The sequence below is a fragment of the Caloenas nicobarica genome, chromosome 1 (assembly GCF_036013445.1).
Source record: "Caloenas nicobarica isolate bCalNic1 chromosome 1, bCalNic1.hap1, whole genome shotgun sequence".
Classification (NCBI taxonomy): Eukaryota; Metazoa; Chordata; class Aves; order Columbiformes; family Columbidae; genus Caloenas; species Caloenas nicobarica.
Window position 1 is genome coordinate 41,885,491 of NC_088245.1, and position 243,624 is coordinate 42,129,114.

Genomic DNA, 243,624 nt, shown 5'->3' on the forward strand with positions numbered 1-243,624 from the left:
TGCAACAATCCTGTGTGATCCAAAAGATGCACTGCATTTCCCTCTTACTCTGAAGCAACAAACCACAAACTCGATGCTTGCTAAATCCGTCACATTTGTCATAAGGAATGCTTACATTTCTGCTATAACAGCATCTTTTCCAAGTCTTTTGTGTTTCTGTGGCAACACGCTGCTGTTGTTTTTAATAAAAATGAGTTTTGTGGCTGAAGTAGGCCACAAAAAGCTGCAAATGCCGACTTCCAGCTCACGGCTCTGGAAACTGTCTCTTCTGCCAGCACATTTTCCCATGAAGCCAAGAATGTTTTGTACTTGGAGCAGAACCGAACACAACCCTGGAAATCTGGGTCTGCAAAATTGGTCCATTCTGTATGGTCTAGTTTTGGTTGCTAGAAAAGTCTCCATCAGCGGTGTCTCACAAGCTTTGTTTATATTCTTGCAGAGTGCACTCTTTGGTTTCATTTCCAAAGGGTTACTTACAGTTTTGCCCTCTATCACCTGTACACGTACCAGTCCCTCCTCAGAAGTTTTAGCTGCAGCAGGACACCAGAACAGGCTGCAACACCCATTTTATACAGCACCCTCCTCACCTTGGTTTCCAAAGCAGAAAAGACATTACAAAACCCAGAAGTGTTACACTGCATCACAGTCTTTGCTTTTACACAAGGTCCTTCCTTGTCTCTTTGAGATCTATTTCCACCTGCCGATTCCTGATTTCATCACACAACGATGAACGATAATTTGTCTGGATTTCTGTATTTCTTCCAACTACAAATGGGAACTGCGAGGCTTTTCTTATTTGTAAGGCACTTTGACACCAGCTGATTAAAAAGTGCATGACAAGAAGCAGATAGTTATGCCCCACAATCCAGGTCCAATATCTATTCAAGGTAATTCCAACAGTCCCCAAAATAATCTACAATTTTAAAGAATCTAATGCTTCCACCCCTCTTCTGAGAGGGAAACGCAGCTCAGGTGCAGGAGCTCAGGTGGAAATCCTATTAAGTTTTCCTAATACAAATGCTATAAAACATACAGACTTTTCCCTTTTTAATATAACCATTAGATGTGGTGACATTTCTGTGATAAATTGGTTTCATCTTACAGCTCTCTCACTATACAGTGCAGACTTATCCTTACAACACTACACTTATCTTTAGTGTAAATGCAGAGCACCTCCCAGCTCCTTCCCTGAACATTTCTCTGCCACTTTTTGCTGCTCCCCACTAACAGATGTGGCACTGAAAATCGGTGATTTCAATAAAACTCAGAAAACCATTGTCACAATATACCTCAAAGTCAGGGAGCACTGACCTCCAAACCCACTGCAACCTCCCAGTCTGGCTGCTCAGCATCTCCCAGTTTGGCTGTTCAGCAGCTCCAGTTCCAGCCCAAAAGCCACTAATGTAAAGCAGGTAGTATTTGCAGATGACCTGGATGTGTAGTACGTGCACACAGGTTTCAACATGCAGACGAGTACACAGTCAGTCTGCATCCTGATCCCCAGTGGGAGCGGAAGATTTCCTTCACAGAAGGTTTGCTATGAGCTAGAAGAGTATTTTTCTTTTTCAGGCTTATTTGGATGGGAGATAACACTCTCTATGGCCGCTAAGAAATATCGGCATTTCTAAAGCTGGCCAGGTAAGATCAAAAACCTGAAACCATCACATTCAAACTGAGTTAAGCAAGAAATTACATGAAACTTCTAGAGGATGAGGAGGAAAGGGAAGCAATCTTGGCGCTCAGTATAGCCCCATGGAAGAAGCCAGCACACAGCAACGCCTTCCCTCTAATTCCCTTCTTTAGAGCTATGAGTCCCACTTAAGAAGATAAATCCTACAAAAAGACCCTGTAACCAGCACTCTGTTCACTTTTCAGCGGGATGACAGAGCGAGCCTTTTGGATCTGACCAAAACTATAGGCAGAGCAAAAAATTAAACACGTATAATGACAGGCACCGTTTCACTGACCTTTATGCTGTAAGGAAAACCACATACTTTCCTTCACAGCTTCACATAATAATTGCTGGCTGGATAGCACAGGTCAGTTTGGGAGCTGGCAGTGCAGGGTATCTGTGTGGGGGTGATTTTTCAGTGATGTGCAATAGCCAAACTCTCTTTAGCACGCAGCAATGCCACAAAGTACCAGAAATTTACTGGTCTCCCACCATTTTCTAATAACTACTTTTGCCCTCTACTTTTATCGACTAAATTCTCCAACTCACAATATACTGCAGTAGCTCTATCTTAACAAAAAAAAAAGGCAACAATCATAAACAAAAAAAGCAAAACCACCATAAAAACCCCTCAAACCCGACAAAACCAAACACGTTAGAAATATTCCCCAGCCAAACAAGAATATAATCTGTTTCACAACAGAAAGATTTCTAACCCAAACCTAAGGTTGTAACTACACTTTCAACTTCTCACAGGCGAGTCAGCAGAACCACAAAATATTCGTCACGTCTTTATATTTTCTAGATCTGTAACTGAACCTGGGTTACCTATACTATGTTTTCACACAACTTTTAATCACTAAAAAAAAAAAATCCAGACCATTGATGATTTATTCATCCTCAGATATCCTGTTCCACTTCCAAAGGTCTGGTATTTAAACTCAATTCTCTGTATTTTCAGATAGAGTACAGTCCTTCTGATAAGCCAGGGACCAGGTCAGACGAATCAGTTCTGTGGCGCTCTGCCAAGGATTTCTACCATGTCCAGGACAACCACTGCACTCAAGATGGTGTAGGTAATTCCTCATGTAGTAACACTGCTATTAGGCATGAAAATTTAGAAAGTTTATATTCAACTCAGCCCCAAAATGTTCTCCCTGTAACTGTACCAGTTTAATGAAAGGTATTGTCTTTCCTCACATATGTTCCAATGTATGTTACAGTTCATACTGCACGTTAAGCAGTCAAAATACCAGAGCTGTCATTCGGTTGCCCGTATCTTAACCATTTTTTTTTTAATGCACGTCCCAGCAAAAATGTTTTCGCTTAGCTTGGCATTAGCTGGACTCCATGAACTATATGTGCAACATTCCTTGGCAGAGGCTCTGCGTGAACGTTTTTTTTTACGTCAATACTTAGACATCGTGTTTGTCTTGTTCTAAGATGAATTCAAAAGGTTCAGGAACATCGCAACCCCACGTAAAATCCCCACTCGTGCCCGTGTGATACACACATTAGCAAGGATGGCCACCACCTCCTGCAGCGGCAGCTGGGACTGCTTTCTCCTGAGCTGCACAATCTCACTATAAACTCCAGAATAGTCTGTGCCTTGCAAGTGTAGATTTCACATGCAATAAAAAAATCCATGATGAATCTATCAATCGGCAGCTCCTGATAGCACGATATGCTTGCTGTACATATCCCAGGGCCTCCATCAGTTCCTGTATCCTCATCTCCAGCTGAAAACTGATCTGCTTGTTATCGATAGACATCCTTTGCACATTGGAGCCATTGCAAATTCTTTATGGAAAAACGGCATATTTTTCTTTGCCCTTGATTTGACTCGCATTCGTTGTTGGAGTTTCCTTTTTAAATGGCCACCATGCACTTTGGAAACGCTGTTAAACCATCACGTACGTTTCTCAGCAAACCGGTGTCTCTTTCCTTTCAGAGATCCTGATGGGAGCTGGTGTGGAGAAACACTTTGGAAATGAGATGCCTTATCCAAACCCTCATTAGTGCGTTCCTCATCAAACAGGTAATTCCCAGGTGGCCAGCGGGCCGCTCATTTTCTTCTTTACACAATCTCCGTGTTTTAATGTCCTGCTGCAGGTCATTTCTGCTCCACAAATTCTAAATGAGCCAAGATTGCCAAACCTTTTCCTTCCAATTCTGGGATATCCATAATATCAAGCTGTTAATTGCTTTTGCACAGCAGAGCCAGTAAAAATGTTGTACAATGGCTTTTAGAATCCACTTTGTATCTTCTCAGCCAAAATAGATTTTTATTTCCAAATGGATTCTGTGACTGCTCTGGATTGTTTCCAGGTTCTCCCACATTGTTTTAGGTTCCTCCTGGGCTGGTTTTAGAGAATCACGGCAGCTCTGGTTTCTGTAAAGACTTGGTGACCAGCAAAGTCGACCAGCTTGCAAGACCTCTCTCGACTAGAGAGCATAGCCCTTACCTCCGACAGCAGTGCTGACGAGGGGTGAAGCAGCAGCTGCTTTGAAGGGTTTTAAGCACTTCCCACTGAGAAATATTTCTCATGGAGTCAAACGTGGTACCATCGATTTATTTGCTCTACATGACATCCGCTAATTTCCAACCACGGTGCACGAGGAGCTAGTGAATCTCCACAACTGCCATGAGCACCCACAAGGAAAACCTCCCGGATTCCCTCCCAGCTTCCCCAAAAACCTTCTCCCTCTGCTGCGTGACACCACCCCGAGGAGCTGGCAGTGTCAAATTCAGCAGTTTCACCACACCGTCCTCTGCTGTAGTACTACAAAGTGGATTCTTCACCCACATAAATCAATGCAGTAAGTCCTTTTTTTTTTTTTTCTCCAGAACAGGTAGAATAGAACAGACACTAGGAAAAAAAAAAAAAAACCAATTTTTATTCAGTTGAAAAGAAGTCATTTACTCAATCACATTAACTATGCTAAAAATGATTTTTTTTTTTTCTGACTACACCAGCAGTTAAATATTTTCAGCACCAATTCAGGACACATTAGTGACATTTATCACAACAGGTCTATTTCTTAATGTAGAAGGACATACTAACTTCAGTAGCTGCTACTGGGAAAGGAGTAAGCAGAAGACTGCCCTTTCTTTCCAAATACTTATCCGTGACGAGTAGCAACTTCTAGAAATAAATAACTGCCAAATTATCTCCCAAATCTTTAAATCGATCTTTTAAAAATAGAGTTAAAATAGATATCTTAATATGAGCTATCATAGATTTTATTTTTTTATGTGCTGAATACTCCAAAATGCAAGCAGTTGAGCAAGCATCCAGTACATAACTTTTTAAAATAGTTCTTCCCTCCCCACAATATCACCCCCGTTTTTTGATCCAAGTCATGCTGGTTAGATCCCTCTCTCTGGTGACTTCCCAGTAAACACCACATTGTTTGATATCGCTAGGATATGCTACCATCCAATGAGTGACACAAGCCAGCAACCCGGTGAAATACCACCAGCTCACAGGAACGGAAAATTCATCCAGTCACTGGCTTGTTATCTCTGAACATCAAACAAATCCTAAGCTTTAATTTTGAAAAGCTTTTGTGGTCTTCCTCTTGCTGGGCCAGTTCAGAAGGTCATCACTGAAGGCAGAACTGATGAAGGCAAAGAAACCAAAAAGCAGCAGATAGTACTCTCTCTCTGTCCTTTTAAACAAATCAAGTTCGCACAAAACAAAAGGAGACAAGGTTAAAATGAAGTTTATTAGTTTTTTTGGTTTTTTTAAGCTTTTTTTATATAAAACTGTTTGTGAAACAGCTATTTTATTCCCATGGCAGAGTGACCCCTGAAAGATGCACTAACCCCTTTCTTAAGGCCTTAACAAGAAAAAAAAAAAAAAAGTTGCTGTTGTTCCTTAAACCCAAATGTTTTAAAATTACATAATTTACAAAAAAAACAAAACAAAAAAACCCAAACCAAAACAAAACCAAAACACTCCAAATAACCACATAGTGTAGGCTGTTCCACCGACATTCCCTCTTCCTGCCTTAGGAAAAGCAAAACATAAAATAAAAAAAGGGCTAAGTGGATTTTCCTGATCAGTTTGAAGATACCTTGACTCCACCAACATTCAGACTTCCTTTCCAATTCCCCAATCTGGCAGGCAAACCACATCTTCCTCTCACCTGCCCTCAAAACTGAAGGCAGCTTCTTGGAATGATGTGGGGGCGCGTGTTGTTGCCACAAAAGGCAGATATTCCCTTTTCCCTCGTGTGGTACAGACATTCCCACCCGAACAAGGTATACGGGATCTAGCAAGCAGCAGCTACCTCTTACTTCACAAGTCTCATGACCTAAGAGTCTTCAGATGTTTTTCAAGCTTCCACTATTGATTCTATAGTGTTTCTCAAAAATTACACCCCATCACCTGCAACCATCCAAGCCTTCCTCCCACACCCTAAAAACAATTTAGCATTACTTTGTTTGCCTTTTAAAACTGAAGTTCCTTGGAAGTTGTGAGAAAGAAAGCAAGAGGAGGGGAGACAAGTCCTGTCTGGAGCACTCCCAGTTCCACTGTTCTTTCCCACAAAGTGTTGGGCTCCACGAGCCTTGCTTTGATCGTGGATTTAATATTTCCTTTAGCTACAGTTTTATTTTTTAATTTGTATGGGTTTTTGTTAAATTTAATCAAAAGCATCAAAAGGGATATAGCGCACCTTTCATTTAAAACAAAGTCTTTCAAGACTAAAAAATAGATCTTTATATATATATATATTTATCCCTCCCTCTTTAATTCCCCCCACCTGTTTCCTTTTTCCCCCTCCCCTTCCCACTGTCACTATGGAGATTGTGTCCATGGAAACAGCTGGTTCAGACTCCTTGGTCAGGTTCTGTGATGTCATCAGTCTTGAGTGTGATGTAAGAATTTATGAAGTGCTGGCATTGGCAGGCACGTCGAGAGGGGGCATGGCTGCACAGTGGGAGAGATTCCATTCAGTCGCGAATGTCCACCGCTTTTTATCTCAACAGCCTAACCTGAAAAACAAAGCGAAATGGTAACATTGGGATGGTTCCTTCCCTTCAGGCTTCAGAGGAACCCGCTCAGCAGCCCACTGCAGCAGTAACACCAAGAGCTCTTTCGTTTCGGGGACTGAAAAGGGATGGAAGCACAACAGTAACAGTTCATAAAAGCAAATCCATGTGATAAAAACAACTAGTTTAACAACCAGCAGAAAATTAAATGAGCCCGGCTACAGAGGAGGTCCAGGACGACAGGACAACCTGTGCCAGGAGAATGGCATGGCACTCACAGAACTGCTGCCTTCAGCAGCCACAAAGGAGCTCGTTTGCCTCATGTTCACTCCTTATCTTGACTGAGAGAACCGGAAACAGAGAGGCCAAGCACATTCCAATGCGATGGCAGTTTCGGTGTTGCCACGCTGCCCCTCAGGGACTGGAACCAAGTATTTTGATCCAGGTCACCAGGCCACCATCCGACAGTGGTTTCCAGTGAATATGTAGCAGACAGTGAAGCAGGTATCAAAATTACAGGAGTCCAACCGCAGGAACAAATTTGGGAAATGGCTGGATTTCACAAACTAAAGTTCAAGCTGCAGTTAAACTAATCGGAGGGCAGGTGGTATTTCTTTCTCTTGCTTGTTTGTTCTAATTGCCAGATGATGCTGGTGGTGACAGTTCATGGAAGGACTAAGCTTCTGATGTCTTTCAAGACAAATGTGGAAGTGTCCAAGTGCTTGGCACGCTCATTCTCTCTGTCCAGAAATTCTCTGAGGTGAGAAAACTAACTTCAGGAGTTTGCTAAGTTGATGGAGGCTCAGTTCAAAAGAGAAAGTGCACACAAAGTTAAAATTTCATTTCTCTAAGGCATGGTTCTCATTCTTAATCTGCACAGCTGAGAAAGCAAAACTTGAAATAATATATTCCTTTCTTCCCTTCTCCCATAACACAAGTGACTCCACAAGCAATTTGTTTATTTAGTAAGGTTAACCCTTTGATAGAACATATAAATCCCACCCCACCAGTTAGTGAGCTTGGGAAAAGGAAAAAAAAAAAAAAAGCTCGCAACATAAGCAACACATATGGAAAACAGTTAATGGCATTAGAGGTGTGGCTAGGAACCAAGTAACACCCATGTTCATTCATAGCTGGCAATTAAACTCCAGGAAGCCTAACAAAGTGCGACACAGAAGTCAGTGCTGTTCTGACTATCGGCACACCGATTAGGTGACACCCCAGCAAGCCAACCTCCTGGCTGCACGTACCCCCGTGGTGCAGGGGGGTCACGATAGGAACCAAGAGCCAGGCGAGCACGTGTGACAAACAGCGGGAACGCCACGGAGCAGCAGCTACGGAGGAAGGAGGGAGGTTCCTGGAAAGCTCAGGCAGCCGACCTTTGCGGGGTTCATTACTGTGCAACCGTGAGCCCTCGCCAGAGGAGCGTCAAGGCTGCGTTGCTGCCTCTGGCTCCTGTACAACTGCAGCTCGGCTGTGCCTGGAATCGGTCCAGAGCGTGAGGCGCTGGCTCTGCAAGGAAACAGGCTCCCCGCACAGAGAGAGTCCAGCCCTGTGCCTGGACACGGTCCAGAGCACCAGACTCGCTCTCCAGATCTGGACTGGATCCAAATGTTCTAGAGGCAACTGGCTCAGGCAGAGAGAAGCAACAGAGACAGAATACACTGACTTGCCTGGATGCTATCCAACATGCAGGGTTGTTCTTCACTTGCTGGGCCCAGGAGTGAACCAGGACTAAACCAGCCCAACGATCTAACAGCTGAATACCCATTCTGTCTTACAGTAAGGGCATTGGAAGCACAGCTCCTGTACTACCAGGACTGCTACAGAATTCCTCTATACTTCTTTAATTACCACAGTAATGAAGCAATTTTTTAACTATTACCTTTTTAGATAACTGGGTCTTTTAGATTTACATGTTTTTGACTTCGGGATTCAAGGTCAGGCTGGAGAACATCTTTAAGACACTCTCAGCAACAAAAGGGGGAGACTAAATAGGACCTTCGGATAAGAACTACTTGACACAGAAGTGGATTTGGAAAGAAATGATGCCTTACAGAGATGTCTAGAGCACACAATGAACATGATAGAGAGATTCATGGTACAGACTGAAGCACAGGAGGTTACATCTGAATATGAGGAGAAACCTCTTTACTCTGAGGGTGCCAGAGCACTGGAACAGGCTGCCCAGGGAGGTTGTGGAGTCTCCTTCCCTGGAGACATTCAAGACCCGCCTGGACACATTCCTGTGCGATCTGCTCTGGGTGAACCTGCTTTAGCAGGTGGGTTGGACTGGATGATCTCCAGAGGTCCCTTCCAACCCCAACCATTCTGTGATTCCACAGCCTGCAAAGTCTTAAGCCAATACATTCCTATGTTATATTGAAAGAAAGTTAGTGTTGACTATAACGGAGGAAACAAAGCTGTGTAAAGGTCTCTGGGACTCAGCAATGTTCACCAGCATCTTAAAGAAACAGCCCAGAAAAACATAACTGGGAAGACTACAGTTGCAGCAGATGCCTCGTGAGACCATCATCCTGTTTTAACATTATGAATTGTATTGCTTTTTACACTTCAAGAGAAAAGCTTGAAAGAATCCCAATGACCTTTACCATGAAAGGAAAAAGTTACTCAGATAATCAACTTTAAATACTGTTAGCATGGTAACTGTTTTAACAACGCTCCAAAGCCAAGAAAGAATGCTGTTAAAAATGAAAAATCACAGAACACAGCAGAGCTAAACCAAGTCAACAGTCAGTCTACAAAGTGTTTACATGAAAGACTACCTGTCTTCTGCTACCGCACTAAAAATCAGAAGTCTCTGATTAATCTCTCCTCCTTCACAGAAAACACCATTAAAAGCACTTTACAATTACTTAACTCAAGAAACAGGTAAGGTTTTAAGGTAAGAGAGGTGCCTGGGAAGCAAGGAGATGGCAGTGAAGGAAGGGGATTGTTATCATCAGCTCAGAGAACAGACATCAAAGAGCAACTTCATCTGCATGATTGCAAGAAAAAGAGAAGCAACTAGCTTGAGTGAGAAATGCAACTCAGCAGGAAAACGAAGGCAAGAGACCTTCTTGGGCTGCAGTTTACGGGAAAGGGTGCCAACAAATATTAATTTGAAACTAAAAACATACTGCATTTAGATATCCCTGTTGCCACCAAATGGTAATACTCTTGGTGGAAACGAAATAAGAAATCCCAACCTCATCCCATTCCCCAGGTGCTAACTCCCACCTCTGCGCTCCTCCCTCGTGCCAGGGTATTTGCCCACAGAGTGAACCAGATTAGGAAAATGACCCAACTCAGACGCTAATGTGACAAAATGTAGTTTCAGCCAAATGGAACTCCCTGCCAAGTTCACACGTGGCTGCATGAACAGTGGGAGCGGACAAAGGAGGCGGCAGGAAGGGAGAGCAGCCGGGGCGCTGGGGCTGGAGCACAACTGCTGTTTCCCACAGACTTCCAGCAACCACAGCCCAGCCTGGGTCCAGAGCGAGGGGAGACAAGGGACCAGAGCAAACACTACGAGCTTGTGAAATTACGGCCACTTGTGGATACAGTTCCACGTTCTATCACCCACGTCTGTTTGCAAAACAGAGGAAAATGCTGCTCTGAAAGGAACGTAATGGGCTCTCAATAAGATTATTTTACTTATCCCTGTCTTTGCATTTCCAGAAAAAGTGGGAATCAAGATTACAATAATCTTGAACTTATCAGTATTATTAACTCTTTCTTACCTAACAAAATCTAAGAGACTGATTAATTTATTTATTTATCCAGAAGCTTACTATTAACTACTCTAAGACTCATGGAAAAAAACTTTCAGATCCTCATGGACATGATCACGGCAATATGAAAGGAGATTTCTGCCAACTGGTTTAGCTGGGAGAGTAATCAGGCAGTTGTAACAGCTAACAAGTTTTTGCCCCTTACCGCTAAACAGAAGAACTGCTGCGGAAATACAAAAAAAAGAAAAAAGTAAAGTTGCTAGTCTGAACAGAATGGCAGCAGGGGGAGAAAAAAAAAAGAAAATAAAAAAAGAAACAGTTATTACAAGTTTTCTGAATATACACGAGGGCACCTTGATTTCTCATAGCAATGGGGAAGGTGCTGGAGGTTAAGGAGCCACAGAAGGCAGCAGGTGGAAACAGGAAACTCTCCCCAACTCACCTGTGCTTGCTTTTATTTCCATTCCCAGGTGTACACTTCCCCCCTCACCCCCGCTCCGACTGCTCTGTGCTGAGGCTGCCTTTCACCATCTTGTTCTGCAAGGAGGGAAGAGAGCAAGGAAGGAGGGGCTGACAGACCAGCAAGCCAAAAGGAGGAGGAAAAAGAAAAAGAGGGAGGAAAGGAAGACAGGGGTAGGGAAAGTGAACATACAGGAAGCGAGAGAGAGAAAGAGAAGTCAGTATTGGAACCAGACATAGGTTTTTCAGACAGAGTTTTCCCTGTGACAAAAGCAGGCAATTCTGCAAAAGTAAAGAGTTTGGTATATGAAAGCCTGGTTAATTTTAAGAAAAACAGAATTTAATGCAGAAAGGTAGAACAAGCTGAGAAACATCACTTAAAACTACCCCACAGATGGCTTAAGACAATCTAAGACTGCAGTGCCACCAAAAGGTGAGGTATCCCATCCCCTTTATACCCTCCTCAGTGCCTCAGCATCCTCATCAGTTCTGTTGCAACAGCACTTGCTGTGCTGCACGCAGCCAGCCAGATTTGCGAGAGGAAGCTAACCCTTCGAAAGATGATTAGTTTTCAGGGCAGCGTATTCCCTGTGATAAAAGCTGCTATTTTGCAAAAGTAGCACATTCCGGATATGGATGGGTGAAGCATCGATGCTGACAGAAGGAAATGGGAAAGCTTGCTGGGGAGCACGGGGAAAGGCAGGACCCATCCCCATCCCTCTGGACATAGCTTGCTTATGCCTCAAGTGTCAAGCGCAGTTAATGAGGCAAGAAGCACCTTTGCTCTCCAGGAGCCACTTACTATGATGAGATGCATTTGCCGATGACTGAAAAAGGATAAGAGGCACTATGCTGGGGGACTTAGCACAGAAGAACGAGGTACTAGACAGCTACTAATTAGCTACTAATGTTAAACTGGTGCTACCTAAAAGCATAGTTTTAAATGGCCTAATCTAAAGTCTTCCTTCCTCTCAATTGCTCATGTTCATGTCATGCAAAAAACTGATGCAATTTGTTCTCTGGTCACTCCAGAGCGATGGTTTTCAACCCTGCTGCTTCGCGGCTGGCTGGAACTCCCCTTCCCGGCCACTCCAGTGGAAGGAGCAGGGAGATCCAAGTGTGCCCTGCAGAAGGATTTGGAACAAACCAGTAATGATCAGTGAATCACCGGGCAAGGGCAGAGTCACAGCCAAGCGAAGAAAACTCTGCTTGACTTCCACCAAATGATTCATGTCTTTACTAAGCAAAAGCCAACAAACTTCGGTGTCAAAGGAAGGCTGCTGGTGTTGAATTTCCATTTTCGACGCAACACAGAAAATTATCTGCAGTGGGATAGTTTTGAATAAAATTCAAAATTTTATTGCCTCATGAAGTACCTTTATCAACTTAATTGGCAGCTTTCCCCCTCCTGCCCCACAAGACTACTTTAGAAACCAATGTGCCTGCTCAGTATGTTCTCCAAGAGTATAATCCTCTGTAAAATGGTTGTTTCCTTTCACAGTTTGACCACCATCACTGAAAGCACTTATGTACAGCAGCAGTGACCCAAGTCAGCCATGAAAAGCTTTAACATTGTGTTTCCCTGCAATATTTCAGACAATGGGCAGCAAAAATAAAACAGCCTTGCTACTCTCTTCAGTCAAATACCCAAAGTTAGGCAGCGGGTGGCACTCGGGTAGTTGCATTCCACAGTAAAGGAAGCTCATCCTTCGTGATTCTGTTTGGCAAGATCTGCAGTCTTGTGTAGCATTAACACATCAATTTAAGCTTGCTGCACATGTTCAACACTATTCCGCAATTGTGTGGAATAATTTATTTTCTTTTATATGATGAAAAGTAGGCCAGTTCTGGATAACAGCCTGAATGTCCCCAGAATCTTCCAGCGCATTTTAAATACGTGTATATAAATACATCATATTGTGGTAGAACATCCAGAAAGGAACACGAGACTAATTCTTGTATGTTTACAAAAGGCAGATTAATGATAATCTGTGAAGACAAAAGACCACCAGATGTCAGTCTAATTCTAGACAGAGAAGAGATCTGCAGACAAGGGCTAAATGGAGACTAATCTCTGCTAGAAAGCAACCCAATTCTTTCTTCCCTATTATCATTTGCTTTCCATTATAAGCCATCCGCACTTGCACAATTCTTATTGCATCCAACTGGCCACAAGAATAGCCATTTTTTCTGGATATTTCTGAGTGTTTAGAACTGGAGGACTGGTATCCACAGCCTCCCTGAAATCTATCCTCCCTTATGGGCTGGGAGAGGCATTCCCAGCACTGTATCACATTGCTTACATGTAAAAGAGAGTATGCGCTGTCTGCCTTGTCTCCTCTTTCCACACAGACAGAGCAACAGCCATGCAGCTCTTAGCACCGCTGTGTCTGGAGGCCCCAGGGACATTCAGTAAAGGACATCCAAACGCTAGGCAGAAGCAGCATGCTGAATCCATCATCAAAAATCGAAAACAATGATGGGTCTTCAGAAGAGTCAAAGATCTGCAGAACAACTAAAGAGATATACTGAAGGCTGAGTGGTCAGACTCAGTCTAGTTAAGTACCACTAAACTAGAACAAGGTGTTTCGGGCACATGACATAGTCTAAATGCTCCCAAAAACTGCTCGAAACTTCTCCATGAGCCATTCTTCTTCCTCCCTGCATCCTCAGTAAATCCAAGGAGAAAAACCACTGCCAGTTTCAACGTAGCACATAAACAGAAACAGCGAGCAATGCACTGATTCTATCACAGAAGACAGGAAATGAAGCTGGGCTTTCTGAAGAGTCATCAAAAATCTAAAGAACAACAGAACGGATAGGGCGAAAACTTAAATTTATCATCTTAAACTCTCTGTATTCTTCTCAAGTCGATGTTTGCCCCCAGAATATACCACAAGCACACATCACAGAAGAATTCATCTAAAAGCATCTCTGGCTACAGATGTTATCAATGTATAAAATTACTAATCCAAATTTAGGTACCAGAAGAGGGCAGCAAAAACCAGGTCTAATCCAGGAGAGGATTCTTACCTTGTGCTTGGGGCACCTCACTGAGAAATTCTCTTCGTTTAGTAAACAATCTAGAGGAGGAGAAAACAGTAATTTATTACTTTTTTAATTAAAAAAACCCCCAAAACTTGAATAATACATCACATGTGTTAATCTTCCTTCACGGGTATATATTTTTCATTCAAAGATCTCTTACAACAATAGTATCTTATTAGCTGGTTCATCCCTCCCACCCCCAAACTTTTAGCAAATAAAATTACTAAACACTCCAAGCGACAATGGTGTCTGGATTACCAAGCCAAGTGCAAGCATTCCCAATCTCCTTGATCCTCTGTATAGGGTAAGAATGACAACAGCAAGTCTAAAAATCCTACACCCCAACCCCCTTCAGCTATTCCAGCCTTCCTTGCTACAGCAAAAGGAAGATGGACGCATTCATCCAATCCGAACAGATGATCTCTACGCTTTATACTTCATAGGAAAATAGTTGCCTTTCATCCTTACCCCAAGGCCCCACCAGCATCAGGGGGAGAAGGGGTGTGTGTCTCTAGGTATGGGTGTATATGACAGTTTATTTGCAAGCCCAAATCCTGGTGATCAGTTTACACTTTGACACTATGTCTGGTAGTCAGGTCACTCATGTTGCTTTTGGATCTGCTTCCATGATTTGTATATGTGAAACTTCTATGATCTAAGAAATAGCTTAATTAACGATTTAAACCTATTACAGAAAGCGGGGCACCTATGTAGAACTGCTTATTTAGGAACAAATTAAGCAATACTGTTGTTTGAAGAGCATTTCTTTAGTGGCTCTGGCAGTGTAGGTGTTGCTTTTCCTCCTGGACAGCACCTCTAAAGGATGCCGAGCCACAGCTCACAGAACTTCAGCACGGTGCCCACAACAGGAGCACCACTGCCCAGCTCTCCACCTTCCATTTGTGCCTTCCAGACACCCTGTATTTCACCCTCGCTGCCAAGTGGAAAAGCAGCGCTTTCCAGAGACAATTCAGTTGCCTCCCCCTGGCACCCCGACCTGCACCTCTCAACCTGCCCAAACTCCTGATGTTTTTCTCTCCCGTTGCCTCCCGCACGGAAGACGGGCTGACCGAGCACCATCACCACCTCAGCGTGACCGACACCGGGAGAATTCAGCCAGGTGCTTCTGACCTCCTCTCTGCTCCAACCTACCCGAAGAGCTAGCAAGTAAAGAAGCACAATGGTAAATAAAACGTGCTAATTTAAAATGCTCTTAAGTACGTAGCATAACCAGCGCTACCTGCTGTTTCAATCTGCTGGAAGAGTTTAGCAGACAGCAGGAGACCGCAACTAAAGCTTGAGGGAAAAGCTTTCTAGACACCCAAGCTTTGGCAGAGCATCCCTCTGCTATGAAACGCTTATGTTTCAACATGAATGCCTCTGGCCCGAATCAAAGGGAAACAGCATGCGATAGGCTAAGTTGAGAGATTTTAGCAAAGGGGAGTAAAACCCTTAATCCTGCCACGGATAGCAATTTCGAATGTGGTATTAGCAAATATCAGGAAATAAATAAAATGTTGCCTCATTATAAGGGCAGGAATTGTACGTTTAGACTACAGCATGAATTATCACTGCATAATACACCAATCATCAAAAATATACAGAGCAATCATCAAAAACATACACAGTATGTTAGAACAGGATGGAGCTTTTTTCTTTCTTGGAAACCCAATGTGGGTAATGAATGCACTTCTCTAGCTAGTACATCAGAAAGGAAGATCATACAAGGATCAGGAGGAACTGTCAGAAACCTCGTACCTCATGCCTGATCTGCACACAGAGCTCCATTTCTTACTGACGGTGGCATTTTTGCTGCAAATACTAATAGCAGATCCAATTAATAGCATTTTTTTTGTTTCTCTTAAGGGACATCTATGAAAAATTTCATCAGCTCACTGTAGAGAATCAGCTGAATACCAATAAGGCAAAACTTGTTCATCATTACATAGCTGGCCTGGATTTCAGTTAGCAGTTCCAAGTACTTTATATCGCAGATTACAATTCATCAGTAAGTCACCAGATACATAGCTATGATCAGTTCATTGTGGCAGAAAGGGAAAAAGAACCGAGACTCGTCCTTGTTTGTACAGATTTTTCTCCATAAAGTAGTCAGAGAAAACCTAAAACATTTTTAATAGAAGCAATTATTCTTCTGTAAGCTTCACACTTTGTCTCACCCTCTGTGTTCTGCTTGTTACTCATCTTTAATGATACTTGTGAAGACACAGGATTTCTGTTCTCTGAAAATTCGTTTTATTTTGCTGCTAGTCTTTTCCTAATTTACAGTCAAAAGCCTTTTGTATGTGAAACTGCCTACGATACACGTCGTGGAGACAAGTGTGCCGCAACAATCAGGATCTGACTCCAGGTGAGGAGGAAAAAGCGGAGGGAGGAGATACAAAATTTCAGAAAACAAAGATCCTGTTTCCATGGAGACGTCCCTGGGACTAAGTTATCTTGAGACATCAGAGGCTCTTCATAAATTTGGACAGACGGAAGCCAAACACAGACAATGTTAACCACAGTCATTTCCATTTAAAAATTACTTAAGTGGCACTACTGATCTTGATTTTTATGCAAATAGCCAGGAGGAGTTCAGCTCTCTTGCACCCTATATTGCCAAAGATTACTTTGTACAAAAGGAGATTAAAAGGAAGGCTGAATTAGGCTATATAAAAGCATCTATATGTACGAACTGGCAGCTTATGAAGCCACATGCCTTGCACAACAGCCAATTAGTAATAGCGGTGCAAGACCTGGCTCCTCCACCACGGGCGCAGAAGCCAGAGTCCAGGTCACACCGCAGGGCCAGCCCTCAGCGCTGCCACTAACTGAAGCCGTTCTGAGATATTCCACCCTCCAGCCTTTTACAAAAGAAATGTTCTGCCTTTCAAACAAGGCACAGTAACTGACAGGGTACTGACTTCCAATCCACACCAATGCAAAGGTAAAAACACGCTCACAGTGCAGCTGCCCAGGAGTACGAGGTGCAAACTTCATCCCAGCTATGGCGTGGTCACTGCAGTAAACTCAGCCAAACAACAAGTGTTTATGACTTGACATACCCTAAAAAACCCACTCCAGCAAGTGTTTTCTGATTATTTTTTAAAGAGACAAAACCAGCCATACGTATTCCAAAAGCCTGGGAGCCCTTGTAAATGTCAGCACAAACTTCTGAGGATTCGGAACAGATCTGTCCCAGATCCTCAATAAAGCAAGGTGGCACCATCCTTCAAAGCAGGATGGTTGACTTTAAATGAACTACCACAGAGCTCAGGGAGCTTGAGAAATATCCAAATCTGACTCACTACAGGAAAGACAGCAGCCCTGCATAACCAATAAAAGGGGTTTATAGGCAGACAGAAGGCTGAGAAAAGAGAAAAGAATGCTGATTGCTTCTCAAGGAAGCCTACATTTTCTGCTTGGGCATAAATGAAAAATCAAGTCCTATTCCATATAGCTTGCTTATTTCTTTTATACAGATTTATTGGAAGAGCAACTACAGATTAAGACAGCTTGATTACACCCACAGATAAAAGCAACTGCAAACAAGGTCTTTTACTTTCATATCATCAGGCTGAAATTTTGAATGCTGAGATTTTACTTCAAGCTGGGCTCTTTTATTTGTTTTGGTTGAAAGCTTCAGCTAAAGCAGGCTCACAATTTCCTTAAAACTCCTTCTTGGAAAAGTTATTCTGCCCATGTTAAACATCCCAGAAAATTTTCTCTGAAAAGCTCTAACATACCCTGACTTTCAGTATGACTTGCATTTTAGCCAAGGCGTGCCCTTGCCAGCTTACCGCAAAACCAGCAAACGTAACTCTTTGAAAGGAGGAATGGGGATTTTAATCTGCACATGCTCAGGAGTGGCCTCTTAGTTGCCAGTTCCTCTAAAAATTCCACCAAATATACTTGTGTTTGGGTGAGAGCAGGCCTTTCTTGTAAATGAACCTCTGGCTTCAGATTTAAGCACCAGAGCCAAAAGCTGTCAGGGGACAATTTCCAAGGCTTGGGCAGCCTGAAGGAAGGTGGTGACCATTTCCGAACTGCAAAATGGGAAGCACTGACCCAGAAGGCAGCAGAAGTGAAAATGTTATTGAGAAAGGCAATCTGGAACTGGAGAGTGAAGGCTCAAAGGATGATAAAACTAGTGCTGGTGGAAGTTAGGAGTAGGGAATTATGGATGAGTGCCAGCGCAAAGAAGCTAAGATGGAATCAGGATTGATTCAGCCAGAAGACCGGAGACCAAGAACTGTTGGGATAAGGCACAGAAAGGTGAAAAAGATCAAGAGCAACATACGAGAACAAACAGGGACCAGCGAGGTTAAATGTGACAAGGAGCTAAGTTAGGAGAACCAAAAGGGAGCAAGAAGCCCAGAGATGAAAACCAGAGCTAGAAGCAAGGAAGGAGAGGAGGAGGTGATGCAAATGAGAGGAGGACACCAGAATGACAGCTAGAAAACTGGGCAAAGTTGGAAAGGAATAGGGAGAAGTGTGTCTTACAAAGAGACTGGGATAAGAAATTTGAGAAGGGGAGCCTGACACCAACGAAATAAAGAGCCTGTGGCTAGTATGAAGAGCTGGAGTGGAGAACATATCAGACACATACAGACTGAAGAGAAGAAACAGAAAGGGAAATGTAAAAAGAAAGAGAGGAGTTTTTGTTCTCACTAAATCACACTTTTCCTGGAGTGAAACCAGAGATTCACCAGTTTTACCACTCCTCTGCTATTATTTAAATATGGTTGTGAAACTCACAGTCAAAGTATCCTATCTCCACGTGGCTCCAGCCCGCCAAGTGGCTTGCAATTTCTTACTGTCGTATTACTCAAAGGAGGGAAATTAGCTCTGAATGGCGCACTCTGACAGACAGCCACATGACAATGTGATGTCTCATAAGAAACTAAAAAGAAAATGAAGAAAGCATAGTCTTGGAACTTGAACAAAAAAAGCTACGCTACAAAAACCCCCAAGGGCTGAAAAGTCAAGAGAACTGCGAGGAAAAGCCAGATTTAATGTAGTCCACTTCTCCATATTATATGGTAGACATATTGTATTTACATTTAATATGGACTAAAAAGTATGATTATATACTAGTTTTTGTACAGGGCACTGCCTCTTCTGTGCATGACACACAACTGCTTTTGGGAATTAGTCACAATTATTCAGTACATTTGTCATCTGGAGGATCCTACTGCATTTGCTGGAGTAGGGTTAATGAGGAAGGTCTATCTGAAGAAAAAGGACAATATCTTAATTTTGATACCTGTGTCTACAACAAAGAAAAAGCTACATACCATACCTAGTAACACAAGAATTCAAATTAAGCACCTTAAACTATTAGGAACATTCACTATATTTATTTTGTCTTTTCATGGTATTGAAAAAGGCAGGTCACAAACCAGAAAACAAATTACTAAAGCACAACATGAATGCAAATCTGATGATTCTGCCCCTCAAATGTACTGTAAATAAAAAGTTTGTTAATGTTCATGAAACTCTTAGGCATGACAGAGACAAACATCACAGAAAATTCCATAGTTCCACTTTCAGAACTGAGACGGAATCATATGCAGTAAATGAAATACAGAATAAGCGAAGACAACGTATGTTCATGAATGAGTACCCTTTCATCCTACAGGCTGAGGCAAGGCCTTATGGAAAAATATGTCCGTCTTTAATATGGCAATTACTATAAGATACATTTGTAAGAGACCAAAATTAAACCTACACAGACTTCCTTATTTCTGGCAAATTTGAGTTTTGCAACCTGAACAATATTACTTGAACACCTTATTTCATGTAAAATCAAAAATTCTCCATCTATAATGTGGTGCTAGGTGTGTTCCACTGCAATATTAATTTCATTGAAAACATGTCTATTAGAATAAACTCCTGTGCTCCAGTGGGAGGGATTTCACAGCAAGAGGTGCACAGTGTCATTCATTCATGACACAGAGTCATTCAGAAATGAATAAGCCTACTTCAAAGACTGTAACATTTAAAAACCAGCATAAAATAGGTGGCAAAACAAGTGGGCTGCTGTGGAAGTGGGATAACGAACAGGAAGCTTGCAGTTAATTGCCAGTCAAGAGTTGTAATCTTGAATCCTTACCTGCTTGTTACCAGACGAAGTTTTGTATGACAGGAGAAGTGAGTTACAAAGGTCTGGAATAGTTGGACATAGTTCATTCTGAGCTGGGATATTTTACTCAAGAATAAAGTTTATCTCCGTGAAAAACTTCCACTATTGTACACAAACCACAAACTTCCAGCCCCAGGTTCATAGCTGGAGATACTATCAGCCAGCCATTAGCTTGTCCAATGGTGAAATTTGGACCTACTCAAGAGACTGGCTGAAATGCTTCTAAGGAGGGAGAAGGAAGGTTGTTCTGCAAGTGGTGCTGACAATTCTACAAACACCTTGCACTTGAAATTATTACTATGACTATCCATAGGAGTGTCACCCTGAAAAAGGAAACACCCTTCCAGTTACTTGTACCCTTTTAACACAGGGGATGGTGGTGGTGGTGGTGATTTTGTTTTTCAAGAAAAGAGTGGCCAGTTCTCAAATTGCAGCCAAATTTCAGTCGCTGTAGCTGCATTCCCCCAAACCAGGCTTTTTCTGCACTTTCAGGTAGATTGTTTTTCATTACAAGTTCCGTCTTGTCCCAATGCGTTACTGTACACTGTTTATCTGATGCCATTTCTCACCATTTATACTACTGTCTCTTCACAGTAGGTGAGAAACTGAGAGGGAATAAATTTGTAAAGCACCTTGCTTTGAATAAACATGAAATACAGTTAGCATGTCATTTGTTCATACCTGCATCGATGGCACATGGGTAATGGTATCGGAAGGAGCAGCCTTTGTTGTAGCAGCCTAAGGTGGCTCCCGGTTCCTGGCAATGGGAACATTTCTGAAAGAGAAACCAACAAATGGCGATGAAGACTATTCTCTTTCAAAATACCTGTATTTTCCTGGGAATTTTATCAACCACATTCCAGCACAAATTTCTTGGGTGTCACAATGATACTATCTTTCCACACCATACAAAGGCAGGCCTTTTGAACAGGCAACATGGTCTCTTTCAAACAACAAAATATTCAGCTGTGCTAACCAGGCAAGAGATACCAAATGTTCAAACTAACCTTTCAGAAAGAATTTGAAACACTTCTCCAATCCATTTCACTGGCCTATGTTTCAGTACCTCACAATGACATCAGTGTTAAAATTGGAGGAAAAGAGCTTTTTTGAATCTACAGCAGCTTTAAAATGAGAATTAGCATGACAAAGAATGATTCAGAAGATACCATCAGTGTAAAAGTAGTTTTCATTATCACTAGCAGTCCAAGAAGATCAAGATCAAAAAAGGTTTACTGGCAGCAGGAGAAGATGCCATCATGGGAAAATACCTCACCATCACAGAAATGGCACATCTCCAAAACAAGTGCCTGCAGTGCTGGAAAGACGCTCATACACTTATTTTCAAAGTAGTAAGACTCATCTGATGACCATATTCAATTTTCATTACTTAAATCCTATTATCTGAACTGGTCAATGATATATTTAACCATATTATCAGACAGATGCGAATGCAGCAGAAGGAAAGCCACTCACTTATTTACTTCATCCTGAATGACTAAAGGAATGATCTAAAGAAGGAGGTCTATCGTGCATCTCATTCAGACGGCAACTTTTTTTCTTGGAAGTATACAGTAAGTGATTTTCATTAACTAATCTAACGTTCTGATGAAAGATGATTTCTGACAGGTTGACATTTGTCCCTTCTGAAAAGAAAACAAAGCTCATCTGGTAGAAACCACCAAAGGCAAAGAGAACACTACTATTTAAAAATTAAAACACAAATAGACTAGTGACAGAAAAAGAAAAGATAACCTACAATAACTTTTGAGTTATACTTTAAAAACACAGGAATTTTGGTTTTGCTGAGAAATACAACCAACACCACAATAAGCCCTTGTATAACCGATACAATTCGCCTTAAGTTTAGGCTATAAGAAGTTGCCTTTAGTCATCAACTGCACATTGAGAGATGACAACATGATCTAAAAACTCTTTTTCTACTGGAAAAGCTAGTGTCAAATTACATGTGCTCTGTTAACACCATCAGTAAGCTACACCTGTACACACACACGGAACAGATGTGCACAAACCAGCAGTGCACCTGGCACTGGACAAAAGCATGTTTTGTTTGGGTTTTTTTGTTTGGTGGTTTGTGGTTTTGGAGTTTTTTTTTTGGTTGTTGTCAGGGTGTGTGTGTGTTTTGTTTTGTTTTCATACAGAGGCTCATATGTCAAGATGGCCACATGAGCGACACCACACTTCTTCACATCCCTGAATAACATCCGTGGCAGTGGAGATCTGCAGAATAGATGTGGCCAAAGATAACAGCCACAGCGAAGTTCCTTGCTCTGCATAGTAAACGGGGTTTTAGTTACAATATTTCAAAAACCACTATGAAGACGTGGCAGTCATTGCTCTTCCTACTATTCTGTGCTATGCAGACATGACTATAGTTTGTATTTAAATGACTGAATAAGGATGAAAGCAAAACTAGCTCCAGCCATAAACCAAGTGGCGCTCTCCAAATCAAAGCAGATGCAACTAACAGAAAAGCTTGTGAGATGTCAGTTCTCATGACATCTACATCTGCAGTCTTGAATGGTCTTTTTGGTTATGCCAAAGCATCCTGAGTCTGATCTCCAGCACTCCCTATTAAATCGTGTCTATCTTCTAAGCAGTGAAGGTGTGTGTCATGACAAACTACTGCAGCATTTATGATGTAAGAAAAGTGTCCCCAAGGCCTACAGAGAGGCATCCAAGGAGCTTATTTTTGCCTGTCACAACACAAACACCAGTTTCCAAAGGTAAAAAAAAATAATCTAAACCAATATGTAAATTAACACCAAAATGTATGGACCTCTAGCCAAACTGCAGTGTAATTCACTCTCTCATGGGAGTAAAACCAAGTTTCATGCATAGAAAATGTCTTTTCCTGGCTATGAAGTCAACCCTAGAAGAAGAATATCTACTGGCAACAGTCCCAGATTCACCTATGCCAAGTATTCACAAAGAGCAGCTTGAGGAGTTCCGAACCAGAGTTCTTTACCTGTCTGCTTTGTTCTTGGCTTTCAGATGTGGCTGCCTGAGATTAATTATTCTAACAGGACAAAACCCAAACTGACTACTCTTTTTGAACACAGATATGCAACTCTAGTTCTCTTCCTCAGAGGCATTTTGTCCTCCCCCCTTTATCTTGTCTTTGAAGTACCATCACGCTGTTGCAACAGAAGGGGTCATTCTTCCCTGGAACACTGTGTCCTGTACAGAGCAGTCAATAAGAGCATAAAAACTACAGCAGTAGAGATTGGACTGCAGCTGTGTAAAATACTTCTTAAAACTAAAAAGCCATGTCTTAAAAGAGTGTGCTGTGCAACACAACTGAAAACAAGACAACCCCCAGCAAAATTTTTGATACTTTTCCAAATGTTAATTTAGTCTTTGAACTTATTCTTTGTTGCATCCAGCGTGGTTCATCTTGCTATTCTGAAACTTCCCGCAGAAACACGACAGGCATTTAGACGAATTTAAAGTGTGCCTGTAGCGCTGCTCAGCTAAGAATGGGTACAGAATATTTTCAAACTGGTTGTAGATAGGACCGATTAGACAGCAAAAGCGGGTAGTTAAGATGCTAGAGCATGAACATCAAGCCTTCATTTCCCTTTCTTTAGTCTGCCCGACCAACTAGATTATTACCAAGGTTACCTGCAGCTACGCCCCCAACAGCAATTCCCCAGTGGACGACAATACCGTTGACTGCTCAAGGCAGAGATCATCTGCTGCTGCTGCCTCTCCTGCTGCTGAACAAGTCTCATTTTGGCAGATGCTTCTGCTTTTCACAAGCCACTGACAGTCTAATGGCCCCATTTCTTCTACCTCCTGGGACCCCCGACCATCTGCTTCTTTCAGAGGAAGCTGGGGGAACCACATACACAGTAACTACTCTTTTCCTTCGAGTTCTTCCTTCTTGACACACCACCGAGCGACTGAACAAAGCAGACACCCTACAAAGCTGTATGGTTCTAAACCAACTTATGAGTCTATTACTTAATCTTTCAAAGAGACTATCATCGTGTAATGCCATGTGGTTTCCACATATATCCAGGTGTTTTTAGAAAGACAGAATAAAGTGATTAAAAAATTTCTGGATGGTCTCAGTCTTCTTTTGCAAGACAACACTGCTGTACCTTAAAAGATAAAAATATGCATAGTCCCTGCTGGTACTTTTTGTGGCGTTGGTTAGAACCCTTATCTTATGCATTTATATTTCAAAACAAAAATAAAATATGTACACTACAATGAGAAAACATTCTAAAACCAAAATGAAATCATAGAACTTCATGCAGGAAATGTGTGAATTTGGCCTAATGACCACTAATTGTTCTTTTTGGCCCATGAGCAAATTTTCACCCAACCTCCACCATCCTGCAGCCATTCACCAGCAGATGGTAGCAGCCTGCTTGTCACTTGCAAAGGAATTATAGCATTCTTAGCCAGGGAAACAGCACTCAGGCTCTCATGGGAAGAGAAATTCCTTTTGCTCAGTAAGCAGCCTGCTTAACCTCCCCTGCTTGAAAGAGCTGAAGGCTGGTACTTGGAGTGTGCTCCCAATGGGAGGTGCCAGTGGATAGTAATCATTGCCAGGCGTCTAATCAACTCCTGGCTTAAATTAAAAAAGGAAAGAGAAAGGAAAAGAAAGAAAAAAAAAAAAGAAAAAAAAAAGACCACACAGCAAAGATTGATTCAGAGGTCCTATCTCCACAATTCATCTCTGGCCACGAGGCACATATATCTCACTTAGAATAGGCTGGAGAGACTGAAAAGTGCCATTTAGAAGAGACACTCCATCCCTTGAACTAAATTATCAATAGTATTAAAGCCAGATACATTGTCTCTACCTCTCCATGCTATTAGCAGCCCATTTCTTCCTCGCTACAGCTCATCATTCTCTGTCTACCAAAACAAAGTAACACCCAACCTGGAAGCCTGAACAGTAGGGGGACAGCTACCATAGCACCAGCAGAGCTGTTCCAATTCATTCAAAATGCTAAAACATCCACTAGCTGTATCTGTTTTGCTTTAAGGTTATTGTTGTGGGTGTGCCTTTTTTTTTTCCCCTCCCCCCCCTGCAATTTGTATTCCTACAAGCGTAAACTCTTCTGACAGTACACCACTCTAAATGTAAAAAATAGTTGTGCATTTTTGATACCTTTTTTTTTTGCCTCCTTCAGATTTGTACCCAACTCCATACAGCTGTCACAACATAAGCATGTCCTGAGCTCCCTGCCTTCCTCCTCCCAAGCAGGCATGAGCTCTTAGGCTTGTGAAAAGCAGCACCCCAAACTGCTTAAGTAAAACACGCCCTTTAACTTGTCTCCTGGGCTCTGCACTGACGGAGACCATGTCTTTGTCCGGGAGTACTGGAATCCCACAGTGGACAGGGTTTTGCTGGTGGGAGGACGGGAGCTGCCGGACTAGCCCTTCCAACATAATCTGGGCAACAGCAAGGACCCTTGCTTAGAAGCAGAAATTAATTGCTTCTGCCTAACGATAAGGTGTTTCCGGATGATTCCTCCACTATCTATCTTGTGGAACAATACCAAAGCAGTTTTAGCAAGGACATTCACAACAGATGCAACTGTATCGTATTTGCTACCGTCTATAATCCAAAGAGACTTTTTCTTGCTCACCTGTGCCCCAACTCAGGCCTCATTCTAACCTCCTCTCTTCCAAGCACCAGCTTTTCATTTGCCTTCTGCTGTCTTCCCTTTTCCACTGCTTTGCTTTCTAGGTATCTCCTTGCTTTTCCCCTTCTGCATACCAGTATCAAGAATCCATAAATGGAATAAAATGGAAAGCAACAACCGAAGGTTGAAAACCGAAGGTTGAAAACCAAGCAAAAACTGAAATATATGTGGCATTAATTATACAGGTACCAAGTCTTCACTTTACATGTTATATGCATTTTTCACACTCTCTCCTTCATCTGCTTAAATCATAAGCTTTTAGGAAAATAATTGCTTCTGTATAATTGCACTGCACGAATGCAGATGTAAGATAATGAGGATTTCAGAGTCAGCTGCAATATTAGGAAGGAGGGCCTTCTGACTATTTCTGATTAAACAGTTGGCAGGCTGGGCAGAGGCTCAGATTTAATATCCAGGCAAAAGGGCAACAGAAGCAGCAGGCGGCCACGTTCTCCTTCCTGGAAAGCGGGATGCAGAGTGACAACTTACTCCAACAAGCTACAAGGAAGACTAAAAAAAAAAATATATTTGTAGCATTTTCTACGGGAGAAAGGAATAAGTGATTTTGGAAGGCTGCTGCAAAAAGGGATCGAGATGAAAAAAAGAGCAGGGTGGGAAGACATTTTTAGGAAACAGGAGAGGACAATAGCACTTTCACTCTGATGTCTGATACTGTTTAATGAAAAAAATTGCTTATGTGACTGGGGCAAGAGACAAAAACTAGTACTGAAGGATACAAAATTATTAATTTCGATTTCCTGTCAAACAATTTAACTTCTCCAAAAACCAGGCACAGAAAAGTAAACCCCACAATTAAAAAGCTAAAATTCCTCTAAACTTGCATTATTAAAAGGTATCTCTTTCCAATGATGATATACTCTTGTAGCAAGCAAATCAAGTAATAATAAAGGAAAATAGTCAGTGAAGTAAAATTGGGCAGCTATCTTCAATTCAAGAAACTAAGGACAAATTTAGATTCCAGGATTTCAGCAACAGACAAATCAATGATCTGGAAGTTGCCATACTAATAAAGCTGCACTAGGAAACGCAGTAAAAAGTCAGAACTGCAGTGCTGCACGGGCTGTTGAAGCACAAAGGGAAGCTGCAGCTCAAAATGGATGGCGTGGAAAAAACCAGAACAAATACAAGAACTGAAAAATGTCTTAGAGAGGGAAATCTGATTCAATACATACAAAACCGATTAAAGTACAACAGAAGCACTTGAAATGAAGACCAGAGAATTCTATTTCCCACAACTCAAACGAAAAAAAGAAAGGAACAAGAACAGAAATAAACGGTTAGTTTTGACAAGGAATGGTTTGTCAGCACACATTTCTAAGGTCCTATGCAGACACTGAAGCTATTCAAACTGTTCTTAGAGAGAAACTCGAAAAGGGGAGTGAACAATAAAATGTGAAAACTTACGAAGTTTGCAAAATTATCCAAGGTAGTCAGATCTCAAACTGACAGTAAAGAGCTGCAACAACATCTCACAAACCCGGGCAACTATATGATAAAACGTAGCTGAAAATTCGTGTTGTTAGGCACAAAGTGATACACATGGGGAAAATATTTTCACCTATGTATATAAAAGATTCTAAATTAACTCTTATGACTCACGGAAGGTATTAGTAGCATCCTGGACAGAAACATCACGCAGTCCCTGCAACTGCAAAAAAACCAACCAAACAAAAACCAGCCAGAGTGTACGAAGTTATTAAGAAAAGAAATTGGTAGCGAAACCCAAATCTTCATTATGTCTGTTAGTCTTGTAGTATCTTGACATCTTAATTTTGTGTGTGGTTCTTGTCATCCTATTAATAAATATAACAGATCGCAATAAAAATGGACAGATTCCAGAGATAACTAGGAACCAAAGACCTTCCATATGAGAAAAGACTATGTTGGAAAAGAGGTAAGTGAAGGGGAATTGAAATCTACAAAATCAAATATGGTGTGCTTAAGGGAATTATTATTAGCAAATTCCAAGAAGGAAGAGCAAATAGCAGGTTTAAATTTAAAATAAATCTGCTTTTTTTCCACACAACAAATGATTAAACTTAAAAGTCACTGCCAAAGAACGCTGCACTGGCCAAAAGATGAGTTCAAAAACAGATTAACCAAATTCATCAAAGATAGGTATGCCACTGCCCATTAATCACAGCAATGTTGAGTGAGACGACTCTAAAGCTGTGATTGCTGAAAGGAGGGAGAAAATACACAAGTAGTGCTCTGTACCTGCCTGGTTTACTGCACATCTCCGATGATTACTGCTCCTGGCCATTGCTGCAGACAGGACACCACAAAAAACCACACTTTTGCACCTGCCTGGAATGGCAATTCCTTTGCAGATCAAGAGATATGATCATGAAATTCCACAATGAACAACAAAGAAACCTCACGATTATTAAAAAGAACACAGGCACCCAGAAATGATACTGTTGGCTTACAAGATTTTAAGACTCTTCAATCCTACCTCCATAACAGGAAGGCTGAGCTATAACACCATATAAAAGGGTTGAAATCTGATCTAAGCGATAAATTCATGTTCACCACTCTATAGATGTCTAAGTGCTTCATTCACTCAGTGGAGTGATCAAAGGCTGTAATGTGCATGAACATACCTCTGGGAGACGAGACTGGTGAAAAGCTGAGAGAGTCATGGAGGAGGACGAACCTCCCCGCCTCTCTGACAATGGAAAGAGCAAAAAGACCCAAATGAAATAAGGACCAAGCATAACTGAACCAGCATAGAGGTCACATACTTCAAGAGTAAACTGATGGTTAACTAAAACAGCTTTACCAAAATTAACAAAAAATATTAACTCTAAATAGTAACAAAAAAAAGCATGTTTAATTTCAAATTAAGCAAGCTAAATACACACCTTCGTAGTGATTTCACGTTTTAAAAAGAATACTAAAGTAATACATAGACTACCAAATCAAAGGAGACAAGAAATGCACAAATCTTGTTTCCTTTGATGACAAAGAGACATCCTGAATGACAGAAATGTTTCAGACAACCACTCATAAGTACATGGATTTGAATTTGCTAAAGTATGCAAGTCTAGCAGAAAAAAATTACAGTTTATGTTATCTTGGCTATTCATTTGGGGAATTAAATGTGCAACAATAAGTGCAATTTAGTTACAAAAAGGTCTGAAAGACAGAAGAGCAGACTTAAAAGAGGAAAAAGAAATTCAAATTTTCAAGCAGTGATTATGTGATAAGGACATACAGACTTGTGGGAACAGCGTAGTCAGCAAGAGAGAGCATTTACTCCAGTTGAATATTCTGCCAGTACTAGATTTCCCAACTATCTTGGGTACTGATTACAGGAAATATCCAAATATACAGTGAATTTCTATTGAGCACAAGGTCTAACAAGTGCAGTATAAAACAACAGCATGCAGTTGCCTTAAAACAAAGCAACATCACCACCATAACGGAGGAGGCTTTGGATAAATAATTACCAAAAGCTCTCCCCTGTAAAGCAATACCTTTGAATATCAACGACTGGATTGACGTAAAAAAGGAAAAAACAGACATGAACAAAAAAACCGCAATAAACTCAGGAATTTGTTTTCAAGAGGCAAACTGCATGATGGAACCAGTTTTTCTCTAGGCAAAGGAAAAACTGAGATGATGCTTAGTATTTCCTAAAATGCTCAAAGAAGAAGAACAGGTCTAGATCGCTAAGGACATGGTCACTGTTATTAGTAGTAGTGGATTCAGCAGGAACAAAACCTTTGTAAAGGCTTTTGAGCAAGGCAAACTGTAAATGGGAAAGATTTTGACAAGATATTAAATACGTATGCAACCTGGCAGGAAAAAGGGTGCAGCACAAATCCAGCCCTGCCAACAACTCACAGATTTGTAACGCTGGACAAAAATAAACCATTTGTCATTATTTGTGCAAGCCCTCATCATAAGCAGAGCCCCACTGTGCAAGACACTTGGGTAATGCAGAACAAAGCATCGGTGTATGCAAAAGGATGAAATAGGAAGGGTGGGACTGAGCCAGCAGCATTGGGCAGCGTCCATCACAGCAGCAGGCTGAGCTTAGCCAATTGTTCAGCAGAAATCCCAGACGAGAAGGGCTGTGAAGAAATGTGTGAAAGAAAATAAAAGGTAAACGTGCAGGGTTTTGAAAGTGAGGCGCTTCATCTAGGAAATTATAAAATTAGCCAGGATGCACTGATTGGAAGTAGATCGTAAGTTCTTGAAACTGAAAGAAGAAAAAGCAGCAGGAAGAAGGCAGATAAAACAACAATGAGTAACTTATGTTTGAGGCTTAAGAAAAGAGGATGCTGGCAAGTGAAAGAAGCAGGTCTGTGAAAATGGTAGTTTAGAAAAATTTAAAAATCGCGACAGTATTCCAAATGGACTTTTACTCATTAATAAGAATACATATTCTTAAATAAAGGTTTAAAGATCTGTTCCTATTGCACAGTCAAAATATATTCCACTGCAAGTAAGGACAGGGGGAAAAGGTACAATGGTCATGTCTCTCTAGAAAAAGGTAGCAAATAAAAATACCCCTCAATACTGTTAAGGAGAGAATGACGGGAAAACGACAGCTCCTCCAGAAGGCCGCTGAAGCTGTTGGCAGAGCTACAACAGGGAGTAGCAAAGTGCATACAAGTATTCCTGGAATCGCTGGTGGCTGTTGCTACCACCCAGGAAAAGCAACTGAAGATGAGCAACAAGAGCAGGTGAAATTAATTCAAGAGAAGAGGTAAAGGTGCAACACCTGAGGAAGCAAAAAATGCCTGAGTCACTACATCTCTCTTTAGTGGTATTGCTCTCAAGTAACAGTTCAGTGTTAAAAAAAAAAAAAAAATTGAAGATACAAGCTCTTGAACCACAGCAATAAATAATCACAGTTGAGGAAGACTAAAAAATTAGTAACACATTGATGAAATGACCTCAGATGCAGAGGAGGTGCTCTATGTAAAATAATGTTTGCTGGCCAAAAATATGAATGGTTTTAAAGAAGCACATGTTATTTCACCATTGAGTAATCATCAGGGAAAAAAAAAATCTACAAACCATAACGATAAATGTGCTTAAACTGCCCATCACAATAACAGCTGCCTTTCATGAACTCTAAACTGCATTTATTCATAAACATCTAGGGTCAGTGTGCTTGCCAGAGACACACACCGCAGGAAAACTTTGTATGGGCTCGCAGCGGTGTAGAAGCAGCAGCAAATATAAATAGCAGGCGAAGCCCGAGGCCGGATGGCGTTCCAGCTGGATGGGGCAGAGCAGCTGAGGCAGCGGCAGCAGCTTCCTTAAAGGACAGATCACGTTGTTCTCCTGAGGGAAGAACTTCCTCCGTCTACGGATCAGGGAGCTGTGTGGTTCTCCCCAGATCTGAAGGGAAATAAACCTCATGAAGATCTTCCTGGCTCAGAATCGTGGTAAAGGCAATAATATTAATCTCTTTGCAAGCCACGCCTTCAAGTTTTGACAAACCTAGATCAATCGATACTAAGATAAAAAGGACTGGTATGAGCCACAGACTATGAGAAATAAGTCACTGTGCAAGATCAAAGAGAAATTTCAATCTTCTTTCACCTGGGGCAGAAATTAAGGGATACAGGCATTTTTGGTTTGTTTTTCATTTATTTTACACTGGCACACCCTCTTCTCGCTTCTTATTCCTTCATCTTCTGAAGGCTCTAGCCCAAAAGCAGAAGTGTAAGTCAGCAGTAAAGTCATCTTTGTGAGGCAGCTTTAGGGATTCTGAATGGAAAATTCTGCTTTTGGCATTACCCTTGAAGCTATTTGTCCAGAAAACTGAATTTATTGGTAACTATTCAAAACTCCTGTTCCCCAGGAACTGCCTCTGCAGATTTCTGCTTGGAGGAATAGTACCATGTGGCATCACTAAGGAATCCTTATTCTCCCCAATGACAGTATGTGAGACTTCAAAGGAGGAATAATTAAATTTAAGTACAGGAGTTAAGACTGCATTAAAATCTCATAAAATAGTTTTATGTACCTATAATGCGGGTATTGGAATTTTTCTAATCTAACCTAAACAATTCCCTCAAATTAACATCAAAAACATTTGTTGATTTTCTGGAAAGCATTGGTTATGCATTGTGTCAACCTTGAAATTTTAGTGGTTAGATTTAACTTGAAGAGTTATGCCCCCAGAAAACACTCAAAAAATACAATCATGAATCTACATATGATACCAGTACATTCAAGTAAGATTTTCAGCATTTCAATTTTCTACAAGAAAAGAGATAGCTAACATCAGATGAACAAATAACAAAACATTTTTGTTACCTGCTGGGGACCTGAATCTAAATGACACATGACCAAACTTTAAACTTCGCTTCTTCCCATTACAACTATGCAACTAAAACACACAACTTTGTATTAGCTCCCGAATCTTCCAATTTAATTTAGAACATCTGACAATTTAAACACATACTGTACTTTAACCTTCCAAAGCATTCTACAAATTTGTCTTAATGGTCACGAAATACGTGGTTTTAAAGCCTACTTTACAGAATAATTAACTGACTTGTCAAAGGCCATGTAGGGAAATTTTGACAGCGCAGGCACAAAGACTGAAAAGTTCACAGCTCCCAAACCTGAACTCAAGTACATGAAGTTGCCTTCCCTCACCCTCCTTTTCTTTTTTCCCCAGCTTTTAAGTTTCATATTGAGCAGCAGAGTCTTTTAGAGAAAATCCCTATTTCAGAGATTCATGCCAGATGTCCTCCTCCTTCCTCCCCTCCTTTAGCAGTAAGTCTTTTATGAAGCTGGACAGTCTCCTTTAATCATCCATAACTTTCTAAAACTTAGCAAGTGTGAGTTCTCAGTGAGAATAAAGGAGTCAGTGGTGCAAGAAAAGCTGCCATTAACAGCAGAATAGTGCAAAGTACCAACAAAACTGCATTTTGTGAAATGATAAACCATGGATAAAAAGACAAACACACAGCTGAGTTAGAATTATGGGCCTTAAGCATAAATCAAAAGAAAACATACAAAGACCTAGAAACAAACAAACAAAAAATGACTAGTAAGTCAAATGACAACTGCACAAAGAATTTTTAAGATTAACCTTTAATATTTTGCTAAACAGAAAGCAAGCTTAGGACACAGACGACCATTAGCTGATTGAGGTAAGACGTACATATATTTATGCTACAATCAGTTGTGCGACCAGACCTCAGGAAGACATACACAATCTATTTTTACCATGGGCAGCTCAGATACTGACAAACAGCACAGCTTTTGCCACTCACCATCGTCTTTGCGTCTTGAGCAGGGTTGGTGTTTCATGCTAAGTGCTACGCTGTTATGTCTACTCTTAACAACAGTTCAGCAAGTCTGAAGACAACTTAAGTAGATCTATGTGATTAAAGTCACACCCTGAGCGCTGCTAGAATGTCTCAAAAAGAAACTGCAGCTATTTTAGTCCTTTTTAACTGAAGAGAAATGCCTGCTTCAGGTTACTCTGGCTGGCAAATTAGGCCAGAGGAGGGGAGGGAGCATCCAGTCCCTAGTGCCTCTAGATCATGTAATAATAATAATCACAACAAAGAAAAACTCCTACATTTTCATGGCCAGACAACTAGACGGCTGCACTTAGCATAAATGCTGTAAAGTTATAAACCATTCGAGAACCACCTTAGAAAACCTTTAAAGTGTACCTTTTATGGAATTTACTAGTTTGTGTAATTAGTAACATTGTTCTGCGAAAACCTTTCTGAAGTCATGGTCTTGACCAGTCCACTCACTTCCAGACCATTTTAAGACATCAGGTTGTCACAACCTGTTGCCCACAACCCCTCGCCCCCCCATGCCTACCTGGGGCATTTCACTTGTATCAGTACTGACAGAGTTAACAAAACTGGTCCAGACAAAAAATTAGCTTGATAAAAATGAGGAGGGCAAGAGAAGGGGGAGAATTTCTTGGCCAGATCAGCTACCTTACTTGGTTCATTTGCAGAGCAGTAATGCTGGCATAAGGGGAGGTGTGAGGGCGCAGAACAGCTTCTGCTAACCCAAACTTCGCCTAGATTAAATTAACACCATATTTCATCTTCACAGGGGAGCAGAAGAAGCGGCTTACAAGGGACGCTCTTTGCTCTTTCGTATATTTAACAGCAAAGGAGCCTTGACTTTTTGCTATATTCCTACCTCTCACCTTATTCTACTCACTACACCTTATGTATTTCACTTCCCTCAGCCCTTGCCCTGCGCTCATCTTTCTCCAACTTACCCCACTGTGGCACAAAGCAATCAAGGGCTGCTATCACAGTGAAAACACAAATTTCATCAAGTTCAGGGGGGGATCCTGAAAAAAGAGTTTTAGTTGTGGCAGGCAATGGGATATGACTATGAAAAAATGGCATTATTGTGAGAGCAGTTCGGAACTTCAAAGTGCCCACTGATGACGATGATTATTTTTTATGACTCCACATGTGGGCTCTGTGCCCCATGTGCAGGCTGTGCTGGTTTGGCCATTCGCTCCAGGTCCTGCTCCTATCTCCTCTCCCAGCTCAATGCTGTGGCAGGAACGAGCTGCTGAGGGCAACTATCAGAACTCCCAGCTCCATATTCCCCAAACAACTTTGTGTCCCCCATCTCCAGCTACATGCCTTCTCGACATGGCTAAAGCCACTTGCGTTCGCCCATAGCTTTAGCAATACAAGACTGCTGTTAAATGCTAATTGCTTACTAATGAAAACTAATCATCATGCAATTAAACTTTAATCACTAAGCAGCTGGCGGAGATCCAATCCGTAACAATGAAGGCTCATTAATAACTTTTTTCCAAAGTGTTCTATCCGTGAAGACTATCCTATACTTCACACGGAGTCCAGCTAAGTCTGTGAAATTGTTTGAAAAAAATATTTTCTCTGCCAAAAAAGAAAGACAGATTACCCAGAGCACAACACTGTAAGGGTAGTGTAGTTTAGATTAGCTTTTGAAAAGGATGGGTTTAAGATTCAGGGAACTCAAACTCTGTTCCTAGCTTCTTCCATAACCTCAGGCAAAGTGCGCGGCACAGACAGAACCTCTTTTCTTCACTTCTTGTCTCTGCACAGTAACATTCTTCAAGGCAAAAAACTTGAGTTTTAATTTTGCTGTAGTTTCTAAAATTATTACATGAATACTCATCATACTTCAGTTTTATTTTTACTCATCTTTCTAAATCTAGGGAAATTAATCTAATCTCTTTCAGAACGTATTTCGCTAATTAAAAAAAAAGATACTGGAGTTATATAACTAGGTTTATAATGGGCATATAGATGAAAATTTTCTTTTGAAAAGAAAAAAGTTTTAAAAATGCTTTCTATATTGTATTTCAAAAAAACAAACAAACAAACAAACAAACAACAAACCAACCACCTCACACCACCATTGAGCAAGTGTCTCAGTTTTCCCTGCACCACTCCTACCCTAGTCTGGCTACTGCACAAAGCACTGTGCTTATACAGCTTTTGATGAACATGGTTTGCATTGCAGCATTTGAAGAGCTTTCCTTTATTATGAATGGTAGAACATCAGTGTAGTTGAAGCATTATTTTTGTTATTCAGTCACCAAAGGATTCAGGATAATGTTTATTTTAAAAATAAAAAGGAGAAAAAGTATTTTTTTTTAAATTTAAAAAGTCTTACAAAAGATGGAATGCAATTCTAACAATACATACAGTATCACATAACAGAAATTGAAAAATTCTTACCTCCAGAAATTAACCTGTTATCAAACTGAACAAGCAAAGAAAGATTAAGTAGTAATAATCTTTTCTAAATCAGGGAAAAGTATTTTTGAAGGTTTGCATTTTTGCCTGGCTGTAAACCAATACAAGCTATTTTAAACAAAGAGGCATGGAGCAGAGCAAAGTTCTTGAATGTCCTTCAACACTAATTTGCTGGTAGCACTCATCTAATGAAGTTAAGGGGATACAGCTCAAGTGATTATCATCTAGGATTAGTCTAAGTTAACTTAAACTGAACCAACTTTTTTTTAACAAAATAAAACACAAACAGCGCAACAACCTCCCTCCCCAGTTTTGGGGAATCCTAACAACCTTTTTGCCCACAACAGCTTCAGAAGATTCAAGCTAAAATGACACACAAATGGACTGTATTCACTCACTATTGACAATTTAGCAAGAGTTTGGCATCTCTACAGTAACAGGCAACTTAAATCTTACAAAAAGGATTGTGTGAGCTTGTGAATAGCCAGGGAAAAAAAAAAAAAAGCTCTAAAGCTTTGTTTAGAAATCTCCTGCACAGAGAAGGCCCCATTCACATTTGAAAGAGTTGCTTAGAAATTAGAGTTACTAAATGTATTTTTAAATGAGAATTGTACATAGATTTAGAGGATCCCTGATGCTTTATAGAAAGGCCACAACTGTGAAATGAGCAAGCTACTCTTTATATACAAGTTTCCAGTGCTCCTGGCTACAACTAATGTAAGTGGTTAAACATCCTGTTCTTTCCCAATGCTCTATTGTCAGTAAATCTATTTTCTGCTTTCCTCACTCTACATGCTAGACAAACAGTAAAATCCAAAACCATATGCAAGAACAGACATAATGCCCATGCTCTGGGATAAACTAATGGCAAAGGAAGGAGTCTGCTAATAACGATGCACAAAAGTTACTTTCCTGCCTACCCTTCCTCTTCTCTCTACCCCCACACAAAAAGTCAATAGTGGAGAAGTCTTTTCTCGTTTCCCAATGTCATCTTGATGTTTGACACCTCAACTAAACTGATCCTCCTGCTATCTACAATCCATGATCACCAGATGCTGCACCAGTTTTAACGGCTAAAGTCACTTGGGTTTGTTCAGCTTGGAGAAGACAAGACTGAGAGGAGACCTCATGGTGGCTGCAGCTTCCTCATAAGAGGAGGAGGGGGGGCAGGCGCTGAGCTCTTCTCTCTGGTGACCAGTGACAGAACCCAAGGGAATGTCAGGAAGATGTGCCAGGGGAGGTTTAGGTTGCACATTAGGAAAAGGTTCTTCCCCCAGAGGGTGGTGGAGCACTGGAACAGGCTCCCCAGGGAGGTGTCACGGCCCCAAGCCTGGCAGTGTTCAAGAAGAGACTGGACAATGCCCTCGGACACATGGTATGAACTGTGGGGTTGTCCTGTGCAGGGACAGGACTTTGATCTTTGTGGGTCCCTTCCAACTGAGGACATTCTATGATTCGTTATTGATTTCTACTCACAATAAAGCCACAGAAAGCCAGCTTCATTTCACGAATGTAATTAATGGCTTCCAGTCACTCAAGATGCTGAAATACATGCATCAGAGATGTAGATGTGGATTCTGTGTGCTCACCTCTTTGGCATTTGAGGCTTGTGATATCAACATGCAGAGCTGCTGTGAACTACGAAGTGCTGTAGCACTAGTCATTCACGCCTCCAGGTCCCCACACCAGAGGAAGGCAATGAACTGAGATACAACAGGGGCTTCTACCAGGTTCTCGTCTCCGTGGCAGCACCCTCGTACAGACCAGGAGTCATGACAACTTGGAGAGTTTCAGGCATTGCCATCTGGTGTGCTACTTTCTCAGAAAACTGAATCTGAAGTTCATTATTCAGCCTGTCTTTCAGAATTTCTTCTCCACCCAAAATTTCATGCTTCCTTATTTTTGTAACACTGCAGAAGAATATTAAAGATGCTGCCATTTCCAAAGGAATGAAAATGAATGTTAAACTAATTGTACTAAGGACTGTCTTCAAGAAAGAAAAAGCACATATCCAACTACGGCAACTAGGTGTTTGGACAAAGTCTGACAACGAAAATCAAGAACTCAACCACTTCAAGGAGAATTGTAGAAGGTGCCTCGAGATTTTGTGGCACTTGGGGGCTTAAAGCACACTAAAAGCTGTTGCCAGAGATGAAAATAAGCAAACAATGTTCTCAATACACCCTTTTTTTCAGCCACTGCTAACAGGCAGTTTCAAACTTCGTTACTGGTTTCCCTTTCCTCACAGTGAAAAATTAACAAGCTCCAGTGTCACTACTTCTTTGGAAATTTCTCCCTACTGTTACAGGTTTGGGTGTAAGAAACACAGGTTTTCCTTCCTGTGTTTGTCAGGCATGCAGCCTTTGAAGCAGCAGATTATTATTTCAGCTGAACCCTGACCTCATGCAGAACTTCACTTGAGGGGCTTTTTGGAGGAAGAAAAAAAAAAAAAGTCAGGTTCTGCACATTTTTCTTCTCTAAGAAGGAGGATAACGAGTAAAAAGGTCAGCATTCATCTCCCAACACATAGAAACAGTAGCACTCTCAGCCTAAAACACTTTCAAGTGTTAGTGTCACCTGGGCACAATTTTGTGTTACAGCTAACTTGATCTAATGGTTGTAATTAGCAGTGGGAAGGGCCCTCCCTGTCAGATGCAGCAAACATGGTTCAGAGAGTAAGTGGATTCAGATGGCTGATCTGGCACAAAGATCCCCCAGTCCAAGCTAGCCTTCTGATGGATTAGCTAGCTAAAAAAATCAACCCACTGTGATCTAGCATAAGGGAAACAGTGGGAACACGCGGCTCACAAAGAGGATAAAGTAGGATCACCCCTCTTGACAGCAACTTGCTCCTAGCCTGGCTCTGGGATAACGCAGCACACCTGTGCCAAATGAGACATTTGGAATTAACTGACACCTTCAGACTTTTGGTGCTACACTGCTCAGGTTCCAAGGGCTAGAAACCATTTTGCTGTGTTTTGCCAGAGGTAGCTAACCTTCCACAATTTTCTCAGTTCACACCGATTCCCTGGCTTGGGCATTTGATTAGCCACAAAGGAACTTCTTAAAAGCAATTACTTACTGTGTGTACGAGCATTTTTATTAGGTGCCCCCCACCCCAAATCTGAGAATACAAATAGCTTAATTCCTAGTGATCCCACTAGGCACCCCTTCTTTACCCAATTTACAGTCACAATCCAGAACAGTAGAGGTAAACAGAAGAAAACGGTTCTATGAAACCAGCAGAGTAAACAAAATACTATAGATCGGTAATCCTCATTTCCTCTGCAGTACAGATTTCCACAGATAAAATACTGTGGAAGATCAACTAGCATAGTCTTAAGTGTTCAAGAAATACTTTCCTGTGCAAAACCAGAAGTTGTTCTCCATGAAATCTGGATAGCATATGCAAACCTACCTCCAGCCCTACGAACTAACACGGGCACACTCCATGAGCCAGAAGGCTGTCACTGCCCAGCAGTAATGGAACACTCAAATATCTAAAGACCAATTTGCAAAGAAAGAGACATACATTTAGGTTCTGAACTTCTGTAAGTACATATGTGGTTTTTAAGAACTTTTTCCAGTCAGTCTGACCTTCTCAACAGGCTTGTTAATTGCCCTAAAGAAGGTAGATTTCTCCTCTTCAGGTAAGCAGCAGGCTTTGAAAGATAATCCATGGAGAGTGGGACACACAAAATTCCAGATTAGTGACAGAAAGCCCAGAATCTCCTTCCATTATACTGCAGATGATGGGCAGATTTTACCCTTCACTGCTTATTACTCTGAAGTTCTCCTGACTGAAACCCAAGATGATCCTTTCAATAAGATGCAACAAAGGGAACAGGTTCCAAGGGCTTCTTCCCATGTATAAGGATTAAAAGATTTCTCAAGCTGGGAACGAAGCAGAGATTGATGAGAAAAGCATTAAATTCTTTAGACCTTTTAAAACAGATCTTTAAAAGGGGGATAAACAAGTTTTCCTTTCACAGAACGCGGTCAGCAGAAACAAAAGCTAGATTTACCTTCAGCCAGGTCAATTCTGACAGAGGAGGGGGGTGGGGAGGGAAACCACAACCAAAAAATCTCTAGAAGTAATACCTGTGCTAGGCCAGAGCCTCTGCCTTGGGGAAAAAAAAAGTATTTTATAAAAAAAAAATTCCAAGAAACAACATACCACCTCCTAGTGAACAGCTTTTTAGAAAACGATAGAAAAACTATCTTCTTGGATTCTGCAACTCAATCTAACACAAAGAATGTTCTCTGCGTTGTTCTTCTCTTCACTAAAGCTTCTTAAATTTAATACTGAGAATAAAGACCATCAATTCTTTCAAACATTCAGTCTCCTGACAACTACCAAAGTGACTTCATAATTTTGCCAGCTTTAAAAGGTAATGCAAGATGAAATCTTAGTTAAAATGAGTTTCTCCTGAATAGGAAAACAATGAGAAGATAAACAAGGTAGGAAACTGTTTCCTTAAAGGTATTTATAGTAAACTGCATGCAAGTGTTAGTTTTCCAAATCTATAAATGCAAAGGAATGGTTAATATGACTGTAAAAAGAGAGACCAAAAAATTTCCATAGGAAGAATATGGATATATTTTCAAATCTGCTGCAGGAATACCTGCTGTAAGATTCCCAGTATCATAAGGCAAAGATCTTATGCCAAATCACTTATCTGCTTTACGTATCCCACAACATGGCCACCTTCAATACTTGAAAGAAAGCATTCTATAGGCGACTGGATCATTCAGCACTAGGGAGATGGCGTATTTTCAGTTCAGGATTTCAGCCGCCTTGGAATCAAAAACATCCAACTGCAAGAAGGCCAGTTAGCACCCTTACGATGGTTTAACAAGCAGTTTAAGAGAGAAAGACTTGGCAGGTAGGTCCATCTGCTGGGGTATCTACTTCGAACCTCAAAATAAGGATGCCATTCTGCATCTGAAGCGGCCCAATTCATCTAATCTGCTATTCACATTCTCAGAACCAAGAGGCCCTCTAGAGTGGCTTTTTGCCTTTGAGAAAGGCAGATTCTGGCACTTTGGAAATCAGCTGGATTACTGCTTAGAAGGGTAATACATCCATAACCATTTTCAGTTCAGGGCGAAATCAGGCTTTAAGGAAAGCTCAAAGCTCAGGAGAGTCACTTCATGGTTTGATAAACCTTTTAAAGATAGTATCTTCTCACCTTAAATTCTTCTAGAGCATCTGGTACAAGTTGATCTTTGAGCAACCTCATATGCGTTCTAAGCCTTCCTTGAGATCAACCATGGGGCTGTTCTCAAAAAACTGCAGCAAGACACAGACATTTATTTATATAAGGAACAGGAGACACAGCAATAATAATGTTTCAAATTCCTTCCTGATTCTGGAAGGCAAACAAAAAATAGAAGTGTTTTGAAAAAGAAGAGATCTATAATAGGCTTTCATCTGAGAAAAAAAAGAGGTGAGCTTGTGCAAGAAGAAGAAATGCAAAGGGGGTTACTTATGCCACTACCTCTACATCACAGTTTGATAGTTTATGGCCTTCGACTAGAAGTTGAAGTTTCTTATTTCTATACTAAGATGCTGCATGCGCAACAGCAATAGAGCCAGATCTCTAAAGAAAATGTTTCAACTCAATGTTATAGATTCAGTTTAAATTGAGTGCACAGTTGCCCTTTGTGGGTACTACAGTTTACATAGATTTTGAATTACGGCAGTATTTCATTTGCACAGAAGGTGTTGCATACATGAATTATTCACTTCCAGGCTTATGACCCGTCATATGCCATAAACTAATGTATTTCCTTACCCCTAGACCAATTTAAGACCTAGATTCCTGTATGCTTGCGCACACATCTGTCTGCTCTCTCCTGCTAGCAAGCAGCTACATGGTTTGCACATCTGCTTTTCCAGCACACTAACACTGATGAACTGCATGTCAGAAGGAACAAAAAGAAAATGCACTTGCAAAGCCAGAAAGAGGTAAAGAGTGAGCATATGCAACGAGCACAGAAAATAAGCTGTCTGAGCCAGAAGGCTATCCTCAGGCAGCAGGGCAGAAAGAGTCTAGTTCAACAAAGCCTTTCCGCTGCCTGGGGATGGCTTCTGGCAGGTACACCTCTGAATGCCCCGACTGCCACCTTCATGCTGCGCATAACCCTCTCCTAACTGAAAGGGGGAGGATATACTGCTTCCATAGAAGAATACAGCACTGAAATTTGCTACAACAGGATACAAAAGGTTAAGGAAAAAGTAACGCTAGGAGAAAAGCTATTCTGCTATTTGTGACAGAGGTGGGAGAGAAAGGTGGATTACTCTCACGGATGTCAGGCAGAAGAGCCTATCATTCAGCTAGGACACTTCTGTAAGACAGAACAAAACAAAGCGCACACAAGAAAATGTCGCCTGCCTCTGAAAGTTCAGAGTCTTATAACCAGATTAAGAACTGACCCAGGCAGAAGAGTGGAGAGCACTGTAAGGCTACATATCACTTCTCATACACAGAAAGTACACAGCACTTCTTACAGCCTTAAATAGGAAGGATTAGGAAGAAATAATTTTCACATCAAGTGAGGAGATTGTGAATCCGAGTGACAAGAAAATCAGAACAAGATGGCAGACGATGGATTAAGGATGATGTAGATTACAAGCCACGTTTTGAAGTGAGAGTCTGAGGACTCACCAGGAATTCAATAATTTTTAAGTTTGTGGCAGAAGAACACGAACCTGGAGCAAAAAGCAAGCTCTACAAGACTCTGGAAAAAAGTGACCAGGTTACGCAAGGCTACTCGAAAGCACGATATTCCAGGGTATAGGGAAAGAAAACACAAGCAGAACTTCAGTGAATCCCACACAAAATCCTGGGAATAATGAACAACGGCCTCTCCAAAAAATAGTGGCAAGAAATGAGGTAAACAAAAGAGGACACAGATGGGAAACAACAGTGGAGCAACACTTGAAGAGCAGCACAGCTGATAGTGACAAATGTAGCTGACAGGGAAAGGAAAATGAGGTACTGGATCTGAACCTTAGCTAGGAAGAGATCACCGTAAACAATCATTGCAATTGTAGTAGAGCACAATCAAAGCCACAGTGGAGGACAAGTGCCCCAGACAATGCACTCAATTCTGAGATAAAAAAAGGGAAAGGAAATTAAGAGGTGGTTGCAAAGGCTAAAGAGGCCACAGGCATTTTGTACACTTCTTTTTTAAAAAAAAGGGAAACACTTGTGCCTACAGGTACTATGAGAGGAAAGAAAAGCTAGGAGTTGAGCAAGTGATTAAAGGCAAGAAGTAGAGAGAAAGGACACGAGGTTCAAAAGAGATAAGGAGATTTTTTTGGTATGGTGCGATAAGGGCAGAAGAAAGGGTTAAGAAGAGGACAAAAAAAAAAGTTCTGTTTGTGACACAGATATGATCATAATGGTTGGAATAAGGTGATAAAGGGTAGGCCAGAGAGTATTCACTCAAAGTCAGGATCCCATGCAGAGAAATAACTAGATGTCAAACAACATGCAAAACCCATACAAAAACGTGGTGGATAACAGGCTACTATTTGTCCAGTTTGATTAGAGCGTATCAGCACAGCATGTCTCTGACGGGCATACCCCTTTGCAGGTACAGGAACACAAAAAGGATTGCTGGAGGACAACTTAAAGTGGTTTGAGAACTTGCAGAGAAGGCATTTGCTACTGGGGGAACAAGGATCAGAAATGAAAGACCCTTAAAAGAGGAAAAAGGGAAAATGAGGCTGGAGCGATCCAGATTCAAAATACTGGTGAACTACAAGACAAATGAAACCTTGCAATTATCCAAGATAAGAAATTCAGCAGTTGCATCAGAGCAAGCATGCAGGCACAGTTCGATGAAAACCAAATGAAATTAACTGACTTTGTTTAATGAGAGGCTAGAAACAAGAATGCAAGCCAAATCAAGTTAGGGCAAAGAAGCATGTAATTACTGTCAAAGAACAGTGAGTGAAAATGCAGAACAAGCCGGGAATCAAACCTGAAGAGAAAAGCTCATAGGGAGGAAATGAGCACACTGTAACAATACAAAGAGAAGATAAAAATGGGATCCCAAAACCGTTTAGAAAAGGAAAAAAATCTGAAGGGAAGAAGAAAAAGTAGTCTAGTGCCTCTTCCATGGTCTGGTCCGGGACAGAATGCATTATGCAAAAGGTAACCATAAAAAAGGGATGTAGCATACTGATGATGGCAAAGAAAGCCACATAAATGGGGTTTTAGAGTGTCATCTTACATCTCAGAAAATCAAGAATACTGAGTGTCCCCATCTACAACCAGGTGGTTGTGAATGAAGTTTCCTCTTTGTTCCTGCTTTTAATCTTACACATTTCTTCTCACTCATTGCATACTCACACTTTGGAGAAAGTAAATTATCAGTATAATTTGTGGTACAATTAGTATTGAATTCATCAATACTAAACCCAGCCACTTTTTACTTAAAGCTTACATACCTCTGTGCAATTCTACTCTATCCACTGTATTTTCTAAATACTGCAAATTCTCCTACGGTTGTGTAACATGTATTACAGTCACAGAATAACTTAGGTTGGAAGGGACTCCTGCTGAAAGCAAAGCCAACTTTGAAGCTAGACCTAACTTCAGAGGTAAAGTGGGTTCCTTAGGGCCTCGCCCAGTCACACTTGTGAGTCTCCAAGAACAGATATTCCACAGATTCTCTGTTGGTCCTCCTCCCTCAATCCAACATTTGACCACCCTGTGAAATTTTTCATCTAACATTGAACTGGAATTTTCTTTGTTGCAGTTTGTGTCTGCTGCCACTTGTCCTTTCACTGTATGGCTTTACGAAGAGCCCTAGAGGATGTTAAATATCTAATAGGATAGAACAAACGAGAAAAAAGATCATTGTAGTTATGAGAAAGGCTTTGGACATCCAGGACTTTCAGTAGGTAACAAGCATCCAGCTCTTTGACGCCTGAAAAAATCTGTCTGATCAAGTGTGGCAGAGATCTAAACAAGGTCATGAAAAGGACATCACTACAGATTTATTTAAGATGAAAGATGATCACTTAAGACATGAGAGAAGATCAAGGAAAAATGGTATTCTGAATGGTATACATACTGCAAATGAAGACAAATAATGTTGTAGAGTAAGGTCAGGTACTCACCATCTCTCTTGCAATCTCCACAGCTTCCTGCAGCCCATAGAGCCTGCCACAGACCAGGTAGATCCCATTGGCCCAGAGAATACAACCCTCATGGACCCAAAATTCATTGCTGTCAAGAGGTAGTTCAGGAATTTGTAACTCCAGCTCAGTGCCACCTTCTGAAGTGGGCATAGAGGGTTTTGAGTCCAAAGGAGTCTTTTCAGCACCACTGCCACCCTCAGTGGTTGCTTTTTTACACGAAGCTCCCCTTGAAAGTGACCGAGAGGCTCCACTACAGTCCTCAGAGCGGTGCCGCCTCTTAAAGCGGGGATGAGCAGCGAGGCTTCTTTGTTCCTTCTGTTGTTGCTGTTCCTCCTCCTCTTCCGTATCTGTCTTGGAACCATTAGAAGCACTTTTGTGCCGTACCTTGACTTTGCTCTGCATTTCCGTGGCCCTCTTTGGAGGTGGGTTCTTGGGCAAAGTGGCTGCGTAATCCTGGGGGTAGAAAGGACCAAAGAGGTCACCCATGTTACGATAGCTTGCCCATTTGCCACACAGGCAGCAAACCAGATGCCCCAAGACAGAAGACTCTGTTACTACAGGGCCCTGCAGCATGAAAGTTGAGGTTGGCAGCACTTTGCTCTCCGCATTGCTAGGAGGGGGTGTCGAAGACCTCTGTCCTTTCCGACCCCTCACCAATTTGTTCTGCTCCTCTTCCTCCGCGTTAATGATTGTGCACACAGCGCCTAATTCACACTTGTTTACCACATGAATATAAGGGAAAAAGGACTTATTCTTGGAGTCAGTTTTATCTACAGACTGGGTAGCATATTTAAGCTTGATCTCTGGTTCTTGAGGCTCCACAATTGGAGCAGCCCGTCTGGGCTTCCGCTTCCGTGGCTGTGCTGCCGGTTTTCGCCTCTCCCTCCTTTGCCTCTTCGGTTTTGGCTCACCACCACCTACCCCTTCTGAAGCCTGTGAAGGTGCTGGTGGGGGTGGTGGGGGTGGTGGCAGTTGCTGCTGTTGCTGCTGCTGTTGCTGCTTCTTCTGCTTGTTCACACTCCCAATTGGCCTCCCCTTTTTCTTTCCAGAGGGAAAATATCCCTTTGGAGGGAAACCATCTGGCTTGGGTGAAATGTTTGTCACATCTCCATCTTTTTCCTCAGACTTTGGATTTGGTTCAGAAGTAAACACACTGGAAGGAGAAATTGTTTTTGAGTCGGAAAAGGTCAGAGTTCCAGCTCCACTTACAGATCCATCAGGCCTTCCCTGACCACTTGACTTCTGAGAAGGTGGTGGTGCTGCACTGGATCCTGCTCCTTCTTTACCGACACTGGCAGCTTCAGGGACCTCTTTCTTGGTTTTATCATCCTCACTGTTTTGCCACTCTTCTGAAGATCTTGGAAGAGTTATTTCACCAGCTGTATCCTGGCTTGCTGGCCCCACTTGATCTGACATCTCTCCTTTTCTCTTCTCAGCCTCTGGTCCATGTCCAGCCACATTTCCTCCTTCAGGTCCACTCTTAAGGGACAAGATGTCATCAAGAGTAACAGTATCTGCACCAGTTTCAGCACTGTTGGTAGGAACACTTCTCCTAATATTGGGAGATGTAATTTTTTGAACAATAGCTTCCAGTTTTAATCCTCGCCCCTTTCTTGGGGGCAATATTTTGGTCTTAGCCGGGCTTGTGAGGGAAACAGCAGGACAATTCCTATTATCAGGACTCGGCAGGTCCTTGAAGGAATCTCCCTTTGCAACTGACTTGCCAACATCTTGGCTTTGAGATGAATGGGCATAGGAGTTGTATGTTTTTTCAGCTCCTTCTTTCGCTGAAGTCATCAGTCGCCCTTTATCTTCACTGCCACTGTTCTTCATATCCTGTGGCTGTCTTTTGGTAGGGATAGGCGAGATGAAAGAACGGACTCTCCTCCTCATAATTAATGGGTTTTGAGGAGACTGGTCTTCCTGGCCAGGGAGCCTGATCATGGCATTACTAGGCTTGGGCAAATCTGTAGATTCCTCTCGTCGATGCCCATCGCTTTCTTGAGGGCAAAATCGTTTTTGGTTGGCTGCTCCAAGAGGGCCACTGCTTTTGGCAGGAGAAGTTTGCCGAGAGAGGTCCCAACCAGATTCATGATGCTGCAACTTCTGGTTGCCGTGTTTCAGTTCGGTGCATTTGCCCTGGGTACTGTCACCCCCCATAACGCAGCGCCCAGCTTCCTGGCTTCCAGTATCATGGTAAGAGCTACCTTGAAGGTACATAATTCCATCCTTGTCATTTTTTAAGGGACTTCTTACTCTTTCCAGAAACTGCTGTTGTCTTGGGCTCTTCCTTGGTCCTTCCTGCCTGTGCTGAGCTGCAGCAATCACACCCTGAGCAGTGCTGCTTGCCCAATCTTTGTATTCTTCTTGCTGTTGCTGGTATATCTGTCTCTTGTAATGATACTGGGAATTTAAACTCTGGTTAGGGTCACCAAAAGCATGAGACCTAGCATTTGTGTGATATGCTGAAGCCAAAGATGGGCCTTCTGAATTCTGAGGGTAGGCAGAATGCAAGGAACCCCTATTAACTCTTTCAGATAGTGTCATGTGTGGGTTCATGTGATGCAGATCTGCTCCTGGGCCTCTACTCCTGCCTGGTGACATTTTCAGCTTATCAGCAAGATCCTGAAATTGAGAAGGTGATTTACCCCTGCTGCTTCCAGTTCTGCCAGGTGCTCGTCTCATTGGTGTCGATCTGCTGTCCTGCTGGGGAATGTAGTCTGGAGCAGCATCCGAGACTGCAGCTCCAGGGCTGGCGTTGCCTCGGAAAGATTCGTGCTTGATGCCAGCAGGATGACAATGGTCTCCTGTTTTTTTATTATTGAGACTAGCTGAGCTCTTTGACTGTTCAAAGTCTTCTTCTTTTATTTGCCCACTGTGAGCTTTCATCTTTGTTTCCATGGATACTAAACCACCAGGGAGTATTACTGACTGGCTCAAGCCAGGGGCAAGACGTTCACTCCTTCCACTTCTGGCCTCAGGACCCATGTGCCCCATTGGGTGAGGGCCAGGATCTCTGACAAGTTGCCTTAATGGAGATATGTCACAGATCACTGATCTCCTCTCTGAGAGCGCTCCCCCTTCATGGGCAGAAGACTGAGACTCCACATCAAACTTTCTAGCAATAGGGTAATCAGCTAGATTTATCTGCTTCATGTCAGGAGCTGCACTGCTGGACTTCCTATCCCAGGGACCCCAGTGAGGGCCTTCCAGGAGAGACCCCATGCTTTTATTTAAGAGGCCTCTATTGGTCAATTCATTGGTTTGACTAATTAAGATATTGGGCCTCATGGCTCCCTCCAAACTCCCAGCCATCCCAGAATGCTCCTGTGCATTCCTAGAATACCTCCTGTCTGGATGATGGTGGTACCCCTGTAAAACCTCCTGTAGGAGGCTGGGAAACTTCTCATTCCGGCCTTTGCGCTCACTATGCCCTGGAAAATCCCCTTTTTCTTGACCAGAAGGATACTGTGGAAAGCCACCAATATTTCTCTGTATACCAGCTGCTATATTATCCTTGTAACTGTACCTTAAACTGCCAGGAGATTTGGAAGGTTCTGTCCTCGCAGGAAAATTTGGCCCAACAACTGCATGACCAGGCTGGCTGTTCCCTTCTCCATTATGGTTAGTGTTATCTCCACTTTTGCTCCCTTTACTTCCTCCTTGAGTCTCTGGCTGTGTCCCTGCATGCCCAGCTTCTTTTGTTCCACTAGCACTGGCTGGTGCCTGAGTGGCTGCAGTAGCATCATCTTGTGCAGGTTTATCTTGCCCACCTGACTTTTCTACTCTTCCTGTCATGGCTTCCCGGGAGACAATCACCCCAACTGCCTTTTCATTCACTTTTGGGGCATTTTCCACAGCCACCACAGCTTCCTTCCCATCAGGGGAGGCCACATCGTCCCTAGCTGCAGGGCTGCTGCTGAGTTTTGATGGCTCATTCTGAGAGCCTTGCGCTGGTGAGGAGTTGGACCTCTCTATGTTACCCCCTTTGTAAGTGGTGTCTGAGCTGGTGCTCTGGCCACTCAGCTGTCTCACCCTTTCCCCATGATCCTCTGAACTACTGGAACAGCCACCATCAAGGGACTCTGCCATGGGAGACTTAAGTTGCTCCTCTGCCTGAGAGGAGCCTTCTGAGTTGGTGCAGCTGTCGGCCTTCTTTGAAGATGATGACCTTTTGGAACTTTTTTTCTGAGGTGCCAAGGCATCTGAGAGCAACATGTGCTGGACTGTGTTGGGCAGGTTGGCAACTTGAGAACTTAGAGCACTCAGGCTGCTCAGCCCTGGATCTGTGAGCCTTTTTTCCTGCAGTCCTTCCAGCCCAAATCCCTTGAATCCTCCTGCATGAGCATTGGGACTTGGCATCATAGATGGTGTAGGACTAAGCTGAGGCATCATCTGCAGGATTCTGTTTCTAGAACCCATGGACATGTTGCCTTGCCCACACTGGAGATTCTCTCCACCTGGCATGAGTGGAGAAGGGGTAGAGCTGCAGCTTGGAGACTGAACCACAGATGCAGCAGGAGATGGATTAGAAATTGGACTGAAGTTTTGGTGGAACTGCATTGGTGACCTTACAGGAACTTCAGTCTGACTGTACTGCCCCACTTGACTTTGAAGAGAGAGCTTGGTGGCAGCATTTGAATACTGCATTACGTGCTGAGGTGGGTGCTGTTGCTGCTGCCCCTGCTGCCCGCTTTGGGGCAGCTTAGACTGCTCAAAGCTTTTCATCGGTTGAGTCTGAAAGCTGTAGTTTGACTGGGTCCCATATGCCTGTGCGTTGGAACCCACAGCGTGGCCTTCATACTGCGACCCAGAATTCACACTGTAGCTTCCATCGTAATTCTGTCCTGACTGGCCAAAACGCTGTGGGGAGGGGAAAGAGGAGGAGGAGGACGAAGGCGGCTGATAGTGTTGGCTGAACTGACCCACTCGTAACTGGTACCCAGAAGCAGAGGAAGGCAGGGTGGATGGACGCTGCATTGGCTGCAAGTGTGAGGTGCTAGAAGCAGACTGGCTGGAAGCCTGGGGTAAAGGCTGATGAGACTGATAGATCTGCTGTCTCAGCTGCTGCACCTGCTGCTGCTGGCTAGAAGCCTGCTGCTGATACTGGGCACTCCCTGGAGAAAAAGGACCAGTGTAATCCTGTTGATAGTGGGATACACCCCCAAGGGTCGAATGCTGTGTTTGAAACTGGCCCACATGTCCCTCACTCCCATACTGACTCCCAAAGCTACTCCCTTGAGGGGGCCCATAGCTTTGCACTGGTCCAGAAGGCCTGCGCTGAGGTGGCTGCTGCCCTCCTGACGCCACTGGATCTTTGTTGGCAGCCATATAGTAAAACTCTCCTGCTTCTTTTCTGAAACCTTGGTAGCTCTGATGGCCAGAGCTCTCACCAGGCATTGCTGTAGAGGCTCCTGCTGCTCCACGACGTCCACTGCCAGCACCTCCTCCAAAGCTCTGGAACATCTGGGCCTGCTGGCGGGGGCTGAACTCTTCCAGTCGGGAGGAACCCTGCACGTCCTGTGGGTAGCTCTGCTGGTTTCCGTGGTAACTACTTTGCTCCCGAAAGGACTGCATGCTGTTCAGCAGCAGAGCTGCAGCTCGAAAGCCCTCCTAGAGGGGGAGAAAAAGAAAGAGGAAAAAAAAAGGTATAGCATCTACATCTCCCAGTCACATCAATACCACCGCTCACTGTTTTAATGGCAATTAACATTTAGTACTTTCTGGTACATCAGTGGGTATCCCCTTCTCCTTGCAACTTTCCAACCTTCTAGGTAACACAAGTAAGAGGTATCACTTACAATTAAACATAAGTCTGGAGCCTACTACCAGTTGGAGCGCATTTTCAGCGTTAGTATTTCCCCACAGTCATTTACTAACTGGGTCTGTTTACGTGCCCCTGAAAAAACAAATTTCCAATGATATTTTCCAAAGCAAAGGAGAACAATCCTCACTCTCCAGCTATCCTCCGCGGCTAATACTAGGAATAATCAAGTATTTTGCTACTGTGTTAAAAGATGCAACAACGAGAAGTCTGGAACACCCTCAAACCACTCTTGGATCTACTGTAGAAATGATACCCAAGGCTCTTGTTTCATTCTGGACAAGATCTCTGTTAGAGAACACTCAAGGTACAATTGACCAAAGCTCAAACCAAGATACTCCAATAAAAAGGATCTGTGGGAACCTAGAAAGAACTGGCACCAGCATGCTCAAAGGTATGTGCTCCAAGCTCCGTTCCTGAGTACTCCAGTGACACTTTTAGGTGAAAACCGGGACAACATGTGATACTTTCCCCCGCCCCGTCTGCTTTGTTTTAAAAGATGGAAAGCCAGAACAAGCCTACTCTATTTGACCAAAAGGATCTACAACTTCATCCCTTAGGACTTTTATACTACCTTGAATGAAACTTAACTGGAAACATTTGTCAGCCAGAATACATATTTTGAAATACCATGTATGATCATTTACATAATCAACCCCCAAGTAAATGCACTTCAAGAGGCTCTCCTATGTACTTCAATCTATTATTCAGTGTGTGGAATCATGACTCATCCTCAAGGACTGGACCACAGCTACAAAATTGGTTGGAGTCCCTGGCTAGTCCCTCTGTAAAAGCCTGAGACAACAGTAGACGCATTAAGAAAACTACAGTAAGGAACAAATACATGCATATACACTTTTAAGAAATTATTAATTAAATAAAATCAATAAAGAGATGACAAAAGCATCTAATTTCTGAAACACCGTGTGGTTTTCTCTTCCTGAAAACAAACCGGACAAAGCCACCTGGAGAGATTCCTTCCTTTAAATGAATCTTAAGACAATGCTCGCACTTTTCCAGGAAACAGAACGCTGACTCCTCAGATTGGAGACTTCCTGGAAGACTTGTCCGCATTATGTTTTTTCGTTTAGCCATGTTTTGTTGCCACACTCAACTGAATCCACTCAAAATTGAAGTCTAGTTTTGCACTTAAAAGTTTTGTTAAAGTAGGAGATCATCAGAGTCCCAAGAAAACAGGCATACAAATGAGGAGATGCAGGCGATATCTGGCATCGTGCTCTTTTACCATCTGCGCCTCAAGGGTGGTTGTTTTTTTAAAAAAAATTAATATGTATGTTATCCACAAAAGACTCTAACTCCACCATTAGGGTCTTTCAGAAAGGCATCCTAGTTATATTTGGGTTTCTACTATCTGTTTATGCATGCAGCCTACAGAACACACACAAAAAAACCCCACTGTAATGCACGTCTCCGCAATTCCTCTCTGCTAACTCAAAGGCACCTTTGTGTTCCGGCCCTGGTTCATGCAGCTTAATGTCCACAAGAGTATTACTGAAACATTTCCTAGAATCAGAAGGGAACTTTCAAATTGTTGGTATTTCCAATTCTGTCTCTCCATTTCTAGGAAGCCAACTTGACTGCTGTTTTAATCTTACAGTCTAATATTTTAAGTGTCATACTATAAGAGAGATCTGCTGTTCTGCTGAAATTCCACTTTTTTAGCACTTTAAAGACTACGTATATCACATGCATAACACTTCTATGAATGCCGCACTGTGCCAATATGCCCAGTTTGGGCTTCTTATGGACAAAACCCTCCCTTTTCTCAGTTATTCCCTTTGAGTTTTCATCAGTTTGAAGCCCTTGCCCTCAAAACCGGGGTACCAAATGCAAGCTGCTTTCTCCCTTTTTGTATGACCTGCTGTTAAGGTGAAAAATGGGACAAAAAGTAAAAGCAGGGAAGAAAACAGACATATGAGTAGAAAGCAGTTATCAAACTAAAGGTAAGGGACCATCTACTGCAACTGGCAGATGTGAGAAAGGAGCTTCTCTAGATAAGCAGTTTGGGGCTCTGCAATCAGCTCCGTCCATGTGCTACGGAGGCTGCACGCACGCCCTGGCACCCACAGGCTTCACGTCCTCACGACAGCAACGTCTCCATCCTCATCACAGGCTCAGCCTCTCACAGAATCTATTACTAGTTTTTAAATATGACTTTAATAAAGCTTACTTCGCAAAGTCTGAACAAGGTCTCAGGAAGCTTCTTTTGCACTACATCACAGAAAAAACTTCCATCACTGATGATATTCGGTCTTCTATAATAATACTAACAAAGGGCTTGAAAACTGCTAACATGCATTAACATTCTTAAGACTTCCTCACTATTAAAAAAGAATCATTTTGATTGCATAATGGAACAGAAACAGCACAAGATGCCGTAAAATACCTTTAGGAACAGAGATCCAGTAAAGGTCAACCTGAGGCACAAATTCCTATCCTCCACAATGTCATGCAATCACATAATATTTATTTAGTCCAGAAGATATATATGTTAACTCAAAACAGGGAGAACATGTTTTTCGCCTTCAATTTTTTTTTTTTTAATTTTTTTTTAATCTTTGATTTTACCCTGACAAATAAATCAAGTGTTCATCACAAGAGCTCAAATTGCTGGTGCCCTGAGCAAAAGCCTTCTGTTTTCATGCCTCCTACAGAACAATACTTGCTCTGAATATCTCACGAGGACCTCAACTTGAGTAACACGACCAGAATAGCCACCAAAAAAAGGCTTTTCATTAATAACAAGAGTAAGAAAAGATAGGAGATGCTTCAATTAGTTATGTCATTGATAACGTAAGACATATTTCCTGTCATTAATGTCCTATAAATACAGGACTACCAAAATTACTATTGTAATAATATTTCTTAACAGCACTGTAAAGTGCTTAGATCTAAGTGCTTATGTTCTCAGCAAAGCCACTGAGAATAATTCCATGGGCAAGCCTTGTTAATAAAATACATTGACAGATGAGGCCTTCAAACTCTACCTTGATCCACAGGAAAAAAAAATAGATTCATTTGATTAAATTTTTACTGGAAGCCTTTAAAGAAAGCATTTTCAGCTGGCATCTACTCCTCCACACGCAGGAACTCAAGAGAACGATACACCAGCTGCCAACAAGAGGCTACAACACAACCACATAAAACTCCATAATAGTGGTACACATCCATAAACCCAACTCCAGCAGAAGGGATGAAGTCTCATCTCCAAAGAAGTGCTCCATAAACAGTCACAAATTACACGCATTTACAGTGTTCACCAACACACACACACACACACATCCAAAGCCTTCCCTATTTATTCAAAGGAAAGGTAAGATTCTGGCACAGTTTTCACTGCTCCAGTGTCACACCTACACTCTGACTACATGTGCACCCAGCTCTATCAATAAAGCTTCATGATTCTCCTCAAGTATTTATAGGTTGTAGCTGTAGAGCCATCTAAGCACATCCATCTAGAGATTACAAGCTACGGTCACTAAGCTAAGCAGTTTCCCTCTGCTCCAACACTTTTGTTCTTTCCTCCATAGCCTTCAACCTGGTAGGAGCAAAGGAAGCACGTTACAAGTTTGTGTGACTGATAAAGAAACAGCCTCACGTATGAAATCACTGCACATAAGCCATGAAGAGAGAGAAGCAGTAGGTCCTCTTACACATACCTCAAGACTTATTCGTGACACATCTGAAGTTGTCTCTTTCAACCTACCTTCTTCATGTGAACTTATTTTTAAGCATATCTACAATGCAGATTCTGTTTCTTGCTTAATCGTCCGAAACAGCCTCGTAGATCAACTTTGTTAACAAAGGAGTTCCTCAAAATAAAGAGCTACTGCATTTTGATCTTACTGTGAGCAAGATTATTAAATGGTAATCAACAGCATGTAAACATCTTTCAATGGTTCCTGCATGTATTATATGAGACTGCCCCCGACCATTCCTGATTAACAGGGTCCATCAGTCCCTCCCACACCAATATTACTGTGTGAAATGATCTTCTGCAACATACTGTGCTAGTTTTTTGTTTTGTTGTTGTTTTTGGTGGTTTTTTTTTTTAAGCCACATAAATCTTTAAAACTTTTTTTGGTCCCAATTATCAAAGACTGGACAAATACAGAACAGTTGCCCAGATTTTCCCACATAACACTGATGCCAGCATAGTAGGGCCGCACTACCAACAGACAGCTCAAAAAGAAGTGAGCTGAAAACCAAAATACTGTGAGGATATGCTTAATTCTTAATGATAAGCCTATAAAGGAGCAAACGAAACCAGCATCACTTGATTCTGCAGGAGGCAAGCGAGGTCTTTCTGCTTCGTTTAATTTTCTTTGGATTTGGGTTGACTACTGCGACCCATCTGTGCAGAGAAGTCTCAGGCAGCAGTCAAATGCAATATATTTTCAGTGATCTGTCAAAGACCTCTCACTTCCTAGCACGCTTATCGGGAAAGAAAATGTAGCTACAGGCAGGTGACAAACAGTAAGACAGCATTTTCTATAGTCAAAAAACGTACATAAACAAGTGGGTTTTTCATAGTGTCCAGGCTTCTGATTAAAATAGACTTGCTAAATGCTGTGCAAATAACAGATATACATACATCTCCATAGACGTTTCTAGTCACAACTCATGCAAAAGGCAAAAATTACCATTTTTGTCCTTCCCTCACTGTATCTTCCCATAACCAAAAAAACCCCACCAAGTCAGAACTTGAGTACGAGCAACTCAGTGGCATAATTTGTAAGTAAAGAATCCTCAGGATCTGAATTAAGCCTGAAATATAGGAAAAAAAAGATTTCCATGTACTCAGTACCATTTCCACAGCCAAGGCCAAGTTGCTAACCTGGGGGTGCACCTGCAGGTGCACAGTTATTACTTGCACGCCTGAGCAATGGCTGGGAATAGACTGATCCTGTTTCAGTTTTGAAGGAACGTTACTCCATCTGCAGCTTTTAAGAGAAGGCAAATCAGCTATGCCATCAGCAAATGAACTTAAGGATTAAACCTAAGACTGCATTTAATGAAGTAACAGCTCTAACTTATTTGTTCTACGTTTGATGCCTTTTTAAAACAAAAGGGAAACTAGTTTTAGTTTTCAGCCTTATGTGTGATATGGAAGTAAACCAAGATAGCCATCACTTCAGAAGGTCACCAGTTTGTATGAGCAATAATCCTCACTGCTCACTTCTTTCAGGAAGTTGTGGTTGCCCTGAACTGCAAACAGATTTTCTCCATACCCCTCTGTAAAGCTGTTTCAGATCCCGCTACGTTAGAAGTTACTTTTGCCTACTACAAATAAACAGAATGATCTAAGACATGGGAAACTGAAACTGCCTTATTCACCATTGCAGTTCTATCAGATCTGGCTCACCAAGCCTTCACAATTTATTCTATCAAAGCAGCCTTACTACACCACTCCAAGTTTAAACAGTATACAATTAATTTTCAATCAGAGTGGCAGAACCTGTTGAAGTAGGTAAACTGTGACATTAAAGCCAGAATACTATGTTACTGAAAACTGAATTTTACATTCTAAAAAAAAATCATGTCTTAAAAACACCCATATGTAGTTGTTATACAAGCCTCAGTGTCTATTAGCAACATGTCTTGCAAATCAGTGCCAATACTGACCTTGACATGAAAACTGCATTTTGTTCAGCCCAATGAAAAACTTCAGATTCCTCAAGTGAGTTAACACTTGGCCAAGTGGATTGTAACTAGTTCCCATCACCTCACAGGGACACTATGCCTTCTTTATCAAAATGTCTGTATGGCTTTTCAGAAAGTCAGTATGTATGAACTTAAATCAATCCAAACACTTAAGGAAACATTTCTCTCCAAACGGGTGAAGAACAGATGGGTGTGGCAGAAGGACCAGAGTGAGTTTTGTCAGCTGAGAGGGGAAACGCTCTGCTCTGGGGATTATTGTACTACATAAGATCCACATTCACTTCTCATTTCATATATTTCCCTAAGTGGCCACAGAAAATTTTGCTAAGCCTGAGTCATTGCATCTTCCTGTCTCACAGGGGAGATGTGAACAGACATATTCGGAGTATTCAACTGCTATAATAAAAGGCACCATATAAACAAACAATAACAACAAAATAATAATCAGAATTTTATGTGTGGATATTATTTGACTGCTCATGTCTTCCCCCAGCCCCAAAATATTTTTTCTGAATTATTTTTTTCAAAAATTATTTGGATAACACCAAATTAAAAATACCCAGATTTTTTTGCGGCTGAGAGTCTTCCTTATTTACCACATGAACAGAACTAAAATACCATCTCCACTTCAGCTCCTCACTTTGAGAAAAATGTAGTGTTAAATTCATATTCCTAAACATGAAGGAAAGTTTGACAAGAGTAAAATTTTGTTGTAAGCAGGTATTAAAGTTGTGGTGCTATGAAAACATGTATTTCTAGAAATACAACTAATGATCAAAGTTCAGCAGAATTTTATGTGGTTTTGTATACTTGATTTTATCATTGTCATTGGTTCTCGGTCTCAATCAACAGCACAGATACATTCAAACGGCTTTTAAAAATCCACCAACCAATTGCTGAAGGTTATCCATCTGCTTTTTTTTAACAGATACCATTATTTTAATAAGAACCTATGCAAATCAGTCAGATTCCATTTTACATCAAGGATTAAACCAACAATTTTAGTTACACGTATAGGGTCAGTCCTCTATGCACTAGCTTTCCTCCACAGCGCTAACACGGTCATTCATGCAGCAAGCCAGATCAGGAAACCGATACGGCTGAGAAACAATTCTGCAAGAGAGAAAAGCCATTTCTGAACTGACAGATCCATTCACTGTATCATCACACAAACATCTGCACCAGCAAAACGGACACAGCAGGAACTGCTTAAGTGGCAAGGCTACTGAAGCGCACTAGAAATGAGAAGTTCATATGTAAAAGGCTCTTCATCTTTACACAACAATCAAACAACCCTTCCTACCACCAAAGTGAAAACGATACTGAACCCTTTGCTCCTCATTTCTTTTCTCCAAGCTGCAGATCAGTTGATTGTACAGCCTAACCCAATTTAGGTTGATGCAAAAGTAATTGCAGTTTTGGACCGTGAATTTTGAATCACTATAACAAGGCTCAAACACATCTTTATTAATCAAAATAGGATAGGAACCATTACAATCAACACATTTTTGCCAACGAGAAATAAGCGTGTTTATTCCTGTAGCATAAAAATCCATCCTTCGGGATTCAACAAACTCTTGGAAAGCATTTTCTGCAACCTGCTGGTTGTGGAAGCTTTTTCCCTGAAAAAAAGTTGCCGACATGCTTGAAGAAGTGGTAGTTGGCAAGAGGTCAGGTGAATCTGGTGGATGAGGCAAAACTTCGTAGCCCAATTCATTCAACTTTTGATCCACTGGTTGTGCGATGTGTGGTCGGGCATTGTCGTGGAGAAGAACCAGGCCCTTTCTGTTGACCAATGCTGGCTGCGGGTGTTGCACTTTCCAGTGCATCTCATCGATACGCTGAGCAGACTTCTCAGATGCAATGCCTTTACTGGGATTCAGAAAGCTGTAGTGGATCAGAACAGCAGCAGATCACCAAACAGTGACCGTGACCTTTTTTGGTGCAAGTTCGGCTTTGGGCAGTGCTTTGGAGGTTCTTCTCGGTCCAACCACTGAGCTGGTCGTCACTGGTTGTCGTATAAAATCAATTTTTTGTCGCATGTCACAATCCAATCGAGAAATGGAACGTTGTTGCTGTGTAGAATAAGATGACGACACTTCAAAAGGATGATTTTTTTTTATTTTTGGTCAGCGCATGAAGCACCCAAGTATCGAGCTTTTTCACCTTTCCAATTTGCTTCAAATGCCAAATGACCATAGAATGGTCAACATTGAGTTATTTGGCAGCTTCTCATGCAGTTGTAAGAGGATCAGCTTTGATGATTGCTCTCCGTTGGTTGTTGTCAACTTCCAATGGCCGGCCACTACGCTCCTCATCTTCAAGGCTCTCGTCTCCTTTGCGAAACTTCGTCACCCACCACTGCACTGTATGTTCGTTAGCAGTTCCTGGGCCAAATGTGTTGTTGATGTTTCAAGTTGCCTCCACTGCTTTGCAACCCATTTTGAACTCAAACAAGAAAATTGCTCAAATGTGCTTTTTGTTCAACATCATTTCCATAGTCTAAAACAAATATAAAATAAACAGCAAGTAATAACTCTGCAGCAAAAAAAAAAAAAAAAGAAGTGAGAAAAACGCATTAAAATTATGTATAACATAACCACATTTAAGAATGTCTTCCAATATCAAACAGCAAATTTCAACAACGCAAAAACTGCAATTACTTTTGCACCAACCTAATACTAGTTGGCCAAAAAGTTTAGCAGCTCATTATATGCCTCTTGTTGCAAATTCACCTGCGTCCACATCTCCATACAGTCAAACATCATGTTTGCTTCCACAACACAGTAAAATCTGAGCAACCATTTCAAGGACAGCTCCTGATCCGCTCTTCACCTCCTCAGACATGTGAGAGAGAAGGTTCAGTGGCATCACAACTCTCATCAAACCTTCACTTTTCAGTTACAGAGCTGAAGACAGTGAAAAGAAGTCAATTATTAATTGCAAGAGGAAAGCAGAAAAGAGTGAGCAGGGTTGCCAGGTTCTACTTGTCCGAGCTCCCACTTCCATTGCAGAAATGAATCCAGTACCACAAATACTTGGAACTACACAGCAGTGGGGAAAAGAAATTAACACATTATTTTTAATTAACTTGTATAAATTGTTCATACTAGTTCAGCACTAGTGCCTGCCTTTAAATTCCTTAACACATTATCTCTTCAAATTATGACAAGTTGCTAAGATGAATACTTAGGTCATATTTAACATTACCTGTAATACATGTCTTTCTTTTCTATTCAATGTAGTCTACACAATTAAGTCTTTTTATTCTGTTTTACAATGCCTGGTGCAATGAGCCTGTAACTAAGACTCCTGGGAACTCCTCAAGGCAAATGAAGTAAATTAACACAAAATCTCTATCAGTTGTGTGCCAGTATTATTACAATACAGGTTACGCACTGTATACAAGAATTAAATCCATTGATTAGGATAAAACCATTGTTGAGGATAATACCACCTAGCTACTTCATATGCAATAACATTAAAATCAGGTAGAAACACAACCTCAATCTACTTAAACTAGCAAATAAAGAATTACCATCCAACTGCAGAAAAGCTGTACTCAAATTTATGCCCTCCAAACTTCTTACAGATAATTTTTGTTCTTTTAAGATAACACAAGAAATTTAGCTATGCACTATACCACTCTCAAGTTTCACCAGCCAAGGTTATCATTCTTCCTATCAATTTAGCACTTCATGCCCCTGAAGCGACACAGATTTAAGAGCAATTTGGGTGTGGAAGGTCTGCAAATAGTGCTGCTATGGAAAACTTGAGACAAAAAATACAGTCTAGGCCATATGATGCTTACTGATAAAATGTTAGGAGAAAATAAGGTTTTCCCCTAATGTAAGAAAGAAATAGTTTAACTTCCCGCCCCCTCCCCCCCACCCCAACAAAACTCCAAGCATTTTAAGATCTTCACATTAAAAAAACCAACAACTTTTCCTTCCCTGACATTTCTCCTTGTCTCCTACAAGCTCTAAACATCACTTTGCTCATTCCTCCGCCCTCTGGGTTCCACAGCCATCTACCTCATGCCAGAGCCAAAAGTTGAAGCAGATCCATTTCAACAGTTTAAGTGTTTTCTCTTGAGAGACTAAGACTATGGTTACAGAGAGACAGAGAAACAGTTCAGATTAATACAAAATAACTTCATACACTTAAGTGATCCAACAAAAAGATTACTCCAGTGGCAGCACTGTTTTATGAAGTTCCTCCCCCACCTCCTACCTTGCCATCCCCAAGACTCTGGTTCCCATCCCAGTACTGCAGGTTTTTCTTTGCATTTTTCAGATTGGACTAGTTTCTTGAATTATTTCATTGTGCATCTCCATTGTAGTTATACTGGCACAACCAACAGAGAGATGACAGAGAAGAGGTAGCACACTGCAGCGTTGGAGCAAACAATTAGGAACTCCTTAAGTTTGTACTTTTTGAAATTCCTGTATCACTAAAGCACTTAATTGGTTCACTTTCACCAGCTTCCCCATGGAGTCAATGAAAGCCTTCCAGAAGGACTCTTCCCATGCCAATTTTATAAGGTGATTACACTTGTAATACACCTAATTTAAATGTCTGAAATTATATGGTATAAACCCAGGCCACTGTAACCAACAGACAAGACACTGTACCCTGGTACCCTAAATTGCAGACACTTAACTCCGTGCTTCTAAGTTCTGCTGCTCTAGCCAAAGGCACAGTGAATGACAAACAATAGTCACACCACACCATAGAAACAAAACTAATTCTAATAAGCATAAGCAGTTCACAGAAGTGAACAAGCTACAACTGCAGATCCTCTTACAACTGGGGCCTAAAGCTTTCTCCTCCCCAAGCAGGCTTTAGTCCCACCACAGTAATAATGTTAGGCGGTGTTTGAGGCTGGTGATGGAGACACACTTGGAAAGCTGATGGATGAAGGTTCCACTGTACGTATCCCATCCTGTATCCTAGAGCATATATCCTGAAGAAAGTCAACAGCTGAAAGTAAAGAGGATGGATGAATTCAGCATCAAAGAAAAAAAACCCACATCTATAAATACAGATTAATGGAAGATAACAAAGACACTGCACTGTTGAGCATAATTTTTTGGAAATGCTAGAGTTAAGACTCCAAGGTAAGACAGAGGGAGCACTGGATGGCCCACTACTCTGAGAATCAGCCCAGCATTCTCTGTTAAACTTGAGCTCCTGCCGTCATTCATCCTGTACATCAGAGAGGAAAAGACACACAACCAGAAGACTCCACTGTTTCTTTCTCCACCCTGCCTCCCCTCAAGAGGACACTAAATAGAGACAATTAACACATAAACCATACATGATGGATTATATATAATCATTCCATAATGCTAATGTATTCCTAGAGTTCTATTACAAGAACACAAGGATGAGATGCTGTTTCCTCCCTTGCTCCAAAACATCCAAAGAAAAACTAAAAGGTTTGCTGCCTTATTTCAGCTAGAAAAGTGACAACAAAAACAAGTAATTGACTTTTACCTTGATAATTGCTCCTGCTTTAAATTCTTTATGTCTTGCTAACCAACTGGGCAAAAGGTTCTCACTCCTTAGGTTATTTCAGAAGGGTGATGCACACATGGAGCTAATAAGGAAAAATTTCAGGAGTAAACACAGCCTAACGAAGTCTTTATCAGCACTACAGTTATGTGGATAAGCAAGGAAGTTTCCTTCCTAATTCCTCCCCCTGTCCATATTTAGGAGCTTCCTGACCCTGTTTCTCATTAAGCTGAGAGATGTGCTTTCCCCAGTGAGCTTGATCCAGATTCACCCAACTCATCTTTTTTCCACCAGCTTCAACAGGTTTTTCATTAGACTGTACAGTATATATACATAGTTCATCTCTTCTCCCCTTGCCAGTTTACACACCCCTTTGGTTTTCCACAAATTCCACCTTTCAAACATATAGCAAACTGTATTTCTGCAAGGCCAAAAGACAAGGAAACAAACAAAATTAACTTCTATGACAAGTCAAATGTCTATATCCTAATTGCAGGACACCACCATAACTAAAAAACAACCACCACCAAACAAAAAAATACCACTACCAACACCACAAACAAACAAACATGTACTCAACTGAGAAATTCTCAAGAACAGTTTTGTCTCTGATGACTGGGTTATGACAAGCATAGCCAGGCGTAAGATACCAAATACAGAAAAGAAACACAGAGCAGAAGGCAAGACTCACCACCCTGCTCCCAAACTGCAACGAACAGACTCCCGACTGAAGTCAGAAGTGCAGAGATGCAGACCACCACACTGCAGTGGACCTCCCTGGGTCACCACCAAAACCAATCCTCTACCACAGCTGGCAACCAAACAATTCTGCCTCAGTGGAGTTCTCTTATACGCTCTCACAGTAAATGCAAGATTAAGGCAGGAATGATATTTCTCCATTACAATGTATTGATGTGGAAGAAAAGGCGATAAAGATAGCACAGTTCAGTTTTTTTCACGCAAAATAAACAGCGTCACTTTGGAGCAATTATGCTCCTGCTACTTCTACTCCCAGCAGTACAGAAGAGAATCTGCCACTCACTCAGCAATACCCTACAAATACGAAGACAATCTGCTAACACCTTCTGTAACAATTTTGCCCAACTCATTTAATTCACTGCCTGCTAAGTGTCTATCATACTTTTCAAGACCTATCTAAATGGCCATTTTTATGTAGCAATATGCACGAGGTATGGTCAGGATCAAGAACACAGGAAAATCTGATGAACACAACATTTCATCCAAATACGTTGGGGAAGGGGGAAAAAGAAAACCTCCTCACTTCCACGTGCACAAAACGAGACTGGGAAACCAACGAGACTGGCAAACCAAAATGTGCACCATATGACAGAACACTGTTGACTTCACTCTTCCTTTGAATACAAGATGAGAAACAAAAGACAGGATAATTGTAAAATCATAGAATCATTTTGGTTGGAAAAGATCCTTAAGATCACTGAGTGCAACCATTAACCTAACATTGTCAAGTCCATCTCTAAACCATGTCCCCAAGCGCCACACCTACATGTTCTCTATATATCTCCAGGGATGGTCAGCCAATCACTTCCCTGGGCAGCCTGTTCCACTGCTTGATAACTCAGTAAAAAAATTTTCCTAATATCCAACCTAGACCTCCCCTGGCACAACCTGAGTCCATTGCCTCTCATTCTATCACTTGTTATTTGGGAAAATAGACTGACACCCTCCATGCTACAATCTCCTTTCAGGGAGTTGTAGAGGGCGATGTCTCCCCTCAGCCTCCTTTTCTCTGGGCTAAACAGCCCCAGTTCCCTCAGCTGCTCTTCATCAGACTTGTGTTCCAGACGCCTCATCAGCTTCGTTACTCTTCTCTGAACTCTCTCCAGCACCTTGATGTCCTTCTTGTAGTGAGTGGCACAAAACTGAACACAGTATTCGAGGTGTGGCCTCACCAGTGCCGAGTACAGTGGCACAATCACTTCCCCAGTCCTGCTGGCCACACTGTTCCTGATACCAGCCAGGATGCTGTTGGCCTTCTTGGCCACCTGGGCACACTACTGGCTCATGTTCAGTCAGCTGTCGACCAACACCCCCAGGTCCTTTCCTACGAAGCAGCTTTCCAGCCACTCTTCCCCAAGTCTGTAGTGTGGCCTTGTTGTGACCCAAGTGCAGGACCTGGCACTTGGCCTTGTTGAACATCATACAACCGGCCTCAGCCCAATGATCCAGCCGGTCCAGACTCCTCTGTACAGCCTCCCTCCCTTCCAGCAGATCAACACTCCCGCTCAGCTCGGTGTCATCCGCAAACTTATTGAGGGTGCACTCAATCTCCTCGTCCAGATCATTGATAAAGAGCTTAAATAGAACCGGCCCCAATACTGAGCCCTGGGAAATACCACTTGTGACCAGCCGCCACCTGGATTTGACTCCATTCACCACAATTCTCCAGGCCCAGCCACCCAGCCAGTTCTTTACCCAGCAAAGGGTGCACCTGTCCAAGCCATGAGCAGCCAGTTTCTCCAGGAGAATGCTGTGGGAAACAGTGTCAAAGGCTTTACTAAAGTCTAGGTAAGCAACATCCACAACCTTTCGCTCATCCACTAAGCAGGTCACCTTGTCAAAGAAGATCAGGTTGGTCAAGCAAGACCTGCCTTTCATAAACCCATGCTGACTGGGCCTGATCACTTTGTTGTCCTGAATGTGCCACATCATGACACTCAGGATGATCTGTTCCATGACCTTCCCTGGCATCAAGGTCAGACTGACAGGCCTGTAAGTTCCCCTGGTCCTCCTTCTGGCCCTTCTTGTAGATGGACGTCACATTTGCTCCTCCAGTCAACTGGGACCTCCCCGTTTAGTCAGGACTGCTGACAAATTATGGAAAGTTGCTTTGGTGAGCACCTCCACCAGCTCCCTCAGTATCCTTGGGTGGATCTCATCCAGCCCCATTGACTTGTGTGTGTCTCTGGTGTAGCAGGTCACCAACCATTTCCCCTTGGATTATTGGGGCTTCACTCTGCTCCCTGTCCCTGTCTTCCAGCTCAGGGGGCTGGGTACCCAGAAAAAAAAATGGCCTTACTGTGAAAGACTGAGGCAAAGAAGGCATTGAGTACCTCAGCCTTTTCCTCATCCTTTGTCACTATCTACTAAAGGATGGAGATCTCCTTAGCCCTTCTTTTACTGCTAATGTATTTACAGAAATATTTTTGTTGTCTTTTATGGCAGTAGCCAGATTAAGCTCTAGTTGGGCTTTGGCCCTTCTAATTTTCTCCCCGCATAACCTCATGACACTCGTGTGCTCCCTCCTGCGTTGCCTGCCCCTTCTTTCAAAGGTCACAAACTCTCCTTTTTTTTTTCCTTCCCAAGTGCAGCCGAAGCTTTCCATTCAGTCAGGCCGACCTTCTCCCCTTCACACAGGGACGGCCTGCTCTTGCGCCTTTCAGATTCCCTCCTTGAAGAATGTCCAGTCTTCCTGGACTGCTTTGCCCTTCAGAACTGCCTCCTCCCAAGGGACTCTAAACAGGCCCAAGTCTGCCCTGCAGAAGTCCACCATAGCAGTTCTGCTGAGCCCTCTCTTCTCTGAGGATGGAAAACTCCATCATTTTGTGATTGCTGTGCCCAAGGTGGCCTCCAACCACCACACCACCCACAAGTCCTTCTCTGTTTGCAAAAAACAGGCCCAGCGGGGCACCTTTCCTAGCTGGTTCACCCACCAGCTGTGTCAGGAATTTGTCTTCTGCACACTCCAGGAACCTCCCGGGCTGTTTCCTCTCTGCTGTGTTGTATTTCTAGCAGAAAATATAATGCTGATCGTGCAGCATTCACTACATTTACCAGATAACCATTTATATTAATTAAAAAAAATATCACATACAGTGTTCCTGCTATTCCAGATTTTCTACTCATAGGAAACACTGTTTGACAAGTCAAATCGCATGGAAATTCAAGTGTATCCAGGCATCTGACCAAAGGTAACAGCAAACTGCAGATATTGAATTGGAAGCTGATTAACAACACTTCATTATAGTGTACAATGGTTTATTCCTTTATATTCTGGCAGGTGTGACAGCACATATTTTTCTTTCAGTTAGTAAGTTTTAGGTATGTTTTTCATAGTCATTAGTGCTGTTGTAAATGGCCACAAGCCATCTACAAAGTTAGCTCTGCTAGTACCTAATCTTTAGTTCAGTTAAAAGCTATTACCAAGACAGAGTTTGCAGCACATATTTTTACAGGAAAAGTGATACGGACAATTCTCCCAATAAACTGTGTTAAAGCTTGTACCATAGTAGCTCCCCATACAATTTCTAGCTAAGCACTGAGCTCTTATCAGAACTCATCAGAGGGTTCTGTTGCAATTCACTTGCAATTAGATGACTGAGTTCATACTAGTAAAGTACTCTGAAATAAATCATCATATTCCAGCACAGAATGCATAATGATTCCATACGCAGTTATTAGTATGAACACAGACATGCTGCGTGCTTACAAAGGGGGGGGGGGTAAGTTAATTTTCTAGCCTTTTTTGTATTTGTTGCATCACAATGCAGGCAAGAAATACTCGGCTTCTCAAACAGAGAAGAGATCACATCTCAAAGGGACTCAAGCCAGGGCTTTCAGACAAAGAACCTGGTAACACTTTTTCCATTCTTCCAATATTATCACCAGTTACAAATATTGTGGTAAAAAGAAGAAACACAAAGAGCACTGAGAAAGCACATGCATATTCACTGTCACCAGATCCGGGCAACAAGAGGATGCTTGCGCTTTCTTCTACCACTTCTTAACTTCGTTCTTGAGGAATCAGTACACAAAAGGCAGGAAAAAAACCAAAAATCAAATAAACAAAAAAACAAAACAGGAGTTTTACTGCAACATGAATGCTTTGTTATATCTAAGTCAGACTGGAATTTTGACTGCTTGTGCTATTGTTCACAAATGCAGCACAAACAAGTTCAAGACCCGGTAAAATTTAATTTTCATATTTTTTTGTCTTTAAAGGCAAATAGGCAGCTTATCACAGACTCTAGAACACCCTGAACTAATCTTATCCTCCAACAGGGCTGAACAGAATCTGCTTTCGATTACACGTCAGCCTCAACTTCTGAGTCTTTGTGTTTGGCTTTTTTCCCCCGCTCCTTTTAGAAAAGGAAAGGAAACCCATGTACCTGCATAGTAAAGAAAATCATATGCTTTTCCAAGTGTCCCAAAACAAACCCACACATAACTTAGTGGTAAACACTGGTTGAAAGGTTCAGCTGAAGAAATCAAGGAGTGGTATAGCCAGACACTAGTGTGACACAGATGCACCAGCAGTGCCGTACACGGCTGTAAGACAGAATCCTTCATTTTTGCAGTCAGTCAAGACTGAAGTCTATTCAAGAACGGTAAGGGAGAGGACCCAGGTCAGAAGAATAACAGTACCAACTTTATTTTTTTAATAAGAGTTTGATAGAAACAGAACTGCACATTAGAACCCCATTACCAGAACACAATAGCTTCTCCTGTATAATTTTGGAGAAGTACCAACCTCTGCTTACATTATGTTTGTGTCCTTTATCAGTATCACTAAAGTGTTCTAAAAATTTCTATCTAACATATCAACACTACTAGAAGCAGTTAAAAATACTTAAGACTACCTTTATCTTTTATTCTAGAAGTCCAAAAGCTAAACCAGATTTTTTTTTTTTTGAGAGAGAGAAATATCTCACCAAAAACAGTCAAGAAAAAACACCTTTTGCTATCAGACTGCAGTTTAATTACTTGAATAGGAAGAATCGGTTGGTCTCAATCCAGTCTCTGCCAACAAATCAGCACATTAGTTGGCTCTTCGGAAACTGTCATACATAATCTTTCCTGTCTCGGAGGCCAATAGCAGGATTAAGTAACACAAATTCTCGCACAGGCAGTGAAGGTATACATTGAAGCCTGAGAAGCTAGTGCTGCCAAAAACGTTTCTAAATCTTTGGAAGTTATACAAACTCAGGTTCCAAAAACATTAGTCTAGTACCCTTCATAAGTATAAAATATAATTGAATAGGGTATGAAAAAATAAACGTATGTTTTAATTAAAAAGCCACCCCACCCAAATGGGTATCTGGCATACCCTGTGTCAAAAGGCAAGACATGCATAAGCCAGCTATAAACTCTTAAATATACCCTTATCTCAAATTATATGGAAACCAAGCAAGCAGTATGAAATTATTCAAGTTTATTACATGTTATGCCCTCATTCCAGATAGCAACCTGCCAAGCTGGTAGAGTAGCAACAGGATTGTGCAGTACAATTCCTAGGAAGGGACCCTCCTAAGAGCAACATTATTGCCATTTTACTGTGCTTCATGGGTGGTTTAGTTAAACATGACCTAAAAAGGAAGGGAGAAAGGGGGTATGCAACGATTTTCCTTTTAACACTCTACCAAGAGCCCAAAAGGACTTCTTTACACACATTTTCACAACACAAAAAGGGAGGGGCGGGGGGGAATACCCAAACTACACATTTCACTCTTTTTCCTACAGACTTTATACATGTATCAATCATAGACAGGACCATATTAAGAACCTTTTTACTTATACTTCTTTAAATCTTTAAACTTAATCTGAGTAGCCATTAGATCGTAGTAAAGAAGTACTTATTATCTCCCCAGTTCTTCAGTTGAAGGTTAAGAAAACTTACTCTGGCAACAGAGGGCCTCTTCACAACTAATACACAAACAGTTTTCTGGTTCATTTGCATAACCTTCAGATTTTATTAATGCATTATAGAAACAGATTTACTCATTTAACAAAAATTAACCTCAAGCCTTCTTTATGAAACATTAATAACTAAAAAAAGGTCCAGAAAGAAAATAATTCCTAACCTCCTGTTAAAGACACTCACAACCAAGCTGTTCCTGGTGCTTTCATACAGTGTACTATGCTTAACCTGCCCCAGGCTGCAAAGGTATATTAAAGCACACATTTTCAGCAAAAATGCAGGTTTCATCAATCCCAAAGCCTCTGGAATTTGATTTAGAGATCAAAGCCTGAATTGTGTCGAAACATGTACTATTCTACTAAAGGGATGCTAACACATTTAAAACTATGTAGTCTGAAGAATACGAAACTTTCAAGGAGTTCCAAAAACCTCCCCTAGACATTTATTAATACAAAGCCCAAAAATCTGCTTGTCTGAGGTCATTCCCAAAACTATAAACAAAAATGTACAGTAGCAAGTCATGTTTTTGATATAAAAGGTGTTGTCATACTCCCACTCACAAAGCATAGTAGTTTGCTTACTAATTTAACCAGAAAACACAAAAATATGCATTTCGTGTTCCAGCAATTTACAGAAATAAGCAAACAGTATTCTCCCCTCCTCATAACAAAGTTTAAGACACAGACGACTAAACTAATAAAACTTATTTATTTACAGTAATTCTCTCTGCAGTAGACTAATGCAGCTGCCTTTCTATATGCCAACAGAACCTAACAGGGAGACAATAGATAAAACACACCGCTTCAAACAACTTAAAGTTAACTAATATGGAAGCCTATTTAAATATGTAGATTTAAGAAAAAATCCACACTTCAGTCAAATGAAAGCTCACAAGTAAAAATATTAAGAAGTATTTAACACATACACTTAACCAAATGGACTTAGTTATGCTACACAATACTCATGCATAAACCTCAAAAACTAAAGTTATCTAACAAAAGGCAGTCTAGAAAATAGGGGCAAAACCCCCAGCTCTTCCTGACTTGAGCTCAACTAATATGCTATAACTCTAACCCAGAGCTTGGTGCATCTCCAACATCCAGTCACTTTACTGCTCTACAAAGACTGGGTAAAGGTGAGCCAACTACTACACACACACACATTGATCAGGAAGCGTGCTAAAAACAAAACAGTCCCAAGAATTACCCACGGATGAACCAACAGATAGCAACAAGTGATACAGATGTGAATTGCTTTCAAAATACTAACCTAAAGACAGAAAGCTCTGAAACTGATCCTCAATCCCCTCACAGGTATTTTTCGTTTTCAAAACAGGATTAAAAAAAACAAACAAACAAAAACTAACCACAAAACAAGTACAGGAAACAATACTGCAATTTAATCAGGCTGCCTGCCCTTTTAAACACAGAAATCAAGGACTCTGACGGTGCCATATCTACCCACAGAGACCATCACTTGTTGATTTGCATATAAATGAGCTCCTACTTTCAACTTAATAACGGAGTCCCAGTACCATTAGACAGCTCTGATACATTGGCTAAAACACTCAGGTTACATAACTTTCTCTTACTCCTTCCTTGAAGGTAAGAAAAAATAACTTCCAACTGCAGCCCTAAACACAACTTCCAGCAAAGTAAGGGGCATTAACAAAAGACGACCTGATCCTCACAACTGCCCTAACACACTGTATTCTGGTTATCTCTGCAAATAAAAACCACTAGGTTAACCCTCCAGAAAAAAAGAAACAAAAACCACTATAAACCTCAGGCATTCACAACACATCCTGTCCATCTACTGCAATTTGTGCACAGGGTGCACTTATCTGACATTTTTAATCATTTACTCCTCAAACAAAAGTACCAATCCTCACATCGCGATAAAAACTTCACAGTTCTTGCAAAAGACCATTATTTTGGGATGGGAAAACAGGTGGGCACCTCACCATGGAGCACGAGGGCCTCTTTAAACACACATAAACACAAGCTTTTTTTTCCTCTAAGAAAACCAAACCAATCCAAACCAAAACAAAGCAGGGGAGAGGGTTAAACGTCCTAATAGAACTTCCCAAGGGCCCTTCCGTAGCCAACACTTGCCCTCTAACTCACGGGTGAGACCCTCACGCCCCCCCCCGCCCCCCCGAGGTGGCCGCGGCCTCCCCAGCGAGGGGCTGCCGGGCCCCGCCGGGAGCCCTTCCCTCTCCTCCCCAGGCCTCCCCTGCATTCCGGGACCCCCCGGCCCGACCCGAGCGCGGGTGCCCCTTACCTGCGACCCTCCCCCCGGCGCCCCCCGCCGCCGCGGGAGGTGCGGGGGGGCGGGGGCGGCTCAGCAGCGCGGGCGGCGGGCGGGCGCTGCGGGCCGGGGGCCGGGCCGGGGGGCCGGCGGGGGCCCGGGGGCGTCTCGCTCCATTCTCCCCTCACACACTCACACACACACTCACACACACAGGAAATAACACGGGGTCAGCTGACCCCCGCCAGCCAATGGCGGCGGGCGCTGGGGAGCAGCGCGCGCCAGCGGGAACGGCGCGAGGCGGCGGGTCCCGGCCGGGCGAGGGAGCGGGGAGGGGGAGAGGCGCGCGCGCCTCTGTGCATGTGCGTGTCTGCGTGCGCGCGCGCGGCGGCAGGCGGCGGGGGGGCGCGAGGCGGCCGCCTCCCCTCCAGCCACGCGCCCGCTTAAAGGGGCCGCGCGCCGCAGCCCCAGGAGGGAGCGGTTGGTGCCGCCTCCCGCCGCGGCGATGGGGGAGGGCGGCGGAGGCGGGCCCGTCCCGCGGGCCGGGAGCGGGCGGTGCCGCCGCACGTGTCACCGGCCCCCGCCATGCGGCGGCCGCTCAGGGCGAGCGCGGCCGGCGGCTCTCGCGCGGTGCGGGGGCAGCGCGCCGGGCCCACCCAGCAGCTGCCGGGCCCCCTTCGGCCTTCTCGGGGGAGGGACCGCGGCGGTTGCCATTTTAATCTTCTCATAAATCAATAACACTCCCCCCTCCCCAAGTTATTTTAAGAACCGGATTTATTCCCTTTGGCCGCTTCTCCTCGCCCGGCCTCCTCCCGGGCAGGAGCCAGGCAGCTGCGGCCGGAGAGCCCGGGCAGCCGCTTTACCGGCCCGCAGCACACGCCGAGCCCGCGGCCGGGCCGCACGCCGGGGCCGGGCCGGCCCCCAGCCGGCGGTGCCCGAGCGGAGCCGCGGGAAACAACATGGAGGCTGCGGGCGGCCCGGTGCGGGGAGCCGGCGGTGCGGCGGGTCTGCTCCCCGCCGCACAGCCTGGGAAATGGCAAACAGTTCTCCCGGCCATCTGGAGTCCCCTGCCAGCCTTAAATTTGGGAGTTAACCGTGCTTAAACGGCGCTGGAGAAACAAGCATTTTTTTAAAGAACGTTCACTAGTTTTTTTGGTTTTAATTTTTGAGAGTGAGGGGGCCAGGGGACTGGCGGAGGGGGCAGCTCGAGAGCAAGGACGCAGTGCCTGTCAAGTCATCATCACCTAAGCCTGCACGCCAGCAAAGGAAGCTCCGGGTGACACTACAGCTTCCTCCATCTGCCACTCGGAGCAATTCACGTGAAAACACAGGCAGCCCGAGGAGCTCCAAGTGCTGGGCACGCAGAGCTCAAGCATCATTTAAAACTTGTTTTGCCAGGAACTTTGCTGAGCAGATACAACAATTTCAATAACTGTCCTGTTTCCCAAGCTTTGTTGCCCAGATCCTCACTGAGCACCATCTCCTGTAGGAAGCCTTATTCTGAGAGAAGGCCTCTGCTTATAGCTCATCCCAAAATGCAATGAACTGTGTTGTAAGTGCAGCCAGCTGACAGCTTCACTGATGGCTCCCCCACAGGTGACTCGCTCTTTATGAAAAATAAATACAAAACACCACATCTTCTACCGCGCATTATCTGTCAAAAATAATTCGGAGACTGGCTGAAATTCCACTGAGATAAGACTGAAACGGTGGCAATAGTCTGGGGAAAACAACCGGAGCAGGCAACAATTACATGCGTTCCTGCCATTTGTTTTTCAAGGTAACAGTCTGTGGGTGTTAGGGACTCCCCAGCTGCTGGCAGGAGTGCCCAGGAAGGACTCGTCTGCTTCTCCGCTCCTCTTTGGACTCGACACAAGTACGTGACGGCTCCTTTTGGAGGCAAAGCCTTCTGTGGTGATCTGTGCCTTATCTCCTTCAGATGAAATCACCATGATGTGCTCCGCGTTGGCCACCTGGGACCCGCTGCTGGAGCACAGAGGCAATGCGCTGCTGCCTGCTTTTCCTCTCACGGTGCAGTTCGTCCCCGCTCCCCGCAACACTTGTTGTCCATTTGCAAGTAGCGTTTAAGGCAGGGTGCTTCACTTATGGGAGGTGAAGGCCACTGCTTCCTTCACCTCAAGAAGAGGCTCCGACAGCACATGTCACCGTGACAAACCGTGAGGTTGCTCTAGCCGCAAACAGCCTTAATCTTGTTGACTGCCACGGCACGCGAAGGCCTTGGTTAGCACAGCATTCCCTCTGGGGATCCAGCACTGTGATAAAAGCCCTAATGGGGTGGGGGAACTCGATATGGTTTTTATAATTTGATTTTCTATTATCTGTTTTCTGATTTTCAAGTGAAGCATCAATTGAAGTCAATCCTTTGTGTAGATTTATAAAGTAGGAGTGCTTTGAGCGCTCTACCTTAAGGTAAAACCCTTTTGTATATACAAACACATGAGAAAAGAGCTTACCTATATAAACTCCATATAGTGAGGAATTTTTTTACCTAATGTACACGATGAAGTTGCAGCATAAACAGAAAAATTTTTGTAAAATGCTCAAAAAGGCATGATAAAACTGTAAGGACAGCTAACATTGACAAGTCAAACGTTTCTCAAAGGACCAAAAATAAGTTAATTTGCATACTTAAATACCTGGATCTCTAGTCTGCTGCACAGCAGCATTTCCCATCTCCACTAATGACTACTTACAAGTGTTACAAGGGAAGTACAAGAGGAGTTGCTTTTTAAAATATTTAAAAGCTCAAAACTATATGGCTCATTTTAAAGGATTAAATGGCATTTAAAAAACATGCTATAAATACATGCAAATGTCACACTATTGTCAGCTGCTGCACTACAGTAGGCATCACCGGTAAGATACAGGGTCATTGAAAGTGCAGAATGAAAACACAAGTTACCAAAACTATATTAGTTAAATACCACATGCACAGGCAATATATCCTTTGCAGCTTTTGAAGTGATGTATCAGGCTTCAACATACAACCCTGCTGAGCTTAGTGGAGAATTCCATTCTCTCCAAAACTAATTTTTGGCTGTCTGCAGACTCCAGATGAAAACCCACTGTCATTAGTACACCTTGTTCACATCACTGAGCTTTTCTTTGCCACTGAACATTTCACTTTCCAGAAGAAATAAATTCAAACCTTCTGACCTGGCCATTCAGTGAGAACTACTTGACCACCATCAGTTACACCAAAAAACCATTGTTAGGACTAATGAAGAAAGTAACGCCATCATGCTACTAGGGCTCTGATCCTTCAGCCACACAAATCAAACATCCATGCAAGCAGTTCTAGTTTAGGGTAAAGCCACTGGTAGTATCTATATGCTCTGAAAGCAACTTAAAAGCAAACTACCCTTCAATTCTGAAAAGAAGAGAAAAAACCCAGGGATTTAAAGCCAAAAATGGTTACTTAGCAAAATAAACCCTTAAAAGATCAATTTCAAAAATCAATGCAACAAACTAAACAGGTTTGCATGTAAATTTCCAGCAAATACATTTCATCATCGAAGAGTAAGTGCTATAAATTGAGCAGATGCACTACACCGCAGTCATAAGAAAAACTGAAGTCTCTCTGCTTTTAGTGCAAGAAAATCAGCTCAACCATAATTGTACAGCGCCACTACGGTACTATCACAACTGAAAAGCTTCCAAACCCTGCCCGTTTTTCCCCACAGACACCTTCCCCCACCTCCAAAGTGCTTCCAAGGATTGAAGCACAAACAAGGCAGAGACAGGCAGGAAAATGGCCTCACAACTTGGAACCCTCCTCTGCGATGGATGCGAGATTCTGGGAAAAATAATGCCCTTTGAGTCACCCTCAGCATTAGTGCTACTGCTCCTACCAGCTGCGGTCACAGCGCACAGCCAGCCAATGCTGACTCTTCTGCTGCCCATCAACTCCACAGTGGCAAAAGCAAACATTTATTTTTTTTCTCCCCCTTATGCCTTAATGTAAGGCTTACCTTGCACATCCCTTTCCTCTCTCTCACAGATCCTGGAGAAAAAAGGTCCTTCTGACCCTAAGAGGACTGACAAATGGAGATGGAGAGTCTCCTCCTGTCTTTGAGGTCACCACTTCTGATCTAGCCGTAATTCAGTAATTACTCAGCTCGTGTGGCTCTCCAAAAGCATACATTAGCAGCTGGGGGGGGAACAGAGGGGTGGCACCATTCATGACCTCAGCCCCTTCATCTCCACACAACCTCTGAGCTCCCTCTGCCTGGAAGGGGGGAGGCCAGCAAGCAATGCAGCTTGGGGGATGGAGAACAAATTTGCAGGTAACATATGCTGGAAAGACTCTGAGCAACCCGGTGTTTGTTAGACGAAAGATGATTTCTGAATGCAGCTGGTGGGGTCCTCTGAGAGATTTCTTCTTCTTTACAAAAGGTTTCACTGCTGATGAAAAGCACTGAACCAGCAGCGCCAGGAGGCTGAAGTCTCCGCAGAGTCAGGCATGCAGATTTCTCACAGGCACGGCACCTGTCCTCTCAAAGTTTTACCTTTGTCCTAATCCTTTCCCCTCTTACACGATTTCCCGTCATGCAAAGGCTCGCCACTGCACATTTGCAGCTTTCATCTAGACGCACTCAGATGCTATGGGAATGGGCATTAGAGACTAGCTTGAAGATAGATAACACAAAAGATGACAGCAAGATCGGGCACCTACAGGTCACACAACCAGGGACTGCAACTTATACTCACGGTGGGACAGCTACATCTTTAAGCAAGTGTAAAGCAAGGGCAGCGAGCCTGATTCTCTTTCTCCAAGAAAGATATCAGCACGGCTGCATTCATTAACATTTTCTACCTCTCCTCCCATCTAGCCCCAGGATTTCCCATACTTTCCTCCTATTTCTTTTACGCTTACTTCAGATAAAAAGTGTTACATCTGACCCTACACAAGGGAGAAGCAGCATCAGACATCTCCCAAGGAACTGCAGCAAAGACAGGGAGGGCTCTCCTCTCATTAATTCACCGATATTGAACTTTTCCCCTTAAGACAGCCAAAGGATCCATGTACTTGCTGGAAAGTACTGGACAAGCACAGATTCTCAGCCTACTTTGGGCACATCGTTTGGAAGCATCACCATAAGCCATAGTGTTAAATCCTACAGCCCAGTTTCTGCAACAGAGCAACAACTGGATTGCAAGACTTTGGAGTAGCTCAAAGGAAGAAAAATGATAAAGCAGCTAAAGGTAGGTAGCATGAATCACAGCAGGAGAAAAATCACCTATATGGGAGACAATTCTGTTCCATCTTTTAATACTGCAACTCTTCTGTCCTCTCATCTTCCCGTTACAAGGAGCTGATTCATGAAAATAAGATCTTTGTACCTTAAGACCTGCTCAGCTTCTTCTGCTTATTCCTTTTACCTCCTGCCAAAAAGCTGCTTCTGGCAGAATCGAAATAGTTGCTGTGAAAGTGCTTGTGATGCTGCAGGGAAAGGAATCCAAGTCCAGTAAAAAAAGCAAGAAACAACAGAAGCTGGACTTTTGAGGAAACAGGAGTCACATTTCCATGCAGATGTCCAAAGTAATAAGGGTGGAAATTAAAACAGAAAACCAAACAAATATGATTCTCTAGAAAGACTGTCTCCAACAAGGCAGAAAAGGCCATCAATAAATCTCTATTATCTGAACTACCAAACATATCTAAATAAAAGGAAAAATTCAAATATTAGAAGAACTCATCTTTTAAAATGGTCTTACATAAAGCCAACTCCGCCTTGCCTGAACATGTTTTACAAAAAAGGACTGGGGTTTTTTGCCTGTTACTTCTGCTGCCCTTTTACAGAGGTTTCACTTGCTGGTGGCTGCTTTTTTTTTTTTCCTGCCTACAGGGAAGTGCGAATTTCCAGGCTTAACAAGCTTAAATCCCCATGACATATAGTCCCAAATTTTAGAGGCAACTAAGATTTCGATTCTTGCTTCACTCCCTGTTGGTTTCCTCCCTGATGCATACAATAGCTGTTTTGAATATCAGCTGTTCCAACAGGAGGGGGAAAAAAAAAAAGTCCCTGAAGAAACCACATTAGTTCTTCCAGTCACCTTGTTCCTACCACGCTTCAGCATTCAGGCACGTGAAACAGCACATGAGAAGGGCTTGCAGCAGCAAGAGGCAAACGCAGAGGGCATCAGACTGGACCAAAACTAAGAGGTCTTCTATGTTCATCTGGTAAGAAGGTTGTATTTATATTGGGTAGTAGTAATCTAAGGGTCCACTGAAGATACATGTTGCATGAAATCTCATTAACTTCTTGTCACAGAAACTGACTTCTGCTTTTCTGTGATGTATAGTGATGCTCTCTGGTCCTGATTCGCCAGAGAGATTGGTTTATTAAAAATATTTTTAAAGTTCCACCACGGTTTACTTATGTATCTCCTATTGCTAACAAAACACGAGGAAAAAAAACTTCTTCAAACACAACCACTTTAATTACTTTCTATCTCGAGACTCATAAAAGTACATTCAATGCTCAAACCCTCTAATTCTAAATTTCCAAATACATTAATGTCTTATTTTAGTGCCCTGTGTTACTTTAAAGTTGCACTCAAATCCACATCAGGATAGGGCACGTAAGAACACACAGAACTTAAACACAACATATTCAGCTGTTTACAAGCGCTACCCACACATTTGGAGGTGGGGGAAAGAAGCATATGTTCATTCAAGTCACCTAAACCAAGTGATGACAATGCCTTAAAAGCTATCAGGTAATGGAGGTAACTATCCCAGGTTAAGAAAATCAGCATTTAATTTTGTAAAGTCTATACAGACCTATCTTTAGAGAGTCCCAGGAATGCAGTAAAATCCCAAGTAACTTGTTTCTCCTTCAGGATTCAAGGGACTCTTCTAGTTGCCTACTGAAGCTCAGGTTCAAACTAACAAAGCCTCTGGTTATATTTCGTGGCTTTCATCATCCCTCTTGAAGAGATTATGTTCTGCAGCTGGGAATCATGCTGGCACTCACATTTGTCCTGAGAGGTGATTAGGACTAAAGGCCCCCAATTTAACTTTTCTGTAAACATCCTCAGAGTAATTAAACCTAAATAAAATACTGTTGGTTCTGAAAATAAGGCAGGTACTTCTTAGGACATCACTAGTGAGCACAGAAGCAAGATCAGAAGCCTAAGTAAGCACAATTTATGTCAACTTACCAACTCAACGAGCCTCTGCTGGTTTTAACCAGTTTCAGAAATAGCCCAAACCCACAAATAATAAAAAAAGGTGTCCCAAAACAAACACTTTCACAAGGAGCAGCAGCATTCAGGGGGGCTGTAGTCCTCAAGCTGGTCCCCTAAAAGCCTTGGCTGAACCCAGGTCTAATGAAGAGACGCTGCTCACACTGGAGAAAGCATTTCACCGGGGTGAAATTCCGCATTCCCTGCGGTACCTGCCCACAGTGCAGGGATCCCCCGTCAGGGCCAAGCCTTTGCACAGCAGGGAGTGTGGGTTGAGAGAACCGATCACTACTCTTCTCTGAAACCAGCAAGGCTTCAACTTTTACAGTGCGATTCATTCCACAGGCTGAAGATCAAGGTGCTGGCTTACCCCTAATATTGATGAAAAAGGGTAGTCATCCTATTTATAATCAGCTAACATTATCTCATCTCAAGAAACAGTAAGTCAGCAGCTAAGCCTTAGGTGGTAAGTAGGGGGTTTCCTTAACACTTCTCTTCATTGAGATTGAAGTTAAAAAAAAAAAAAAAAAAAAGAAAGAAGAAAAAAAGCAGTGGTGGTTACAAGAAAGGGAATATCTTAACAGAAAAGGGGGCGGGGGGAACCAATTAACACTTTCAGCTCATTCCCCTTCACCACTGCCAGGAAATTCTACTCTGATATAAGCATCGCCTGCCTAGGGCTTTTTGAGAGACCCTTGCACATCCTCACTGATTACTTCCCCTACTCAGGGAGACAGACTGTCCTTTACCCTAAATGCTTTTATCCTCTTGATGAGGTCTCTTTACCCAGCTGGATCCTGCCTCCTTCTCCCACGGCAATCTCTGAGCTTGAGAGAAGACACCTGGGGACCTTCCACTTTGCTTAGGAAAAAGATTTAATCCTTTCATATCCTAACATGGGGCTGAAGTGATGCATGCCTCTCCCCTCCCCAAACACCTATGGTTACAGTCCTGGGCAATGGATGTCCCCAGCTGAAGATAAATCAAAGCAAAGGGTTTTCTCCACTGCTTTCTGCTCCTTCAGGAGTCATTTAGAAGCAGGTGTAGATAAAGAACTGAGGAAAATCCCGTAGGGGACGATCCTGCTGTACACAGACAAGATGAGGAGGCTTAAAGTCTCTTCCATATCTAATCTTAGCTAAATCACATCCCCCATGTACTCTGCCCTCCGTTTCGCAGGGTGCATTTTGCTCATTGCCCCCCACATCCCAGGCTCACACGCAGTGACCGGTCCCACCTGGTCACCCCCACTTCTGCCCCTCCTGGTGCCAGAGGTCCAAAGGAGGACTCCCAATATGGGTCATTTGACTTAATCCTCCAAGGAGGCTGCGGGGCGATTCCAGGCTTCACTTCCCCACCAAGCCCAGGCTGTGACTCAGACAAGCCAACAGGCAGCACTCAGCACAGTGATTTTTATCTTCAAAGTGCTTTACAAACTAACAAATCCTTACTTCCCCTCTGAGAGAAGAAGTGGAAAAAAAAAAAATCCCCAAACATCACCACCTTGATGGAGCAGAGATGCAAATAACCCCAAAAGTCCTTTCATGTCAGAGCAGGGGCGGGAGAGTCCTGCTGTGCAGCTGTGCTTTGGGTTTGGATTTTTTTGTAGTGTTTTTGGCTTTTACACCAAAGACCTGGATTGGAATTCTGTTTCAGATCACTACACACAGTATGGTAGGATGGAGGCTTTCAGGGCTGTGGAGCTGGGGGTCTGAGAAGCAGGCAGCAGTACATGGGTGTCTTCCAAGAATCCACTCGCCTGTTCAGACTGCAAAAGCGCTGCACAATTAATTATACATTTGTGCTACAAAAGATCAGCTCTTTAACTGCAGGGGGTGCTATTCATCAGCCTTGAAACGCGTTGGCAGAGGACAGCCAGGGTCCAGTAGTTGAAATAAAGAAATAACTACAAAAGCAGGATGTGCTCTGGGTCGCTAGGAGCCAAGTGCAGCAGCGGGACCCAAGCGACCCAGGAGCAGAGAAGAGCCTGGGGCCGCAGCTGGTCGGGATGCGACGCTTTGCCCAGGAGCTTTGTGAACTGGAGCACCGGAGAAGCCGCCGGTCATCGGGGTGAGCGGCATGGGCAGAGCAGCGGCGGCAAGGAGCCTGCCTGACACCTGCACGCACCCTTCCTTCCTCAGCCTTCTCCTTTTGAGGAGGCAACAAAACATCATGTTCCCAGCAGCCAGGGTCCAGTATGAAGTGGCTTCACCGCAGGGACAAATTCAGAAGGACCCCCTTTCCCTCATCCCTGTCTTTTGAAGCCCTCCCTCTCCTGAAGACGGCGTTTAGCAAGTACAAATACACCACAACGTTAGGCATCCTTCCACTGTCACTCTCCACTATCCTTCCTCCTCCAGACACACGCGCTAACACAAAATGACGGCTTCTTCAACAGACTGAATGAGCAAAGCCCTCGCGCTGATCCTTAATTGTCTGTGCTTTACTCTCTCGCACCAGTCATATTATATCACAAAACTCAAAGCAGCCCACCCACTGCCCCCATCTTTGTCCAAAATCTCAAGTGAATGGTAAATTGGACACAGGAAAAAAAAATGCTGAAGAAGAAGGGAGGGGCAAACTAACGCCCCCTTTTCCTCCCCCCCTCCTTTTTTTCCTTTTCTCCCCCCCCCCTTTTTTTTGAGGTTGCTCTTTGCTGGTGCACCCACATCGCTATTGTGCCGTTGTCAGTTAAAAAAAAAAGAAAACAACAACAACAAACCCCAGAAAAGATGGAGATTAATTAAAGAAATCGTATCTGCCAGCCCTTGAGAATGTGACCCTGAGGCCCTGCCCTTCTCCCTCCTGCTGTGCCCACCCGTGACGGTGAAATGGCAGAGGCCCCCACCCCCGCCGCCCCCGTGCTCCTCTCAACCTGCAGAGCGAGGGGGAAAAAAAAATAAAAACGCATCCGAGACCAAAACAAAATAAAAACCCATCGTCAACGAGAGATACAGGGGGAAGGAAGGACGGGGCGGGGGGCTGGGGGAGTCCGTCCCCCCCCCCCGCACACACCTCCTAACCCATTTCTGTCGGTCTGGGAGCAGCAGCCAGACTGCAGCGAGCAGCCAACAGCTGGGGCCTTTGAAAAGGGACAAGGCGAGCGGCCCCCGGCGCTCGGCCACGCCGGGCTCCGGCCGCCCCCCCCCGCCGCCGCGCTGCCCCCCGCCGCCCACCCGCCCCCCGCCACGCAGCACCCCCCCCAGCCCACCCGCGGGCACGGCGGCGTCGCGGGGGTGGGTGACACGCACGGGGCGCCGCAGACGCGCGGCCGCGACCGCCGCCAACGCGCGCGGGGTGGGCGAGAGGTGGCCTCTGCAGGGCAATTCTCCACTCTCAACTTTGAGGGAGAGGGAAGGGAGAGATAAAGCCCATTTACTGTACCTTTCTGGCATCTTTCGCAGCTTTCCCCGCTGCTTCTCCCCACCCCCTTCCGATTTATCTCAGCTACTGGTTTTATAAACCGAGAGGGTGGGGGGGAGGGGGGGGAAGGGAAGAGGAGGGGGCTTTTTTTTTTCTCTTTTTCTTTTTTTTTTTTTTCCCCTCTCTCCTCTCCTCTGTCAGCCCCGTCTGCACCTTCTGCCTGAGCCCGCCGGTGAAGTCACAAGGCTGAGTCTCTGACATCACACAGAGCCCACAAACGCCGGATTGTGACTTCACTGCAGGGTAGAACAGGGAGGAATAGGAGAGGGGAGGGGAAAAGGCTCTTATTCAAACACATATCTGCAGTAGTAACAAAGGGAACTCAGGAAATGGCTGGCCAAGAAAATGGCTTTTTTTTTTTTTTTTTTTTTTTTGTACAAAACATACTCTCTTTTCATGTTGTGGGGGTTTTTTGTGCTTTGTTTGTTGTTTTGTTTGGTTTGGGTTTTTTTCCCCACAAATAAAGTTTGTGACCACGATGGAAATACCTTTCAAAAGTGGTCCGGGCAGGACAGACAGCAACCGCCAACCCAGGCACCGTCCTCCGGCGCGGCACAGGCTCCCGCAGCCCTTTTGGGACAGACCCGCCGGGGCTGGAGCAGGACGAGGGGCTGGGGTGACAACCGAGGGGCACCAGCGGCCGTGGGGGAGGCTCGGGGGGGGAACGGCAAAGGGGGATTGAGGAGAAAGGGCTGAAACAGGCGGATGCTCCGGGTCGCACTGGGAAGGCAGGGGCTGAGAGCCGCTGGGTGAGCGGTAGAACCGAAGCTCGGGTCTGGGAGCTGTGGGCCGGGATGAGGTAATGCTAATCAGCGTGTCCTTGGGGTTTTGTTTCCCCCACTTGAGGATCCAAAGCCAGTTTTAAACTATAACTGGAGTAAAAAAGGTATTAAAGGTCAGGCTTAAGATAACAGAGTTGTACATGAGGCCTAAGCAAGGCAATAGGGTTAAAGAGTGAGATTTTTTTGTTCCCTATTGTATTTTTAGGTTTTAGGTGTCCTGGGGAGAAGCAGGGAGGCACGGGTAGGTGAAAGAAAAGCCAGGAGGCTTTGATATACTCCTAATACAAGGCAATGCTTGGATGTTGCTGTAGGAATAAAAGCTGATGACAGAGACTTCTGTGGTCACTTCTGAAATAAACCCTAAAAGAAAACAAAGGGTTATTAAGGGGCTATTGGCTTAATGCAACCTGGAAAGTTGTGATGTTTGGGGGGGTTTTGTTTATTCAGCTTGAGGACTTTTTTAATATCAATTTCTCAAAATTTAACACAACCTCAAACACGTTGGTAAATAGGCCAAAAAAAAATCTGTTATTTGTGTTTAAAATGGATTTTTTTTTTCTCCTTTTGAAGCAATGCAGCTCAAACTTGCACTGTGATAATCATGCCTGAAGGCCAGGAATTCAGAGGGATAAGCCAAGGGCACAGCGGCAGCCAAGTGAAATAAAAAAAAAATAAATTAAACAGTGCTAATTGCAGACGTTATATATTAAAGTTATCTGAACTGCAGAGCCAAAGGGGAGACAGCTTGTGTGTCCAGTCCTCCCTCCAGCCTCCATCCCTGCCCTTGCCGAGACCTGCAACACGTTCCACACCACCGCGCAGACCTGGAAGGGAGAAGAAAACGGCGCTGCCATCGCAGCCTGCCCTTCTTGCAACCTGCCAGTGCCGTGGGAGGGAAACCTGTATGTGGGGCGAGCAGGAAACAATCCAGATCCCTGCCACGAATTGGCTGGCAGGTGCGTTCCCGGCTTGCGGCTGCCGGTCGGTGGGAGCACCCCACGAGCACCCAAGGTGCCCCAGAGGGCGAGCACCAGGGACGGCGGCGCTGAAAGCCTGGCAGCGGGCAAGAGGAGCTTGTCAGAAATTTTTGCACCCTGGCAGCTCTACATGCTTCCAGCGCAAAAGCCAGGTGGCCAGAAGATGCTCTTCCAGGTGGGAGCTCCTCCATGGCTGGAGCCTCCGTTCCCACACCAACGCTGAATCCCAGCGCCTTGGGGCATCGCCTCAGCCCTGGCACGGCTACAGCACCAGGGAAGATCTCCCCTGTCGTTTTACAGCTTCTCTGTGCCAGTACGGCAATAAACCAGGCTGCAATGGAAGGAAGAAACACTCCTTCTGCCTCCCCTTGTGAGAGGGAGGAAAAAGGTACGATTTGCAAGCAGGGAGGTCCCCATCCCAATCTTGTACCCTTCAGCAAGTCTTTCTCCTTGTTTGGCCACAACTTTGCTACCATTTTTATACTGACTGGATCTCCTTTGATATTTTTAATTTATTTTTTCCACCCTTCTGTCTGTATGAGAGAAAGCTCCATGTTTATCCCTCTCCTTCTCTCTCGGGGAATCTCCCTGAACCTGCCTGGGGGGGGAGCAACACGGCTGCCAGCGCGCCAGGATGCCAGCGAGGCCAGAAGGTGACGGGGGAGAGCGGGAGGCCTGGGCGCTTGTTGGGAAGCGGAATAAAGAAGAGGAGAAGAGGAAGGAATCTAGCACATGTACACCGACTAGCAGGGGCTTGCTCCGACTTGGCCCACAAGGCAATTACCTGAGTTGGAGGCCGGCCAAGGCTCCAGGCCGAGTCCCTCTGCACTTGTGCAAAGTGCTGTCGGCGCTGCTGGGACCACGAATAGTCAGGGCTTTGACAGCATGTCTCATCCAAAAAGGAGAAAAAGAAAGGGGGGGGGAGGTGGGGAAGAAAAAAAAGAGACAGGGCAGGGACTGAATGGGCCTATTTTCACACAACTGCGATTGTTTTGTTGATGCGGAAAGGTAATTAAAAAAAGTTCTGATTTCAAACGTGCCACAGAATTCCCAGAGCCTGGAGGCTGCTGCTTAGAGGCAGATTAATCACACTGAATTCTCCATCTAGATATTGCATGCACTCCAAACTCCCACCGCTAATAGCTCTAATATTCTCCTCAGCGTGTGCATGCTGCTGGTGTTATGTTCCAGGAATATTAATTCCCCAACTCAAGCTCCTCTCGCTTGCGCATGTACCCTAAAGGCTTGCTGCCGGGCACTAGGAGATTATGGAAAAGAGAAAACAGGGCTAGAGGAGAACCGGGGTGCAAAGGTACTGGCTGGAACTCCTCAAGGAAAGTCATTAATGTTCTTTGGATAAGCAAGCCATCCAAATAAAATCTACCTGAAGGCCAAGTTCTTTAAACAAAGACAGCCAACTACACATGCACAAGATGGTTGAAATGAAAATGAGCTCCCAATGCTGGCTTTGTGTTACCCGCTCCTGCTACCCTAAGACTCGCCCAAAATTTCAGTTCTATTAATTGTGAGCTCTGAACAAAGGGGTTTTCTTTGTGTCTCCTGCTGGTGTCTTCCCTCAGCCCCATTTACCCCCAAGCAAGGCTGCCCGCATCTAACTCTTGCTGCTCTGTGTTAGTAACAGTGAAAACGTAGCAGGTTGTAGCTCAAACATCCAAAAAGCAGGTGGCACTTTAAGCAGTGAGTCCCTTCTACCCCCAGCAAAACCGACAGGCAAGTAGGTTCACGGTCCACCTCAAGGTCTTGCTGCGTGTCAAGGACCAGGGGGTGCATCCCTGGGATCCTTGTTCCACACAGAAAAGTGGAAGGGGAAGGCAGGAGAGAAATGTGTAATTTTTCTTTGAATTCAAGTAACTGCCATTCCTAGTAAGTATTTCAGTGAGTGTGTTATCTATATATATGGCCAAAAGGCCAGCTGCTAGGCTTTAAAACAAATGCACACTTGAAAAGTACCATTTAAGATGCCTGTGATGTAATTTTCAAAGCTGCTAAATGCCCAAAGCTCCCAGCGCTCTTCAGTGAAGACCGCAGGCAGTCACCAGGTTAAAACACAGGGCTCAGTTCCCCAAAACCAGCCACACCAAGACTTGGGAAACCACCACCCAGAAGACACCTCAAAACGGATGGCACTGATCGTGCTTCCATTTGGTAGGATTACTTGCATGACAAGAAGCTGTCGTCGGTATGATTTTCTTTGTCAAGCAGTCAAAATATGTATCTCCGTGTAATATAAATCAGCATGCCTATGTCAGCGCTAGAAAATAAAAGGGAGTTTGTCCCTTTTGTTGCAGGCATTTCTGATACGCGCATCCGTACAGTACCAGAGCCATAGGTTAATTTGGATGTATAGACCATCCTATCGGCTGTTTTCACAGCTCAGAACATCTTACCTAGTCTCTGCACTAAAACCTGCAACGCCATGGGTGTACAGGCATAGGAGGTGGCCCTCTCCACAATCACAACAGGTCGAAGAGAAGAGGCAGCATTTTTATGGCTAAACATTTTACAGGGGGCTGGTGGTGGTGCTGAGAGGGAGACACATGAGAACAGAGACATTTTTCTGAGCTTCCTCTGTTTGCTACAGATCACGCAGGTCTATTATCACACGTATGCCTTGAACTCTCAGCGGGTTCCTTAAACTTGGCTCTTGCTGCAGGAGGGAGGAGGACAGGACCCCAACCCAGGCACCACCTGCGTAAGGCCCTTGGGGCTCCGCTCTGCTGTAGCAGAAGGGAAGAGACATCGGCTCCCTTCGCTGTGACAAACCCAGGCACCGCTCTGTATAGCTTAGGTGCAAATCTGTGATCCTCTTTCTCTCTTTGTACACAAAGAATGAAGCTGATAGCGAAGCTGACATCTAAATCCTCACTATTGCACATCTGAGATAACCCCGGTGTTTTTTTGTTTTTCAAACTCAAACATGTGAGAAGGGAGAAAGACAGAAGGATTTCAACCCTTGCCAAACCCTGTTGCCAACCCCCTGAGTTACAGATCTGTGAACTCTTACATGGGATGAGGGCTCTTTGCTTTTATCTCTCCGTGCAGCGCCTGTCCTCAGCCCTTTGCAAACAGATGTTTTGCCCTCCGAAAAGGGAAAAGAGGAAAAAAAAAAAAAAAAAGAGAGCACAAGCACAGGGGGGAGAGAGAGAGCACAAGCAAGACTGCTGTCTGCAGATGTCAATCAGGACTTCAGTCTAGGTCTAACCTGCCAGTCCTGCAAAAGCAGGATACATGAATTTTCTAGTTGGATAGTCAGTATCATCAAACAAGAAAATTGTGAGGTTTAGATTGTAATGCAGTCTCACGTTCAGTAAAAAGGCCTTGCTACATGGAGATGATGTGGGACTGAGGAGCCTATTCCTAGCACTTTAAAAATTAAAATTTCGCTACAAATATCCTAAAGAAATGGTCAAAAATAGTACAGCATTTCAGACCGGTTTTGTAGAGCACGGTAATATTGGCAAGGGGGAAGCGATTGTAGGTAGAATACTGTCAGGTTTGGGGAAAGCTTTCTCTGCATTTTTTAAAATTATATGAAGGCAAATATTCTTGGGAATGAAAAGTCTAATGATTACATGTCTATAGAGAGTGTCATCTCAATCTTGGCGTTTAGCAGAAATCAACTCCCCCACGCCAACACCCTCCGCTCCAGCCACCCACCCTGATATTCTTCTTCACCACTTCCCACCCATTAACCCAGTACCTGCAGTGCAGTGTTCAAGTGGGACTGGCGGAGCTGCTGCCGCTGTCATCTCCTCGGAGCTGGCAGTCACCTGCCAATCTCGCCCCCACTTCCTCCTCCCCCCTGCTCCCCCCCACCCCTCGTCAGTGCCGCTTTCCCTGGGGATAGATCACTCTCCCCCCCCACTCCAGCAGCCTGACAAATAACTACTGTTAACTCGATAATATCCCCCTCCAAGGTTTTTTTTAATTACCAGCCGCGCGCAGGGCGCGAGACTCGCACGTACGGAGAGAAACGGGCCAGAGAGGGAGGTTAGCAACAGGGGGTCGGAGAGTTTGGGCTGATGGGCTCCTTGCCCCCCATCCACGCGGAGCAGCATCCGTGCACAGGGAACCTGCACACCGCCGTGGGAGGGACGCTGCTGCCCCGGCAGCAGGTGCGGGGTGGGTAACGTGCTGCTGAATTTGGGGGGGGGGGGTGGATTTGGTCCTGCAAGGGTTGATGCGGGAAACCGCTCCTGCAGGACAAGGAGAGGCCCTGCTACACCATGCAGGGCAGCGTTTGTTTATATGGCATTTTATACGGGAACCAGAAAAAGGGGGGGGGGAGGGGAGGGGAGAGGGGTGAAATCAGGTGCATTTCTGTTTTTACATCTTTACCAAATACATCTATCTTTTCACATGTGAAAAGGCCTTTTTTTTTTGTCTTTGTGAGACAATAGTCCCATTTTGCCATTTTTTGCTAAAAATTCATGGGTCTGTGGCCTGAGAGGCTTTTCTGAGCCTTGCATTAAATGAACATGGCTTACTGAACTTTCAAATAAGCTCTCCACCTAATATTTGTTTGTTCACACACACACTCCCTTGATTTTTAACTGGTCTGAATAATGCTTATTTTTTTAAATAATCAGTTAATGAAGTTTTATCTGAACAGTCATAAGCCTATTAGTGCTTGAGTTGTCCATCGAATCTCCCCTCCCCCCCACAGAGGTTAAACAAGACCAAAAATCCTTTTGTACTTGAAATAACACACTGGGAAGAAAAGAAGCAAAAGAGGATAAAAAAGCCCAAGCCCCATATTCAGTCCTTTTTAAATCATAAAGAGACACTGGAAAAGGGGCATAAACGCAAGGCTATTTTATTTTTTCTTTCCCTTCCTCTTCTTCTTCTCCTCCTCTCCCTCCTTTGTGGGTCACCTTTACTATGAAGACATTGATGCTTCGAGACTTAATTTGCTTAAATCAAGAGAGTAAGTTCAGCACCCCAAGCAGGTATCTGCCATGCGCCAGGCGGGAGATGAAGGGGAAGGGGCATCCATCCCGGCATCTCGGCATAGGGGTGAGGACCAGATCCACTGCTGTGGGAGGGGATGGGGGGGCCACCCCGGGAAGGAGCTTTTGGAGGAGGACAACTTTGAGGGCACAGCACCAAACATGCCAGGCTTAGGTGGGAGGGGAGCAGACAGACATGTTGTGCCAAGGGATGGCCCAACAGTGGCCTCTGTGCCCCGGGAAGGGCCCAGGACGGCAGCTGAGGGGGAGAGCACAGCACAGCAGCCCAGGAGCCCTTTGGCAGCCGCCCCTCGGCCCCAGAGGAGCATCCTGGCAGGCGAGAGAGCCCCCGCTCCCCTGAAATAAACAGCAGCCTTCCCAATGCTTCATTAAACTAACACAGCTTCCCGCCATTGCCCCGGCAACCGGCACAGGCCTCCTGTTTGCCAGCTGGGGGAATTAAAGGCAGCCTGCCAGCCAGCCCCCAGTTCCTCCCAAAGCTCCCTCAAGCTGTCAGAAACCATCCCCGGGCACGGGAAGGGACTGGGCAGCCCCCAAGGTGACACCTGAGATGGGGGGAGTCCTGTCTGCCCCCTTTCTGGCAAGCTGCGGTCCCCGGGGATCCCACCACTGGGGCTGGAGTGAACACCAAGCTGGAGGGCTCGTCAAAACAATCCCTGGGCTGGAAGCAGACTAAATGACACCCCAGATGGTCCAACAGCGCAGAGGCGGACACTACTCCCTATCATGGCATCACCCCTCTCCAAACGAGATCAACAGTTCACATTAATTAGCACCACACTCCTCTTGCTGCCCGTTCACCAGCTGAGTGAGCAAATTATGTGCTCGTCTCCAGTTTTCTTCCTTTGTCTTAAATCACGTAAGCTGCGAGGTATGACTTAGCGCGAAGCCCCTGCTCCCATCACCCCGTTGGTGGACGCTGAAGAGGTGACAGAGGACAAGCTGCCCCATCCTTAGAGAAAGCCGTCTCAGGAAGAGCTCTGAATGAAAACATCGCCAATGAAAACAGTCCCCCTGTTCAAAACGAGTAGACGGTCCCTTCAGGCAAGGCAGAGACATCCCTCCACACCGCCTCAGCGGAGGAGCTCGTTACGCTGCCCAAATCCCAAAAATCAGATCCGCTGGGCTGCCGCAGGTGCAATGTGCTTCCAGGACCTTCCTCCCGCCGCCACCCCAGGGCACCGACAAAGGGGGCTCACCAAATTGGTGAGGAGAGGAAAACACCTCGCTCCACAACGGCGATGAATAAAGCAGCACTATTCACTGGCTTGGCCATCCACATCTGTTTTGTCCTGTTTTCCATGACTACTGGCTGCGAGCAGAGGTCTCACAGGGAGGAGCATTAAGTATTTATTCCAGCTCTCGGTTTTGTCAGCTTCTGATGCCACCAACGTGTTTTGATTCTGCTTAGAAAACTGCATTGCTTTTTTTTTTTTTTTTTTTTTAATCTGAGGATCCCAAAACAACCCCGCGAAGGTACTTCCAACCTCATCACTTTCCATAGCTCTGCAGCACATTTGGCAACGAACTTAACTCTGTCCAGAGAAACCCACTCCAGTCCCACCTCTGAACAATCTGTATGCTCTGCTCCTCTTATTTTGTGGCAATACTTAGCTTGTGAAATACTACTTAGTTATGCTTACCAGAACTGGGGGGGGGGGGGGGGGGGGAGAGAGGAAAATAAAGACATTAGTACATTCCAGATTCTGGCCACTACACTGCATTGCATGAGGAAGTGGCACATGGAAAATGTGGAGCTGTTTATAAGCATTAAATAACACTCTCTAGCAATCTCGCAGGGACAAAGGTAAAAGCAGCACATCAAAGCAACCTTACAAAAATTAGCCCAGAGATCCCACCTCAGTGACAGAAGACAGCACTGTAGTTAAGGGTGTCTGAGCAAATCTTGAGCAGAGGGGAATAAGGACCAAGAAAAATATAATCAAACCCCTTCCTTCAGTCCAAAACTCCCAAAAAGAACTTTTACAGACTGTGACAGGGGAGTCTTTGATGACAAGGGGAAAACATACGGACACTTCGACATCATCCACCCTAAATTATAGTGACAGTGGGAAGAATATTGCCTTAGCTTTGGTGGGGATGCAGGAAAAAAGGGATGCTTTCGCCTCCTTGCAGGAGAAATGGCGAGGGGAAATTGCAACGGGAAGATATGGGTGCAGACCCCCACAGGTAGTGGCCACTGGACTGGCGAGCCTGGTTAAAAGTTGCAGGCCTGCCAGTGGTCCTGGTTTAACCATGGGACTCCTACATTGGAAGGTTCTGATATTCCCATCTTACGGTTCTCTCCTTGTGCAGGACTATGACCTCTCAAAAAAAATCACACATACAAAAAGAAAAAAAAAAAAAAGGCAGGTTTCTAGTTCTTAAGCTTTTCTTCAAAGCAATACGAAGTCAAATCCTGGCGACTTAAAACCAAACTGCTTCTCCAAAACAGAAACCAATTTGTTTAAATCTCTTTTTTTGTCAGGTAGCACCAGGGCGTGGAGGGAGCGGAGGCTGAGGAGTCCCGAGGCAAAGGGACACCTGCACCAATCTGGGCTGCTCTGTGTCCTGTCCCCACCTCTCCAACTGGGAAGCACTTGCAGCCTGCTGTTGCCGAACCCACTTTCATTTTTTACATGCTCCTCGCTAATTAAACCTTCAGTCAGGTCTGCCTCTCCTCCCACCTGGACTAGCTCAACTCCCTGCTTTCACATTTTTTTCATTCTTCCCCAGACTGTGGAGATTTAAGTCGCTTGTGTCTCAGAGCTCCCAGCGGATGGGGTGGGTACGGAGCAGTCTCTCGGCTCAGGCGAAACACAGACCCCCCCACCTCTGCCTGCCCTCCTCCGGGGCTGGATTTCACAGCAGAAGAGATTGCTGCCAGCAAGCTGAAGGCGTGCAGGGGTAAGGGAGGTGCTGGTCTCCATGTGCGCACCGCGTCCTCCTTCCTCACTGCTGCCATACATGATTAATCATCCCTGAGACACGCCTGCTGCTTCCCTCTGGCTCTCCAACAACCACAACAGCGACGGCGGCAGCAGTGGAGAGCAGAGACACCTCCTCAGGTTCCCGGCCCCGGCCCAGCGAGCATCTCCCTGCGGGGACCTCTGGTCCTCGCACCCGCCGCTCTGCCTCACGGTCTCACAATTAATCGCTCCCATCCCCCCATCTTCAAACTCGGCTCGTCTCCCACCCCTCCCCCACCCCCCCGTCCATCTGTGTCTAATTGCATTTCATCTGTAGTCATTCTCTGGAAAACTCACCGGGAAGGTGTCCAGGAGACAAGCACAAGCTCCAACACGCGCTTGACACGGGGAGCCCGGGGGAGGCCGGCTGCTCTGCCGGGGTGGCTGGGGGGCCCACGGGAGCCGGTCCTCCCTGCAGCCCACCCCGCTGCTCCCAGCGCGGCAGGACGGGCTGCCTGCGGAGGAGAGGCGGCAGGCAGCCAGGAAGGGCTGCCGAGAGCCGGCGGGCAGAGGTGAGGCTGCTCAGATGCCAGCCCGGGCTCCCCGGCGGGAAGCGTTTGCTCCCCTCCGGCCTCTGCCCAGCACCGGCTCCCCGTGCTTCTGCTCTGCTTCCCCATACACTTGTGTTACCGATGTTCCTGCCTTGTCCAGGGCACACCTAAGCCAGCCGTGTCCCAGCGGTGCCCGGCACGGGGCACGCAGCCCTGCTGGCCTCATGGCCCCTCACCCCCACCCCGTCACCTCACCGCTGCTCCGATCCCGCACGCCCTCCTGCAAAATCCAAATGTTATCAGAGGGCTTCTTCGCCCTGGGAAGGGGGCAATGAGCCAGGCTCTGAACGGACAGCATGCCATAGCCTCTGTTACTCAACACCACTGGAGCAAGCAGCTCAGTCCTTAATTGCATAAGAAAAATGCCCACACAAAATAGCCCAGAACAGCTGGGGAGCCATAAACTCACACCCCAAGCTTACTGCATGCTAACTTCCCCGCATAAACAACCTCAAGTGCATAGTGGTTTTACACCGCAAGCAAGGTTTCCTCCTGGAGAGGCGGGTCCCAAATGTGGGCTATTTAAGGTTTTAGACCTCGGGTAGATCTGCAGCCCAGGGGGCTGAGCACAGTCCACAGGTTCATTTCGCGCAGGCTGGAGCCACCTGACTTCACACATCACTGCTGGATTTGTGAAGGTTTGGGCTAATGCGTGGCTGCCCAAAAGCCCAGCTTGGCGCTCAACAAGGGAAAGGTTCTGCACCTTTGCTGCAAAGAGTCCATCTTCCAGCTGTGGGAGGGTAGGGACTGAACTACTAACCCACATACCACCACCTTAAGCCTTGTCCATTTACTGCCAAAATTTTAAATATAAGAATTCACAGCTTTGCTCAGGGTGATAAATTTACTTTAGAAGGCCATAAACTTAGATGCTAACGAATCTTTTTCAGTTTCTTTCCTCCTACCAGCCAGCAGCTCTGCAGGCAGATTTGCTTCTACCCAGGCTAGGGGTGAGAAGAGTGATTACAACCACTGAAGCCCCGAGCTTTTCCTATCACTTGCCTTCCATTGACATCGTCTGCCCACCAAAATGAGGCCAAGAGATGCAAACACAGAAGTAAGCAACCGAGTTATCATGGCTAACGAGTTACCATTTGCCAGCTGAGTCTCAGTAACACTGAACCAACCAACCTCCTGACGGTTTAAGCAAACATTTTGTTTCTCGTTGCAATGAAGAAGGATCACAAAGAGAGTCAACTACTACAGCCCAGATGACAACTTACAATCTGATCGTGGTAAATGAACTTGCTGGCAATCGTCTGTTCATACATTTTGCTCTGCCAAGATCAGATTGAGTCAAACCTTTTGGTTCCACCAAATGCCACAAGCCAAACGCATTTCTGCAGTACAATTGCAATGCTGTTTGTGGTGAAGATGCAAATGACTAGTACATTTTTATCTTTTTAAGTCCCTTCTCAAGACAATTATTCTAATGCGCCACATTCTAAAGTGCCACATCGAAGTTGTTCATCTCCAGAAGCAGATTCAACACAAACATAAGTAAATATATCTTTAAATAAGCACAAAATCATCCTACCTTCCTTCTCCCTCATTCTTCCTGGGTACTGTACACTGAATCCCAGAAGTCTGGGTTCAGTTCCCAGTTTCAATGCAGACCTTCTGCATCATCGTGAACCACATGGCACAAATCCTTGCGAAGGTATAAAATGGGGAAGCTACTAGTTTTGACACAAAGCAAGGTAAAATACATGCATGACTGCTTGTAAAAAGCTCTATACAAAAGACATGGGTTGTATAAATTCCTAAATATAAATATATCCCACAGATTTATCACTGCCCCAGAACCTTTGTAAGGTAACTCTATAAAGAAGGGTATTTTCCTGATACTTACCCATTTAATGAAAACGAGTACCTGTGAGAGAACAGACAACACTCCATCTGCAGATGAATTTTATCTGCTTTCAGTGCTAGTTCAGAGCCAGCACATGCTGGGAGTAAACAAAATCCCTTACAAGACAACAATTTGTGACAAATGAGAGCAACACATGCACTGAGGACCACTGAACAAGTCTCCATACGCGCCAAGATCACAGAAACTACCATTGCCCTTCCGAACTCTTGCAGAGGTCGGGAATTGGGCAAGACACAGAAACTGACCCATCCTCACGCTGCCAGCGGCACTCTGCTCCGTGTCAACACACGTCCTCCACGCTGGCAGAGGAAGTTTTTACTGGCATTGTCTAAACTATATCGTTACAGTGCAAGGACTGTCAACCCCGTGTCTTTCATCAGCACAGAGTTCTCCTTATCAGAGAAGAGAAGCACAAAAGAGAGAGAGAATTACGTACACACGAGCAGTGTTTCTCCGACGCTCAGCATAAAAATCTAATCAAAATTGTACCAGAATGGTGATGTGAAAAGCACCCTGCCAAGTCAGTAATAAATATAAAATTCATATCTTACATTTCCACGATATATCACCTCTCATCCCGCAGCACTTTACGCATTGTTGGGACTCGGATGAATCCCCAAATCAGAACAGATTTGTACTGGAATCTAACATTTTTGTTGGCTTCACATTCATTCAAATTACACCCTTAAGCGAGAGTAGGATAACAGGCACTTAAAATGGCCCCTCGAACGCGGCGGCAGCCATTTTAAATGGGGCCCAACTCCTTCCAGCCGCCGGACTCATTCCCTAAAGTTTGTCCCCCACGCACCCACTGTGAGCCCCACACTCGGTCCTGTTCCCCCTCCCACCCGCCCTGTGGCGGAGGGGAAGACAAAGCGGTATTTTTAGGGTGAATGAACAGCTGGGCCACCCCAGTAGGTGCCATTGATGATATCCCAACCCCAAACGCAAAGCGTGTAACTCTAGAGGTTGCAGCCACCGAGACCTGAGCAAACCCCAGCACAGAAGACAATAAGCCCCTGTCTTCTTGGCTTCCACCCTTCCCAAGCCACACCAGGTAATGCCCTGTGCAGGTACGATAACACAGCACCTGAAGAGACCAAGAACTATACCTCGTGCAGCCAGCAGTAGTACCAGCTTCTCCTTTCTGTGAAGACCCTGTGAATTGGGAGAAAAGTGGAAGGGACGAGGAGCGAAAAGTCATAGTCCACCTCCATGTGGCTCATTATCTTAATCCCCATCACCAAATCCTTCCTGCCAGACGCACTTGCCAACGACTCTGACAGGAACATTCAGCAGTGCCATTCTTTCTCATCCTATCAATATGCCCATATGACAAAACTGTGTCCATTTTTGGCCCAAAGATTTCACGTTCTGAAAGACAGATGCATAAAAGATAGGAGGTGTTAGAAAACCCTGAGGAGCACTACAAGTGTTAATAGCAGTAGGTACCTTAAGACAGAACTGCTAATTGTAGGCCTTCATGCATCGTACCATACCTGATCACTGCGGGTCTAAATAGGGAAAGCATCCTCTAAAAGCTCAGCTAAACGCTAAGGTGTCTAAACAAAGACCACGTTTTCACAACTGCTGAGGAGCAGTACGTGTTCAGTTCTTCAAAATTCTGACGTTGCCTCTAGCGAGCCCCAGATGATCTCAGAATCCTCTGCCGCATCACTAGTGGTAGCACAGCTTACTAGGAGCAGAGAGAAGTGCGTTGCAAGGTTTACCTTTTGTCAGTAAGGTTTTGGAGATCTTTATCTTTTTCACATTCATATCTATTCACTTCTTGGTGGCAATGCCTACAAGCCAAGTATTTGAGGAAGAAAAAACCCCTTGGAAGCCACAACAATATGAATGATTTAAAGTAGTCCAACCAAAGAAGGAAAAAAGAGCTACTAATACTTGGAGATGCCTCCAAAAGGAGGTACATGATAAAGGTAGGAGTCTTCCTTCTGTAGTTCCAAGTACATTTATCTGCATCCACACTGGCAAAATCAGGACAGTTATTTCACACACAGCTGCAGCACTGTCAAGAATCAACTCCTGATATTAAAAACAAAACACAATGCCATTTAGCTTTACTACAAGACAATAAACTATGCATTATTTGTTTTCGTTTTCCTAGTACAGATAAGGCCCTAGAACAGCATCACCCAAACTGTGGTCCACAGGTCACTGCTGGCCTGTGAAGCAGAACAGGTGGTCCAAGCAGCACACTATCTGCAAAAAACACTCAGTGAGCCACAGCACCTAATAAAACCTCCCATCCATCGCCCTGTGTCACTTTTCTCATAAACACTGAATGTTTTTATGCCAATATGACAGATAAGCTTTTACATCTGAACGTAAAACGTTGTCCAGAGTGCATCTATTTTGACCAAAGGGAACAGGCAGTATGAGACCCATCCTCAGAGAGCCAGCCATCACAACTGTAACATCAGCTTTTTCTATTCACGGTCATTGCAATGATGCAGGCAGAGGAGATGCAGGATACATCAGTGGGCAGCCTCCTGGAGAAGACACTTGTAACAGAGCTACTTCTGTGTACAGGTGGGCACTGCTACAAGCAAACAGCTGCCTTTGCTGCAAATAATAACTGCAGGCATGTGCAGTCTCTAGAGCTGATGAGCCTTGAGTTGTTTTGGTTGTAACCATACCTGAAAGCTGATATTTAATTCTGGGCTAAACCTGCTCAAAAAGCTCACGACAAAACAGAAGGTTGCAGAAAAGCAATGAGCACATTACCAAGAACCAGAAATCAATTTACAAACACAAGGACTAAATATGAGAGCTTGCTAAGCAATGGCCAGTGAGCTGGGAACTGAACTGTCTACAAACCTCTGACAGGCACAAACAAAAGGGAGGATCGTTCGACGCTACCTGGACTATGCTTAGGTCCAAAGGAAGCTAAGAAAGGAAAAAGCACAGGCTTGTTGCTACATGGGGAAAAAGGACAAATCACCTTAACTGGGAGACATATGGTCTCGTCTTCTCAGGAAAACATTGGAAATGCAATCGCTCGGGACAGCTAAAACTAAATTGAACGCAAACACCAGAAAATACATGGAAGGGAGTATCACATCTACCGTGTTTTGATCATGCACACAGCTAAGTAATCAGATCAGTGGTGTGGGTTTTTTTGTTGTTGCTGGCTAAAGGATATTCAATTCCACAGCTGAACAGCCACTTACTCTTCACTTCCCCCTTGCCACTGTCTACCAGGGCTCCAGTGGGGGACAGTCCCTGTCACACTGTGACACACCTGTACCTACAGTCCAGTACAGTCCAAGAGGCAGAACCTCCATTCTTGGCTCCACAAGGATAATCAAATAACCATCCTGAACCAGGCTGGTTGGTTGTTTTCTCAAAATGTATTTACTTCAACAAGTAATTAATATTTTGAGTAGAGAAGGCCTTTGTTAAAGATTCACCTCATTCACCCCTTCAATTAAGGTTTTAAATGTTCACACTCGTAGGTTCATTTACACCTCCCACTTGTCCTTCAGCAATGCCAGAAAAGACCAGAGTTTACATTCTTGGCGTCCCAAAGATAAAAGAGAAAGGGAAAACAAAACCAAATCCTCCAGAAAGCAACAAAACAACAACAAAATAATATACCAATGAATTTTTTTTTTAAATAGACCAAAACCAAACCTACCAGGTCTTTTATCCATCGCCAGAAAGAAGAAATGGTGTCCAAGCCGAGCTCTTTAGAAATCTCTCCCCTCTGACGTGCAATATTGCAGCTGCAAGATGAGTTAGCGGAGCAACTCGGGCAACTGGGGCATCACTGGGCACCGGAGAAAAGACCTGAGCCCCCCAACCCAGACACGGGGCTGCTGGCGTGGGCAGAAAGGCCTCACTCACCCCGCGGCTCTGCCCCGCAACAAGGGCAGGTATGGGGCGAGGGGGGGGTCCGGCCTCCCTCAGCACCTGCAAGGGGGTCTGTACATTTCTGCTGTGTGCGCGGTGAACTCGGTGTGCCCCGGCGACGGGCAGGTACCCCAGGGTGGCTGCGGTATTTGCATACGGTAATTGCAATGTCAAGGTGTTTGCGGCTGCCACCCTCGCTCCTTCAGGGGAAAACGGCGGCGGGATCCGACTCTACCTGTGCCGTGCTGGTGACGTCGCAGGCTGCTATTTCCAGCCCGGTTGCCATGGAAACCACCAGGCCTCAGCACCAGTTAGCAGTTCAATATATAATTTACTTATTCTTTTTTCACCTAAGTGATTAGGACTCAAAAATACAAGAGCATCTCACGGACCTTCGAATCCTCTGGTAGTTTCATAGGAATTTCTTGAAGGAAAAAAAAAAAAAAAAAAAAGCCTGAAATACTAGAGCTGTGTGCTCTCCGAGGGAAAAACAAAAAAAAAAAGAAACCACAAAACAAAAACAACAACAAAACAGGTAAATAAAAGCCTAGAACGAGGGAAAAAAAAGCCTCAATCCTCTCTGGCCCGCTGTCCCCTGCCCTCCCGAGTTTCAAGGGAGACAAACGCTGTGGCTCCTGGAAGATTTCACAGGGCTGTCACCACCTGAAGGAGACAAGCCGATGGCAAAGGAGGAGATAGAAGCCCAACGCAGGAGCTGCCGCATCCGGCGGGGCCTTTGGTCTGTCCCACCCGGGACACCATGTCCCGCTGCGTCCCAGTGCCGCGGCTGCTGCCCGGCGCCGGCGCGAGGCACCCACCCCGTCCTGCGCCGCTGGCGATGGGCGGCAGCAGGACCCCAAAAAGTCTCCTTTGGCTCCTCCAGATGACCACCGTGCGTTAAGGAACAAGTCTCTCCTCCTAATTAAGCTTGGAAGCAGCAGTTACCCGCGCTGCTCGTCAGCGCGACACCAGCCCGAGCCCTGGGGAAGGCAGCCCCTCCATCTCCACCTCGTCTTGTAGCCCAGGATTGTGGCAGCTGCCTATATTTTCCACAACTTTCTTAACTAGCGCTGTGTGCGGCCAGAGGTGAGGTGATTTCTCTGCTTTTCCATTGCCTAATTAGTCACTGCAGAAGCTTGTGCGAGACCCAAACGTTACGCTTCAACATACTGGTCTGGTGAGAGAAAATACAAATATTTTTACTGGGAGAATTTTCAAGTGATTCATCTACCTGCAGGTAGTTTTGAAGTGCTGGTCTTACCAATTAAAAAAAAAACGGAGCACAATAAGAAATGCTATCTTCCAAAATGGGAAGTTTTAAGCATTAATTTTGAAAGCCAGCTGCTCTGTGGCCGAACCACGCTGTCTGGTGGAACAACAGGAACAGCAGCATCCCCAGCCCCAAATTTCAGACCAACATCGGCCACCTCCCTCTTATTTCCCCGAAACAAGTCATTGCAAACCATCCCGGCTGCACCCCTTCTCCTCACCGCTCCTTCCTCACACGCAGAGCTGGCAGTGGGGAAAAGAGGACAACCACCACTGAGACCCAAACAAACAAAACCGGAGGCGTTATCGGGCCAAATTTTAAATCAGGCACATTATTCCCTAAAGATTAAAAAAAAAAAAAATTTTTTTTAAAAATCCATAGACAAGAATCTTTACGCAACTACTTTTTCTTCATGTTCTTAAATGCTTTACATGTTAGGAAGTTCTCATCTACAACACTGGACAACAATTTGAAAGACACCAGGAAGACTGGCAGGGAATAATGCCAAGCCATTAAAAATTCCAAGAGTTCAAGGAGCTATTTTCTAGAGAGTGCTATCAGACACCAGTATGACCTCAGGAGCAAATTTTAGAGGCATTCCTACTCCAAATTATATAACGTGATAATTTAGAGTGGTCAGATGCTTAAAAAAAAAAAAAAAAAAAAAAAAAAAAGGCAAGCATAATTTCACCCCAAGTTTAGAAACATAGGGTAATGCCTCAAAACTAAAAATCAAATAAATGTAATCCATAAAGCCAATTGGTCTCAACAAACCTTTTTCCTTATTTCCTCCCTCTTCTTTCTTCCAATTCTTTGACTCAACCCACCTTTCTCCAAACCACTGCTTTCATTTGTACTCCGTTTCCTTTGCTTCGAGCTGAAGTGTCTCCTTTCCTCTCACCCTTTTGCATAATCCTCCACATTACCCGCAGCTCAACACCAGCGTCTCCCCTTGCCTGAACTTCCTTTATTTCCATCACTGGTCCCTTTTCTGTCCCTTCGCGCTCTTACCTTAACTCTGCTGGGTCACAGGGTGCTTCTCTCCTTCTCTAATATTAGGATCTGGTGCACGCTCTACCAATATCAAACTGACTTAAACAGCCACAAAACCTTTGAGACTTTTCCAGGAGCTACCCTGATTTCAAAGCTAACAGAAATAAAATATAAATTCATAAGTGACTGAGCAAAGACCACATGGGAAGTCAGGAGTATTGGCTGGAATAAAACGCAGGATCAGGCTGATCTGTACTCGGGTCACTTCATCATCTAGAACTGGATCGCGCCATTGACAAACTAAAACAGATTTATGCCGAGTCTAAACTAGAAACAGCCACTGAAAAGAATGTCTCTTGGCTGTACATTGAACAATATGATTAAAAAAAAATTATTAAATGTTTCTATTTTGGGGGAAAAAAAAAACCCAACAACAAAGAATGTCTTTAAAACCCCTTCAGTACAGCAGCTTATTTCACACAGGGAACGAGGCAAGAAAAACATGTTGCAGTGACTTCAGCTATGGGAGAATGATCCCTTGGATCAAGTTAACAGCTGACTTAAGAGTCATGGCTGGGGCTAACATCTTCCTTCTTCGTGCAGCCTACAGTGGTCTGGCATGTCTCAAAACTTGAAAGAAAAACAAAAAAAAGCTGCTGATTTCATAGGGAAGTAGCCTAAGAGGCTGTTTGGAGGATGAAGTCAACTGCATATGGTTCTATTTATTTGTTTGTTTTGGGGTGGGGAGAGGGAGTCAGTGGCAAATTCTCAGCCCTAACAACCAGCTCACAATAAAAGCTTATGAAGTCAAGAGCTCCTCAAGCAAAAGAAAACACTTAAAGTTTGTATTTATTACACAAATGCCAACATATTTGCAAGATTCCAAAGCTCAGGCAGCATCCGGCTGAATCCAGACCACATAAACTGTAATTCAAAACTGCCTTTGGACAGCAGGCCAATAGAGTTTACAGAAAAAAGCCGTGTGTGTACGGAGGTGATACAAAACAGGTACACTGGGCAGGTCATGTCCTAATGCACACTTAGACCTCTACACCACAAACCAAACACAGCTGTATTTGAATGAACGAGCAAAGTTTTCTGCATTTTCTTTTAGTGAGAGGAAAAAAAAAATAAATCCCCGTAGGAAACACTGTACAAAAATATCCCTTTTCTGTGCTTTATGAATGAGAATTCACATGGAAAACGGCAGGAAATGAGGTAAGGTTGCTTTTTCCCCCGTTCTCTATATTGCGACCGCAGCGCACACACACATTTCTAAGTTTAAGACTATAACTGCATACTCGTATGTAGCTGCATCTCATCCAAGTGCCAGCCACTTGGGAAAACTTTGAAATTCAAGAATTCTGTGACTCTGATCCTACAACCACTATCAGTTGGGAGCTAACATACATTTCTTTTTTTGTTCATCCTGAAGCTTTGAATTATAATTTGCTCATTAGCCTAATAAATATCTCATCCTTGTGTGGCCTGTAACAGCAGAAACAGCGGTTATTATAACAGTTTCCCACTGCAGCAGAGGAAGCTCGTCTGACCTCAGCATCCCTCAGCACCTTAAGCAAACACGGATCCAGTTCAGCCACGGTCCTCACGGAGCTTTCCTGCAAACCCAGACATGGCAAAGCAAGAGGGGTGACTCTCTCCAGAGTGCACGTAGGCTCATCTCCAGTCACAGGAGAAATATCCCATCCCCAGAGGTTTTCTCCATCTGCTCCCAGTAAAAGAAAAAAAAAAAAAAACAAAAAAACAATCTACAGCACAGGGGCAACATGTGCTGTAAAAAAGGTTCACTCAAAGCTCAAGTGCTTTGGCTGTGCTGAGCATTTCAGTTGTGACCAACATAATTTCCTGCCATTCCGCTTTTCCCTGGGTGCCTCTACATCTGTCCTGAATCTATGTGAAACTCCTGTTTATACTTGATCCAGAGCCTGGCAAAAATTCCCTCCTAGAATGGAAAGGTAAGAAAACCGAGAGGTATTAACAGTTAACAGATTAAAAAAAAAACAAAAAAAAAAAACCACAACCAAACAAAAAACAACCCCACACCCACAACACAAAAGCTTCTCAATGCATATAAAAATGACCCCAAAATAATGAGTCTGAAAGAACAAACAAAAAAACAACAACAAACACAACAAGATTGTGATTCTGATTCTGTTGAAACCTCCCCTGGCCCATTCCCAAAACATATGCATGATAAGAAGAGTGATGACTCTCCCAAACGTACTAAATAGGGCAATTTTGGGACCTCCTCCAAGATCTCTCTCCGTCTGTCCATGTCCTGCCCAGCAATTCATCGTGTCCTCCAAACCTCTAACTCCACTGCGTTCTCCAGCTCCAAACTCCATCCTGCGTTAATCCGGTCACATTCTACCCCATAGCAACACCTCTGCTCTTTGTGGATTTCTCTGTCTCCTTTCACAGACTGACACCAGGGAAATTCTCTAGTTTTCCATTCCCAAAGCCAGGTGGTCCCTGGGGCACAAAGTGGCAGAGCCCACTGCTTGCAAAAGGGAGGAGGCAATCCTATCACAGAATCATAGAACAGTTTGGGGTGGAAGGGACCTTCAAAGGTCATCTAGTCCAACCCCCTGCAATGAGCAGGGACATCTTCAACTAGATCAGGTTGCTCAGAGCCCCGTCCAGCCTGGCCGTGAATGTCTCCAGGGATGGGGCATCTACCACCTCCCTGGGCAACCTGTGCAACTCTCTGGGCAACTCTGGGCAACCACCCTCATAGTAAAAAAAATTTCTTCCTCATGTCTAGCCTGAATCTCTCCTCTTTTAGCTTAAAACCATTACTCCTTGTCCTGTCGTAATCCTATGGCACAGATCTTTGTCTTCTGCTGCAAAAACAGCCATCAAGCCCAAAAGTAGAAGCATCAAGTTCTGCCTCCCTTCTACGCCGGCTCACAAAAGCTCCAGCAGCTCAATTGTCCCATTTCTGTTCCAGGTTACTTTTCAAGCAAGCCTGAACCTTCTGGCATTGTTATCAGACCTAATTCAGCCTTGCTGAAATCCCATCATTTGCCTGCACAAAATATAGAAAGAATTAGCACTGATCTTAGACCCCAGACTACCAATTATCCCTGCACACAAAATACGTTGTGCTTGCCCAGAGGAGGTGGGAGAAAGACTCTTCTGCCTGCAGCAGGTGAGAGACAGACCTGCAATTTTCCTGGGAATTGGGCTTTTTCCTTTAGCCTTCTGATTTACAGCACAATCAATAGGTTTCTGTCCACGGCTGCCAACCCCTTTGGTTTTAGAATAGATGAGCATCGGCACTCGGGCGCTATTGTGTGACAGACAAACTGCGAAATGCCACCGAGGCAAGCGCTGGGCTGAGTCACACACGGTCACAGCACAACACGGTCACAGCACAACACAGCCGGGACGAGCAGCGCGTTGGGACGCTCTGCACGGACCCGGCCGTGCCACGGCAGCCCGCTCCCTCCTGCCAGCAGCCCTTGCCAAGGCCATTTCTTGCCCCGTGGAGGTTTTGCCAGCAGAGACGACTCTCTTGGATCTCTTTCTTGCACATGCATACACACATGTGCATGTTGCATCTGGCTGCCTCACAGCCTGTGATACCCTTATCACACCCTCATGAAGCTGGGAAGTACTATTAAATGAGGATAATAGAAGATGGCAAAGGGTGGAGGCAGGTGAGTTAGCTAAATAAGCCAAAAACAAGTTGTCGGATAACACATCCAGACAACCCCAAGTCCCTACTTCTGCTGAGAGGGACAAACAAGCCCCTCCTGCCTCTTCCTTCCCTCCCTCAGCACATTTCCCTGACCAGATCTGGCTGAAAAATCATGTTTTTACCGGGTTGGTTTATCACGCCACACTTGCAGCAGCAACAGGGAACGTGGGAGGCAACTGGGTCCATTCTATTGGGCAACCATGCTGATCTGTATCTACTTCAAGCCACCACAAAGCCATGCCCTTACCAACACCCTGAAACCCGCAACCCGAACCGCAACGCTGCTTCATCTCAGAGCCGTAGATTTCAACTCCAACTCGTGAACGGCACAGACAAAGCAAAAGCCTGCTTCCATTCAGGTTCCTCCCTCCGCCTCCCTTGCTCCCGCTCCATCAGAAGGGGTTCAAGCCCAGTTCCTGCTTTCCTCACCAGACGCCCACAGCCAGAGCTTACAAAGGGGAGCCCTCTGGCGCATCCCCTTCTGGAGATGCAGACAAGCTAAACAACGCTGTCGGCAGAGGCAGGCTTGGGTTTGAAGCACAGCATGTTGAGTCCTCGTCCAGCACCCTCCCTCCTGTGTTCTGGCAATACCTTCTCACCTCTCCCTGAGTTGCACGTGTTGTAAATGACACCACATCCACAGCACTGCCAGTTCCACTTAACACGAACCTGCAGCTTGGCGAGCAGTTCCTCAGCGCATCACATCAACAAGTACCTGGACCATAACTTGCCACACAGTTCTGCCCTTTCACTCTCCAATACCTTTTGAAAGCATTTTCCAGGAAAAAAAAAAACTTATTGCACACCAGTTTCCAAACTCAAACAGATGTAAAAATGCCTTAATCACGCTGCAACAGATCACACGCCTTTTCAAAGCTTTAAGCGAACAAAACACAAACCAAAACAAGCCTCTCCCTCCCCCTCCTCACGGAAGGGCCCGAAGGCACAGCTGGATCCTGGCTGCTGGTGACAAAGCCGGTTTCCAAAGCCACTGATGCTCACTCCTTCCCCTCTTGCTGTCCCCAGGCAAGACTGGGAAGTGGGATCTGTTTCGGTAAGGACAACCACCAAAAAAACGCTCTGCCCACCACCTCAGGCGCAAGGCCTTGCTCTAGCTCAGAGGAGGCCTTTAAGCTGGCAGGGATGGGGATATTCTGGGCAGGCGGACAACACCACATTCCTTTCCCTGTGAAACTTGTATGAAATGCTGCGTCTTAAACAGACACTTATTACCGTTCAAACTAACAGTTCCCAAAAGAGGAAAAAAAAAAAAATTAATCAATATTCCCAACTGGCTCAAGTGCTCATATCTACAACGGAAGGAGAAGAGAAATGCTAAGAGGGACAAGAGAAGGAAAAGAAGGTGTTTTCAAATTAAATGAAAGATGTGAGAGAGAACCGACAAAAGAGAGATGGTCAGCAAGCCTCTTCCAGAATCACACAGTTGTACAGAAGCTTTTTGTACAAGAGGACAGATTTTATAGCAAGCCGGAGAAGAAGCTGCTCTCTCCAAAGCACTACGAGGTAGAGGATGAAGAGAAGGGAAAGTAAAGGAAAAGGGAAGCTCAAGCTGCTCGAGCAGCTGCAATGCTGTGACTGGGGCCAGTGGATGGTAAGCTATAAAACATGCTGGCTGGATGTACAGATAAGTATGAACAGAGGGGTCCCTCATTTCCACCTCCAGCGCCTTCAGTTCTGGCAGGAGGCTCCCCAGATACTTGGACATGGAGGACAAGTAAAGCTTCTCAGATGCAGGCACCACCCAAGAGGAGGCCTTGCCAAATCACAGCCTCTGCGGCCAGATTCTTAAAAGAAATTCTACAGCAGGATAGAAGCACATGGAGTTGCTTTGACAGTCCAGATAAAAACTGGCCAGTTATCTTAATTGAATTAGACTTTTCTAAGGACAATGAAAACATCCACAGTGGTATCAGATAGGAAATTGGTCATAAAATAGTACAGACCCTCACATTTCGAAGTCCATGAAAGCCAACTGACAGAGACATAAAGAAGCAGCTTCTCTCTCAGGGTCGTTGCTCCGAACTACCGACAGTGGAGCAATCCTTCACTTTCCAACCAACACTTGGTCCCAGCTCCAGCATCACAGCCAGCGCCAGTGTGCAAGAGAACATATCAGATCAAAGAAGTCAGTGGTCCAAGCAGCGTGTGGGTGTGCCTCTGGCACCTTACACTTCCACGGGCACAGAGCAAAGACCACGCTTCTTCGGTTCTGCTGAGATACCCAAGGAGCTGCCCCATCACAGGAAAGTTTTGAGTGATGAACTACCTAGTTGAAACAGGTGGTTTTGCCACTGGCAAGAACCCCAAATAGTTCATTTGAACAAGACACTTCATTGCTAATCTGACATTTTTACTCTTGCCATAGAGTTTTGGATTAGGCCGGGAGGCAGAAGAAGTGACTCTGCTAATTGCTTATCTCTTTTTGACAGTTAATGACAATCATGCATCTATACCAACTCTTTTGTATTGGTGATCTGCCTGCAATTAGTCAATATCAGTGGACCACAGAAGCAAAAGAGAGACTGCTCTTGAAGGGGACCATGTCACCATCCTCATGGACAGGATCGCAGACAGCAAACCCAACTGTTCTCTCTACATCTCTGGACGTAGTTTACATTACAGGTTTTGGTAAGCAGTTCAATGCCTGTCCTCAGACCTCATGCAGGCTGGAGAGGAGCTATGGGGTACAGTATCTTCTGGCATCCAGTTTTGGAATTCCACCTCAAGCAACTCATTTATGTTCCTTCTCAGGCCAGGTCAGAAAGGAGAACTAACAGCACCTCATCACCAATAGAGCAGAGACACACAAACTGTGATACCCCAGTCCTCCCAGCAATATACCATGGCAAAAGGCTTGGAAGAACCATGGACAATAGATGTGATTCATACAGTAAGCATCACACTCAATTTTGTCCATCATACATGTTTACCTTATGTAGCCAAAATAATGAAATATCCAGTTCTGTGGCATATGACATGGAAGTTTGGGCTACCCCATTGCATTGACCTGCAAACTAGGTTTCAGATGCAGAAGAGTCCTATTAGAAATAGGAATAACCTGCAAATATCAGGAGAGTAGATGCCCCTTTCCAATAAGGCTTAGAGATCAGAGTCCTCTCAGGCAGAAACATGGTTTACAACAAAAACCCAGGGGAGGGGACTAAGAAGGAGGATTGAAATGTAAAGCTACATCTAAGATAAAGCTCTTCTAGGGAAAGACAGCAAACAGCAGAAAGACATTTGTGCTGTGCAAAACCCAGCATGGCCTGTCTTCACCTGAACTGCCCACCCACTGGGTCTAATCGACAAAAGCACATGTTCCACCGGTGAGGGTGAGGGACAGGCCAGGCCGGTAAAGGCGGGCGCAACAGAGGGGCCTCTGCGAGGTCTCTGCAACCTCCGCTCTCCCAAGGCACAAGCCGAAAGTCATCGCTCCAAAAAGCTAATGGAAAAAAGGGAGAAGGCTGGGGTGGGGGGAAGACATCAGACTCTGTATTTGGGATTCTGAAAAGAGAATAAAAGACTAGTTGAAGCCTAGCAATGCACTCTGCTAAAACGCCTATGTGCAGACACAGAACAAAGCAGATTTTACACTAGAAACCAGGAAACAAGGTAGAGGGAGAATGCAGGACAGCGCTGTGTTTCTACATTAGGATTTTTAAGTACACTGCAGGATTTCTGTCTCAGAGTACTCATTGAGACCGTAATGGCCTGTTGATTTTGAGATTATGGCAGCGCTGCTGATGCAGGGCGAGAGGAGATGGAAGGAAAGAGAAGATGTGATCTATCAGCCAGCGTGCGCACACATTTCAGGTGATTACCTACACTCCTGTGTGAGAGAGACATGCCAGATTCACAGTGGGACCAGGATCGGGGGGGGACCGTGCACGGGACCTCATCAGTAACCTGGGCTGGCACGGCAGGTGGTTTGGGTCCATCCCTGACCCCTGTTTCATTCCCCTGGGGCAGCAGATGCCAGAAGCAACATTTCTGCAGGGGAGCCACATCCAGGGCTGGCAGGACCAGAGCCACATTGCGTGGCACAGCAAGTGTCACGGAGGAGGCGAACCCCCTGTGTTCAAGCCGTGCAGCACGTCCCTGAGATGGATTCAGCCTCACTCTGCCAGGCTGACAACTTTGCCTGCCTGCCTTTCTCTCTCTCCTGGATTTCACAGAGAGATGGTATCCTTTCCTTTTCCTTTCTTTGCTCCCGGGCACAAGCAATCAAGAACAAAGGATGAAAGAAAAATGCGGTGGGGGGGGAGTGAAGCAGGGGAGGGACATTTGAGAGTTAGGGAGCGATCTTTAGCAGAGAGAAGAGAATGAAAAAAAAAAAAAAGGGAGGAAGAAAGGAGATGCAGAGGCTTGGAAAAAACCACAATATGCAAATGAGGCAGAACAAAAATCAGAGCTGGAAAAAAATAAAATCACATCAAAGAAACCCACCTCTCTATAAGCTCTCTGTCTCTCAGATAGTGGGATGCCATTGGAGTGAGGGGTTCTCAAAACCTTCTACCACCCTCCATCTCCAGCAGACACCCGTGGCTCACTGCAGGCAGGCAACCTGCCCTCTGGGGCATAGCGAGGGAAGAGTAAAGCGCTTCTGGAGCAGCGAAAATCCTTGTTTTCTCTCTGAGGTAGGGAGCTGTGGGGCAAACAGAACCAGCCAGGTGCTTCTAACATGATGTTTGTCAAACAATCTGATTTCAAGCTTCACTGGAGTAGTCCCTCAGCAGCTGCTTTAATCTACCGCGGCACCTCTCCCCCACCGCAGGCTGCATTCCCCCCGTCCCTCCTCCAGTCTTCCACCAGGACAGGGGTCCCCCAAGAGCAGGGACCTCCAACCTGGCTGGCAGCGGGTCACCTCGCAGACCAAACCACCTCAGGCCACACCACAAGTTAAGCCAGACCAGGCTTGAACGGGAGGTTTCCAAAGGGCATTCAGCTGCGAGAGGAAAAAGGGGATTTTGCCGCTGCAGATGACACGCTGCTCGCAGCACAGAGCCCTCACGCTGCTCAGAGGTGGGTGTCAGCGAAGGTGACCTCTTCCCTCTGGACCGTGGAGTAAATAACTCATCCGCGAGCTCGTTCATTAGTGACACCGTAGCTGGTGTTGCGTTATGACACACCACAGTGCAGTTACCCTTCTACTCATCATCATTTATTTCTTCTCCTTTCAAGGTATGACAGAACATCAGTGCGTGCTCTCCAGCTGGCAACAGCGAGAGGTGTAAAGGGAACTAGGAAGCAGCAGGATTTCTGGCTTTTAGGCCAGCTCTGGGGCTGACTCACCTGAAATGCCACTTTTTACTTAGTACCACTAGTGCTCTCCCTCCACATGAACAGCAGCTCCTTTGCCCCAGCTTTCTGGTCTCATTCCTGCCCATGTTTCTACTCCAAATATTATTAGTTGTTCATCCAGTTCTGCCTGCAGACACCTGAAGCTAGGGACTATAAGCTATGGGCTGGTCTTTACAAAACAAAACATTTTTTTAAAAGTTTATTGATATTAGAAAAATGGATTATTACTTTAACTTACTACCAAGGAGCAAAATTTAACTTAGTAAATACTAACTGCCTAGCAGTACAAGTCACAGCTGTGCTGCAAGGGCTATTTAAAAAACCATTTCAAGAAGCTGACAAATTCCACAGCAGAGGTGTCTATGCACTGGTGGAGCACGTAGAAGCAAAGCTGAAGCCTTGCACTGTGTTTTACCAAGGACTGTAGATATCGAGGTAAAGCAGACACAGGAAGCCGCGCATGTATTGAGGGCAGTAAGTTGTCTAAGGGAAAAACAGCAAGAGAACAAAAACGCAGCAGTGAGGATGGGAGGGAGAAGAGGACAACAAGTTCTAGCAGAGATCTGTGCCAGGCAGATCAGTAACTGCAACTGCCTGCAAAGGTCTCACACCTCCAGCAACCAGAGTGGCTGCCGACTCTGGCTGTATTTCCCAGGAGCTCCCTTGCTCCTGAATCATAGACTCATAGAATGTTAGGGATTGCGACTCCTCCACCCCAGAGACCCATGAGGAGGCAGAGTGAGAAGACATATGATATCTCAGTTCACACCTTAGCCGAGTCTGCGTCCCCATCAGTAAGAACCGCCACCACAACTGACACTAATTGGTTCTCTTGCTGTCATGCTGCAGAGGTGACAAGGACCACATGGGCACAGATGAGAAGCCATCCTCTTCCCGGTCCCCTCAGGTCACGGCAAGGTGCCCTGGTAGGAACGGCGTGCGTGCATAGCTGGTATCGCCACGATGTGTGTGATGCTTGCTCCGTGAATAAAGAGCATCACTATCTGGAGCTGTCGAGCCTGCGTCACTCACTGCAAGAAACGGGGGGGGGGAAGACAACTACCAGCTTAAACCAGATCTTACTGGTAGGAGCACCACCACAATCCAGGCTCTCGGAGACTTTACAAGGGAACCTGAAACATTACCAGCTGCAGTTGCAGCCTCTGTACCCTCCTTCAGCCTGGAAAAACAACAATTAGCACACGTGTGCATTAGTGCATGCATGTGTTTGCATGAGCCTGCAGTGCAAACATATACAATAAACAGAGTGAGGAAGAAAGAGATTGTTGTTTGAAGCTCAAAGAAGCTATTTGTAAAAATCAGTGTGCAAGGGAGAATGAAACATAGGCAAGAATTACTTTCATCTTTCTGGGAAGGAGAGGGGGGGCAGGAAATTAAGCACACACACACCCCGAGCAATGCCCAAGAAGAATTACGCTGCTCGTGATAAATGCACTTTCCTGGTTCTGTGTAAAATCTGACATAATGAAAGTACCCTGAATGCAATTACCGGCACTTGTTTAGCATGGCAGGGCACTGTGCTGCCACTGGGCTCGCTCCTCTCTGCTCCCAATTAGCATGCCAAGTACTCCAGCCACACACATGGGCTCCCGGGTCAGGGATTGGCGCGGAGGAGCAGCAACCAGCTACCTGCTCGCCAATGAGGAGGCGAGCGACATGCTGGAAAGCTCCGGCTTCCTTCGTTTTACATCCTCCCATCCCTATCACACTCTTTTCCTCCACTCCTCTGGGGTCTCTGGAGGCAGCGATAAAAACCGCAAACTCTCCCCCCTCCTCTCTCAGCTGGTCTCATTCACGGCTCACGGCAGACCCGGTTTCCTCTGGGGACTCACTAATGAAGACGGCCAACGTTAATCTCTTTCCCCCTCCCTGACGGGTCGATTTATAGTTCCACGGAGAGTCCTGGATTGCAGCCAGAGGGCTTGACACATTCTTCTTGTTCCAAGACAGCGAGGGGGGAAAGAGACAGGCTTGCGCACACACACACCGAAGACACACACGCGCATTTATGATCTGGATTTGGCTGGGAGATGCAGCGGGAAAACCTGTTTACCTGTAACGGCAGCTGAAGAGAACAGTAACCAACGGCGCTTTTGTATATCCGTGTACACTCCAAACATCTTTGTGTTTCCAGAGCACCTCTTTCACCCCAAAGACCCCAAATCATAGGGATCCTTCCCTCATCACCAGGATGAAATGAAGCATCAGTTGTGTGCCAGCAGCATTACCCATGAGTCATTAGGAGAGGAAGCAAATGATAACTTCTCCAGGGTAAACGGCAGGGGGAGGGGAAGGGGAAATTTTAGACAGGCAGAAAGTAATGAACTGGAATCTGGCCAGGACACCGAGGTTATTGTCCCCTCATCTCGTGGAAAGTGCAGTGGGATCTTTAACAATCAATTGATCACGGCCTTGGCTCTACCTCTCATCCGTAAGAGGTTCCAGCAGTAGTTGCAGCTTCTCCAAGAGTGATGCTGGTGCAAGGGCTCAGGAGCGGCCGAGAGAGAAATGTGCTCTCTGGTACCCCCACCTGCCTTTCTACAGCACTGGGTGGCATTGCCCACGTTGGAGCTCCTCAGACCTGTCACTCCCAAAGGAAACTGGAGAGAAGGAAAGACTCGGAGATTTTTTTTTACCACTGAGCTAGAAGGGAGTATCCCTTTCTCCCTGCCAGCATTTAATTTTTTCCCCATCTGGCAGTTGCTGCCGTAGCCTCCTCGTATCCCCCAACTTCAGGCAGTTTCCTTAGTTCAGTTCCCCGTCCGCGCTCCAGACTTGCCCGCGATGACAGCGGGGCCCTGCTAATAGGGTCAGTCAGTGAGCTACCGCTGCAGAGCCGCAGGGGAGCACAAAACACCGGCTTTATTCCTGTAAGACCTATACATTACCTCCTTGCCCCCCGCCCTCTCAGGAACCAAGTGGTGGATTTAAAAGGAGCACTGTCAAGTCATTTAGGCCCATTATTTTGCACTAGAAGAAATGGCCTTTACAAAGCTCAATGGAAGCACACTCTCATCCCGTCTTTAAGTAATCTTGAAGGTTTCAATTGCAGGGCTGTAAACCACAATGCAAAAAAGCACAGACAAATAGATCAGATCAGATATGAGACTGCCCAGACAGAGTTCCACTTGCCAAGCTGACTGCAGAGCAAAAATAGAAATGAACACTGCACGTAATTATAGTATTTTACATTTCCACTGCACTTTCCATCCTGAAAGATCCCCAAGTGCACACACATGTGCATGCATGTGCATACAGAGAGGCAGGACATTGGGGAAATTCACTTGCTTGTGAAAGAGACCAAGAAATCGTGGTCCGGTAATAACAGCTTGTACTGAACCAAACCCTTCATTAACACACACACAAGCTCGTAGAAAATCATCATAATGTGAAACAAGACTAAGCCAAGCCACAGCAATCTGTAGATCATCGGCTCCAGCACTTCTGCTGCTGCTCAGCATTTCCCCTAAAACAGAAGATTAGAAACTGATCTTTTATTAGCTCTCGCCCCCTGTTTCCCAGTGAAGCCCAAGGTGCCAATTCCACTTTGCTACCGCGGGGCAAGGGCAGCTCTGCAGCTGTCGACCCCCAGCCCTCCTCTCTCCCGCGGCCGAGCGTTTCGCAGCCTGTGAGCACGTGTCCTCCAGCCCCGTGGGCTGCAACAGCCCCATTGTGCAGCCAGCAGAGCATCTGAACAGGGGAACCAAAGCCAGGGACAGTGCCCTAACCACAGTGCTCCTTTCCCTCCTGACACAAGAGCCGGTGTCAGGTTCAAAGGCTCGTTTCTCTACATGCGAGCCACCCAAGACGTTCTGAGTGAAGATGAAAAGAAAAGGGCCAGGAAAAAAGAGGGTTGGAAGATAAGGAGGAGCAAAGATGTGACACTCTGGCAGAAACCTCTGACTTTCTCAGGAGGCTGGGGGGCAGGGGAGAAAAGGGCAGGCACTAGCTCAAGCCTCAGCCCAGGATGCTGAGTCGCTCCCTTCTCCTTCCCGCGTGTCTGTAGCAAGTCAGTTTTGTCTTCCACATATTAAATATCTCATAGCAGTTTTAAACTCCCACCTGAGCACAAAGGCGTTTCTATGTTGACTTGTAGCCAAGCATATGAAGAATGGGGGTAGGGAGTCCAAGAGGAGACAGAGGCGGCAGCGGCTCTGAGGGCACTACAAAAACAAACTGATAGGGCAGGAGGAGGGAAGGAAACAGTCTGAGGTTATGAAATGATACAACAGCTGGCTAGATAGAGCTGGGATTTTTTTAATTTATTTTTTTTTAAATGACAAACAAGAATCTCACCAACAATACAACGTAATCACGTGTAGTAAGCAACTACTCGTTCAAGGAAGGGCCTCCCTGCTAGTAGCCTTAGCCCTTACACTAGCGTGAGGCTGATACCTGCTTTTGATGCCCCTCACAGAAGAATCTGTTCTCTCAGCAACATGCTGCAGCCATGTCTGATGTTCATGAACCAACCCCATGTGCCCCTCTCAGCGGAGATTTTGGGGAAGGAAGAGATTTTTTCAAGGACACTGCAGCAACACTCTCCTCTACACTTAGGGAAACAGCCGTGGGATTGTTAACATCCAGAGAGGACTCCAGGTTTTAATAAGGTCACATCTGAAAGAGCCCCACATAATAAGCTGCATGGAAGTCAATTTATCGACTCCAGTGCACAGGGCTAAGTCAAGCCTGCTGGGATTCAAAGTTGTGGTTGCAGGGCGCGTAGGTAATTCATACCTGATGCTCGAGGCCATCCCCTCTGGCTACTAATGGGAGACCAATGTGATTTCTTAAATTTCATTTAGTTTAATAGCCCAGTGCATTATTTGGGAATGCAAGGAAGAGCCTGCTTAAAACAGGATTTTTATTTTGACAATGTCACTTTAACAACAAATGGCTGGCTGCTCAGCTCCCTTGGCGGGCAGACAGCAGGTGCTCAGCTGGCTGATTTAGCAGCAGCCGCAACCACCACGAGCTGCTGGGTGCAGTTCACAGGCTGCAATTCCCAACTCCCAGAACGGGACCACCAAGTCCCAAGGAAGGGGAAGGGCTAACGGGAGCAAGAGAAGAGGCACGGGGGCAAGCTTGGGGTGAAGGATTATTAAATTAATTAACAAACCTCACTGCCACTTCACTGGGACACCCTCGCTGGACCCTGATGAGCACCCATGTCGGCTGCCTTCCCCCAGCCTTGTGTGCTCCCCGGCCTGCGTGAGGGCATTAAACGCTGTGGTCAGGAGACTCCTTTCCCCTCCCTGAAATAACATGCCCATGTTTTACCTGCACGCAACAGCAGCGAGATACCGTGTGGTCTTCGGAGACCCTCCTCAGTGGCTTCATTTTACAAAATCAAACCAGCACCTTCAGCTCTGCCTTAGTAAACAATCAGAAAGCAAGAAAATTCTGTTGCACGGCCTTGTGCCTAGAGGAAAGCGGGGCTATGGCAATACATCTCAGCAGAGGGGACAGTACAGCAAGTGGCTCGTGGCATGAGGTTGCTAGACATTACCTTAAAATAATCTTTAAAAATAGACGGGTGTATGTGACTTTATGGTTTGGGGTTTTTTTGTTTTAGTTTGGAGATTTGATTTTATTTTTAAAAACGTACCACATAAAGAACATCAAAACAAAAATTCTGGCCATTTCCTTTACCTCCCCCATCTTCCCCATGTAGCAATGGAAGTTTTTTCTAGGCTGAAAGACTATGACAACCAGCGGACCCAGAAAATTATCTCCCCCTCAACAGCGAGAAACCGAAAGCTGTGATGTTAAACCCAGCTCATGTAAATTTCTGGTTCGTCTTCACTTGCTTTTGCTACCATCTGTATTTATTCAGTTGTTTTAAGCTGAAGACAGCCAGTAGACTCAAAACTCTCTTACCTACAATTAAAGTACTAGAGCTCACAGAAACCTCATTATACCTCAGCAACAGTTCTCTAACTAAGCCCCTCAAAAATTAAAACACAGAGCACACATTACTCTCTATTGTAGCCTTAGATATTTCAGGCTTGATGACAGCACCATTTTTTAAATCCATCATGGCGGGGTAGAAGGGGGAGATAAATTGGTACAAGCCTAGTGTAAAACAAACATTCTCTTTCGGTCATCTTTAAAATTAATCTGGACAGGGCACTAGAAAGCATGCTTAAGGAGACAAACAAAAACCTTCCAATTGTTTTGTAACTATACTATCAGTGGAAGAGGCCTGAGTAAAAATAATACTACTTGACTGTATTAGCTGACTGTTATTGTTGGCTACTCAAGCAAAGTAGGGCTTCAACAACCCAGAATTTACAGGACTGGGAGCCTGGTGGGTCTCTGGCTTTGATTTTGCGCCAACTCACATTCACTCATGCTCTTGGCTAAGTCACGAAGCCGTCAGCAACTTCAGCCCAGCTGGAAAACTGGGTTAAGAAAGCAGCGGACACTCACCGAAAACTAGGGCTTGCCTGCACAGGGACACACAGGAGAGGCAAGCTGAAGTACTTCAAACAGATGGGTAAAATGGCATTAAACCCCTGTGTGGACAGATTTATACAGAACGCAAAGGTGTCCCTGATTTGCCTGCTTCACTACTAAACTGATTTTACTAAATCAGCTGAAAGTTAATTTATATCTAAATAAGGGTACGGTCAGATCAGCCAAGCAATCCAGTCAGTGAGGGCTAACAAGTTGCCGTCCTTTCAGTTAGATATCAGTAGCTCACCATATGTGCCTCCAGTCTTCCATAATGTGAAGAAACTTACAGTATCCTCAGAGAAGTCTCCCACAAACTGTTTTTGTGCTACTTAAAAATCAGAGGGGACAGTCTGGCTGGGAGTCAGCAATCTGGTACGTTGGCAGGGGCAAACTACAAAGGATGTCCCTAGAGTTGCCAGTCTAGCACCGTTCCTTGGCTCTAAAATTAAACAGACAGGCAAACATTTAATTTTCCCAAAAAAAGACAGAAATACAGCTTTGACCCTGCTGGGAGGTTGCCTCAGGAACACCCAGAGATGTTGCCACCAAGAAGGGGCACTCATCTGCAGCAGGACAGTTTCCAGCAGTGCAGTCACTTGACAGAAACAAGAAGCCAGGCAAGGACTGCTGGCAACTCTCACACACGCTACTCCAGGACTGGGCAGGGACTCAAGAGAACAACTTCCCAACCTTCTCCCAACCGTGACCCCAACCACACACAATCCCAACAGATGCTGGCATGTCTTCATGGCCTTGAGGAGAAGAGGTCACTCGCACGTTGGCTTCCTCACTTAGAGGAGGCCCCCCAAACCAGGCAGGCTCAACACTGGGTGGACAGACCTCCTGTGACTGGACACGGAGAGCTGAGCTCATCACTGAATAGAGAGGAGATAGAGCTGGCACAGTAGCTGTTCCCAGAGGAACAACAAGTTGCTGCCACCAGGGAAAACCCTGTTTTAGAGTCTACCTGATTTTCTGTCCTCCCTGCCCCAGGCTCATATCGCTCTCGACTGGGGTTTTCTAAGAATGAGAGTGCAAGGATGGAAGAGCGATGCCACTGCTCCCCTAACCCTGTGGTGGGAGCTGCTGGGGGTTGGCTCGGTCCATCTTACCTGTCCATACCATAATCGCTTCCAGCCCACCTGTCAGTGCGTCACCAGGGCCATCCTCTCCTGGCTGCTCTAATCGGCACACACCAGCATCAGGGCTCATCGCTACTTGCTCTCTCCCCCTCTCACCGGGGCTATGCAGCATTAATTCTTCGCCGGCAGCTCTCGCTCTCCTTGTGCGTGTTCCTCCTGGCAGCTCCATCGAGCTCACCTCTGCTCCGACCCACCACCTCACACCGCAGCCCCAGCTACCGGGCTCCTGACCCCCAGAACCGACCCCCAGCCCCGGCAGCACTCAGCGTGCATTTGGAACAGGAAAACAGCAAAACCCGTGCCACCCTGAGGAACTGGCTGGGACCACCAGCCTCATCCTGCCTGCAGCTTAACCAGCACATTAAGGTTGGAAGGGAAAAATGTCCAGCGACTCCCCCTCCCGCACCTCCCTCTGCAGTCCCGCCAGCTCCCTCCCCCAGCTCGCCTCCGTAGCGTAAATCCTTTTGTTTCTCATCAGAAATACAGCAATTATTTCAGAAAAATCTCTCCCCTCACCACTGGCAGAAATACCACAGTCTGAGACAGTAGCTCTCTTGATGATCGCAGACGGTGGAATATTCCAGAAAAAGAGGAAGATTTGGGGAGGGGGAGGGGAGGAGGTATCTGGGATCCAATCTTCTTTCTCTCCCTGCCAGCCCCCCTCCATCTCTAGCAGTTTTCATTTGTATCATCAGGATTTCTGTGAAATTTCCACCCAACCCTCCCTCTCTCCCATTTCAACTCCTGGCTAAGCTTAAAGGTGCACAAGAATAACACGCTGCTCCACTTTTCTCGCAGGCTGGACAAATAAGTCTTCAGCTAGCCACATGCAAGCCATTAAAAATATATTAACATACCCAGCAGGGTCTGTCACTTTTTCTTTTCTTCCCCCCCACCTCCCCTTTTCTTAAACACAGAGAAAGAAGAAATCTTGCCACAGTAACAAGAGGTTTTCATCAAGTCTCATTACCTCAAGCACAGCCGCGCACCACAGCCCCCACAGAGAACAGTCTTCGGTTCCCACTGTCATTAAAGGAAAGAAGATCTTAAACAAAAATTAAACTCATGACAGCATGAAGATGGGAGCACATGAATGGATCAGGCAGGGAAAGGTGTGTGAAAGCCAAGTGGCAGAGCAGGAGCAGAGCCACCAGACAGGGGCTCTAGAGGGATGGGGCAGGTTAAACGTGTCCCGCAGAGCAGGGTAGAGACAAGCATTTTCAAAGTTTCAAGCCAGCGTCCGGAGGTACGTTATATTTCCCAGAAACTTAGTGACACAGCAACATCCTGGAACATTAATAAGGCTTTGGGTAAAACCAGACCAGCATTTAGCAGAAAGAAGCAGCTTCTTCTAAGTCTGAGATGTTGCACAACAAGGATGATTTTGCACGCTCTGTGACACACTTCAATTTTTACTCCAGGGGTCCTCAACCCTTCCAAAGAGCATCGTGGCCCACGCTTCCCAGAGCAGCTGCACAGCACATCTTAACCTGCAGCAGCTGCTCCACACCTGACGCAGGTGGCTGCTGGTGTTACTAGCGTGGGAGGAGAATCACACGGGTGGGAGGCAGCAACTCTACATGTAAACAAGGGATTTCTGTACTAGGGGGTTGTTAGTCAAAGGGCTATCAAGTCAAAGTGCCCTTAAACTGTAGTTTCTCAAGTATTTCTTTGGGCAGATCGCTAGGTTAAGCAGCTTTCCTCTCCACCCTGGCAGCTTTAATCCAGATCAATTCCCTGATCCAGTTCAGTGTGCAGCAGCACATTCAGCGCACTGGCACAGCTGAACAAGCAGCTCGGGAGCAGCAGCAGAAGGGGCTGCTGAAGACAACGCTCGTAAAACTACACCCTCGGATTCAACAGGCATGGATGGCACTTAGCCCCAGGAGAGCAAGCCGCTGCATGCAAACCCCAGGAAAACAAAGATAAGGGAAGAGAGATACTTCATGCACAGCTAACCGGAAAGAGATGACCTGAGCCAAACAGGAGGTAAAAAAACCCAAAAAACTGATGACAGTGTGGCCATGTTTTATGCATCTCTAAATGAGGCATACGCTTTATTTCTCCCTTGGGAACAGGGGAGGCAAAAAGCTCTCCCTTGAGAAGTAGGCAGTACAGTCAGGAAAGGCTACGCAGAAGAGCCAAATGATGGTAAAGCACTGGTGAAAGTCAGACAAGGACCCCTGAGGAGCAAGGAGGAGGATGAGGACCCAGGCCCAGTGAGGAGAGGGGACTGTGCAGGGACACCACAGAAATAATTCCCTGGCAGAGCTGTGAGGAGCAGAAGGGAGCCAGGACACGAAGTGAATGACACAGAGGCAGGGATGGGGATGCAGGGAGGTCCAGCCTGGGGGCAGAGGAAAGGATCAGGGGAAACAGCAAGGAAACTGCTTCAGAACACTGGTGTCACGACCATTCTGGCTGTGAACAGGGTAGTGGGTCATTATCTGAACAGTTCATACACCCTCTGGTTCTGGAGTAATTACATCCATTCTGTAAAAAGACATCATATAATGAGGTCTATGGATATCACAGAAGCAGACAGGAGAGTAAGCAAAATGTCTGACTGTACTAGGAACAGATCGGAAAATAGCGCTGATTTCATAATGATGTGACACAAGACAAAGATATATTTGCCTCTGCAGCACCAAAACCTGCTCTACTCATCCCGCCTTGGAAAGGGAATACAAGGAACAGAGGGGGTTCAGCAAATGGCAACAAAGATAAGAGACCTGGAAGACGGAAAATGCTGATATCCAGCCCACATGTGCAAAACGACCACTATGTGCTAGGAGAACAAAAAAAAAAAAAAGTCTTCTAGTGCAACCAGATTATACTGAATACCAGGACCGTGAGGCAGCAGGTGCACACTCTTCTGCCCAGGAAACCCATCCACCTCTTACAGCCAGACACCGCAGCCCGGCAGTAGCTGCCATCAGCCATGGGAGAGCCATCCCTCAAAGGGACAGCAAGGCAGGCTCCCTCCCTGTGCCTGCCCAACAGGACACACGGCACAGAATCTTCACTGAGGAGTGTCATGGTTGGTATTTTCCACGGCCTTGCAGACAAGCAGCTTGGTTGGGTTGCACTTCCTAGGTGCTTCAACATATATAGCCCAAATTCTGTCATGTAAAAGAAATCCAGAACGCTGCTTTAAACTGCAGGAATATACTGGAGTCTTACCTGCACTCCCAAGTTTGACAGCAACGTAATTATGTCAGTGGATAGCTGTGCTGTAACATGTTCCTTTGAGCTGGCTCTACCCAAGGTAGAGTTGCACACGAACGCTCCTTCAGCTTGTATCCACTCACTGGATTCTTGGAAACCTACTCCAGGTGACCAGCCCATCTCAGATGACAACTCAGGCCCTTGATGTGGGCTGCCAGCTCCACACTTCTGCAGCGGCCTCCAAGAATGGCACTAAGGACAAGGTCCAGCTGCCTGCAGCTGAAACAGGCCTGCAGAAACACCAGAGGAGAAGGCAGGCTGCAGGCAGCACATGCGAGGAAGGCACCTGTGCTGATGCAGGCTCAGGTCATCCCAGGGACAGGAGCTTGACACCCATGATTAAAGCATAGTCAAGAAATGTTTCCTGACAGTGAAGTCTATTAGGCTGTGGAACGGACTCCCACGGGAAGCATGGGAAGCCTCATCCCGCTCTCTCTGTAAGGACTGACAGGGCAGGCAGGAGAGAATTGAGCCCAGGACTGACGCGATGGCCTGATGGGGCCAGTCGCACAAGATGTGCCTTTCAGGAGTAAAACCAACTTAAAAAATTCACTCCACCCCTCTTTGCAACATCCCCCCCCAGTTCTGCCAACACTGCTGCTTGCAAAGCAGCACTATGGACTAGATCATTGTAGCCTGGGTCATTTCACTTATTTGGAGGGATGGGGCTTTTGACCCACATCAGGTCACTGGTGTATTTTACACCATGGTCCTACCAATGGTTACATCAGCACAACCGATGGGATAACAGTGGTGGTACAGGTCAGGAATGTGAGAGGGGAGGAAATAGGAATTTCTTAGGCTGTACTATAGGTGTCTTTATACTAACTGGTGTGTACGAATTCCTGCAAATGAAGACAGTGGAAGATGGAACTAGGGTGCAGGGTGTTACCTAACCCATGATTTAGTATGGTCAGACTTGTGTAATTGGACGTGACCTAACATATATGGAAATCATCTTAATCTACAGCAGCGAATATCCCTGTTAATAATATATATGGTACCAAGTAAGCTTCTGACACGCTGGGCTGGCACTAACTTAGTGGTTTATGTCTGAAACACTGTCCCTGTTTTGACTTTATTTAATGTTTAATTGCCTCCCTTAAATGTTTCCTTTTTATATTTTTTGAATGGGGAAAAAGACCAGCTTGGTTTTGAACTGTGCAGATTGACAGGAATGTGTATTTTGCCCCATTTAAAGCTAGCAGATGCCCACCTCCTTTTTTTTTTTTTTTTTTTTTTGGTTTGGGGGAGAATGGGGGTGTTAAGAACATCACAAAGTTCAAAATTAATGTCTCAACTTGTAACACACTTCCCTCTCTCCCACAACACTGGTTGCAGAAGCTACCCACAGCTGACACTACTCATGAAGCTCCATATGGTTCTGCTTCCCTTCATTTTTCCTCAGCTTGACAAACTTTGGCACTGCTCACGTTTTCCTGGTCCTTAGGAAATGGGAGAGATTCCAACAATTCCAGCTTCTCCTTCCTTTGCTTTTACAAATCTCCCACGGTGCCATCTACAAAAACCCTACTGTTATGGCAAAGCACAAAGGCAAATTTACCTGAACGTCACTGATGCTGTAGAATTTTTCACACTGCGCTCGGTATTGTTAACGATTACTTACATTGCATTAGAGCTGAAGGACCTCAGTAGCATCAGGGTCCCTTATACTCGCAACATGCACATACAGCAACAAACGTCTGTGTCTGACTAACAGGCTAGTAAAGTTATTTCATTTAAGGTAGAAAGACTTCAAAATGGAGTGTCATTTTAAAGCGCCCATGAGTCGACAACAGTTTGTACCATTATCACAAACCACTCAAAGAACGCTCACAGTACACCCGGGAAGTAAACGTGTACACAGCGAGTACCCTGTACACACCATAACTCAGCAAGTGCTTTTTGCAGCTCCCTTCTACACTCAATCATGAAGGATATAGATCATTACAGCCTCCAGCTATAGAGCTTTAGCTCACAGAGTAGCAGCTCACACTTTTAGCTCTGGAGATCCCCAGTTCAATCTGCTGCATGTCAGCCAAGAGGGCAGCTGTCATATAATTACAGCCACAACTTTGCATGTGAAAAAGTAGGGAGAAGGAACAGAGATCTTATTATAGAATTCTGGTTGCAACCTGCTGAACAGTTCCCTATTTAAAGTAACTTCTTGTAAAGAAGAGGGAGAAGGGAAAAAAAATAAATAAGGAAAGAGTGTCTTCCAACTCAGCTTCCCAGTTCTCTCCGTTTTGCAGAAGAAATCAGTGCTGCTTTGCAAAAAGTCTTTTGTTACAAATGCATATGTATATTAGACAAAGCACACGAGTGCAGAGCCAGGAGTAAGGCTCTAGCCCCTCATCAGTCCAAAAAAAAAAAAAAGAAAAAAAGAAAACCTCATTGCTGCAACCAAGACATCTGAAGTCCAACAGGGCATCTTAGTTTCTTTCTGAACTGTAACCATTCACCGGCAGCCAAGCCATTTGGCTATGCAATTTAAGTATTAAAATTTAAGTTCAAAAAAATCTTAACTCAGTTACATCTTGTCTTCTTGAAACTGTACATACAAGTTCTCAGGGAAACTTAACAGTCCAGGAGAAGAATATGTTTGAACTACAAAGGTACAAACCATGGCAAAAAATTTCATCTCAAATGAAAAAATCTTTTAACGAGTGCAACACAAAACAATCAGACCAAGTTTCTCCTTATCCGTTAATCTTTCTGCAGATCCTTCTGCACACACACAGCAATTTTTGAGCCAAACATTTTTCCAGGCCAAGAAGTTCAAAAACAGAATTTGAAGCAATGTAATCCAGTTTTAAAGAAACATAAGTTTTCTCCCAACAATTATTCTAGAAATCTGTCTTTCCTCAGTAAAACTATTTCGGACTTAAGATACTGATTAAATTCTTCGCAGAACATTGTTCTCTCCTTGACGGTCCCATCCATCCATCCATGACCCAGCAACACAAATGCCATGGGTCCTCCATTGCCTGGGGTGAACCAACCACTTCAGACCACCAGCAACAGTGGAGTGAGCTCTCCAGCTTCTTGCAGACTTACTTGCTTGCTAAATACCACTCAAAGAAGACTGATCTAACTCAAACCATTCGGTACCTGCCTGCAAGAACACAGACTCGCTGAAACACGTCGACTAGTTCGTGCACACTACACCAGCGGCACTTCAAAACTCCCTGAAACGCGGTTCCAACAGGATTTGAAGAAGTACCTAGCAGACAGCCAAGCTGGAAGGTGTTCAGATGATTACTAACACCAAGCGCGAACCTGCAACAGTTAACTCCAGAATTCAGCACCAGCACAGGCACACTTACACCTTGTATTTAAACCAGCCGAATTCTCTGGTGGCATCCTCTTATCAGCCTTGTTTTGGACGGCTTGTTTTGGTTTGTCTCAGAGAGTCTTCTGCTCCTCACCTCAAGCAAGATCTGCTCAAGAAACACACAAACTACCTGACCATCTCCCTCCTTTTAGAAGCGGGTAAGGGAAAGAATCAAGGCCATGAAGCCCAGATTTGAAGAAAGCTACGCACAGCTGCAGCAGCACAGAAACATTTGGGGCTGATTATGCACACACAGCAAAACCCTGGCTGGGCTTATCCCACAGAAGAGACCCATAAAAGCTTCACCTCTCTCTCACCTACTGCAACCAGGCAAAGCTCACGAACATCTGAACCACACTTGTTGCAGACGCCCAACGAAAGCAGTACAACCCTGTGCAGAGATGACTGAAATGAGACACTGTTATGCTATTTTCTGGTATTATTTCTGTAAATTTAGCACTGCTAAAAGGTTCCAGATAGACATTCTCTGGAGAATGAAATCCTTTGCCTACTCTGAGAAGATGTGCAGAGAGAACTGCAGCAAAATATATACGTGTTTTTCTCATCTCTTCCAGCCTGCCGAGGCTGAAATGACTGACAAAGGTCCAAAATGAGGGGCACATATAAATTATTAATATTGCACTAGTAGTCTCACTGTTGCTGTGTCAGTCTAAAGACTTAACAGAGGCAGGCTCTGCAGGGAAATACTTTATTTCAAAATCATTCATTCAGGAAACTTACGTACTGAGGAGAAAAGAATCATTCTGCAGCATGCTCTGTCAAACCCCTCAGCTTTAAGAGCCTTCGCTTCTAAAGCAAAACCAATTTTAACAAGAACAGGAAACCAACGCGAAGCATAAGGAGCTTCGGATTTCAAGCGAGCAACACTGGAACGGCATTACTTCCGGACACGAACCCTAACACACATCTCCTCACGCCTGACCTGGAAAGTCCACCCCATTTCTGAGAGCCAGATAAGTGTTTTGTCTCTGCAGCCTCTCTGCTGAAGCAGCCAAGTGGCATACCAGCGCCAGGATAATGGGCAGCCGCGCACTAGCAAGTGGAAGGGAGCCAAAAAGCCACTTCAGTTCGCCGCTCGGGCCGCAACCTGGGCTTTAAGCCCGCACAAGGCTCCCGATTCACATTCTTCCTGACCTTTTATTTCATTCCAGGTCTCACGCTACACCTGCTGCCACAGCGGCCAAGTACCCGTGAGCAGCACACAGAGAGATGTGGCTTCCTACTGATCTACTCGCCTCCTCTCGCCTGTTGCAAGGGGAACAGTTTACGCAGGGGTATTAGTCTGTTTCACATTATTTCTAGAACTGGGACAACTGACCTGAACCTTGACATTTCTGAAACAAGTTAAATTATTTTCATCTTTCTTGGTAATCAGAGTAGATTTACTTTTCATTTAAAACACCAAATTTCCCTCCCAAAATATTCAAAGTAGTTACTGAAATGTTTTCTTTATCAAAGCCCTGCAAAGCCTCAAGATTATTAATAACATTTTGAATATAAAGAGGCACAACATTGCTCCATACAAATAAAAAAAAAGAAAGCAGTCAGATTTTCACACAACAACATAATTAATTTTGAAAACTAGTACTTTCTATTAAAAATTCTTGCATTAAAAAAAACATTTCCAATAACTTTAAACACTGATGGGGGCAAAGAAAAAACAGACCCTACCCCCAGCTGGATGGCATTCCTCTCCTTGGATGCAATGTGGTAGCATTTGATTGACGCATCTGATCCATTCCAAAACTCCAGGCGATGTTTTAACCATCAATGGGCAGAATCCTATTAATTTTCAGGAAAAAAAAAATAGAAAAACAGAGTAGAATATGGAGGCAGGACACAGAACAGCTGGCATTTGTCTGGCAGATCCAGCTGATTTAGCTAGATCCATAATAATCAACAGATTAAGACCAAAGTTGACAGCAGAAACTCACTTCTACCAGCATCAGCCCCTTCCTTCCCTCCACCCTTCTTCTGCCATCTCAGACCAACCCAGTCTCCCAACACAACCTGGAACATTAGTTCCATACCAAAGGAAATCAAATAAGAACAGGGAAAGGAGAGGGAAGAGATTAAACAGAGGTAGCATGAAGAGCCCATTGGCATGCAACCAAGAGTCCACACAGGCCCTTGCTACAGCAGAAAACAGGAGATGAGGGATGTACAAGGAGATGGTAGGAGAGCAGATGCAAGAAGGTGAAGGTTCAAGTGGTCCCTGAGCTCAGGGGGTAAGAAACGGCAGCAGGCAGAGCACAGAAGTGAGCCCCAGCATGCACAATGAGCTCAGCCTTCAGAAGCAGCAACACACCAGACGACCCACTAGCTTGGTGTCTGCTGCATTTGCATTATCGATGGGCATGGTGTGAGAAATACAGTATGAACCTTCCACATTAAACCAGGCTTCCCAGTCCACCCATAAATTCATTTTGCTACCAGTCAAACCCAGATCGACCAATATCAACTACTTTTTCCCTGAAATAAGCCTCCACTTACAGTCTTCCACCGAACAGCTGCCACTGGTTCATTTCAGCGCCAATGAGCACTGCAAGCTCTCAAGACCCAAGGTAAGAGGCGGCACAACCCCAAGAGGAATCGACCCATTCCAGCGGCAGCCAGAAGGCCAGCGTTGTCAGCCTGACCCTTCCAGATGGCCAGCTGATGTGTCAGACCAGCCTACGTTCAAGTTAACTGACCTGGAGCTGGACACCTTCCCACCGGAGGTGAATGCCTGGCCAAACAGTCAGCAGGACAGCTGGGAAACACTCCTGGTCGAGGTGGACAGCTGCCCACTTGGGAACACGAGCTGCACAAAGGTCTCCAGGCACATCAGTCATTCGCCTGCTTGTTCCTCACAACTGTTGTGTGTTCCCAAGCCTTGGAACGATTAACAGCAGAGAAGAGCTGGATGGGCAGAAGTAGGGAATACAAGAACAAGCTGACGTCCTGCAAAGGGAAGGGAGCAGCAGCAGGCTGGAAGATGGGATCTTACAGGAGGAAAAATGGTTGCTATAGTGCGGAGGGGAGCTGGGAGAAACAGGAGGGGGCTGTTGGCAGAAAGCAGGCAGAGGAAGGCATGCCACCACAGAGAGCTGGAAGGGTGCATAGCCCAGGTCTGACAAATCAGGTATCACCGCCAGACTCTTACACCAGCCCCTAAAACCTCTACAGCTGACCAGGGGGGCTCCAGGCTCAGCAACGACCAGGATCTGACACGAGCGTGCCCGTGCAGCAGCTTCAGGTGGTCGTTTCAGGCATCTCAGATCCGAACTATTAAGCACCCTGAAGATAAGGACACAGACCTCGAATTCAACGTGATACAATCATACGGAGCTCGCACAACAAGAAGGACAGGCTCCCGGCCCTGACAAGGACCGCACAGCTGCAGGTTGCACCTCCACCAGGCTCCCCAGAGCAAGCGGTTACACATCAGGCAGATTGCCCTTGTAACCAGCCCCCTGGCCCATCAGGAGCGCCTGGACCCTGCTCCATCCACAGTGAAAGCACAAACCTCCACCGCACACTCTAAATAATTAAACTCCTGGGGAGCAGCAGCAGACTCATAAAACTCTTACATAGACCAAGCCAGCCATTAATGGGGGTCAAAGATGAACGCTCTATTTTTTTTTAAGTGTGCTTTGATGCATGGGGAGAGTGGTGAGAGGAGATCTTCATTACCCTCCCTGGTAACTGATGAATTTTTCCCTTCCTGGCTATCAACACCTCCTACTTTCACCCGAACTCCATACTGCTGGCAATCATCCGGACAGTCAGAGACAATTAGAAGGTGTGTTTGGACGACATGTGTGCTAACTGGTCACCTGTAGGCAGGGAAGCTAAGCCAGACTGAGCAAAGCCAGGCTCTACCAGAGGCTCAGCCGACGCTTATGACAAGGTTTGGGTTTCACACAGATGCCACTGGGTGGAATCCCAGGGCCAGAATGACGCTGAAAGTCATGCAAACCACAACCTCACACACCGTCTCCCTTACAGTAAGGCACAGAGCAGAGCATAAGCCAGTAAAATCTGTCGGGATTATTAGCTTGGGCTTGGAGCCAGCGCTGGGAGCTGCCACAGGGCAGGGAGGCTGCCTGCAGCCCAGCAGGTCACTGGGAAGGAAGTGGAAATCCCTTGATGGAGAGGGAGCAGGCAGGGAAGGCAAGACACAGTTGAAAAAAGGTCACAGAAACACTAGTCTGATCCACCCCTTCTGGCCTTAAAATACACACACACAGACACACACACGTGAGCTTCTTACTACTCTGCTTTGTTCAGACATTTTGAGGAGAGCTCTGCTCTTCCCACTCCCTTTGCATTTCCCCAATCCACAACAGTTCTGGGAATCGGTTCTTTAGGGTTTCCATCAATGAAAACCTCGGGTGGAGAGAAAGGAAAGCAGTTTTTTTCAGGGAAGGAGTAACCACAGACACAGAAAACTGTCCCAGCAGCACGCAGAGACGTTGGATGCTCTATTGGCAGTGCCAGTTCCAGCCTGCACCAGCCAAGCCTCTGCCAGCCCGTCTGCTCCCTGTGCAGGAGGGGGCAACAAACTGGAACTGGCTCCAGGATCTCTGCTACTGCACTGAGAAAGTGGCTGGTGCAGAAAAGCCAGCTTTTATTTATTAAGTAGCCCAGATAGATGCCTCTTTTTTCAGGTCACTAGGAACCTTCTCCTGTCAAACCCCAATACTTGTGCTTTCGGAGGGAAGTTAAGAGCTTTGCACGCAACACCAGCACTCACCTTTCCCAGCATGGCAAAAGCAGCAGCTGTTACTTCCATTATTCTTGGAAATAAGGGGGAAAATAGCTAGGACTCTCAAGCCTTGGCACCTCTTCCGTCCTGCCGTTTGCCTACCAGAGCTACGGTTACTATTCAGGGCAGCAGTGCTCAACAGGGCACGCATTCCAGGGGACTGAGCCATCCCTCGTGGCCGGGCTCAAAATGGCAGACAGCGATGAATAGGATAATTAGAAAGTACAACAGAAACCGCAATGTAAAAACAAGCGGCTTCTATTACAAGAAACAGTTCCATGGCATGGTTAGATCCATCACCCCATATGCTGGGTCGTGGTGGTGCCCCAGGAGCCTGCTGCTATTATCTGTTTGCAATCACATTTCAGCCCGTCTTTCTGCTTAAAGCACGAAAAGCAGAGCTAATCAGATTCGCGCTCTCTTTCTGCTTAATGTCTCCAGTTCCCAAGCATGCTCTGTACTGCTTCAATTGATGTTCAGCTAACACTAGCCAGGAGCACGCAGTGCAAAAAAAGGGAAAAAAAATGAACTACCTATTAACTTTAGTCCTTCTTTCCACCTATTATGTCTAAAATTCCTTCTACACTTGAGCTTTACAAACGAAAGTCAGGAAATTCCCATTTCCCTCTCTACACCACACCCGGTTCATGTATGAGTTCCATTCTCCAAACTGCTCCTCCAGTGGTATCTGGGCAATTAGTTATAGCACAGATCTATGAGGCTTGCCTCTTACTCTCTGGGACAGCTTTTCTAAATATTTCCTGGCTAGGAACATCCACAGGATATATTCTGCTGGCACCATAATAACTCCTCTTTTTAAATCTATCCAAAGTGACCAGCACATGCTCTACTCCCTGCTCTCACCCCAGCACTATTTAATTATTGCAATCCTACACAGGAACTCTAAGGTGCCATCAGCATTTCCAGCCTGAGGACAAACAGGGCCCTGGAACAGCTGCTTCTTTCACTGCATCCCTTCACACTCCACAGGGCAGCTGGAACATCGCTATAGTCAGCTATGAACCCTGGATCTTCACTAGAACGACCAACACGGCAGCATAGAATCCCACAGACTGGGCAGATTGCATGAAAATTCAGCAAAGCGATCCAGGAAGAGATGGGCTTATGGGAATACCCATCATCATGAGCCAGGTTAAGCAGCACAGGAGGAGAGTCACCCATTACAAGCACAATTGAAGATTTGCCAGAAGAACAACAACAACAACAAAAATCAGCAAGTATTTACAGGAAATGAGAAGGAGATGTAGGCGGAAGACAAAAGTGCCAGGATACATATCTCTATCCAGAAGGAATAAAAAAAAAGGGAGACTGCAGAGATGAAACCCCAGACAGCCCCCACATCTGTACACATCCCCCTGCTAATACCCACTACATCAATCAGAACAGCAGCTCCAGAGAAGACCCTGATTATCCAGCTCCTTCACTAATATCTTCCCCAGAGGCTGCACACATGTGCAAAGGGATGGAAGAAAAACATACTTCTCAATGACATTACTTACAGCATTTTCTATATTGCCCCCTCTTTTATAAATGTGTCTTTTTTCAAAAAATATTGCAGCTGGCTTATAAATGTGTCTGATTTAAAAAAAAAAAAAAAAAAACAACACACCACACACATCCTTGAAAACAAAGACACTTTGTGCCCAGCATATCTAGTGGCACCATTATTTAATACCAACACACTGGTTCTTTCCTTTATTCACTCCATCCTTGGAACACAAATCCACTGTAACAGCCACCCAGTGTATAATCTTACCATGCAAAGCAACACAACCCTACAATAATCTTTCTCTTGCCATAATGTCTCCACATACCAACAAGAAGAATTTAGGCTTAAATGCTTTTTAAAAAATCCCAACCAATTGCAGTACAGCATGAAACAAATCTCTAACAACTCTCAAGCTGGAACAAATTCTCTCATCCCTCCCTACTACTTTCCTTATTTGAAAATGGCTGCACAAACATTTCTAATTTGTGCACCACGCTGATTGCAACCTGCCGCTCTCATCCCGTACGGCCACTTGGTCGGTCCACACATGCATGGGCTCACTCCATCCTCCTGCCTCTGGCACACGGCTCTTCACTGACATCATCTTCACCTTCATGCTGTATAAAATTCACCAGACAGACACTGTATCTGCTCATTTAGCCATAAAGCAATCACCGCAGGCCAACAGACGCCTCCATCCAGTCTCCCAAACGCACACTGTGACCTGCACCATGCCCCTGCTAAGTAGACACTGGGGCACGCGTCTCGTTAGGTGACACATCCCTCCTTCCCTGCACTCAGCAGAGGCTAATGCAGATACGCTGATCCATCAGTGGCAGAAACACTGTTCACGCCGCTCAGCAGAAGCAAAGTTCGCTTTGGTCAGTCCCCATGGAGCCTGAGCTTCAGCACACCCCTGGCTCCATCGCACCCCCAGAGCAGAACAGCACCGTTCTGCACCACCGCAGCCGTGTCCCACAAGGCCTTCCATGTTTCTGCTGGTGCCTGAAAATTAGTCAGTCACGTTTCAGAGATGGAGAGATGGTGTGGTGCCCGACCTGAGGCCTGGCTCACTATGGGCACACAGAAAATTCTCCTGATATTTCCCTGCCCTTGCCATTTATCCCAGGCCACAGGGACCACCTGGTCCCACCAACTCCAAGGCCTCAGTCCAAATAGCCGCCATTGCCACATTTGAGGAAGCTTTTTCAGGAGCTCAGCCTCCAGCTATCTCCTCAGGCAGTCCCCTTTTGCCCTCTCCTAAGGGAGGGTTATTGTTACTATTTTTTGAGCCCTGTAATACCCTTAGGCTCTGCCTCTGAGCAGACACCCTTATAGCATTGGGCTGTTAGCAATGGGCTCTCGGGAACTACGGTACATCTCTCACTGCAAAAGCAGTGAAAAGAAAAAAAAAAAAAAAAAAAAAAAATCAACCTTTTCTTTTTTTTCCCCTTTTGAAAATACTGTTTGGGAATGGCGTCAACATCTGGAGGCACACAAGTATATCCCGGGGAAAGAATGAGAGGAGAGGAGCAGAGGGGAAGGGAGGGACCTGAAAATGAAGGCTGAGGGCGAGGTTTCACATTACAGCTGAACCAGGCTAATAGTTCACTGCTGCCAAAAAAAGGGGGGCCCCATTTCCACCTTTCTTTCATTCCCTACCTTTCAGTGCTGGCAAAACAAATCTCACCCCTCCCACATGGCAGCTCTGGTACGAGCCTGAACCTGGTGAGCAGATTCAGCTCTCTGTCCCAGGAGAAAACTATTCACTTTTTTGTATTTTGGGGCAAATCCGCTTTCCGAAAGCTGAACAAGCTGGATCCGTGTAGCACCAGAGCGGGCACAAGGCAGGGAATACCGCAAGGCATGGCCACCCCTCTTAGAAGGAGCAATTGGTTAGATTGGTTCAACCACAGCAAGAAAACCCATCCTTACCCAGGGGAACCTGCAGTTTCACCCAACAATTAACTACACCAGTCAGCGAAAAAGAAGGGGCCTAGCTGAAAAGCCTGCAAGAGAGGTGTTTGCTAATAATCTTGAAACACGGAGTTTTACCTGTTATTAGGCTCTATGAACCAATAGCATTTCTGAACTGTATGATGAATGCAGCCATGTACGTAAAGGCTGACACTAAAATTAAGCAGACCCAAACCAGAGATAAAGACAAGAAGTACTGCAGGACCTCCAATAATAATTGTGCCTATTTCTAATTTAGACTCTCTTAGTATCAAACAAGATGGCTGCCTTCATCACTATGCTCAGAAATGTCTGTTTTCATTACAAATTTAACAATTAGTTTCAGGGTATCTTGATAAAGCATTTTTCTTTCGCCATCAGCTTCTACATCATCAGATGAACAAAAATACTGCAGTTCTTTTCGACAAAAAAAAAAAAAAGCCCATATTACTCCACTGTCTTTATTCCTCTCCACCTCCTCTGCTCAATTACTAAAAGCAATTTACAGACAATAAATGTAACTTCACAGCTGCCTGTATGAAGTATTCCCTTCATTTTATAGATGAGGTTAGAGGCTATACAGAAATTAATATCAGTGAGGTCTACTTCAAAGCTGGATAAGCAAGAGGAACAGATGAACTCTTAAAGAATACAGATCATGCCTATGCTCTAGTAAAACCAGTAATAAAGAATTAAGGATACTACCAGTTGGATATAAATTCCTTGAATGTATCTGCTCAAATACAGTAAAAAACAAAAGCTTGCTTTGAGGTTTTGTTTGGGTTTATTCTATTTTTATTAGGAACAACACCGTGAGATTTCAGATTTACAGCTCAGCATCCCATAGACCAAACATGCTCGCTTTACTAGTAAACCCACACTTAACTGCTAACCTCACGGACTCAGAGGTGCCTGGCTCTTCCCAGCTGGTACATGATCACCAGGAATCTGCAGCTAGAAACCCTGTACATAATTTAAATCAATGAAGCTAAGTAAGTCAGGAGAGAGTCCAACGTTTTCTGCCACAGCCTCGCTGGCTTTGGCTTGGCTAGGAGGAGCAAAAACCTACATATGTTGTTAAAATTGCCAGCAGTGACTTTGAAAAAGCAGTGGGAGTAGCAACATTAAGGGGGGGGGGGGGGGGGGAAGAAGAAAAAAAGAAAAGTGCAGTTTTGTACAGGCACTCTTCTGAGGATAACTGCTCCTTAAGGCTCAATAAAAATGCGCGGCCAACTTTTCTTCTTCCACACATTAGTAGAGTTCAGAAATGGCACCTGAGTCTAGTTACATAACTCAGCAGACCCAGCTTCTCCCAGGAAAAAAATACCACCAGCACACAGGCACTCCAAAGGCTCAGTCATCTGAGCAGTCCCTTCAAGGGAAAATAATCCTATTAAGAATTGGGGTGTTGCTAATGAAGACAAAAAGAAGTGTTCATTTTGGCACTCCTTCATTACGCTGGTTCCACTCTGTCCATTTACTACCAAACCTAACACCTGTAGGTCAGTAAATTCGCTGCGCTCCTCCATCCATCCCCAAGATCCTTTGCTGGCACCATCCCCTCTTCAGCCAACAACCACCTGTCACTGCCCATACGTTCCCTTATCCCTGACTAACACAAACCAGTATTTGTACAACCACAGCGCTTGGAAAACTAATTTAGGATTAAGGCCTTCATTTCTAGCCTGCATACAAATACCAGGCATGCTTAAACCAACAGGGTGTTGTGGGCTTCTGCACCGCGACGAGCTTAAAACCAAAAGCCGTATCATGCACGCATCAACAAACACACAGGCTTCAAGATGGACCAAAAAACCAAACACAATACAAAGGATTTGGACTTGTAAAATCTCTCACACAGAGAGAGCTGATAAACAGAATAACATTTCTAGCAGAACTGTCATTTTCTGCATTTCCACTGCAGCAAGTACAGGTGTTTGTGCCACTGGTACTTGTGCCCTTTTCACCCAAGCCTGCAATGGCATCACAACCTTCCACTAGCTCTAAATATGTCTCAGCAGATGTAGTCACTGCACCAAGTGCCTGCTCCAGCAAGTGGGTGTCCATGCCTGGAGCACACAACCCACATTCCCCTTTCCAGGCAAGATTTGGGGTGTTCATGCCAAACCATCAAGCCCTGAAACCTCCCAACGGCTGCACAACAACAGCAGGAAGAGAGAGGTAACCTAATGGGCTTGAATAGGTAGTCCTGTGGTTTAAACTGGCACCTCAATGTTGTCAGCAATGCTACAGGAGTCCAGCACTCAACTCTGACCAAACCCCCAGTCCAGCAACCTCCATCTGCTCCACCTGAGGACAGGCCACAGCTCTCCTCCCTCTCCTGAACTCTTCCAAATGGGAAGGACTCGGAAAGAAACCAGTGGATCAGGCTGAGAATTTTCTGTTTGAGGCTGGCGGATCTGTTGTGGAGACTGATCCACTGATATTTTTCTAATATAAGGAACATATAAGATGCCTAGAATTTGATAGCTGCTTTTTAATTAAATTGGAATAAGTAAATCACAGCCTGTTGCCATGGAGAATGAACAGACACAGCCTCTTGACTCCAGGGCAGGATCAAGCAGGAGAGGCAGGCAAGGCTGTGAAATTAAAAACACCTATTTTAAAGCAAATGGTCTTGATAATTAGCAAAAAACGTGGCATAGGGAAATAACATAACCATATGGCAGGAAGTGGTTTTCAAGGTGAACTACAAAGCTGTTTTAAATAAATGAATAAACTGCTGGAGCTGCTGGGTCACTTGCAGAATCATACATGCAGGATTAAATATGATTCAAAAAATATACCAAAAAACCCAGCAATTAGCTCTTCTTTCAGTTTCCTGCCTATGGCCTGCATGTCTCTCAGTTCTTATTTTTAAGGACTCGTTTCAAGTGATTAACATTTGCACCTATTTGCAGTTACCAGAGAGCCTTCAAACGCACACATTTTCAAAAGCCTTGCGGTTCACCCTGAAGCAAGAACCAAGTTTATGGGATATAAAACCTTTTATCTCTTACTCAGTGTCATTACACAATCCTGGCCAGGTGATCAGACACTAATAATCATTCCCGAATCCGTGCATCCCTGTCACGACTCCATGACTTTGGAGGGAATTTGTCTCCTGCACACCGATCCTGTGGTACACTTCTCGAGAAGCACAGCTCAGAGAGAGCCAAAAAGCAACACTGGTCTGTCAGGAGGAGACAGCACGGCCTTCGGCACAAGCTTGGCTGATGGACAAGAGCCTGGCACGCTCCCTTCCCAGTTCATCCAGAGCACAAGCCATCAAAATATTCCACCCCTTCCTGCTTCCAACCTCACCTGCTCCCAGCTCACCCCCATCAGCAAAGGCTGCCCAGAGAGATGAGGCTGGAGAGTTTATGTTGCTCCTACACCACCTCTGCAGAGAGGGTGTTGTACGGCAGTTGTCCTGACCCTTTTAAGACACTTGTGCTCTGCTCGGATCTACAAGAGCCACAGCAAGGAAACTCCCTCATCACCTTTTCAAGCTCAGCCGGGGCAAAGCTGAGCTAGACTTGTCTTATGATTTCCAGTGAGCATGTGGCCAAAGTGCATCAAATTCATCACAGCTTAAAAATACTTGACATAAATTGTACCTGATGACTCAGTTTCAAAAATGTGGTGTACATTTTTTTGGAGGGAAGGGACAGATGAACTAACTTTCACTTCAAACCTCCCGTCCGCTCTAGGGGAAAAGCCAACCTTTTCTCCTATTTTGTGAAGATACAAGTTGTCAGCCACAGTCATTAGTCTTCCACTGGAGCTAATGACCCACACAAAACAAACTGTCAGGGTCCCAGTCCAGGCCCTCATGACACAGCCAGTTAAATGAAAAATCAGTCATATTTTCAGCACTAATCAACAGAATGTGAGCTGGCTATTAACAAGTTCTCTTGTATTCCCCACCAAAACCAAGAAACACTCCGTAAAGGGAGAGAAGTCAAGACAGAAATCTTAGAGAAAAAAGGGGCTGGGGAAAAATGAGCAATTAAAATCAGTACTGCCTCCTTTCACAGTTTTGTCCCGTATTTTGGAACATCTGCTGCTTTAACTGAAGTCAAACTACCTAAAATCCATGGCTTTCATTAAAATAAACTCCAGGTACAAGTCTGCATAAAGATATGCATAAACTTGCAAATCTGGTTCACCCTGAAGGACACCAACGAGGACCCCAATGCCACTCCCTAAATACGGTGGGGTGGGGGTGGCACGAGCGGGCTAGTTCTTAGTCTTTGAACAGTTGAGGCTGCAGCAATATTTGCCCAACCTCTTTGCTCACGCACCCCTTTTCTTACCAAAGCCTGCGGCAAGAGGACCTGCAAAACATCTCGGGATACATTAGCTGAGCTGGAAGGTGCTGCGCACCCTCAGCTTCCCCCTCCTTAATGCCTTCCCTGGCATGCAATCCGCTTCCTGCTGCTTGAACCACAGTCCTGCCCCATCACCTGAACACACATGACTTTATGTGGGCTGTTTCTGCCCTTACAGGCACTGGGCAGCCAGAGGGCAGTGGGTGGCTTGTTCCTCCCCACTTTGTAGCGCTACTTATTTTTAATGTTGACTTAAAGAGAAAAGATTGGACATGATTACTGAGGCCGGCCTAGCACCTTCCTCTGAAAGGGAGCTGTGGTTTCTGCTCTGTCCCCACAAGCCAAGATAACCGCGCAGGGGAAGACTCCTTCCCAGGGACACTCCCAGCTGGACAGACCCAGGGTTAACGGGTGCCTGCGTTAAGACTCAAGTCAGGTAGCCACTTGGCGTTTCAAGGAAGATGCTAGCCGTGCCCAGAAGTAGATTATTTTCGTATCACAGCAGAGAGGGTTGCTGGCCAAAAATAAAATGAAATAATAAAATTAAAAAACCACTCCTCACATAAAACTGCTCCCTTCAGTGGCATCGCACTGTGCTGTACACACAAAGACGGGATAACGCTCGGTCATAGGGCCAAGCTCCCCTGCTCCCATCACCTGTGCTCTCCTCTTGCTCGCTCTTCCCTGACCTCCAGCCTGCCCCCGGGCCAGCCTAGCTGCCTGCCTGCCCCTCCTGCCCCCCAGCCCACCGCCCCAGCACTCCCTTCTCCTACCTTCAAACTTCTCCTGACCTCCACCCCCCTGGCATCCTTCCCTGCGCCATTCTCAGCACCCACACGCAGCAAAACCGGGGCAGAGAGCTTCCCAGACCACAAGAGGCTGCAGACGCCGGCCCTGCTGGGGTGTTTTTCACCAGGTGGCTCCCACCGGGAGTTTCCAGCCGTGAACCTCAGTGGCTGCGAGGCCGCCGGTTCCAGGGGCGTGTGACACACGTGCTGTCCCCGACACTGTCAACAACTTCCAGTAACGGTCCCGGTGGGCAAGTCCAGGGTGGGCAAGGGGCTGCCAGCACCGCCAGCAGTAATCCAGCTGGGGAAGGGCAGCTCATAAACTGGATGGCGCTTTGACAAAAATAAAGACCACCTTAATATTCTTCTTAACAGCCAGAAAGGTCACGACGTGTTGGTTCCTACGGGTGGGGGGGAGATGGGTGGAGGGGAGGAAGCGGGGGGAGGCAACGCACAAAACCGCACGGCCTTAACTGTTGGTTCACCACAAAAATAAAATAACGTGAAGGTCTCGGAGATTAACGACGGCTGCACAGGGGGCAGGACGGACACCCAGGCGAGGGGGGAGCCGCAGCCTGCGGGAAGCACCGGCGCTTCCCCGCCGCCGGCAGGCCCGGCTGCCGGAGCGGAGCCCCCGGGCCCCGCCTGCCCTCCGCGGGAGGAGGAACGCCGGCTCTGCCGCCCGCGGCGCCCCGTCCCCGGGGGGCGCGGGCAGAGCTCGGGTTACGGCCCGCTTAAAAACAAACCAACCCCCCGGCAAACACCGCACACGCCGAGGCGGGGGGGCGGGGGGAGGCGGGGAGGGGAACAAACCGCCAAGAGATTAAAAAGTCACCTCAGAACAAACAAGGGGGAAGAGGAGACGGGGGGCGCGAGTGTGTCCCCCGCACGCCGCGGGGACGGGCCGCCCCGGCAGGTGACACCCCCGCCCCGCGCGGAGGGGGGGGCGCCCCCGCGCGCCAGGTGAGCGGGCGGGCAACCGCCGTAACGGCCGCCGCTTACCTGCGAGGGCCGGCCCTCAGCGTCCCATGGCAGCCCCGTCCCGCCTCGTCCCGCGGCGGGCAGAGGGGCTCCCGGTTCTTTGTTGCGCGGAGGGGAGCGGGTACGGATCCTGTCAGCTCATGTGACGCGGCAGAGCTCGGTATCCGGGGCTTCTCCTTGGTTTTTCCTCCCCTCTCCCCCCACCCTCGCCCCTGCCCGCCCTCCGCCGGCGCTCAGGGCAGGCCCCGCAGCCGGGCGCGGGTCTCAGGCCCGACTGGCTGCTGGCAGAGCGGCGGCGGCGGGGGAGGAGGAGGAGCCGGCGGCGGGGCGGGCTCCCGCGGCAGGGCCGGGCGCGGAGGAGGGCTCTGGCATCTCACAGCGCTGCCTGGAGGGGGAGGCGGCGGGGGAGGGCGCTGCCCCGGGCCCCCGCGCCCCGTCGTGTGCTCCCACCGGCTCCCGCTCTCGCCCCCGTTTCCTGAGAGGAGGCGGCGCCGGGAGCGCGCCCTCCGCCGGGGCCTTGGTGGGACCGGCCTCTGCCCTGGCCCGGCGGGCCCCGCTCCGGGGCGGGAAGGCTCCGCTGCCCGGCTGCTGCGGCGGGGCAGAGGGAGCCGCTGTGGGCCTTGGGGCAGGCGCCGGCTTTCTTACACGAACGGCCGCTCGCCGCCCCACGGCCACGGGGGTGTTGCGGGGCCGCGGGGGGGTCAGGTCGGCAGGGTCTTCACCGGCCTCCTTTAGCGTAGAGGAGCAGTGGGTTTGTTCCCCTCTTGAGGCTGCTGTTGCCGCACTTGGGGCCCTGATGCATAGGCCTGGGCCTGCCGCAGCAGTCTGGAAAGTAAATAAAAACGTAATTATGTGCGTTCTAGTTGGGGCTCGCAATAAAAGAGAGGAAAACCCCTCGTTTTCTCTAGAAGAGATGAGAGAAATAGCAGCGCTGAGTCAGATCAGCATCCTGCCTCCAAGAGTGCTGAACAGACAAACCCTAAGACAGACTGTTGGCTCCAACAAGCAGACGGTGGTGCTGCCCTAGAAGGGTCCTCCATGACTTAGTGGTCCTGTGGTTGGGCACTTCCCAACCCACAGCTCAGGTCTTTGTGTTTAACAGCTTCCAAAGGTGTTTTCTTTAATGCATTGTCTTCATCTTTTGAACCATGTGAAATTTTTGTATCTGCTACATCATGCAGCAAGCATCCAGCTCACTTCTTCAGACAGCATTTAGTCATCTCCTTTTGTTTGCCAAGCTGCAAGTGGAGGGCAGAGAGAGACCACCTTTCTGCAGCTCTTTAATGCCCCAATATGCCATTTTTATTCACAAGCCAAGTCTGAAAGACATTACACCACCAAGCCAGGCCATATATAGGAAACACAGATGACATTTCCATCAGAAATGTGGACAGCTCAGAAAACCTCGGACTCCTTCATCAAATACAACCGCAAATTCAATGAGCAGCCTCACTGCTGCTCTAGTCAGTCCCAAGATTGTTCCTACACTGGCATCGGCTTTCTGGACACCACAACTAAAAAATGGCACCCTGCAAGCTATTATAGCACATACACAAGAACCTACAGACCATAAAACTTCCTCTATAAAGCAGATGCAGTAAGACCAACAGCCATCCAAAACACACCAAGAAGCTGTGAGGTTCGGTCAGCTCTGCAGATACTGTTGCACCTGCTCCGAGGAGAGCACTGGGTGATCTGCTTTATCCAGCAAGGTCATTCTTCCAGCAAAACAGATACAAATTCACTACAATGAAGATAGGAGAGCAACAACAGCAATTTTTTAAAATCAGTTTTCAAGGGATCAAGGTTTATTTTGTGTTAGTCTAGTGCAATCGAAATTAACGGGGACTGGCAAAGTCTCTCACCACATTAGCTTTCTGCAAATTTGTTATTGTGCTTTTTATTTTAGAATCTCTACTGTAGCATTTCTCTCCTGCAACCACGTGCCCCTGGTAGTGATAATATTCCATGTTAAAATCCACACATAAAATAATCTTTTAAATTACTGTCTCCGAAATATTTTTTTTTCCCAGTGCCTCTTCTCCTAACCTTCAGGCTCTCTCTTTCCCAGCTCATTACAGGAAGCAAATCCATAGATGAAAACACATGAAATAGAACCAGATACAGCCAGAACATCAAATATGAAATATGCCAGTCTGCTCCACAGACAGCATAATCAATGCCCTTCCTCCCACAGCAAAACCGCCGAAATTCTTTGTTCCTGCGTGTACTCGTCCCAAATCTCTACAGTTCATCACTTCATCCAGCACACAAGATACCCCCGCAGAAACCGTGTGAATGAAACTAAATAATTGCTATCTCAGAACGAGCACGTACAGCCAGCCAACAAAGGACAGAAACACATACTCGTCATTAAGAGAGTATTTGTCAGACAGCAACAACTGGAACGCCTCAGTCCTTATCCCAAAGGAGACCTATAAAATGTTTCCAAAAGATGAAGTTTGGAATTAAAATTTATAATCCCTAGATAATAAAGCTCATGGATTTAACAGAGACATTGCTTTCTTAGCCCGTTACAGCTTCCCTGCTGACTTCTCCCTTTGTCACCAGCACAAACAACCCTTTTTTGCTAGTGGTCCAGCAGAGAACCAGCGGGCTGTCAGTCACTTCTGCTCACACCCCTTGCTACTCCATAGGTGCTCCTTTTTTTTGAAGTAGTCAAATTGATTAATATAATTAGATTAAACTAAGAGCAATTGCATCTAACCTGTAGTTAGCTTGAATTTCGCTGCTTTCTGTCAGAGCTGACAGAGAGACCCTGAGCCCAAAAGCTTATTTGCTTTTTCCAGCTCTATCAGTTGATCTAACAAAAGATACTACTTTTCACCACAAACCTTGCTTCCCTAGGATTTTTAGACCGTCACAACTACACCACTGCTTTTAACGTCTTGCTTGCTTTAACCAATATTTCTAGATTCTCTTATCTGTGAAATAGAATATGATAAAAAACATTCTGTTCTGTATCGATTCTTACGCTGTTTTCATAAACTTAATATCCAAGTATCTTCTAGGACTGCATTAGCTGATCAGACTAACATCCGTCACAAGGAGGGTTTGTTTTTCTTCTTCTCTCCCCAGGAAGAAAATGATGCATGGAGCAAAGTGTTTTGGTTTCATGATTTTTTTTTCTTTCCTCTATTCATGTTGCTCTGTGTTTATATGAGAGAAAATGAGGATGATGGCAATTTCTGTGATAAGCCTTATTTCCCAGGGAAGTTAATTTCAGAGTGTTGAGCCACCCATAGAAAGATGTCTCCTGCACAAAGCAACATTTTAATATATCATTCCCTACCAAAGAAAAGCTAATCCGTATTCTTGACATTTGGGACAGAAACTTCCTAGGGAAAGAACGGCATTTCGCTTTCTCCAGAAAAAGAGTTTCAACCCATGAGCCTTGGTATGTGACGTTCAAACAGATTGTTGCAGATGATTAACATACAGGCCAGCACTCTACACAGTTATAAATAAGAAAATCTGGAAACCAGAAAAAGTAACATGCCTTTTAATTGCACTGAGGCAGATTATTACAGGACAGCCTGGAGGTGAAATGGTGGAGACAGACTATTTCATGCTAAAAATAGAATTTACTTATGTGTAAAGAATTGCACCGCTCTTCCTCAGAGAGGAACCCTGAACAATCCCATGCGTCTAAAAAGGCAGTAGGTACAACATACAAGCTACTGAAAGATAGAATCTGAGGTGAAGAGAGGAATCATCTGTGCTCAAGCACTGAAAGCAGAAATACCAGAAGACCTCAGGGAGACAGTAGACAGCGGATTTAATATGTTTTTGCAATGTGATATGGCAGCAAAAATCATGCAGTTAATTTAATTTGGGGTTGTAAAGGCAGAGGCCTCTTCTGAGAGATATAGGCAATAGTCCCATTTTTTAATATAGTGATGAGACCGCAGTTTGAGGACATGTTTAGTTCTGGACAACTCGGTGCTAGCTAGATGTCAACAACTTGGAGGGAAATAAAAAAAAAAAGAGGAACATGAAATGATAAAAAAGCTGGAAGGGATTACAGTGTGTGTAGGTTGGCCAAATAACAACTGTGAAGAACATCACGGGAATTGTGTATGAGAACTTCAGGGGTGCAGAAACACCAGGGAGCAAGAAAGACTGTTTAGGGTTGTCTGGGGGAGTATAAATGGTATAAATGTAAATTAAATTAAGCAAAGGAAACGTTAATCTACAAGACTGCAAGACGGCATCCCAGAGGAGCTCCTATCACCTGATTCGCACAAGACTGGAAGGAGCAAAGCGCACAAGAAACCACATAAGAAACCTTGACTGCAGGAAGGGATTCAATGAGGTCAATGCGCCTTTGGGGACATTTAACTGCCCACTGACTGGGACACCTGCAGAGCAATAGGTCTCAGCTCAGTACGTGGTGGAAACTTGCCCTTTCCTACACCATTGCTGGAGGTGCTTGTAGACCAAAATAACCATGCTTAGTTCCAGCAGGTAACCACGGAGGAGCCCTGTATTCAGAGGGGCTTGGGGTGTGTGGGGAGTGGAATTGTCAGAATTTTGCACTTTTACCACTGGGATTTTCTTGAGAGATCACTGGCTCATCATCTGGTAAGGACAGCAGTGATGGCACTCCTGTGTTTTAATAGTCACCATAACATTCAGACCCTTGAGTAGATGTCCTGGACAGCACTCACCTCTCCCAAGAAGTCTGTGGCATCCAGATACTGCAGTTAATTGGAATGAAAAAAATCAGAGGCTTTCTTATTCCTCAGTTAGAAGAACAAGATCAAGATAAGTCCTTTTTCTAAAATAGTGAGAAAGCTAACTTGAACTTGTACCCATAACACCTTTACATCATTCTGTGCCATCATGTATTCTGGCCTGCCTGTCATACAGAAAAGGAGACCTGACAGTACAATATGTTTCTCCCAAGCAGTGACTGATATATCACGTTGCTGCTCATCTTGAATGTGCCACGTACACATTGTTGGGGGGGGGAAGAAAAAAAAAAAGACCAAAGAACATAATGAATGTTCTACAAGGGGGTTGAATGCCTTCTCTTCTTTGGGTAGTATTATTTTAACACCCCTCAGGGAGGTGTGTGCAGTGATAATTATAAGTCCAACCATACACAAAGCACACCAAGGTATATTCCCCAACAACTGTTGACCTTAAATGGCCTTTCTCTACATAGAAATGTCATGATCTTCATGAAGGAAACCTCTCTGCTTGTTTATTTAAATGAAAAAAACATTGCCTAACATGCATGAGCATACAGCAAATGTAAATGTACTAACACTTGGGTTTGAGATACTCTTGTAATGAGTTGCTGAAGCATGTGATAAAATTAATTCATCGCACCCCCCAAGTTTATCATGAGCTTCTGACTGTTTCACTTGCACTCTGCCTAATGGCCCATATTTCTCAAGACAACATATGCTACAAACCTCTCTATAATTTCATGCTCTTACCTTGCAGGCTACATTAAAAAAAAAAAAGTGTTTTTTCCTTTATCCTTAAATATGGCTCTTGTCTAAGTGCTAGAACAGGCGCTGTCAGCTCTGAAAATTCAAGATTAATCAAGCAATTAAGAATTGATATCTAATGACTTATCATGACTGGAAATGAGAGATGCTGCGTTCATTTTAGGTCTGCAAGAACCAAAAATAGCTAACCTGATTTTCATGGACAAAAAGATTATCTCAAATCTTTTGGGGAGGAGAAGAAGAATTACGGCTCCTTCTATTAAACTGTTGTGTATGGTTTTTTTTTCAAAACCCACATCTGCGTTTCGCATGTTGCTTAGCAAAGGGCCGGTCTGTACAGAGGGCCATGCTGGAAGAGCTGCTGTACTTGGAATTCACACCTTGCCTTGACCGGAGTGAGCCTGAAAGTGCACAGAAAGCCCCAGGGAGCAAAAGCCGAGCTGAAGTTTCACTTTCCCTTCCCCACGTGCTAGTGCAGCACAGCCCTGCTTGAATAAACAACCCAACTGAGCAGGAATTACATCACCTCAACGCTGTGGTTTCCTTTAAACATTAAAAAGAATGGCGAGTATTTCCATTCACGTAATTATCAGCATTATCACCTCTCCTCACACCTCCTTCTTCTCCAGCATCCAGCTGTTGGGACTTCCCTAACCTCCTTTCCTCACAAGTGGAAAGCACCTTTGCGACTCTGCTGCAGCCATGTGCTCTTCCTTGTCTAAACCCTCTCGACAAGCTCAGGAACTTCTTCAGCAGTCAGGAAGACTTTATGGAGTGGATGGGCAGCAGCTCATCACGTTCCCTGCATAAACATTTATTTGGGGAATTGCATACATAATTTGGATTTCCATGGTAATTTGGTTCTTATGAGCTTTCCTTATTGCCAAAATGGTGGATACTTCCATAAAATAGAGGCAGTAACTTCTCCTGCAGCTCTGCTACCTCCGCAAACAGACCTCAGCCAGGCATAAGTGAATCTGATTGAAACTTGCATGAGAAATCAAAAGTTAAAAGCAAAGTTCTGCAGAAACCGGTGCTGGTGACTCAGGAAGAAACTTCTTTATTTTTTTTCATAAACAATAAGGAGCTTAACAGCTCCTACTTACTCAGCTACTGGCTCCTACCTGGAAAACTTAACACAAATAAGAACACAGGAACCTGAATTTTGTTCCCGACTTCACCTCTGACTTTCTGCTATTTTGGAAAAGTCGTTTAACCTCCCAAGTCACCATTTTTCCATGTATGAAGCTGAAACGTCATACTGGGCCTTTCAAGGACATATTAAATATTTCATTTTAATGGCACATGTCCATGCCAAAAGCACTGTTAGTAGCGTTATTACACTAATTCCCTCACAAGGGAGAGAAGCTCACTGTGGCACAGGTATTTTGGGTACAATTATGATGCCTGGAAGTGCTCAGATATCATTGCATAAAATTGTAGCCAGACAAATCTTTCAGATGGAATAGAAACCAGAGGCCCTGACTAGTTATTAAAAGACATAACATTTTGAAGAAGGCCATATGTTAGCTTTTCCATGTTCACCCTGTTCCAATTTGGTTAATTACATTCTGACTCCTTAAAGCAGGGTGGCTGACCTGCCTGGCCCTACCAGCTGTGTATCCAAATCTTCACGTGGCCCAGAGCAATGCAACACAACCCACAGATTTCAAAGAGTTGATGGAAAAGAGAAGCTCCAGGAGAGGTTCATCGGCTGGTGAGGAGAAGGACTCCGTCCAGAACGGGGCAGTGCTGGTGTACAGGCTGTGGCAGCCCCCTCCTCCTGCCTAAATATCCCTCTCTCAGGAGCTGAGGACTTGCCCTCCGGTGTCACTTCTTATGGGACTTGCCCGGTATTGTCGAAGCACCGTGGCGCTTTGTCCCCAGGTGGCTGTGTTGTCGCAGCACTGGTGCTGTGAACCTTGCAGATCCACAGCAGGTAGTGCAGGGTGGCAGCTAAAGGCCTGGTTATTAATAGTGAAGTACCTAGTAACATGCTAGTTACTAATAGTAACCTGCATTTCTATTTTATTGTTAACTAAGAAAAACATGTTATCCCTGACAGTAAGCGGAGGGTGGCTTGCCCTAGAATCAAGAAAGAGAAGACATTGAAGGTTCACATTTTCCTCTTCCATTGGAGATCAGGTAGATACTGGTGCTCTCTGACTTTCTCCTTTTTTGTTTATTAACTCTTAATGATCGTTCATTGTGGACAGCAAATCTTAACCACCACAGAATCCCAAAACACAGAAAGAGCAGTATCTGAGCCTTCATTGGGTTTCTGACACAGCGAAGAAGAGGAGCAGCATATGCTGCAAAGGATTTTATCACCACTGATACACAGTAAATTTTCCCAAACTCAAGATAAGATGCAGTTTCCCAACGGTGAAAGAAAGTGGTGGCAGCTCCAAGCAGCCCTCAACATCTGGCCAATTTTGCGTTTCAGATGGCAGTCTGACCCAATGATGGTGTCAGCAGCCACCCTCCTGTCCCTCACATGGGCAGCCCTGTGCCAAGATGCTGGTATCTGATGAAGCTATTTCTCCAGACTTCATGGATGCACAGGAGGGGGACCTGTCCTGTCCCCAACTCTTCACAGGTGCTGGTGGCACCTGGGGTATGGCACAGATCTGTGATGGGTGCCAGAGGTGCCAACCCCAGGGGTAGAAGACAGTCACGGCTGGTGATGTTCTGCATGGGTGTAGGTGCCCACCTCTGTGAGTCTGTGGTCTGGGGGCTACCAGGGGGATGTGGGCAGGCAGGGCACAGGAAAGGGAGCAGAGAGGACCTAGGGCACCATCTGGTGGCTTCACTCACTGCCTTCCCTAAATCCCTTCTCACAGGGTCACAGTTTTGCATGGCCAAGGGCTGAAGAAACATCAGGTCATTCCAAGAGGCAGCCCAGCAGGAAGAAGAGACCTCTGCCCTTGGCCCAGACTCGCACACCCTCAGGGTACTGCTGAGTGGGACAGGAGTCCAAGCCAGAACAGTAAGAACCATTTTATTTGGGTGCTGTTCAGCCAAGCACCTCCCTTGATAAAGAACCAGCCCTAGCTGGGTCTTCTGACACTATTGCTATACAGATGATTAATGGTAGCGACACCCCTGAGAAGGAACAAGAAGACAGAAGTGATGAAGGAGAACACATTGGACTACACCTTGGACATACATTTCATTGTCATTATCCACCACAAGGTCTTTCTTGTCTACAGATAAAGGCAAAATATAGTTGGCATGTTTCATACAATGGAACAGTACCCATGCAAGAGCTTCTCTGCGGAAAAGGAGGAAACCAACAAACCAACCAAGTGCACCCATTTTCTTGCCTTCCCAAACTAGGATTTGCTGTAAAGCATTGCAAAGGGGTTGTTTTAAAGGGACTAGATGACATCAGTGTCACCAACACCTTCTGCAGCAATGCCAGCTCAGACAACATGACGAGATGATCACGGTGAGAGATTGCATCTCTCAGGACCAAAGGCGCATGCCTGGCGGAGAGGGGAAAGGGTCCTGGTGCTAACATGGCACCTCCTTTAGAAGGCAGGCACTGTACGTCCACCTAGACCACTGCTTACTTTAATAACAGGTCTCCACTTTCCTGAAATCCTGTCAATGCAAAGGGATAATTCAACACCTGGGAATCAAAGATTATACCACCATAACCTAGGAGCATACTCTGTGCGTAAGAGCACCGTGCTGGGGGATGCAAGTGGAGCCAAGGCCCTTAGGAACACAGTTTTAAAGAGGAATCTATTCTCAACATTCCTTTTAAAGCAAAACGTGCAACGTAAACACAAGCCAGTCATCCCCTCTCAGCTTTGTGGAGCTGATCCTTAATTTATCTTTTGGGTGGGGTTTTTTTGTGTTTTGGTTTTTTTTAATTTTTCAACACTTAAAAATGAAGTCCTTTCCTCTTGCTAGTAATACTCATTTTCTGTGTCTGTTCTTACAGGCCATACAGCCGGGTAGGACAAAAAGACCAAATGACTGCCTTTCTCCTGAACAAATCTCTGCTACAGACTAGCTATACCAATATCATATAAATTATATTTCCTAGTCAATCCTACCTGTGCCTGAAGGCATTTCCTCATACCTCCTTGGACAACTCCGTATCATTCGCAAACATCCCTGCTCTCATAGTCTTCTGCTTTATACTTCTCTCTCTCACGCGCTCTGATGCTACTGTGGCTGCCCATGGTGCACGATGCCAAAGCAGCGATATTAGCTTGTGGCTACACGGCTTCAAAACTTCCTTTATCTCATGCAGCAGCCTTTTACCCTTCCAGGGCCAATCCAAAACCCATTGAAATTAACACAACGACTCCCCCTGACTTGCGTGAGCTTTGGCGCGCAGCCCAAATCCCCAGACTTGCCAGTGTTTCTCGGACATTTTTACTTTTTCACTGAATTGATCAGAACCTGGTGCAATTCTTCCCGTGCTTTAGCACTGACTGTTCTGGAATAGCCTTTTCTCTTCCGAATGCCTTTCTTCCTCTCATGTTGCATTTTAAACAGTTTCAGCTACTTAATATAATATATAGAATCGTTCAGGCATGAATGTAAGAAACACGCTATTTAAAGAGTTAACAGAAAGACAAGACAAATCAATTCACTGCAAAGTGAGATTCTTGCCAGGAAATTTCCAGTAGCACCCAGTATTTTTAGCATTCATAAAATTTAAAAAGCAAACCACAAAAACTAAGCAGCAATATTTTGAAAGTTTTCACTTTTCATCTAATCCACCAGCTTCTGTTGAATATTTTATTGCCATACTGCAACATATTTATAATTCATCTCATAATTTCTTCAGATTTGTTAAGGAAAGGCATTTTTATACCTGTACAATCCTCTGTAAATTATTCTATGAAAACAATTGGTTTCTGGTCATATTAGTGAACACTAAAATTGTTGACTTCAAAAATATTTATTTGTAATTGTTGCAATCATTTAACAAATGGAAAACAGGTCTAAATAAGCCATGCTGCCTATTCATTGCTCTTTCTGAAATGAATTCCTCAACACTGGGAAGAGAAAAAGCATTTTCCTGGGGTTAAATAAAGTCCAAATTGCATGTTTGAAATCTCTTCTAATAAAAAGAGCAAAGCAATAAGCGGATTATCTCTTTAAACATAGTATAGGAAGGCTGGAGGCCCCGGAGACATTTTCCATAGCCTCTATCTCTGATGCATGGCAACATTATCTTCAAGTAGAGAGGGTCCTATGACCCTGGAGCTCAATTTTAATTTGATCTTTTTCTTTAAAGAGGTTTCTATGATTCCTCTCAAGTTGTGCTGCATATTCTTATTTTGGGTTGGTTTTGTTTGGTTGTTATTTTGTTGTTGTTTTTTAATCTGAGATAAAACAGCTTCAGCTTTTTGATCCACTGGTTTGATCATGTTATATGGATATTTAACGTAACCTCTTGCCTACCAGAACTAGAATATGCATCAGCACAAACAGCAGGCAAGTTCCAGCTGACAGGAGAGAGAAGAGCTTGAATAAAAATGTCACCTCTAGGCCCTCCTTCGTCCCTCCAGTTGTTCTGAGTTTCAGAACTGGCCTACCTGGCCGAATAACGTACGGGGTTGGGGCAAGGAAGCCTTATACCCTGGCTGGGAAATACTGGCCAGCTGAAACAAAGGCAAACCTACTGGTTTTGGTGGGGCAGAGGTACCGTGCCTGCTCCCATAGGGGCTCAAAATCCCAAGTGGTACCAATGCTCATTGCCAAGAAGAACAGGAAACTGGGGGGTTCTGCTTGAACTTCTCTGGGCAGGAATCTGGCCCCAAACCCGCTTGGCGTTTGCAGCCCTGGGAAATGAGTTTCCTAAGGTTCCCACCTCCTCGTTCTTCTTCCTTGTTCTGGAGAGGGCACTGCCACTGAGACATGGTGCCGGGCAGGGATATTTTCTGTTTTCCTTTCCTCCGTCTTTATCTCTGTCCATGCATCCACTCCTCACCATATACTGCTGATATCGCTGAAGGGAAAGCATTTACTCGGAGGCACTGATTTGAGTCGGCTGAGTATGGTCACAGCAGGCATCTGTGACTACTTGATGGGATTAGCAGATTATGAGAAAGCATGTTTCACTGTGGGGTTCCTGAGAGAGGAAAAATGGGCAGGTGGATGCTGGGATCTCAGTTAAACTATGCATGAAGGCCTGATGGCCGTGTCAGGAAAGCCATAGGCACAGGATCAGACGGCGTGCTGCAGGTCAGAATTGGAAGATCAATTCGGCAAGCAGGGAGGTCTCTGGATTGTCCTCTCATTTACAGAAGATGGAGATTTAAGTATTTCAGCCAGGCCAGGTGAGAGACACCTCCACAGATCCCATCTGCACCTTTTCTAAGGTACTTGTGAGTGCTTGACAAAAGCAGCTTTTCTTTTGCATCAAACGGCTTTGCTGCAAAATAGCTTTGCTGCATCAGTGCAGACTGAGCCCCAGCGGGAGTCGAACAGACGCATTCTGTTGTTAATGAAGGGCAGTTTAGAAGGAGCCAGGGGTTCACAAGTCCCTTGTGGTTGTGCCCTGAAGTTGCTGTAGTTCTCTGCAGAGAACTGGGGAGATGAGTGTGTAGTTCTGCTGAACAGAAAGGTGTCTGGTCCTCACAGGGTCAGATTTTCCCTGCTAGATGTTCTCATACAACGTATCACAGGATTCGTCTAGAGTTGCTTGCTTCTTAGGTGTCTGCAGAATGATGAAAAGGAGAAAAAAAGAAATGGAGGAAAATTATTTGAAAGATTATGAATTGATTCTTAATAAGCAGACACTGACGTTCGTTCTGTTAGAGATGGCTATAAGTGATCCACGGAAACGGAAGCCACTACAGTGAGAAATGTTGCTCCGCCAGAGGCGAACGTGACTAATCCAGCCCAAGGGATAAAGATGCCTCCTCTACTTGTCACTCTACCCCCAAAAAAACTGTCAGACAAGGAGGGGAGGGAAAATTGGACTTGGTAAAAAAATAAATCACTTTGGATTCTGTGAAGGAGGAATTCCCTGACCTCCTCAATCCTGTTTCTTCAACAGTTGAGTCTATTCCTCACAACCGTTCGTCGTGTAGACAAGGCGCTGACAGACTGATATTTTAAGCGCTGTGTGGCACAGGCCCGCTGTAAGCAAGGTTACACAGCAAGCAGCTGAAATGCCACCGGGTGAAGGAAGCCCTACCTACACTAGCATTTTCTCTGTCGCCACCACCAAAGGGAAACATTTTACAAAAGTGCTGAGTGCAGGCACCTCCAAAACATGCAGGATTAACCCTTTGCCACCCGAGCTGGTGGACGGTCCGGTGCGACAGCATGCAAATGCTCTTGTTTCAGGGGCTCTCTGTCCCCCTCCCTTCTAGGGCTCCCCCTCTACGCGCCGCAGCCCAAAGCCAGGGCTGGCCTGGACCCCCCACCGCAGAGTCAGCCACAGTTCTGCAATCCCAGCTCCCACTTGCAGGCCAACCCACTGTCCCACAAGTCTCACTTTTAGGGAAAACTCCCCGTTATCTTCTGGCACAGGCAGCTGGAGGACAAGTGTCCCAGGCAATCACAGCCCAGGATGGCTGAGGGGGAGGCTGATCGAGGTGCTTGCAACAGGAGTGGAAAGCGCAGTCAAATTCTCCTGTGCAGAAATAACGCAGCCCTGCCACTCACACTTCCTTCTGGCCAGCACAAGAACTGAGGACACTTGCTGGTGTTCGCTCTTGGTGTTAGAGCTCATCCCAGCTGCTCTCTTTGCTTTCTTCTCCTTTGTTTCTCCCACCCCTGCTTTGACCCTTACCCAGCCCTGGCTGAGCCTGCCAGCGCCAGACCCACTCACACACAGATGCTCCTTTGCTCTTGCTTTGTTCCTTCTCTGTTTTACAGACCTGCTGCCTCCCGAAGCAGCAGTTGAGTGGTGTGGGCCACACACAAGCAATTCAGCACAGTCCAGACAGTACCATGGTAGGGAAAAAAACCCCCACACCTACTGCATCTCATCATCCAAACTGAATCGTTGTGAATGGGGGAGCTGTGACAAAGGTATACAGAAGAATAAATCAGACAGGGAAAAGGGATCAAGACCTACTTTTCTCCCTATCCAACTAATTAAAATTGCAGCAAGAACACAAAACCGGGGACACTATCTTTTCCATAGCATATGATGCACTGGGGTATAAGACAGTCTATATAAAACAACCCACCCTTCCCCTCAATAATGTGATACCTACCGCTGCCTTTACTACCACCAACCACTGTGGGCCACAGCAGTCACTGCAGGAGGCCAGTGGCTTTGGGACCAGACCACAGGGCAAGTAGCTCTGACACAGAGGCAGCTGCTTGATTTTAGATCACCTTTTCCTAAAAGGTGGGAGCCGTGAAAATGCCTGAGACACTGTAAAATACTGTCCTTCCTGAAACAGAGGGATGGTGCCAACTGAAGCTGGCGCCATGGTCCACACTGCACAGGAAACGTGGGTAGCTCTCCCCAACAGGACACCAGTGGCAGGAAGCAGGAGGCATTTTTCAGGAACATTTTCCAGCGTCAGAAGAGTAAATATACGTTTTAAGCAGATAGGAGGTCTGGAGGGGAAAAAGAACAACAAAGTTCTGAGGACAGGAAGGAAATGTTCCCTGGGTTGCCTGATGCAAGTTCTGTCCCTAGGAATCAGCTGATGCCTGGCAGGGCAGAGGGCTGCATGGGCCTCTGGTCTGCTTCATGTGGCCCCCACAACTGATCTGCATGTTTCGAGTTGCAGCTACTTTCACTATGAGTGGATTTAGTTCCTTGTCTCTAGCTCCTAAGTCCCAGCCCAGAAAGAAGATCTGAGCCCAGAACGTACCCACACCGCCTTTTCCTGAGCCCCAGAGTTGACAGAGACTGTCTCAGCCCAGCCTCTGTTCAGACCACCTTACCTTCTGCTACCATGAAAGGACTCTCAGGTGGTTACTGCTGGTGAAAGCAAACTGTGTCCAGGGCCTGCCCTGGGTGCACAGACTCCTCTACCCCAGAGGACTTCCCAGCTGCCTAAATAATCTGGAAAGGGCAATACTGGGGACCAGCATCTGCCCAACTTCTCCACAAACGTCTGTCTCGTTTGGAGGGAACAGCGACACCAAACCCTTCCATGCCTTTCCGCGTACGCCATACAGCAAAGCATCTGCACGAACCCGGGGCTGCAGGAGCAAGGGTTCTGCCGGAACAGGGACGACAGGCTACATGTGCAGCCCAGCTGGTGAGTGAAGGCCACGTCCCATTTTCCCCTTCGGTGGGACTGGAGACACGCTTACTGCCTGCTAGGGCCATGGCGACTCTGTGGGGTTTCTTTCCCCATGTGCCCAGTGCAGAACTCTCCAAAACCAGGGCCCCAGCCCTTACCTTCCCTGGAGGACTCTTTCTGGGTGACAGGTTGTTTGTGTCATTCTCAAGGACAGAATAGACATCAACGTGCTGCAAATCCAGGCTCTGCACAGGGAAGAGAGAAGAGAGCAAGAGTCAAACAAATTACTTAGGTTTAAGACAACTTATTTTCCACTGGCTTGTTCCCCATCTCGTGCCTGACATGTTTTAGGAACCCCTGCCATTTCCAAAATGTTTAAGTTCCCGACCTAAACTTGGGCAAAAAGAAAATCCTTCTCCCCTGAAATCTTTACAGTGCAACTGCATCATCTTCCTTTTTCAGGCTCACACAGATGGGCGTTGATGTTACCTACCCTGTGTAAGGCAGTGGAGAACAATGCCGATGCCCCTGCCTCTGCTCCAAATTGTCCCAGAGTTCAGAATAAAGACCCTTCTGCCGCATGAAAGGATATTGTGCACCATGGAGACCACAGGTAACCAACAGTGTTCTGCATTGCCCAAGACTCTCTAGGTGCGTGACACCCACAAGCTCTTGCTCATGGTTATTCTGGGCATACAAGGGTGAGAAGAGATGTGAGGCTAAAGTCCTGAAGCACTGGGGGTGTTGAAAATGGGAATCCCTAAACTGGGCGTGATTTCTATTTATTTTCTACGGGTTTTTTTCCAAACCAGAACTACCCTTTCTTCTTAGAGTTAGCAAAGAATTATAGAAAAAAAAAATCAATACACTCCTAGGCCCTCAAAGACACCTGTGGTCCCACACAGCTACACAGAGAAACACACATGCACCCGCTGGTCCCCCAGGTAATCATGTCACAGGAGATGCGTGTCAGTTTGAGTGATGTTCCAGATCTGCCTGAAGGATCAAACATAACAATCCGGAGGACTTTTCCATGTGTGTTTCAAGGATGACAGCAGGTTGCCAAGGTGGCTGTTTCTCTGGCAACGGGAAGATGGGAGGAGCTCCGGCCGCAAGAGGGGCAGATGGTATTAGTGGAAAGACTGCAAAGGAGCGAGGTGCTCTGCAACACAGTGAGGAGGATGAGCAAAACATGGGGGCTTGATTCTGGGGTGGCAAATTGCCTGACCCCCCACCATTTCACCAGGAGTTGCAGACACCCAGCATCTTTCAGGATCGTGGCCAGCAGGATGGTGGTTTGAACAGGATGATAGAGGAGCAGCATTTGGGAGCAGGGGTTGGAACAAACAGGCACTCAGACAGGAGGCGGCCGTGGCAAACGGTGCACCGGACAGCTCTCCCATTCCCAAGCCTTCTCCAGGAACAGTCAAATTATTTCACCTGCCTGCTTACCACTCCCAACAACCCGCTTGCCTACAGCAGCCATTCCCAACTATTCATATGTGCACATGCGCACGCAGAAAATCCCATTTCCCCATCCTCATTTTCAATTCTCTTTGTGATGCTCATGGCGAGGACCTTGTCCCATGTGCTGTGCTCCCAGCCGTCTGGCTCCGTGTCCCCTTGGCAGGACAGGCAACAGCCTCCTCCACTGCTCTAGTCTAAAGCCACTTGCAAGCAAAAAGGATCTTTTTGGCGTTTAACCTCCAAAAAAAAATTCCCTCCCTTCACGAGCCCTCTTCCCATGGAAGCTGTTGACAATGCTGGTCCTTTGCTAGCCAGTTGGAAAGCCAGTGTCTCCAACTGCCATTTGCAAATTAATTACTTTTATTTAGTGACTGACCACCTGCTACTGTCATAGCGGAGGCACACAGGCCTCTCTCCTCCCCGCTGGCAGATGCCTTCCCGTCCCTGAGCAGCCTCGTCTCCCTCGCATTGGGAAAAGCTCCTGTGCTCTGGAACCCGCCTGCGCCACAGGAGTTCTGTTTGCTGCTCAAAAAAGCTTGTTTGAAGTGTAAAGCGGATGAAGCGAGTCCCTCAGATTGTTGTTTCCAAGCTGCTCATTAACCAGGCAGCTAAGCTGGAAGATGGAGGAAAATACAGGTTTGGGTGCAGGCAGTGCAATGGGGTAGAGCAGCTCCGGGGCTGCAGGAGGACAAAGAGGTCTAGGACACACCTTGCAATGTAGCAGGAACAAAGCGGGTGCCCAGGGCTTTTTGCTGCCTGCTGCTTTTCACTGCGTATATCCACTCCCAGGGACCAGGAGGTAAACAGTGGCACCTGGAAGAGCTGATGGGGAAGGCATCTGCTCTGAGGGATGTTCAGCAGGATGGCTTTGCAGAAGGTGTTCTGGGACTCTTCCCACGCCAGGGGTGAGCCTTGCTGCTGTGTAGGGTGACACAGAGCGTTTAATGAGCTGCCCCAGGCAGTCCCAAGCCCTTAATTCAATGTCCAGTGCTGCCTCCTGTTGCTCCTGCTCCCAGCCTGCAAAGACATTGTGGTTCCCTGCCTTCTTGCTTTCCCCCACAGATAGCACATCTGGCATGTGCTGCCCTCCCGTCCCATCACCTAATCTCTGACCTTCTTTATCTCATCTCTTAGAATTACTTCTCACTTGTCCTTCCCTTTTCCTTGCCTTAGCTTACCCCAATTTCTGCCCTCTCCATGAATTAAGCACTAAGTGTTCAACACTTAATTTAACACTAACGGGGTTTCACAACACACCTCGTTTCAAACGCAGTTTGCAGGACTGGGCTTACATGCAGAATCCCAACAAAATTTAGCAGTGGGACCCCAGATTCATCTTTCAAAGGAAATAAGGTTTGTCGACCACTCCCCTCACCTGTCCTGAGGGCCCATCCAATGCAGGGTTTCTATCCCAGAGCTCTTGCCCTGTCTCCCCCGTTAACTTCCCTGCTACACCTCAGAACCCCACGCTCCCCGCTCCTCACCTCGCTGCCCTGCTCTCTCCCCGTGCGCCATGTCTGCAGCAGGAGCTGCCGCGTTGTGCCTGAACCAGTCACCCCACAGCAGCCGCTCCACGGTGAAACAACCTCTGGTGGGTGGGCTAGTACCCCCCAGCATGCAAATGGTCTGAGGCTGCTGGCGGCTCTGCCAAAGAGAGCGGAGCCACCTGCCCTGCACACCGGGCTGGCCACCAGCCCCACACAGCTGGCAGGTGGTTCAGGGGATTTGGGGAAAGGCCGGCGGCACCAGGTCCACGCGGCAGCTGCAAGCACAGGGGCCCAGCCTAGTCCAGGACTGCCTGTGCCTGAGGCTGGCTTTGCTGGCTTCCTAGATTAGCCTTAGCGGGGCCTCCTGAACAGAGCAACATGATGAAACATGTAATTAAGATGGAGCTAAGGATGCATGACGAGGCCGACTGAGCGAGAAATGGATTTGACTTTTTTTTTGTCTCCTCGCAGAAATCATCCACTTCAGCAGGAAACTACCCATTTGGATTTTTATAAGCCCGAATTAAAAAGAAATTACTTGATACAAATGAAAAGGTTTATAACCTGCAACCTCCTTTACCCAAAGCATTGCTTTTTTTGCACAGAATAAACATATCACATGCAATACATAGAGCTTTATTTTAAAGCTCTACTCCAAAAATTAAAGGGCCACAAAACGGTGTCTTCCCCTGTGAAGTAAGAATGAGAAGGGGGCAGACCCATCTTCTTGTTTGTATCTTCCCCCTATCAGGTCTCCTGCCTCCTTGGCAGAGCTTTGCTCCTCTCTGTAGTACATTCTCCAGAGCTTCGCTTTGTTTGGTTTAAATGATTAATGCAGCAGCGCTTACAGGTTTTCCTCGGAGAGACTTTTCCAGCTCTTATAGACCTCACAGTCAGAAAGGTTTCCTAATATTCAGGCAGCGTCCTTCTCTACTCACTTTCATTTTATTCCTTCTTGTTTGTCCCACAGATTACGGGGTAAAAACCCCACCCTTCCCTCCTTAGTGGAGCAGCCCTCCCATGGGAGTAAAAGGAGCAAAAGGAGTCCATTTTAAATGGAGCTGGGTGGGTTGTAAATGCGATTAGGGGTCATGGTTACTTGAGGTAGCTGAGGTCTGGGCCTGATACTTCAGGAGAGCCACTCCAATCCTATTACCTATGACACTGTGGCTACTGGGCTCAAAGAGTGGGAGCAGTCGGCATTCCCCAGTTTGGGGGATGGAAAAGGAGATCCTATGTAATGAAAAGAGAAATTGCCCAAAAGAGAGACCCCCTTCACTTTCTTCCTGCCCTTTTCCCCCTAAGAGCTAGTCATCCTGCTCAGGACTGCAGTGCCACTGTGACACTGACATCAGTGAAGGTGTCACAGCAAGAGCTCTAAGCAGCTGGGGTTGTTGGGAGGACCACTTCTCTCTGCCCCTTTACTGAGCCATCATTCTCCAGCTGGGAAGGGCATGTCCTTGACACACTCTGCAGTACACAGTGCGGCTGAGATCCCCCCTTCCTTCTTGACCTGTGGAGACCCATCTACCTCTACCACCAGGAGCCCTCTCTGGCCCCTACGTGCTGCTCTGTGCTGCCATGCTGCTGGCAGAGGCAAAGGTGCTGCCTGGCAGGGCTTTCACACCGGGGAGGCCACGAGTGGGACCAGGATGGATACACGCAGCAGGCACAGGAGCAAGGCCACCAGTACCAGGCTGGTACACACGTATTGCTTATGTTTCACATCGTGACGCTGGTGCTGTCTGTACCATGGCAGGGCAGGGAAAGGAAGGGTTGTACCATGATGCGGGCAGATGGGATGGAGGGTGATTCTGGTACTCACGTCATAGAAAGAAGAAGGTGGTGGTGGCGGGGGGGTGACTGGAGCGGGCTGCGTTTCCACCTTCTGTCTCAGGATATTCAGCTGGTTCCTTCTAGGGCACAACACCTGCTCAGGACAAGACACCAAATGACACCGTCTCCCCAAAGATGAAGAGAACACCAATGTCATGTCAAAGCTAGCTGCTTGCACACCCCCTGAGTGCTTCCACAGCAAAGACTGCTGGCACTCTGCATTACACAGGCTGCTCCCTTTCCTGACCGCACGGTAAAATGGAGGAGTCTGCTGACTTAACACGGGAGCAGTGGAAAGGAGAACTGGGCTCTGTGTGCACACAGAAATCGCTTCCACCACTGAAACTTAGCTGGACAGAGGGTGTAAGTATTATATCTAACAATGCATAACAATGCTGTAGGACAGGGAGTAAAGCAGGGCCCTGTTCAAAGTGTGTGGTGAAATTTCAGAGGGGCAAAATGCAGTGACCTTTGTCAGGATTTGGCCAGAAAGCTTTGGCTAATACGCGGAGTCTAGAGAAGAGCACCAGATGACCATTAATGACGACATATAGTCAGTGACACGCACTAACGTGCAAGCCCAGCATGGAGTTGAAGGAAGAAGGTCTCTTCCTCTGAAATGTTTCTTGCATCAGACGAGTTCTCCTTGAACACATTCCATTCATGCACAGATAAGGGTTAGCCCTGCTCAGCAAGCAAGAGAGGAGGCAGAAAAGGCAGGAGGCTTTGCTAAGTAACTCTGTTCTAATTCTGAAAGAAGTGGGATGATTATATTCACATCACATGAAAACGATGAACTGCTTTCCAGTCCATTAGTAACTAAGGAGGATGCTAAATAGCTTCTCTTAAAGATAAACATTTTAAAACCAGCAGGTCTGAGCAAGCTGTGGTGAGAAATACGGGCTGTGTTCTGCAGGAGGGCAAGCGTAATGACGGCATGGGCCCCATGGAGAGGCCGTGGGTCTGAGACTTGCTGGCCCTAGAGATGCCCATCGGCAAGTAGTGACAGTGCCTCTCCCCTCATCCCCATGGAGAAGCTGTCTAGGCAAGCAGACATGGGGGCCTGTCTCCAGCCAGGTCACTCTGCCGCTTACACTCCTTCCTCCCCCATCAGACTGCCTGCAAGGTAAATCTCACGAGATTAGCAGGTCTGCCAACTTCTGCCATTCTGTTTTCAACCTGATGATCTCTGACAGGGTGTGCTGAAGCCCGATGCTCCTTGGAGTCGTAGCACCGTACCAGCAGCACGGCCTCCACATAAAAATGCATGCACAGAGTCTGCTGTCGTGGTGGCAGAGAGCAGCTTGGATGAGTAAATATGGAGCATACTCTAGCTAGAAATCAACAATCCCCAAATTCAGATCTAAAAGACATCATTTTTTTTCAAGCCAGCCTTGAGATCTCTGGAAGAATGCAGAGGGTGATATTTGAATGCTTGAGGGTGGCAGTACTAGGAGCAATAGGTTTTCCCCAAATAACAGGGATTCCAGTATCATGACTCCAGAGCTTTCTTCCGCAGGCCGCCTGTCACATCGAGATCTTTCAGCGCTACTTTTGGCTTTTCTTCTCTATGTCCTTTCTTCCCTTCTCCTGGTTTCCCTTTTGTCCTCAGCTACTCATCCCAGCTTCTACTTCCTTATCCATCTGGTCCCAACGTGTGCCACTGGTCTGCTCACCTGAGGGGCCCCGTCAGTCCAGTCTAAACACCCTCCTCCAAGCTCCAGTGCTTCCTCACTCTGGATTCTGGTCCCAGTTTCCCTCCCAAGGCTCATTCTTCCAGGCTCACAGAATCACTGCTGTTGGAAGGTGCCCCTGGAGATTGTCTAGTCCAATCCTCTTCTGCTCAAAGCAGAAATGACTAAAGCAGGTGGCTCCTCAGGTCCTTGTCTCTCTCTTTTTTTCCAGTTACTTGGGACTTCCACAGAGGCTTCCTTGTGATCCTTGTCCTGACCTTCCCCTCTCACTCTGTCTCAATGTTTTCTTTGCCAAACACATGCCCAAGGCTCTGGTCACCATCCCCTCCACAGTGCAGATTGTTTTTCTCCTATAGTGCCCAAGACATGGCTCAGGAACGCAGTTGCACAGTCTCCTTGCAATCAGGTCACAACTCCAATATTGAAAGAGGATTAGAAGCAGGGGAAGTCTTGCCCTCCTCCTGCCATCAGGGCTGCAACAGACTCACTTGGATGCCCAGGACGTTACCTGTCTGCCCAGCACCGCGTGGAAAGGCAGCCTCACACAGGCTCCTTTAGACAAGTGAGGGGCTAAATTGACAAGAGCCAGGACTGAGCAGGCACAAACTGCAATTTTCCAAAGACTCATCACAAGGCTACATCTCCTTGAGTATTCTCACGGCCAGCACACTGTTAGTGTGACTTCTTGCCCTGTGTCAGATCCTTGCTCTAACGGAGAGCACGCTGGAGTCAAAATGATTACTAGAATTTCTTTAATGGACAAATCAATAACTCATTTTGTCTTTCCTGTAATCTTTTTTCTCAGAAAGACTGAACTTAATAAACCTGAGGCAGACACTCAGCATGGCAAATTTCAGCATGGGGACTTCCAATCCAGCCAAGTTAGAAGCAAGTGAAATAAATTCCTAGAATTTGGTTATAACTTGCCTTTCTTTTCCACAGAAGCAGAGCTGTTGCGGCGATGCTCAGTGCAGCAAGAAGAGCGGTAAGGGTAATGAGGATTTCCCACCCATAAGAGGTTTCTACGTACCCTGTATCTGTAAGAAAGAATGCAAAAGATTCACAGCGTGAGTGGAAGTTACAATCCTGCTGCATTTTTAATTCTGGAAAGAGCCTTGAGAGAGCTAAAACACAGAAGCAGTGCAGAATACTGTGGCACAGATGCACACACCCTTCAAAACCTAGTCTGACTGAACAGAGAGCAAGGTGCAGACGAAGAATCATGCAAAAGAGGCAGGATATGAGCAGCTGCACTTAGTGTAGATTAGAGAGAGGTGACATGACTATGAGAGCCAAGCAAGGTGGTAGGTAAAGGCTGGCAAAGGTCTTTAGTGATAGGGGCAGAAAGACAGACGGTGGAAAGCACGCAGGCTACACAAACTAGCAAGGTGGATGCTGTGGGCACCCTCTGACCAGTGTAGCAAAGCTATTTCACCATGGCTCTTTGCATTTACACTTTCTAAGAAGTTTTTCATATCCAGCATTCAGTAATACAAATCCAGCATGCAAGTCCTTATCACTTTTCTATAACATTCCTCTTACCTTGGCATTAAGCTCTCCCTCGCTTTCCAGCCTGTGCATTAATGGCACAACCGATCCCTTATACCACATGGAAAAGGGGGAGATTCCAGTGAGCCCTTAACCTGTTTGTGAGCTCCTAACCTGTACATCTGATTACAGCGAGCACCCTAACCACTGATCTTGTGTTCAGCCATCTCTGTCACACTGCTAAAGGCCAAACCACACTGCCCCCTGAACACTGACACCTAAAGGCACCATCTGAGCCAGTGCCCAGGATCCCTGGTTAGACCCTGACTTTAATCCTGCTGTTCCCAGGAGGCTGCAGCCAGGCAGATAAAAATTCCTGCACCTTCACGTCCCCACCTGTGCATTGGAAACAGCAGCACCGGTCACCTGTGTAAAGCACATTTGATGGTATTAAGAATTGGGCATAAAGTATTATTCCCATCTGGCTTCATAGCATATTTAGGTGAAGAGCAAAGATCATATTTTCATAGCCACATCCAGCTGCTTTTTAACTACACGCCCCTCCATTCTGGTTGTTCACTTACCTCTAGCAAGGACAAACACTCCCTTTCCCATTTTCTGGATGGCATTCCATTTGACCTCACAGTAGTATGTACCAGTAGAAAAGGTGTTTTTGAGTGGCATGATTCTGTGGTCGTAAGATATGGTGGCAGTCGTATTCTCTTTTCCAGAAGGGATGGCTACATTTTCTGATCTACTATAGATGGATGCTTTCTGGCCCAGTGAATTTATCCAGTAATAGATGATTGAAAATGTAGTGTACTTCGGCATGTAAGGGAAGGTGACTTTACAGGGGATGGATATTCCTTCCTTGAGCAGTGCAACCTGGATTGGAGGATTCTGCTGTACATCGACATCTTGCCCTGTAAGGGTAATAATTGTTAGTAGCCACCTAATACCACTTTAAGTCAGGAGAGGACTGCTGCTCCAAAGACGAGATTGCACAGTGAAAATCACTGTATGTCAGGAAGCGCGCCCACAGCGTGCAGTGTTGGTCCTTGTCAGAAACTGAGTGATTCAGAGCACGTGCCCTGTGTGATCTGCCACATCTCTTAGGTAATTGCTGTGTGATTTGCGATAGCCTGTTGCATTCACAGGCTTCCCCTCTTCCCTTGTGAGCTCCTCCGTACAGCACCAACATGCAGCGAGACAGGAAATGAAGCAGGAGGTGAAGTGATTTTTGCAGTGCTGTGAGGCTGTATTTACAGCGGGTGAATAGAAAGCGATTCTCCAAGACAAACACTGTCTGGACATCTCCTGAAACCCCCGGGTTACAAACCTCTGCTTGGGCATCTATATGTTCCCATGTGATGACTCTGCAGCAGCGAAGGTGCTGTACACGAACAGGTGTTGTCAGTGGGACTATGTGTTGCGGAAGCACGAGCGCGGAAGGAAATTGCATATTCTGCATGGGGGCCACCTACCAGGGCCACAAGAAATAAGACACAGCTTAATCATTCCAAACTTTTGCTGCTGTAAATGGGCAGCAAAGTGTGAGACTCCGTGCTAGATATGGGAACTCGATGCTAGATATGGGAACTATCTGCAGAAGACTACAGATCTTCAGTATCTATACCTGACAGTATCTTAGGCAGAGAGATGGGAGATCGTGCCCTTCATGTGCTTCCTCCTTACACAGGCAGGGCTGCTGAAAGTGATCCGTCACTGCAGTTCAGTAGACAATGATGTCAGGAGTTACGAGAGACAATGAATAAGCACGGATGGGGAACCACACCATAGTTCAGCTCTCTGTTTTGTTTAATAAAAATATGTTAAAAAGCTAAGAGTGAGCCATGGGCTAGTAAGGAGCTCTGGAGTACAGGATCTCCTTGGCTTCCCAGCCAAATCTGGGTTTAACATCAGGCAGTCTCTGGATCTATTTGTTTGGCAGCTGACATAACACCACATATAAAGCAACCTAAGAGAAGGCTCGTGCAAACCACTGCTGTCTTTTAAAAAGGGGAACTGTAAATGTACGCAGAAGTCATCTTACAAAATGAAGGCTTCTTTCAGAGACATGGAAATAGAAGGGGAAAAAAACAGCACAGAGAGAAAGTAGGGGACGGGCAGGCTTTTCCATTCATGCTTTTGATGGGATTCCCTGGGGTTCTGCATCCATGAACAGGCTCATAACAAGGCATTAAAGCTGTCAAAGAGCACAGCCAGCCTTGCTTTCCCGTCACCGTGCACTAACGCTGCATCGCGACAGCGGCCTCACCTCTGCACAGCAGGACTCGGCGTCGGAAAAGGCAACTCGGACTCGGCGCCGCTGAAAGCCGAGTGCCGCGGGAGAGTTGTGGGGGGCAGTAAGGGAGGGAGGGCACGGCCACTGTCCAGAAAGGACTGTCAGAAAGTAACATCCATTAGGGCAAATCCTCTACAGGCGACATAGGCAGGGACAATAGCCTGAGAGTAAGGAAGAGCTTAGGTTACACCACTAGGAAAAGGCTCTTAGCTGTGAAAGCAACTGAGATACAGCACAGTCCTGAGGGACACGCTCATTTGTTGTGAGCGCACAGTCCTGTGTACACCAGATACAATATTATGGAAAGGAGGTAACAGACAATCCTGCAGGCACTGCGGGAGCGATAACCTGAGCGGTCTCATCTGGGCCTTATTTTCTAAAATCATTCATCATCCTTCTCTCTACCCAGCAAAACACACATGAATATAGTTTCTATACGAGACGTGTCTGAGCACTGCTGTAACAAAACAGAGGAGAGATCCATCTTTTTACAGTATCCCAGGAGCCATTAGCTTGAGAAGAACATGCCAGGGAAAAAGCCAAACCATTTTATTTAGGTTATCTAACCCTTCTCCCATGTTCCTCCTTTCTTGAGGATTCTCTCGCTCAGCGTTGAAATGCTTAAAAGACAGAAATAGCAGCAGCATGCGAATTCCTAGAGGGGATCTCTGGAAATTAGCAAAAGATAGCAGCTGGAAATGCTCTACGATGAACAAACATGAGAGTAAACAAAAGCAATAAAAAATTGGGTTTTTACCTCCACACTGAAGCAACCAAAGAAACAGGAAGATGGCTTTTAGATGAGAGGCCATGGCGGGGGCCAAAGGCTGTAGGAAAGCAACTAGACACGAAGATCCAAAAGGCAGAAGAGATGGGGGTTTGTCAGGTATTTCCACACCCGGGCAGCTGGTTGATCCCTTCTCGTTGGCGAAGGGACGGGCAGGATGGACACACACTGCATTTGGCAAGCTCTTCCTGGCAGATGCGGGTTCTTCTGCTTTTCGGTCAGGCTCCTCCCTGCACCGGGGGTCATTTTTCTCTGTGATACTGCGATGGTGTTACACCTACCAGCCGGTGACCCAAGATCAGATCATAAGCTCTATAACGCATAGAGATTTGTGTCCCGATGATGCACATTTAAAGCAAACTTTATCACCTTCCACAACAACTGAAGCCCCTTGTTGGGAATATGGAAAAAAATGTGCTTTGACTGATGCAGATCAAGGCATTTTGAGGTGACTATGGTCAGATTCAGGGAAGGATTCAGCAGGCCCTGGAGTGACAGACAAACTTAGCAGTGGCACAGTGGGACTTTCACCATAATTTGTTCACACAGTTGTTTTGGAACAGCTATTCCTGATTATCTCACTGCACGGATCATCCAGCTTTTGGAATAAGGGCACCTTACTTCAAGTTATCTTAATCAAGCGGTTTGTATACACAGGGAAGCCACTAAGCAGTGCCACAAGGTGTGGGCTCAGGGCAGAGCAGCACCATCAAACTCCTTCTTTGCGTGACCACTCAAGTGTGGGGTCACCTGTTTTACCTTCAACATGGGAAACAAGTGCCCATGTCAGCAGTCAGTAGAGGAACGGCTCCACTGTGCCCCTGAGCGCACAAAACACCCCTCGGCAGCCACCTCCTCCACGAGGTCGCTTTGGAGGAAGGCACTCGTATTCCAGAAGTGAGAACAACCAGACAGCAAATCCATCCCTAACAGCTGGGATGTTTCAGATCCACACGGTGCTGGCTCTGAATCAGCTTCGCAATGCAGGCAAGCCTGAAGAAATCTATTGTAGGGAAATCTAAGAAGGGCCCTTTGAAGAAGAAAACCCTCTTTTTGTGGGAGAATCCTGCTGTCTGTACTCATGAAGAGTCTTTGATTTCAACGAAAGCTTGTTTTTAGCTACGACATCTGCAATGCAACAGCTGAGCAGCGTCTGCCTCGAAAAAACCCCCCGATGTCTGAGGTCCTCACTTCTCTCTAGGCAGCTTCCTCCTTTCGCACTTCTTGTGAGACATGCGCACCGTCCACAAGAAAGCACTTCGCTGCCATTTCAAGGGCGCCCGCTCGCACAGGGCGCTGGGCTGTGGAGACTGGTGGGGAATGGCCGTGCGGGGAAAGATCTAAGAAGACAGATGAGCCCGTAAATGGCGCGTTGTCAAAGTCACTCTCAATCAGCTATTTTATCCCTCCAGAGTTTGTAGGAGTGAGGTTTGCTCCAGAGCAGTCTTTGCTTTACAGCATTTTTCCTCCTGTTCAGCCTGGGACGGGTCCTGAGGAGGAAGGGGTGCTGGCACAGGGGGTGGCAAGCAGCTGCGGCGTCCCCCTGAGCCCAGGGACGGCTCCGGTACCTCGCTGAGAGCCCTGACAGATGGGGAGGGGAGGCTTTGTGTGGCTCTGCAAGGCTGGTGCAGCAGCTGCACTCCTCCAGGGAAGGTTTAGCTCAGATTAACCAAAACCAACTCCTCTCCCCAAGACACACTGACGTGAGCTGCACGGGGCTGGTCTCAGCTGGAAATCGCTCCTCGCAGGTCTTAACGCCGAGCAGCAAGGACAATCAGGAGCCGTAACAAGACACTTGGGGCCCACTTGGTATTTCAGATGTGTAGGGACAGATCAGGCAGCTGTGGCTCTGGGGGGCTGTGGGGTTACAACAGCGCTCGGCAGCATTTGTCAGACCTGAACCATCTCAAGGTAGTTGGGGCAGAGAGAAGGGGGCAGGAGCTGCTACCCTCCTGTGGAAGAGCACTGCAGAACAGCAAGGGCTTCGTCGGCTCTTATATGACGCTCATCCCCATGGCAGCGCAGCTTTGCGGTTCCCAGCATTGATGTATTTCTAGAGGACAGAACATGCTGCTCCTGTCAGTGATGTGTTTTAACTGTTATCAGCATTTATCTGCTTCAGGAATTCAGAGCGATAAGTGGATTAAGTGCGGTAGGTTTGTAGGGCTGCTAGGTCAACATCCTCCTTCCGTCCTTCCCCTTCTCTTTCTATAAACAACCCTGTTGCCACTCTAAATGCCAAGTCTGAGAAATATCGCTGTCTGGAATTTAAAAATATATATATATATACAGATCTAGCATTTCAAAAGAGATCACACGTAAGACTCAGCTGTGGGATTAGTGGCACGGCCAGACCAGAAATACATTCACTGCTGGAATTTGCTATGGTAGAGCTCGCTGAAAAGAAATGGCTTTGAAACGACTACCCAGCAGCTATTAACTGCGAGACAGGATGACATTCTGTTCCTTAGAGCCTAAAGGGAGCCTGAATCTTTGAATGTTAAATTCTAATACAATTTGGTCTGGGGATTCTGGACTGGATTTTAACCCTGGAGACATAAATGCGAGGAAGATGAGGAAAATCTGGGGAGTTGTGTGTTTCTATTATGAGCCTGTAGCGGGACTGAACTGATCCCCCCCAAAACTTAGGTGGAACTAGCCAGGATACCTGTGCCAAAGGAAATAAACGATAAAGCTCTGAAGGAATAGGTTGCTGTATGACCTTCACTCACACATTGTACAGGACACTGCTGTGTGCGAGCTGGGACCTGCAGCACGGCGAGGTGGGACCTGCCTGCCCAGCTGCAGCCCCAGCGCAGCACAGCCCGGCCAGGATCCATATGGCTCGGTCCTTCCTCTGATGCAGCAAACGCTGATCGCTTCCTCAGACTAAATACAGGATTGGGCTGTGTGCTACCAACAGTTTCTGCTTGGGGCTGGAAAGCGGCCATTAATTTCACTCAAGCGCTGCTAAAAGCCGGTGACAGTGGCCAGCATCCCCAGCTGTGAGGAAAAGCACATTGTTCTGGCGCGCACCAACCAACAAGTCTGGGCAAGTGCTGAACCTACCAGAACTGCCTGTTCACAGCTGTGTCCAATGCACACCCACAAGCGAAGGTGCACACACACGTGCCCACACATGCCCCCGCAGCCAACTCCAGGGAAAGCATTTATTCAAACAAAAAGGCTGCTGCTAGCCAAGGCAAAAGCAATGCTGCAGAGACCACAACAAAGCCTCTTTATTGCTGAAGCATTTAACACCACAACCATCCAAAAGAGAAACACCGCTTGGCACAGAGAAGAGCTGCAGCAACTCGATGAGGGCTTCAGAGTGCTCCCCAGCATGGCCGCTCCGGATTCGCTGCCTTGTCAGAGACCGGCTCAATCCCCCACCGCTGGAAAACCAGCCAGCGGCAACACACGCGCCCCTGAGGATTCAGAATCTCTTTGACCCCTCTCACCCGGACCGCGCTGCGCAGCTCCCCTCCGCCTGGCCGCCGGAGCGACGGCAGAGCCAGCGAGCGCGGCCAAACCTCTGCCAGCGATTTCACCACCGTTGCGTGTCGAGTGCCTCTCAGCAGGGCTGGATGATGCCGAGGCAGAAGCTGCCAATGCCCGCGCTGCATTCGCACCCGCTGAACCGCTCTAGGGAACAGAACAATCAGTGACTCGAGGGGAAACCAGAAAAAGAAAGGTGTTGACACCGCCGTGGGGAAGGGAGGGGGCTCTGCTGTAATTCCCCTTCACCAGCGAAATGAGCCTGCCTCAGAAATCACCCCGCTTCTGCTCTTTTTCTGTTCGTCTACTGGAAAGATTCCAGAGGACTAAATTATCGTCGCACGCCTGACGCGCTCTTGGGGCTGGTGCTGCGCGGCTGCGCCCCAACCTCGCTGTGCTCCCTGTGGCTCCCTGGCACAGGCTCCTGGCACAGCGGGACCGCGCCTGGCAGGACTTCGCCGTCTTAGGCCGCCACGTTCCCGCAGGACGCCTCCCCGGCTGAGCCCGGGGCGGCAGCGGCGCGGGAGCTGCCCTGCCCACAGCAGAGCGGCCCATGTTTCGTCCGCTTGCCCAAGGGGGAAAAAGCTTCCCCCAAGCCGCTCACCCGCACCGGGCGGGCCGGCAGAGCCCCCTCGGGCCAGGCGGAGGGGCCCCCCCGCCCCGCCACCACAGAGCCCCGGCCTGGCCGGACCGCGGGGCGGCGGCTGAGGGGCGGCGGCCCTTGCCCGCCAGCCCCCGCCCGGGCCCACAAGATGGCGCCGTCGGCCCGGCCGCCCCCGGCCCCGCTCCGGCCCGGCAGCTGCGGCACGGCCGAGCCCCGCGGCCAGCGCGGCGATAAGTGGCGGGGACTGATATTTTTTTCCCTTCGGGGCAGGTGGACGCTCGCCGTCCGGCTCAGCCGCGCAGAGCAGGGCGCTGAGCCCGCGCAGCTGGGCCTGTGCCACCTGCGAAAGGCGGACACGGGGCCGGGCTCCTGGGGGTCGCACAGAAAATGAGGCGGGTGAAGGGCCCGTGTGGCGCCGCGCCCGCAGCCGCCCACCCGCACGGCCCCGCGGGAGCCGCCGCGCCCCGCAGCCGGTACCGCCCGGTGCCTGCCCGGCTCAGCGGCAGCGCAGCCGCGGCCTCGGAGACAACGAGCACAACTAGGATCCGTTTAAGGCAAAATTAATGCTAATTAACCGTAATCAACAACTCGGAGAACAACATTTACTCAGCAAGCGGCAGACACTGCAGCAGCAGTTTGCCTGTTCGGTGAGAGCGAGCAGAAAATGGGGTGTAGAAAAGGAAAATAAACCTTTGCTGCGGGCTCTGTTGGACACGCAGCCCCACTGCAGTGGGTTTAATTAACCCATCCCTGCTGCCCTCCTCACCCAACTCTGCTACCAGAGGTCACTGTCCCCACAGCAGCCCTCCTGTCACCCCCACACCCCTCTTGCCAGCAGCCCCCCCTCGCAGCCCTGCAGCAACCGCGACCGAGCGGCAGCAGCCGAGTCCCTTCTGCTGAGCCTTTTGGGGGGCAGCAGCCCCCAGCCGGGGGACCGAGCGTGGGGAGCTGTGGGCAGCGCGGCCTCCGGCGCCCGGCACCGTCTGCCCCAGCCGCCCGCAAGCCGTCCCTCCTACGCCAGGGGCACTCTGGAAACTCCTGCCAGCGCCGGTGAGGAGCGCGGTTTTATTATGAATGATAACTTCTCAGCTTGCAGAGGCCTCCTGACACCGCGCGTGGGTGTTTTCCACGACCAGCAAAGCCCAGGCGCCTATTTCATGCTGCTAACCAGTGATGCTGCACTAGTGAAGGCTCTGGCAATGGTGTTTAGCTCGCCATGGTTGCCTCGACAGGGGAACGCTCAAATCAGAGCCTCCCCAAACAGCGGCAGAGCCGCTGCTGTGCCCCAAGGGCGTGCGGCTGCTGTGAGCAGCCTGGCGGCAGCCGCTGCCTCGCCAGCCCCGTGGGAGTACGAGAGCAGGAGTCACAGACACGCGGCCCTCCCACGGCCGCAGGATGTGTCACCAGTGCCACGGCTGGGCTGGGCTGAGCCTTCTCACATTAGCACCAAAAATGCTGGGGGTGGGATGCTGGGCGGGAGCAGGGCACGCCGCTGACAGCTCCCAGCCGTGCTCTCTTGAAACAGGAGCCCCTGACCCCTCTCCTTGCCAGCTGCACGCCTTGCAGTGTGTACATCACGCCCTGAAATCCTGAGTGAAGGGCCGTGCATCCTCTCTGCAAGGGGCGAAGGGTGGGAGGCAGGCAGGTTTGGCACGGGCTGGGTCCTGTGTGGGACAGACGCAGGGAGGATCATGTTGGACAAGGTGGCAGCAGTTCCGAGGGAGCCACAGGACGAGTCTCTGCCAGCAGTGGCCTCGCCAGATGGCCCTTCTGGCCCTGTCTGCACAGGAAAGCTGCTCCAGCCTCAGCAAGTCCTGCTTTGCGCCAGCTGCTGTGCCAGCCCCGGCTCCCCGCATCCTGACACAGAGCAGCTTCTGGCTGCCTCTGGTACCCCGGCCTGCCCCATGGCTGCCTCCAAATCCAAGCTCCTTCCCCCCAAGCTTGTTCAAGGAGACCCCATGCTCCCCTGCACCCAGACCGCCTCATTCCTTCCCCTGTTCCTGCCCTCACTTTTTTTCTGTGATGTTTGTTTTTCAGTTGGGACCCTTCCTCTGGCCTGCAGCAGCTTTCTAGCTCAGGGTGTTTGAGGGCACGACCCTCATCACAGTGACAGTGACCTTGGGAACCAGCATGGTCCCCCTGCAGCAGACACATGTGTGCAGTTGCACCCTGATTTAGACCAGCACAGCTTTTCTCACGCATGCCAGGCCTCTGCCAGCTCCTGGGAGGAAGGCTGGGAAGGGATTAAGTAGCTAAGTATCTCACTGGAAAATTAATATGGCTTTTTTTTTTTTCCTAATAATTCCTCAACTTTGTTTTTATCATGAACTGTGGAGAATATACAGGCTGATACAGCTGTTATAGCATGCTCTCCTAGGGTAGAAAAACACCTTTTTGCCACCAGCCCCTATTCTGGCTATCCAAACTAAACAAAGCATCTTGGCAAAAGCATTTGCTGGAAGAACTACCTCTCTGCTAGGATTTTTGCCAATACAGAAATGTGTTTCATTCTCTCTTCCCACTCCACCTCCCAATTTCCCACCTGCCGTCTACCTCCCTGGCTGACAGTACTACAGGACAAGGATCTGTAGTTTTGGCCTCATGCAAGAGGATCATCATGGGGTTTTATTTTTCAAACCCTTGCAGAGCAGGGTTTGAAACCCTCTCCTGCTGGAGTCTCTCCTGCTTGGAAAACTGTGCAATGGCAGGTGTGGAGCCAACAGGGATGGGAAGCATGTGCTGTCTGCACGGAGACGTGGGACTTCGGATACCATGGCAGGGTTCGGACCCCTTCTCCCGTGGCTAAATGTATCTCCACTTGCTCTTTATATATATATATATATATATATATATATGCATGTATGTACAGGTACACGCACACGTTTTACACTGAGCTACTATTACTTCCTGAGGTGTCTCTCAGGCAGCCCTCCTAGGTCCCCCCGTAGCCCAAGCAGCCATATGGAGACCCTCTACCACAGCCAAGCCCACGGCTCCTTCTGCAGCGCCCCTCTCCCCACTCTGCACACGCTGGGGAGATCCTTCCCCACCCCAGTACTGCTTCCTTTATTATCTCTGCCCAGCTGTGGTTTATAAGTTGTTTAAATCTTTTCTAGGAACAGATAGAGATCACAGTTACCCAGAATCCAGAAACACAGACAGCTTGAAATGTGGTTAGACTCTGCCCTACTTTCATTGAGCTGAGAGCAAGGCTCTGCCAAGGTGCTCAGGGGAGAGGAGGAGAGAAGGAGAAAAGAGAAAGACCCATCTCAGCAAACCGCCCCTTCCTCCTGCCCCAAGAAACAAACCTAACCTGTCCCCCCGACCCTGCCGGATCTCTTTGAATTGCACCACCTCTCCTCCTGGGCTGCCTGGGACGTGCAAGCAAGCAGGGCATGGAGACGTGAGGCCCGGGAGAGATGTTTTCCTGCGCCACAACACTCCACACAGGCGCGGGCATCTCCCCACGCTGAGAGAGGCATGAGGGTTTCGCTGAATCAGGGCCACGAGGATGGCAACGCGGGGAGTGCTGCAGATTAAGAATGAGATGTGTCAGTAGAGTTTTTACTGGCCGCACACTCACCGACAGCTTTTCCCCAGACTAAGCTGCTCTGAGGCCGAGGGACCGGCAGGAGTGGAAGAGCCCCCTGGGACTTCCCTCCTGTGAGAAATCCCCTCCCTGGGAAGTCCGTGCTGGGTTGCAGAGCTGCTGCGGGGCTGCACGGCTCCCTCGCGCTGTCAGACTCTTCCGACGGCAATCCTTCCAGGAACCTGCAGTGACCTGGAAAGGGACACTGCTGAAAAAATGCCAGGAGGCCTTTTTCCTTCGCTCAGTGGTGCCAGCCCACCAGACCAACCTGCAGACAAGGATGCGTATTTCCCACACCCATTTTGCCCGGGGTCTGATTCGGATAACCCTGGGCTTTTCTCACAAGCACTGATGGTGTTCAGAGGAGACAGGACTTGGGTGGGGGAGAACAGCGTGCAGATACGTACCTCTGGTTCTGTGACTCTCTCCAAAGCAGAGAATATTCACTAAGTGATTCCACCTGTGTTTCTCCAGCTTTGGAGCAGTACACAAACAGACAAACCGCTTGCAGCCACTAATATTTTAAGGACGTTGCTTAACCCTGCTTGGAAATGCATGTATGAAAGGAAGGATCAGCGCAGCAGTGGGGTAGTTTTGCTGGTGCACTCACTAGTGGTAGCAACAGTGAGGCGTTTCAGGAGAAGGGTTTGCTGTAGTCAAGGCCATAGAGAAATGCTAAAGAAGGTATCACCTGAAAGATAATATAGCCCAAGATCATGGCAGTATTTATTAACACTATTTACAGGGACTGACTTTAACAGCCTTGGAAGGAAGAATGAAAAAATGCCAGCAAACACATTACGTTCTCCTGCAAGAAGTTTTTTCATCCTATTGAAAATCTTTGTTAGAAAGAATGATGAGAATGGTAATAACAAGGCACTATAATTATACCTGATCGTTCTATAATCTCTCTCTCTGCAGAGTTCGGGAGCACTTTACTGCTATTATTGGATTTGAACAGTCCCATCTGGATAACATACGACTGATTTGTTTGCATGGCTTATTTTAGGTATTTCAGCATGTACGTTAGAGCTGCCTTCGTATCTGGCCGACTCCCTGCATCTTCAGCTCCTCTCCTCTACCACCCCGTTCTCCCGTCTCAATGCCTTGGAGAGTTCTTCACAGAAGTCCAGGGATAAAAGGAGCTGTCAGTCCTTCCCCACCCAACCCAGCACCACAGAGCGAGGGTTACAACCTAGAGGCTGGATACTACCTAATACATCTGGATTTGCACCTGTATTATTTTAGGCTTGAGATTCAATTAATCCCAAAACACCCCTAAAGGCACCTAAAAGTCTAAGCGGCAAGGACCTGGCGCATACCTTGTGCCAATGTACACGCTCCACAGTCAGAAGACCTGCTGCCTTTTAGACCGAAGGTTTTAAACCGAGGGGGCTGCTGTGTGCGTGCGTTCCCGGCACGCATAGAACCGGGGGAGGTGTGAGGGATACCGGCATCTCTACAGACTCAGCATTCCTTGTGATGCCATCTCAGTTACGGTGACGCTGGCGAGCTCCCGCCACAGCTCCCGGTCACCCTGGCGTCTAAATGAGTGAGCAGCTCCATCGAGGTCAGGAACTTCATTGGCCCCTTGTGGAACCTCTTGGGTGTGACGCTGGGCACTTGCTAAATCACTCTGTCAGGGCCAGGAGAAAACAGACATAACTGAAAATAATTCAGCCTTTGTTTAAAAATGTTATTATAAAAAAAGTGATTTAAAAAAAAAATAAAAGCATGATACAAAAACTATGGTTTACATGAACTGAACTGTTTACAGTTCCGCAATTTGTCACTAGTCTACAGTGCAGGGAACGTCCCTTTCAGACTTAATCTGCATAAAACTTAACAAAGTTGCCTAATTCTATTGTTGCTCTCACTGCTTTTTAAGGGATTTTTTTTTCTCCTGTGAATTGAAGCAAGGTCTTCTCCTGCATCCCTTCCACCTCCCACCTGGCCTCATCAGCATGGACAGGTGGGGTTTCCAGTGCCTGCCCATCCCCAAGGCTGTGGGCACATTTTCTTGAAGAGTTTAAAAGGACCCATTAGTCCTGCTTTAAGTTTTCTCTCAACTTCATCCTTCTACTTTGGAGTATTAAATCCAGTAATTCATTCTCTTAAATTCTTCAGAACTGTCTTTGCCAATTTGTTTACTTCTCGTTTATTTTTAAAAGACAAACCCCCAATGGACATAAGCTCTCGAGTCCCTTTTGAAAACGCAGTCTTGTCTGTAAAGTGCTTTGTTTGTGATCCTCTCCAGTCCTTTAGGCTATTGTTTACAAGCTGGAAGGCATCTGCGCTTGGGTTAATCATGCCGAATGCCAGCAATTCCCCCAGCATGATTTGTTGCACAAGCCAGTGGGAGCAGGTTTTGTTTTGATTAAGTTTAGTGTGGAAAACCCATGTTTGCTCACATCAGCCTGAGAAAATGGAGGGGGGGGCATGGGGGATAATCCAAAACCTGCCGAGGGGAACAACAAACTGGTCATTGATTTCAATGGCATCTGGGACCAGCTCGAAAGTGGAGAGGTCTGACAACACGGGTGGTGTCTTGGGAAGGCAGGTAGCCCAGGAGCCAAAAAATCTCCCTTTAATTGTGTATGTATGTTTGCTCTGGGTTGGATTAATACAACACAGATCTAGGAGGCTGCCAGTGCTACATGGTATTTTGCATGGCTTTTCCAAAGCCGTGCAGCTCCTTTCTGACACGAGGGTAGCTGGGCTGGAGCCCCCTAGGCACAGGAAGGCAGAGCCATCCCAGCTGACGCTGGCCGCTCCTGACGCCCTTGGCTGACAAGTCAGAGCCTTTCATTCATTCTGGACTATGGCGAAATTACTCTCCCCAGCCTGTGCTGGTGCTTGCCTCCAGGCATCAGGCGGGTGTCCCCATTCTTCTGCTCGTAAAAGCTGGGAGGAAGCGCCCGAGGGCTGCTCCCTGCTCCCGCTGGGGCTGCCACCAAACCATTGCTGGGGGATACAGCTGCACACCTGTGGGGGTGGGTGTGGGGGTCTGGCATGTGCAGACACCCCCCCAGCCTCCAGCGGCCCCACCACCGGTACCCGGAGCTCCATGCATACCCAGAGCTCCACACAGGAGCTACACGCACACATGAAGCTCAGCACGGCCATCCCCTGCTGAGCTGGCTCAGCTGGCCTGGGCTGCACCCCGTGCTGTTGAGCCTAAGCCTGAGCTTAGGCTGGCTTGTTCCCAGACTCCTGCCATAGCAGAGGTGTGCCCAACAAGGCACAGAGCTCAAAGCTGCACCTGGATCTCACCTCTCCCATTTCTTGGCTCAGCATTTCCTGCTCCAGAGGTGCTCCATTAATCACCATTAATCCCTTTTCATACCCACAAAGCATCTCTGGTGGCCTGTGGCAGGGACTTCCCCTGCTTAAGCCGTATGTTGCGTGAAGAAATGCCTCCTTTTGTTTCTGTTGAGTCTTGCACTTGAGTATTTCATCAGGTGCCTCCTCGTTTTTTTTCAGAAAACACACTTACTCAGTCACCTTCTCCACAGCATTTAGGCTTCACAGATCTCTACTGCAGACCTCGGCCGTCTCTTTTTCCCAGCTGAAAAGTCCTTGTCTATTGAGCCAGCCCTTACGTGGGAAGCGTTTGGAAGTGCTCTGCTTTGCCTGAATCAAAACCCCAGCTCCACCAGCCCCAGCTGAGATCACACGGCAGCAGGAGCACGGGGGGACCCGGGTGGCTCTGCAGGGAGGCATCGGGACGGCACCTCCCTCTGACACCCGCTGCCTTTGAACGCTGCCCTTGGCAGCCCTTTGCCTTTGCAATGGTGCAGGGCAGGCAAAAAGCTCCAGTGCGCTGCAGTCATTATAACTTTACAGATGCCAAACATCTAAGGAATTGGTGCAGAATGAACTCAATTAGACAAAACCATCACATTCCCCCATCCAAGGCATTCTTGTAACTTAAGATTTTTAGCACATTTAAAGGCTAATGATTCCAACACACATTTTGGGAGGGACATGAGGGTAAGGGTCCAAGACTGAGACCCAGCTGTGTGTACACAGAAAGTTTTATTTTGAAGCTTGCCTACCTAGGAGGAGCTCATTTCCAAACACTGAGGATAGCCAAATGTTAATAAATTCTTTGAAATGTGTTTTGCACAAACTTGTGGTTTTCAGTGAATCCCGATCCATTGAGGCAGATCCCTAATGGCACACAGACCCTTATGTCAGAGGTAATCAAGTATTATTACAAGAGCTGCTGGCAGTGGGGCCCCTCCTGTGCACACACATGGGTACATATGGAAGTTATTAACAAGTTTCAGAGAAGGATTTTGGGAAATTAACCCCTGGGGCCCCAGAACGCTGCTAACAGATAGCTAGTCGGGAGCAGATGAAGAGCAGTTTCCCACTGGATGCCAGTGGTGTGTTGGGACCAAAATCCAGGCCCTTCACAGCCCGGTAGAGGAAGCCCCTCTCACAAGGATTAAACTTTTCAACTTCTGCTGTTAGGAAGAACGGTTGAAAAAAACCATCTGCAAGGCTGTAAAAGTTTCCTCGACAAACTGAAATGAGTCATCTGGAGAAATGTATAACATAACATATAAAAATGCAAACAATTTTCTTCTATTCCCCAAATGGCGCTCAAGAGGTTCTGAGGAAGTTTGTGATTTCTTTATAAGCCCCTTTAGGAGCCACCAAAAGAGACGTTTGGATGGAGGCCACCAGGAGCTGCTCCTACATGGCAGAGAGATAGGTTCAGAGGCAGAGTGATTAAAGTGAATGTCTCCCACTCGTTAACGAAAGCAGCAGGACATCATTTCCAGTCACCTCATGGAAGTAAACTCGTATGGTTTTATTTGTCCAACTTTTTCTCGGGAGTTTAAGGAAAAAGGTTTCTCTTTCAATGTCCAAGCAGAAAAGGAAGGAGGACTCTGTAAAGCTGGCCCCAGCCAATGTACTTTTCACGTTCCTGTTCTTCCCAAATTGGTTTCCTTTCTTCCACCAATCCTGATCTGCAAAGCGACCTCTCCTCGGGAATAATGAGGATACTCACCCATCATATGCTTTAAATTTTCCTAATACAACGCTTGGCAGCCATTCACTGCTTTCCATCCACAGATCTCAAATCAATTCGCTACAGCCCCGCATGGAATTGACTTACTTGTAAGACAAGAGACGAGCACTTGCTGTGCAATTAAAAATATATATATATATATAAATGAACAAAATAAAGCAGACTTCATTAAAATCCAAACTATTTCCTCCTCCCTCTGTGTGATTTTCCTAAGGCACAATTCTGGCCGCAAACAGGGCTCTTCCGCAGCCCCCAGCCACACAACCCAAGACGCTCGTTTTCGGCCAAATGAGAGTGGTTCACAGCCAGGTCAGAGCAATCCGGTTAGAAAGCTCTTCCCTCTGTGAGCTATAACTGGGGCCATAAAACAGAAGCATTCCTCTGCTCGGTTATAAACGTGGAAGAAATTAGCCCACTCCTTCCCCCCTCCCCGCTTTCTGAAGGGAAGGCAGCCAAGGTGCCTCAGTGACAACACCCCCAAGGAAGACAAGGAGCGAGGGGACAGGCAGGGTGCTCGGGGTGGGGGGGACAGTCCCACTTCTCCCACAGCAGGCAGAGAGCGAGGGCAGCCATGTGGCTGATCCCACTGAGGCAGGGGCTTCACTGGAGAACCAGGGCATGGTCCAAAAACACAGGTGCCCAGAGCCAGCTGAGATGCCCACAGGGGCTGGGTGGGCAAAGGAACCACAGGAGAGTTGTGCTCTGCTGGAGCTTTGCCCAAAGAGCACTGATGGGTGAGTAATGGGATGGTGCCTGAGACCAGGCGGAACCCATGGCAGGCAGCAGCACCCAGAGCACCTGTGTGACCCAGGGTTGCTCCATGTAGCATGGGGAAGGCAGGAGGGAAGTGATTTTCCACCCACCAACATGCCACAGTACTTGGTGGGCACTGCCACCATCCCCCACCTCCTCCATGGCCAGTCCCACCTCCCTGCCCTATGAAAATGCAGAACTGCAGAGTTGTTCAGGATAAGGGACCCCAGGAGGTCTCTAGTCCAACCCGGGGCTCACACCAGGGCCAGCTCTGAGGTCACACCAGGTTGCTCCAGGCTTGATCCAGCTGGGTGTTGAAACTTCCAAGTGTGGAGACTATACCTCCCTGGGCAACCTGTCCTCCAACCAGACTACACTCATGGGGAAACGTCTCCTTCATAGCCAGCCTGGATTTGTTTCCCCTACATCTGCCATGCACCACTGTGGTGAGCCTGGCTCCTCACTGACCTCCTTGTAGGTACAGACAGGCTGATGTTAGGTCCCTCTGAAGCCATCTCCAAGCTGAACAAGCTCACCTCCCTCAGCCCCTCCTCACAGGGAAAGTGCTCCAGCCCCCTGAGCTTCTTGGGGTCACCCCTTCCTCGCCAACTCACTGCTATTTATTGTGGTTTTGTTGCACTAGGGAGCCCCAAACTGGGTGCGATACTCCAACTGGGGTCTAAGGAGTGGTGGGGACAGGAAGGTCATCAGTCCCCTTGTCTGCTGGCGCTGCTCCTGTCAGCGCAGCCCAGGATGCTGGACGCCTTTGCTGCCAGACAGCTCACAGGAGGATTCGGCTTTGCCATCTACCAAGACACCCCATCCTTGCAGGGGTTACAGTGCCTGGACATGGCTGCTTCAGGAGCTGGAGACACCGACAGCCCTGAGAGACGGGGCCTGTGTTTGAGCAGGGGATGCACAGGGTTATTTTCTCAGGGTACCCCCTTGGTGATGCTGCTTGGGGTAACACAGGGTGCCCCAACCCTCACCTGGGGTATCACAGCCAGACTCAGACATCTGAGGGCTCCAATTCACCGCCTCTAACGGACCCAGTGATGACGACAGCTGCAATTATCTGCTTAGCTTTTTGCCCTGGCCCTGCACAAGATTACAGCTCCAGCAGCAAGCAACACCGTACCCAGGTGTCGCTGCCACCATGCACGTGTGCCCTGTGACAGGGAACAACCCCAGCGTGTGCTTTTGTGCCAGGCTGAACCGCAGCAGCTGCAGGTCAACCCAGCTGCCCCCAGCCTCCCCAAGACCGAGAGGAGCAGGCGGCAGGGAAAAGATGGCCACTTCTCCAGCATTTATTTAACTACCTTGGTTCATAAGCCAGCACCCCGAGATAGGAAGCCAGGCACCTTGGCACCAGCAGAACGACAGAGCCCTCCAGAGAATAAATCCAAATGTCTAAGTCAGGCTCCTGCGATGAATCACAGCCTCTATCTCTCTCTCTCTGTGCTGACCGCACGCTTTGGTTCCTCAGATAATGTACCTGAAGCCAAAAGAGCAAATTCAGGGTAATCTCTCTCCACGTTTCGCTTTTTCCCGCTGTACAGGTCTGAAAGGGAAAGCTGGGGTGGGCTGAGCAGGCTGCCCACCTGCCTGTGGATCCTTGGCGGCATACAAAATGGTTTGGCTCAGATTTTACAGTATCTGAATTTCTCCTTTCATGTAGCTGTTTTCAGGCTTTTATTTCAAAGACATCAATACCTGCCTGCACCCCTGAAGTGAACCATAAGCCTATTTAAGCCAACTCCGCTCCTCTCATTTGTACTCACATCCTCATCAGTTCAAGTCCACTAATGCTGCGCCCTGTTCTAGGATCTTGAATTACTGATGTTTCTTTCAAAAGCTCAGTACAAATTTTAAGGTACTAAAAATCATTCTGGAAATATCGCCCCTACATTTTTAGGAAGTATCTTATGTTTAGAAAATTCTTTACTTGATTACATTATAAGATGAACTAAGCTTATTGTTCCTATCCAGGACCATCCATTTACGTCCTGCTTTTGGTCTTTGTAAGAAATTCACTTGCTCGGTTTCAGTTTGATTACCACGTCCCAGTATTAAACTAACCAGGTTTCCAATACTGCAAGGAAATGAAAATACCACCATGTATTCATTGACTTTTGAAAATAAGTATAAAAAACCCCACGTTTATTACATTTTTTTTAAGTATTGTATAAAATTTTTTTTGCCCTTTTTTAAGGCAAAACCAAAATGTCTTTGTTTCCTGTAGATGGCAGCAGCACACTACGAGATGAGCACAAGAAAAGGCGCTGGATCCCATCCGTTCACACCCTCTGGGAGCAGATGCAACTCTCCAGACGAGCATTACCTCTGCAAGAATACCATGCCCTTAGCATAACGTAACTCATCTGCACTCCCAAAAATCTGTTCAAACAAAGCAATGCAAAAGCCAGTGAAGCTGCACGTGTCGTACATGGCTGCAATGGTTCCCCTCTTGTGCAAACGTTGGCCTCTGAAGTGGTGGGCATCACATTCGTGCTGCGAGGAGCACAACGTGCTCTTGCTCTGCTGCAGCTGCGTGGGTACCTGGCTGGCACAGGGGCTGTGCCCACCGATGCCTGAGCTGTACAGCTGTGGGACTGGGCTCAGCCACACCACTTCACGAGGGCAGATTTGTAGCAGAAACGAGCTTGGGCACTTTGGAGTAGAGGAAAATACAAGGCTGACCTGGGAGGACAGCCGACTCACCTTCTTCTCAAGCTTGTAAGTTATAAATGGAGCAACGAGCAGGACTTGGTGGCTGGGGGAAAATCTCTGCTCTTCAGGTTTGGCTTTACCCCAGGCATCTCTGGGGAAGGTCACGCACGCTATGCACGTACGAGGACACAGCTGTCACAGCCAGCGGGCTCCAGCCCTGCTCCCCCTGCCCTCCCCTTCCTCTCCCAGCAGCCAGTCCAGCCCCACCAGCATGGCAGGCATCCCACCAGCACAGCCACGTAATGGGCACCTCCTTTCGTCTCCCAGACACATGGCGTCATCTCCCAGCCCATGACGGAGAGGGGCTGGGGATGATGCTCCCCTCTGACCCTCCTCTTCCACCCAGGGCTGAGACCACCTCCTCCCTCGAGCACAAACCCGAGGAACCCCCCAGCCCTGCTGTGTCCCCCATGGCAGCGCTGGCAGGCAGGCTCCGGCAGCACAGTTCTCGCAGCGTGGGCACTGCCCGGCGGCTCCGGCACAGGGGCTCGGAGAAGATCAGGGGGGTTCCCCCCATTTCATCAAAGTGCAAGGGGTTGTTCCGGGTCCCCGCCACCACCAGCTCCAGCAGCCGGACCACGCAGTCCGAAAACCAGTTCTTCAGGCGGAAATAACCCTCCTGGAAAGAGATTCGAAGGCTGACGGGCCCCGTCGGCATCCGCACGCTCAGGCTGAACAAGCAGTTCCCCTGCGAGCTGTCCCGCACCAAGTAGGTGCCGACGGGCTCCCGCTGGAGCTTGGCGTGAGCCTCTCCCACGGACAAGGGGCCCCAGTAGAAGTCGCTGGCCTGGAGGATGTGGAGGGATCGCTCCAGGACCTCCCACTCGCAGCTGCGAAACATACGGAAACGATCGGGCAAGCTGGGGGGTGCGGGGCTGGGGAGAACACTCCGATGCTGCCTTTGGGGACGAGAAACAGTGGTGTGCGTGTTGTGCAGATCATCTGGCCTCCCTCTGATCATGTCTCAAAGAGCCCATGGATCCTGGGAAGACGCTGCCTTTATCATGCTTCCTCCTTTGCATCCAGCCTGCAGGACAGAACGAGAGTGAAGCAAATGCAATACCTTCTTCTAACTGGGTAAGTGAAGACACTTCACAAGGGAGAAAGACCAGCAAGAGCAGCAAAGAGCTACTGTATGTCACCAACCCCCAGTTGCAGGGACAATCGAGAATATACGTGCAGGAAGCACAAGGCAGCACCTTACAGAGCTCTGCACCCATTGGGTTTCAGTGATTGACAGCCAGGGGCTCCCCAGCACACCCTTCAGCAGGCTGGTCTGAACCTAGCAGATCTCGGTATTTTGAGATTTCCCTCTGTTGGGTGTTTAGGTGCTTTTCGGAGTGGCCTTGAGACTGGCAAGGGGAAATGACACCTGAAATCAGAAGGGTAAAAGTGTCCCAAAGCATGAAAGTATCCTTCATTTTGTCATTCCATGAAAGGTGGAAAGGTTTCTTTGACATAAGGACAGACAACAGGACTTAGAAGAGGCAGAAGATGGGAATGAGCCTTTCCCAGCAAACCCCATGAACCATTCCCTTATCTCAGTTCATGCCTGCTTCACTGTGCCAGGAAAAAGCAAAGGTTTCGGATCAAGACCTCTTCAAGAAATGTTACGCCATCAACCACAGGGCTGGGACTGCTACGAGAGAGACCACCTAACGCCGATACCAGGCACTGCTGATGTCACAGGAATGGTTCTGCTCCGGCCCTTCCAGATCCTCAATTTCTGTCTCTGCCAGAGGGACATCTCCCCCAGCCATCAGATGATGCTGCCCTCTCCCAGTCACTGTCCTCTGCTCATGTGCTGTGTTCAACGTGCCCTCCCTGTACTGTCACAACCCTGCTCATCTCCTGCACCTCATGATATCACTAGGCTGTCTGGTTTTGGAAATGCACTATCTTGAACTCAGTGTTGCCATCAGCCATCCAAGTCATTTCAATTATATATATATTAAAAAATACATATTCTGCATGTGTGTGTGTGTGTGTATATATGCACAAACATAAAAACCACAGCCCCAAGCCAGAGGCTCATTCTAAGCGAGAAGCTGAGCTGTTACATACCACTTCCCCAGGCCTGACAAGTCAGTAGCTCACCACCAAACCCTGCCCTCGGTCCCTTGACATACTCCTTTAACCCAGTCACACTCGCTGACAGTGCAGCCATGCTGGAAGCAGGACAGACTGCTGACACACAGCCTGCAGCGGAGCAGAGACAGACACGCTTCTCCGTCTCTGTCAGTCTCCCACCGCAGACTCGTGGGAGCATTGGGGCTCACAGCGGGCAGGCACCCCCCCCAGGAACCTGTGGAGGGTTTGCACTGGAGGGAGAGCTTTAGGTTAGGCTTAGCTCTTTGCCAAGTTCCCCTTATCTTACATTCTTTGCTGGCTATTCAAAAGCCTTGTGCTCCTTTCAGTGCTTGTGCCAGCTGGAGCGAGTTCAGAGAAGGGCAATGAAGCTGGTGAGGGGTCTGGAGCACAAGTCTGATGAGAAGCAGCTGAGGGAACCGGGGCTGTTTAGCCTGGAGAAAAAGAGGCTGAGGGGAGACCTGATCGCTGTCTGCAACTACCTGAAAGGAGGTTGTAGCACGGAGGGTATTGGTCTCTCCTCCTGAGTAACAAGTGATAGGGCGAGAGGAAATGGCCTCAACTTGCACCAGGAGAGGTTTAAATTGGACATCAGGATACATTTCTTCATGGAAAGGGTTTTTGGGCATTGGAACAGGCTGCCCAGGGAAGTGGTTGAGTCACCGTCCCTGGAGGTGTTTAAAAGATGTGTAGATGAAGTTCTTAGGGACATGGTTTAGTGCAAGAGTTAGGTTAACAGTAGGACTCGATGATCTTGAGGGTCTCTTCCAACCAAAATGATTCTGTGATTCAGTCTCTCTCAATACTGAACAGGAACATCACTAATGTAATTGTCAGGCACGTCTCCATACATGGAGCCACAAACATCCTTTCCAAGAGCAGCCTGGGAAGCTTCTCTGGTTTCTAGCCCCGAGATTTCCAGGTCACAACCCCCTAATGTCCCTGGTACCACTCTGAATGTTGCAGATCCTGCCCTTTTGCTACATGTCATCACGGGAGGGAAATTCCACGCGTACAGAAAGGTGGGAGGGGTAGGAAGGAGTTCATCAAGTTGCGTTTTTTCTTTTCTATTAAAAAAAACCCCCCAAAACAAAAAACAAAACCAAACAACGGCAGCAGTTGAAAGCTGCTCAGATGGTTCAGCAAGTCAGAATAAATCTTAGGGGAAGCTGATTTAGTGAGCAGAATGCAAGCAAACACAGTTGCCACATGCAGCAACTGGGGCCATCTATCTCCAGCAAAAGCTCAGCACTGTAGGTGCCACAAGAAGTTGCAGCGTCTCTGTCCCTTTCCTTCTCCTCTCTGTTGGACGAGGAAGCTATAGAGCCCCCTGACATTAGTGACTATAGAAAAAGGAGGTCATATTCCTGCCAGCTGCCTCCTGGGCTGCAGCACAGCCTTGACAAGCGCAAGAGGAAGCCCCGGTCCCACCAGCAGCCGCTCTTCCCAAACAGCAACTTCTCTTGGATCCAAATGGAAATTTTGCCAATCTCATGGGTCTAGCTTGGAGAACAAATTCAAGCAGGAAAACAGAAGCAGGCAGCTGTCTTTCATTTCCAGGCTAGTTTCAAAAATAACAAACAGATAGAAAATTTGTTTAAGGCTGCCGATGCCATTTGACAGGAAAAAAAAATAAACTCGTTTGTCCCAGTTTTCAACCTTGAGTCATTCTCCCAAGTCCTTTAAGAAAAATCCACTGCTACTGGAAGTCTGACTGACTAAGAACTGAGACTGTGTCATCGTTTCAAATTCAAAGTAAATGCAAAAATAGCACCCTCACAATTTGTTCACTCGGTTTGAAATCTACATATGGGTCAGAGCCTCAGATGGTGTGAATTTGTTTAGCTTCAGTGACCCACTTCCAACAGACGACTGCCTGGCCTGCAGTGCAATATTAGTCGTATTAATATTAGCTCTAGAAGTGCTTCCTGATATTATCTTTAAGGTTCACTTTTAATGGGTCAACAGGTCCGACGTGCACGTGGCCTCCCACGTCAAGGAGGATGAGCGGACTCTAGGGATTAGGAATAAGCCAGCCCAAGGGTGTAATGAAATACATCTGCATAACTAGTTCTTCTTCTGATTTGCCACACTACGATTTGCTTTCTCCCCGCTTCCCTCCAAAAATGACCAAAAAACCCCAAAGCCCAGACACATTACTACCTCCCTACTGCAAGACAGTCAGAACAGTGCTTGCAGCCAAAGCAATACACCCTAAAAAGCTGGCCTCCCACTAATTAAAAAGCTGGATGAGTTTCCCCAGACCTTCTGATTTACTGCAGGTTCAAGAGCTTTTCAAAATAAGTGCTCTTGACACCGGGCATTCTGCTTTCCTCCTTGCTCACTAACCAGGCAAAGCAGTGTATTTCATATAAGGAGACAATTCTAATAAACAAGGGGACTGTACACAGCGACTGGTGTCAGCCAAGCCAGCTCTATGCCCTGGGGCTTGACAAATCCAGCACGTTCAACAGCAGCTTCAAGTACTCAGCTAAGATTTGTTCTTGCACTCTTCCTCCAGGACATTTAAAAGAGCTTACCTCTTTAAATTTACCACCCATAGGGATGAGTTTCTGGATGTCAGGCCTGGATATGGTCCAAATTCAAGAACTCCGATGTGGCACTTTGCAGTTTTTGCAAAGCTTTACCTATGAGCAGATCCATCCTTTGAAAAGAAAGAGATGTCCATCAAAGAGGTGACTAAGCCGATCAGTTTGCCATAACATGGACCTAAAATACAACAAAACTGGGAACAGGTTGTTTGTCTCAACCTCTTTGACCAGTCTTATTGTAGAAACATCTATACAGCACTTCAGATAGCGACAAAGACAGCAGATTGTTATTATTATTGTTATCATTATTACTACTTCCAAAGCCATGAGCTGATTAGGTCCAGACAGCTCACAGATGGTCTAAGGACAAATGCTAAGACCTTAAAGTTGCCATCATCTTCTGGAAGCAGGAACCGTAAAACCAGAACATTAAGAGATTATGACAACAGAAATGAATTTAAGGATTCTTAAGGTTAGGAACCTTGTGGGTACAGGTGGATGAAAGATTGGACAGGAGCCTGCAATGTACGTTTGCAGCCCACAAAGCCAGTCATGTCCTGGGCTGCGCCAAAAGAAGTGTGACCAGCAGAAGAAGGGAGGTGATTCTGCCCCTCTGCTCTTGTGAGACCTCACCTGGAGTTCTCTATCCAACTCTGGGGCCTCCAACGAAAGAAAGACATGGACCTGTTGGAGTGAGTCCAGAGGAGGCCACCAAGATGATCAGGGGGCTGGAACACCTCTCCTATGAAGATGGGCTGAGAGAGTTGGGGTTGTTCAGCCTGGAGAAGAAAAGGTTCTGGGGAGAACTTTCAATTAAAGGGGGCTTATAAGAAAGATGGGGACAGACCTTTTAGCAGGGCCTGTTACAATGGGACAGAGGGGTAATGGTTTTAAACTAAAGGAGGGGAGATTCAGACTAGACATAAGGAATAAATTTTTTACGATGAGGGTGGTGAAACACTGGCACGGGTTGCCCAGAGAGGTAGTAGATGCCCCATCCCTGGAGACATTCAAGGCCAGGCTGGACGGGGCTCTGAGCAATCTGATCTAGTTGAAGATGTCCCTGCTCATTGCAGGGGGGTTGGACTAGATGACCTTTGAAGGTCCCTTCCAACCCAAACTATTCTATGATTCTGTAATTCAGAACACCAAACTCAAACTCATGCTCAATGCAACACACAACATTTAGAGTCTTTTATCTGAAACAGAGTAGGTGGCCATTGCCTGCTGAGTTATCTGAATAGTGACCCAGTCTGTTGTGGCCTGCACTATTCTGTCCTGCTTCCCCAGCTCTCCAGGCTTTATTTTTTCACCTCACAGATGGACAAACTAAACCCGCTGACCCAGTGGAGCAGCAGACCACCACTTGTGCAATCCCATATTTGTTAGCAGATCCATCAGCAAGTTCAAACAATGAACCCAGCCTTCTGCACGCCTTTGAGAGGCAGTTCCTGTAAGGCTTCACTTACACCTGGGCTCCATGACTTAACATCACCTCCCTGCATTCCCCTGAGCCAAGCCCAGACCAGGCACACGCCCCACAAGCCACGTTGACTCACAGCTCACAGAAGTGCTGGTCTATCCCCCTACTACACCACCCACTCCATTCGACTTCGACATTTCCCAGTTTTATCAATCCCACAGTTCCCAGAGCAGCTGGATGGAGACTGGGATAATTTGGAAAAGCTCTCCCTGAGGTACAAGCCCTTGCAGCAGCATCCCCATTACTGGCAGCAGAGCCTGAGCAGACATCTCTTGCTTGCACGTCTGCATCCCACAAAAATGCGCTGCCTACTGATTTGTGGCTGGAGAGGATGTTTCAAAGGAAAGCTCGAGCCAACTTCTGGAAGAGAAACCTCCTTGGTAAGAGCCAAGCATGCAGCACTGGGTTTTAATGGTGGGCCAGCCTGGTTCCCACAGCCGCCACCGTCTGCCACACACTGGCACCAGTTTAAACCACAATGTCACCGCTACGGTACATGGCTGCACAGCCACACCAATGCCCCTTGTCATGAGCATCCTACCATGGCCAACGCAACCAGGGCTGATCCAGAAAGGGCTCGTGGAGCGGGAAGGGAAAGGCAGGAGACGGACAGACAGACGTGCGCCAAAGAGCACAGAGGGAGCTGTGGTTAGGCGAGGAATGTGGCGCAGCTCAGCTCAGAGGACCAGCATTAATCACAGCCGATTTCTCCAGCACAAAGCAGGCCTAGGAGACATCGCAGTTCCCTGTATCTTTTATGCCACGGCTATAAATAGGGTTTGGTGCAAGGCTGCCATCATGTCTGACACGTGAGGGAATACGTGGAAAAAAAAGAAAAAAATACCACATCACGCATGCACACCCCAGACCAAAACTGCGTTTCCCTGCAAGACCAGTGTTCAACAAGGATGCAATATTTTTAAAAAATACATAAATACTATATAAAGTAAGTTGAAGCAGCACACACACTCTGACGGCTCATGCTTCCATGCAGTAAAGACACAACAGGAGAATCCTGGACACAGGCTCCGGGAACCAGCTGCTGGAGACCTTGCAGGAGGACCGACCTTACAGAATCATAGAATGTCCTCAGCTGGAAGGGACCCACAAGGATCATAGAGTCATCAATCCCTTTCCAAAACGTTGGGGTTGGAGAACACATTTCAAAACCACAAATAATTTCCCATGGATCTGATATTTAGGTTTTGTACTTCTTATCGTATTTTTCTATGACATGCTTTCTGCGTTAACGTGACACTTTGCTGACAAAGGCTAAAAGGTTGTTACCCCAAGAAAACCCACAAGATAGTGTGATACGCACTGAGTATTCTTCAAGGCAGGGAAGCCTGCAAGCATGTTTGGTTTCTGTGTAACACGCTTCAAGAAAAAGGATGGTGATGGTTTACAGGGAAAGCTAATTGCTTTTGCTGGACTAACCAAACGAGCTGGAAAGACCCCATTTTCAGGGTCCCCTACTCATACCTTGGAAATACTATGCACGATCGGAACAACTACTTCCAAATGAAACAGCCTGCTCCTTGTAGAAATAGCCCAGTGTGAAACTAATCCTGCCCTTTCAGAGTAACAGAGAACCACACTGCTTCCCTGAACTCAAAGGCTGCTGTGCAGTAGCCACAAGCAACTACAGCCTGTTCCACAGCAAGCAAAACTACCAAAATTACTGACTTTTGGCAAGGAACAGCCTCTAGTGGAGACTGAATTCTGGTTCAAGAGCCTGGTTTTTTTCCTTTTCTGTAACTGAGGAAAAGAGAATTTTTTTTAAAAGTTAGAAAAAGGACATCGGGATGGGTTACTACTAAGTTTCGAAGCTGCAGCTGAGGCTATCCTGCCATGGCTAAAGGGAAGAGAGTTTTTGTTTCATGCCTCTGGCCAACACAGCAGATTCTAAGTAAGCCAAGGAAGCCGGGTTGTGTTGCTCCCAGCCCTCGCAGTTTCGCAGCGAGCAGCCATCCCCACGCGTGTCGGTGCAGCAGAGCTACGCCAAGGCCCAGCCCCGTGCTCAGCCCGGAACGCGGCCGCCATGGCCGCCTGGCCTCCCCTCCCTCCTCACCGCCCGCAGGCTGAGGGGACAGCCCCCCGGGAAGGCAGCCGGGGCTCTCCCCGGTTCGGGTGAAGAAATGAGGAGATGGGGAGAGAGCACAATGAGGAGACCGAGACAACACGAGTCCCTCGTGGTTCCCTATTGGAAACTCTGTCCTGTCTCCCCGCTGAGAGACGGGGATCAGCGGGAAGGGGGCAGCGATGCCCGGGGCAGCAATGCCTGGGGTGGTGTCCTTGCCCTCCCTTGGGGCAGATCACTGCCCCGCCATCCCCAGACCAGCAGCACAGGTATGTTTTCTCCATTCCAGCCTCTGTCAGCTAAACTGACTTTTTTCAGTTGTTCCAGCGCCCTGTGTGAGGAAACTGGTAAATCCTGAGAAGTGAAGGCCGTCAGCGGTCCCTTTTATCAAAACCATCACATTTAGCTGGAAAGGAATTCCAAGAAGCAGCGAACTCTGAGAAATGAGCAGTGTCTGCAGCTAGAACTGGTTCGGTATCGTGATCAGAACTAGAATTTTAGAGAGGAGTCCCGGGCGCTTAACCAACGCGAGCCAGAACCCAGAGGCACAGGGCAGAGATCCTCCCTTGGCTCTCAAGAAGGACAAGCTTCAGAAGATGTGAGGGGCCATGGGGCAGTACAGCGACCGTGCCTTCAGAGGAAGGGGGTGAGGGTCACAAAGCACAGATGCACAGCACTAAGTTTTGTAACAGGGGATTTCCAACACACAAAATAAAGAAACTAGTCCTGAGAGTCAAAAGTGAAAAGAATTAAAAAAAAAAAAAAAAAAAAAAGTGTCATGAGGAGTTATTTAGGAAATCTTAAAGTGACAGAATGTGCAGACTTCCCACAACCAATGGAGCAGAGATGCTGTCTGGCTAAGAGGACAGGCTTGGGGAAAACACAGGTGACACCGCAGGTATGAGCTGCAGGTGTGACAGCTTGCAAGGGCCTCTGCCATGGATCAGAGGCACTAAACACACACACTACAAAACCACAGTCCCTGCCCGAATCTCTCTACCACCTCAATAATCCTTCAGAAGATAAAAAGTTCACCCTGGCAAAGCTGATATAAAGGAATATAAATTACTGACGGTAGGGAACAAATTTACATGAGGATAGCTGTCATGAAATGGGGATGGCAGGTAGCCAAGGTAAACAAAACAAAACCAAGAAAACGAATGGCATTTTCAGCCTATCAAAACCAGAAGACCTCTGGGGGAATCATTTAATTAACTGGGATGTCACCAAGTGGGGACAAGGACAGCAAAGAAAAGCTACATAAGAAGATTTCTTTTTTTTTCTTGCAAAGGATGCTGACGAGATTCTCCAGTATTTAACGTTGTTTAACCTGAAGGGGCAAAAGGCGGGGGCCTCCATCAGAAGAGACATGGAAAAGTGACATTAGAGCAGAGTCAGCTGGACACAGTGGAATATACCCAGGGATTTTGAAGGAGTTTGGAAATGGCTGGTTGAGATGCAAAGAGAGGTGTTCTCTCAATCAAATCAGCTGCCAGAGGGCTGCAAGTGCTGTAAGGAACATTTTTTGACATGTACTGCTAAGGTAGGAGCAGCACGTGTCTACCTGGCTGTAGGGGAGAGGCAATCCCCAAACAAAGCTCCCCATCAGAAAGACAATATCTGAAGAAGCAACAGTTGCTGGGACATGCTTTGTGCTTCCCCAAATTCTCCATGTCAGAAGCACAACAAAATGTGAGACACAGTGCATGAGGTAAAGCCAGCAGCACCCCAGGACCTGTAAACCAGACGGGCAGAAGACAAGGAGCAGTCGTGCTCCGGAGTGATGGGAGGTGGAAAAGGGCTGTCCTGAGGAAACCAAGGCATTTCAGCCCCTGCATACCCACCTACCTTTCTGCCACCCTCCCAGCCGCTGCATCTTCCCTCCGTATTGACCACTTTGCAGAGCGTCCCTCCCTGTGATGGGTTGGTGAGGACAAGAAGCCCAAAGCCTCCCCCAGATCAGGTGCCAGCATCTCCCTTCCCCCTGCCCATCCAAACACACACATTGACCCAGGTCCCTTTCTAGAAATCATCTCCCCCTGTCTTCAAGCTGCCATTGCCTGTGACACCTCAAACACCGGAGGTGTAACCTCTCCCCTCAGCAGGCAGCTGCCAGCCTCACGTTACTTAAATCCAGGCTGGAAAAGCAGCGAGGCCCCTCCATCGCCTTCCCAGGGCAAACAGTGACAAAACCACTTCACTCTCTGCAGGCCAGAGAAGTCAGAGGTCACTCGAGATTTGGCAGGCTGGCAAGCACGAGGGTCAGGCAAGACTCTGTCCTGACAAACCCAAGTGCATGCAGACTTGGGTCTGTATTTTAAAGAGCGATAAATTAAGTGGTGCAGCTGATCAATGAGCCGAGTAACCATGTTGAGGGTTCGTTAAGGAAAGCTCTAGCTCCGAATGCAAAAGCAGTCATTAAAAACCAAGAAGCAAACATGAGTGTAAGGTTGCAAAATGGATGGGTGGGAACGTAACAGTAATGTCATCACCTGAGATAATACATTCAGTTCCAGTCGCTTTAAATAAAAACAGAGCTGAAACAAAGGGGATGGGCCTACAGATGGGCGATAAAAAGTCGCATGTAAGTGTTCAGACAGAGAGAGACTGGAGATACTTCATGCGCAGCTTAGAGAGCAGAGAGATACAGGGCGATGCAAGAGAAAGATACAGCACAATCGGGCCTTTCTTTTTATGCTCTTTCATAAAACTAGAAGAGAGGAAGTTCAAAGGTGACTGAGATTGAAAAGTAACTAATTTTAAAACTCATAAAAGGAAAAACTCCAATCACATAGACATTAAAATGCTGCTGGTGGGGAAAGTGAAAGAGCTGATCTGAAGAGTCTAATTTCTCTTCTTTCTCAAACGTCTCTGCCTTGTCTCGGTAAAGCACCCACTACGCTATGCTTTAGCAGACTTTAGGCAGAGGAATTCAGCAGCAAAGGGCTGGGATCTTTAGCATCACCTTTTTAAGCCACCTCCTAACCACTCAAACTTCACATAAGATTAAGGGGAGCCCAGTACAAAGCATAAACGTCCTTTAGTTGTGCAAAACTGAAGAAGTAAACAAGGGCATATAAAGTCATGATGAGGAATCAACTATGGAGCTGCTGCAGAGTAGTTAAAAGTAGCTCAGCCCATTTTTATCTCATTTTTTAATGACGAAAGAGAACAGCATCACTTGCTTGGATGTGCTGACTTGAATATCAGTGTGCATCCTACGCAAATGGCAGATTTCAGTGGTTACTGCTAAAGCAGCTCAGAATCAGAAACGGCTGTGGCAATGAGGTTGGTAAGAGACATTCCTTCTCTCTCAGCATCCCCTTGAGTGGGGCTCTTGGTCCATCACATCACTTAGCTGGATCTCGGAGGATGAACATAACTTCTAGCAGGGAGGACTGGAGAATGCTTCTCCAGCTCCAGCTTTCCTCTCTCCACATCTCAAAATCCCACCTGAAAACAAGGAAGAACTCAAAAACAGATGAAGAACAACACTGCTGGTCTGTCAAAAAGCCTCATCAAACCATTCTTCCGGGCATCTGCGCACATCACTACGAGCATGCTGACCCAGGCAAACCCACACCAACCCCCTCTCAGCTTTAGCAACACACCTTCCGTACAGGAGCCCAACTATGCAGTTCAGATTGCACGAATGGAGATCTTTGACATTTTCCAACTGCTAACAGCCACGCTTATTTTCTTCCGTGACAGCCTCAGCCTAAGCTTCCAAATAAAGTTTGCTACTGAGGAAGTATGAAAGTAGATCCAAACTGTTTCTGAACTGCAGAATCACACACACACACACAAAAAACCCCTGTTGCACAAGTCACAATCTGAAGTCAAAATTTTTCTTCAGCATTTGCAGGCAGTGAGGGGGAGGACAAAAACTCTCTGCTTAGACAAAGGCAACTGAATGCTGCCAGCTTAACCCAATTTTACCAGCCACAGCTCCAAAAGAGCAGATGTAAAGCTAGAGTAGCCTATTTGCAAAGTTAATATTGGCACCATTCGATCCTGTCCCTCGTACTTTGCGTGTGTTTGTGAACAAGCAGAGGCACAGAAAACGCATGGGGAGCAGGAAGGGAGAAGGCAGAGAGAATGTGCATTATCAAAATACCTTGAGAGCAGTTCTTGGAAATGTGCAGCCTGCAAGCCTGTATCAGACACTCATTTCCTGTGAAGTGCACACAGGCCTTTTCATTTCTCCACTGAAGAGGACGAAAATAAGGGGGCAGCTCTAAAGTCTCCAAAGACAACACAAAACCGGCATTTAGCGATTTTACTAAAACTGAATTAATGTTTTTATACTACTAAATACCTACGAAGGGAAGCAGAGATTCCCTTAAGTTTAAAAAGTAGGACTTTACACCACTCACTTTTAAATCTTAAGTTGAAATCTTGCACTTGGTCGGGGGGGAAATGAATTTTACTCGAGTCATTTTGACCACTCACTAACACAAAGCCACCAAATCCTGCTACATCAAACACCACTGCACTTTTTTTTTTTTAAGGGTCTGAGACCAATTTTGGCAGAATGGTGAGCTAATAAATACCTTACTGAGGCAGAAGGCTGCAGGATATGCACAAATGCAAACCAGAAGAGCAGCCAGTAGTGAAGCAGACTGACAGGATAGAATAGGGTAAGTTGATATCATGCCTGCCTTCTGCCTCTCTACTTACATGTAAACAAGGATCTAATTAATGTAGCATTTAGTTGCATGATTTAAAATAAATATATGATGCCTCCTAATGACACACACACTTAATACATTTACTCTGTAAAAATATATCATCCCTGAATGGAATACGCAGCTCTTGTACCATCCACATTTACATTTACCTCTCCCAGCTTGCGAGTTTTGTCAAGCACCACTAGCTGAGGTCTGCAGCGGCCTGGAATAACAGCTCAGGAACATGTCACCTCCCCACAGCTTTTATTAATCTAACCACAGTGTCAACCCGATCCAAATTATGTCATATTTAAGCATTGGCACCATCTGTTTATTGCTGACCAAGCTAAGGTGGGAGAAACCAGGATAGAGAAGCCCGTGGGTTGTCAGGGCAGATGGGGGTGGTGAGGAGCTGCACGGAAAGACTTGGAGGGAAGAGCAAAACCCCAGCGGGGATGGAGAAAATGAGGAGCAAGGGAAGAAACTCAGCTCCAAAAGGCACATTTTCTCCTTTGTTTCTCAGCAGTGCAATCACAGTATTAGTGACAGCAACTAACAATTTACACCACCCAACTCCAGCTCTACCCTTGCGCAAACCAACCACCAACTTCACAGGAGTCCCAGTTGGATTGAGGGCAAGAGGCACCGGCTGCATGTTTGAAGCTGTCATCTGGAATCTGAATTCGGCCCTCTCTGGGCAGTCAGGACCGGGACACACTGCAGCAGGATCTGCAGCAGCTCGGGCTCTCCCTGGTGCTCCTCTATGCCTGCTTTTCGGGACCCTGGCACAGTTCGCCTGTGCCTTCCGATGCGATCTGAAACAAAAGCCCTGTGCTGTCACTCAACTCCACTACATTTAAGACAGTGATAAGCAAGCCAGGTCATCGAAGGACATACAACATGCTGAACGATAACAAGGAGCACAGAAATAACAAAGGCCCAGATCCCAGCCTAGCTCGGGAAACGATGGCAACCTGTGTGGGAGGCTGGCATCCCAGTAATCCCACAGGTTTGTGCCCAAGAGATTTCCATTCTGGAAGAGAGAAGAATCCCCACTTCGACAACTACATTTTAAATCACATACCCAGCAGAATCGCTCACGAACACAGAAACAAAGCTTGGCTTCATCTGCAGCAACTGGCCACATCTCGTTGTAACTTCATTCAACCAAGACCAACATTATGTGATAATAGAGCCTCAGTTCCACAAACTTCTGTGCATGTGCATAATTTTTAAGCACATGACCGTAGCCCTGCTGTGACTGAATGGGCTATTTGACGTTCACGCAGCATCTGAACCGCAGTCACAATTGTTTGGAGAAAGAAGATATGTCTGCATACCCTCTTAAGGGCACAGTCAACAGAGAATGAAACATCAGGAAACTAGTTATTTCTGATCCCACCCCATTTTACATTGTTGAGCATGGTCAACATGTGACTGCATTTTTCATTTAAGTTCTCTGAGAGCTGCAAGGATTAGAACTAGCAAATGGCACTGTTTGGACCACATAGTCCTAAATAACAGCTTGCTAACAATACTCTTTACCCTCACATTTCCAGAACAATGGTCAAGCCACATCCCCCTCCTTCACCCATGCAGGGGAAGAAAAAAGCCAGGGACATTTATTTAACATTCTTGAGTTCCTCTCAGTTACCTCTACGGTTCATCCACATCCTGCTTCCAAGCTTCTACTGAGCAGGAAGGAACACGCTCTTAAACTAAATTTTTAAAAAAGGAAAAAAAAAAAAAAAAGATCCTAAGAGCAGCATGAGCTGAGGTTTTAGGTGGTAACTATTCCAAAATTCTCAGTAAGAGCATGTGTGTTTGGGGGAAAAAGTGAGTAGCGGATCCTACATGGCTGCAAGCACCATGACTCAGATTGCATAAAGGAGGAGGTTTTAGCGATAACCTTTGCCGACGAGGCTTTTCATGGGCACGCGGCACCGATCTTCTGAGAAAAGGCAGGTGTGAGGCTGCGTTCTGACTGTGCCGGCTCTGGAGGATGGCGAGCTCCTCTGCCTTTCAAGGGCAACCCCAAGGGGCACATCCACTCCTGGTTCACGGTTACCCCATTTCCCTGTAACGCCTCCGATTCTGGCAGGCAGCTGGCTTTTCCAGCTCAGACTAAGTCTAACACCCTGTGCGCTGTGTCTCCAGTGGTTTACATGAAGGGAAAGAAGGGGCACAAAGCCCAAGTTACCTGCTACCTGGACCCATGCGGCTGCTTGGCTACAGACCCATCTGAGACGTTAAATAATTTGCAGGTTTCACTTTAAAACAAGCATCTCCCTGCCCTGATGCTGTGGAGAACACCTTGACGGCAGGACAAGCCCCAAGCCCCGCGGGAGGCCCCCCCGGGCTGCTCCCAGCACCCCACCAGTCCCCCAGCACAGCACAGGTCTGGCTTCGGGGCCACCAGAGCTGCCGGCACCCCAAATCCTCACCGCCATCCCCGGGGCACGCTACCTCTTCTACAACCAGCAGCAGCCCCGACGCTCCTCGGAGCCAAACCAGCTGGGGCTGCACGCCCGCACTCCACCCCTCGGTAAAAGGGGACCAGAGGAGACAGACAGACAGACAACAGACAGACAGACAACACCCACCCACACCCCCCACCCTAAAAAGGCCGTTTTCAGTTAACGCCGCACAACTTACTCTCGGCCCCTCCGGGACGGCGGGCGGGCGGCGCTGCCGCCGGTGCGAGCGAGCGCTCCGTGCCGGGGCGACCGCGGCGCTGCCCGGCTCTGCCCGGCTCTGCCCCCGCCGCCGCTCTCCCGCCCCGAAGCGAAACCCAGGCGGCCCCGCTCCGCATCCCTCCCCCGGCCCCTCGACTCACACAGAGGCCGGTGCGCGGCTTACCGGAGGCGGCGCGGCTGCCCGGCGGGCCCTCCTCAGCCCCGGGGCGGGCGGGCGCCGCGGCGGCGGCTTCGGCTCCGGGGAGCGGAGGGGAGGAAACCCCCCAAGTGTTTCTTTTCCGAGGAAGGAGCCACGGGGGAGGGGAAGGGGAGGGGTTTCTCCCTCCTCCACCACCTCGTCTTTCCACGGCGTGGCTCTTGCAAGGGGGAAAAAAAAAAAAAAAAAAAAAAAAAAGTAAAGAAGACAAAAAGTTTTCTTTTTTCAAAAAGGAAAGGTTGGACGGATTGAGAGACAGAGAGAGAGACAGAGAAAAACCACAAAGCGGCTGTGGAAGCCCCTCCGCTGCAGACTGGCAGAGGAACCCCACCGGGGCGGCACCGCAGCATCCACCGCCCCCCGGGACCCGCCGGAGCCACGAACCGGCCCGGGGACGTCGCGGCGCGGCCCGACGGCGGCAGCGGGGGACCGGGGCTCTGCCCCTCCTCCCGGTTACCGTCTGCTGCCCTCCAACACTGCGCTGGGACACCGGAGCTCGCAAGCGCCGGAGAGGGGGGTGCGGTGCCCAGGGCTGGGGCCGCAGGGCCATGAGACACCCACCGGGGCGGGGGGTTGTGCACAGGACCCGGAGAGCAGAGCCGGCAAACGAGGGCCCCTCACACCGGCGGAGAACGGGGGAGGCTGTCCCGGCCTTGACCTTCACTGCCAGAGTTCTCCCAGATCCGCTCGGGCACAGTAGGAGCCCCCAGAAGGGCACTGGGCACCCTGGCAGTGCAGAGCGAGCAGCAGCGTAACGTGCACTTGAGGAACATGCCTAAAAATACACACTGATGCCTCAGCGGGTGGAATGAAAATACTGGAAATCACAGAAAAAATGGGAAAGTGCACCCAAAAAAATTGATGTAAAATATAAATAATGCTCTATGTGGTCCATGCTGTAAGCGTAGTATTGCTTGAAGAGAATAGACATAATAGTACAAAAGATAAACTTCACAATTAAATACAAACCCCACAGTTAAGGCCTAGCCTGCAATTAGGCTATGACTTGATTGCGCTGTGGGAGCTCTCATTCACCTGTATACTTTTGCCAGATTCAGATCTGAGACTGCTGCTTGCGTGCCAGGTGAATTGCCCTCTTGAAAAAGCTGTATGCAAACACCCAACGCAGATGCGCTCTGGCTGCTCTGCACCACTCCAGCGATGCAAAGCAGCTGTAACTGCAGGTTGAGCAGCTGACTAAAAGGGCTGTACAGCTGCTTTGCATTGCTAAGAAGCACAAAGCGGTCAGAAACACACCACTGAATCTGATCTGCAGCCTTGCCAGAAGTTCCACTGAGTACTGAGACATCGGTGCTTGTTTTTTTTTTTCTTTCAACCAAGTATGAAGATGCTGCTGACCACAGAAGAATTTCTGAACTTCCACAAGAGTCTGGGCAAAGCATTCTTTTACAGGGAGGCTTCAGTGGGAGGACCTGCCACTGGAGCTCTAAATCACAGCAGAGACTAAGTGCTCATCTGTTCCATTTTTGGTTTTTAAGTAGACTTGTCACACTTTTCTTTTTATTTTTGGATGGCAGCTTCAAAAATACCCTGCAGTTTGCTTTACAGTTGCCTAGTAGGGACTCCGTTTCCCTCTGTGGATATTTATAGAATTTACTGGGTGACTTAACAGACTGTACCAGCTACTTTGCCTTAACATTAAATGGACTACTCTAATTCTGCCTTTTATTCTTCCTCTTCGTCTTTGCCTGTGAAAAGTAGCAACCAGCCTCACTGCTTGGAGATGGCTTGTGGGTCTCACTCTTCCCTCTCTCATCCACTTGAAATCACGACCTCGCAGCAGTTACAGCTGAAATCTATTGCAATCCTCTTCGGCAATAAAAGCTGGTGAGACATGACACGATGGCACCATTAACCACAGTTTTCCAAAGCCCAGACTTGACTCACATGGCCCAAAATGTGTTCAGGATTAAGGTGCCTCTGAGGTGGCTTCATTATAGATGAAAAACACAAGGATGCTGAAGTAGCTTTGTGTCCTGTGATACAAAGGAGGAGACAGCAACCAAACCATGCTCAAGCAGTGGCTTTGCTGGTGCCGCATTTCTTCCATGCTAGCCTGAAACCACCTGGATGTGTTTAAGGTGAAAAACAAACCCCGTCTTTGAGTTTTCTTAAGAAAAAAAAGAATACAAGTAAATTCCCTAGAACCAAGAGACTCCCCATGCTCTCACCACTGGACTGATGCTTTTTTTCCCAACTGTTTTCAGTGTATGGATACCCACCTGAAAAGCTCCGTGTGATGACAGTGAGGATGCAGGCAGGCTAATGGTCCTGTCAGGAGCACTTTGCTTTGAACACTGTCCACTGGTGCATCTCTGGAGAAAGGTGGATCCATCCTAAAGACGGGGTTTCTGAGATGTCCAGAATGCTGTTGACAGCCTGGAGAGGAATAGTTCCCAAGAAGATACCAAGATTTGTTCTTATGATTTACAAGTTTTGTCCCACTCTTCGTTTTTTTTTTGCCTAAGAATACATATTCCTTCACTATCCCTGATAGTAAAACTTTAAACACATTAAACATGAAAGCATTAATTGATAAAGCTGCTGACAGAATGAACCTTTTACAAAGAGTTTCATCTGCAGTCCAGCTGCCGAAGGCAGTAGGTCTGAGTTCGTTCTACCTTTGGATCATAGTTCTGCTTTGTGGAATTTATCTGCTTGTTCTTCAGCAACCCCCAAGTCTTGGGTAAGTTCAAAGATGTTGATACCCAACAGCCCAAGAGCCAATAACACCCTAGTAGCTTTGCTCCTTCTCAGCATGCAGATTCCTTACAGCCTGCACAAAGTAGAAAGCCACAAGCTGCCTATTTACCCCTGTCAGTTTGGGAGGTGTGGGAAGAAAAAAGGTATTTTGGGGCACGTCACTGCAAACTGCTGAATAAAGATGGTTCTCTGGGAAAGCAAAAGGCATGCATTGCCCCAGACAAAGGGAGAAGGTAGTGTGGTGAGGGAAAGAAATGAGGTGGAGAGAATGAAGCACTGAAAATCTGCAGAAAGGAAGAGAGATACAGAAAAGCAAAAGGAGAAGACCATAAAGGGGACTGGGGTGGGAAGATGGGTGAACACGTTAGATGTGTCAGTACTGCTTTGCCCTTCAGCCCACAAACCTGTGAGTGGAAGCTCAGTTTGGGCTGGACCATCATCTCCAGATGATGAGTGACCAATTATTTAGGGGCTCACTGCCTCACTGGGCCTCCAGCCAGACCCAAACGTGCTGTTGCCCACCGGTGTGCATACTGGCTTTGCGGATAGCATGTAAGTAGGAGGTGACACCATCCTGGCGATGGAGCGATCCAAGTGGCCCAGACATAACCTGGGGGGTTCCTGCCAGGTGGTCAAATGGGAAGAAAAGGGAGAGAAGAAAGCATAGGGCAGGCCTGGGTACCCTGGCATGAGAGATGATGCAGGCAGTGCATGAGATTTGGTACAGAGAGAAGGATGGAAGGATGCTTGGGGGGTGGGTAGGAAATGACTGCCACAATCTCCTGATGTGCTGCAAGTCCAGCCTGCAAACAGTACAAAATGTACAACCTTTTACCGCATACAGTCATAGGTGGTTTTCCCTTTTGACCCTTCCTCCCCTTTCTAGGTGGTCCCTCTCATAACTTTCTTAAAAGCCTCCTTTTAGGAGATGCTCACAGTGAAGCATTCAGAAGAAGAAGAAAACCCAACACCACCACAGAAAGAGAAAGCCAGGAGGACAAAACCAACACACAAAAATCCCCCAGCCCCCTTCCTCCCCTGCCCCCAGAAGAAAAAAAAAAAAAAAACCCAAACAAAAACACCTTTCTGTGGTTTAGAGCGAACGGAGGCTGTATTAGTTCAACTTCTATGAGAAAAAATTAGCACAAGTAGTGGTCCCTTTTCATAAAGCGGTGGCCAGGCCCCTCCTTCCCCTCCAAGAGCAGGGCTTTCTCAGTAATGAACAGAAACTGCTTTCCAGGAAAGCGAAGGTACAGGGGCTGCCCAGAGCCGAGTGACCTAGCGCAGCTGCGGGGAGCTGTGTGCCGCTGCTTGCAGGCTGTCAATCTCCGGCACCGAGCGACTGTGCTCCTGTGCCTGTGATGCTGCACGTTGTGGAGGGCTGAAGGGTGGGGGGCCACGGCCAGCCGTGCGATGGGCACCCCACATGGTCCTGCCGATTCGCCTTCATTCCAGTCTGCAACACCCGCTGCTGTCCTGGCTTCCCCCCACAGCTGTGGAGGGCACCATGCTCGTGTGCTTCAGCCTGTGCTGCCAGCCCAGCACGGGGCTCCTGCACGCCCCTCGCTGGGCCTGAGGCTCATGGAGCAGTGGAGAATAGAATCATAGAATCACTGAATCATTTTGGTTGGAAAAGACCCTCAAGGTCATAGAGTCCAACCATTAACCGAACACTGCCACTAAACCACGTCCCTAAGAATCTCATCTACATGTCTTTTAAACACCTCCAGGGATGGTGACTCAACCACTTCCCTGGGCAGCCTGTTCCAATGACCCACAGCCCTTTCTGTGAATAAATTTTTCCTAATATCCAATCTGAACCTTCCCTGGTGCAACTTGAGGCCATTTCCTCTCATCCTATCACTTGCTACTTGGGAGAAGAGACCAACACCTTCCATGCTACAACCTCCTTTCAGGTAGCTGTACACAGCGATCAGGTCTCCCCTCAGCCTCCTTTTCTCCAGGCTGAACAGCCCCAGTTCCCTCAGCTGCTCCTCATAGGACTTGTTCTCCAGACCCCTCACCAGCTTTGTTGCCCTCCTCTGAACTCTCTCCAGCACCTTGATGTCCTTCTTGTAGTGAGGGGCCCAAAACTGAACACAGTATTTGAGGTGCAGCCTCACCAGTGCCGAGTACAGGGAAACGATCGCTGCCCCGGTCCTGCTGGCCACACTATTTCTGATACCCTTTTTGGCCACCTGGGCACACTGCTGGCTCATGTTCAGCCGGCTGTCAACCAACACTCCCAGGTACAGCAGGACAGAGAGATGCTTTGCTGGTGGCTGTTCAGGCTGCTGTGCCAAGGAAGGGTCTTCCCCATGCAAAGCAGGGCAGGTGGGCACAACCAGCTCCTTTCCCCACAGTCACGTAGGCCTGAAAAGCTGAGATGAAAATGTCCCCAGTCTTCCGCTTCAGGTTTTTATAATATGCATGGTTATTTCTGTGAGGACACAAGTCTAGCAACTCCTGGTATGTTTATTATTGCAAAACTCCAAAAGCAGAGAAGTGGAAAAAAGGGAGGGCAGTTCCCGCTTGTTGCCAGTGCAGTTATGGCTCCATACATCCCCCTGGTTCATTTGAGGGAGGAAGACCCAGCAGTCAGTGACCTTCTAGGTTTTCAAAGAAAGCACCAGGCTGCATAGTCTGGAAGGTATTTAGGTCAGATTTAAGCAGCTGCAGGGAAAACAAACAGCCTTTTTTAACTGTACAGCAAACCACTCCTTCACGTCTGAATCTGGCCTGTATGTCAAACACCCCAGAGCTGTAACAGAGGATGATCCATGACAGGGGAAAGGAGATACCTGCACCAGTGTGAGCTCCTGGGCTCTGTGTCCCCATAAATCCATGACCACCTCAGCTAACTTCTCCTAACGTTGCTGCCTGCCAGATATGGAGGGAGAAGGTCAGTTAAGAATTTCATTGTGCCCATGAGGCCTATTGCTGCTCCAATGCTATCCCACATTTTCAGGCCGCATTCCTGGAGTGCTGTCCAAAAGTGGTGGACCTTGCTTGGAGCACCCCCGCCCTTGCTTCCCCAGAGTTGTTTCCCCATGCTGAGATGAGAGGTGATGCTGAACCCCACTCACAGGAGCCAGGCACTGAGTTCTGACCTGTGCCCACTGCTTTAGGGTTTTTCCAAAGGAAACAAAAAACAGATGTCGAGAGGCCACCCCGAAGGAGTGCAGGGAGCAATCCAAGACACAGACCCCATGGCAGAAACGTCCTAAGATGGACCCAGAAGCTAGGCTTCCTCAGCTGAGTAGCTGAGCCTCTAAATGAAGAAAAACAACATTGAAGGCAAGAAGGAGTATAGCAATAGGCTATAATTTTGAGACCGGTTGTAGCAGAAGCATTGCAGGCTGGTACCATCTGACAGCAGTGTCTGTTGAACTAATTTCCAGACTGGTCTGCTTTCCTGATGAACACGGGACAAAGGACTCTGTCACATTAATCATTGTTGTTTTGTTAAACATCCCGTCTTAATTCAAAAACTGCCAATGGTTGGGAAGCTGCCACCACCCTAAGTAAACTGCTCGAGTATTTAACTGCTTTCTTCACTATAAAATGTATACCTCATCTCTACACTGTTTTTTCTTGTGCCATTGTTGGGCAGAGCAACAATCCAAGGAGCAAAAATTTAATCCTACATAGGTATATTTAGGCTTGGATCATATCAGTCCTAAGTGCTCCTCCTCCGTAAGATGTCTTCCAATCCCTTAACAGGCCTTAGAGCTCTTGCAGGAAGCCTCTCCAAGTTGTTACCTTCCTCCTTGAATTGTAGATGCCAAAACTGGGAATCCTTTCACACCAGTAACCACATCCATGGAATTAGCAGACACAATATAATCTCCTGCAATCTAATCTCATTACACCTGCTCCACATTCCCTTCTTACACATCTGAGGGTGGAATTAGCCTTTCTGACTGCAGCGTTGCACGGGGAGCTCACAGTCAGCTGCTCCTACACCGTGAGTCAAGCCTTCGCCGGCGTCACTTCTTCCACAGGCAGAGCTGCCAGACCAGAAGTGTGGCCCACGTGGAATAACTTACCATCGGGCTGTTTCAAAAACACACGTTATGTGCTTGTACCAACTTAAATATTTTCTCACTTGCTCGCAAGTCAATTTTCAATCCAATTACTACAAAAATTGTTAATTTGTTATCATTAATTTTTTTTTAATCAAAACCTGTATCATATTCCTTGCTGCAGCCCTATTACATCAACAGCTATTACATTTATCAGCCAAATCCATAACCCAAACCTATAACTTACATCTCCAAAAGTTACCAAGCAGTTTTATGGATTCTTTTCCATAAACACATGAGACTTGGCATTAACTAGAACTCTTCCCTTGTTTTAAATGATTTCTGTATGTGCTGTTTCCTTATTCTGTCTGAGGTCACTAAGGAGCTGGTAGGCCTGTAATTACAAGTGTCAGATTACTTCTGGTTTTCACTATTATTTTGTCTCAGCATATGGGGAATCTGCCAGATTTTCCAAGTGAAAAAAGGTGAAGCCTAGACAAGACCTGGTTAGAAACTCCTCTCCTTCCCCTGGTGCTTCAACCATTAAAATAGGTGCTTACTCTAAAGGTGTGTATGGGTTTTGGAAAGACCTGGAGAGTAGCTTGCTAGTTAACCAAAACAGGCCCAGGGGATGTGCACCAGCAGAGACTCCTGAATCTGTCCCAAAATATAAAAGACACTCTGATTAAGGAGGAAATGGAAAGCTGAGACAGGAGTTTATTTGTATGATGGGTGCTCATATATAATTTATACGCAATAAATGTTTCTAGCTATTTCATTAGTTGCAAATAAAGTGATACAAATGTGCACCACTTGCAGCTGATGCGTGGTGTGTGCCTGCGGCTGCTTCCAGCTCAACAGCGGTGGTTCACGTGGGGATGATTTAACGTTTCAGCAGCCCCACTATCCAAATTCTGCTGCAGGTTAATCCCTGGAGCAGATGCACACTACTTTTTCAACCGCTCATGGCTTGGCTTATTAACTTAAACAAAGATTTCCATTTAAACTATCACATTGGCCCCAGACTGTGGTGGGTACAGAGCCAGCATCCATTTGTCTCTCTCGCCTTCTGCAGGGCTGGAGAGCTCTGGGACAAGGAGTGCAACAGGCACCTGCCTGGAGCAAGGGGAGAGAAGCCAACTTAAGCCATCGCAGCATTTTTTGAGCGTAATATGTCAGCAGCTATTTCAGTCATCAAAAACTCATTCACGTCAGTGAAATTCAGCATGAAATTAGGAAAAAAAACAAAGGAAAAGTGCACCACATGAGGTACCTGGATGGGTCTGCTGCTATAGAGCAGAGCCTGGGGTGGCAGAACCTCTTGGACTGCAGAATGCTCATATCCTACCTCAATTCTTCCCACATCAGCAGCTCATTTAAACCCTTGGGACTCCCTGGGACCATCTCCAAGGCAAGCAAGGCTAGTGGATGGGGCTCAAGGGAGATGTCTCCTGGGAAATGTCTGCAGGGTGCAAATCTGTGGTTCAGCCCTCATTGAGGCCTCTCCTTTTCACAAGTCCTGTTCTTCCAGAACAAGTCAAATTAGGTGATAAAGTACTCAACTCCGCAACCTTGTGCAGGGGGCAGGGTGAGCAGGCAGCTTTCCTCAGGCAAGGGGACATCGAGCAGCGTGCATGGCAAAGGGCACAAAACCCATGAGGGATCCCCGCACTGGGGAGGTGGGGGCTTCCCTCTGGTCATTAAGTGCCGCTCTTCTCCTGCCAACCCCACTGTGGGCTGCACGGGCAGTGCCCGCACCCAACACCAACAGCTCGGCACCTGCCAGATTTCCCTCATCTCCTTGCAGGGATCCTTCCCCTGCTTGGGGTTGCTGGAGCAGGGAAGGAGCTGGTCATTGTCCCACAGGAGGAACCGCTCTGTGGTCCCCGACAGCACCCCAGACCTGCCTGCTGCCTGGGAGCCAGCATGCTGGGGCTGGTTATGTGATACATTTTGCCCTGGGATCACTTTTATTTTCCTGTCCGCTATAGATTGCAGCATATACCCACAATGTCAGGCTTTATATAGAGGTATATAAGCCTCTATATATCCTCTGGAAGAAATCAGTTAGGCTGGCAATAGCATGCTTTTTTACTTGTGTAACTGCACAAGAGAGTTTGGGGTCCAGGGCTATTACTAATAAATCACCATAAATAGATCAATACGCCAGTACTTCAGTGCTTGAATCCAACCAGCTACAGGGAATTTGTCCCTTGGTAGCAATCAATCTGCCGTACTTTAAGTTTCCTCACCAGATCTGCAGCTGGCACAAACTGATCAATGCTGTTCCAAGTCAGCAGAGCGTAACAGCTTTGCACGTCCCAGTGTTCACCCTTGCAAGTCTTCTCCTCGTTTGCAAGGACACAGAGGTTAAATTATCCTTTGCTAAGTACATGGGGTATCTCTAATTCCCAGTTCTTACCACCACGCCAGTGCAGTCCAGCCAACACCCCAGCACCTTGCCAGGTGGAGTCTAATTTGTATGTCCACAGGCAGCAATTCCACTGCAAGTAGCCTGAAGTAAATGCAGCAAAATTCATTTTGTGAGGCACCCAAGTTTTGCCATGCATCCTGCACAGGGCCCTCCTCCTGGGGAGTGGTTTGTCAGCAGTGCTGGGGGAGATATGTGGTCTTGTAAGATGCTGGGCTGCTCTTTTGGAGGGGTAAATAGCACTGCTGGAGAAGACATGAGGGACCTGGAAAAGATTTCAACAACCTGGCATTGGCTTATAGGATGACAGTCCAGGGCTGCATCCCAGTGCAACCTTCTCCACTTAGAGCTCTATCCTGTATCACCTATTGCTGATGATTTCCATGAGAAGTTTTTCCTTTCCCATGGGGAGGCTGATGGAGCCTCTTACCAGAAGTGACTTGGGTTGCAAGTCACGGGAGTCAGAATTCACTAGAGAACACACCCTTCCCACCTAAGACCCAGAGGCTGTCTGTGTGACCCAAACCAAAGAGAACCCAGATCCTACTGGCTGCTGAAGTGGGGGAGAAGGTCCAAGACCTCTGAATGGTGATGCACATACTACCAGGGTCAGCATTTACAGCAAGATCCCCGGGTTATCCCAAACAAGGCTTGTGCCTGAAAACTGGTACTAAGCAGAGGTCAGGGTGCCAGATGAATTTGGTAACTGCCACATATCTACAAGCTCTATCCAGAGCTCCAGGCTGTTAACAAGTTCCCTGGGACAGCTCTCAGCATGTAGGGCTCAGAAGATGTTGCTTGTGGGTACAAGTTCTCAGAGGTGAAGTTCCCCATGCCCTGGGGACATGTGGCAGACAAAGCCTGGCGACCCTGGCGTGATACCCTGCACTGTTGCTTGCATGGCTGGCTGGAAAATGCCACCGCCTTTGTTGGGTTCATTCTGCTGCCCGCCAGAGGTGGGCCTGGCTCGCAAAGGTGGGCTGCGTGTTGTGCTTCAGGTCTGCGTGCCTGATGCTCTCTCTTTTTCAGATTGCAGTTAAGTGGCAATAGATTTTCCTGGCCAGGGCCTGTTGTCCCACCAACTGCAGAGGTTTGTGCAAGGGGTCTGCATCACTCCTGCTGCTGACACAGCCCCCTCTTCCTCAAGATCCATGCCATAGACAGAAGAACTGCAAGCCTAGCAGCCACTGCCTAACAATTACTCTGCTTTCTCGTCGCTTGTTGTGAAGAAATCCCAGAAATTCATAGGAAGACCCTGCCTTCCGTAACAGCAGCAGCAATTGATTATTGAGTGCATTTTAGAAATCTATTCTACCAAAAAAGAGCTGTCTTTTGCTTTTCACTTTCTGTAACCAGACCCCCACCTCTGACAGTTGTAGGAAAGAAGCTGTAGATGGTACTGTGGCCTCTTTCCCTCCGCATGGTTCCCCAGCGCTTCTGGTCTGCTTTCCTGCTCCTCCTCCATGAAGGCCTAAGAAAAAGCAATGCACTGGACTTTCCAAACCTGTAAGAATTCATGTTCTGATTTCCTTTCTAATGGCTCACCTGGAGGGGAGGTTGTGAGCTGCACAGCTCTCTTATTTCTTCTCTGTGATGAGTCCCCAAGGTTACCTTTCAATTACTGTGGTGCAGAGCCTATTTTTGCCAGGATAAGTTTGAGCTAGGCAGGAGAAACAGGCCTGTAAGCTTCTGTGCTGGTTTCTTTCAAGCTTCGCAGGCTGTTCTGAAAATGTATTGTGTAATTTAGGAGACTGATGTGCTGAACTGAGCAGAGAGTTTTCAATTACCAATATAAAAACGACTCCCTGAGAACAGGCATTCGTTCTGCTCTATCCAACCGTTCCAGCGAGGCATCACACCGCTCACAGCATGGTTTGACTTTGCTTCATTTGACTGCAAAGCCCTTGACTGAACGGCGATGGTTGTGGTCTGCGTTAGGCCTGGCAGACTCTGACCACTGGAGGGAACGCGAGGCACCAGCAAGCAGTATTCCCAGCCGCACTGGGGCATCGACTTTCTCGAAACCTGGTCTAGGCAGCCAACCCCTTTCTAGGCAACTAATGATGAAAACTGTGTAGAAACCTCTCCAGCTGAGAGGGGTGTGTTTTTGCGGAAGATGAGTGGAGTGGCTGAGGCAGTGCTGTGTGCTGTGTCTCTGCCACAGGAGTTCACTGCGCCGGGTCACAGTGCAGGAGACTGACTCTCGCCCCTGGAGCATCGCGATTCCAGCAGGAGTTCAGAAGACTTTCTCCATCAGAGAGCGACAGAAGCTCACCACTGGTGTCAAGCACTGAGCTTGTTTGATGTCACTACGATGCTCCTGGGTCACAGTTAAAACATCTCACGCTGCGACGCTGCAGTACAGGCGGTTTCCATTATCAGTAATGTGTCTTCTGAAGGTAGCCGAGGACGCAGCCGTACCTCCATGACTGCCACTCCTCACAGGCCCCTGTCATGCCCAGTAGGTTGATCGCAGTTCCAGACCCCACGGACATCGTTAACAACTCTTACAGAGCCCCATCCCAGCACAGGCTCCATGCGAGGCACCGGCTGCCTCCCCACATTCCTCCCTGCCCCGGGCACCCAGGGGACAGCTTGCAAGAGCTGGGTCAGGCCAGGGGCTCCCGGGCCAGCTGGGGGAGGTGGAGGCTGCCATCGTTTCACGGGTCTGTACAGGCGGGAGGCTTCGGGGTCTGGAGAAGGGGGCGGGCTGGGTGGTTGTGACTGGGGGAACAGCCAGGCCAGGAGGAAAGCGAGCGGGAGCAGCGCTGTGAAGGGTCATGTTTGCCAGGATGACCCCTCGCTGTAGGGCCAAGCGCGGGGAGCGATGCGGACCCGGGAGGTGCTCCCCGTGTCCCCTCCGCCCCGTGTCCCCGCTGCACCCCCTGCGCCGGGAGGTGATGCGGGCAGACAAACATGGCGCCGTTTCCCCCGCCCTCCCCGGGCCGCGGGTGCCCGGGCCGGCGGAGCAGCGCAAGGCCGGGGCGCCCCGGGGAGGCGGGGAGCAGGGCGGTGCAGCCGGGCCGGCCCGCCCCGCCGCCGGGCTGCGTCCTCCTGCCGCGGCCTTGCCCTGCCGGCCCGGGCAGACGGAACGGTAGGAGGGGGCCGGGGCGCAGCGTGCGGGCGGCGCGGGGAGCGGGGCCGGGGCGGCGGCCAGCCGCCGCGGCGCTCCGGGGGCCGCTCTCGGCGCCGGGCGGGGGTCGGTCTCCGGGCAGCCCTTCCCCTGGGCCCGGGCCAGCTGCCCCAGGGCGCTCTGAGGAGAAGGCCGGGGTGTAGCGGCCCTTCCCGCCCTCCTGGCGAGGCCGCTGCCCCGCAGCCGGGGACACCCGAGGGCCGGAGCCCCGGCGGGCCTGGGGAGGCAGCCGGGCTCGGCCGGCAGCCCCGGTCACCGGGCAGGCCCGTGCGGAAGGGGCAGGCCCGTGGTCACACCAGGAAGTCAGTTCAGGGCTGTCAGGGTTGGGGCCGGCAAGGGCAGCCGGGGTCAGGCAGGGCTGCTGGAAACCGACACCCACAGCGTTGCTGGGGCTGGTCCTGGGCTCAGCTTAAATAGGGCAGGACGGAAAGATGTATGGGAGGCCCCAGGGTGGCTGGTCGGGACCCTTAGGGCCTGTAAATGCTCTCAGGGCCCTGACAGCAGCCTCCCCTCTCAGCCCGCCTCTGTCCTCACACCCTACAGAGGTACCAGCTCAGGAGGGACTTGCTGTAGAGTGATTTAATCACTGTGGGGTCTCAGGGGGGCTAGTTAAGGGAGCAGAGACTTGAGGCAAGACTCTGGGAAGGGGATATGGCATGAGAGACTTGGGTATGGGGCCCCCGGCGTCAGAAGAGCTTGAGAGTAAAGGGGAGATATTCACCCCACCCCTGGAAGATCCCTAGAGCCTGGGTAGTGGTGGGGGGTTCACTCGGGAGCCTCGGGTTGTGTTAAGGTCAGATGTAGCCCAGTGATTGCCAGGCAGATCGGCAGTGATGAGGCAGGGTTGAAGTTGAGTGGGTGTGGGTTGTGGACCCGTATCTTGTGCAGGGTCTCTGGCCCTGCAGGGTGCACAGGAGGGTGGCAGCAGTGACCTGCTGTGTGGCATCCAGCCAGCTGCTCTCTCGAAGGTGCCGACTGGTGGTGTGAAAGAGGAGAAACGCCAAGGGAAACAAGGAGGAGGTGGTAACAGTCTAGTAATGGAGGCAGCATCCTTATTCCCAAAATTGTGGTTTTGGTCCAGGACAGGTGCCTGGCTGACTGCAGCCAGCTGGGGGAATTCTGCATGGTTCCCTCTTGGCAGATCTCCTGCGCCTTCTGGTCGGGTTGCAGCTGCTGCAGAGACACAGAAGAAGCTTTCTCCTCCTGCGTAGGGAAAGCTTGTTTCTTCCTAGGAGCACTGTGAGTACGTGCTGGGAGGAGGATTCCCCAAACAGGCAGGCAGGGACGACAGCCTGGGATGTTGAATGGGGAGCTATAAATCAGCAAGCTGCTAATTAAGACCACAGGAGGCTGGTGAGTTACTAAAGACCTTTATTACTGTTTTCAGAGCTCTGGGCCATTAACAAGATCCCTGGGACCTACTCCGAGCACGTGGCTCTCCAGGGACATCACTTGTGAGCACTTTATTTTGGGCATGTTCTCAGAGTTGAAGTTCCCCGTGCCCTGGGGCCACGTGGCAGCCAAGGCCTGGGGACCCTCAGAGGGACACCCTGTGCTGTGCTTGCACGGCTGGCTGGACAATGCCAACACCTTCGACAAGCTCATTCCACTGCTCCCCAGAGGTAGGTCTGGCTTATCAGGATGGTTCTTGTTGTGTTGCAGGGGCTGCACATCTGATACTCTCTCCCTTTCAGATTGCTATTATGTGGCAATGGATTTTTCTGGCCATGGTTGGTCATCCCACCGACCTGCAGGCTCCCCTTACCATTTTCTGGATTACGTGAGCGATGTGCGCCGGGTGGTGGCAGGTGAGTAGTTGAAGGGGCACTTGAGGAGATGTCTATGAAGGGGGTGCTATATTGCTGCTGCTCCTTGGAACAAGCAGGCAGCATTTACTGCCAGGAGAGGGATCAGTTCCCTCTGCTTCTCCCCAGCCTGATTTTAGCTGGTGATTTGTGACCACAGATAAGATAAGCATCCCTGTTTCTTACTATTTTGTGAGCAGAAGAAACAGTAAGCCTTGGGAAGCAAGTGCTTCTATACTAAAAAGCAGTAGTGGTGAAGTGGTGGATCCAACTAAATAGTTCTGCTCGACTGACTTTTTGTAAGCAGCCGGTGAACTCTAACAAGTGTTAGGTGTAAGTTGGAGACTCTTCTGATTCTCTCTGGTGGCAGCTTGCTGCTTGCTTTGATATCATACAAAGAAATTGGAAAGCCAAGTTGTCTTGGGCTCTTGATAACTCCTGACCTAACTGACCATCTGTACGCTGATCTTGCTGGAGTTTGTGGCATGCGCAGTTTTGCATCCCTCGTTCTGCATACAAAGAACCTCTGGAAGTTCTTTGACGTGCCAGAATGTAAAACACATCTTTCAGTGAGGCATATTTCAGATGGGCAGCACTGATGAAGCAGTATGTTCCCATAAGCCTTTCAGAGTGCCCTAAAAATGGACTGAAGAGCCTGATGTGCTAAATTGTGCAGAGAGCTTTTACTTGTGAAATAATCATACTTTCCTCAAGGCAGCAGACCTGGCTCTGTGTCCTCAGGGTTCTTGCGGAATGCTCTGCAGGAGAATGCTCTGTCAAGGTCTCTCTGTTCCAGCAGATGCTGCCCAGTCAGGCTCTCTTGGTTCGCACCAGTCTCGTGTCTGGCAATGAATGGGGATTTGCTGTAGTTTGTTTGCCATACAAAGAGAGCTTGAGAGCTGCGTGACTTAACTACCAAGGAAATGAGGTGGTGGATGCTCTTTTTTCTTTACAACTCGCCTACTTAGCCACCTCGTTTCTGGATTAGGAAGCAAATTAAGCAGTGCAAAAGCCCTCCCAGGAGAAGGGGCCCATGTTGGTGGAGAAGCAGCGAGATGCCGCTGCTCTGGTTTCTAACGCAGCTCTGTCTTTTTTTGTCTGTTGCCACTTAGCCTTGCAGTGGAGACGGTTCACCCTGATGGGTCACAGTATGGGTAAGTGGCTCTTGTCCTTGTAAGCTGTGAGATTTATGGAAATAGGAGTAGATAATTAACTTACGAGGCATGCTGCTAGGAGCTGGGTTGGAATATTTATGGTGTTGTGTCAAGTACCAGGTTCCTGGTTGCGTGATTCAAAAATGTGTGCCCTTGTTTGAAATGCCTCTGCTTTCAAGACCCTATAGCGGACCTTTCCCCTGCCCCCCGGAGGGAACAGTGATGGGCGAAGAAGGGTGGTCTGTGGCAGAATTCGCAGCAGGCCTTTCTGCCTGGTTCCCACAAGGCCACAAAGCCTGGGGACAGCAGGGCCCTTCTTGGTGGGTCATGGAGCTTGCTGAGGGGAACGGGACTCCAGGATCTGTCCCTTTGTGCTTGGGACATGATTGGGTTTTGCTGTGATTTGGGTTCTGCCCCTCAAGGCTGCTCTGGCCACAGGTCACAAGACCTGCACACCACAGGGTTTTGAGTAGTAACTCCTCCTTGGCCTCTGCTGCCTGAGGGAGATGGGGATGGTGCAGGACAGGGATTCCAGCTGGGCAACAACCCTGCTCTCTGCCTGCATCCTGCCTGCTGGGCCAGCTCTGCTCTGTAGCTGGGGCTCTGTCCCTTGGTACAACATGCATTTCTGCTTCTAAGGCAGCTCCTGCTGTGGGAAAGGGGAGTTTCTCTTACTGGTGGGTATCCTGTGCATAACTGAGCACTCTTCTCTCCTTTGCAGGTGGGTCTGTGGCAGGAATGGTGAGTAAAGCGTCATTTCTTCATGGGATTTGTGATTTTTGCATCTGGAATAACAAATGGGAAAGGAATGAAGGGACAGGCTGTGTGAGACTTGGATCTCAGGGGAGGAGAGGCCCTTCCCTGACCCTCTCTCCAATGTAGCTGGACAAAAACTCAATCCTCAGCTTTTTTCTTTCTCTCATATTGTTTCATCTCTCCTCAGTTCTGTTTCCTTTATCCTGAAATGGTGGACAAGTTGATCCTGCTGGAAAATCTTGGCTTTCTGCTAGCTTCAGAGGTTAGATTTCATGTTTCCTTCCCCTACCTTTCTAAAATAAAAAATAGATGTATTGTTTTCTTTCCCTCATTTGTTCAGAGAAAGCACTGATGTGACCAGTTCCTGGCAGGCCACACAAGTCTCCAGGACTCTTCCTTTTGGCAGGCACAGATCTGTTACTTGTTGCATGGACTGAGGTCCCTGCTTAGGGTGGCCCTTCATAGAATCATAGAATAGTTTGGGTTGGAAGGCACCCTCAAAGTTCATCTAGTCCAACCCCTCTGCAATGAGCGGGGACATCTTCAGGTTGCTCAGAGCCCCGTCCAGCCTGGCCTGGAATGTCTCCAGGGATGGGGCATCCACCACCTCTCTGGGCAACCTGTGCCAGTGTTTTACCACCCTCATCGTAAAAAATTTCTTCTTTGTGTCCAGCCTGAATCGCCCCTCATTTGGTTTAAAACCATGACCTCTTGTCCTGTCGTAACAGGCCCTGCTGAAAAGTCTGTTCTCATCTTTCTTATAGGCCCCTTTTAAGTACTGAAAGGCCGCAATAAGGTCTTTCTGGAACCTTCTCTTCTCCAGGCTGAACAACTCCAACTCTTTCAGCTTGTCCTCACAGGAGAGGTGTTCCATCCCTCCGATCATTTTTGTGGCTTCCTCTGGCCCCTCTCCAACAGGTCCATGTCTTTCCTGTGCTGAGGGCTCCAGAACTGGACACAGGACTCCAAGCGGGGTCTCACCAGAGTGGAGTAGAGGGGCAGAATCACCTCCCTTGACCTGCTGGCCACGCTCCTTTTGATGCAGCCCAGGGTACAATTTGCCTTCTGGGCTGCAAGCGCACATTGCCAGCTCACATCCCATCTCTCATCCACCAGTACCCCCAAGTCCTTCTCTGCAGGGCTGCTCTCCACCCCTTCATCTCTCAGCCTGTAATGATATGGGTGGTGCCCCAACTCAGGTGCAGGACCTTGCACTTGGCCTTGTTGAACCTCATGAGGTTTGCATGGGCCCAATTCTCGAGCTCGTCCAGGTCCCTCTGGATGGCATCCTGTCCCTCAGGTGTGTCAACTGCACCACTCAGCTTGGTGTCATCAGCAGACCTGCTGAGGGTACGCTGGATCCCACAAGACACTTCGTAGTTCTCCACATCCTGTAGTCCCTTAGCACCAAAATTCACTTGTCTGTGCCATGCCCTTGTACAAAGGGAACAGGAACCTCTGTCAGCTGAAGCTGTCTTTTTGCCAACAGCTTGTTGGGTGACCTGGGTGAAAGATCGGTGGATTTCTTTTTCTGTTCCTGGAGGGACATAAAGCTACATTCCCAACCTGCCATCATCGCTACCAGATGCGGGGGCTTTGATTGGCAGAAGTGGGACAGAATCCCAAGGTCAGAGAGACAAAAATTACCAGATTTCCCTTGTTCTTTCAGACAGTTGTCCTCAACTCAAAAGTGAGGTAGAAAGGGGTAGAAAGATTGCAAGGTTAAAAAGTTAGTAAGTTCTTTACAGCAATGCTTAGCTTTCTATTCCTACCTTGCCTTTTAAGTATTGTTCCCTTTTCCCCAGAAACAGGCATTTTTAATATGATGTCCATAAGTGGTACCAGTTCTGAGGGATGTTGAAGGGTGAAATGCCCTCTTTTACCCTCTGATAGGGGGTAAAACGATTCAGAAGAGGGGTTATTCCTGTTCCCTACCCCTCTTTGTTTCAGGACACTGAGGCGTGGCTGAAATCAAAACGGATCGTGATTGACAGATTACTGAGTCTAGAGGCAAAGCAGCAAACTCCCAAAGCACGCAGCCCCGAAGCAGCATTGCAGAGGTGGGTTCCCATCTGTCCTCTTCACCTGCTGCTGGCCCTCACCTTGGACAGAGTTACAGCTGCATGGATGGGAATGGAAACTGTCCCTGTGCTTCCCCTTTCGAGTCCTCTGGAATCTTTGCAAGACCTTTTGCTTTTGCTGCCAGAAGCTGCTGCTTCCCCCTGCTCTTTTCTGAAGCAGCCTGAGTGCTCGCTGTCGCCTTGTCATGCCATTTTCGCTTCGCTTCCTCCCTTTTCCAGCAGCGCAGTCTCTCTGCCATGTCTCCCCCCAGGCTCTTAGAAGCAAACAGACATCTGACAGCAGAGGGTGGGGCAATCCTGCTGCAGCGAGGAGCAACTGAGACACCCGCTGGTAAGGGGCTGCGTGGAGACAGGGCTCGTCACAGCGCTGGGTGTGGGAAGGGAGTGGTGCCACCAGCCATTGTCCTCTGCAGGGTACAGGGTGCCCTCGCTATGCAGCCTGAATGGGATCAGTTAGGTCTGGAGGCAGAGCTCTCCACTCCCAGCGACTGGCGTTGGTGCTTGAGTCCTAGAACAGCTAAATAAGTTTAAAAAAAAAAAAAAAAGAAATCTGAATGAATCCTATTTTTCTCATCTCAAAAAGTCTTGGGCATATCCCAAGGGTGAGGAGAAGGAGAGCAACTCCTGCTCCAGTATGACATGAAAAACTTCTCTCTTTTTTTTTTTATTCCAGGGCTGGTGTATAACAGAGACATGAGAGCCCGTACGGTGAGTGTTGCTCTTCGGACGTGCCCCCTGCTGCTTCTGAGCCCTGAGCTTACAGAAAACTGGGAGATAGTGAAGGCCCCGCTCACTGACCCTAGGCCCTGCTTCCATAATTCCCACACCTCTTTTAAATGCTGCTGCTAAAAGAGCCTGCACTTAATCATTAACTGGCTAAGCTTACAGAATCACTGGAAAATGTTACAGATTTTTTTTTTAGCAGTTCCTCTGCCCTAGGGCCTCCTGGCCACATTTCCCTTCCGCTATAACTCTTCAGGCAGCAGATGGATGGATGCTTTCAGTCAGCTGCTTTGTCAGGTCACCCGTATAAGATGGGGACAGAGAGCGGAGCACAGTCCTTGCATTGGATATTTTGATAGCTTTGTGCCACTTTTGAGCAAGTAGAGTCTCCTCTACCTGTGCTACTGCCAGGCTATGAAACTCAGGGTAGTGAACTGTCTCCTTTTTAGTAAAAGGATTTTTGAAGCTTTTCTCTGCTATGAGATCATTCCCATATGTGCTGCATCCCAGCAGGCAGCGTTGTTGGCAGCCCTGAAACGCAGCTGGACACAAGGAGCCTTTGCAGAGCCAGCTACTCTTGTGTGCAGCCTGGCCGCCTCTCATGCCCCAAAGCTGCTGTGCTGGGACAGCTGCTTCTGCCTTCAGAGCCGCTAGTGCAGCAGGGGTCAGGGACACCCTCTGCCCCCAGCTGCTGTCCCTGACCGTTGTCACTCTCCCTTTGCACCTGCAGCAGAGTCAAGAGTTCTTCACGGTGGAGCAATGCGTGAAGCTCATGCAGAAGATTCAGGACCGTGTTCTCATCATTGTGTGAGTGAGGCACAAGTCGAATCAGCTCTCCCTGCAGCCCTGAGTGGAGGGGGTGAAGGTTAGAAATGAGTCCTCTGCTGTTCCCTCTGCAGTGGCCACTCAGACCTTCAGAGCAGTTGGCACAACAGTATACAGCCTCACATGGGAGAAGCATTTCCCAGTTCCCCACCAGTGCCCTGGGCTGGGCTCGCTCCTGGAGCAGGCAGAGAGCAACCGGCATGTCCTCCCAGCCTGGTGCTGGTGCAAGGCTGGCTGAGGAAATGCTGGACCTGCCCTGTCCTCCCCACAGCATCCCACGACTTTCTGTCCCTTGGCCCTACAGCAAGGGGCCATCCTGGCAAACACGTGACCCTCCACAGCACTGTTCCTGCTCACTTTCCTCCTGGTCTGACCCCCCAGTCACAGCAACTCAGCTTGTCCCCTTCACCAGACCCCAAAACCTCTTGACCTGAGCAAACAGGTGAAATCACAGCAACCTCCACCTCCTCCAGCCGGTCCTGGAGCCCCCAGCCTGACCCAGCCCTTGCAAGCTGTCCCCTGGGTGCCTGGGGCAGGGAGCTGTGGGGAGGTAGCCAGTGGCTTGCACAAAACCCTACAAGCTGTTAAGCTGTCTGGGTGGGTAGGTGGTTCTGTCAGTCCTCTGCATTTTTTTCCATCTCTTTGGAGGGCAAGGTGTGCCAGGCTCTGGCTACCTTAGGTCCTTTGTAGCGCTGTTAAAAAAGATTCTCTAGGAAGTGAGAGGAAGTGCTGGAAGTTGAGAAATGAGGTGCAGTTTTGGATTCCCTGGTTTGTTGAAATCATAAGAGCTTCAGGATTTTCCTGCTTGTCTAGAAATGCAACATCATAGTGAGGACAAGTCATCTAGGCCATAGAGAGTACACCCCTTTGAGCCTGCAATGTCACCTTGTCCCATCACTTGCAGCATGGTAGGCGACAGCATGATCTTAGGTCTGCAGGAGGTCTAATGCTGGCTTTTCCTGGTGGACCTCCCTGGTACCTCCCTCTCCAAGCAGGGCACACCCTGTTCAAAGCAGCAGCATGGAGTGAGAAAAGGGACAGAGGGGAGATGTTGAAGCTGGCTGGAAGGAAAAAGAGCACAAGACAGGGTGGGGGCAGGGAGGAAAGTACTCAGACCAGTTAAGGAGCAGCCCTGGGGGGATAATATTTAACCAGTCTCCACTCTGATACTACTCGGCAATCACCCAGGGTTTTAAACTGATAGTTTGATAGAAAATGGCTGCTTAGTGAAGCTGTGCAGGGCGCCTCTGGCTACCAAGTGTGACCCTGTGACCCTGTTCGTGAGCAGCCTGGAAAGGGCAGTTGGGTCTGTCTTGGGGACAATGCTTCTGCCCCAGAGAGCAGCAAAGACAAAGGGAGGCACACTGTGTGCTGTACTGAACCTTGCCCTTGCTTTTCAGAGCACGAGATGGACTCTTGGTACCGCGCAAGCTAGACCGCAGCAATCACTTTGTGAAAGCCCTACAGGAGGCATTTGAGTCTATCCTCAAAGAGGTGAGAACAGACTCCATCCTTGCATCTCCACTCTCTGCGCCACCAACCTGGGAGCTGCAGCGAGGAAGCAGCTCACCTTGGTGGACGTTGTCCTGAACCGCACAGCCCTCACTCAGGGGGAAGCCAGCTTTGCCCATGCTGCTGGTCTGAAGTCAGTAACTGCCCTCTGGACTCAGCTCTTCCCTAGTCCCCCATCCCTGTCCTGCTTCACCCCCACCAAGTGCCACACAGCAAGCAGAGCTTGCCTGAGGGAACGCTTTCCTGGTCCATATCTTATTGTGTCTTCTCCCTCCAGCACATCCAGCTTGTAGAGGTGCCTGGGACTCATTTTGTGCATCTGAACGAGCCTGAGGTGGTGTCTGGGATCATCAGCAACTTCCTGATGGCGCAGAATGCCAGAGCCAGGCTCTAGGAAGCCCTCACTGCTGCAGCAGTCCAGGAGAACAGGGAGCTACAAAGTTGGCTCTGGAGAAATCGTCACCATTCCTACCTCATATCCAACATCAGCTTCATGATACCCTTCCCTAAGCTCACCTCACTGTCACTGCAGGGTGGAAACAAGCCTGCTGAGGGTTCCCTGGAGGAGAGCTGAGCAAAGTATCTCAGTTGTCAAAGGGAAAAACGAATCCCTCCTCTGCTTGCAGCTCTGGGAGTGTGGGGATAGATGCCCAGAGCAGCCTTGCCTTTGCTCCCTCCTAACTTGCACCCTGAAATGGAACAGGAATGCAGGCAGCAGAATCCTCTGTGGGAGGAGCAGCATCAGCTGTAGCATTGTGAGACAGGTGGCTCATGTAACCTCCTGAGGCTGGTGTGACCAGTCTCTTTCGACCTACTGAAAAGAAGAAAGCATTCTGCTTCTCTCCATGGGTGTCTGAGCTCAGAGGGCCTCAGTGTCTGTTCTGCTCTGAGAGCTGCTGCTTGTTTAAAAATCAGCTCAAATAAGAGCTCACCTGGGCATAGAAGGCCATTTCAATGAACTCTGAAAGAATGAATCCCTAATCCTCTAGCTGAGGCAGCTGGAGAACTACTAATAATGGAAAAGGTGGCAGAGGTGATTTCTGTCCTCCTAAATAAAGATTAATCTCCCAGTGTTAACTCTGTCTTCTTGACTGTATAGGAGAGTGAGCGAACCTTTCTTTTGGGATGCTCACCCAAGCAGCTACAACTCCAGTCTTCAGAGACAGTGATTTTTACATGCATTCTGCTTTGGATATGTCATATTAAGGATCCATCTGTCTCCTTACTTAAACTGATGCAAAAACCCAACTGAAGCAAGCAGGCCTGGCAGTCTCCCCCTGCAATGGAGGGTAAATGCGTTTTAACCCAGGTCTGTGGAAATTACCAGCATTTCCACCTTAAACTTGCACTCAAACCCATATTGAGGCTGCAGTCAGTAAAATAAATGTATAAAAGCTGTGGGTGGGTGGGTTACAACCCCCTTCTGATCACAGAGTGTGCTGGGGTGAACAATCATTAAGTCCAAGGCTGCACAGATGTGGGCAGAACAAAAGCACTGCCCTGCAGCTGGATGTGTCCATTGCCATCCTTACCTGCCTCCCATGAGGGGCTGGTGACAGGTTAAGTGGAAACAGGCCTTGGAGAGGCTGGTTTCTCCCTCCAAAGCCAGGCTGATGTCTCACCTTGTTCTAGTGAGGGTGCTGAACAGCAGAAGTTCCCATAGGCCATGGTAGACATGGTCCAGGCACAGCTGGAAGGCTAGACACCTCAACACCTGGCTGAGAGGGAGCTGCCTGGGAGGGGAAACCCAAGGGAAGGGGTAGGGCTCTGTACCACACCACTGATCTTGCTTGTGACAACAGGTCTGGGAACTCCCCAGTTGGGCTTTTCCCAAGGTCACTTCCCTCCTCTTCTTCCTCACCCCCATGGAACATGAGCAAAGGAGCTATGGCATACAAGCTTTAATCGCCACCCTGGCACGCAAGCAGCTGTCCCCCACAGCACACCAAGGGCGAGAGAGATGCCTTCCCATGTTTCGAAAACATAGCAGCAGTTTATTTACAGTTCTTCAGCCATTCCCTGCCCCTGCAGAGGCTGTGCTGCGTCAATCCCGGCTCTCACGCTTCAGGAGGCTCTGGCTGGCAGGGAGATACAGGTTGTCACAGGATGTGCCTCAGCCCCTCGACCTGAGCACCCTGGGCAGTGGTGCTACAGGGCTGGACCGTGGCCGGGAGAGCAGGAGGATACTGGTGCGAGTGAAGAAAACTCCCCCTCCAGCGGCAGCTGCTGGGATCTCCCGTTTCAGATCAAAGTATGGGGACAACATAAAGCTGCCTCAACTCCTTGAAGTCCTTTGGCACGTGGAGTCCATAGGCATCTCTCCAGCACAGGCCTCTGAGCTAATAGCTCAGTACGGCCGGAACTTGCGCTGGGCTCGCATCAGCGCGATTCTCTGCTTGTCCTCCTCAAATTTCTTCCTCAACTGGGCGATGTCTGAAACAGGCAGAAAGAGGACAGGTCACACAGGAGCAGCAGATCTCCCTCTCCTGGGGAGCTTCACTTCCACACACTGGGACGGGCTCGGTCCCAACACTTGCAAACACGCACTGCCCAGAGCGGGTTCTTTTGCGCCAGGGCTGAGTGCCAAACTGGGGCTCTGGACGTTCATCTCCAGCAGTGCTGCAGCTCCCTCTTGGGGAGCGAACAGGCCAGTCTTCCCTTTCAACTGCTGCCTTTGTGCAGACTGAAGAAACATCTAATTGGAAAGCTATGAATTGCGCACTCTCCTGCAAAATATTCCAGCAGCCTTTGCGAGGAGAGGTGGTGGCAAGGTGTCCCCCAAGAGCTGGCAAGGCCATTTGCGCAACCACCCAGCCAACCCTTTACCTCCACTGAAGGAAGAAGGAGGCTCTTAGGGCCACAGGGTGAAAGACAAGAGACATGGGCAGGGGTAGGAAAAGACTTGGACACTCACGCTCTCTCTTGGACTCGCGATGCTGCCAGGCATAGAAATTGAGCAGCTCTTTGCGGGCCCTTTTCTGCTTCTCCCTCTCCAGCACTCGCAGGCTGGCAGCCTCTGTCCGGGGCAGGCCAGGCTTCCGGCCCTTCCGCGTCACCTTCACCCAGCCTTCCTCATCCGGGACACCCTCCTCCTCCGCCGCTTTGGCTTCTTCCTGTAAAGACAGGAGGGTGATGCAGCTCAGTGCAGATGGGCTGCCAGCCTGCTCGGGGCACGGCTCCCCCGCAGTCCCCCTCACACACGTGCAAAGTTACAGCTCCTGCTTCTGCACAAGATTTGAAGGAACATGCGGGACCAAGGGCACAGGCATTCAGCTCTCAGTCATAACATCGCCCACCAGCCAGGACACCATTTATTTGTGATACCTACTGTAAGCCCTGGGTGGAAGGGTCAGGTGTTGTGGACCAAACCAGGACCTGACTGCTCACCAGCAACTGGGAGCAAAACAACCCTGCCAACCAGCGTATTTCCTTTTGCCCTTTCCACTGAGGCCAGGGCACCAAGACTCTCTCTCTCCTCCCTTCTTCTCCCCAAACCGCCTGTTCAGCTGTGTTCCCTCTCAGCCTGGCCTCACCTCTGCTATTTTTTCATCGTAGTCTTGCATGTAGGCGTCCACCTCAGCCTTCAGCTCCTCCTGATCCACGACTGAGGCCGCATAGTTGGCGATCCACTCTGAGACAGAGAAGGCAGAAGTCAGCAGTGGCCTCTATTGGAAGCAAGCCCTGGTGTGATGCCTTTGGGCAGCTCTAGAGAGAACTGCTGTGGGGATGACACGGTCTGTTCCCTTTCCCGTTCAGCCTCGCCGGTGCCACAGCTCAATCAACCCACGGCCCAGGCCACAGCCAGTAAGCGATGGGACCTTCCCAAGCAGGAGTGGACCAGCCTTGAGCCCCAGAGGTAAAACATTCAGGGCTGCATTCCTGTCAAGGGGTCACATCTGAAGTGCTGTCATCTTGACAGACACCTGGTGCCTGTTATCGAGTCCAGATTCCATTCTGAGGGCAAGACACAGCCAGTTTCTCTGAATCTATGTGATACTGAAGAGATGTCAGGAAAAACTGCCCTTCCGTTGTACCAAGTGACCCCATTCTCCCATAGGGTCACTGGACCAGACTACAACATCCAGTACAAGAAGATTGCTGCTACCTTGTGAATAATAAAAGCAGAACAATGAAATGCTGGACATCTCCTGGTTCAGTACAAAATGGTGAGAATTAATCTGGGACATGTAGGGCAGGATTCAGCAAGGAAGGGGTACAGTTTTTCCCCACCACTAGCTATCAGGATGATAGCTAGGCCTGACTTACTGCTAATGCCAGTTTTCACAGGGTGACTCTCTGTTGATATCAGCAAGGGACCTTCCTGTGACAGAGCCTTGGCTGCCTGGACACCAGATGGTTTCCTGAACACCACGTATGCTGTGTGAAATCCCTACAAGAAAAAGACACCCAGGCCTGTCAGATACACCAGGGAAACTGATGATGTATCAAGGAGCTGCAGTACAAATAAAATACAAATAAAAATGAAACCACAAGTTGTAGTGGGATAGCAAAAAAACCAAAAACCAAACCAAACCTCAAGTAATCATGTCACCCAGTCCCCCAGATGGTTTTCCCATATCACAGAATCACAGAATGTCAGGGATTGGAAGGGACCTCAAAAGATCATCCAGTCCAATCCCCGTGCTGGAGCAGGAACACCCAGATGAGGTTACACAGGAAGACGTCCAGGCAGGTTTGAATGTCTGCAGAGAAGGAGACTCCACAACCTCCCTGGGCAGCCTGTTCCAGGCTCTGTCACCCTCACTGAGTTGTTGTTTCTTCTCAAATTTAAATGGAACCTCCTGTGTTCCAGTTTGTACCCATTGCCCCTTGTCCTATCATTGGTTGTCACCGAGAAGAGCCTGGCCCCATCCTCGTGACACTCACCCTTTATATATTTATAAACATTAATGAGGTCACCCCTCAGTCTCCTCTTCTCCAAGCTAAAGAGCCCCAGCTCCCTCAGCCTTTCCTCATAAGGGAGATGCTCCACTCCCTTCATCATCTTTGTGGCCCTGCGCTGGGCTCTCTCCAGCAGTTCCCCGTCCTTGAACTGAGTGGCCCAGAACTGGACACAATATGTTCCAAACAGTACCAATCAGTACTTGCGATCTTTTCCTGTTCTGACCGCTAAAGCATCAGCATCCCCACTTCCGCGAGCTTTACCGTTACTGGTTTGCGGTTGAAGAATTTGGATGTCAGTTTTTCTTTTTTCTCTCCTGGCTCCGGCTTGTCACAGACATCCACTGACTGGACGCGCCCGCAGCGGGCGAACAGCCTCGACAGAGCGTCCTTGACACCGGGAGAAGAGAAAGCCACGGGCGCAGTACAGCAGGAGGCGTTCCTGCATTCCCCCTCCACTCCTCCCCCAGCCCCTCCGCACGGCTCCAGAGGCACCGGGAGCGCCCCGGGACCCCCGCCCGCAGCCTCCCGGGCCCGCCCGGCCCCTGCGGCGCTGCCCTCGGCCTCCGGCCGCCCCAGCCCCACTCACCGGCCCGCAGTACGGGGGCACGTTGAGGACGAAGAGAGTGCGGCGAGGCGGGTGCGCGGCGCCGGCCCCCGCCCGCACCTGGTGCTCCTTCACCAACAGGTAGTGTGGCGAGCGCTGCCGCTCTCCGAACTTCACCGCCAGAGCTGTGGGCGACGCACAGGTTAAGGCCTCCGCCGCCGCCCCGGTGCCTCCCCGCCGGCCCGGCCCCCTCCTCACCCGTGTATCCCGGCGGTGCCGCTGCGGCCACACGCGGCGCGGCCGCCGCCATCTCAGCGCGGCGGGAAGCGGCGGCGCGCAGGGGACGCCGGGAGGTGTAGTTCCCAGCGGCGCTAATGGCGGCGGCCGCGCCCTCGGGGCGGGAAGAGCCGTGAGGGACCCGCCGCCGCCCGGAGCGGGACACAGGCCCGCCCCGAAACAAGGGTATTGAAACACCGTGGAAAAACGTCAGAATTACACTGAGAGCGGACTCACCGGCACTATCAGATGAAATGGTACATGCAAGAGCCATGAAAATGCACCAGAGAAAGCTTGCGCGTTGCAGCATTGCTTTCGAGTCAGCACGTTTTGGAAAAAACAAAGGAAAAAAAAAATACAGAAATGCTATGACAAATTGCCACCTGTCCTGACCAGACATATTGAATTAGTGGAAGCAATCAGCACTTCATATGCAGGTTTATAATTTCTAACGGCCCAGAAAAAAAGAAAAAAAAAAAATCAAAACTTTACAGCCGTGCTGCAGGAGGGCAAATGCGCACAATGTGAGGGCAGAAGGTGGTAGGTGAGCTCAGGGGAACGCAAACGGTTCATGGTGACAGCCAGGACAAACGGGAGAGCAGCGAGGGGAACTGGGTTCAAGCTGAACACAAGAGGTTCCACTTAAATTTGAGAAGAAACTTCTTCTCAGTGAGGGTGACGGAACACTGGAACAGGCTGCCCAGGGAGGTTGTGGATTCTCCTTCTCTGCAGAGATTCAAACCCGCCTGGACGCCTTCCTGTGTAACCTCACCTAGGTGTTCCTGCTCCGGCAGGGGGGGTTGGACTAGATGATCTTTTGAGGTCCCTTCCAATCCCTGACATTCTGTGATTCTGTGAACTGCTGGAACAGGACCGGGAATAACTGGTTCCTCTTCTTTCGGTGCCCAAAGCCACGTTATGAACTATTAGAGAACCAAGGTAACTTTCCAGAGCTGACTTTAGGAACTGGCAGAACAACGCACACCAAGACACTGCTGTACGACAAATCATGGGGTCGTGTTTAGATAACCATTGACTTCACCAATTAAAAAAAAACCAGCCTGCCATGACCACAGAGCTAGAGAACAGAGCCATTCTAAGGAAGGAGGTCAATGTCATCGTAATTTCTCAGGTCACTTAATGCACAATTCAACAGCAAGCTACAAAGTGCATTTTGCTATTTGGCTTTTGGAATGGACACGTATTAAAAAAAAATCTTGAATGCCGAATCTCCCCATTCTCTCAGATGAGACAAGATACACGCTCACAATACGTGGAGTCCTCACATTTTCACAGCTTTCTACCCAGCTGATAATTATAGCATCCTACTGCACCTAGAACAGTTACTTTGATTTAACAGCTCTATTTTTGTTTTATAAAATTACTTTAAAAAGTTGTCAATAACAAAGGCCGTTCTTTATTTTCTGTGACAACAAAATTGGAAGCGGTTGGGGACACAAATTGCTCCCACTTAGTAGCAACAATCAGCTACTAATTTCAGTCATCCAGACCAAGAAGCTTATGAGTATCAGTTCTCTCATCCATATACTCCCTCTCACTCCTCATGATAAAGTTCCTACACTGTTGTAAAAGCACGCTTGATTCAATGTGGAAACAACTCCACCTATCTTTAGTTGCTTCACAGCATCTAAAAAGGCTTAGAATCCACTCTGTATAACAAATGTTTATTCAGAAACAGATAATACATTATCTTCTCCAACCCCTTATGTTTCCTCCCCCTCCCCACATAGTTTTTTTTTAGTTAAAACACAGGTGTTTGATGGACAATCTAAAAAAGGAGAACAATAGCTGTCTCAGGTCCCCTCCCTTACAAACATCTGTTCACATGAAGCACCGTACCACTAATGGTGGTGTTGGCTTCCAAACCAAAGAGAATACTCAGGAAAAACAAGTCCTGCCAAGTCCTCAGTTATTTCCACGGCTAAAAGGGATGCGGTGAGATAGAAGAATGGTTTGCACGAGCTGGATAGAGCAAAGGGTTCATACAGAACAAGAAAGCAAAAGAAACAGAGGGTTGACCAAGAAATGGAATCTGGACCTACAACGGTTACAGGGAATTCATTAAAGTTCAGTGGAGCTGAACAGAATGGACCAGGTTAGTCTCCCAGCTAGAAGGATCAAGTTCAAACCCCAACCACATTCTGGAAGCGGCTCTTAGCTTTCCTCTCTTATAATACAATTTTAACAAATACAAAAAATGGGGAGCTACTGGGACTCCAAATACCCATGGCAATAACGCTGTGCTAACAAAGTACTGGAAATGCCACCTAGTGGCCTGTGGCCCGTCACAGACACTCACTGGCCCAAGGGACATCCTTGCTGCTCTGCATGAGACTTGCTAAACGCTCCTCTGTGTGTTCCTTACAGAGTGCCACCTGCTCTCCTCTGCAAAACCTCTCCCTGAAGCCATGGAGTGCAGCGACCATCCTCCAAACCCACACGTGAGCAGCACAACCGCACAGCAGCCAAACGCTGTCCAAGTGGCATCTCAAGGAAGTGAGTTCTCAGGTGCAAGGGAAGGCTGCTTCCCACACACTAGCATCTGAAAAAGGCCCCAGCTCATTCCTTTTTAGAGGAGACTGGGTAGGTTACAAGGTAAGAAAAAGATTAACATGCCTACATCAGTAGGAGGATGCAACACAGTCTAATGGGAGCAAAACACCTGGATTTCCTCTTAACTCTGAACACAAGCCTGGTTCTTGTTTTTCAGTCCAGGAAGAACAACTGAGCCTGACCCTACAGGGCTAATATACTCATTGTACAAGTGCCAGGGCCTTTTTTGCACCCCCACACCTCTGGATTACCAGAGCTGAAGCGTCCCTCTCATAGCACAGTGCGGGGTGCACTTGTGCATACGTCCTTTCTCCCTGATGCCTCCATTGGCTGGAATACACAGCAGGAAACTCAGTTTTTCACACTTCTTCTCAGTGTCTCAGCTGCTGAGCAGAAAAACGTCCAACAACCAGAATAAAGTAGAATGCTACTGAGTGCACACAAGTCAAAGTTGCAAGATGGTGCTTCCTGCACGAAGCCACACCTGACTTTGTACCCGGTGCAGCAATTTCAAAAACATCGTGGTGTTCTTGCCTGTTGACAGTCAAGGGGATGCACCTTTTAGTTAAAGGTCAGTCAGAAGAAAAGAGAAGAAGATCACCGCTCCTTCCCTTTCAAAGTCTATGTGCACTTTTAATGGCCACTAGGGGCTTTGGAGTAAAGGAGGGAGTTACATGGTATATGCTTGGTAATACATTACTGGCAGAAGGGGGAGGTTATCCTTTTGGAAAAAAAAAAAAAAAAAAGTCGTGGAAGAAAACTCCAACTATGAAAACAGAAAGTACACACACAAAAGGAAACACTATTGTACAGTAAGGTAGCAATCATAGAAAACAAAAAAATTTAAAGGCAGGCAAATGCAAAAAAAACATCTGCACTCCTGCACTTCTCTCATTCCCCAACTTGAATTCCAGTCCACCGCTCGCTCTCCCTTCTCAGAGTTTAATTTTGAATTCTGTGGGCTGCACAGAGGCAGAGACCCCTGAGGATTTGAAGAGTGCCTTCAAGATAGTGTCAGGGTCCACCTCGGCTGGGGGATTTGAGGTGGTGCTTGCACTTGACCGGCGTGGTTCCCCTTCCTTCTTCACTGAAGGGGTATCACTCAATCGGCTGGAGGATTAAAAAAAAGCAGTATTTAACCTCTCATTATGAAATAAAATGTAACACTATGTCTGCATTTACTGTTCTCAGTGTTGCCCCCTTCCTAATATTAGAGAGAGAGGTTTTAAATATGCTTTCCTCACAAGAAAACCTCCTTGTCTCAGGCTTGTTTTAAGCCTCAGCGCTGAGAACACCACAGAGTCAAGCCACATTGCACCCAGCTCAACATATTCATGGGGCAATAACTTGCCAACAGTTTTCCTCCCCTCAGGTTCTTCTCAAAACAGAACCTGCAAACATGTTTGGTTCTTTCCCCCCATCCAAAGGACACTTACAGCAATATAGGCTGGTCTGAGGTGATGACATTCCCATTCATATGAAGATTGCATTTCATTGGTTGACCTAAACAAACACAATAATAAAAGCCCTTATATCAGAATCGTGGTAAGGCAAGACCCCAGAAATAATACACATCAGTGTAAGCAACAGAGTTCTCCGTGCAGGGGAAACATGGGAAAGAACACTTGATAACATATTCTGTTGCAAAAAAATCACAGCAACACAAGAGCCACTGAAACACTCAGTACAATATGAAGAGCTGTGCTAATTAAGAAGTTACGCACAGGTGCAAAACCCTTAGCAAGAACACAAGAGAATCTCCCATTCTCAGCTGTCTGCTCCTCATCTGACATTTATAATATGTCGCTCATCTAAAGAAATAAAAAGCATCTATTTCCAGCTAAGAATTAACAGCAAATTTCAGCCTGTAACAACATTGCAGGTGGATCCATACTAACAATTGCATTGTTCAAAGTTCATGGAGAAGCTGATACTAATTGTTTTACAGGCCTGATTCCAAATGCCTCTGACTACACTTTGAGAGTTTTACAAATATTTGTTTTACTTGTACCTTGCAAACAGCTATTCCTTAAACAGGTAAAGCCTTCCTAAGGACTATCTAGCCCTTGGTACTGGATTAGAAACAAAGGAAATTTAATCTGGAACTCAGACCAGTGGAATCAGCGGGACCCTGCTTCTAGCTTTGCTCACTCTCCAGGATTTTTTTAAAAATTTATTTCCCTTAAATAAATTGTGCATATATTCAGCTAGTTACATGGAAGCACGTTACATTGTTTAGCTCTTGAATTGATTTTCTGGCATTCCTCTCTTTTGGTAGCATATAAGCATCTCAGATGCTTTTAAACTCTCCATTGAGGTGGAAAAGTCTTTGTTCATTTATCTAACATAAATGCAACTCTGGCCTCAAACTTACCATCTAAACACCTGTTGTTGTATTTCTTATACGCCGTGATAGCATCTTCTTTCTTCACGAATACTACCTCAGCCACTCCAGGGTGCACCAGCCGGGCTCGCTTCAGAGCACCACACACGCAGAATAACTCCTGAGGGCAGAGAGTTCATCATGACCATCGTCACATCAAAGGTACCACCTCAACCGAAGACATTGAGTGAAAAAGGCTTAGTTTCCTAACTGCACTGCTTATCCAGCTTCATAAAATACATGGCGGAATCTTGCCACCTGTTTTATTTTGTGTTTGCTATGGTATGAGTACTTTGCATTAGTTACACAGGTTGCACAAAGCTCTATGCTGCTACCAACACAAACGGAAAAGTTCAAGGCCAGTAGTCTATACTTTTTGTCACACATGAAGATCAGGCTCATTCTCAGCAGGCTGAGAATGGAAGAACTCAAATAATTTGGATGGAGGCATAAGTTCAAGGACAACACCAAGCATCATTTGGCATGAATTCTTCTAGAGTTATCCCAGGTATCTCAGTACACCCTAGAAATTGTATTTTGTCCCAACTTCTTAAGTACGCGCTTTTTAATAAAAGTGAACAAAAAACAGAAGGAAAAAACCAACCAAACAAAGAACTCTCAAAGTTTTTGCAAGGAAAGCAAACCCATGTCACACCCCTCTTCATTGCATTCAACATAGATCAAGTGATTTATCAAAAGAGGTAGGATAAGGGAAGAAAGCTCCACTCATCCACAGTCTGGCAGTAAGCAACACTCACAACAATGTCTTCCTCTGTGACTCGAGGGTGCAGATTGTTTACGGTCATCTTTGTGCCTTCCAAAGGACTGAATGCCAGCTGCCAACACAAACAAATGCATCACATAAAAAAGGTCAGAAGACGACAGTACAGCAGGTTAGGCAAGACAGTACAGCAGAGAAAGCATTAAGAAGTCACTAAAGGGACGTCTGGAAATGTCTGTACACACACACAAAGGAGTGAGCTACAGCTAGTAACAGTAAGTGCATCAATGCTTACAAAAGCCCAGCCCATCTGATGGTGAAGAGGTGTCCCTTTTCTGTGCTAATTTGTTTCTGAAGTAACTTTTCTCTTTCATTCCCATAATCCACATACATACACAGGACTCTGTGGTCATGCTCACATTTTTAAGTACACGTCTCTGCTGCACTCTGCACCAGCCAGCAAACCCCAAAATATGGCTCCAGCCCCTCAAGAACATGCTGAACTCACCACGCCTGGGAACACCTGGTGGGTTACCTGTACCCAACATCAGGCGGTTTGGCAAAGCAGTCCCAGGCAGGTTGTCTACAAATTGCCCAAGAGGTCTTATGTGTACAGCAAGAAGCTGTATTTGGAAGAAGCGTGTTTTTCTCCTTGCTAACAGGAGCAGACAGAAGACAACATAGCTGGTAGTGTTAAAACACTATTTGCCACCAATGACAGGCCAAACAACAACTGCCACAACCCAGTAACAGATTCCTCCAGGATCATGTGCTCCCATGCTAGATAGTTGAGAGAACTTCCCAGTCTCAAACACTGAAGAACAGAATGTTTAAACAGGTTTTGAACTCTTGAGACATGGGTTGCAGTTATCAGAATCAGCTTGATGGAGTCCCAGAAATAATGGTGGAAGGCAGGCAGAAATGAGTTGCTTGCATAACCAAACACACACCAAGTTTCAGAGACTTCTATAAGGAGCATCTCTCACTTCTCCGAGCTCACCTCAACAGGTGCCGGTTCTTTTGGAGGCTCCTCCTTTGTCACTAAGGTTCGGGACATGTTTGTCAAGGCCTTCGTCCTCATAGGAGAGGGAGGTGCAGGTGGAGCTGTATACGTATCATTCTGGACCACTTTAGTCAGGGGAACAGTCTTGGACAGAGAGAATTTATTGCCACTCAGCCCAGTCTGCAGGAAGAAAAAATAAAGTACCTCTGAGAGCTGCAAGCTACATGAATCATCCTTCTTTTTCAAGCACCAACAGCAGGAGAGCATTACTAGCATGCACTAAGAACTGCATGTCCTTCCTGGTGCCAAAACCACTACAGCACTGGAGAATTTCAGCTTTGAGACAAAAATCAACTGAAGTTTCTGGGCACTAGTTTATCCCAAAAGAACACTCCCCTCAGTGACAGAGCACTTTTTAATTTCACGTTCTTCTTAAATGAACTTTACCAGTGGGACTTGAATCTGAATCCAAAGATTTTTAAGAGCTCTACAAAGAGTTCGCAAAGATTGCTCATTAACAATAAGATTGAGCTGCCCTAGTACAAACAACAATACTTCAGAAACACCAAGCTAGGGTACACAGGGTACACAAAAACATGGAGTGTAACCTTCTAGCTGGAACTACCCAAGTTTAAAGCCAGACTAAAAATTATGCTTGGTAGCTGTTGCGAACACTGGAGATGACATGTATACTCCTGAGGAAAAAAAAGGCAAAAACAAACCCACAAGAAACATAAGGCTGTATTTAAGGATCACAAATGACCAGGAGCTCTATTCCAAATACCCACAGGAGAAAAAACCTCACAGGATCATCATTGCACTAGATTGCCTGTGAGATGGTGAAACCACATGAATTTGCTTTCTCAGAAACACAGAACAATTTAGGACAAACCTATGTCCAATCCCCATGTCTGAAACAGGGCTAACTTCAAAGACACATCAGGTTGGCTCAGGGCCTTATCCAGTTAACTCTGAATAGCTGAGAAAGGCTATTTCACAACCTCTCTGGGTCCCTGTGCCAGAGGCTGACCAATACCCTGAGAATTACACAACTCCCCCTGCCCCCATATACAACTAGAATTTCTTTTGCTGCAACACATTTGTTGGTTCATCTTCTACCTGTTCACTCCCAAAACGGACTTGGGTTATGCCTTTTCTATGACCACGTTACACAGTGAAAAAGAGTGGACAGATCTCACTACAGCCTTCTCAGTGTTAAAAGACGCTGCTCTCTCACCCTTCCCCTCACACATCATGCGCTGCAGCCCCCTGACCACTCTGTTGTACAAGCTGCAGTCTGTCAGTGTCTTTCGTGTATCAGAGCCCCAAAACAGGCACAGTACACCAGCTGTATTCTCAAAATACTAAACAGATGGGAATAATCATCTTCTTTTATTTGGTGGCTATGATCTTACTAATATACAATCTACAGTTGGTCTTTGTTGCTGCAAGGATGCACTGCTAACTCAAGCGTATCACCCAGCAGGACGCTGTAAGAGTCGGTCTGAAGAACAGTTTCTGCCTGAACATCGCCATCAGGGACTTGGAGAACAGATGGACTGATAGAAAGAATTGGACAATGACTTGGAGAGAGGCCTGAAGAAAGGAATTGTGTTGTGCAGGTCTCTCTGACCCGGGGGCTACAGGTAACAATGGCTGCTGTATGGACCCCACCTGCTGCCTGAGCCAAACTTGCCCCCCACCTCCTAAAGGGAATTGTGTTACGAAGGCCTCTCCAACCTAGGGACAATATCTGCTGTCCAGAAGATGGATTTTCACCTGTTGCCTGAGCCAGACTTGCCCCCTACCTCCTCTCTGTAACAAAGGCCAATGAAGAAGAGCATATGCAGAGGCTCGCCAAGGGTCTTGAGGTCACTCAATGGACCAGTAAGAGACCCCTGAACCGAGGTGACGCAGGTGCAGACGGGTTCTGGCAAGCGAAGTGAGGACTCTTTGGGCCTGCGCAGTTAAGCCTGGATTGCACAACAAAGGCGGAGATTGGCCTCGATCTACGGGAGTGAGGGAGGGTGAAGAAGCATAAAAGATGATTCCCGACGGGACATCATAGAGGTCTCCCCACCGAAGGATCCCGGATCACGATGGAGGACCGGCAGGACTCTTCTCACGGGACCTGAGACCAGAGGGACATCTTTGGGACTCGTGGTGGTAGCTATAATCCTATTTTCCCCTTTTTCTTTCCTTTTCTCTCCATCTCTCTCTATCACGTGCCGCTTTATGGGCAAATTAATAAAGTAACACTGTTTGATTGAATTATAACCCCTTGGCATTTTCGTTGCCTTAATTTTGCGCTTTGAGATTAAGGTAAACGAACCATCGTGAGTCCATCACCGAATGGACTGTGACAGACACTCAGCCTCTTTTCCTACAAAGCCACTTTCTAGCCAGTCAGTTCTCAGCTCAAGTTGGAGAGGGTTATCCCACCCCAAGAGCAAGACCTAGCATTTGTGTTGAAATTCTACTTCTCCAGAGCAACACTACTCCCAACAAGCTGCCAACTAAGATTTTGCATGGCGAGAGATTTCCTGCTTTGATGTCCAGTCTCTACAAGCAGTGGAAAGCTTCCCTTGCTTGCCTGCTCAAACAATAATGAGATAGGTCCAAAGCACTTCCCCAACAAGAAGAAAGTCAGGAGCTAACATGCAGCAACCTGCCAGCAAGGGAGAAAGCACATACTGTGGCTGCGAAAGGCCTATAAAACCACAGTCAGCCTAAAAGGACTCTGGCCCAAAAATAACACTAGAAGCATGGGCACAAAGGGAAGGCTGGGGTGAAAAGCAAACATTTCAGGAGAAAGCATCATTTACATACTTTAAAAGAACATAAGCCCTGTAAAGCCGCAGCCTGTGTGTCCACCCAATGTGAGCATGGCCTGGTGGGGACTGTTCAGATAATCCCTTACCGCGTTGTGCAGGAAACTGTTTGTGGTGGTGATTTTCATCTGTTTGCTAGCAAGGGGAGAGACACTTTCATCATCATCTTCCATGTCATACAGACCCTGAAGAGAAGCAAGGTAATAGTTTACAAGCAAGTAGATTTAATCTAGACATCACTGCCAAAATAAGTAGTTTTCCCTGCCTTCAGCCTTCTTCAGGTAATGAACATGACTACATTGGACTTTATTCCTGTCCTTGCAGCTTGGGGACACAGAGCTGAAGGTATGCAAGTCCATTTTGAAACACTCGTTTAAAAACTTTCAAACTTCTTTTCCAGAAATGCCACAGTAAAGCTATTTCCCTTGGTGTACTCCCTAGACCTCATCAGTTCTGGTGAAAACACATCAGTGCAATAAAGCCTCAATGTCTTACTTTCTTGCACTTTCCTACCTTTAAAGTTGAAGCTTGTGCATATGATTTTTAATTAGTTTTTTTTTAATTAAGCAGATGCCTGCCAAACACATCTGAACTAAACATCCCTTTTGAGTAGCCTGGTTTCCTCAGCACAGCACATATCCATCTGGCACTAGAAAACACTGCACTAGGAGTTTTACTGAATGAATAATTAATTGCCCAGTTTAACTTAATGCTCATAGCCCTGCCTCAAAATACTGAGGCTAACTCCTACACAAATATTTTTTTCCTAGACTCTAAATAACGTTAAGAAAAAGTCTATACACGTATGGCACTGCCCAGAACATAAGTCACAACTCAAACCAGCTTCACATTAATTCAGTAGAAAAGTGAAGAAAAATGGAGGGATCAGCAATGAGAGCTTGCAAAACAAGTGGGTTGCTACAGTCAGCAAGATTCTGATTTACAAACAGGGAAGTTATTCCAGTCACAGAAATGCTGCGAAGGAGAGGAAAACAAACAAACAAACAAAAAGGGATGGTAGAACAAAGGAGAATTGTGCAGAAAATAACTGGGGAAAATGCTAGCCATCAGGACAATGGACTTGAGTTTGAGATAAAGTGAAATGTATTCAAGGTTTATGGTGATGAAGTCAGAAAAATGAAGACACTTCCTTAAGTGACAGCATCTGGGATGGGTGAGGGCTGCAGGTCAATGTAGAGGTAACAGACAAATAGCTGAAATTACCACAGTTGAGGCAAAAAAACCCCAAAACAAAATAGGACATGATGTTGTGAATAACAGTTTTCCAATATTTCATCTAAAGCTTTATATACACACACACAAAAAAGTAAAATAAGTAATAATAATGTGTAATTCCTCTCTGAGGCAGAAAGGTGGCTGAATGGCTGGGGCTGTGACAAAGGCCTTTAAAACTGATCCCAGAAAAAGCAGCACAAATTCTAGGGTTTTCTTCAAAGTCTGATAGATAAGGGATATGGCAAATTTGATAGTACAGCAGAATACCAGTTAACATCATTCACTATCAGGTTTCCAGCAGGGGCCCACAGCTGGGATTTCACAGGAAGGTTATACCCTCTCCCACCTCACTGTAGAACATTTGACCATGTACAATCGTATCCATTCTCTGAAGCAGCTGGCAGGATGGTGAATCAAAACAATCAAAACTTGATCTCATGTGGTGTCACTGAGAAATTTATAGAACGATTTAAGGGCTAAAGGTCACAGTCTCTAGAAAAAAAACACATTAGCGCATACAGATAAAAATGTGGAATATCTGCTTTGCATTCACATAACACACAAGGAATCAAAATCAATTAGACTAAATGAAAACTTCAGTTACGATGGAAGTATCTTAACCACACAAGAATAGGGAGCTAAGCTGTTAGAGAACTTCCAAACACTTTTCTTTCCCACTTGAAGTTTTCTTTGAACCTGCCAGTGTTTACAGATACCTTCCCCCCCATAGATAACAAACAAAGAGCATGGAGTAGGCACATACCTGTTTGTGTGTATGGTTGTTGACCACATTGATCCTCATTCCTGCTGGATGGGAGTGTCCAGGAACCGGAGCTTTCTGCTGCAGTTAAGAGAGAAAGAACCAAAGTGTTGAACACTAGAGTCCACCAGATGCCCATTTCAGAAGATCAGAGCTGTTAGCTGATACCCTGAGACCACTTAAATGGAACTCACTTTCCTGCTCTTGAAAAATATTACCACCCTTCCAATTAGGTATTCTATGCTCCTATGAATATGCTATTAGATAATGTCTATATTTCCTGTAATATGTTCAATATGAGACAGTTTCACTTAACTGAAGAAATTAAAATCTAAGGCCACACAAAGAAACTGATTTGAGTTTTAGTCCAAGATTAGTCAGAAGGGGACTTAACTCCAGCCCTGCCAGCACTGACTAGATACACATTTCTGCCAATATGAAATCATCAAGGGCAAAATAATTCAATGGACCCAAGCTGCTGCCCTGGCAGTGAGGGACTTTGCCTTTGCCTAAAGCCACCCGTAAGCCGGTCCTTTCCTCCCAGGACTGGAAGATGAAGTGAGGTGGTGGCAATACCTCTGCTAGACTCTGTGTGATGTCATCATATGTGATGGTAGGTATGTATATATCATTGCAGTCAGACACAGGGACTTGCTCAAATTAACTTTGAGCCAGATAGTTTAGTGGAAGGGTCCAGCCCAGGGTGGGACTAGGTTGCTGCAGTGCTAAAGCTGGCTAATTTAAGGGACTGTATATCAAATGGTTAGTGCAGGTCCCTCTGAGGAGAGGAGACAGCCATCCTGGGCTTGGAGTTGTGCTACAGAAAAGTGCGTAAATCTGTAAGTGTGGTAAATCAGTAAGTAAGCTTCTCTCCTTTCATACTACAGGGAACCACAATACTTATTTCCATCAAACTCAACAAGCTAGGAGTCAAAACAATTTAGTTGTTCTCCATTTCAAATGAGAATTATATACTGTCAATTCACACCAGAGCCAGAATAACCTGCAGTGGAATAAAATGTAGCTGACCCTTCTGCAGCCTGTTATACCATGAAACAGAGAAACCACAACAGAAGTGGTCAGGAGATGTAGCTGTACTAATCAACAACTGAAATCAAGCAGCAACTCCCTCAAAAATAGTCTTTTGGTTTCTAAAAAAGGTGGAAGCTGGCCATTACAGAAAATAATGGGTTGATTTTCAAAAACACTCCATATAGGCAGTAAAATGTTCGGATTTGCATTTTCTCTAGACTGTAGCTCGCACCATGGCATTCTCATGTTTCAATCTGCTAATCAATTCAGAAACAAGGGTACCTGTCCTACAGAAACACCAGCAGACCTATGGAAATTCTTTTGGTTTCGAAGACTTTTTTCCTTGCTTTATGAGAAACAAGACCACAGTACAGGACATTAGAGCTGTGTGCTGCATTTCAGATCAAGATACTTTAGTTTGATTCTGCTACCACATTTGGGAAGAGAGGAGGGCCATGGGATATTTTTAATTGCAGTATAAATATTTTTTTAAATGATTAACTGCAGACGCATACAGTTTTGTCTACAATCTTATTCACTATTATATTATACAATATTATTTTCTTGCAATATATTGTCTAACTGTAGGTCAAACCAAGTCATACAAAAAAAAAATCAGCTCAGAGCAAATTGCTGCTGTACCAAGTTTCTGGAAACTATTTTAACTCCTAGAAACTTTGTAGAAAATGTTCAACTCCTAATGGCTGACGGTGGTGATTTGGCTTAGAAGGACAGCACGAGTATTAATTACCCTGCTAATTAAAGACTACTGAACAGACTGCCCTATTGCTCTGCAATTAGCCCTTCTTACAAGACAAGAGTCCTTTCTCTTTCTTAGGTCAGCCCAGCAGTAAACCTGCGGAGTAATGAAAAATTTCCTAGGCCAATTTACAGAAGAAATATGCTTAATGCTCTTGAGCAACACTCATAGCTGAACAGAAAGCAGACTCATCTAGGCTTTCAAACTGATGAGAATAGGAGATTTTCTAGGTATGTGTAAGCGTGCTGTTGACCTTTGGGAGTAGGAAAACAGAAGAGAGAGGGCTAGGAACTTCAGTTACATGCTTGCGGAGGTGAGGAACAAAACCACTCCTCAAACAGCAATCCTGACAATCTGGAAACTTCTCTTCAGACTCTACCCGCTATACCTAACACATGCATAGTTCAAAAGTAGTTGTGACTCAGAGAAGTTTGCTAAGAATCAAGTTACTGTGCACACAGCAAAGCGAAATTAGAAAACGGGCAAAGGAAAACAGCAGGTTAGCGTGACCAACTGATTATATTGCAATTGAAATAAATCTTAAACTCGGCAGGAATCCATCATGTAATCAGGCAACTCCCTGGAAGCCAGGGCTTTCCTGAAAATCAGAGAAGTAGAGAAATTGTAGAAGGGCTCATTGAATTTTAGACCATCTTAGATACAAACATAGCTGTATGTCCTAAACTGTTATCCCACCATTAGGATAAACCAGCTATCTAGACAGGACAACCCAACACAGACTTACAAAGAGGGGTGGTATAAGAATGACCAAAAATGCATACATTTTCTTTGTATTTAGGTGGGAAAGAGACTACTTAACCATTCAAGAAAACCACTTAAATGCTAACAGGAGTGCTGCTTTAGTCTTTTTGGGCCCAAAATTCAAATGAGAATTTAAATGAAAGCTGAGATTCTACAAAAAGCCCCAAGCACCTGCAAGGACACCCAAAAGGCTCTAAATCCTGCCCTACAGGCTGGACTCAACCGTATCACCATCACTTCCATTGTAAACACGTGAACATATTCACGTAGCATCATTTCTACTGAACTCCTGTAAAATAACTGAGGGGTTCAGAGGTGGCTTGCTTGACCTACTTGGATAGTTTTGGTGATTTTCACAGCAGGATTTACTGTCCCCATCGTTGGGCTGATAGCAGCTGGAGTGCTCCTTTTTAAGCTGATCTTCTCTCTGGCATCCACCACTTTGGTCACCTTTTCAGCAGCAACACTTTGCTGCTTACGGGAATTCAACATCTCTCGAGCATCCTGCACCTTCCCTTTGATTTTGAACCGAGCATCCTTTTGAATCAGTTTTTCACGGGCATCTTTAACCCCCAGTTTGTGACGGGCATCAGTGAGTCCTATCTTCTGTCGGGCATCAAATGTCCGCTGGAAGCTGACAGCTGGCGATGACCTATTGAGAAGATTTTGCTGGATCCCAATGCGAGATCTTACACCTCCAAACACTGGCCTTGTGTTAAGCCTGGGAAGGAAAAAAAAAAAAGTTTCAGACATTGTAAGATGTGTTACAGTACCAATAAAAGTATTTGTGTTGCTGCAAACAAAAGTTCATTATTACTGCACAGAAATCCACTCAGGTTATATGTCCAAATACAATAGTAAAGCCCCTAAGCTGTTTTATGCTGGATTTTACTTTCTACATGAACAGCTAAGGAACTGATTTCCAAAATCCATCCTTAAGCTCACATTTACAAACTTAAGTAAAGGGCCTGACTTCAGCTGTGCTAAGTACATACTACCTTTAAACAAAACTTATCAACAACGTAGGTACTTTGGGGAGACCTTTGAAGACAAACAGAAACAGGACAGAGCAGTTCTGCTAAAGCATCTTTTGTAATACAACAGTAAGTCCTGATACAAAGGAAACACGGAACTACGTGTGATTTCAAGAATTCTGGGCAGCAAGTTTAGATTTGCAGAAGCGTAGAGGCTTGGATTTTAGGAAGTACAAACACCAGTACCAATCTCAGTTCAAAGCCACCAGTTTCAAAGTTTACTTACTGCCAGCAAGAATACTTATCAGTCAAATTACTCCTTAACATCACTGTCTCTTCTTTAATCTACTAACAGAACTGCTGCACTCAATGTCCTTTACTTTTTAAGCACATCATCACAATACTGAGCAGAGAAAGATAACAGCCCACACAAACAGCAGCACTTATACTTGGACACAAGTATACTAAGAAGCAGCCCATTATGTAATGAAAGCTGAAACTAGCCTCTTGTTGCAGGTCTAATTCACTTTTTCAAAATCTCCCCTAAAAGGAAACAGCTTGTCTAGCTTTTTAATACAGTTCCTCCTTTAAGTGTTTAAGATTTTATTATTTCCATTTGGTTTATTAAAAAAAAAAAAAAAAAGAAAAAAAAATATGTCAGAGTGGCAAGAGCAATTTTAAAATTCAGGTACTGAAAAAATATTCCTGCTGTTGGCTTTTTAAAATACAAATAAGCTACAGAGGGCTACAGTGTTCATCTGCTTTCTGAAAGGTACCGTCCAGTATCATAAAGTCTAAAAGTAGGTATCTAGCATTTGTGTAATGCTCAAAAGGCTTTGTCACAAATTCAAATGATGATGCAATTTGAATTCTTCCTACGGCTTTATATCAGCATTTCCTGATCTAACCCTACAATCCTAACATTATTTACAGTCATGTATTTTCAGTGGAGAAATCTGTAAAAAAGAGGTGAAAGACAGAATCTCCACTTCTGTTTCTTTCATTCTTGTGTCCAGACAACTGGAAAGGTAGGACTGGGATCTCATTTTGTTATCTAGTGAAGAATCCTATGGCTGCTCTCTCATACAACCAAAGCACATTATGTACAAGAAACAAGAGTATTATTAAGATCATTTACTGAAATACACCCTGAATAATATGGAAGACTAACAATACCCATAAAGCAACAGCCACAGAACAAGACTTACCCCGCAATTTTAAAAAGCATTAATTTGGCAATGTTAAAAGCATTCAGTCCTTTTTGGTGCCCAATGTGGGGCTCAAAGAGTTCGTGATAACAAGAGATTTGATTGGAATGGGCTAGATTGAATTTAGAGGTGCCACTGCCGTTTGGCTCCTGTGCTTGCCATGGGGCTTGTTTGCCTTACTGTAAATTAGTCTTGTGCTTGTCAGTGGTTGCTTTTTGCTTTCGCTGCATGCTGTACTGCTTTTCAGCTTACTCTGCTGTGCCTGGGAATGTAACAGTGATAGCGATGCTTGGGCACTGCTGCTGTTTCTGTGCTGCTGTACGGGACAGGCTGGAACTTCAGTGTGAACTCAAGTCAGAACAACTCTGCAAACACCAAGGTCAGTGCAGAAGGAGGAAGGAGGAGCAGGAGGTGCTCCAGGTGCTGCAACAGAGATTCCCCTGCAGCCTGTGGTACAGACCATGGTGAGGCCTGCTGTCCCCCTGCAGCCCAGTGAAGGTCCATGGTGGAGCAGATACCCACCTGCAGCCCGTGGAAGACCCCACACCAGAGCAGATGGATGTCGAAAGGACCATACCCCGTGGAAGAGATCCGCATTGCAGCAGTTTGTGAAGAACTGCAGCCCTTGGGAAGGACTCTCATTGGAGAAGTTTGTGTAGGACTGTCTCCCATGGGAGGGACTCCACACTGGAGCAGAGGAAGAGTGTGGAGTCCTCCCCTTAGTAGGAAGGAACAGCAGAAACAACATGTGATGAACTGAGTGCAACCTCCATTCACTGTCTCCTGCGCTGCTCAGGGTGGGGAGAAGGTAGAGAAATTGGGGGTAAAGTTAAACCTGGGATTTGAGTGGCATGTTATGGAATTACTATAGCAGGAACCTCTTATTGCTCACCAGGCGAGGAACACAAGGAGGAGTTCACTGGAATGTTAGCCCTGTAACCCAGCCCAAAGGAACTAGGGGTAGAGGTTGTAGTGGAAATACCTTTAAATTGTTGTACGTTACAGGGACTACTATAGCAGGAACCACCTGAACCAATGCAAGAAGCAGTGCAAGTGCAGCAGTGACCTGACCCGAGCTGGCTTTGGTGCCCAGTAACTCCACACAATGCACCACCTCTCCAGTCCTGACTGACCACAATAACAGGTAGAGCCCAAAGTCATGGACTACACAAGTTCAATGGACATTTTGTGTACATTTATGGACACTTCACAAGGGCAGTCCATAGACCAAGAGAATGATATCTGTGTGTTATATCAAAGGACGGGAAGGGTGGTGGTAAGTAATAAGAATGTATTGGATAGTTTGAAACCTGAGCATGATGTAAATGGTACAGAATAAGGGGTGAAGAATATGCTGGTTTTGGCTGGGAGAGAGTTAATTTTCTTCACAGTAGCTAGTACGGGGCTACATTTTGGATTTGTACTGGAAACAGTGCTAACACAGGGATGTTTTAGTGACTGCTGAGTGGGGCTTACGCAGAGTCAAGGCCTTTTTGTCTCCTCACACCACGCCACCAGCGAGTGGACTGGGGGTGCACAAGAAGCTGGGAGGGGACACAGGTGGGACAGCTGACCCCAACTGACCAAAGGGATATTCCACACCATATGACATCATGCTCCGTATATATGCTAAGGGGAAGAAAAAGGAAGGGGGGAATGTTTGGAGTGATGGTGTTTGTCTGCCCAAGTAACCATTACACGTGATGGAGCACAGCTTTCCTGGAGATGGCTGAACAGCCACATGCCCATGGCCAGTAGTGAATGAATTCCTTGTTCTGCTTTGCTTGCATACACAGCTTTTGCTTTACGTATTAAACTGTCTTTATCTCAATCCATGAGTTTTCTCACTTTTACTGTTCCGATCCTCTCCCCGGTCCCACTAGAGGGGAGCAAGCAAGTGGCTGTGTGGGGCATAGTTGTTGGCTGGGGTTAAACCACAGCAGTGCCACAGAAGGGCTGCATGAGTGGTTCTTTTTAATAAGCATAAAACAGGTCAAACTAAAACCAGAAATATATGCATCAGCATTTAAGCCAGAATTAATTAAAACTGCTAATGACACAAACTAATGAAAACAGCTAGGTAACTCTCTACTGAAGATTACACCATCTCTGAAGATTCATATTTATCCTAAGAAGCAACTGTCTTCTGTATACAATTGCTTACCCTGTAACAGCATTAACTCTTTAGGCTTTTTGTGACACAGCATCTGAAATACAGGAGAATCTAAAAAATCTAATTCACTTTCAATTACTCCAAGTTCTGTCTTGACTATTTTGTGGATTAGCACATTTTCCAGGTGAATATTTTTCTGTTATGTCGTCCAGACTACTGAGCAGCATGGATATAATGATTTAAGTTTATTCAGCCTTCACAAAGACAAGTTAGCCACCTCAGGGATCTTACAAGGTGAGCTAAACACGACAAACAACAGAAATGGAAGGCACAAAAATTCTTACAGTGCTGCTGAGGAATTATTGTTCACCAAATAAAAGCAGGAAGAATTCTTGGAAGAAATGTGAGTTAAGAAGGAATTTGACAAAGGAGAAAGGAGGTACTTGGCATACTAAGCAGTATAAGACTGTTCCAAATACGCAGGATAACATGAATGAAACTGCAAAGCCAAGGCCTTGTCTAGACTAGGATTTATATATGTGTTTGAATGTTTTGCCAGTATATGTTAGCAGATAACTTTCAAAATACTACTCTAGACATACAAGTGCAGACACAGTTAGAGCCTCAGATTCCTCAGTGACCATAAAAAAGGCACGTTTAGCTAACACAGATAGGGAGAAATCCATGGACAAGTCCTTCAGAAGCATCAGGAGACTTCTGCAAAAGGGAAGCTGAAAAGCTACCAAGGGAGAAGCCAGATCAGAACTGCCAACAGCGTCACTAGAGTCAATGGCCCAGCCTATACTGGAGCACCTGCCCTACAGAGCTTAATCTTGTAGCTAACATGTAACACACTCCACATCCACACAAGCGTTTCAAACAATCTGTCAGGGCATCGTTAACCACTCTACAGAGGTTATTACAGTTTTCCATGGGCCAGGCAGCAAGTTTGATGAGGCCCCTGCAGCCTGGCCTGTGCGGATCCCGACCAGCTCCGCTACAGTCACGGCTCCCGGTGGCACAGCCCCGCCTCCCACGGCCATCCCACAATGCACCGGGCCGCTCCTCCACGCACCGCTCCGGGGGCCCGGGCACCCCCGGGGCGCTGCCCGGCAGCAGCTCGGGGCGCAGACACGAGGCAGCCCAGACACCGAGGGGGCTCGGGGCGGGGGGCGCCGGCGCCCGGCTTGGGGAGTACCACTGGGGGAATCGGCGTGGAGAAGCAAGAGGAAGCGGGGAAAGCGCAGGACGGAGGCGGTGGCACAGCGATGGGCTGTGCCCGGAGTCTCGGGAGAGACGAGAAGGGCCCGGGGAGGGGAGAGGGGGCGGGCGGGGCGGCCCTGCCGGGGCCGGAGCCCACGGGGCAGCGCCAGGAACAGGGGGTGAGGTGGGGGGACAGACCCCCGCCCCAGCGCAGCCCTGAGCGACAGCCGCCGCCACCAATCGCCGTCAGAGGCACGGCCCCGCAGAGCAACGCCTGAGCCAATGGGAAGGCGAGAGCGGGGAACAGGGCCGGGCGGCGCTGAGGCAGGCGGCGGCCCGCAGCCTCCGGAGCGGAACGACCAGAAGAGACAACACAGGAACCACCGGAGGCCGCCGGGCCCGGGGCGCGGCCGTCCCGACCGCTTACCTCCCTTTCACCATCACACCGCGTTTCCGTATGAGCTCGTCCAGAGAGAGGTCCGCCATCTTGTCGCGGGGCCCAACGATGAGACGCAGCGAGCGAGACCCGGACATAACATCACACTACTTCCGCTCCTCGCCCCGCCTCCAGAAGTAAGACAGTCCCCGCCCGAGTGCGCGATGAGGGGGGGTGCGTCCCACAATTCCCAGCGGCGCCCGGGCTGCTCATTTACATACGCCCCGCAGCACGTCCCGTCCCGTTTCGGCCCGCGGCAGCGGTTACGCGGCGCGGAAGGGGAAAGAGACTGGGCAGTGTAGTCAAGAAAACGAAGACTTAACTTGTGCGCAGTGGAGCAGCGTGGGGGGCTGCTCGCCCTTACCTCTAGAGCTAGTGCGCAGGGCTGTCCCAGCGGGGCGGGGTAACCAATTTATGCCTTAAACTTATGAGTAAGGAAAATAACGACCCGGGGTGACGCCCGGGTCCTCACTGCGAATGTGAGATGAATTTTTGCGCGGGTACAGGTCGCCCCTGGGTGGCCCGCTTACTTCGCGGGATGCCCGGGTGCGTGATCTGCCCGACCCTACGTGCTGAGCCTGTGAAAAAGCAGAATCAGCGGCGGGAGCGACCTGCCGCCCATGCGAGGGGGCGGAGCGCTGGGTGGGGGCACTGGCCGGAGGCTCGATACTGAGCTGCCGCGGGAGGGAGCCCTGAGTCGCTGTTTTCGGAAGCTCGAATCGCTATGAAGGAAAAAAAAATAATCTTGTGTCTCGTCTCGTTCCCGTCCCCGCTTCGTCCGGTTTATGCGCAACGCCGCCTGCTTGGGCTGGCGTAAGGGCCTCCGCGAGGCTTAGCGGTGCATCACCAAACCCTCCTGACATTCACGTGCCCGCGGGAAGTGATTGCTTTTTTATGCTTTTGTGGAAGGAATTATGCCATTTAAAATAGGACTTAGTAAAAAAAAGAAAAAACCCCGAAACACAGTGAAAGGGAAAAGCCACCATGTGCAGGCTTGGGCAGAGCTGAGCTTCCCCGTGCTTTTCCAGCATCACTCCTGCCCTGTCCTTGCACATCACCAAAACGCAGCTTTGTGCTCCTGGCCACAGCTCTGTCTCCCCCGCGACTGCTGTCAGGAGGATCTCTTGTGCTGTTTCCCTCTGTGCCCTACCCACTCTCTCCCTACCGTCTCCCCACCGCAACACCCCTGAGCCACAGCAGCGTAGGCAGCAGCATCCACCATGTCCCTGTGGAGCTGCCTGCCCGTGCGTGTTCTTTGTGCCATCCACAGGGAAGGCCCTGAGAGGAAGCTCTTGGATGTCAGTGGCTGCGCACAGCCGGGCAACCTCAGGATCCCGCTGCATGAATTTTTCTCTTAGGAGCCTACGGTCATACCAGTAGTGATGCCAGGTCACTGCTTAGTTGTCCACTGGTACTTGATCTGGATCAAGGGTGACACATGACTGCATTGCTATCAAATTAGGCTACACAATAATAAGTTTATGCCCTTTTTGTGCCGCCTTTCCAAAGCTGTCGAGATAGTCGATCTAGCTGAGGTGGTGGGGGTGGGTGATGTGTGACAACCATAAAGCCTGCTGTTGCAAAACAAACAGGCAGCATTTCTTTGAGCAAATTTGGATGACTATAAGAGCAGCCCAAGTGGTTCCAGACCCAGTATCCTGTTTCCAACCTGCAAGGACCCCCCAATGAAGGTCTCTTCCTGACACCTGTCCAGATGCCTATGGACCTCAGTGGTATTCGTGCAGCCTCGATACCCTTTGACAAGGAGTACAACATGTCCACTCCCTGCTGCACAGTGAGCCATGTCCTCCTGTTCATGTTTTCATCAGCCTCGTTCTTGCAGCTGAAGGCAGAGAGTGCACAAGTAGCTCCTTCCCACCCTCTCGTCCACCTGTGATCCCCTAAGTCATCTTCAGGTGAAGAGTCCAGGCCT

The 243,624-nt window shown here is 47.0% G+C and overlaps 6 protein-coding genes and 1 non-coding gene across 13 annotated transcripts; 2 read left to right on the top strand and 5 right to left on the bottom strand.

Annotated features, from left to right (window-relative positions):
• Positions 1-4,550: 4,550 nt before the first annotated feature.
• On the bottom strand, positions 4,551-137,265 carry TCF20 (transcription factor 20). Of its 5 annotated transcripts, XM_065658562.1 has the most exons (8): positions 137,102-137,265; positions 124,433-124,543; positions 50,035-50,254; positions 44,621-49,758; positions 20,739-20,832; positions 13,898-13,947; positions 10,848-10,975; positions 4,551-6,674 (listed from the first exon to the last, which is right to left on the bottom strand). In XM_065658562.1, exons 3-7 carry the CDS (start codon positions 50,216-50,218, stop codon positions 10,892-10,894), a joined length of 5,550 nt encoding a protein of 1,849 aa, XP_065514634.1. In that variant the 5' UTR covers positions 50,219-50,254; positions 124,433-124,543; positions 137,102-137,265; the 3' UTR covers positions 4,551-6,674; positions 10,848-10,891. The 5 variants fall into 5 exon arrangements, with proteins under 5 accessions (XP_065514634.1, XP_065514596.1, XP_065514607.1 ...); XM_065658524.1 differs by having other exon boundaries at positions 44,621-50,254; XM_065658535.1 differs by lacking the exon at positions 124,433-124,543 and having other exon boundaries at positions 44,621-50,254.
• An 11,320-nt stretch (positions 137,266-148,585) lies between these two features.
• On the bottom strand, positions 148,586-162,877 carry NFAM1 (NFAT activating protein with ITAM motif 1). Its single transcript, XM_065658283.1, has 6 exons — positions 162,789-162,877; positions 160,311-160,649; positions 159,166-159,275; positions 156,534-156,638; positions 151,913-151,999; positions 148,586-149,251 (listed from the first exon to the last, which is right to left on the bottom strand). The coding sequence occupies exons 1-6, from the start codon at positions 162,841-162,843 to the stop codon at positions 149,192-149,194; spliced, it is 756 nt and encodes a 251-aa protein (XP_065514355.1). The 5' UTR covers positions 162,844-162,877; the 3' UTR covers positions 148,586-149,191.
• A 16,416-nt stretch (positions 162,878-179,293) lies between these two features.
• LOC135984440 (suppressor of cytokine signaling 1-like) lies at positions 179,294-179,997 on the bottom strand. Its single transcript, XM_065626758.1, has one exon. It carries the CDS (start codon positions 179,995-179,997, stop codon positions 179,314-179,316), a length of 684 nt encoding a protein of 227 aa, XP_065482830.1. The 3' UTR covers positions 179,294-179,313.
• A 26,998-nt stretch (positions 179,998-206,995) lies between these two features.
• On the top strand, positions 206,996-217,047 carry SERHL2 (serine hydrolase like 2). 2 transcript variants are annotated; one of them, XM_065647034.1, is made up of 12 exons: positions 206,996-207,075; positions 208,502-208,736; positions 208,809-208,922; positions 210,032-210,073; positions 210,795-210,814; positions 211,017-211,091; positions 212,780-212,889; positions 213,162-213,241; positions 213,584-213,618; positions 214,364-214,440; positions 215,859-215,952; positions 216,248-217,047. In XM_065647034.1, exons 2-12 carry the CDS (start codon positions 208,589-208,591, stop codon positions 216,362-216,364), a joined length of 912 nt encoding a protein of 303 aa, XP_065503106.1. In that variant the 5' UTR covers positions 206,996-207,075; positions 208,502-208,588; the 3' UTR covers positions 216,365-217,047. The 2 variants fall into 2 exon arrangements, with proteins under 2 accessions (XP_065503106.1, XP_065503115.1); XM_065647043.1 differs by lacking the exon at positions 206,996-207,075 and adding an exon at positions 208,177-208,353.
• Positions 217,048-217,869: 822 nt separating this feature from the next.
• RRP7A (ribosomal RNA processing 7 homolog A) lies at positions 217,870-221,757 on the bottom strand. 2 transcript variants are annotated; one of them, XM_065649759.1, is made up of 7 exons: positions 221,678-221,757; positions 221,462-221,604; positions 221,137-221,262; positions 220,237-220,360; positions 219,504-219,601; positions 218,885-219,083; positions 217,870-218,403 (listed from the first exon to the last, which is right to left on the bottom strand). In XM_065649759.1, exons 1-7 carry the CDS (start codon positions 221,727-221,729, stop codon positions 218,318-218,320), a joined length of 828 nt encoding a protein of 275 aa, XP_065505831.1. In that variant the 5' UTR covers positions 221,730-221,757; the 3' UTR covers positions 217,870-218,317. The 2 variants fall into 2 exon arrangements, with proteins under 2 accessions (XP_065505831.1, XP_065505839.1); XM_065649767.1 differs by lacking the exon at positions 221,137-221,262.
• A 1,265-nt stretch (positions 221,758-223,022) lies between these two features.
• Positions 223,023-241,799, bottom strand: POLDIP3 (DNA polymerase delta interacting protein 3). Its single transcript, XM_065658553.1, has 9 exons — positions 241,683-241,799; positions 236,091-236,478; positions 233,207-233,284; positions 231,297-231,392; positions 228,374-228,556; positions 227,411-227,488; positions 226,644-226,773; positions 225,706-225,772; positions 223,023-225,379 (listed from the first exon to the last, which is right to left on the bottom strand). Exons 1-9 carry the CDS (start codon positions 241,787-241,789, stop codon positions 225,205-225,207), a joined length of 1,302 nt encoding a protein of 433 aa, XP_065514625.1. The 5' UTR covers positions 241,790-241,799; the 3' UTR covers positions 223,023-225,204.
• Positions 241,800-242,105: 306 nt separating this feature from the next.
• LOC135984630 (U12 minor spliceosomal RNA) lies at positions 242,106-242,253 on the top strand. The gene has a single exon (XR_010605675.1). It is a non-coding gene; the product is annotated as a U12 minor spliceosomal RNA (small nuclear RNA).
• The last annotated feature ends 1,371 nt before the right edge of the window (positions 242,254-243,624 follow it).

Coding starts and splice junctions, on each gene's coding strand:
- TCF20 (XM_065658535.1), bottom strand. CDS start 50,218: ATGCAGTCCTTTCGGGAGCAAAGTAGTTACCACGGAAACCAGCAGAGC. Junction 20,833..44,620: donor TGGAGATTGCAAGAGAGATG/GTGAGTACCTGA, acceptor TTTCTCTTTCAG/AAATGTTCCCATTGCCAGGA. Junction 13,948..20,738: donor CCCATGTGCCATCGATGCAG/GTATGAACAAAT, acceptor CTCCTCCTCTAG/ATTGTTTACTAAACGAAGAG.
- NFAM1 (XM_065658283.1), bottom strand. CDS start 162,843: ATGGCCTCTCATCTAAAAGCCATCTTCCTGTTTCTTTGGTTGCTTCAG. Junction 152,000..156,533: donor CACCTTCTTCTTTCTATGAC/GTGAGTACCAGA, acceptor TTCCCTGTGCAG/AGCCTGGATTTGCAGCACGT. Junction 149,252..151,912: donor GAAAGAGTCCTCCAGGGAAG/GTAAGGGCTGGG, acceptor ATCATTCTGCAG/ACACCTAAGAAGCAAGCAAC.
- LOC135984440 (XM_065626758.1), bottom strand. CDS start 179,997: ATGATCAGAGGGAGGCCAGATGATCTGCACAACACGCACACCACTGTT.
- SERHL2 (XM_065647034.1), top strand. CDS start 208,589: ATGTTCTCAGAGTTGAAGTTCCCCGTGCCCTGGGGCCACGTGGCAGCC. Junction 212,890..213,161: donor CCCGAAGCAGCATTGCAGAG/GTGGGTTCCCAT, acceptor GTCTCCCCCCAG/GCTCTTAGAAGCAAACAGAC. Junction 214,441..215,858: donor GACCGTGTTCTCATCATTGT/GTGAGTGAGGCA, acceptor CTTGCTTTTCAG/AGCACGAGATGGACTCTTGG.
- RRP7A (XM_065649759.1), bottom strand. CDS start 221,729: ATGGCGGCGGCCGCGCCGCGTGTGGCCGCAGCGGCACCGCCGGGATAC. Junction 221,605..221,677: donor GGCACCGCCGGGATACACGG/GTGAGGAGGGGG, acceptor CGTCGCCCACAG/CTCTGGCGGTGAAGTTCGGA. Junction 221,263..221,461: donor TGCCCCCGTACTGCGGGCCG/GTGAGTGGGGCT, acceptor CCCGGTGTCAAG/GACGCTCTGTCGAGGCTGTT.
- POLDIP3 (XM_065658553.1), bottom strand. CDS start 241,789: ATGTCCGGGTCTCGCTCGCTGCGTCTCATCGTTGGGCCCCGCGACAAG. Junction 231,393..233,206: donor ACAACCATACACACAAACAG/GTATGTGCCTAC, acceptor GCTTCTCTTCAG/GGTCTGTATGACATGGAAGA. Junction 225,380..225,705: donor TCAGACCAGCCTATATTGCT/GTAAGTGTCCTT, acceptor TTAATCCTCCAG/CCGATTGAGTGATACCCCTT.